At 44.3% G+C, this 288358-nt stretch overlaps 3 protein-coding genes across 5 annotated transcripts; 1 reads left to right on the top strand and 2 right to left on the bottom strand.

Moving 5' to 3' along the window:
- Positions 1–145467: 145467 nt before the first annotated feature.
- Positions 145468–187758, bottom strand: CCDC50 (coiled-coil domain containing 50). Of its 2 annotated transcripts, XM_041405965.1 has the most exons (12): positions 187522–187758; positions 169703–169765; positions 168242–168371; positions 164563–164653; positions 161750–161867; positions 157413–158111; positions 155761–155867; positions 155129–155173; positions 154482–154586; positions 153563–153642; positions 152469–152560; positions 145468–151467 (listed from the first exon to the last, which is right to left on the bottom strand). In XM_041405965.1, exons 1-12 carry the CDS (start codon positions 187568–187570, stop codon positions 151448–151450), a joined length of 1599 nt encoding a protein of 532 aa, XP_041261899.1. In that variant the 5' UTR covers positions 187571–187758; the 3' UTR covers positions 145468–151447. The 2 variants fall into 2 exon arrangements, with proteins under 2 accessions (XP_041261899.1, XP_041261900.1); XM_041405966.1 differs by lacking the exon at positions 157413–158111 and having other exon boundaries at positions 187522–187721.
- An 11432-nt stretch (positions 187759–199190) lies between these two features.
- UTS2B (urotensin 2B) lies at positions 199191–207643 on the top strand. Its single transcript, XM_041405970.1, has 5 exons — positions 199191–199314; positions 201468–201569; positions 204436–204473; positions 205803–205896; positions 207618–207643. The coding sequence occupies exons 1-5, from the start codon at positions 199191–199193 to the stop codon at positions 207641–207643; spliced, it is 384 nt and encodes a 127-aa protein (XP_041261904.1).
- Positions 207644–212288: 4645 nt separating this feature from the next.
- Positions 212289–250206, bottom strand: OSTN (osteocrin). Of its 2 annotated transcripts, none has more exons than XM_041405946.1 (5): positions 250155–250206; positions 219877–219975; positions 216911–217128; positions 212892–212988; positions 212289–212598 (listed from the first exon to the last, which is right to left on the bottom strand). In XM_041405946.1, the coding sequence occupies exons 1-4, from the start codon at positions 250179–250181 to the stop codon at positions 212904–212906; spliced, it is 429 nt and encodes a 142-aa protein (XP_041261880.1). In that variant the 5' UTR covers positions 250182–250206; the 3' UTR covers positions 212289–212598; positions 212892–212903. The 2 variants fall into 2 exon arrangements, with proteins under 2 accessions (XP_041261880.1, XP_041261881.1); XM_041405947.1 differs by lacking the exon at positions 250155–250206 and adding an exon at positions 226774–226819.
- Positions 250207–288358: the final 38152 nt, after the last annotated feature.

Below are 288358 nucleotides of genomic sequence, written 5' to 3'. Positions count from 1 at the left end.
TCATTCTGTAACACACACTGCTGACAGCACTGGCTTACAAAAGGTGAACAACTTCTAAGAAATAGGCTAGGGCCAGACTTGGCCTCCCCCATCACTGTCTCTTGGTGTTTTAGTGTGAATAGCAGGCAGATATCGGGTAGTGAAAAGAATCCACAACAACAGCAGAGTCCCCAGGACTGTTAGAGAGGCAAAAGATCCAGCCCATCTCCTGGATGAGCTGCACAACAACATTGCAGTCAGGCTGCCCATAAGATGCTTTACAGGGAAGGAATGGAACTACACCTCTTCTGCTGAGATCTTTACCTGTGTGATAATCCAGGAGAATGAGTTTGAAAAGAACTGGTAATGCTCCCTGCGTGCCAGACACCACGGCTCTCTCTCCCTGTGGTGAACAGCAGCCTACTGAGGATGTCAAATGTCAATTCTGCTGCTGCCTCATGCTCCTGAGGGGAAATAAACCACTGCTAACAAGTGTGCTTTTCTGAATGTCCCCCATCTACAGGTGTTTGAATGTTGGAATGAAAATGCCACCTGGCTGTGGGAGTCAGCAGCACCAGGTCTGCCTGCCCTCGCTCTCTGTTCTCCTCATCCTTGAGGGAGGGATTTGGGCTGCTCTTGGCTCCAGACCGGGGTAAGCTGGGCTCTATTCCCAGCCCTCCTCCCCCTGCTTCCCCTGCTGTGCAGCTCAGAACCCTTCTGTGAGCCTCAGTCTCTCTTTCTGTAGCAAAAGAGTGAGCCATCAAACAGTGGTTTGTTTTTGGAAGCTCCAGACAAGCAGTACAGCAGGAGGGAGAGAAGTGTTGGGACTCTCCAAGCTGCTCCTGTCTGTGCAACGGCCTGAGCTCAGCAGTTGATGGGAACTGAGCTCCAGCAACCTCCAGCTCTGCTTTTGGAAGTAAATTTCCACTCCGGCCCATTCTCTATGGTGCCTGTGAAAATTACAGTTTTGCCATTTGAAAACAAAAGTGCATAGTTGGCAAGAAAGAGTCCATAAAGAAAGCAATGGAAGCTGTCACATCTGTACTGTCTGAACACCATCTGTCTCCCAAGTTTACTCTGAAACAAAGAAAATCCCATCCAGTCCTCCTGCAATAAATCAGTAAATTGCTTAGCAGTGGCACTTGGAGAAGGAATGAACACATTTCAATTAGACAATGGCATCATTAAACACCAGCTCAGTAAATAAAAACCTGGAGGTTAACATTTGTAGAGATTAAGCAATCTGTTAAGTAAAGTTTACTATGGCATATTAGGGTTTTTGTTATTCAGCTATATATACATGTAGCATCCAAAACATCCTCCTTAGCTTACTTTTGAGATTGTTGGTTTTGCTTTAATTACATGTGATTACCTGAGAGTTACCTGAAGTCCTGAGACTGGTTTGGAACTGTAGATACCTGCAAAAATTGGTGTATCACTTGTGGTAGAGAAAGAAAGGACAGCAGAGTGATGGAGAGGAAAAGTAAAATCACAGAAATTTGGTTTGGAAGAGACTATAAAGATCAAAAGGACAAAATCCAAAAGATCAAAGCAAATCAAAAAGATTGCTTTAGGGGCTGATGACAAATGCTGAAAATGGGATGTAACTGCTGCAAACAGGGTAGTTACCTTCAGGAAATCCTAATTTCAGGTTCGGTAGAACTGAAAGCTGGGATAACACCTAGCTGGAGAATATGTATCACCTCTGATTTCCAAGATTTCACAACCACTATGGTTATGACATTTTAATTTACTGCTTTCTACCCTGTAAATCTCAAAATAGCCTCACACATGTCTGGTCCTGGAAGGACTGTGTGCACTGCAAGCTTAGGCTAAGAGGAGGATCCACTGTTTCTTGACTGATTTTACAAACAGTCTTTGCATCCAAAGCAGAGTAAACCTGGGCAGGCTTCAACTCCTTCCAAACTCAGATAAGTGTTTTTGATTAAGATAAAGCAGTGCAAATCCTTAAGAAGGCTGCTCCTGCAGAGTGCTCCTGCAGTCCCTGCGTGCACAGGCAGATCTCACTGTGCTTTTCAGGAGTGGTTTCTCTGCCAGCTTCAAGGAGTGGCTGCTCACAGCTGCCATCACTGTGACCCTCCATTAACTCCATGAACAAGACTTGGGGCAGATTTCTTTTCAGAGGACCTTGCGAATATTCGGAGTAAAAACTGACCAGCACATTTGCACTGCAGTGAGTTGTGCCTCACAAACAGCCAAAAGCAGTGGTGCCATGTTATACAGGGATAAATGAGCCTCAGGCAAACACAGCCTGTGATGATGCACCTTCCACTGCACTCCCCCAAGTGCTGCACCCGACCAGGCACAAACTCCCCCGAGAGCTGCTGGAATGCCCTGGACTGCAGCACTCTTGCTCCTGTGCTGCCAGCTCTGCTTCACTGTCACTTCCCCCTCTCCTTCAACATCACTGCCCCCCACACGAGCTGCGAGATTATCCTAATTATTCCAGCTGTTGTGCTACACCACACTGAACATAATTAAAGCTAACAAAGCGTGCCTCACTGGCTCCGTTGTCATCTGGCACTGAAGGCTGAGGATCCAAGTGAGCAGGGTTCAGGCTGATGTCATACTTGAAACAGGGAACAGGGGGGAGAAAACAAAAAAATGGTGTGGATTTTGCATGTCTGTTTTTATCATTAGAAATCTTCAGCAAAGTATTGATAGGGTGGGATGATGCTGTGATTCTTGAGGTTTATTGGTTTTGATATCTTTCTGAAATGCAGCGTTCTTAGACAAATATTTCTAGGTATACCTTGGATCACCAATGCAGATTCACCTGCAGCTGTGCTCATACAAGGTCCTGGATAGTCTTTCAAATCCAATCACTTGTGCTGATAGAGGCAAGATGCAGTCTTCTGCTTTAACACATGATTAACACAGTGTCATCATCAGTGCCTCCACCTGAAACAAAATGGGAAGAATAAGAAAGAAAAGACTGCAGTAGAGCCCGTATTGTACACACTTCCAGCTGATTTCCCTAAGCAGAGAACTCCAGACTCACCAGCACCAGGCTGGATGACAAACAAGGGCCATGGCCTTGGCAAAAAGAAGTCCATTTGCTCACCCAGCTCCATCCAAACTTGCAGCAATCAGTGCTCAAAGGTGCTCAAGTAGGAAAGAGGAATGGAAATATTTTGCCAATAACAGCTGGGACTGACACTGGATCCTAACCCAGTGCCTGAATGGTGAGAACAAGCACAGGTTAGGCAGGACCAGCAGCTGAAGATGATCTCTTCCCCAGACCTTGTTTATCTAAGCAGGCATAGCTCTGAGAGCCCGTGCCAGTGGTTTACAGGGTGTGGTCCCAGTCCACTTTTACATTTTTGGCTGCTAAGTTTTGCTGCAAGCAACGGAGAATACACCAGATGCCCATAAAATGGCACTTCCCTCCCATGGCTGGGCTCCACATCCCAGCAGCTGAGGGCAGCTCTCTGAGTGAGAAATGCTAAAAGAGGATCCTGAGGTCATCTCCAAGGACTAAGACAGCAACAACTTCCAAACCACAAAGGATTGGAACTCTTCACACATGGCCCCGCTCCTACAGACTTCTAAGCTGCTTAGTTGTTTTTAAAAATGAATGATATTCACATATCCTCTCCCAATGCCAGAAAGGCCAGACTTCTGCAAGTTTTCATGTGATGGCACTTCAGCAGGCTGAGAAGCTTTTCTGGGCTTCTCAGCAAGTGAACTGCAGCAAACTTCTCTCCATTTTCATCTTTAGTATTACGCCAGGGATGTGCATTCCAGAGGCATTCAGAGCTTCACGAACAGCACAGAATAATTTCCAACATCTAGGTTTATGCTGAATGAAAGAAGGGACTCCCTGTCCCTCCGGCACACAATCCAAGAGGCCAGCCTCCATCTCATACAGAGCAGCACTGAACATCCACAGAGCAAGCTTTGTGCAAGATTCACATACTGAACATACAAACTTCTCTAAGATACCATGCAAAAGTGATAACCACACGCAGAGCTCACTCAACACCCAGCACCTAAAGTGTTAACACAGCACAGAGGAAACCATGTAATCCCTGAAATGAGGACAGTGCTCCAAGAATGGATCGATCCAGGGCTGCCCTTCAGTACCCAGCTGCTGACAGACAGCAAATTGATCAGTGTGGTTTGAATTCCCCTCCTGACAATTCAGGCAGGAGAGGGCCAGGAGCTCTGCAAATGCATAATCTGTGCCTGGCACTGGCTCGCTGTGTACTAAACAACGATAAAACCTTTGGAGCAAGCTGTTTCCCCTCCAGTTGGTTAACATTTGTATCCAGCTGAACTCCTGGGGTGATAACTACAGCAAACCTCCTCCTCCGAGGCAGATAAATAAAACATACTGTAGAGAAAAGTGCAGGGTGTTGGCACGTCTCTCCCACAGGCTGTAAGCAGCTGAATGCCGCATCCAGTGAAGGCAGCAAGGAGCAGGTTTTTTTCCCGGGGAGGCTCTGCTCCCTCTCTGCCTTTCTCCCTAGTAACTGATCCATTTTTCTGCTCCTCCTTCCCCCTGGCTGGTGCACACAGCCGTGCCCCGGCACAGGGCACAGCAGCATCTTTGCAAATTCTCAAAGTGCCACCTACAGTTTGTGCGAGTGCATGTGTGCGAGCAAACACAGTGCCAGGCAGAGACTGAGACATCCTACAAACGAGATATATAGATGTATATATATATATATATATATCTGAGTATGCAGACTTGATCAAACCAGCCCGTAGCTCTCACATGAGAGGACAGAAATAGGTCTGGAAATGCTTCTGTTCTGGGAGTAGGTCTTTGCCTGTGGGGGAAACCAGGCACAAACTCTGCAGGGGCACAGCAAGCCTTGCAGGGGATGGAGCAGGGTCTGACTGCACCTGGTATGCTCTGTGAGTGATCCTCCTTTCCTAGCTCAGAAGAATTGCCACAAAACCGGAATAGAGACGCAGGACCTGTTTTCCCCCTGATGAAATACACCAGTGGACGTGGCAGTGCCAGCTCCCAGAGGCGCCACAGAAGTGATGGTGAGTGGGGGCAGTGCTGCAGTGGCAGTGGCCTTCACAGTCCCAGTGGTTCAGCAATCCTCAGCACCACTGCCATCCCACCCCCCAGCTCTGGCAAAAGGGCCCTGCACAGTGCAGAAGCTTTTTTTAGACTGTAAAGAAGGCAAACAGGGCAATGGAAATGAATGCAACAGCTGAGAGGCTTAGGGTTTAATAGAGCTGGCGTTCACTGCTTGCTTGCTTTCTTCACTTATTTTCAAAGGAAAATGTCCATGTCTATAGAAAATACAGAAACCCCCCAAACCCAAACAACTATTCCCTGTTCCCACTGTGCAATTGAAATAAGGGGGGGGGGGGGGGGGGGGTTTGTTTTTTTAAAAATTAATTGTCTTGCAGAGGTAATTCAAAAGAAATGAGAGAGGACTTCAGTGGTCCTGTGTTGTCGCACAGCAGTCAGGCTGTGGAGCAGGGGAGCTCACAAAATCCATGCCTAGATCCACAGGAAAAACAATGGCCAAACACACTCTCAGCTGGAGGCTTTCCTTGGAGTTTTGCCTCCCTCACCTGTTTTGTCTGGGGGTTTTGACAGTTCTGTGCAATAGCTTTGTCCTTTCCTTGGGGTTTCATCCAGCCCATGGCAGGCTGTGATGGACTGCCACCATCAGGGGAGCCCACTGACCAGATTTCCACTGGTGTCATGTGCAGAGCTCAAACCAGATCCCATGGTTTGCTGAAGAACCTGATCCTGGCTGGAAAAACCCCTTCACAGGCTTGAGCAGATGTTTGAAGGAGAAGGAGAGGCTGGAGTGCTCTGTTCTGGAGATCCTCATCCTTTCTGCCCCCTGCCCCAGCCAGCCCCAGAGAGCCCAGCAACAGCCTCTGTTTGGACATGGGCACACTTGAAAATGGTTGTTTACAGTGATTTCACTTGGACTGACAGGAAAACAGGAACACAGAATGCTTTTTAAATACACCCTGTGGCTAAGAGCCTGGAAGCAGCTGGCCTCTGGCCAGGCTGTGAGAATGAACAATGATATTTTGGGGCAGAGACGGAGGCGAGCCCAGATTCTTCCTGCTATAATTTGACTTTTTTGAATGTACTTAAATGGAGAGGTTGTTAACTAATCGGATGTCTTTCAGTTTGACTCTTAGCTTTGGCTCATGATATAGCAGATACACAAAGAGCACATTCCCTGTACACCCTTCAGTCATCAGTTATTCCTCTCACCCATCAGCTTCTTTTTTCTTTTGTATTTTTTTAATGTTTCTTTGCTGTATGTTTAGACCTTTTTTGAGAAAAAGAACATGGAAAACTTTTCTTCCTTTCTGTTCTTGATAAACACTTTTATTCTGCATGTTAACTGATTTCTTGGCTTCTGAAGAAGTAAATATAATGTTAGGAAGCCAAAATCAAAGATGAAATATTGAGGTTATCCAGACTTCTTGTTTCCTTTACACCTCTGCCATCAACCATTTGAGATTTTAATTTCTGTTCCAAAACAGCAAGGAAGAAAACACTTTACATATTCCTCAGAACTCCCACAGAAATGGGAAAAAACAGACTTACTTAACCATCCAGACAACTATTGTGTCTGCTCCAGCTCCTGGCTGTCAGACCCCAATCTTCTCATCACTGGTGGCAGCAGCCAGCTCCATCCACAGGTGATGGGACCACAGTGACTCCACACGAGGCCGTGTGAGCCTTGTCCTGCACCATCCTGTGTGACAGAGGACACAGAGTCACCGAGGGCTGGCCCAACACCCTTGGCAATGGCACAGAAAGCTCTTTCAGGGTGGCTCTGGCAGTATTTAGGGCTGAAAGAGCACTTAAGTCACTGCTGCTGAGACAGGCTCTCAGCTCTTTTTAACAACACAAGAATAACTAAACAGGCCCATGATTATTTTTAGGGTTTTTTGATCAGCAGGTGGTCACTCATCTGGCAGATCTCAGGTACACTACTCTCCTGGTCTTTTCTGCCAGAGAGAGATGTCTGTTAGGGGTGGAAAGAAGGAAATTGAAAATGCAAAAGGAAAACTTGACCAGACTACTCCTACTCTTTGAAAACCCAAAATACATGTGTGCATGCATGAGCTCCTAGATGGGAGATAAATCCCAGCTGTACGTGGAGTCACCCAGCAATATCCTTGTTTGTACTCTTACTGCCTTGGAGCCTTGCAGTGGGTTGAGAAGAGCCCCAGAGAAGGGGGGAACTGCCTGGGGATGGTCCCACAGCCCCACACGTGTCTGAAGGAACCTGCTGCCATGGGGAGCTAAGCCAGGTCTGGCAGTGCCACAGGTGAAGACAAGAACAGGGAGCTGAAGGTCCCCTCAGTGTTTGATTACAAGTGCATGTGTTACCCGAGGGATAAAAGGCAGAAAGACAGAAAACCAGTCCTGTGGCAAGCTTGGCTGCCCTTATCATGAGGAAAGCATAATTTTGGCAATCCTGCTGCAATCCTGTACCATTTTGTTGAAGCCAGTGCTGTTCTATGACCATGTTTGAGTGGTAGAGGACAGGCAGATCAGCCTGAAAATAACTCTCTGGGTGTGAGAGACCACAAAAGTCCTTCAAGCAGGGGACACACTGCAGAGATGTCAGAAATGGGACACTGGCATGGACAACAATCAAAATGCAGAGTTTTTCCCTTAGAGACCACAGTCAGCCACTGGCAAACCAGTCCAGAGGAAACTGCACCCCATGAATTCCAGCTGTCGTGCAGGGACTCCCAATGCTCTACACCTTTCTACAGGTCTGAAACACCTGTGAAAAGGAGCAGTTTCAGGGGGTGAGGTCGAGAATAAGGCATGGCACCACTGCAACAGCTTGGTCAAAAGAAAGCAGGGGTCCAGTGAGCCCAGTGACCTGGACCCAGACCCTCGTGGGGCCATGGAGCTGCTGCCTGGTGGGCTTGCAGAGACCCTCCTCCTCCAGGCTGCCAGCTCACACCTTTATCTCCGACAGGGAGGCAGTGTGCTAACTGTGCCTTGCACAAGAGAATCCTCCCAGAAAGTGCCATCAGAACGCTGCTGAAATGGAAACAGAACAACAGGGCAAACAGGGGGACAAGGTCGTGGTTAATGGGGCACATTTTGCATCAAGTGGCAGCAGGCTCCATGCACTGCCTGCTTGGCACTGCTGGGCTACCAAAGCTGGCTTTCCTTGGCAGACATTAGTGCCTCCCTGGTGGAAATGGCTCTCTGTGTGCACGTGTCCAAGCAGCTGGCAGGGTTGTGACCCTCTCTGCTGCCTCCTAAGACACTTCTGAACGTGCCCTGGGGAGCTGTGCAAATAAACAATACATGAGAATGTGTGTGAGGAGGAGTGTGCAAGACAGGGGGAGAGAAGAAAGGAGAATATGAGAAACCAGACATCTAACAAAGAAGGAGGAAAAATGATCAGGCTAAGCAGTGAGATGAGAGAGTTGTTATTAGAGGCAAGAAGTGAAAAGAGGCAAATTAAACACTGGTTCAAACCAGAGTAAAAATAGCACAAGAGGAAAAGGAAAAATAAAAGCCTGCAAAGGAATACAAGTGATGTCTTTCAGTAGGTGCTATCACACTCACATACCTGCTCTGCCAGCTTTGCAGAGGAGGACGCCCTGAAATGACCTGCAGGGCAGCAGGATGGCCCTGGAAACAGCCCTGGCTGTAGCCCTCATGCCCTCCAGCTGGGCCAGCTGAGATAACAAACTTGGGGACTGCTGCTGGGTCACTGGAGTTAGTTATTTACATCAATAATTGACCAGTCACTGCAAAAGAACTTGGCTCTTGGCTGTTTTTTGAGACATCTGCATCTCCCTTCACCCACAAAAGCAGTTGGGATCTGGTCCATGGAGCTAAATCCAGCTAAAAGCCAAAGTTACATCCAAAGATACAAAATTAATCGGTGCAGAATTCTTCATGTTGCAGTGTCAAGAAGATGTCAGTATTAAGATATGTCAGAGACTTAAGACAGACTCAAAGTCCATACATTTATACTTGATTTGCATTCTGGTCACAAAATTAAAACTGGATGAGGTCAAGATCAAAACTTAATCTCAGGCCATGACCTCCCTGCTGTGTCCAGCTGGATCCACACAAGGAGCTGCATTAATCTCCAGGGACAGCAAAGAGAACTGAAAGCAAAGCAAAGCAGGAATTGACGTGTAGGAAAGAACCATTGACAGGGTCCAGAGCAATGATAATGCATCACTGAAAACATCTCAGCTGATGAAATGCATCTTGGGTTTGCCTCCCTAGCCCAAAGCAGGCTTTGTCCTCATCCTGGATGCCCAAATTCACCACCAAGGGTAACCAACATGCATCCCAAGAATGCAGCTGGTGCCATGGTACTTGCTGCTGCCACTCAGACATCTGAGGAGGTGCAGGGCACTGGAGAGGTAAAAGTGAGTCACTCCACACCTGTGTGCCTGCCCTGCTCAATCCTCATTCCCCCAGGATCAGCCTCCAGGTTTTAAGAAAGCTGTCCTGCTCCCTTTCCTGCCTTCAGTTTTCCTGCCTGACATTCCCCAGGTGACTCTGCAGTTCAGATCCCTCCCTGCAAAAGAAGGATCCAGAACCACCCTGCTCCAAGACAGCATTGCAAGAATAAATGCATTAACAGTTGCATGAGGCACAAAAGCAATGGGGGGGGTTGGATGAATATGAAAGATTACTGCACATTCGATTTCTAATGTTACATCCCTGATCAGACCAAGTAACCTGACTTTATCTAAGTGCCACTCATGCTGACAGCCTCTGGAGAGCAGACAAGGCAGCCTCCTCAGAGTAATCTCGAAACCTGAGTGGAAAGACCAGCCCTGGCCACTCTTTGGTTCTGCTGTCACTTCTCTTACAGCGTTTCCCCACATTTCCAGGGGTGCACACACTCACAGAGCTGGAGATCTGAGCAGAATGAAATACCAAGAGGAAACAAAGCCCTAGGGCACATATTTATATGCAGTCATAAAAACACAATTCTTGCTTTGATTGTGTATAATCCTGACAATCTCCAAGTGTTAGTACATGCCTCTCCAACTAATCTGAGGTGAATACAAATGTTAGTGCAGCATTTGTTTGCCTTAATATTAATATAGGTCTTTGGAGAAAAGAGAAGCAGTGTTTGCGTGCCTGTGTGATAGACAGGTGGGCTTGAAACATTGACTAAATATTTTTGTGCCATAATTTTATAGGTAGGATTCATCCTATGAACTCTTTAAAGAATAATAATTTTACTCCAAGCCCCTTGCCCTCCCCTCCCTCCATCTCAGTGTTGCTGCTCTGCTTTGGGAGCAGATTTCTTGATTCAGACAAGGAGCAGCTGAAATAATAAGGGAGCAGGGAGGGAGGTCGAGCTGACCTTGTGCTGCACACGCAGCTGGGTAGGAGCCTGTGGGGACCGTCTCCGTCTGCTGACACGGGCTCCCCGCGAGCAAAGCTGCTGCTGGCTGCAGTTAATATTCACACCCACTCCGTGCAGGGCTTGCAAGCACCCAAGGAGCAATTAACCTGCCACAAATGCTTGTTTAGTCATTTTTAATCCAAGGCATTGACAGGAAAACATAATGTTTTTTCCTGCTTGGCTTAGAGTAAGAAGCGAAGATGTCTACAGATTTACTGATGAAAAGGTTCCTAAAAGGAATTCTCAAACAATGAGCCCTCCAAACAGCCTCTCTTTACCCTCTGATTTTTATGCAGCGACAAATTTAGATTTCCTATGACTTATACCTGCTTTCATGAGGGAAATGCCCTTTTAAAACATGCCAGTACCTCTTTACTGGTGCAGTTGCCTTGCACTTAGAAAGAAACAGTTAAAAGAAATACATTAAATCTTATGCCAGAGCCAGACCTGCTGTCTCAATTCCTTTGAGTCAATCAGCACATTGGTAGAGCTGTAAATCAAAGGCAATTCTGCAGCACAACACCATTTTGTAAGGCAGGTACTGCCCTGCAAAGGTAAATGCATATGCATATTAACTACCAGAATTTATTCAGAGTTCATAATCTGCCAGTGTTTTGCTTATGGTCTAAATATTCAAACACATTATTTTAACTGACATATTTAAGTGAAGTGCCAAAGACACATGTACAGGGCATATACTATAGATGTGTAGATACATCACACATACATATTTATTTCACTACACAAGAAAATGGAATCATTGCTATATCTCATGTAAGGCTGGGTGCTGTTTTCTGTAGATCATGATGACAGCCTCAGTTGGAAAACTACAGGAAATTAGCCTTGAATACTCTGCATAAATTCTCAGCTTTGGAGGAGCTGCAAGAAATCAACTTTTATTCAAGTTAAAACTGTTCCTCAAGAAACATGCACATTCTGAAAAATGTAATTTTTCAAGCCAGTTTAACTAAAGACTGTGAAGCAGAGGAAATGAATGTGCAAAAGAAAAGACTGGAGAGCACCCTAAGAATATTTATATTGTTAATTACCAGATACAAATAAAATATTAGTGTGCCTTGTTATCACTGTATGCTTCAATATCATAACAAAAATGAAACAAGGCTAAAAATTGTAGAATGCTTTCTCTACAAACCAGTAGTTTACTATGAATTTTTTACCACAGTTCTTGTCCTTTAACTAGTAAAAGGGATAGTCAGCTTTTCTGGAAAGCCAGAACACGGCTGAGATACATTTTCTGATTTAGGATTTCAAATGTTTTAAAAACTAGGTCCAATCTACCTCCCACTTTTCTGCAGTACAGGCATGTGAATGCATTGCTTGAAGCTCTGTACACTAAACACCAGCATCCACAGAAATTCTTGCAAAACCCAGCAGGTAGTACAAAATCACCCAAAATCAACGTGGGATCAGCTGCTGCCTTCCTGATGGAACAGCACAATCCTCACTCCACGCAAACTGGCAGCTTTATCATCTACCAGACCCTTTGTGTTGATGAGCAGGAATAAGCACAGCTGTAGAAGAGCTGTGATGAACTGGCAGCTTTATCATCTACCAGGCCCTTTGTGTGTTGATGAGCAGGAATAAGCACAGCTGTAGAAGAGCTGTGATCAAGAGATGGCTCTCAGAGCACCTCTCCCTGGACAAAGCAGCAGGTTCAGCCAGGCAAGCCAAAGGCTCATGGCACCAAGGATGAAGCAGGGTTCCTGGCAGCTCTCCCCTCAGTCGGTGCCTCGGTGCTGCACTGGTCCCTTGTACCTACCACAGGAGAAACCCTGACTGCCAGGAACAGGGGCAATAAATCTCTGCTACAGGAGCTGTCTGAGACAATTGGCAGGTTTGTAAGCACAGGGACTTGCATGTATGTGGTCTGTGCAGCTGCACTGGGTGTGCACATAGCCAGTGAACTCCACGCTGGATGTTTATATAGACACACATCCAGTACATAAACAGACCCAAAAGATGCAATTTTCAATATAATCCATGGCCATCCCATGTGACCTAAATAATTCAAGGGCAGGAAAGCTACATACCATAGTATCTTTGTTGATAACAAAGCAATAATCCCCTTTCTGTGAGGAAATGACAGGTTTGAAATTGCCTTGTGTTCCCAGACTTTAAACTTGGCAGCATGTCGCTTCTTGTAAATGTTTCACTCCAGAAGAGTCTGGTGATCCATTATTAGCAGCTAATTCACTGTCAAGCATGTGGGCAACAACATTTGGACAGGAGTGCTGAAGCATCAGCTGTTAATCTGCTGCAGCTCCCCACGTGTTAGAGATGGGGAGGTTTTCTGACATAGGAATATATTTCATGTGCTGTGGGTCACTCTTCTGGTGAGAACAGCAATTCAGACAAAGTCTGGGCTTTGCAGAATCTCTTATCCCTGTCTGAGGCAAAGTCCTGCAGTCCCCTGTCCCATGGACAGAGGGGAAGGAAGCTGTTTACAATAAAAAGAAAAACACGATGAAAATAAAAATGTGAGTGCTCAAAATTCATGTCAGCCTGCAAAATCACTGTTGGTTACAAGTACATGTGTCTGCTACCTCGACAATGTTCCCTGGCAGGCAGCTTGCAGGGGGCATTCTGATTGATGATAATTTCCAATACAGATCAATTCTTTCGTCATGCTGCCTCTTTTTTTTAAAAAAAACCAAACAAGTAATTAACAGTAATGAACAATTAAAAATAGCTTTACAAATATCACCATGCTCTTACACAGGAAATTACTAAACTCATTGTACGCTTATCTGCCACAAAAAAGATTCATTCAGCTCTTCTGTTTATAACAGCATCTCTCTCAACTAATTAGCAGCATTAGCATTCACAGGCTGTTCACCAGGAGGATCCAAAGACCCTTCTCTCCTGGGCTGGGCCTGGATATTTTGCATCATATTCCCCTTAGCTCATGGGGACTTTTGACTACCTGTGTCCTCAGTAAGTCAAGATTCCCTCATGTCTTGTCTGTACTTTTGCCACAGCCAAAGCATACTTAGCCAGGAAGTCACAGCTCTGCATGTGGGCACAATGGCACACAGCACAAAATTCTGGCTGAACTCACCACTGTCACCAAGCCCTCAGTGCTGGTGGCTGCATTGTCTCCAAGTCCTTTGCAGAGCCATCATAGCAGGAGAGAGCTGTTCAGCAGGAATAATAATATTAGATTTTTGCCTATGCCTGAGTGACAGACAGAAAAGAAAAACCTTTCCAGAGCAGAGTGGGGAAATCAAATTATTCTGAATATTTGTGAAGAGCGGGAGAGATGATTTTAAAAGGTGTTTTGATACCAGATTGAAGCAAAGAAAGAAAATAAGGAGGAATATGCCCTAAAATACTTCCCCCTTGCTGGGCTGTTTGTCTTCTAGGAAATAACAGACTGAGATTGCACTGGGAACCCAGCTCAGACTGCAAGGAGAAAAGTTGTGAAGTGAGAAAGGTTGGCTTGGGGAGAGATCAGACACTCTGTGGAGCTGGCAGTGATGCAGTAAAGGGTGGGGGTGGAAATCCCATCCTAGATTTGACACTCAGGGAACTGCAAAGCTGTGCATGGAATAGAAGTCAGATAGCTCTTCAAAAATAGGCTGGGAAATCCAGCAAAGATACAAGCTGTGCTGGTGGCTTCTTATGAAGCCAGGACCTGTGAGGAAAGGGCTGTGAGCATTTGCATTGCCAGGAGGTGTGCAGAAAGCATTGCACCGTGCTCAGACTATTTACACCACGATTTTCCTGCCTTTGGGAGGTGCTCAGACTGCCCCTTTGAGAAACTCATTTTGTATTTATAAGGCATTATGAACTTGCAAAATCTTTCAGAACTTCTGATCTGTGTGTAATTTCTCATGCTTTTGTTCAAGTGCTTTTCTTCTCCATAACAATGTGTTATTAACTTTCAAAATCTTATTGCATGTCTATAAAATTCATGTGAGGTTTCAGAGCATTGAGTTTCAATGGTGCAAACTGATCCATCAGAACCAAAGGAAAACATGTTCTGCGAAACAAGAGAGGGCAGGAGGGCTACCATAATTCTTCATATGTAGAAAAGAAAACTGGAGTTGTTTTAATAAAGGAAGCACACGGCCATGTTCTTTACTCACAAGGGGAAGGTACAGTGAATGTGAGGATAAAAAAGGGGAAGAAAACAATTTTTGGCCTTCTCCAAATTGTCCTTCATACTGCAGACTGGGTGCTGTGAAACCCATCCATGCATGTCCTCAGGACATGTTGTTTCATGGCCAAAATTTAATCTGCAGCCAAACAAATGCACACAAGCATCCAGACTTTCCTTAATATGTTGTTAGGTTCCCAGTAAGAAGGTTTGTCACCCATCTTGAAATGCAGCCCACAAACCCACTTCTCAGACATCCCATGTTCCAAAGATTTGTGGATGCCAAAGGCAGAACAAAGCATTCACATTTTCTGTGTGATACCAGTTAGCACATTTTAGATCAGCAAAATATTTCTCATTAGTATCAGATTATCAGAAGGAAAATCATGTAGTTGTAAGAAAAAGAAAAAAATAAGCTATGGAGAATCTATTCTGTCTTATCTGTCTCAGTATTAATGACCTTCTTGCTGAGCAGTTCATCTCTGACTTTAGATTCAATTTTTCTAGATTTGGAAATTGTCAAACTGCCTGGGTGAGACTCTCCAACCTTTGTGATAGAAAGGAGCTGACATTAGCTGATTATAACAGCATTTCTAGCTCAAGCATATCTGCATCTCTGAAAATACTATGAATTTTGACAGGTTTTCAATACATTTGTCCACCCACAGAGCTGATGTCATCTCACTTGCTGGAGGAAACTATAAAGGATAGATTTCCTTTGGCTCAAAAGAGATGTCTGAGTAGTGGCAAAGTCTGTTCTTCCACAGTCATTTCAATTAGCAGGGAATAGCCTGAGAATCCACGGGCTGTTACAGTCAGTCAGTGGCCAGAAACAATTAGAGAGCCTGGCTGGGTGTTTCTTCATCCTGCATCCCTCAGACAGCCCAGCTCTCATGGTGGCAAGAGCCAGAGCTGCCTCTTGCTGAGGTACCTGATTTAAAGGCATCCTCTCTTCACTGCTGCAAGGTCACCACGGGCTGGGAGCAGGGTGACACCCCAGACCTGGTCCAGAGGGGGTGGCAGCACGGATGGAGCGCAGATCAGTGAAGTGAGCCAGCCCCCAGCTGCTGCACCCTGCCATAGGGTACAGCCTAGCTCGGTCCCGCTGCTGCTCCCAACCCTCCTCCTCCCATCACATCCTTTCCCCTGCAGCACCCCCGTGGAGGGGCAGCCTGGCAGAGGCAGCTGTGACACCACGTGTGTCTGTCTGTGCACGGGGAGCTGGGGCTGTCACCTCAAAACAGGCTCCTGCCTTCACCCCCACACCGCATCCTACCACGCTCCTCGCTGCAGAAAGAATGGCAACACCGGGGCATCTCACTTTTTGTGACATGACTTATGGAGTGTGGGAGAAAACCCAGCCCTGCCACACACCTCGGGAATGCACCCCTGGCCCCAGGTTCCCAGGAGCCCTGCTGCAAGGCAGGTTTCCCAATTTCCCTGCAGATAACTCTTCCAGCCTGTTTGGGAAGGGAGGGAGGAAAGTGGGGAGGTCTGATATTGGTTCTTCCTACTTGCAGCTTAGAAATATAAGAGCTATAAAACTAATCAGTTGGTGAAATTTTCCTCTGTAGGAATCACAGCCAGTGGAATAAGCATTAGAAAAAGATGGATGTGGCAGGTCTGATTAATCCAGGTGCTTTTCCTGAATAATGATAATTGGGGTTTAGCGTGGCTATACGTATAAAATCAAATTTAATCAGCAAATGGACTGCCTCCAAACTCACTGCCAACCCACCCTCACATTTATCTAGGTCTACTGCTATAATTTCATTGAAATTGAAGTTTTCACCCTGAAAATTTATTCTTTCACCTTTGATGGCATTTTAATCCTTTCCTTTGAGAAATACAAATTCGGCCTTTCACTCTAAGAAGTGGAGCTGCATGTTCATGTGCCTGGTCCTATCAAGAAGCATGAAAGATCAGTGAACTTTACCTCACCTATGGCCACAGGACTCAGTTAATTCACAGCTTAGAAGGAGGAAACAGCAGAGCAATGCACTGAGTGTCAGCTGGAGCTGCCAGCAGGAAAATTTACCTGAATAGCCAAACTAGAGGAATAGACTACACCAGCTCCAGGAGCAGCCCTGTGAGCTGCTAATTGTGGTTGGCCTTTATCTCCATTGGCTTTCTTAGTTACAGCAAATGCAATGTGGCTCGTTAGTACTGCAGCACACAGACACAAGTGTAATTACAGTAATTACTTCTCTCAGCTATCCCAATCATAAGTGTCTGAGCACCATCCTTTTGGATAGTCAGAGGACCTGAAGAGGACACTTGAAATGCACTCTGCTCTTGTGATGATGTGGAAGATCCTCAGAGATTCCCTGAGTGGTTGTGAGGCAACTTCAAGGCATTTAGCATTACCTTGGTATTTATCTGATGTATGAGGTTCCATGGGTCAATAACACCAGTGCAACCCAGACTGTGCTCCAGTCTTTGTGACTGTGCTTGGTTATTCCCAAAGAGGGATATCCCAGCAAACCAGAGCTCAAAGCTCCCTGGCCAACAGTTGGTAGCTGTGCTTGGACTCCAGCTCCCAGATCTGCCCAACAGTCCCTGGCATCCCAACGAGCCTGGCTTGGCTCTGCTCACAGACAACAGACAGAGCTTCTTGACCTCCAGCCAAGCCAAGTTACTGCCTGGATTGCCTGGCTGGGATCATCACTAGTGATGTTCTGACCTCTCTGAATTGTTGCCTGCCGAGGGAAATGCTTATACATGTACATATACATGTACATATATGTGCCCATGCTTAGACATGTACAAACTGCTGCTCTCAATGAAAATCCTACTGAGGCCCATGGCTAATTGACAGGGAGGGACCTGGATGCATTAGGAAAAATGAATAAGAAGAGTGGCTGGAGCAGTTTGCCTCATCATTTCCACCAGAAAACAGAACCAGTGCCTGCACAGCCCTGGAAAGTGGCAACAACGCTCCAGGCTTGAAAATCGGGGGCTGAATTAAAAGGGAATTAATGGAGTTTGGTCATTGTGCATTCCTACAGATGTGGTGCTACTGAGGGAGAAGAAAACCAGCTGTGTGTGTGTCAGACACTGCATTTCAGTGTAGCCCAGTTGTTTGAGCTCAGCCTTCTTTTTGAACCTGAACTAAAACTGGAGAAATAATAGTCAAAGGAAGGAAGCACAGGCTTGAATGCTGTAAATTCAGATTATAAAGTGCATCACAGAAGGCAACAGGCATTTCTCTCTATCAAAAGGTCCACTTAGATGGAAAAAAGTCATAAAACTGCACAATGTAGCATTGCTGAAAGAGTCCCCAAAAACCCTGAATGCAGCTGAAATTTGACTTGATAATTTCGACTTGAGTTCACACCACAGCTTCTCAGAACCACTTTGCAAAGTTTTAGTTTATTAATGGCTGGAGATGCTGCATTCCTGTTCTCTTTTTTTTTTTTTTTCCCTCTTTCCTTCTTTGTTTCTTTTTATATTATGTGTACATATATACATATATATACATACACATATATAAACAAAATCCCTGCCTTCCTGGATGAATGATGGGATGCCTGTGATTACAGCAAGAATAACACACCCTGGCAAAGACATCCCTGTAACCTGGAGGTCCAGAGGCAGCCATCATGCCCTGAGGGATCACATAAAACTTCTCAGTATCACAAAAAAACTGCCAGTGGAGAGGCAAGCTCTTGTGATATGGTCCCTTCCCTGCTAAGCTGAGATAAAATCACCCTGAAAATTAATCTCTGAAGTTCACTTAAATTAAATAATTATCTGTGTTAAATTAGAACACTTGAAACTCTATATAATTATAATTTTCCCTCAACTTGAGAATAAATATTAATCTTTCCAAGATCTACAGAACACTTCTCCAAAGGTGCTATCCCCATATTTTAGCTTCAACTGCTGCAAAATGCATTTATTTCCTCCTATCAAAAAATACATATTTTATAAAGAAAAACCCACTGGATAAATACTTTTTAAAATTTTTTTTCAAACCAAAACAAATTTCTCCTGACCTTATGGATCTTCCCCAGGACTCATTTAATTGTAAACCTGGACTTGTACAACCCTTATTAATTCAACAGTGTTAAAGGACACGTTATTTGATTATATGAGTTTGCTCTTCAGTGGCACAACACTCAGCCATTATACAAATAGACAGAGATAAGTTATAATTAGAGACTTCAGGAATGTTCTGAAGATCACTTTTAATTGGCAACAGCAATAAAACCCCCCCTAATTCATTTAATTAGGCATGTGATAGATATTATGACTTGTAAAACCTATCTAAGCTTATTGATAAGAAATAATTATTAAAAGTGGCTTCTGTTTACTGAAGGAACAGCAGCAGATACATTATAAACAGTGTTAGATCTGCAAGTCTCTCATCAGTGTGGGCATTGTCATTTCTGCTCTTTTGTTCTACTGTAGCACTTGAAAGGGTCTGCAGCGTGGCAATGAGGGTAACACTGGACTTCTGCAAAGATTGTGGGCTGCTCAGGACAAATCAGATGAAGAGCAGGTCCAAAAGCTCTGTTGTCAGTCCTGTGCCACAGGCTGAAAACACAAATTAATGTGTGAAAGCCCCCGGAAGAGAGTTACTCCAAAATGCCAGGTATGATGACCTGAGCATTCCTATTCCAAGTTACTGAAGGATATTATCATTTGCACAAGGTCTGGAAATTGGTCTCACACTGTGCTTTTAATGACAAGGGAATATTGTGATTTGGAAATCTAAGCAATTCATCAGGAGGCTGGGCTCTTAAATGACGTTTAAATTGAATGGTGGGTAAGATGCTCTCCAGAGCATCCTCTATCAGCTTTAGGTTTTGAGTTTTTCCAATCTCAGGGTAAAAACTATAATTAATTTCTCCTTTTCAAACATTTAAATTATAATTAAAGACAACATACATAATAAGAAAGTTTTCTCTAGATATTACATGCAATGTTGGAGCTAATTATTATCATTTTAGCTCATGGTTTTTATCATTCAGAATGTTAATCTCCATGTTACTCTGAGAGATTGAGGGAAAACTGGAAAAAAAATTGTAATTGGTTTTAAAACAAACAAACAAACAAAAAAGTACTATGCACAAGTTGAATGTAGCATGCATCTAATTATGATGAAAATATTTAATTGGCAATGGCTACAAAATAAACTTTGTTCTTGTTCTCAAGAGGTTTCCTCCCTTTTTAAGAAGTACTTTTGGTAATTAAACAAAGGTGAAAGAATATCATACACAAAATTGCATTAGCTCATTAAGTGAGTTGTACAGATTCAGCTGGATACACAGCTTTGGTGGATTTTAGCCTTGATCACAGAATCACAGAATCTGCTGAGTTGGAAGGGACCACAAGGATCATGGAGTCCAACTCCTGTCCCTGCTCAGCACCATCCCCGAGAGTCACACCGTGTGCCTGAGAGCATTGCCCAAACACTTCCCGAGCTCTGCCAGGCTGCGCTGTGACCCCTTCCCTGGGCAGCTGTTCCAGCCCAGCCACCCTCTGCGGGCAGAACCTTTTCCTAATATCCAGCCCAAACCTCCCCTGACACAGCTCCAGGCCCTCCCTCGGGCCCTGTGGCTGGCCAGCACAGAGAGGAGAGCAGTGCCTGCCCCTCCTCTTCACAAGCATCGACGCTCCCTCTGCACTTCCTACAAGGGAACAGCTTGGGAGGGTCTCTGGGAGGCCCAGGTTAAACACATTTTCCAGTTTTGCAGAATGGGGGCCATGGTTGCTCTCTGCGAGCCACTAAATCACAATGATTCAAGAGAAGCAGGCCAGGATTTGCGCTCTTGGCAACCTGGGCATGGACTCCAGGTGTCTGGGCATTCTCAGTGCCTGCACTCCGTGCTGGTACTGCCAGAGGGGTGACGGACACAGCTGTGATGCTGTTGGGGCAGCAGGGGAGATGAAACGCCCAGGCTCCTGCTCTGCAGTGGGAGCACAGAGCCCATCCCAGGGGGTGTGCAAGTCTTTTCCTCGCTCAGCATCAGTTGCTGACTGACCTGAGCTGGCTCTGCCTTGGCACCGTGCCCCCACGTCCCCCAGCTCTGCTCAGCCCCTGGCTGACACTGAGCTCCTGTGTGCTAGCAAGGGGCCGGCAGAGGTGCTCAGGGCTGCCCACTGTTCCAGGCTTTGCTCCTGTGCTTTTGTGAAGTCCGGGGGTGCTCACAGAGAAAATGATAAAGGCACAGGACAATCACAAGCCATCCTTGGAGAAGCAGCTTGTGTCTCCACTGCCACACACACATTATCATGCACAAGCCAGGAAGCCTATCAACAAGCAAGAACCAACCCCATATGTTGTTTTATTCTAGCATGGGATATTATTCATCTTTTTTCCCTTTCAGTGGGAATACATCTTTGTCAGGAAAAACACTGTTGCAGCATCTGTGCCGCAAATGTCCACATGACCTGGGTTGTGGAAGGTGGTTACACTGTTGTAGAGTTTAAAATCACAATTCAGAGATCTTTTTTAAGTCCTTCCCATGCAGAAAAATTAAAGTTTCTCCAGACAGAGGCAGGCATATTTACTACACCTCGTTGGCTACATCACGAGCAGCAAGCACTTAAATCTTCATATACCCAGGCTCTGCAAAGTCTCCCAGGATGTAAACCTGAACCAAAAGGATGGATATCAAGCTCTGGTGTAAAGACATGAGAGATAACACTTAGGAAGAGAAAAAATGACTTGAAAAGAGGACAGTGAAATATTGTCTTGAGCGCAAGAGAACAACAACTTGCAATTCAAACACAGCTACTTTTTCCAGCACTTAAAGAAAAATTGCTTTGGCAGTGCACAATGCTGAGAAGTTGATTGACACAATGCAGCATTTCATGGACATAACCTGGCCCAAATTTTTTTTTTTTTTTAGCAAGTACCTACCTATAAATCTACACAAATACACCTTGCTCTATTACATCCCATCCAAAAAAGTCCTGTTACTGGAAAAGAAAAGAAGAAGAATAGGAGTTCACAAGTTCACAACTACTGTAATTTACACCTTTGTTCTAGAAAAAATTCTTGCCTCAACTCTACTGGGATTTGTGCAAAAAAACAGATTTCCTTAGATTTTAGTGTTGAGCATGTGCTTAGAGAAAAACCTATTTGAGTTTCTTGTCAAGTAGCTGAGCCACAATCAGCTTGTTCGTTAACCTGCCACTGCCATACAAAAACTGAGGATGTGACACAGCAAAACCCAGTACATGCTGAAAGTTATTGAAAGAGACTTGCTGCAGGTTTTTTTAGGCTTTTTGGCAGATGTCAGTCAAGCTGTTTAAGGTTTGGGTCCCACAGTGACTAAATTATTTCTGCAACAGGCTGCAAGGATTAACCAAGGCAGCAGAGATTAGCTGTGCCACAAAGCTAATTTCCCCCCAGTCTTCCTCCACTAATGGAGTTTGCAGTTCAGATTTTGCAGCATGGTCTTATGAGCAGCCTGGTCATGGCCATCACCCTTGAAAAACTCTGAAATATCAGGATGCAAAGTGTGAGCCTATCTCTATTTTAAGCCTCACAGGAATTCTTCCTGCCTGACTTTCCTCTGTTTATGCCACAGTTAGAGTGGCCCATCATTCAGTGCCACTCTGCTTCCCATGGGAATGAAAGGTCCACCAGAGCAGGGAAACACAGCATGGGTTTAGCAAGAAGGTTATGGCTTCCATGTGGGAGCATGGACCTGCCACCTCCCAGCCCTGGGTCAATAAAGCCTATGTTTCCTCAAACTCTGAAAATCCAAGTTCCCCTAAAAACAAAATTGCAGTTTTGCCTTCTAACCTGCTGAAATAAACAAGGAGCTTTAGGGTCCTTCTCACTTCCTCCAGCTGGCAGGGTCACACATCCCACTCTTCACTTAGACTCTATTTAGCACATCGTCTGGCATCCATCCCTCCAAAAACAGAAGGGGACATGTTTCAGATCAGCACTCACTCCCCTTCACAGGGAGATGGAATGGCTTGGGTTGGAAGGAACTTGAAACATCATCCAGTGAGCAGGGACACCTTCCACTATCCCAAGCCCCACCCAGCCTGGCCTTGGACGCTGCCAGGAATGGAGCACCCACAGCTTCTCTGGGCAATCTCTGCCAGAGCCTCACCACCCTCACAGCAACTTCCCCCACTTTTGGGCTCAGTCCCTCTTTGCAGCACCCTGCAGTGCCTTGTCTTTCCCTGAGCTGAGCATTCCATGTCCAGCTCCATGTACAACATTTATGAAGCATCCTGGTTTATCTGTCAGAGAAATAATGTTTCAGGCAGTGTCTCTGAACTGAGTGATTTGTCAAGGTAACTGCAAGGGGAGGACAGAGCAGTGCTGGGAGCTAATGTATGGCTGTCCTGACAGATTCATGTTCTTAAATTGATTCCTGACATTGCTGGACCTCTCAGTGGAGAAACTGCCTGGACCATTGAAAATGCCATGTTAAAAATACCAGTATTTATCACTTACAGGGTTCTTTATAGCCTTGGATCTATTTACAAAAACGAACCAATGGATATCTTCCCGTTTCTGTGGTGAGAGCTCTGCATAGCTAACATTGCTCTCATCTTACAGCAGGGGAAATATGAAGGCCTCATGAACTGGCTGAATACCCACAGATCTGGCTGAACACTCCAAGAGTAACAAGAAGAGTGCACGTGAGACATAAACCCATAAACACCAAACTACAATGAAAACATTGGTCAGAAACTACATTAAATTCTGTTTTCTCCCAAAGGAATGTGGAAATATGCCTTTTGTTTTTAGAGATGTGATACTATACCTCTCAGTTAGGAACAAGGGTAGAATTCTGAACTCTCAGTGTTTTATCTGGTGCCACAATCCAAATCCTATTTCTGATGTGCTATTGACATCTTTCCTTATTAGTACCATATGTTACAGCAATTCAGTGAAAAAAGCAATGCAGTATCTGGACAGAATTTAAAGTTCATTTCTCTTGTAACTTTGGTGTCAGTCCTAGAACTTCACAGCAGACAATCCCTTCCTTCAGAGATCTCACCAGTACCACATTTGCAAGTAGCAAGCCTATTTTAAGCCTAGATTATAAACAAGCATCTTGGCAAAGCCCAACCTCCCTTGACTGCCCAGTGACTCTCTCTATGCAGGAAAATGGAAAATGAGTCTCCCTCATAGGCTATCAAAGCACTGGCAGCACTGCAGGGCTGTTTGTACACGTTCCTCTCCAACGCCTGATTTCAAAGCTGAGTTGTGCTCCTGGGAACTCCCACACACCAGTACAAGTGCTGTTTGTATTACTTAGGAAAATAATGAGGTAATTTCTCCTTTGCCTTGTCCTTTCAGCTGTCACTGCCTGCAGAGGCCATTCCCTCCAGCCCCTGTGTGTTCTGGCTGTTCACAGGTGCTACCAGAGCAGCTCTGTGAGCTGACATTATCACTGCCTGGCACTTCCTTTTGCTGTTTCCAGTTCAAATTGCTGTATTCCTAATAAAGGTGAGGAATTGAAAGCAGCCAAAGGGGACATTGTACTACAGTCTAAGGGGTCGTCAAAATGAGAATTAAACACCTAAAATTCTGTCTGTGCTTTTGGTAAACCCCTGCCCCCTCAAATGAAGTAATCAACACAGTATTTTTGACATTTGGAAAGAAAATTACTGAATGGCCCAACCTTCCTTACCTTTAATGTTAATACTGACTTCCCTTAATCCCCGCTCTTGAAAAATGCATCAGGCATATGTCTCTGTTTGCAGAGGACAAAACCAAACCAATCAGCCCAGTATAGCTTTGATCTTATTTATTGAAGTTGTCTTTGTGAAATATGTTCCTTTTAAAACTCAGGTATTAGAAGCTCAGAATAATGAGACTATTAAAATAACTTAGCACAGACTGGGATCAATTAAAATAAATGGGTAGGAATAAGGACTATAAGGACTTTAAGAACAAGTTGCTTCATCAGGGAATTCAGCACTCAGCTGTGTCTACCTTGGCTTCAGTCTTTGCCACATGTATATTCATAGTGCCTTGATCCAGAGCTACACACAGCTCAGTGTCTTGGTTATTGGATCATCTCAAATGTGGTTTTGGGTTTTTTTAAGATAGAAAGACTGCTTTTTAAAAAGAAAGTGTGTGCCAGTTCACTGTTAATCAATCTTTCGTGGTCTCTTTTCTTTCTCAGCCAGATGGAATTGCTGTACCAGATCTCTGTGTATATAAACCTATGCTTAAGTTTATTTTGATCCAGTAAATCAGGTATTTAAGGACAGACTATTCATAGGGCTGTATGCCTTTCTGTGGGATTTGGGGAATTTAACCTCCCTTTGTTGAAAATTGTAACCAAAGTACTGAACTGAATAGGGATCAACAAGCTTAACTGGAGTTTTTAGCTCACCAGAGGTGCTGCTTTCTTCCCAAACTAGTGCTAAATCTAAAGAAGGGAGGCATAGCTGAATATACCTTACACAAAGAGAATTTTTTCTGATGAAACATAAGCCTAGATTTGAAAGCACTTATCAGCATGAAAAAGGAATCTAGAAAAAGAATAGAGCAGGAAAAGAAAAAAAACTTGTAACAGGTGGACAGCCTCTCTTGTGGCATGAAAGTAGATAGCAGTTCTTTCTTTTCTGTTTACATTAGAAATGGTAGAAAAACTTTGCAGGAGTGCTTCAAGATCTGAATATTTTCATATCTAAGACCCAGCACCTTTCCATTCCAGAGGTTAATGCATCATATGGGATTCAGGAGAGCCCAGTAAGATTTGAGCTTAGCCAGTGATTTTCAGTGCAAGGAGTCAAACAACCAGACTGTCCCCAGGTTTTTTGTCCATTTCTTGTGACCCTTTTGTCTGTTCTTTGGTGTAATCCAACTTCCCCATGACTGCCTTTCCATGCAGTGAAGATTTTTTCCAGCCCAGGCTGCACGGGGCTTCGAGCAACCTGGTCTCGTGGAAGATGTCCCTGCCTTTCCTGTGTGTTTTTGAAAAGATATATTTGTTTTAAGCATTCTTAAGACTAATTTTACAGAGCCATTGCTTTCCAGCAGTCTCCAGCTGTCCAGCTACACCAGGTTTCATTGAAAGGGCTTCCAACCTTATTATCAGATGGTTTTCAGTAACTCTGCCTAAGCATGAATGTCATCTGAGCAGGACCTTTTCATCACAAGAAATTGCATCTCAATAAAAAGCTTTCAGCAAGAAGCAGTTCTCCAAGGCACAGAGTTATTAATGTATTAGAGCATGCTAGTTAAGCAAGGTAATTAATATATCTCTGAGCATTAGGTATGCATGGCCAACTCTGATACCTGTCAGCAAAACATAATCTAGGTAATTTCTAGTATATAAATTGAATGCACTTTTGAAAAGCAATTTCTAATTATGAAGACTAATTAATTTTGGGGAAAAGCTTGCTTTTGTTTAATTTGAACAATAAATTTAATTACGATAACAAACACCCAGTGGACAGACCATTCTGAAGAACATTATCTCTGTCCACAAAAAAATCAGTTTTCTTTTATTTAAAACCTGATCCTGGAATATCACCAAGAAAAATAAAATAACTGCTTACTGCGAACACAAACATGATTTCCTGTGTCATATTTAGGGATACATCTGGCATTAAGCTCACTTGCAATGGTGCCAACTGCATACACAGTGAGGTATCACAGCCTGCCTGATGCTCAAAAGTGTGGGTGAGATATTCAATACCACAGGCAATTGATAAAAAACAAGTAGCTGGAATAGAAGGTTTTTGTTTTTTGTTTTTTTGTTTTTTTTAATTATCAGCTTCCAGCAGCCTGGGTAGTGCACAGAAAGCAGTGGAACAAGACCAAGGGAAAAAAACTGAGCTGTGCTGGGCTTTCTCTTTTTCTCCTCAGGACAGCAGTCACCCTTAAAAACTGGCAAGGTGTGAACCAAACCCTGTCCTTCCTTGTCCCCTTGCATTCAGTAATACCCTGCTCACCCTCTCACAGCAGGTATTTTTGTGGTCCCAGTGCCAGCCCCTCCAGCAGAAGCTGCTGGTGAGCCCATTTCAGACAAGGCTGAGAGTCAGTAATGGTACAGCTCTCCCTGTGCTCCCTTGTTTTGCCCATTTCTCATCTCCCCTGAGTGATGCATGTGGACTTTTGGAGCAGGAAATTCAGTCCTTTATCACAACACAGAACAAATATTCTGCTGACTGTATTGGGCTGTGCAGGCCAAGGGAGGAGTTACTCTGTGATGAACACGAGGCAGTTTTCAAAATAAAATATCCTGCTATTGCCCATGGCAGAGAGTTGTTTTTATTGACTCTGAAGTGTCACACTCTGCCCTCATTTGTTCACGTGGGGATTTGAGATTAGAAAGTGAATTTCAAGCAGCCAGTTAAAATTGCTGAGATTTGGAAAGGGAGCAGCACAAGAAGCAAGGATTCCCCTGAAGAAGGACAACAAGCCTTTGAAGTCTTTTTCCTTTGCTCAGCCATCTAACTTGTGTGCAATTCATGGCCCCTGGGGTTAAGATTTGCATCCCAAAAGAAAGACTTGAAAAGCAGCTGGTTTGAGGCACTCACACTTAGAATCCAGAGACTTCACAGGCTTTATGGAGAGCTGCATCACATTTCTGGGAAGCCTCTATAACCTTGGTGCTAAGGAGTTTCTCCTGTCACAAACCCTTCATACAGCGCTGAGTCAGGTGAAACATCAGCAAGGATGTGGCAAACTTGCTTACTCTTATTGTTCTTCATGATCATTGCTTTCCCTTGCTGAGTATCTGGCTTATCAGGGCAGGTTCTTCACAAAAGAGTTGCTTCAGCAATGAGACGTGCATTCAGATGACATAGGGAAGGCCACAAAACTATTAAAATAAAATAAAGAGAAAGAGAAAAGCACTTGGTCTGCCTGAATTTCTGCTAAAGGCAGTTTGGAAGCACATAGGTCCTTTAAAAGACTCGAGATGAAATGCAGTCTCGACTTTGAAGTACTGTATATGTGAGCTAGGGATCATCCTGATGGAAAGATTAATACATCCTTCATCCTCCCTCAAAAACTTTCTTCTCACATTTACTGTTTTACCTCCTGCTGCATTAACCTCATTGCAGCTGGAAGTTTCTGAGCTGCATTCCTAGGAGTGAACACAGGAAGAATTGTCTGGTTTGCTGTTCCCATCTTCAGTTACAGGGGTAAAGCAGGGGTTTGGGAAGTCCTTGTTACTCATTCCAGCTCTCAGCTGGTCTCAGGCAAGTCACCACAGAGGGTGGTGTGAAAACCTCCCAGAAATGCCAGAGCTCAAGTAAAATAAGAAATTTAACAGCTGATCAAGCCAAGCAAAACTTGTTTGGTAAAGAGGAGAACGGGATCAGCGTGTGTCAAATCCAGCTGGCTACTTCTGCTGCACTGTGAGGCTTCTGAAACCCCAACAAGTAAACCTGCGAGGGCAGGCTGGGCAGCTTGAGAGCTAGCAGAGCAAACACACCCATGGTCACAGAGCAGCCTCATGGTCAGACAAGCCAGAGCAGAGGTAACTGCAGCAGTAACACAAATCTAACAGAAATCCACTCACAAAGGACTGAGAGCAAACAGAAAGAGAAAAAATTTTCAAACACTTTGCATAAAGCATCATCATCCTGATACCACAAGTGAGCGCAACAGGAATGAGCAAAATTTCTGTCACTCTGCAGAACACAGAGCCCTGCAGCTCCCAGCTTTTCTCATGGGAGCAGGGAATCCCTGCAGAGGCACAAATAGCAGCATCTGGCTCTGGGTTGAATTCCCAAGGTCACTTTTAAGCAGAGCAAGAATTCAGCTGCTGCTGAGGCTTGAAATGCGGCACAAAGCAGCACGCTGGGCTGGCAGGAGCGCTCGCGCTGTGCCCCTGCAGAGCTCTGCCAGGGAGGGGCAGTGCCAGGGGCAGGGAGTGCCACACTCAGGGAAGCCCTCCTGCTCTCTCCCCTCACTGGAGCACCGTGGCACTGCCAGTTCACCGCTCCAGCAGCCCTGAATGCACTGCCAGGACCCAGGAATACACTGTGGGGGTGGAAGGAGATGAAGGATGAAGACTTTATCATTAAGACTGTAATTGCATTTAATCATTTCACATTATAACTGAGTAACTGGCTTTCAGGTCATTGCCCTGCAGAGGATCTGCTGCACAGGGAGTGCCGAGACTTGACTGCTTTTGATGAAAAGTCCCTGCAATTACAACATTCCTGGAAAATGTCTGGTTTCAAGACAGCATTTTCTGATTGAAAGCACAGTACAGAGCAACTCCAGCCAGCATAAATGGTGACATCCCCTATCTGTAGAGCAGGGATCCAAGGCATAAGGAGCTGATTTTCACTAGGGAGTTTACAGCAAAGCAAACTGCAGGAGGAGAATCCTGACTGCAGTGTTTGCTTCAGGTACACAAGGGCGATTCTCATTAGCAACAAAGTCATTATTTAACATAATCTTTATCTTCTCCTTGAAGAGAAAATTGGTACATGGCCAAAGGTTCTGTTTCCCACCCATCCACCTGGCCCAAAAGCCATCCTAAATTTTCTCATTAGCTTTCCTGCCTGACTTTTCCTCCACAGGATTTGTATGCTTCATAAAAATTAATGAATTAACTCTGCCAGCAGCTCTGTGACAACAGAAAATATTACCCCCACTTTACATATTTTAAAGATGCAGACAGCACTACAGGCTTGCACTGGATGCCCAGTATAAATGATGGGAGTCTCATGGATTTCTAGGGTGTCTGATATTTTTATGCTCTGAGAGCAGTTCCAACAAAATTCTGTTAAAGACACAAATATGAAATACTGAGAATACAGATGTGATTTATCTCCATCCCATCAGTCAGGCATCTAACAGAAACAAAATTAGGCCTTTATTTGCTCTAATCTTCCTCTACTGTCTCTGAAGAGAGGTAAAGCAACTTGTGTCCACGTGGCTGTGCAATACCCACCCTGGGTCTCCTCTCTCCATATATTTTCCTCATAAGTATGGAATGAGTTTTCTGAGATGGAATAACGACCACGTTTCCAACAGATTTTGTGGTTCAGTTTCCTCTAGCTCAGCACTACTTTGTTGCTCTTACAGAATCAACAGGGCTTCCAAAGGGCTGCAGTGCAGCAGTCCCTGCTATTGCTGGGGTGCACTTGTGTACCTCTAGTTCTGATATTGCACAAGCCTGCAATAAAATGTCAATCTGTGCTCCAACAGACTGATAATTATGAAGGAGCTACTTATCTGTCTAATAAAAGAGTGATGAGGATAATAAGAAGATCTGGCCTGTGATAATGTTCATTTATCACAAAGATGTTAATTAAATTTTGTTAAATCTTTGATGATCTGGCTATTTGCAAAGGAGGGACATCACTGTTTCTGGCCATGAATGTAAGGTGTGGTCTCTAGCAAGGAGGCAAAAGTACTTTTTTCCTGAATTAGCATTTTTTTAAGCCTCTGGATGTGCATATGCCAAGCCTTGGTTTGCAAAAGCTCATGAGGGCAGCAAGTGCCTGTGTGACTGGATTCATTACCCAGACTGCAAATGCAAGAAACGCAGCATGCAAAAGAAATGCATCAAACAGTCCCCACTTCTTCTCTGGAAACACAGACCCAAGGAGCCACTTGCAAAACACAGCCTCAGATCTTGAGCTGCTGCAGCTGCCATCTGCAGACTGCTTTCAAAATGTAATAAAATGCAATTTGAACAGGAGGTAAAGAATGTGATATGTGCTTTATAGCTAAATAATTAACAAAATGAATTGAAAAGACTGAAATATTCATAGCTTTAAATATTTATAAATTAATTTTTAAAGTCACTATGCAGTATTGAGTTGTCTTTAAAAGTCTGCCAATCTAGGACCTCTCAGTTCCATTTCTGCTTGTTATTACAGTTATTAATGCTCAAAAAATGACAGGTACTTGGCAAGAGATAGACGAAATGCAGCTTCCAAAACAGAAACAGCAGCTAATGGTTCTGCACTAGTGTAGGGTCAGCTGCTCTGCTGGCAGTCACTGGAGGAAACCCAGCTCCTGATCACCCTGAGTGGATGTGCCCAGAGCCAGACAAGCCATGCTGAGCTGTGCCAATAAATCCCCCAAAGCAACAGCTCCTGGCCCCATCAGCGTTAGCAACAGCCTGTTGCTGACAGATACAGGGGCAGGCAACAACAGCCCTCTGCTCCTTGCTGGACCACGCAGCAGCCTGGTGTGCCTCAGGGAGAGAGAGGAAAGAGCAATTCAACAGAGAGCATGGGCTGAAGCTGTATCTTATTCCTCCTTGTTCCCACAACAGTCTGCACACTGCACCAGGAATTTCACCTGTCCTTATTTGTCCCAAGATAAATAAAAAATATCAACAATGAGGCTGGTGACATTCCAGTCTGGCACCCATTACCACACAGGAGACCCCTGTCTGCTCTCCTGCATCAGTGCCTGAAAACATTCCCCCTGGCACACAGCCAGTTTGCTGGACATGCACAGTCCCCTCATGCTCACAAATGCCACAGACACCAGAGCACCTCGGGTTCCTCCTGCATGTCCCCCTTGCAAACACAAATTAACTGTGGCACAAGAACAATGATCTTTTTCAATACTACTGCCTTATGTTTCTCCTTCACTTCCTTTTCATACTTATTTCTGATAAATACTCTGTATTCATGTAGCAGCAGGAGACCATTACCCTTTGACAAGAGCCTGCTTCCCTTGACATCTCTAAATTATTCTCATTTGATGTGACTCTCATGGGTTACACTTAAAGGGCCTTACATGGCAGTGCTTAGAAGAACAACAAAAGTTGTCAGACTATTTTTTAATATCACCTAAGTAAATAATTATTTTTTAAAGGTATTTCAGTATTTGTAAATGTGTGAATATCTGGAGCTTATATCTTTCCAGAACAACAAGAATGAAAGGTCAGCATATGACTCACAGAAGAAATAGTTTAATCTCATTTTCTTAGAAGGTTCAATAGTTTAATCCAGAGCATTTCTTTAATCTTTTGCTTTAATTTAGGACTATATTTCAAATAGAACTGAATACCATAATGGAATGGATAATCCTATCTATGAACAGTTCCCAAACGGGACATTATTGGACATAACCAGTGAATAGGATAGTTTTATAAAGATACTTCTCAAACCAGAAGGTCATTCCTCTGATCAGCCAATGTTGTTGCATCTGTTCCTGAGCAGTTCTGGTCCATCACAGCCCATGCCACGGGGAGATAAGCATTTAAGAGATGCAGATCACTGTCTATCTGGTGATGCAGATTACCTGAACTTCTCTGCTATTCACTCACATTTTCTGGCAATTTCCTGTCTTGACTTAATCTTTTAAAAAGAACTCATTTAAATAATGATCCTTCTCTAACAGTCAATTGCTTTCTCAAAGTGAGCTGATGTAAATCGAGTAGGTGGCTTGTCATCACATCATAGAAACATCAGAGAGATGCAGCAAACTTCATCAGGCTGCAATTAGTACTTTCAGAGCAATTTATATGGTTCATTTTGTAATGCCACTGCTGGTCCTACACAATAAGGGTTTCTCTTCATGATTACAAATGTTACTCAAAACAGCTATAAAACTTCTTCCTTTAGAGTCACTCCATTTATGGGATTATTTACTGTATATATGGGGAACTGAATAAATCAGAAAGAATTTGAAAGGCAAAACATATTCTTTTCCAGTTCAGAAGGTGTCTGTGTATATAATACCATCCTCTCAGACACTCTGTACAAAATTATAGGTTTGTTTATTTATAAGAATAATGACAGCCTTGCAGCTTGTTAGTGAGAAGTCTGTATCAAGGATTTGGTATTTGAAGCCTGACCTTTGAATGGGAAACAACAGCTGAAGTGATTATTTCTTGTCTTTGAATAAATTGAAACACTCCTTAGAGCTAGGACTGAAGAGCCCCAGAAGGTCTTTCTGCAAGTCTCAAAGTTTCCACCCAGCAAACAGCAGTGGAGGAACTGCCTGTAGTTATTCTTGTAATAACTGTTCCCTGCAGCCCAGGGGAGCCACAAACAGGTGGGCACTTTGGGGCAGACATGCTGCAGAAGGAGCTGGTGCAGCAGAGAGCCTGGGAAGGCAGGGCACAGGCACAGAGCCCTCCTGATCCCAGCCAGCCCCCAGCACCCACATTCAGCTCCCACCTGGGACCCCCAGCACGAGTCCCCAGCAGCCATTCCTGCCTCTCACCCTCACAGGCATCTCTGCCAAGGATGATTTCTTCCCAGATCATCACCGAGGAGGTTTTGATGCAAGGAGCTGTCAGAGGAGATAGTTTAGATGCTGGGAGGATAATCCTCATCTATCTGCTTTAAAAGGGAAGTAAATAAAAGTGCTCTCCTTAAATCACAGAGGCATGTGGGTTTATTTGGCTGAACATCACCAAGGCATTCGCTCCTTGATCTGAAGGCAGAGCATAAGGGGAGTAGTAACCTGGGGCAGGGGAATAACAGCTACAACGGGCACTGATGACATTAAAAACTGCAGTGCCAGCATCCTGCAAAACAAGCCAGCACTTTATATCCCCCAATTTACTCTGCACTGACGCCTTACTAAGGAGTATCCCATAAAATAGCCACCTAACAGCAAATATTATCAAGGGGAATGTGTGACCAAGGGCTATTTCATTCTGCTGGATACTCAGGTGAGCTAGATTTGTGGTGAGACACCTAGCTGCATGATCACAAGTCAAAGAAATAACTAAATCACAATTGCTGTCACCGAAGAAAGAAAAAAGCATACTGAAATGAGATGTTCAAGAGTTCAGGTAAATAACCACGGGAACAGAACACCTGGGGAACTGCAAGTGGGAGCTGCACAGTTTTATAAAGAAAGCCAATCTAGTTCAAACATGAGCTTACTTTTGTTTTAAAGTTATACATTTGAGGAAGGTATAAATAATTATAGTGTTTCTTCTGCCTTTTTGCAGGTCAGACTACGTTGCAAAAGTGGCTGATCCTTTCTTTGAAATCAATGATAGAAACAACCATTTTTACCATCTAGTCTGACCTTGGATTTCTTTGATAACAATGGTATTCTTGGTTGGGATAAAGGTTAGAGAAGTTCTAAGATGTTAACATGTCAGAGATGCCTCAGACAAGATGATCTCTGCCTCACCTGTGGCTCTGCCCATCTCAGAGCTGGGTCAGAGGCTGCTGGAGAGGCTGAAAACCTAGAGATGATGCCCTCTGAAATATCTCTTGATTTTCAGGTGCCCTCTCTTTGCTATCAGGCTCTTACAGAGTCTTGCTGTAGTCAAACCTGACTCTGACTGATACCCTTGAGCCTGTCTAGGTGTAGAATTCCAGAGATGTTGTTATGGTACAAGAATAATCCTAGATTAGTATTTCAGCCTGAATTTCAGAACTTTAAAAGGAGCCAATTTCTTACAATTTTGGAGAACATTAAGACAAAGTCTTTCAAATGTCCCAAGGTATTCCTAACGCAAAGTTTTATTCATGCTCTACAAAGTTTTGCATTTAATATCCATTCTGCCCTGATGAAAAGCAGATACAATATTTATTTGCTTATGTAAGATAGTCTCCTCTAGGCACTGGGCCCAAGTATAACAATCATCTTCTATTGAGAAGATGGCTTTGAACCAAGCCATCTTGATGAAGTATTTCTCATAGCCTCATTTACAGCTGTGCATCAGCCAAACAACCCAGCTACAAACAGAAACTCCAGCAGGAATTGCTTAAGTACCCTGCTACTTTGGAATCTAGGTTTGGCAGAAGAATAAAAACCAGAGAGAGATCCTTTGTGCTTCTCTCTTTTGAGCTCTTTGATGAAAACTGAGGCTTGCAGGGTAATTTCAAGCCATATAACACACAAGAATTGCTGTTGATAATGCAGACAAGTCAAATTAACAAGCTAACTAATATTAGAAACAAAGACATCCATGGGTGTATCTCTACTCCAGCCATCTAGGCTGAATACCTAATTCGTGCCAGAGCTGGAGGAGGAATCAATATTATTGTTATTTATTTAATTCAACTCTCACATTATAGCAAAGTTCTTAGAATGAGATAGACAGGGATGTTTTCTAGGGCATTTTGACAACATTAGTCATAGAATTTATTAAGTAGAAGCCTCCCATTTTTTTTGAAGACTATTTTAGACTTTTAAGTGAAGCAAAAATATTTTTTAAAAACTACATATTGTAAAAATTTTTTTCCCCTTCAGAATGGAAGTTTTCTCATATTTTTGTTCTAGTGGGCAGGCACTGACAAAAGTCTGGATGTGTGTTTAGATGGCTGTGACTCTTTGCTTCACTGCTTGGCCTGTTCCTTGGGAACCTCATTCTGCACAGCCTGCTGAGATACCAAAAGCACACCTGAAATGTGGAACTCAGGACTACTTTGCACATCAATGTCTGGCAAATATTTCCTCTGTCAGATGAAGGGCTCCATGAAAGGAAACCAAGGCCCACAGGCAGAACTACATAAACCTGGCCAGGTACCTGATTTGGATTTGAGAGAAGGCCCGTGCCTTATCCCTGCAGAAAAAAAAAAAAAAAAAAAGCTCTTTGACAACTCTGATCTAACCTGAAAGCATTTGCAGCTCCCAACATCACACACCTCCTCCAGCACTAAGCATTTCCTGAGAGGAGCCTGCAGAGCAGGGAGAAGGAGCGATTCTAGTGAGAATAAAGATGAAAGGCTGAGAGCAAGAGCACGGAGAAGAAACCCTGTGTGGGAAAACAAATCCCTCTGCTCTCCTTTATCAGACTCCTTTTCCTGGCATCCAGAAAGAAGCAGAGCAGCAGCAGCTGGGGTCTTTTCCCCTCGCTGTGCTGGAGCAGCCCTGCCTGGCCACAGCAGGCTGGGAGAAGGGCGCGGGCTGCTGCCATCTCCTCGCTGCACCAGCATCCCCTGGTCGCTCAGCAGCAGGTGGCAGTGGCAGCGTCCCCCGTGGTGTCACCCGTGATGAGAAGGATGCTGCTCATCGGGTGCCGCTGTGTGAGCTGCCACAAAGCTCCCCGAGTTTCTGTGGAGTGCAGAGAGGAGGGTTTTTAAATTGCTTCAAGGACACCAGTCCTCACTCAAAGGTCAAGAGCTTCGAAAAGCAACCCGTTCCTGATGCAACCAGCTTGAAAAAGATGCAGAAGGGATTAAGCCACAGTGCCTGGCACTGACAGGCAGGGGAGGGGCAGGGTTGGGTGTTTGCTGAGATGTGGCAAATGCAAAATTGATTTTCTTCTTCATTTAACACGTTTTGCACTCTCTTCCCCCCTTCCCCACCCCTTTCTGATTAAATTTAAAAACAACAGTGACTGCAAGAGGCAAACACACTTAAAAGTTTAGAGGGGAGGCATGAGGAGAGGGGTTTGAGAGAGGAATCAGCTGCAAAGAGAGAAACTTCTGAATTAGGGAAGCTGCAGGGATGCAGACATGGTATGAGAAGGAATTCCCTGAGGAAAGAGGAAGGAAATGGTCTTGGTTTCTGCACACTCCAGAAGATCTGAGCTCCTCATTCCTCTGAGAGGAGGATGACATGAACACAGCTGGTACATCAGTGGGGACCACGCCCTTGGTTTACTTGAACTTGCACAGGCCTTCCTCATGTTCTTTTCACTTCAGATATAGAAAACAAGAATTAATTGGACATCTTCTGGAAGAGGAAAAATACACCATCAATTTTAAATTTAACAGACTTTTCAACTGTCTTTTCACTTGGCAAAAAGCTGGGAATGTTCTGCAGGTCTGTAACATTGCCTTCCTTTACTGCACAGCAGGAATGTTGGGGTGTGTGTGAAATAGGTTGGGAATATTCTAAATTACAGCTATGAAATTGTGTCTTCAAATATCACAGAGCACTTTCCAGCTTTCCTCTCTAATTTACCATTCAGTTCTGTTTGGACATGCAAAACAAAACGAGAACAAACAGGGTGGACTTAAAGTTTCAGCTTTTTTTTTTTTTTTAATTACTTACACACACCATTACTGATCAAAACATTTTGAAAACAGCAGCAATTGAAAAGCCACATTCAGCAACAAGCCTGCAAAAACAAAAACACCTTTTCCCTTTGTATTCAACACCTGTACTACTGGGAACAATATTTTTTTAAGCTTCCCTTAAACTCATGTTTCCCCTTGCTTGCCTCCTTTACGGCAGTTTTTGCAATCTCCAAAGCCTTTGTTTGGAGTAGCTGGGGACATCCTCACTCTTGTGGAATGAGAGCCCCTTGGCCTGTGCCCTCAGTGCCTCTTTCCACACTTGGCATGCCTATAGATGCTCTGTTTAATCCAGTGCAGGTTTTTCCCAGCCATCCAAATCAGTCCAGAGCAGACAAGCTTTGTGGTGCTTACTGATCATCTGAATGCACATGCACACTGCCAGTGCTAAGCTGAAAATCTCACCTACAGGGAAGGCAAGAAAAAATGTAGAGGCAAAGGGAGGTGACCTACACTGTTTTCCTGAGGGAACAATTTGCTGCAGGTCAGTTCTGGCTGCCCAGGGGTGCAGTGGTCCCTTAGACCAGAATTAACACAGGTCTACCATCACTATGTCCTCAGAAAATGATTACTTATTTTAAATTTTGCAAGCCAGGCTAGAATCCTCAGCTAGGTTTGGCTCTGCAAATCTTCTAAGAAGTTAACATCTCAGCAAGGCTTTTCATGGCTTTCAGCAAAGCACAGGTGATTATTAGAAGAGCCCCACTTCCCAGAAATTTAGCACAGCACTGCCTGGTTTTTAACACCAGTATAAAACACAAACTGTCAAAACTCTCATTTCTTTTTTTCAGCTGCAGTTCAGAAACTATATTTCCAAAGGCCCCTGCACCATATAAATCATGCATGAAAAATTACAGAAAGCAGAGAGTGACTGGACATGGATGTGCCCCAGGGAGCCCCAGGACACTGCACCATGTCAGCCACGGCTGCCCTGGTGACTCAGTCCCTTCCCACGTCACAAGAATTTGAAATAATCTGCAACCTGGAAATTGGAAAATGATGCCATCAGCTATTTGTTAAACATGGAATGAGTCTATGTTCTATTCACTATGTCTTTTGTGAGAACAAAGGTAAGGTCAACTTCAAAGCCTTTCTTACCTTGTTGGACCTAAAATAGAATTATATCAGAGAAAACCTGAATATGGCAAGATATAACTCATACAATGTATTCCACTGAGTCTGGTTGGTGGGGATTATGAAGCTAATCATGTGTTCCATCCAAATCCAGACAAAGATGAAGAAGTTTCCTCTTTGTAGATGTATAGTCTGAACTGTCCAGCTCACAGGACTGTAATGAACTAAGCTGCACTGGGTTTTCAAAGTTCTGTTTTAGGAAATATTTCATAAAGCTTCCTGGGGAAAAGTGTTTTCCACACTGCATGAATTTTTTCAGTGCAGTCACAATGTTCAAACTCTACTCTGTCCTCCAGCTTGAATTTCTGTACAAGGATCAGCTCAGAGCTTATTCTTGGCTCTGCCTCAGGATCTGCCTTGGGATTGCTCTGCCCATATGCTCCCTCCTCTTTTCCCTTGAGAGCAGGAGACACACAGGAGGCAGCAACCTGCTCCAGTGAGCCAGCAAAATCCAAATCCAGTGAGAAGGTGGGAGGTTTCTGGCAAAGAAGAGCCACATCAAAGCACTCTCCAGTATCCCCCTGCCAAAAAGGATTTCGGTACCCCTCCTCTTGCAGCAAGGGGAGTTTTCCATGGGCTTATTAACTGTCTCCAGGAGGCTTTTGGCAAATTACATTGCCATCTTCCTCCTTGAATGTATCCCACTGAAATCTGTATTCCTGTCACCTGCCCCCATCTCTCTTGGTGGCAGCTCCTCAGTTCAGCTCTTCTTCCACTCTGCATTCCCGTTAGACTAGCAATATCTGCATAATATCTTTGGGGGGAAAGAGCTTTTGAAATACATCTTTTGTTTTAATGACAGAACAGCATATGCTGTCACTCCTCCAAGCATTTCCTCAGTGGTAAAAATGCTCTCAACTTATTTAAGTACGGTATTTTTCCACCAAGGCTCTTTGTGTAACGATGCTCCCACCTCATTTTCTTTCAGTAGAGGTGGTTGCAAACAGGGCACATGGAAGCCAAAATGATACAGGCTGCAACTCAGACAAGAGCTACTTAGGGATGGTAACAGACCCAAAAAGCTAGACTCAACAATAAACCAGGAGGCTCTGAGATTAGGAGTCTTTGGAACAGCTACAAAGACAACAAACACAGCCCGGACTTGCTGTCCTTTTGCATTTTGTGCACATGAAATGCCTTTGTTAATGGATGCTGTGTGCAACAATCACTGAAGCTGCACGCCTGCCTTTTGTGCCATGTGGTGGCAGGATATGAAAGTACCCTCAGACTCAGGGCAGGTTCCCACTGCCAGCTCACCAGATGCTTCCTGCCAGCCACAGACCCACCCGGGGCACTCTGCCCTCGGCTGCCTGCTGTGCTGCCAGCACGTGGAATCACTCCCAGAAGTCAAGCCTAGAGGTGTCCCTGGGTGGGTTCAAGGCTGAGACATCCTCCCTGCTGCTAAGCCATACAAAATGCCCTATGCTTGAGTTTGTACCTCTGGCACAAGGAGCAGCCAGCATCTGCATGCCTGGCACTTGTGGGCTGGAACAAAACTCATGCAGCACAGAGATCAAAGGGCAGAGGTTGGTCACAAGATGGAAAAGCTCAGAAGCCACCTCCACACTGCCCAAGGAACTTCCCGTGGCTCACTTGTGCACCTCTCCTGTTTGACAGCATCTTTCTGCCTCTTCTGGCTGTGAGAACAACTGTGATTCCAGATGGTATCTGCTCCCTTGTGAGTCCCACTCAGTGTGCTTGCACACGTGTTTTGACTTGTTTTGTTTAGATTTGCAATATCATCCGTGGCTGGACAAATGCAAAGTTACTTATTGCAAAGAGGTTTTTTTAAAATTATTTAAATATTTACTTGCTCATTAGCTTTGATTACAAGTGACCATGAGTTATTTAAGTCAAATTTGACCTTTGAATTCAAATCACAAACAGAAATGACAGCGATAACAAACCCAGCAACAATGCTTGTCAGTCCTAGGCCTGGCCAAAGGAGCACAGGGCATGAGTGAACTTTTCTGCAGAGGGAAAGGGCTTTCTTGGAGTTTTTACTTCCCATGTCAACAGATGTTTGCTTATTTCCCCAATGATTCCAGGAGTGAACAGGTAGAGCATGTGCTCTAGAGAATCCCATTATAATACACAAAGGGATCAGAGAGAAGGATATTCCTGCATTTTCTTAAAATAAGGACAAGAAATCTCCATAACCCAAGAAGCACATTAATATTCCCCAGATTTGTTTTTAAATGAAGGTGGTTGGTACCTGTTCCAAGAGACTGCAAATCTCCCAGCTCTGCTCTGGTGTGCAGCTGACATCCCCTCTCAGACACGCCGCTGGCTCTGGAGCTTTCATTTATTTCAGAAAACAGGTGAAGTAGGGAAGTGTAGACAGAGACTGGAGGAGTTCCAAAGGCCTCAAAATGTCACCCTTGTTATTAAAGCAAAAAGAGAATGTAGGAAACTGGCTGAGAAAAGGTCAAAAGTTTTTTTGTGAAAGAATCAAATTGCTCTTTTCTTCTCCAGCTGTTACCTGCAGTGTTGTTGACACTTTCACTAATAAAATGTGAGGACCATGCTGGATGTATCCCAAAGCAAACCTATGTATTGGGAAGATGGGATTTGCTCCATCTGATGTCCCAGTAAGGAAACTTTCCCACCCCACAGTTGTTTTTGGATGTGCTGCCCACATTAAAAAAGATGACTCAGGAGTGAGTAGAGGAAGGTGTGGAGTGACTGGTGGTGGTGCTAGTGTTGCCACCCCCAAGGCTCTCCTTTGCAGGCAACTGTAGGCTGATGAAGAAGAAACAACCACATCCATCCCCTCCAGGGTGATTGGAGAGGCAGTTCCTCAGCTTAGATCCAACCCAGCTTGGATTTGCAGTCACAAGTAGCAGTCTGTGCCATTAGGGGGAAAAAAAAAATAAATCCATGCTCTGGAAAGGATTTGGCTCAGACTGGTCCTGGCAGAGCTGCATGACCCAGAGATGCAGCAAGTCAGGCAGTGCAGAGGAGCTGGCTAAAGTCAGGCAAAGCTGCTCCAAATAAGTGCTCAAATAGAGTCACTCAGAGTTTATTTTTTCTATTTGCTCTGTCTATCTCCTTCTAGGTTTTGTCTCCCTCGACGAGTTCCCAGGCAGATGAAAGAGAATGGTACAAGCTTTGCACAGAAATCTGATTTGTTTTCTAGACTATCAAAAAAAAAAAAAAAAAGGCTTTATTTTTTCCTCTTTTATTCATGATACACCTTTCTCCAGGTGGGAGGTGTTCTTGTCTGAATAACACTCAGGTGGGACTCAGAGGTGGTGTAGCTCAGGCTCCCTTCCTCTCCTACAAATCTCCTCAGCTGACACCGACCCCCTGCATGGGAGGGACAAGCACCAGCAGGTCCTGGAGATGCCACAGGCCTGCACTGGCTCACTTCAGGGTTTTACAGCTCAGAATTAAACCAAAGAAGTAAGCTATAATATGATGGAAGCTAAGGCTTCCTAATGGCAGCTGGAGTGTGGCTTTGCCTGCAGGCACAGCCCACCAAACCCACACTGAACTGTCCCCCTCCGTCCACCCTGCCAGGAGAGAGCTTCCTGCACCTGCAGCTGAATTCTTGAACAAGCCTGAGCAATGGAAATATAAAAGAGACTATTTTTCTTGTTGTCTCAGTAATACTCCTGAGCAAATCCCAGATCAGCCAGACATTCCCAAGGGAAACCTGCCTGGGTGGTTTCTACCTCACATAAGGCTGGTTCTTACATATATCCTCAGTCCAGGCCATCACACAACACCCTGAGAAAGATTATAAATGCTTGATCTACTTTCTTAAATTCATGTTACTTAAATTCATGTCTCCCTGCAGACCTATTCCAGGTCTGTGATCACAACGCATCTCCAAGCAGAAGAAGAAGAGTACCATAAACCTGCCAGTTTCCAAAATCAGTTTTAAAATCCTGCATAGAAGTTTGAAACACATCTACAGCAGAACTGCCTCACATAAAATACTCCTGTTCCATTAAATCTGTCCCAAACTCAGTGATTCAATCATGGATATTCTGTGTGAACCCTTACATGTAACTGTACACACCCCAAGGCTGTCCCTAAAGCAGAGGTCTTTTACCAGGTCTGCAAGAACCAGTCAACACAGAGTTAAGCTGTTTGGGGTTCTTTTATACCATTCTGTAGATGTGAGGCACCTAACACCACGGACAGACATGAGACATGCACAGTGTGTTATACAAAAAGGTAACAAAGAAAGAATGATGCAAGGACAGATGATGGGTCATGTGCACTTCTGTAACAAAATTCTTAATGCATGTGTGATCTTGGTCCAGTTCACTATACTACAATTTGCACCCAGAAATTCTCCTGGGGGTGAGAGTTTCAGTATTATAATCACCTAAGGTAACTCTAGGTTATATTTTCCTCCTATCAGCTACCACCAAGCTATTATTTAACCTTATGCTTTATTACAGATTCTGCTCGAGTCTATTTGGACAACAAGTTGTGAACAAAACAAGGATTTTTAAAGTATTCTGTTCCTGTGGACTCCTCAGCTCTCCATTGCTCTGGCATGGTGTTGTCATGGTTTCAATACCTCCCCATAGTTGCTGTGAACCTTTTTATCTGGCTTTTTTACTTCATTTGACATCATGGAGGCAGCAGGTTCAATTTTGGATTGCCCAGGGTGTGGACAATTGAGTGCACTCCAGTCCTTCCCCTGCTGCACAAGGTCTCTCCATGGCTCTGAGCAGCTGCTCCCACATCTATCTGAAGCTGTACCTGCCAAGAGGACTTTTGTCTTCACCCATCTGTGCACACACACTGATTCCTTCTTCAGCACAAGCTGAACTGTTTGTATGGGAGGCACTTTTGTGGTTGCAGCTGTAAATCAGAGAAAACATAATGCTCTTTTTCAGGTATTGAAAAGCAATCCCCGTTCTCCTGAGGCAGAGATCCATAGCTCTGGGGCTGTGTCTCTTGGGTGTCTTCTCTACATGCTGAAGCTGTAAGCAAGATTCTCAGTGGGTAAAAACCGATGTGATGCCACGTTCAGGAGCCAGCAGAGCTCTGGGAGCAGGTCCTCCCCTGAGCCTGATGGGTCCTGGGCTTGGTGCTGCTCAGTGGCACAAACCTGTGCTGTGCCTGGGCTGATCCTGTGACACAGGGAAACTCGGCTCTGCAAGGCTTGGGGAAAAGAAGGCACTGGGGAAATTGCCCCCCACAGGCAGCAGACAGGGACCTCTTGCAAATGCCATCCCGTTCCCTCCTCCTCGTCAGGCACACATCCCTGCCCAAAAGGCAAAAAGAAAATGCCTCTCAAGTGGATTTCATCTCACATTCCCGTAGGCAGGAGCAGCGATTCCAGGAGCAGCGATCACAGTGTGACATTGTGAAGGGCACTGGGGGAGCTCCTTTTGTGTTTCAAGCATAAAAAACAAATGCCAGACCTTAACAGCAGCTTGTCCTTCTGCAGAGACAGGCAAAGGAGGCAGAGCCCGAGTGGCGCAGAGGGGCTCACAGCCAGTCCCACACCATGGGCAGACCTGATTCCCTGCAGGGTCTCCCCAGGTCACATCTCCCACAGTGGAGACTCATTGTTCTCCGGCACTGCCATCCATCCCACAATGGGAAACTGAGGCACGGAAACACAAACTTTTTTGGCACCCCTACAGTCTGAAGGCAGGGCCGGGTTCCACACCAGGATTCACTTCTCACCTACCTCCTAGCCCTGCCACAGCTCTCCTGCAAAACATCACCTCAAACCTTCCCCATCCATGGGGAGCCAGGGGCTGGATTTTACAACTTTCTGGGGGACACAGCTGGGATAAAAGTTTTAAAAGGCGAATTCACCTTCCTGAATCATACCAATCTCCTTTTCCTATGGCAGGCATCTAAGCCATTTCCCAGCCCTTTCTTTTTTCCTCTCTTGCAACTTCTGAATAAAAAAGGACACTTACTCAGACAGACAGTTGGAGGAACAGCAAGTCCCTGCTAGGTTATATGACAATTTGTCAGGGTCCTGAGGCCCCCAGGAAATGGTGCAGGGATGATGGATGAAGGTGTGAAACAGAATTGTCACTCCGCAGCCGAGGCATTAATCAACTGTCAGGGTGGCTGAAGAGTGTGGCAGGCGAGCCTGGCAAAGGGGCACCACGCTGCCAGCAGGGCCCCGCTTTGGCACCTCCTGCAGAGGGAAAACACTCCGGGAGCGACTACAGCTCTGCACAAGCAGCAAATGGTCCTGACAATTCCCCGGGGAGTTGTTCCTCGAGGAAGCACTCGTTCTTGCGTTTCAGAGAAATTTGCTCGCAAGCCCCACTCTGCTCCCCAGAGCCATCAGCAGCTGTGGCAAATGACTCCAGCTCTGCCGGTGGGAATGCTTGGGAGCAAACCCAGCACCCACTCCATCCCCCTTCCATTTATTAAATACTTTTATTTCCAGGTTGTTGTAAATTGCATTTTGATGGTAATTTTTAAAGAGATTTTTTAAAATATTTTTGGTTTGTTTCTTAATTTAGGCAATTTAAAAAATAAAATTGAAAAACGTTTCAGCGTTAACTGTCTCCTTCCTCTTTAAAAATAAAAACAAAATGCTTTGTCACTTGGAAAAAAACCTCTTCCCTTTATTTTGTAGTGAAGCTATTCAGCAAGAGCTAATTTCATAAAGAGTTTAGTTCCTCTGAAAACTCAACTGTTAATCAAGATCCCTATATCTCAAAAATATAAGCAGATATTCAACAATATCTGTAGAAGGCAAGCTCAAGACAACTTGTGGCTCTAAGCAGGTTGATCACTAGTAAGCTGCTCTTTTCTGTTTCTACCCCCTTCATGTCTCCCTACTATTTATATCCATCTTTCCCCCAAGCTCACACATCTGTAGCTTCCCTCAGCAGTGGATGTAGGGTTCCCACCAGCCTCCAGACTTGGATCTCTGGTGCACTACAATAACAGTCTGCGATGGGTATTATATTTGAAATTTCTTTTAAGACATTCGCATTCAAAACTCCCCTTTGAAGAACAGGAGGGACAAAACTTCAGTACATTAAATTCCAGCTTTTTTCTGGAGAATTTAACCTGGATTGTTAAGTCAGTTAATGTCCACTGCTGCAGGCTCAGCTCTGCTTTTTTGATGTTAACAGGACTTAAGTGTGGGATTTTAGTGGGACCTTAGGAACAGAGATCTCCTGCATATTTTTATTATATTAAGCAGACATCTGTGCACATACATTGATAAGAAGAAATTGCCAGATCAAAAGATGTGAGTCGTATTACTGAAATTCTGGGTTTCATGGCACATCTGATAATCTCAGAGCAAGGAGAACAAGCTTGATATCCCCTCATCAAGAGATACTGGGTTTTCCTGCTGGGTCTCAAAACAGATTTGAAGCATCAGATTGCCACAGCTGACAGGTTTAACTCAAACATCTGCTGAGCACAGCCTGGAGGGATTGTGTCAAAAGAGAGATTAGGAGCATCTCCTGCTCTCTGGCTGAGAGTGGTTCTTATTTGGTGCAGAAATTCTCTGGTCTCAGAGCAAATGCAGCCCTCAGAGTGTGTCTCTTTCGTGACTGTTTTGGAAGAGGTGTGCAGGCCAGTAAATGAGTTTCAAAAGCCTAACAGGAGTGAGGAAGGGCAAACACAATGCTCAGCCTTCCCCATGTCTGTGCCATGCTGGTCAGGCAAGGCAAGCCTGAATTTCTGAGCATCTTGGCAAAGGTTAAAAGGTCTTTAGTGGCAGCACTTACAGTGTCAGTGTCCATACAAACTTCAAGCCCAGCCGGAGTGAAAATCTAATGAGGAAGGCACAGACAGTGGAAAACTGCTCCAAAGGTTCAACACAGCCACAAAAAAAGTATTCCAGGGCAAAAGTGACAGCTCCTCACTGCAGTTCTGGTGAAAGGAAAGCTGCTGCCAGAGGGATGCAAAGCCTGTGGGGACTCCTGAGGTTCTGCTGCCATCCTCCTTCTTCAAGGGAGTCCTTCCAGAGCATTCCAGGTTTTCATTAATTATGGGGTCATGACAAACAGAGCAGAATCATGTAACTTACAGACCACAATGGGAAACAGTTTTCAATTCAGCACTGAACAATTTGCCCCAACATTAAACTTCAGCTTTATGCCTGCTTTTACCACCTCACCATTCCCCACCAAACAAAACACCATGGTTTGCATTTTGCCTTCTGCCTTCATCACAAGGCAGTGAGGGGGCAGATGAGGACACACATTTTGCATGTATAATGCAACCACTGAGCAGAAGGAGTCTCAGCAGTCCTGGTTCAGCTCTGCAGCCCTGTCAAGGGGAGCCTGCAATGCTGCTGCAGCATAAAGGCATCACAGTGTCAGGCTTATTCATTAACTAGATGAGAGATGGAAAACCCCTGTGCCAAATAAATGGATTGCATAATCTTGAGCCAGTCTGGAATGCCTGGAAGGCAAAGGAAGGATAGTGGATATTATAAAGCTGCCAGCAATCTTTTCGGCAAGATATATAAAGCTGAGAAAGCATGAGGTGCAAATAGCAGCATATGGTAGGGGAACTCCAAGATTTCCATAAGGGGGACACAAAACTTGATAGGTATGATCAGCTCTTTCTACCTCCACCTTCAGCAATTACTTGCATATAATTCAACATAGAGGTCTGCTTCTTTTCTCTTCTTTGCTCCCAAACTGGCTATTAAATAAAACTCTAAAGCTCCAGGGTGAGAATCTGCTGCAACAGAAGTTTCCCTTGCTAAGGCATCTTTCCACACCACACAGACAAAGGAAGTGTCTGTCTGAAGGAATTATCCCAGCAAGCAAAAGACTAATGGGACCATTCATTATCTTTAATTATATTCATCATCTTCTGGTGATTAGAACACAGTCATAAATTAAGATACATTTAAATTTGGTACATTTGAATGAACTGGATATCCTTTGAATATCTTATAGGAAGTGAATTTGCTAGGAGTAATGATGCTGTCACCTTGACAGGGCAGAAAGGATGGTTCAGTGTGTCAGGGAAGTCAGAGGGGCTTTAGGTACAGTAACAGTGGCATTAGGAGAGGAAGGGATCAGCCTTTGCTTTGGTTTCTCATAGCTGGAGATCCTGAGAGCTCAACTCCCAGTGTTCAGCAATTTCTCAAGTACTGCAACAAAGAGCACAGCCCTTCGTACTTCTGAAATATCTTGAGGTTTGTTGTTCCCAGCACAGGAGCTTCAGGACGAGGCTCTGTGTGTGGAAGTAGCTCCCCTTCTGTCCCCAGAGTGGTGAATCCATACACAGATTTATACTTGCACAAGGGTTGCAGACTTGGGGCTGTTAATACACTAAACTCATGTAACCCAGGAACAGAAATCCGCATTAAGGCCCAGCCCTTCTAAATCCCTCATATCTTAGTGGTTGCACCATAAATTAATCCAGTGGGAAGGATTAAAATCTTGTGACTTGAGCTGCACCTTCCTAGGGGATGAGTGAATGAGAGGGTACATCCTTCTCCAGGTTTTACTCCATTTTTATGTCTCTATGTCTTTAGACAAATTTTAAGCAAGTTATTTCCCAGAGAGAAAAAGCCACAGGCACAACTGTTATGCTTCTTCCATGTTCTCACCTTCTCCAGACATTAACTAGCAGAGCTCAGATAACAGATATCTATCAGGAGCTGCGATGCCTCCATCGCCTACCATGCCTGTGCTGACCACTTTTGTACGTGGCCCAGAGACCAACCAACATATGTGCACCTTGGGCTGCTCCATTTCTCTGCCTGGCATCTCAGTGAAAGCCTCCAGGGACTGTAAAAGATGACTCCATTTGCCTTTAGAGACAGCAGGTCTACAACATCATCAGCTGTGTGTTGCTCTAGAAGTCGGCCAGGTATAAATGTTTTTGATGTGGATTAAGACACACAAACAGGATATGTCAGGTTGGCAAAGCTCTCTGAATGCAAGCTGACTGTCAGTGATATCAGTGGGTCTGGCTGTAACTGATATGCATCACGTTACCCCGCACGTGCTGTGGACACAGAAATTGTGGCCAGCAGTCCCTGCGGCTTGGTCAGTCATCTTTTGTGGAAAAGGCACCTGCTCCTGTCACCAGGGCTGTCCCACGTGAATAAACAAAAGATCTACTGTTATTTGTTCCTGGATACAATTTTTTGTTGGTCAGCCCCTGGAGCACCAGAGTGCTTTACACCATAACAAGAATGTACATCAACATGTCACACCCAGCACATCAGCAGCCAAGCAAGCCATTGCTTTAAGTAATCCACTTCTGCCAACACAAACACCTCATCTCTGGCAGCAAAGGAACACCCTCTGTCCAGGTTTGGATTTAGCTACGTGCCAGAATTCCTCCATGATCAAATTATTCTGAGCCGCTTTACCTATGTTTATGTTTCCATCAGAAAAATAAAAAATAGATAGGAAAAGCTTAGCCAGTTAAAAAAAAAATTGAGAGAGCTACATGAAAAGTGATAGCTGGTGCATTGCTTCAGAGAGATAAAATGGTCAATCTGACTGGAACTTTTATCTGCGAATACATCTGTAGAGCCAGGATTACTTTGAAACAGAAGGAATTCAGAGCAGAAGAAATGCTCACTTTCAGAAGCTGCTAAGAAATTGCTGAGTGCCTTTAAAATCTCCTTTATTCACACCACCATCTAAGTAAGATATGTATAGGTTGCACACATAAAAGATCATATGAGCAGTGAACAGGAGCTGAATAACAGCATTGAACCTGAATTTAAATTATTTCAAACAATTAAAAAGAAATCCTGACATGAACAAAGTAAGCCAGCCTGAAGCAGAAGCAAAATTTAAATAAATAAACAGAATCAATAGAAGTTATTCTGTCTTGTAACCCAGTAAAATAAAATGCACTAAAATAAAGGAAAATGAGGTAAAATACAACCGGAAGAACAGAATCTTAGTAAGAAAATGACTCCAATGCATTGTCTAATGAAAATATTTGGAATCGATAAATGCAAATACTGCTTTTTCTGCTGATTTACATCAGGCACATCTGGCTTTAACTGATATCTCCCATTAAAGTACCAGAGTTTCACTGCCAACCTAAGAGATGTAATACAGAAATAGACACTCTAAGCTGTTGTAGGTAATGGGAAAAACATTAAGTGAAGATGGTGCTTTAGCTCTTCAAAAGCCCCAAGCAAGGCTGTTTGCCTGGCACTCTGCAGTGGACTGAATACACTGCCCCATTCTTAACAATAGGCCAGGGTAATAAAGAACATATTGGTTTTCAATTCCTCCTAGTTACATATTTTCTATATATTTTAGGTTTATTTCTTTAGACTGATGTTTTTTTCAAAGAAGCATTTAGCTTCTAATGAGCCATAAAAATGATTTTTAAAACACACTAAGTTGTTTCTGGAAGAGGCTATTTGTTTGTTAATCTGTGCTTTTCTTTACCCTAAATCACAAGGCGGGGTCCAATTTCCACATGCGTTTTTAAGTTTAGGTTACTGAACAGAAGAAACTGCTTCTGGAGGGAGGAATAACATCCATTTACCTGAATAAGTTACTGGATCTAAATTCCTACCCCTGACATTCACACAGTGGGACCTTTCATCTGTCAGAAACACTTGACTACTTTCAGCAAACGAGGTTGAGTAGACAAAGCAAAATGTCACTTTTCATGGCAGCATGCTGTAAAATTCTCCCTCCACTCCTCCCCCAAAAAGATTTCTCAGAGAGTGATCACACTGCTGCCATGACCATGAGGCCACATATGCTGGGTTGTTTTAGTAACTAAATATGCTCAAAGGAGTTTGAATAGCTACTGATTCTTGGGCAGCTTTAGGTAATAACTCTTTTCACACCCACAACTAGAAAACACCACTTTATTTTCAATTCATGTCAATAATCAAACAGTAGCTATGACCCAGCACTATCTGAACATGAAACACTCAGCTAATCCAGGAAAAAACTTCCTCCACTTTTGCGAAGGATGAAAGTACATCTCTATGCATTTGTTGTTAGGGATCTGAGTAAGTTTGAGGCTGTAGTTTGGTTTTGAACATGCAATTTGAGATTAAAAAGTGCATTTATACTTACTATTGCATATTCTACATACATTCAGCCTCTGAACATGATGGCATCCTTAATTTTTTCCATGACATCTCATTGTTAGGCAGTTTAAATTCATTTGAAAAAGTCATTAGCTTTACATTAAAGATTGCTGTGGCACCTGGCAGATGATCTATAAAGTGGTGTTCATTAGTGTTCATAGACTGAGAAACATTATTTAAATGAAAGATAGCACTAATGGTATCTGGCACATAAATACACATCCGTGTTCATCAATGAATCACACAGTGCATTACCAGTGTTAGCACTCATAAGACCCCTATGGAGTACGTAGGAGGAATTACTGAGGCTGCTGAGATGGGGAAATGAGGCATAGATACCGTAGAGAAGAAATGGGATTACAAATAAATAGCAAACCTAAACACACAAACAAAAAGGGAAATTAACTCCAATCTTTGTTTCCCATCCACTGCTGGAAAGACAAATCCTGCTCATCCCATCCATGTGATAACTGAACTGACATGGAGGGGACAAACTTCTTGGGATTCTCTCAGCTCCAAGGTTTTAAGCTGCATGTAGGCACCAACCAGCAAGGCATTTCAACAGGGAAGAGCAACAGCCACCCACGCCAAGGCCAGCAAGCCCATTCCTGTCCTCTCCCCAGGCAGTAAGTCAGAAGCTCACTCTGAAGACTGCTGCTGACATGGGGGGCTATCAGCAGCACTGGAGTGATGAGCCTTGTCATCCCCATCCATTACAGCCTTGATCAGGAAACATAATCTGCATCCTCCAAACCCACAGACATTCAGGGAGAAGACACAGATGAAGGCTGGCAAGAAAACCGTACACTTCTGCATTATGAACTTTTTTTTTGCATTGTGTTTTTATGAACACTGGGAAGATAATTCCTGACTATTTCATTCATCCATGCTTCTGCTTGCTAAAAATATTTTTAAGTCAGCAGAGCGAAGATTATGGGGAAAAATGAGACAGTTTAAATGCTCCATATTATGGAGAACAATAAAAAAATGTTTAAAGTTTCCTGGTTTTATAAAACACAATGGACCATGTCTGCTCCTGAGAACAGTTTAAGTACACTGCACCCTATAAGCTATTTTACCTAATCATCCACATTAAAGATCCTATTGGTACAATCAGGATTGCAGTAACATTTTGCATTAATGCTTGATTTTACCTTCAGTTTGGGAAAGACACAAGAGTCTCTCAGAAGTAGCAATTTGTTGCCCAACCCACCTCTAAGGATGGGTCACTCACTTTCAGCTATGGGTAATCTCTGCATTGTCACTACAGCAAAGTTACCTGTACATCATTTCCCCCTGGGATGGAATTTTTCCAGCAAGAAACCCAAGAGGTTACCTGAACTTGAAGCAAACACCAGATCATGCATACACCTGCTCTGCCTGATGTAGATTTCCTTTTCCAGCAACATTTCTCTCATTTTTTCCATCATCTGGGTTTGAGATTCATAGGAGTCAATGTCACCTTCCAAAACATATCAGTTCCTGATAGAAAGCTTCTGTAGGTGAACTGTATTTGTTCACTAAATAAACAAGAGAGAAAACCATCCTCTGGGTTTTCACCCGCAGCTTCTGCCAAGGAAACAAGTCTTCCTCCTTTTACCAATGAATAATATGGGCAACGAGCTCCTTACCCACTAAAATTCAGCTCCTTAGGTTGGCAGGTATTATCAAGCTCAACACCCATGTCTGAGGGTAGAGGATCATCCTGCATCTCTTCAGGGCCCTCTCACCAAACCTCTTCTTGAAACATATCAGAGTTACTAAACTGTGGCTTAGTCTGGAAGCTACAAGCTCAGCAGACAGTTCTGGAAAACTTGTGATGCTCTAAACCCAGTTTGACATTGGTAGAAGAGTCTTAGGAAAAAGTCAAAGCAAAACTATTTAAGTGGTTAAACAGCAGTTCACTGCTCTTGAAAAGAGACAGGATTGAGAGTGATTGCTCCTTGGCATTGGGATCCAGCAAAATCCTGTTCCCATTCAGTTCAGCAGTGCAAGATCTGATGCCACAGCTGCACAAAGCAGGAAGCCAGGGTAGGCCCACCCAGGACTAATGTTCCCTCTTGACCTTAGAGGTGGCACAAAAGAGACAAGACCTGAGAGAAAGCCACCGATGGTCTGACACCTTCTCTTTCCTAAAGGAGTCAAACACAGCTATGCAAACTTTCACACTGCATCACTGTCAAATTATGCCAAAATGAAGGGGGAAGGTGAGCAAGCTTCCAGGTTAGTAAAAGCTTTTGGAGGAGGGCAAGAAGAGCTAAATAAGCTGCTATAAAATGCAGGGACTGTTTTGGTATTAGGGTAAAAAAACACAGAGGACTGCAAAGGAGCTGAGGCAGTGAAGGCTTTTCAATGAGTGAGGGACACAGTTTATTAGCCTGGCAATAAACCCTATTTGTTGACCATTTGTTGATGAGATTTAAAATCAAACAGGCCAATAGTGTACACTGCATACTGCTGCCACTTAGCTTAACACTGCAGCATGTTGAATTAATCCCATCTTTACTTGCTGTATATCCAGACATCTTTTACCAGCAATTACAAAGTTTGATTGAACATTGGAATCCAAATTCAGAATGCACAAAAACTGAAGAGTCCAACCAAGAAATTATTTACAGCAAGATCACAGGGAGAAGTTACAGATTTTTTGCTTTTTCCTGTAGAACAAGGTTATTATTTTATGTACTGGGGTCATGCTCACACCATCTTTAACCTGGAAGAGCTTTGTGCAAGGCTAATAAGAATCAGTTTCATGCTGAAACTAGTGTACTCTGTAGGTACACTGCCTAATGGGTTGGGAAGGAATCTCCTCCTAACTTCTACCATTACAGGGATTTTGAGGTATATGTGTTGCCTGCCTCATGGTGAGAAGGAAATCTTTTGCTCCAGAGACAACAGATACTCTGCTGTTGTTCTGGGTCCAGGGAGAAGCAGAGACCAAAACCCACAAGAACAGATACCCATTACATTATTTTCATATTGTATTATGGAAGAACATTACTCTCAGTTTTCATCCTTGCATACAACTCCTCTGCCTCCCCTCAGACATGACACTAGAGCAGAATCTCCTAGAGAGAGGACCTTGTAGAACAAAGACCTTGCAGAACAACAGCACAACAGACCATAGGAGAGACAAAAATTGGACAAGGCTGGTTTATGAATGTAATTAAAGAGTTTCTGGCAAGGGTGATTTCTACCAAGGTTACTCGTATTGTTCACCAGTGCAAAAATAAGCAAAAACTCAAGTTCTTGGAGGTCCAGGAGATATTTTATTCTTTAACCTATTTAATTTTATTTCTTCATTTTTTATCACTAAGGGAGGGAAAAGAGGGCATTTCAGCCCTGAACTATAAGGCTGACTTGCAGCTGGTGGCCCAGTAATTGGTATTTATGGGTCAGAATGCATCACTAACACACAGGTTGGAGACTGATATTTTCATCACTCCTTCCTTTGCTCTCAGCTTTGCAGCTATTTCATGCACTCTGGGTTTGCCAATTACCTTCCTGAGGTGGGACAGGGTGATTTGTTTTTAATGCACGTACAGTGAGTTCGAATAGCCTGGTTTGTTTTTGCATTTGCAATTTCATGGGGACAGATTCAGGGACAAACACATAGAAAAGACAGCAGATAGCCTTGATAAGCACTTCAAAGAGTTCTTGGAGCTTCATTTCACCCCAGCCTATTACATATCTGTCCCCAAATTGGCTCTTAAACCACCAGCTAGCTCTGCTCCCTTTGGTTTGTGGACTCTGTGCCTGTTAAGCTGTCGTGCAGGTCTCATGCTGTGAGCTTCCCCTTCCTGGGGCCTGGGAAGGATGCTGAGGGCTGCGAGCTGTAGCTTGGATAGACAGAGATATTACTGAAAGGGTTCACAGAATGCGTGTGCAGAGTCTATCCAGAAAAAGATGCCTTTACAGACTCCTAGGAACAGGGGATGAGATCCCAGCATGAACCAGGAGGTGCGAGGGCAGCTTTGATGAGACGTGCTGCTAGTTCTGTAATCTGCAGCCCTAGATTTTGGATTTTTGAGGAAGTCAAATAGTATCTCATCTATAATTCAATCGTCTTTCACTCTGTTCTGGATTCCTAGAGTCCCAATTTCTCCCCAGAGATATAACATGTCCTGCCTGAGGGCATGGGTACCAACAAATTGAAAGTGTCACCATTTTATCATATTTGTCACTTTTGGAAGCAGCATGCTCAGAACAGGAAAAGGAAATGAAAAGATCAAGAGCACAACCAGCCAGAGCCCACTGCAGGAAGAGAGGCTGTCTGGGATGATACAAACCCCTGGGTAAAATACCAATTCCTGAAGTCATTGAAACTAGTCAGAGTCAGATAGCACAGATGAACTCTTAAATACACAGTAGAGTTTAAAAGATGGACCCTATACAGATTTAATTAGTATGATAGAAATAGAGAAGAGGTACTGGAAAGCCACATAAATCTGCCTTCCTAGGATTTCTGAGTGTGAAGAATGGAAAAGGGAAGGATTTCATATAGGAAAGAGAGGAAATAAAATATTTCAGTGAATGCACAGAAACTCTCCTGTAAATGGCCTGCTGGAATAACACAGGCAGAATAAGTTTCAACTGAAGCATGAAAGTCAATAATCTCTGTAACCTTTCTAAACTCTTTGCTCTTCTATCACATATTCAGAGGCTGAAGGGAGTTAATCTATTCAAGGTGTGTGTGTGTCTATACTCATTATATACAGCAGAGTACTCCTTCACAGGAAACCAATTACTCAGCAGTCTGTCTCATGCTCAGCACTAGTAATAATTAAGGAAAGTGCCATTGTCATGTATGTTACTGAGGATTTTACTAAACCCAGAAAAGACCCAGTTGTCCTTCCTAAAAAAAATGAAAAGTTGAAGGATGGAAGGTGGTCCAAATTACCTTTTAACTATCAATTATTTGTCTAAAAATTAGTTTCTCATACATATGTTGCAATTCATAAACCATTTTGTAGATATATGCATTGTACATTAAGAATGAAATTTTGAATATTTCTTCTAAAAATGCCAAACTGACTCATGCCACCATTCTCTTTTAAATTTCCTGGCAAGAGGAAACAGTGCCTGAGCAGAGCAGATCATGTTGTTTTCAGAGGACAGTGTCAAGTTTTGAGTCTTGTAATTACTTTGGTTTAATCATTTCATCCCTGATGAAGGTTTCTCTTGCAGTCCACGGAGGGTACCTTTCCATCTGGGCAACAATGACTAGATACTCCAGACTAAGACTTGCAGTTTCAGGACTCCATTAATTTTTAGTTGACAGTAATGAGACTGTCAGAATAATTCTTACCTCAGTAGAAATAATCTCTCTCAATCAGTGCTGCACAAAATGTACAACTGTCATCTGTTGGACTTCTCTTCTACATGTGCCAGATTGCTAGTGATAGGATGAAATAGAAAAAGGCATTGAGGGTAGGCAGGCTTGGCCCTAACAAGGGATTAATGAATAAATAATTTCCAGACCATTATTCCAAATGAGAAAACCATGAATTTGCAGCCAGAGAGAATACCAGAACAGACCCCAGATCTCCCAGCTCTCAGGATGAAATTTGTTTTCAACTCAAGAATAAGGATGTGTCTATCCTCTTTAGAACGCTCTGCAGATAAATTCCTTCAGCTGTTGGAAATACTCAGATGTTGTGGCAATGGGCTCTACATAAAATAGGCAAGTACATCTTGAGAATATTACGTTTATTGCAAATTATTAATTTTGAACAAAGATTTACGATAGGCAATGATTGCAGCAAGAAAAGATCACCATTACAGTACAGCACATGCACCCACAAACAAGATGCATCAGAACAAAAGGGAGGAGAATTCCTCCTCTAACTCTATCTCCCTTGGAAAGGCATTTATTTATGCCTGGGCACTGATGCATTTGAAGTACTGATGCAAGACACCAAAAAACCACATCAACAGTGTTCACTGGCTAAGATACCAGCTCTTCCACCATGAGGACAGATATGGCAAGTTAATAAAAAAGCTCAGGTGTATGTCTGGTAATATGCCAAATTAATTATTTCAGGACTTTGAGGCAGGCAGAGGGAACACAAGGTGGGGATAAGTTGACTGCTATTGGAACATGCTTTGCACAAGATGCAGTGATGGCAAATAGCCTAGTTTCAGTGGGCTAAGCTGTGATCCATAGATAAATATAGAATAAAAATGCAGCAGCACCTACCATCAGATTAAAAAAAAAAATAAAATCGGACTTGTAAAGGATGAAATGCCCATTTCTGTCTTTGCTGTCAAGCACAAAAGTGCTGCACATAACCATGTTCTTTGAACCAGCTCTTTTTAAACATTGATACTACATAGGAAACAAAAACCAGTAGGGCTACTGTTTCCCACAGCCCAATAGGAATCCATGTGTTCACTGATAATGAAAGAAAAATACACATAAATATTGAGAGCAGAGAATGCTGAGTGTGACACACTGACTGAGATGACCTCTGACAAAACTGCTCCATTACACATCACTGCAGAGCAACACAGCCAGAAGGGGCAGGGGAGAAGCACACTCCTGAATTGTAAACCTGACCAGAAACAATTACCTTGTCTCACATGCAAAACCATAGCCTATAAGCCCACTGCTGTATCTGTTGACCTGATCCATGTAATTATTCCAGAGCTCACCTCTGAAATTTTTGCATAAAGGTTTTTTGAGATTTAAAGCTTGATTCAATGATAGCTGAATTCATTAGGGGCCCCTAGCACCAGGTTTGAGATGGACTTCAAAGAAAAAGGCATTTCTGTGCCCAGGGCCGTGCACTGCAGACCCAGCCAGGCCTCCCACCCTGCAGGATCGATGGACACAGCACATGGAGAGAAAACACCTTTTGTGTAGGGCTCATATCCAATCATTTGCCCTATAACACCAGCAGAATTACCTGTGTGACACAGAAAACAGTCAAAGCCCTCAAAGTGACAAATAAACTTATAAATGATAACTCTGTCAACAGCTTAAATTGCTTAACCACTTCTTTTCTGCTTACTGGTACATTGCTCCTCAGGCTGCTTTTGCTGAGGTTTTGTCCAAGTCAGTTTCCTCTAGTAAGATGATAAAGCAAGGAGAAACTAAAAACAATGAAAAGCACTTTCCCCAGTTTCCCATCTGACAAATTTCACCCTGTTTTACCAAGTCCATTACAGATGATGACATACTAATTGCACTGTGGGTCGGACAACACAAAGCAATTAACACTTCTGCTGTGCTTCATGGCTACGCTGTGCAGTTTCCAGGGGGAGGTATGACATGAAATCTCATGACTAGCATGAAACCAACTGTAGTTGACACTGAATTTATATTTTTTCATGCCTGCCTAACACCCAGTTCAGTGCCTGCTAGGCTTTCTCTTATAGGCAATCTGGCAGCCTGGAACAGAAGACCTAATTTCTACAGACATGGCGTAAGAAAAAATTGCCCAAGTTTTGGGAAACTGGGGATTTAAAGGAAATGAGAAAATGTTCAATAGCCTACCAAAACAAAGGGGAAAGAAGAGTCCAAGACTTCCTGACTTTGAGCCACTCATTTCATCTCCCCAAACCATGCATTCCTGGAATGCAAGGAATAATACCCAGGCATTCTTAGGTTTAAAGCTACACTTTTGAATTAAAGCATAAAAAACACAGGAGGTTTTCTCACATTTTAAGCTCTCAGCATTACTAACAATTTGATTTTATTAAAGATAATAAATATGGGCTTAATCATAGCTTTTGTCTGTAACTTATCATTGCATCCAGCAGAATCCCCCGTGGGAATTTCTCCTGAACTGCACAAACGAATTTGTTCCCATAATTAATCCTAACATTGTTAATGTTTGGGTTTAGGTATTGCAGCCCTTCCCCCAGGTCTATTTACAGCCTATTGCTCTTTGCCACCTCCTACTCCTCCCTAGCAGGCACCAGGACTGAAGGGTTCAGCCACAGGCAAGGATGACATCAATTAACTGATGGGTTCATTTGATCCCTGGCACCAAGGCCCGTGGCCCGCATGCTCTAACCACGAATAGTGCCTGGGTGGTGACAACCAAAATCCTTCCAGCTACCCTGGATTATTTGTTACAGTTGTTTATTGTCAGGTGGGAAGGATAGAGACAGATGTATGTCTTAGTCTGGGGGTTTGCTCAGTGTGCCTTAGGCACGGCCAAAGTACTGACTAATCCCAACAAAAGTGAAAGGAAACTGTTAAGTTTGACAGAGGATTTAGCAAACATGGGCACTTCTTCCAGCCTTGCCAGGTGCCTCTTGGCAAGCCAGGGAACTGCAGGTGACTGGGAATGTTTAAAACAGCACTTACAGAACCATCCTAACACGCAGCCCCGAGGCTGCAGTCCAGGATGCCTGTGAGGTGGTGAGCTTCCTCAGCAGGGACAGCCAATTTGGCCTGCTGCACATGCCTAAATCAGTCAGCATTGCATCATTGCTTGTGTAGGTGTATCCTTTACTTAGCATCCTGAATCTGTAGGAAACAAGTTACCTTGGCACTGGGATTCTGATTGGCAAGACTTGTGAAATTTTAAGAAGGGACTAAACTGCTGGGGAATTTCTCTTACAAGATGTATTTCATTTCTGGAAGTTGCAGAGTATTAAGTGTTAAAAGCAAGACCCAAAATTGCATCTTTTTGTCTCTTGTTTTGAGGCTCTGCTTTGCTCTAAGTTAATTGGCAAATTTCTTTTATTTGCATATTTCAACCAAATGTTTATAATTTTCTGCACAAAAATTGATTTAGAAAGGATTTGAGAATCTTTTCTGATTCTGAGCAGCTGGCAGATGCATAGGACCATCTATAATGTATGCCTATACCATAAAGACATACATCAGTAGTGGGTGGACTGTATACCTCCCTGTGCACTTATTTCTATTTGATGGTATTTTAAAATAAGAAATACCCTTTAAAGAAGCTGATCGCCTCAGGCTGGCAAAAATTTACAAGGCTCCCTTGAAATGTTTTTGCTTAACAGCAGAAAAAAAAAAAAAAAGTCATGCATTTGAAAGTGAAAATTTCAATCATCCCAATCCTGGTGACCTCTTCTGGGTATTAAGATGCTATTGGCAGACAGCTCTCTTCAAAAGATAAATTGTGCCTTTCCACAGCAGCAGAATGGCATTTGTTTTCATGTCAGGACATATTGATTTCATACAAATTTTAGAGAAAATAACAGCTGGCCACATATATCAGTGATGCCAGAACACCCAAGTACAAGTGCCCTGAAGGGGAGGGAAGCAAGTAGGTCAGTCACAGAATCACAGAATGGCTTGGGTTGGAAGGGACCATAAAAATCAGCTAGTTCTAACCTCCTTGCCATGGGACACCTTCCACTATCAAAAGGTTCTCCAACCCCTGCCCACCCTGGCCTTGGACACTTCCAGGGATGGGGCATACACATCTTCTCTGGGCAACCTGTGCCAGGGTCTCAGCACCCTCACAGTTCAGAACATCTTGTATCTAAGCTAAACCTACTCAGTGTAAAGCCATTACTCCTGGTCCTGTCATTACACACCCTTGTAAAAAGTCTCCTCTCGGTTTTCTTATCAGCTCCCTTCAGGTACTGAAGGGCTGCAATTAGGTCACCCTGAAGCCTTCTCTTTTCCTGGCTGAACAACCCAAATTCTCTCAGCCATGTCTCACAGGAGAGGTGCTCCATCCCTCTGACCATCTTGGTACCCTCCACTGGACTCACTCCAAAGGTTCCATGTCTTTTTTGTGTAGGGGCCCCCAGAGCGGGACTGAGCACTGCAGGTGGGGTCTGAGCAGAGCAGAGCAGAGGGGCAGAATCCCCTCCCTCCCTCCCTCCCTCCCCCTGCTTTGGCTGCAGCCCAGGACACACGGCCAGGCCATGTCCTGCCCTCACCCACCAGCACCCCCAGGCCTGCTCTTGATCTGCTCCTGCCCAGCCCGGACTGAGCCCTAGGCCTGCCCTGGCCCGAGCCCAAGGCCTGCCCTGGCCCAGGGGATGCCCTGGGCCCATTTCTGGAGCTCGTCCAGGTCCCTCTGGCTGCCATCCTGTCCTTCAGGTGTGCCAACCCCACTCAGTCTCAGGGCTGTGTCTCTCACCTGAGGACAGAAGGCATCCTGGTCTGAGGGACAGGTTAGTGAGCTGCAGTCATACAGAGATACTGCAGGAGATATTTTGACTTGTCTTTGAGGGTTGTCTGACTTCTGACAGATGAAGAAGGGCCAGCGCAGAGGCCTCATGCTTACAGTGGGGCTTCAAGGTAGAAACTGAGCATTTGCATCCCTCTCCACCCAGACAGGTCCTTAACTTTATAAGGATGCGAGCAGCAAGTTTTACCTCTGGGAAGAGGCAGCAATGAAATATTTTCTTGGAGTTGGGCAAACAGTTCAAGGAATGCAAAGTCAATCAGCTGGAAGGACAGAGACTGAAACCGTGATATGTCTTCTCCTGAAACCAGAGCTGTGTTTGGAAGTCTTTAAGAATAAAGAAATATAGAAGAAAATGCCATAATGTCTCCAGGCCACAGAGCAGGACCTTATGAATCCATAGATACTGGGAGAAAAAAAAAAAAAAAAAAAGTTTGAGCACCGCAATCAGTAAACACAGAGCTCATGATTAAAATTCAGCTTCACTGCAAGGTTTGGTAGAGCAGCCCAGAGCCACTCATTTCCCCTGCTGAGTTGAAGTGACTTTACCCCAAGTTCCAGCACTGGTAAAGCCAGGCTTTACTCTCCTCCCTCAGCAGACCTGAGGTGCCAAGCAGGAGCTGCTGTGGCAGAAGGACAAGCAGAGCCTCTCTGTGGACAATGAGGGATGTTCCTGAGACAGCAGCTGCTTCCAGCTCCTCTTCCACACTCCTGCATTTATCTACAGCAGGGGTTTGTGGTATTAAAACAGATGGGTTTCCCAAGCACGACTGCTTCTTCTAGGGATAAGAATGCTATTAAGAGCAGCCAGGAAGGAGGCACAGCTTGCCACCACCGAGGGGCCTGCTCCAGGATGAAACAGACTTCTTGCAGAAAAACCCCAAACCTACTTGTAATATCTGCCCAGTTTTGCCATCATCTCATTCCCAATTTTACTAACAAATAAAATGACTGGGCAAACATTGAAATTAATTTGCCAGCTGGTTTAAGTATTTATTTCTGAAAACATCTTAATCTTCTGGAAAAGCTCATAATTTTTAATGCAGTTGTCGACACAGTCTTTTAGAAACTGGTACAAACACAGGCTTAAGGGTTTTTTAATACTATTCTTCTCTTTCATTTCAGATCAGAAGGCTAGAATTACTGAAGTTTTTAAGCATGACATGTATTTGCTTTTACAGAATGAAAATAAAATAGGACAAAAAGGCTTAAATATTTATTAATGCTTTTCTTTACAGATTGCAAATGGTTTTGTCATGATTGCACACCCAGAACTTTGCTGTGTTCCAGATGAAGTCATTAGCTGGGAACCCTGTGTCAGACTTTGGAGAGATTTTGACAGAAAAAAGGTTTTCTTCTTCAAGTTTGCAAATCTTGGACCAGAAAACATATAATCGTGGTGTACCTTGGTGAGAGCCCTTTACTGATATCACCATTCATATCACATTCTCATTCAGCTGGTTTATCAAAGTCATCCAATTCCACAGCTTCCCCACTGCTGAAATAATTTCAAGGAAGACCAGTTATAGTAGGTTTTTGGGCACTTGTCTGTAGGAGTGTTTTATTACACTCAGGTAGGAGTAGCCCAAGGGAGAGGAGCATCCCAGAGTTTTGCCATCAACCTAAACCACATACTACACTGATTTTAAAACATTTACAGAGCCATAGAAGTTGCCAATGACTTTCTGCAGGGTAAAGGAGTGAAGGCTCCACTTTTCAGCCCCTCAGTATAGAATGCACCATCCTCACATATCCCAGGCACTGCTCTTAACCTGGTACTAGTCCCCTTTACTCATGAAGTTAACTCCTATTGTCACGGTCAAGAGGATAGTTCAATCTCTCATTTCCTGTATTCATACAATTTTCAGGCAAGAACTCCCCAAGCCTGTGTGGCAGCATTAGATCGGCACTGATTTAATACCAGTGTAATCTCAAAATAAACACACGGCTGGCTTTTCAGCTCCTCCTGATTCCTGCAGGACAGAACTGGCACGAGGAGAGCAATTGCTACAACCCATACTTCTCTTACCACTCTTATCTCATACTCTTGAAACATATCTCCTAGTGACAGAGAAAAAAAGTAGAGCTGGCTCAAAATGTTGCTGTTTTTAGAGCAGAGGGGAAAAGCAGCAACAAGAAGAAATGCCAATTTTTCTGTCATTCATTAAAAACAAAAGGTCCCAAAAGCCTTTAATGTGAGAATCAGATTGTTTGAAGCAAAATCAGAAAACAGACTTCAGAAGCAATGTGGAAAAGAAAATGTGATATTTTTCAGAAAACAAAATAGCATGGACTCTGTATCTGGCTTGGTACAAACCACAGAGTCCATGGCTCCTAGTACCCCAGAGGAAGTTCCCCAGCTCCATACCAAGCTTCAGTGATTGCTAAAGGCCCCCAAAAACAGAGTATTTATTTCGTCTTCTTTTCATGGAAACTTAACCCCAGGCAAGTCCCATTGCAATAAAGCACAGCCAGGGAGGTAAGTGATGAGAGCCCTGAGGCTTTATCCCCCTCCATCACGTGCAGCCTAGAAGAGAGTGCAGGGTCCCATTCCAGAGCTGGGTGCTCTGGTGCTGCTGCCTGTCAACACTGCAGCACTGCCTCTGTTTATGTCACAGCATAAAAATGGCCATGTTCAGGAAACTATTTGGGATGAAAATTAATATCATTTGGCTTCAAGCCAAGATGTTCTTCGCTTAAAAGGCAAAAACTTCTCCAGCTTCTGAACTAGCTCAGGGCTGCTGGTGTACAGGTCTATACCACAAGGCCCAGATTTATGCTGCAGGTGCTGATTGAAAAAGCTGAGGAACCTCTTGGTTACAGACAATGGAGCTTTGTCCATCCTGGTGAGGTCAGGTTAGACTGGCACTTTGCAGAGGAGGGAGGATGATGCCTTGGGAAGGAGCTGCAATTCAGTTCTGCTTTTCTGAATTACTGTTAGTAACACTGAGATTGCACCCAGGAGCCTGGCTGTTTATTAGGACTGCACCGTGCTCAGCAGCGTGCAAAACACAAAATGAAATTACATTCTCTGAAGAGTCCTTTTTCTGCTTTTAAATAAAGACACTAAAGTCATACATGAATTCCTTTGAATCTCATTTATAAATCAAAATAATAATTTTAGCAAGTGATGACAGGAAATAAGTGGCACAAGCTCTTTCTTTTTCATTGCAAGATGAACCACTTTACCTGGGTTACAGCAGGATTTCCCTCACTCACTGTCCCCTCTCTCTAAAGATGTACTGCTCCTCTTCCTTCTGCATCCAGCACTGAAACACCAGCTGAGTACTTGACCAAAAAACTCATGAAGACAAGGATTATGTTATCTACAGAGCACTGAAGAGTCTCCTCATGGTCTACACACCAGTAAAAAAAGAAAAAATTAAAAAGAAATCTTATTTGCTGCAGCTCACAGCTTCAGCCTTTGCAGATATGGCCTAAATATCTGCTTGCACACACTTCACAGCAAGGCATCCCACCAGCCAAATACATAATCCCTCCATTTAAAACCACCCACAAAGGAGGCAAGTATTGAATCATTTTGGGGGCTGGCACAGGAGATCTGCATCTTGCTGGTTTCATTACCTTGAATAATAGCACAACAGATCTGTAAGTCACATTTAAATCGATTTTAAATTAATCCAAACCCTAGGTGTAAACATAATAAAATTTTGGATGAGAGGCTGTGTTTTAACCCATATTTAGATGGCCTGTATTTCTGGAATAGCAGGCACTGAAAGCACAGGTGTCAGATGAAAGCAGGCTCCAGCATCTGAGCCACTGCTTCAGACTAAACAAGAGAGATGGTCCAGCCTTGAAAAAGAGAAAGGAGCCAAAATCCTGGATACAAACACTCCGCTATGGAGGACAGACCTTCCTGGGCATTTAAACACTGCCTGTATTTAAGAACTCCTTAGGACAGCTAATACACACACACCCCCCAGCTGACCCACAGGTCTGCTAAGCTGCCCTCTACAGGGACTGCTGCATGGCTGATGGAATAGGGTACCCTGGTGCTGTATGGTTTTGCAATTCAAATAATAAGTAATGCTGCTCTTTCCTTGTTCAAGCCTTTCATGTACCAGAGGAACATAAAATGCAGCATATTCTCACTGACAGAGAAGCAAGGTTCAGCTTACTCTGTGCTCAAGAAATGGTGACACCAGTTGCAAGATCTCTGCAAAGAGGCTTTAGTGGGGTACCGGGTAGCTCAGTTAAAGGTGTTTTTCTGAGGAGATTAGGGCTGAATTTGAACAATATTCCTAGTATTAAAATATTAGGCTACAGATGTTTCTCAACTTTGTGGAATTTCTTTTGCATACAAAAATCTAAAACCAAACAACCCAGTAAATCTGTATTTGGTAGACGTCTCCTTCAGCAGGTCTCCATGACATTGATAGCAGCTGGTAGAAGCAATGGAGAAAGTTAAACTTCAGGCTCTTCTCAAGCAATCATTCTGAAACACACCATTTTTTAGTCAAGGAACTATTTTGCCTCCTTCCAAGGCCAAACTCTTCTACAAAAAGTCAGAGAAAACAGGTACAAGGCATTATCTGAAAACAACACTTTTCCAGGTGAAATGAGGGCTTGTTCTCCTGAGAAATCCACATTTCCACTTCTCTAACCTTCAGCTGATCCCTCTCCTGCACTCTGACTCTCATCACTGCAGCCCACAGCAGCCACCAACAGATGGTACCCAAAGAGTTCCTACCCTGCTGCCTGCATCCAGCAGGCATGGAAGGGGCATTTCCTCAAAGCACATTTAAAATCCTTAGTGCTGCAGATTACAACAGTTGGAAGATGCATTTGCCATGTCAGTCTGGAGCTCCTTATTCCCAGTAAAGCACTGGGCTGTCTCCCCACAGAGGTTTTCTTAGTGCTGTTAGTTATTGCTTGCAGCACAAAATAATTTCAGGTGGCTCTGTACTGGTCTGAGAGTGAAGGAGTTACTGGTCTGAAGGAATGAACTCAACTAGCCATGCCTGTGCAAGTCCAGGCATCCCTTCTCCTTACACCTCTTCCCATCATACAGGAAACCTGCTGCAATTCTGTAATAACCACAGATAGAATATTTCTCAAAACTGTGGGGTTCCCCTATGTAAAATACAAAAGAAAAACAAATGAGATGTAAGGATCTCTGCAGCTCAGGGGAAATCACTCCAAAGATTAAATCTGTGCTGTGCCATCAGCTGAGCTTTGCACATTTCCACTGGTGCAGTAATTTAGAGCTCTGGGGCTGCCACTGCCCGAGCACTAATGGGCACTTCCCAGCTGGGCTTCTGACCAGCACAGCCCTTTGGAGAGTACCTGTGCTGCTCCCAACACCCTGCAGCATCAGCAAACACTGGGATGTTCCCTCTCGTGCTTGCAGACAATGCTGTATGAGGTGCAGCACATCAGAGAGGATGGAAAGAATCAGGGAGCAGCAAGGGAAAACCAGGACCAGGGCAGCAAAAGGCACAGTGCAATCACAAGTGTGTGCAGCACCGGCAGTCTGGGTGCCTGGGTAGGAAAAGGCCAGGAGACCTCCTGTCTGCTGCAGAACACCGCAGGTTGGCACTGGAGGCTGCCTGCTCCCAGCAGCACTGAGCAAAACCCAGGAAGATTCCAGCAGCTCCCTGGGCTGGGGCATGCAGCTGTGGGGAGAAACCACTGCACCTCACAGGGTTCATTCAACCATCGCAGCATTAACAACCACCAGCTCGGCACATTACTGTGCCATGAAAGCAGAGGTCAAATATCTTCCCTAAATTCCAGCCTGCTTGTCTTCAAATTTGTGGCAACTAAATCTGTGGTGTTTGGGGGCCTTACATGATTTTTTTTTCTTTTGTTTCAATGATCATTGTGGGTCATTTCCAACTCAGGACATTCTAATTCAAAAATCCCTATGATTCTAAATTTGTGGCCAAAACCTCACATAGGCTGTTCTCTCCCTGAGTTACTCTCAGACTGCAATGCTTAGGTAAGAATTTTCTGGCAAATGTCAGTTAGTTCTCTTTAGTTTTGGATGAGGTTTTTTTGTTAATCTGAAAAAATATTGTAGCAGTCACAGTGATTTTTATGTATATTCCTTCTCCACACACAAATAATCCTTTATATAAGGTCCTGTACTACTTTATGCCTCATTTCGTTTACTTCACAAGAAGAAAGGTGCTTTACAATAAAGTTTTTTCTTTATCTTTTCCAAAGAAGTGGTTTTCAGCAAGCATGAACTAATTTATTTATTTTAATGGTAACCACTTATTTCTTCAAGACAAGGCCATCCACAGAAACCGCACATTCTACAAGACTCTAAATACATTTCAATAGAGAAGAAAGGTAGCTAGCTCTGCCTTGAAAACAATAATCATATCCTAACAAGAAAATATATATCTAAGCAAGAGCCAGCTGACTTGGAGCACCTCTGGTTGTAAAATCCAAAACACAAGCATCAAAGGGCAGGGATGAAATGCCAGACTGCCCCAGGATCTGAAGATTATTGCTACATCTCTCTGCATTAAGACATGCTCATTACAGCCTTGGGGAAGTCATCCAGAGTGGTGGCACCTATCTCCCTAGGTGGGAAAAGGGCAAATAAGGCAGGCTACAATACAGCCTTCATCTGGAGGGTTGAAAACATTGACAACTATTTGGATGTGAGAACTGAAATATTTTTTATATTGCCTTTGTGGTAGAAAAATGGATGAAATGGAGTTAGAGGGAATTCCCATGAAGTATCTCCTGTTACTTTGTCGCTGAGAACTATTAAAAGTTCTTGAATTCAGATAAGTGGATAAAAATATTAATCTTAAAGATTAATGACCGCAGTTTCTCCTTAAGAAGATCACGACCACACTTCAGGGAAATAAAAGCAATTTGCAAAATTTTTACGGGTAATGATATAAGCCACCTAAATAAGCCAAAATACTACTTGCTTAGATGAACAATAAAATGATCTTTGAACTAAATCAGATTTAAACTATCCCTCAAACAGAAGTGCTACCAAACACCTACATTTAGGAGAGGAATTTCCCTTGGATACTCGTCCTGTTCTGGTGCCAGCCTCAAGCCTGTGGCTCTGCACACCAGGAAGGACAGACGGCAGGAGGAGATGGGTCACTGGAAATTGGCCTGGCAGCTTGTGGTTCCTTCTCATTCTGGCACCCAGAGCAGCATTTAGCCTGGCGTGTGTGCAGGCAGACTGCCAAGCAGCTTTCCACAGAATCCCACAGGTTGCAGAGGGGTGAAGCTTACAAGGCTATTCTAGGCAGTTGCTGGCAGTGCAGGGACAGGATGTCTCTGCACACCAGGGTGCTCCCATCTGGGACAACCTGCGCTCCAGTCACAACTGGAGAAGCAAGAATTGCTCACCCTTGACTGAGCTGCAGCACTGGCAGAGCTCCAAACCTGGCTTGTGGTACATCTTTAAGGCAATAAAATTCATCCTTTGCCTGGGCTCTGCAGCCCCTCATTCCCCTGAGAAAGAAGCTGAAGTGAGAAGGAGCTTAGTATCAGCACAGAAAATAGATGGCTGTCTGGAAACAGACACTAAGGCTGATTTTATTATATGGATAAAGCTGAGATCTCTGGCAATAAAATGTTTAAATATTCATTTTTCACAGGGTTTGTTCTACTCAATTAGGTGCTAGTCTGGGACTGAGGAGACCCTGATCCTACTCCCAGCTGCTCCTGGGGTCCTGGAGAGCCTTCACTGGGTAAGGTCACAACCCCTCAGCTTTGCTGCCCTGCCTCCTCCCTTTCAGCTGTAGGAGCATACAGGTAGGGAACCATTTCTATGCTTCATTAGGTGGTTATTCAAAGCTTAAATGAAACCTATTGCCCTCAAAATAACAATAACTTATTACATACTCTGAACTGAGCCAGCCTAAGCGATATTGGATTAAAAAAATCCCCAAACGTTTTATCCAGATTTCTTACCGGATTCTACCCAAGACACTTCTCATATCAATTGAATTACTCCTAATTTACACCAAGGAAAACATATTGAAATGCTGCTACTCATAATTCTCATCAATGTGGGGAAGACGGCTTGCTGTCAGCAAAATCAGGTTAAGGCATGGGCAGAGCTGTCCAGAAAGCCTTTCACTTCAACACAAACCGAGGACAGTGGGCTCAGAGCCAGCACTCTAATTTTTCAAATTAGATGCTCAGTCTGCTTCCTTCCCCTTGTCACTAGAAAGATTTTATTTCAGATCAGATAAATGTGTTTATAATACATTTACCGCTACTGAGAGTTTCTTTTTCAAACATGAAAATAAGGAATAAAAAGATTTCATACACCTTTTCTGGTGGAGTTTAAAAGTGCCCGGAAGAAATACAAGCACATGACACCTTTCCATTACCAGATTACTGTCTAAGTACCTACTGGACCTGCAGCACATGCTGTGTTTGTGTGCAGAGCCTCAGCAATTATTAAAAAAAAAAAAAAAACAATTGAATTCACCCTCCTAAACATCAGAAACTGGGTCCTGATAAGATAAATGAACACTGGGAACATTTCTTGAGCTCCAGCTATGGAAACAATTCCTACACACAGGAGATGAATTACCCCAGTTAACTCAGTGAATGTTTTCTTAGCACAGAAAACAAGGAAAACTACACGTAAAAGAAGTAAAATATCTGTCAGAGACTTCTCTCTGAAGAATTAATAAAGTCTGTGTTACTTGGTTTCTATCATTTCATATTTAAACCCTTTAAATAAACGAGCACTATTGCTTATTCCCATCCCTTCCACCATCCTTTCCCTCCTTAATGCAAATCTCACTCTTTTCCTTTGTGTCCAAGGAAAACCTCAGCAGCAGAGTCCAGCCATGAGTTCTTGCATCCATGAACATCAGCTCCCAAGTGCTGCCACATCAAGCTTCTCTTGCCTGGATAGAGATAACAAGTGTTGGAGCACCTAATTTGGTTTTAGGAAAACTATTCTAATATTTGACTTACTAACAATCTATACATGAACTCTATCCTAGGTTTAACTGCCAGCTTCCAGTCATGACTCAAGAGCCTGGTTAGATCTGCTACCACTCTGAGTTCTCCTCTAAACACCAGTCAGTAAACCACGTCCACCCTTGATTTGCTCTTGAACAGAATTTCTTTATCCACTCTTGAAGACTCTTCAGCCTGGGGTCACCTCAACAGCAAATTTCTAGATGTTTTCCAGATCCTCAGGATCCCATGAAAACACAGACACCAGCACCAGGAACAACAACAGTCTCACAGTAGCTGCAGAGATGATTTTGCTCAACATTCCCAAGAACACACATCTACAACCTCACTCCAGAAGAATAATCTTACTCAATACCTAATTGCTATTTTAGGAGACACCCCCCCCCACCCCCCCTCCCCGTGTCATTATTTTCAAGCTAATCTCCCATTTAGCATGCCTGACCTCCCTTTCTTCCCCAAATCTGTCCTTTCTTTCAGCATCTCTCATGTATGCTATTTAGATAGCCACAGTTTGCCAAGAAGCAAAGCTTTGTCTATGTCTAATCTGTCAGGTCATTTTATCTCATTCTTCTGCAACTCTCCTAAGACAGTTTTGCTGGAGGCACTTCCCTTGTTTTATTTTTTATTCCTCTGCCTTCCATATTTCAGCTGAGGGTTTCTTTACATACAAAACCCAACCCCACAGCTGAGCAGGACTGGACATGTCAGGAGGATGAAGGAGGTTACATTGATTAACTGCCCATAGTATTTTATTCCACCGCATTTTATTACAGGGACCTGGGGCTTCTTTGGCAACACTTATATCCACTCACAAGTCACAAACTCCTTTATTCTTTTGTTTCTCTGGAAGATTTAAAAAGTTCTACTTGTTTTTTACCCTGGAGAATAATAAATCATCAGGAGATGATGCAGTCCTTTGACACATCCCTTGCTTGCCATGCAGATTGGTATCGGCAGGAACAGCAGGCTTCCCCAGAACATATGTGCAAATATTCAAGAATAGCAAACACCAAGGATAAACATAGTTGGACCAAACAGCTTTGCTGAAGAGAAGGGAATGTTTGCAAATGGTTCTTTGCAGTATTACCTGCACTAATGAGCCCCCTGTATTCAATGACCTGGTCCTTCACTCAAAGAAACCTTTCTGATGAAGGGCATGCACCTCCAGCTTTCCCACAGGGCTTAAAAAGGGGGTTCTAAATGAGCATCTCTGTGACAAAACCAAATTATTATATATTTATTGGATATTATTCTCCAAAGCAAGCAGCTTAAACATGTAGCCTTGATGAGAACTGATATTTACTAATTATTGCCATTCATCAAATGAGTCCACTGAGCCTTAATGCTGTGTTAGCGTTAAAATTTGACATTGAACTCCATGGTTTCTAAACTTCCATAATTGAACCCAAGCTGACTAATGTATATAAATGACGTGTCCCTAGGATGATCCACTGGAATCTGTGTCAGTTGAAGAATGCTAGTAATTTTGAAGGGGACACTTCCATATTTTCTAAGAGTAAGCAAGAAATTTGAATATTAAGATTCTGGAAAAAAAATCCCCACAGCCAGCAATAGAAACTTACCTTCAGTACAAGAATAATAACATTTATCTGGAGGAGCAGTGGCTCAGAACAGATGCTGCCAAGATGAATGATTAATGCACATTAATTGTGGTGAGAAGTTTTCAGTTTCAAGTGGTTTTGAATGTAAAAATAGGAGTTTTGATAAAAATAAAAAAAATTTCTCTTTTCAGTCAAGTGCCTTTTAAATATATTTTTGCCTTTTGAAAAACAAAAGAATTTGCATGTAAGTGACATTTTTAGTAAAAAATGGTTCACTGAGCTGCAGTTGATTTCTGACTTTTCAGATGCCAATTTTTCCCCATCCAAAAAAAGTCAAGGAAAGGGAAATGGGAAGGATACAGTCTGGGAAGAAAGCAGCTTCCAGCCAGCTCTAGCATGCTAATAATTAGACAAGGCAACCCAGAAAGACTTTTCTCTCTGACAGTATTGGTTTAAGCAACACCAACAAAGTTCCGAGGAATGAAAGCAACATCTGGTACAGGAAGTTTAGAAGTGGGCTTTGTTAATTTTCAGCTTTCAGAACTAAAAAAAACTAATGCTGGTCAGAAAAAAAAAAAAAAGTTTTAGTTGGCATTTTCTCTTTTCTGTTGATGTGCAGCGGGGGAAGGGGCTTTTTCAGTACAGACATTAAGATCTGAATATCAACCCCCAGCCATTCTCCTCATACAGATTCACCCAGAGCACTGAGTGTCAGTGTGTCCTGCCAGCTGTTGTACAGCTGTAGTACAGCTGTAACCAGCACGTGGCACTGCCTACCTGGAGAAAATCTCTAATCTCACACATGAGAAAACTGCCTCATGTATCCACAAAAGCACTGAAATTTTCATCTTGGCCTTTCCTTTTCTTTGATTTTATGTCAACAGAAGTCTTTTTCTATTAAGTGCTTCACCAGAGAGTCACACAAAATGTCACATAAGAATAACCTAAAATGCATCCTAGAGCTCCCTTAATTTGTCAGCCTCTGTTCTTAGTTCTAGCTGTTGTTTCTCAACACCCTGCTGAGATGCAACTTGTTTTCTCAAGCAGGGAATTCCTCAATTTCACCTGGCCAATGCCATTTCTTCCCCTGAGAGTAGCAAATGCTTCTTAAAAGAGGGTAAAATAGAACAAGTTTTTTGGGAAGCTAAGTAGTAACATTTTTTTTCCACTCTGCAAACTGAGCACAAGGTCAGAGAAGACATTTCTGTTTTGATTTAGGTATCAGTCCCTTCACTGGGAAGGTGTTTGGAGATTTTTATTTAAGAGGTGATTGATGCCCATACCCAATCCCAGAATCTGAAGACAATTTCCTACCATTATAACCAACTAATTCAAACCCCCAATTTCATTGAGAGTGGGGAGCATCAGTGGAAATCTCAGGCTGCCAGCTTCCCTCCAAGTAAATAATAGACTTCAGCAGGTTAACACACATTTTACTTCCATAGGCCAAACTTTGGTGGGGGAAAAGGCTGACTCTGTTGTCAGGGAAGCACAATTATTGAATTCCAAACACTTTGCCCATAATTTCCTTATTAAAGGGACTACTTCATTATTAAGGCTTTTAGACCAATTCCATCTAAGCTTTTCCTATCTGTTCACTTACAAGGCAACAGATGAGAATCAAACAGTCCACAAAGAGAGCAAAAAAAAAAAAAAAACCCAGAAAAAGGAAGAGTCACAATTGCAAATATCAATCTCCATGAAATATATCAGGTGTCATCATCAACAAGAACATCTCAACAGCCTTGACAGGAATGCAGGAAGACACTGTCCCCATTCTCAATTCAAAATTTAATCAAGACACAATGTACCATGCAAAGATTATATACAGCTGAATCTGCCAAGATACCTGGTGTGAATTGTGAACAATTAAATGAAGAAAACTTGAGTTTACTTTCGTATCAGTAGCAAGTGTTCCCTCTGTAAGGTACAAAAGCTGAAATTGCCCCAGATTTCAGATATTTTGTTTCCATAGAGACTCTTCATAGCTCTGCACAAACCACAATACTATTTCCTCAGCACAGCATGTAAAGAAAACTATTGATCAACATAAAAAAAAAAAAAAAAGATGGGGTCTCATTTAATTAGCCTAAGTCAGGAGAGCTCCCACTGGTGATTGGGCTGTATGATCCCCAGGCCTAAATTTTATATCTGAGGCAAAAAAAATATATATATATATACATATATATATATACACACACATATACATATACACACAGTAGCAGAAATTTCCAAGACCTGAGTAACTCCTCCAAAACACTGCAGGGAGAAAGTGCTCCAGAAATATCAGAGCAGGGGTTCAAGGCTGGGGAAGGAAGGCAATACCTGTGTAGAAGGTGAAGAAGCAGCAGCTGTCAGGTCAAAATGAAAGGGGATAATTTGAAGCAGAAGGATGAGGTGAATACAAAACCTAGCTCCAGTATGACCTACGTCCAGCTTATCTAAATTTATCTCCTACTAGTCCATATTTCTCCATAATCATACAGCTGGATATGTTGAAAACAGAAATCTGGGGTCTGAACAAACTACTAATTCAGAATAGGGAATGGTATCTTTATTTAGCTGACAGCACCAAGAAATCATCTTCTAGAGTAGAAAGAAATGGGCACAGCAGAAAAAAAACCCAATCAAGTTGGGAGGTGAAATCTATTCACATTTGTAATAAGGAACATTTTTGAGCAAACAGTATTTTCTGTTATTTTCCTGAGTTGCTTCCTTCCAATAACAATAAGCAAATAGTAAAGGGAACTAAGAGTGTGTTATGTCGAGCAAGCAGCATTCCTTATGGAGCAGCAGCAGCTCTGGGAAGATAATGTCATCAATCAGAGAGAGGAAACAAATATGCTTTGTCCAAAGTGTCAGCACTGGACCTTGCTTGATTTTTCAAATGAATATTTTCAAATTAAATCCTCAAAGAATTCAAGCAGGATATTTATTGCAAGCATTACTCAAAGTCTTTTGTTTCTGGAAAACAGATTTAATTAAAATAGTGAGCATCAATAAACAGATCAAGTAAATATTTTTTATTAGAATGACAGAGCCAGAAACCAAAGAAAAATAAACCTAAAAGACTCAGAGAAAGCCCTTCAAATTCCATTTTAATAATCAACTTTTACTTTCAGAGCATTCTTGCTTTTTTTTTCAGAAAGAGATGATCATTATTTGGACCCGTTTCCTGCAGAAGCACACCACAAAGAACTTGACACACGTGACCCACCTGGGCACAACTTTCTCAGTCTGAGGATGTCAGGGCCAATGCCCTGATCCAGGCTATGCCCAGAGGGGAATGTCTTGAGGGGTTACACCAATGGTTGTATGCTGGTGATCTCTGGCTGGTTTCAGGACTGCATTCCTGGTACATCAGGAGTTTAATTTAAACTTCTCTCCTATGTCTTAGCTAATATTTTGGTTAAAATTCACCACGTTACCAGCCCTAAATTGTATCAGGGGAAAGAAGAAAGGAAAAGATGAGTAAGGAGAAGAGCCAGTAACTCCTCTTTACACACCACAGCTGAGCTAGTGCTAGAGGTGCATTAAATGTGGAAGATTAATCTGATAAAAAATTTCCCTTTAGTGGAATATACATGAATAATTTGTGATATCCTCAAAGTCTCAGGGCCCTGTGTTAGGCTAGACTTCTAAAACTCTCCAAGCAAGAGGAATCAATACTCAATTTCACAAAGATTTCCGTCTCCCCTGGCTCTGCTCTTCCCCAGGGCACTGCACCTGGTCCAAGCACATCAATATTCCCATGTGCACTAAGGTGTGATTTCAGACCAGGGGCACAACAGCCCCCAGGCAGGCTGGCCTCAGGGGTGGCACAGCCTGGACCCTCACTCACCCACCTCTGCACCCCTGGGCAGGCCGGGTTTTAGGAGCTGTCACTGGGAGCATTTGGGGGCAACAACCCACTCCGCACACAGGATAAACACAGAGGCTCTGCTGTTGTTGCCTTGCCATCCCAGAGGGGACAGCAGAACCACAGGGGTAGGTGAAGGCTGATACTCATTTTCATGAACTTCCCTCAGGCAAGAGATCCTCAGTACAGAGCAGCCAGACATTCAGTGGAGTCTTTCTGACCTTTTGATTCTGCAGCTATTCAGAATAAGTAGCTCTCATATATATATATACATACACACACACACACACACAGAGCCTCCTCAACAGGAAAGATTGCCAAGTCCAGCAAATATTTAACTGCTTTTCACCCTGGACGCAATAAAGAAGTTGAACTGACATGGATTTATTTATGCTCAGAGCACACAGGTTAGGACCTGAACAGATTACAAAAACATCATCTCAAAAATACACTTTTCTTAGAATGAATCTTACTTTGATGTATTTAAGTATGTCAATTAAAAAAAATATAACTCCTGATGAAAGTTTGATTAGTCAAATTAAAGGTTTTTAATCACTGCCCATGTCTGGATACCAAGAAGAGAATACTGTAAACACAACCTGACCACACAAAGCACATGGAAAGGGCAATGGGTGGCAGGGGGATGCAAAGAAATTACCACAGCTAAAATGGCTCTAAAATAAAAATATTCTAGTGTCACAGTCACTCCTCCTAAAACCAGTGCCAGAAAAAGATGCAGCTCTTACAGCAAGAACTTTCAATAGCTCCTGAGTTTGCAGATATAACCTTATAGCTGCAGAAGAGTGTCTATATTTAAGAAACTGTGACGAAAACCACATTAATTTACTAATGGTGAGAGATCTATTAAGCTGACTTCAAAAGTCTTCCAGTTTCTAGAAGAGACTTTGAAGCCAAGTACGTTGTGAGCGAGTGGAGACCAGACTGAAAGACAACCTGCATTAACTACAGGGGGTTTCATGTGACTGACCCAACACCTTCGCTGCCAGGAGAGGAGAAGGAGACCTGGGCCCCAGAACCTTGACTAAAGCAGGTGGCATTTGCAATAATTACTTCCCAGCCCACCTTCACAATTACCTCCTAACCATGGGAACAGGAGTACATAGATGATATCTTCAAATGATACCAACTTAGCTGGTTTTAACAAGGCAGGTTTTAGCACAGGACTGGAGCACCATGTGGGCAGGGATGACACTGACTACTGAATTAACGGAAGTGGTATTTAAATTTAAAACAAAAATAGATTCATTTCGGAATAAAAACTGAGTTTTCATTAGAAGTTATAGGCTTGCAGTTGGAAATGTCTGAGGATCCCATGACAACTGAATTTCCATAATGAAGCCACAAAAAAAGGTCACTGTGCTCCCGTAGTGTTTCAGAGGAGAGCCAGCCCCTGCAAGTGCAGCAGTGCTGGGTGCAAATCACCTGCAAGGCATTTCTCCAAGGAGATGTATATGCTTCAAGCATGTTTAGGAAAGATAAACTCATTGTAGAAGTGGGCAGGAGGAAGACTCTTGGCATGATTTCAATAATGGAAATACTGCTTTAAGAGAGCTAAACACAGTGGGTTGATTTAGCCTGTCAAAATGAAGGCTGAGAGGGGATGCAAACCCTTTGCTTCAGGATTAAACAGTAGGAAGGGAAGAACTATTGGAGCTGAAAGAGAATTCTGTATGAAACCATTGCTGAATGCACATGGGCTGGAAGCCAGAATTCAGGTTTCAGCTCTCGGAGGAGCAGGACTCAGGAGTAACAAGCTCCTAACAGGACAATTGAGGAAAGAAAATTCAACCTGCCTGGTGCAGCAGCCTGCTCACTTGGCAAACAAGCTCGTGACACTTGTCTGTGTCAGCACAGAAATCTGCTCACAGGCCTCTTCAAAAGAAAATATTTGGAAAGAGTGCTAAACTTTAAGAGGACTACAAGGGGATTACTGAATTCCCCGGACAGCAATCAGCAAGTGTGGGCAGTCTTAGAAGTAATTTCCTTTTCTTTTTTTTTTTTTTTTAGCTTGCCTGAACATCCCATAAAAAGAGGAATTACTACAGTGAAAGGGAGAAATTGATTATGCATATAGTACTTTCAAATGCAGGAGGAAAACAAACTAGAAAAAATAGAGCAGAATAAATTGTTTCTGCAATCTCAGCGAGTTAGATTAAAAAAAGAAAAACCCAGGAGATAAGCAAGGTGGTTTTGTTTTGGTTTTATTATACCCAAAATTTCCACTGGTCTTTTTATACCAAAAGACACGTATAATTTTTATTTTTCTGCATAAACATGAATATACAGGGAAAACATAGTGAAATCACCCAGAGGGGAAAAAAAAAAAAAAAAAGAAGCAGGAAAGACTGTTTAGATGAAAACCCAATCAATAAAACTGCTCGGAAGAAATACTTATCTGCATCCTGTTTGAGATTGACAGGGGAGGTATTAATATTGTATGTGCTTGTCTAGTGGATAAGATAATCGAGCACCATCAAAATGCAAAGCAGTTCCTGCAACTCCTCCAGCAGAAAAAAAAAATAAATAAAAAAAAATCTCCTTTTCCATCTGAATTCCCTTTCTCCTGCAATGCCATCTAGAGGAAAGAGGGCAGAGGAAGGGAGGGCAGAGGCAGAGGGCTGGGAAGGCGGAGGGTGCTGGGTGAAGGCAAAGCTTCCCCAGCCCTGGCTGAGGAAGTGAATTCAGCTGCCCAATTTCTGGAGCCATTGGAGGCAGCACAAGCCCTGGCTCTGGCACAACAAATCCCATCTAAGCAGCGGGGACTCGGCACTGGGGTTTCCCTGACACCTTTCTAAGGAAGGCACTCTGTATTACAGGTCTCTGTCTCCTGAAGAAATCCCCATAAATTTCATCTCTTCTCCCACTATTTGCATCTGCAGACACATGAAAGGAGAATCCTCTAACATCCCAGATCTGACTGAAGGAATAAAGGGAAAACAAAACAAAGCAAAACTAGAAAAATCAGGAACTAAAATTGACAGTGAGTCACAGGCACCTCGAGGGAAACCAGCAGGATTTGGTTAGGGAAAGTTCAGAGCCCAATTTGCCCTCTCATTCACAGTGTGTCCTTGCCGGGACCTTGAATATTCCCTTCAGCTCCGTAATTCTGCTCCCATATAATTTCTTCTCAGAGGGGTTGTAAGTGTCTGTGACAGGCTCAGGCTGTGGCACACTCAGAATTCCAGCAGCAGCCACTTCTGCTCGCCCAGGGTCCCATTTTTCACCACCAGCTTCAGCCTTGTTCCATACAGCAGCAGCGACCACAGCCCCTGGCTCTCAGCTCCACAAGGACTAACACAACATCATTTTAGCAGTGCTAAAACCTCAGCAATAGCTTTGCCACATGCAATAAAGAGGATGGTTGGGAATGCATCACTTTTTTACCCTACACAGAATTTAAACAATTCCTCTCAGCTCACAGCTCTCAAATACTGCTAATGTAGATGTTTCTATCTAAGGGCTCAAGCTTTCTCCTCAGAGTTCCCCTGGCCTTTAAAAATTAATCACAGTCAAGCTGTAGGAAGAAAAAAAAAAGAAAAAGGAAAACCTTCAAAGCTTTTAGGGGATAAAACAGTTCAGAATATTTTGTTTTGACAATCACTGGCCGAATTTTTTTTTCCTGACAATTTAGAGGATATTTTTAAGCCAAAAAATTGATGAAATTAACAGCAAATAAGACCTTGTTAAGAAATCTTGGTTATTTAATTAATAGGGATGAGCAAAAGAAAAAAAAATGATGTTATTCGGGTCTGGACACTGCCTGATTTTTTTCGGTGGTATAGGAGCTTTAAAGGACCTTTTAAGCAGCATGCAGTTTAAGTAAATTTTAAGCTAATTTTTTTTATAGCAAAAAGTTAAAGGAAAGACAACTTCCTCTAGTCAAGGGACGGGGAAAGAGTGAGAGCTCTGAACACCCTGCTGAAACACAGATCTTTGTGACTGATAAATCTTCATTCTGAATGAAATCTATTGTTCAAAGCTGGGCTTGCAGACAGCTTAAAAGCAGGGAAGTTTTACCTTGTGTTCAAGGACAAGCATTATCCAGACATCAAGAACTGAGGGAATGAACAGCCCTGGTACAGCACACCCAGAGAGCAGGAGACTCCTGGGGCCTGAGGATGGCTATTTAAAAAAACAATTCATACTTTCTGTCAGTTAAAATATTTTACAAATGTTTTGGTGGAATGCATCAGTCACCTTAAAGAAAGCAGCCTCCTGAGCTCTGCTCCATGGCCACACCCAGGCACACAGAGGTACTGGGGGTGTGTGCTATTAAAACTGAGAACTGGGTATAGAAATACCTTTATAAACAAGACCTCAGCCTGTTGGGAAGTCTTGGTCTCTGCCAAAAGTGTGACAATCCAATGCCCAAGCTGTACGTGGGGAAGACCAGTTTGTATTTCAAAAGGTGAAAATGGCAACTGAGTTATCTCTAGTTTTCAAGAACAGTGATCAGAATCTTTTAGTAACAGTCACGAAAATAACAGTTCCTTGTTTCTCCTCTTCCATGTGAAACTTCAAACCATTCAGTTTATCAGTGCTGAAGGGTTCTGTACCTGCTGATTTTGAGCACTAACAAATACTATTTCCAAATCTTTCTTACAACAATCTCTAGAAACACTTCTCTCTCTTAACATGGAATTTCAACAGTTCTTAAAGAAATAGCCACCAAGAATTTGAAAAACATATGGTGAGAAAGACTAGTCAACACCCTCTAATTTCTAAACTCATAGATTAGTTGCTGGGTCACTTCCACTTCCCCTCTGAGCACAAAACAGGAACACTTCGATGTCTCTCCTTGAGCATTCAGCCTTTACTGACCAAGTAAGTCAGAGGATGAACACATGCACACCCCATAACCTTCCAGACAAGCAAGCTCCACCATGGGCTGGATGCAGCAGCAGGGATGATGGTGCAGTGGTTGTGTGCTGACACCAGATCATGTCTAAGAGCACAAATTCCTATTCCAGCAGGCCTAATTATATAATTTTTCTTTTCTCACACAGGCACCTCTATTTCCTCCTATTTATCTCTCTACCTTAGTGTATTAGTGGTAAAAAAACCCAGGGAATTCAAATAGACTCCTGGGCCTCAGCAGCTTTGGTAACCCCTTACCAGTTTGTAGGATGCTTTCCCCCTGCTCTCAGCTTGACAACATGCATGTCCCTTACCTCCCCATCAAGAAAACCCAAAATCCTTTCACCCTCTGCCTCGAAGCCAGTTTGAACCAGAGGCAAAGAAACAGGCATCAGGACATCTCTAAGTGCAGTATAAAGACAGATAAATCTTCTTTCATGAAGCAGCTCCTCTGCTGCACAAACGACACTGTGAGCTCTCCCAGCAAATCCTCTCCTCCACAGCAGAAATCATCTCCTCAGCTGCTACCCCAGGGACAGCGGAGGGTAAGTTCTATAATTATATTACAAAACTCATAATTTTTTTTTTTAAAAAAACCAAAACAGCATAAAACAGATAATTAATTTACAAAGAGAAATAAATGCTGCCTTATCCCTAAATAGCCCAAGCTCATGAAAGGGAACAGCATATTTGTTGTCTGCCACATGAATGGCTCTGACCAGCAGCTGCACACAGGCAGAGGATTTTAAATCTACTGGGACCCGGTCCTGTAGCAGCAGTTCACTCAGGTATGCACCACAAACTAGTGTTGACAGCACTGTGGAGCCCTGAATATTTAGTACCACCAGCACACTATAGTGCACCATTCCCAGAGTGAGCTGAGGTCCTGTTTTAATTTGTTCTGTCTCTGTGTACACAACAAAGCTACTGCTTAAAGGGGATAAAATTGGTTCTGAGTTTTATCCTTTGTTGAGTGGTTCTCTATCAGAGAATTTCAAATTTTAGACTATACATGACATGGTTTTAAAATCTGTTCTTGAAACTTGTCTTTATCCATTGCTAAACTAGGGAAAGATGGGGTCTGTGAGCCCTGGGGCCTTGAGATGGATTCAGAAGAAACATGTTGTCCAGGAGGAGAAAGCAGAAGCTCAGCTGCAAGGGCTGGGAGCAGGTTTGCTGCTGGTTCTCTGCCAGCTGGGCAGTGGCCCCAGGGACAAGAAGCACGCCCATGCCAGCAGGCACCATCTCCTCCTGAGCAGAAAAAAGATTAGAGAGATGTCTTGGCTCTGGGGACACTGGACTTTTTAATGCTAATCCTTTATCTAGCAGCAAAGGAAAAAGCTGCATTCCTTCACTGGAAGCAAGAGGGACAGCAAAGAAACATCAGATAAATGATACCCAACACTACACTTAATGCATCCCTCCACAGAGATGGCTACACCAAAAGATGTCCATGTACTAACCTTGATTGAGAGGTTATGAGGTTATTTGTGCCCAATGTGCTAAAAAAAAAAAAAAAAAAAAAAAAGAAGTCAAGAACAAATCATCCTGTTGGGCTGCCAGCATCAGAGCATGCCTTGGATTTTGACTGAGCCAGGACAGAAGCAAGAAGGCAGTGTAAGTAATTCAGAGCACAACTTCCTTTTGCAAAGTTGCTTTAAAAAAATTAAAGGTCACAGTATTGTCCTAAGGAAAAAGTTTCTTGTAGCTTGTGCTCTGTTTTTATTCCATGAGCCTCTAGGCATGAGATTTCTCTGGTGGCTCAGGCTTTGCTCAGTACAGATCCAGTTTCTAAACAATTTCCAAAGTAAGTTGGGGGGAAAAATTAGCTTTGAAATATTTTGTAACCCATCCTTTAATAACTGATGGGGAAAAAAGGTGCTTTGTAGGGCATAATTCTCTCTGCAAATCCTTGTCTAGGCAATCCTTGATGGCAAAAAATATTGAATGAGACTTTGCAAAGTGACTATAAGAGAGGACAGGGTATCAAAAGTCACAGGTTCAGGGATTTCTTGCCAGGCATTAGCACTCTATTGTAAGGTCCTCTGGGGAAATCTCAGCATGTTTTGCAAGATTTCCATTTCATCTTCAAAATGCTTTCCAATCCCCACAGCATGCTAGGTTAGAAAGCGAAACACTTGCATTTTAGCAGTGGAAGAGATGAAGCCAAGTGAGAAGAGCCACTTATTTAAGAACCCTTAAGAAAAAAAAAAAATAAGAAAGAAAATCCAGGCAGTTTTCTCTTGAAGGTTGATGGCTCAGCAACACTGTCCTGGGTGGATATCACTGTAAATCTTCCTTGGGGCTACTTTTTACATCAGCCAATATCCCAGAACCAAGGAACAGCAGCTGATGTAGCTGTACTGTTAAATTACTGGGGTTCATAGTGATGTGACTGGATGGTAGCAGGGCAAAGGAAGTCCTGGTTTTGTCTCCTCAGTGCCTAGGGCTTCGTGCAGTCCTTGGGAAATGGGGGGTCAGTGCAAACACATAAATTGCTGCTCACCAGCTACTGCAGAGGAGCCACAGGGCACGCAGCTAAGGAATTTGTTATTTGGTGATACATTAAAAACCCCAATCAAGCCCCACCAGCACCAAACACTGCGGTTCAGTGCAACTCCATCTTCCCCAGCCCCATAGGGACCCTGGAGCAGCAGCTCAGATCCAATGTGCTTGAGCTCTGCTACTTTTAAAGAATGTGTTAAAACCAGCCAAACCAAGCCAGGGTGGTTGTTTTCCACGGGCACAAAATTTAAATGCAAGTGGCTAGAAAAGTGTCATTGTAATGCCTTTGCAAACAGTCCCCAAGGCTGATTTGTCACACAATGCTGGTCTAAAAGCAACCTCTATTGAGAAGAGTTATTCCTTAGGGATTGCCATAAAAATCTTTTTGTGATCTCTGATTCAGTGTGCTTTTAATCCCATAGGGATGTCTGTCATTTTGGGGCCTTATAATGGGTGAGAGGAGAGCCTATACTCTGTCTTTAGAGGGGAGAAAATACCAAAACAAACTACCAAATACCAAACCCCAAGACTGCAATTCACTCAGGAAGGTTTATACTTTAACATTCTACTTCACTGTGCTTCATTGTCATTGAGAAGAATGTTATGAACGTTTCCCTCAAACACCTCTTTCTAATAATGATTGTTCTGGAGACAAAACACATTTTGTTGTGGTCATAACATAGCAGACTGTTTCACCTCCCCATCCCTCAAAGCTTCCAAGCCACACTGGGCATTCATTTGTAAGGAAGGGCAGCATGTCCTTGAGCACAAAGAAAAAGCAGCGTGCAAATAAATAAAGCAGATGCAATATAGCTCCTATTCCAGGTAAAAGGCAGCAGCTGGTCATTCACACAGGGGATTCTCCTTCATTTTAGGGCTGCCTGAAACATTTGAAGACACAATTGATGCTTCTCCTTTAGCTTTTTAGTTTAGAAGAGGGATATGCTTTGGAAGCAAATCTCCCCACCCCCATCCTTCCCTACCCCACTGTGTTATGCATCATAGAGCAGTCTCTAAATGCAAGAAGTGCTTCACTTCCAGATCAAACCAGATTGCAAGATGCTCTCCAGGTACACACCCACGTGCTTCACCTGCTCACAGGTGTGCAATCCCTGGGGCCAGGTCAGAGCTATCTCAACACAGCTGCTGTACTACATGCTATGAAACACATGGGGAGAAGATTTCAGCTCCTGTGAGATTGGAAAACCCCCCTGAGCAAGTGGTGGAATTCCTATCTACCTACAGACACTTAGAGATCTGGAGATCACTCCCCCAAGCAATCTGGTCAGAGTTAAATTCCATTCAAGTATATTCTTGAAGACTTGGGATAAGGAAAACACACTCATATCTTACATGTGCATCACAGTCCTGTGAAACACAAGCCTAGTGAGGTCACAGCTCATGCCACTTATTTTAAAAACTTTCAGTCTGTGTCTGTCCCATAGCTGTATACTGGGGTATAAGAAAAGTTTTATACATGAAGGAATGGGAACTAAATTCTTCTGACTAGAGGCAACAGGACAAAACCCTTAAAATTACTGTTTATTATCAACAATCTCCACTATTAGGACAAATTGCCTATTAGAAGAGCCATATATACACAGGGTTTTATCACTTAGTGATGTTGCACTCTGAGACTGTAGTGGTTTTGTCCTTATTAAGGGGATATAAGAGAGTTTTAGGGCATGTCCTGCTGTTCAAACTAAAGAGTTAATGGTTTGCAATAAGCTGCCATTACTAGGAGCTGAAGCTGAGGTCTTTCTCTGCAGGACACCTCTCAATGAGGCTGTATCTAGACTGAGCCTTTGGGATAAGTGATCTTAAACCTGCTGACTCCTGGGAAAGCTGGGGACATTCACCTTTGTCACTTTGCAAGATGCCTTCACTTGTGCAGTGGGTGTGATTGCACTGAGAGTTCCCTGTCTGGGTTCTTCATGCAAAGCCTTTCTGAACCAGTCATTTCATGCCTGATCAAAAAAAAAATAGCTCAGGAACAGATTCACCAACAGAATACCCAGGAAAGTGAGGATGGAGGACAGCACATCATCAGTGCTCAGTGGAGTACACACCACGTCTCTCCATCTCTCACCACGAGGGCAGGAGCAGCCTGACTCCCTGGGTGCTCAGCTGAAAGATCCAGAAACAATTTCAAGTCCCCATCTCCTGAGCTGTTCACGAGGAGTTTGTCTTTGAAGTAAAAATACTCAAGATGCCACCAATCTAAAGTTCAAAAGCAATCAAACACTCATTGTTGGCTTGACTCAAGAAAGGACATTATCTCTGAAGTATTCAGAAAAAAAAATAATGGAAAAAAAATCAAGTAACCACCCTCAGGCTGGGCTATGAAAGTCACAAGTTAGCTCAGCCTAAGGGTGGCACATATAACAAAATTAGACTTTTTCCTGTGATATAATTCAGATAGCCTTAATGGATTTTTTTGCCCTTTTTAAACAGCTGCAGCAAAGTAACTTACAATTATCATATCTTCAATTAAACACGCTGTGGGGCTTTTGGGGGACCTAGCATGAAAATGTTGCCTGGGAAAAAAAATTACAAGCTGCTAAGAGTTAGTGGTAAGTTAATTGAGTGAAGATTGCCAGATTGCAACAAACTGGCATGGGATTCACAGACCCTCTTCTCTAGATAAAGTGCTTTGACTCACGATGAAGGCAGCACACAGGAGAAGGAATGAAAAGCTGCTGTATCTGGAGAGTTCTTGTCATGTGAGGAGCTGTCAAAGGAGCCAGTGCTCTTGATCTCCTGTTATATTTAGTAGAGGAAGTTATGTCCTGAATAAAAAGCATATATGGTAGGAGAAAGTAAAATGGAAGAGTTTTGTGCAGTCAAAAAGGAATTCCTGACCAGTTCCTGCCCCCTCAGTGGCAACACTGATGTCAATGCTTAAGCAGATAGAAATGTCTTTAATGATCAGTCTCTACAAGGCTCTCTGTTTATAAACCACCCCAGCTCAGCTAATCCAATGAAAATGGCTGAATGCATTTCGGGGGACTGCACTCAGTCATCAACCCTTTCAAGCCATAGCTGTCTCCCAAAGGCAGCAGTTTACCAATAAATAGAGCAGCAAAATGCTCACAAAATCTGCACATTAAAGAAACTATCCTGCTTAAGACTGGACTACTACCATGCCCAAATTCACCCTTGAGAATCCCAGTATGAAGAATCCCAGCTCCGTTTTCTCTTAGATCTTCAATTTCCACTTTTTCTTACTTCCTCCCACTGAAGCAATTGAAACATTAATTAATTTAATTCAGCTTTGGGCTCCTCGTGATATTTGTGAGCTTGCAGGGTAGGGGGCTCCCTGTATGCTCTGCAAGGCAGCCCCTTCCACCCTGGGCACAAGGTGGAAAAGTGGCCTCCAGCACTGCCTCCTCCTCCTCCCAGAGCCACCTGCAGGGGCACAGGCAGCAGGAGCAGCTCCTGTTGGGCACGTGCTGCACACGGGGTGTGTTAAATCTGCCTCACACCTCAGAGCAAACCATCCCTGCAGAGCATTTGTGGGCACAGGATTTATGCCAATGCGGGTCCGTGCCCAGGGCTGTGCCCCACCACCCCATTACCCCTGAAAACACTGAGGGTTCTTGAATGCTGTGCAGTTGCTCAGCAAAAGCGTTCAGTTTTAATGAAAATCTAAGGAGGAGAGAAAGGTATAAACCTGTCAAACAAACAAACTGGTTATCTCAGGGATCTAGCCAAAAGGAACAAGCCTATTAAAGGAATCGTTTTCTGCACCAATATGTCACTGCACTATACTCTGTGCATAATAATTACTTAAATCCAGCCATTCCATGCATTATTAATAAGACCAGCCAACCTCAAGTCCCCATGCAGCCTTAAAGCAGATATATTAAATATTCCCAACAGGAAACAGGCAGCCATCCATTATCAGCAATAGACTACACAGTTAAGTCAATGCCTCTTTCAAGAGGGTTTTGTTCTGGTGTAATCAACAAGGCTGCTCTTCCCCATCCTCCAAACTGCCTTTCCTGTCAAACCTGAGCAGCGTTTCCTCATTTCTCTATGAAACATGAGGGATTACCCTTTATTGGGAGCAACAAAATCTTGTGTAGATAATAAATGTTCCAGGAGCAGAGAAGCATCCTAAGCAAGTTGACAGCAGAAAAACAAGAGGTAGTGGGTATCCAAGGCTAAAGAATCAAGGATGGGAGAAGAGGGAGAAAGAGTAACACTATTCCTGCTGCTGAGGGCAGTGGAGACCTTTGTCCACTGTTCATGCACCTGCCTTGGCTATAACTTGTTATCATACACAGGCAAGTGCCAATCTACTGGCCTATAATTCAGCATTATTCAGATTTGGGCAACTTTGATTCTTGCCCCTCCTGAATTGTCTCTCTACTCTTCTAATCAGTCTTTCAAAGTGCTTCTGTGCAGTTGTGGAGTACTGGTTTTGTACAAGGCCACCCCACTAGCAAAATGCTGGATTTCCACAAGAGGGATGGAATGTCCTCATGGAGGGGCATGGAGCAGAGCACGTTGTGGAGAGGAGAATTGCTTTCTCACGAGAGGATCTGGATCACAACACACACAGAATCACACAGTTTTTACATTATAATACATGACTGTAAATATTGCAAATCATAGTGCTTCTTGCATACTCCTGGGCCCTACCCTCTTTGCAATTTCCCTATATTCTGTAGCCTCCCATGAAAGGTGTGATTATGGAGTGATTCAAAATAGCAGGCCTGGAAGTTTTAACGCTTCAGCAGCAAGCCAAGGAAATGCCCACAAATTATATGTTAGGAAAGTATTTGCTATGAAAACGTTTGGCTAGAGATTTACAAGGCATGAGCAGTGACAGAAATGTGAAAATTCCTTCCTTAAAATAAAAAAGGACATGAGAAAAAGGAGGAAAAGTCTAAATAGTAATGGCATGGTATTTAAAAATATATAAATTTCACTAGAGAGTACAAGGAGCAGCAAGAACAAGAAACACAGGAAAGATTTGTGTGCTGGAGAGGGACTTTTCCAGCCTGGCTGGACCAGCTGCATCAGAGGAGCAGCACAGTGAGGCACATGGGCACCATGGTTTTTGTCTAACGGGTACAACACACCCCAAAGAAAAAGACATCAAGTCAGCTGGTTGTGCAGGCAGCCCCCCAGGCTCCTGGCTGTTGCTGGGTAGCCTGGAGAATCTGACATTTCTTATCAGAAGAAATGAGCCTGAAAGGTTCCTGGCTGGCGAGGGGAGGCAGCGCAAGCGGATGAGCGCGTTCTCCGTAACATATGTCTTGTTGGAGGAGAGGGACACCTAATGCAAGAGTTATCAATACCTGCATGTCTACTTCCAATTAGATAAAAGTTAATTAGCTCCAGCTCCAGTCCTTCCTTTGTGTTGATAAGCTCTCAGAATTTTTTTTATCAGTCTGTAAGTGGCTGGCAAAAATCTAGTCCCGAAATCAGGCCGGTTTAGAATGTGGAGCCATTCCCACAGTGACACCCTTCACAGAACAGCTATCTTGAACTCCTACTATCATATTTTTAATTTACAGCAGAAAATATAATTTTCTGAATTCCTCTCCTGCAGCATGACAAATACCCCATTGCAATATTATAAGGGGGGCAGAGGGGTGGGGGAAGCAATCCAAACCAGGCTGTTTTCAATACAACAATTCTAAAGAAGCTATTAGCAGATTACCCAAGCAATATATTACTGCTGAACCAAAGATGTGTTAGAAAACACTGAGTCATGCTACTGAATTAATGAAATTAGCTTGAAATTATAAATTTTCAACTGAACTCAAGCAGTTTGGGCTCTTCATCAGCTGCTGTAGTCTTCCATACCCTTAGACCATGTTATTCATGTTTTAGTCTTGTTCAAAAGGGGTAAAACTGGAAAACTGGGGAGGGGAGGTGGGAGGTGTCACAGAAGTTTTGGAAAAGTAAAACAGCAGGTATCACAGGAACATTAAAAGCCACAAGCTGTCCTCACCCAAGGCAATTCCTGTCCAAAGATTTGCTTTTTGAGGGGTCTTCATTGAAATTGTCACAGATGGCAGGTACTTAACCTGCAGAGGGTTTAGAAAGTTACTTCCTAGGGGATATAGTGAAAAATTAGACATTTCAAGGTAACAGCTACTTACACAACCAAAATGAGCCAGTTTGCAAGCATTGCCAGGTTTACTGCAGGGACCTTAAATCTTGTAAGTTAACCTTATTTTTCAAAGTGTATTTTTAAAACCCAAGAGAGTAGACAAAGAGAAAACAACAACAAAACAAAAATCCTATTCTGGTTCTGCTTTTATTTCTGTGGTTTGTTAGACACTGTGGGAGCAGAGAGAGATAAGATAAGCCTGTCTCAAAGCCTCCTCTTTCTTAAGTTTATATCCAACTGGACCTGCAGCTTATCATTCTGTCATTTAACTCCCTCTCTATTAAATAAAAAGGAAAGATGAGGGAAGAATTTGTCTGGCTGACCCTCAAACTCTTTGCTGAGAGGAATGTGGCACAGGCAGTAAGAAGAGTTGTTGGAGGGAGCACTGTGAGCTGATCTACTTATCCAAGGTAGCCAAATCTTTGGAGGCTGAGGAGCAGGCTGGTTATCACCAGAGAGCAGCCCCAAATAGCTTTGTTCCTTTGCCTGCCTTTCTTTCAGCTCCTGTTTGAGAGCCCAGAGCCCCTGTCAATGCACAAATGACAATGCACATTTTTGTTTTGATGATTACCACGATCCTGCTATCTCAACATGAAGAAAAGACATTTCAGTCTTTGAGGCTGTCTTATTCTTGTCCAGAACTGAGGTTTTGAACACATAGAATGCCACTGCCTGTGTACAGAAGAAACCAGCCTTTTGGGAATGTTTCCCTGTATTTTGCTATCCCAACAGCCCTCTTGGCTAAATTTCAGACATTTCTGGAGAGACTTTGGCACAAAGGCAGAGCCTGTTCTAAGAACAGCTTTCTCCTGAAATGCATCAGCCTTTTCTAGCACAGCTCAGTATTTGCACCATAAATTAAAGTCTATCCCCTTGCCCCTGTCCCTGCTCAAACAGGAAAAGAAACAACCTCACCCTGGGTGTGGGCTCTGCGCAGAATCTGTTCTTTGCCATTTCAGAGTAAAAACAGCAGGGAAGGTGGTGAACCGGATACAGGATGGGAAAAAGACTGAATTCTTTCTGACTGATTCCCAGTCAGGAATTCTGTTTTTAAGAGGAAGTCTTGAGATAAAGATCCTACTTCTTTGCCATGAACCTGGCAGAAATATACAAAAATTAAACTCAGTGACAGAGGATACAAAACCAAATGAAAATTGGGCAGAGAACCATTAACCTTCGCGTACCCCTGCGATTAATGCATTGCAGAGCTAGTGGGCAGTATCTGCTCCCACAGCATTTGGGGATGGACACAAACAAGGGAACACATTTGGGCTGCCCTTTTGTTCAGTGGCAAAGGATGGATTTTTTCCAACGTGCATCCTCACTCTTAAATAATTCATGTCATCCCCAGAAGCAGCAGTTTGCTGCAGACATACTTTAGAGCTCCAGGACTTATCCAGAGCCACACACAGTAGTGCAGAACCATGGAATCATTTCTCTTGGAAAATACCTCTGAGATCATCAAGCCCAACTGTTAACCCAGCACTGCCAAGAAAGTCACACTCCAGACTCGAGTCCCATTTTCTCAAAGGGCTGAATGAGGAAGCCATCCTTTTTGGGCACTGACACCAGCTCTATCTCTAGTACACCTGGTGGAATTTGCCTGCCTTTCTTCTTTCCCTGCTTTATGTTTTATTCCTCCCACAGTTATTTGGTTTCTGCATGAATCTAGTGACTGCTGGCAAAGGTGTGTGAGACTGAATCCCTTTCAGGAAGAGGGATGCTGGCATGGAGTACTGCATGTCTTCTGAAAGGGAGTTCTGGCAGTGCAGGGTCATTGCAACCAATTACACCATTCAATTCTTCACCCATCCTGCCCTTAACAACAAAATGGAGACTGGTTTCATCCTCCCACAGTCTCTTTTTCCACTTAAGTTTTTTCAGAGGCAAAATGCATAGAGCATCCCTGCATTATAAAAGTCTTTCTTTGTGCTGTGCATACTGAGCTGCTCAAGTTATTGTGGGGTTTCACCTAATCCAAATCACTGAGGCACAGTCTGGGAAATAGTAAATGAGGCTGACAAAGAAGCAAGAAAAATACTGTCCAGGGGAAACATTGGCTGCAGCTTAACTTTTCTAATTTCTCTTTTCATCTTGATGGGAGCAGTGGGAAACTGGAGGTTCTTGTTTCTCACACCCTCTCCAATTATAGCAATTTTTCACACAGCACCTGTAAAAGTCTCAGGGATGTACTATCAGAAAAATCAAGCAAAGATGAGGACAACAGTTCCAGAAGTAATCTCAGGTGAAAATTAGTATTGTAGCAGCAGAAAATAAAGCAACAGACATTTTAGTCACAGTATTCAAGTACAGGATTTCTCACTAAATAACTGTTCAAAAATCACAATATGCCATCTGAAAAAAGCACAGGACAAGTGTCCAGAGGCATGAAAGCACACAGCAAATCCTGGTGTTAGAGGAGAGAAAGCTTCAAGTCCATCATGGCAGGACACAGACTGGGAGCAGGGGCTGTGGGGGCTTCAGCCTGGAGGTTTTGAGCCATGTTCCTGCTTCTGGAGCACACTCCAGCCCCTCTCCTTCCCTCGTTTCTTTTCACAGCAGTGGAGGAGATAGCCCAAGCCAACAACCAAGCACCTCATGGCTCCTGTACACTGCACACAGCCAACCAATGCAAGGTGCTACAGAGCCACGTGCTCTACCTATCCTGGCATTAAAGACAACTTCCACGCAGAAACTTCTCTGCAATTCCCAGGTTAAACCTATTCCAGACCTTATACTCATACTGTCCCCTGGTGCAAAGCACTTTTTTTTTTCTTGCCCACCAAATACAATCACCCACTGTTTGACCTTTTTACTTCAGTCTCGCTGCATTTCAGTGCCCTCTATCCCTCTCTGCCCCTCGCCCATTTGAACAACTGGTAGATGGAGAAAGAAGGTTGGTTGGGATTTTTGCACACATCCTAGAGCACCTCTGAGGATTGCCTCTTACCTTTGGCTGACTGACTTCAGCTGCAGGAGGACAGGCTGGCTACAGAGGACAGATCCCACCAGTGGAGATGCAGTGTGCCAAAATAGATCTGTGCAACAACCCCACCAACCACCTCCAAAGCACAGCAGGACTAAGTTTTGTGAGGAGAAATAAGCTGCCATCCAGGGACCCACCAATCCCAGCACTGCAAACAAAAAGGAGGCACAGCCATGTGCATCAACAGCCCAACACATCTCTAAAAGAGACATGATTCTACTTCTTTGTTTTTTTTTTTCTTACAAGTGTCCCTAGCCTTTCAATTAAGGCCTTTAAATGAAATTAACTATTTTCTAAAGCCAGATCTGCAGATCTGCTGGACTGTAGCAGTTAGAAAGGCCTGGAAGCAGAGCAAGGATGGTTGGTGCAGGTTGCAGCCAGTTTTCTCAGCTTCATTGTGCAGGAGTAGTCCAGGGCAAAGGAAAGAGGTCAGCACACAGGGATGGATGTAGAAGAGGTGATGCAAACCTGTTTAGCAGCTACACAGATTCTCAACACCAGCTTGTCTGCTGACCTTCACCTTAAGGGAGCCACGATCTGTGCTCCCTCTCACTGCAGACAGATGAAGGGTGGGGTTTCTGTTTTTTCAGGTACAACTTTGAGTAATTTTAAGTTTGCTTTAAAAGCCAAATAGGAAAGCCAAAGGTAAGAAATAAGGAAAGTCTACAAGAGCTTGAAATTGAGCACCTTGACCTTGAATATTTGCAAGAATTTTGACTACTACAGCTGCATTTTGATCCCACTTCTGATCTTGTCTTTTAAACATAAAGTCTTATTTCTAGCTCTTCAGCACTAACCTTAGGCTCAGCTCACAGCCCCACCTGAAATCAAGGTCAGCATGGTTGGACTGCTACAGTGCCTCAGGTGCCTGCACCTTAAACACCCTGGCCAGGAGAAATTCCCCACACTAAAATCAACATCAAAATTAACCCACTTGTTTGGTTTTTTCTCTGAACTGAATCTCATGCCAGATTTTTAAAAGAGATTTCAGCATTTTTTATTTTGAAAAACATTTATAGAAAGGTAGTTTTCTTCCTCTCACACAGTTTCCCAAATCAGCTCCTATCATTACAGGTATCTCAGGCAACTGCTCTTTATCAGGATTTTTAACCCAGTTGTCCTTCTGCCTCTCTACCATTTTCTGCAATACAAGACTTTTAGGCTTATTCTTCCTTCATATTACAGAAATATTGTGAAGGAACTCTGCAGTGGAGTTGCCCTGAATTTATGCCATTATGAAGCAGGATTTGTCCCTTTGAATGTTGGGGACAATATGCTGCCCACTATCATTAAAATAGGGCAGAGAAAAGTAAACTGGGTATAACAAAGCATTTTAACTAGGTCTCCTTATCTGCAGGACCAGAAAGAAAGAAAAAATATATGTAGGCTAAACTGGCAAATAATCTTTTCCCACTGATTTACAGTTACTGGAGTTTGTTTGGTTTATTGATAAATTATCTTCCTATCGGGATTCTGTGGGTGATTTAGGAGTAAAATAAATGTCTGGCTATGACTTAGGACTCCTTAATGTTCAGTTAACAACAAGGTAAAAAGTGCTACATGAAAAAAAATTACTCTTGTCATCACAGACTATACATCATCAGAAGCCTAGTCCAAATTAATATCCACACCAACACAGCGTGGACGTGTACGTGTTGCACATCTCCTCATGGCTACCACAGCTGGCCAAGCACTCACTCTCCAACCATTTTGATTTTTTACTCCACATCTCAGCACAAAGGGAGAGAAGTTTTCAGTTGCTGGGATAATGCTCAGGCTTTTATTACCCGGGCAGTGTTAGGAAGGACAGCAGTTTTAGATTCAGTGATGAATAGGGAGCAGCTGTGCTGGTCATGCCATGGCCTCAGCATCACCCTGTGCAGTGCAGTGCTCTGGGGTCAGGGCTTGAACTGCTCCCAAAAATCGCAGTGCTGACATCCCCACACCTGGGTGAGGACAGGAATGCTTTTCCTGTGGGGCTCAGCAGTCCCAGACTCAATACATAATCCTGTTTTTAATGCAGTTTTGCCCTGTGTGGCCTCCATGAGCAGTCACACAGATGAGTGTTGCTGCAGATCCAGCCCTGTGACTGTTCCCAGCCACGCTGCTGCTGTCAGCAATTCCATCTGCATGGGACTGCATGGACCTGAGCCAAACAGAAACCCCCCAGCCCCAGACTACAACTACAGGGAGCATTTTGTCCCATCCTCATTAGTGGCTGTCAGAACACCTCTGAGTCCATCAGGAGCCATAACTGTTTGAGGGAGACTGGTTGTCAGACCTGTTCCAGAGGTTACTTTCCAAAAAGCAGCTTCTGCTGATTCATCCCCTACTGACACTGCTGACTTCCTGTAAATGCCTGACCTGGGAATATAAATTACTATTAAGGCTGACAAGGATATACCCTCTGCAACAATAACTCAGGCAGCTGTGGTTTCCTAGCACAAAAGCACATCCCTTTTGCTTTGGCACAGTGAGCACATCCCTGGGGGGGTCTCTCGCTGACCTTAGTGAGGCTGGTGTGCTCTGACATGGGGGACAGCCATGCTCACACCACTGGCTCAGAGACTGTGACCATTATTCTTTGTGGGGAGAATGATGTATTGCAAAGGACTCAGTTCCTAATGTCTTCATTCTCAGCACAAGGCTCTAAATGACATTACTCATCCCTCTCAGCATTCGAGATATCCTAGAAAACAGCCACTGCTGCTGGACAGCATGGAAATTATAAGGGCTATTAATTCAGTCCCAAGGTTTCAGGGCAGGAACTGATCACCAAGTGGAAGCAGGAAGGAATTTCTCCTCAGCAATAGCATTATTGCAAAAAGTTATGGGATGAAGTGATCACAGAACTGGGAAGGCAGCAGAGGGAAGTGGTTTTTAGCATGCAGTGGGACCATGCCTATAAAGGAGCAATTGCACTAATATTCACAGGAGCCCCTTTGAAGACACATAAAGTGTGGTGTCTTCATCCTTACTAGAGAAAATTTCCACAGTGCTCCACTGACATCTGTCATAAAACAATCATATAATTCAAGGTTACAGCTTCAAGACTCTCTTAAAGGTACAAATTTGTTATAAAATTCACTACGTTAATTACAGCTAAAATTATTCCCAGCATTTTTACTTTGGTACTGAAACATCTGTTTGCATCTGCAATAAGCCTCTCTTATCCCACAGCAACTTGCATAATGTTTTCATTAACACCATCTAGCAAATGACAAGACAATATTCCAGCAATGTTTCTCCCACTAACAGATGTGATCTTATTGAAATCTCTCCCTTTGGCTCCCTTTAACTTCTTGCTTCCCTGGAATGATAGGATATAGAAAAAGGGGAAAATAAAATCTACAATGAAGGGGAAGTTAAGCAACCATAATGCAAGAAACCTAGAGTAATAAATGATCTGAATTTTGGAGAAAGGGAGCTTGCAGATTATTTGTACTTGCTCTTAAGATGGTGTGCCTCAACCCAAACTCTTTATTTTAAATGAGGCAAATGTAGCTGTCACTTAAAAGTGAGATGAGTGGCTGCTTTATGAAGCTGTTCGCTATGCAGGCTCAATCATATCTGCCAAGTACAAGTTTTCTTTCAGCTGAATTTCTAGATTGAGGATGGGCTCACACAAGATTCCTTCTCACCTCAGTCTTTGGTTGAACTGTTTGCAAGTCACTGTTGCTGCTGGATGCAGTGACAGTGCTGCCTAGTGCCCAGAAATCCCTTCTAAATTCAAAGTATTTCAGGGCAAAAGAGATCCCGCAAGGAGCACACAGGATATTAACACACTTTGTTCATTGGATATCAAACAATTTCTCAGTAGGAGTCTTGACACAAGCAGGCTCCTCACAGTCCTCTGAAACTCCTAAGGTCTGGCTTTAAGCTCTGGCAAAGCCAATATTTTCCTGCACAGACTATTTTTGAAACTTCCTTGTTTTGGAAGTCTCTTTAAAACCTTCTCAGCTTTTTTTAATATTGCTGCCACCCCAGGAGCTGTCATCCTGTCTTGTGACCCAGCTGTCTCTTGAGCCTGAACTCCACCAAGTCCTCTGCAGTTTCTGTGGTGGCCTGGCCCAGCTTTGGAGCCAGATGTCCAGCTCACAAGGAGGGAAAAGTGAACTTCCAACCTGTTCTCAAGAGAATTATGCCTGGTGTCTGGATCCTTCCTGTTGCTCTCTAGTCCCCTTACTTTTTAAGCAAAAGCAATTCATCTGCATGAGAAACTCTGATGATGGATGCAGTAAAGAGTAACTTTATACCACCAATCAAACACTTAATAGCATTCCCAAAATTACAGCATATTAGTTCCATAGCTGTAAGAAATACTTCTTTTTATTATTATTCTCATTTAGCCTGCAGTATATCAGGACTTCATTTTCTGAAATCAATAAGAGAGAAGAAAGTCCGATTTAGCACGTGAAAGCAGCAGTAAAGTGCAATAAAATGCAAGTCTCTCTTCTCTTCCTATGTCCTGGTATTGTCCTTCAGGGTTCACTACTAAAGGATTTGCCATCCCATGCTCAGTTTCTCATCAGAGTTTCACATTTCCTGGGTGCCTTAATTGTCCTGGGGAAGACACTAATGATCCACAGATTGCTGGAGTGACACTGAACTTTTGTACCACAAAACTTTACTCCAGCTCTTGCAGGGTTGTCTAACCTAAAATATCCCAAATGTATGTTTTAATGTACATGAAGTTGGGTTGAAGTTGTCACAACAGTAAACACTTGGGTAATTTTTACCTTTTCCTTGCTTTTTAGCCTTTAGCGCTCTTTTTAAAAGCTTCATTCCCAAATGTTGAAGGCTATGAACCAATCAAAATCTTAAATCTTCACATAGTTAACTGTGAAATTAAAGAAAAATTTTCCTCTCATGGGAGGCAATACTATGCTCTCATGCACCATCAGTAGCCATCTAGTAAACAGATTCTGTCTCCAGCCAAGGTTCTCCTTCCTGGTTCATACTTGTTTCTGGAGATTCCTTCAACATATTAAAATCGCATTACTTCTCCTGCATGTGCAGATCTGCCCTGTGGGTGTGCTCTTGCTGCAGCCTCCCTGAGAAGGTGCTGCTCTCACTCCTCTCTCCCTGATTGCTGCAACCTGCTCATGGTCTTCCTTTAGAGCCCATATTCCCCCAGATCCCTGGCTCATGCAATGCAGCCTAGGGATGTTTCCATAGGAGGCACTGGGGAACTTCTGCTCTACATAATTTCAAATTTATCCAGAAAACAACAGCCTCGTGCCAGGCTTTGTATGAAGTTGTTTGAACCATATTTGCACTGTGGTTCAAAGACACCAACCAAATTATAAAACTCTTGAGCTAAGGCTTGACATGCTTCAGATAAACAAAATATTACAGCTGTTTCAGTTTCAGACTGGGCAGCTGAGGCACGGCAGGGCTCAGAGCCTTTGTTACACTGCACCAATTGTAAGGTCTTAGCCTGACATTGCTTTTCAGGCGTTATTTGGACTCATCCTTTTGGCTAATCATCTGCCCCCAGAGTAGTCCGTACTCTGTTTCTGTTTCAGCACTCATTGCCTGTCCTTGTTTTCTTTCCTCCTTCTCATAACCTAGGCATCTGATTGATTAACCATTCTTTATTTTGAGAATGTTGCCAAACTTTCTATTCGCCGCTGTGTTCTTGTGTTTCTGGATCATTAAGCATGTAAATTAAATTCAATTGCAAATCGAAGATATAATTGTGCACATGCAGGGGGGGGGCTTGAAGAATAGGGAGGACTTTAATGAGATTGAAGATATAATTGTGCATATGCAGGGTCTTGAAGAATAGGGAGGACTTTAATGAGATAAGATATTCCCACATCTGTAATTCTGACCTACTCAGTCTTTCAGAAAAGGACTGCTCAACAGATTTGAAATTGCATCATTTGAAATCATTTTGGCAGCTTTTTTAATCAATTATCTTCCTCTTATTGAAGTTTTCTGGAAGAAGAAGGACAACCCTTTCATCTCCTGCTCCTGGCTATTCCTGGTGAATATGTCTATTACTAGATTGCTATCCCTTTGACTTAAATTCAGATATCTGAACGAAACAGATAATATACCTTGCTTTTCAGTGGAAAGAAATGCAAATGTTTGGATCCTTGAGTCCAGGCAAGGATGGGGTTTTGCCACTCCTGGTGCTGGATAGAGAGGACCCTGTAACATATCACCTGCCTTGTATATTTTTTTCATTATTTTTATGCCATTTGAAATACCAAAGAATAAGTTTGATAAAGCAGCAGTTATTGAAGCAAACCAGCTTACTCCAGTGCCCAAGCCATAATCACCATTGCAAGTCTTCTAATAAACAAATAAATTCATCATGTCTTGGCCAAATTACAGCCTTGTTCATTATTCACAAGCTGAGCAAAAAATAACTTGCAATAACTAGTGTATAGTGTGAGTTTTTCTGGTTTTTCTTCTCAAGGGATAATTATGATCTGATATTAATTGTTTTATATGTATTACTGTTCAATTCTATAAATTGCATGTACTAAAGTATTTCTTTTCTTGGCATGAGGTTTATATGGTCTTGCAAGCAGGTTTACCGGGGATTTGAAATCCATGAAACTCTAATGTGCTGCTTTGTAGCATCTAGACAGAACTGCCCAGAGTATGAATTCCATGTCTGGGGGAAACAGGATGACAATCGCCCTGATGGAAATCTTAGTTTCAGTTTAGTAGCACACATAACCCTAAAATTTACTTTATTGAAAAATTTATGTCAGTAAAGCTTTATTGCCAGGAAAGCAGAATTTGGACAAGGGAGGTTTACAAAAATTGCTACAGTTTTCACATTTTGAAATTAAAAAATTATGGAAGTTTAGTTTGTAACATTTGTCCAGTAATTATGCTGTACTTGCCTAAAATTTCAGTCTGTAAGACACTGAGTGAAGAAGTTATTCCTGACACCTTATCTAAACTCTGTGTAATTCCTCCAGCACTGCAGACATCTGCTCATTTCACTGTAGCACAGTGCTTCTTCATCACCTGCCAGAAGATTTGTGGGCATGTGGTCTGCAGAGGGCTCAGCAGGTGCTGCTGTGGGGGAGATGGAGCAGCAGCAGCCAGCACTTCCTACTCCCCCTTTCCTCAGAAGACTTTGAAATGAGCATCATATTTGCCTCTGCTCAGATTACTTGCCAAGGTAAAATATGCAAATAGCCTAGAATTAATCTGCACAAGGGTATGTGTGCCTTTTCTTTTAAAGGTATCAGTTTACTCAGCTTGCAAATGCTGCATTTCCAGCTGTCAATTATGAAGAATTAAAATCAACAGCCTTTATTATTTATTGTTCTCTATACCTACTAATAGCCTCTTAATTGTGTTTTGGATAGGGTATTTTTAGAGGGAATCATTAAGTTTTCATATGCTGGCAGACTAGAGAATTAATGAGAGGCTCTTAATTTAGCCATAAACAACTAACTTTATTTAAAACATTCAATTCCCTGCTATTCATTTTGTTGCTCTAATCTTCACATCCTGTCCTGACATACTGCTGCTCTGGCTGTAAGATTTTTCCTGTGTCTCCTTGTGGGTGCCATGGCCCACCTGCTCCTGCTGCTCCCTGGATCTGGAGAGGAGCAGGGAGCCAGCCTGGGGCAGGGCTGAGGATGCCCACAGTGGAATGCTGCTGTGTTGTTTGCTGGCTGTCCTTATTGCCTCACTCTGCTTTATCCCTTTGCTTTCCCCACCCTTTTTGTGCTGTGGCACCCTGGGATGTAGGAGCACTTTGTTGTTTCAGCAGCAGAAGGGTTTCAGGGACAGCCCGTGCCAGTGGCTGCAGGTACCCTCCAGACATTAAATGACTTCTCACACAGATGGAAGATCAAGGCATCAACGTGAGATTTTCTACCAAATAACTAGGGTGGCTCAGCCCTGCTTTAGTCCCAGTTTTAGATCATACTGCCTTAGAGTGGCCTGTTTAAGTCCTACCATGCAAGAGATAAAGAAAGAATATAGCTGGATAACACCTAAGCTATGTTTTCAGCTAAGCCTTGAGGACAAGAAAAGTTCATCTGATTGTGCCATATCTTTGATCCCTGCTCTAGGATCGACTCCCTCCCTTCTCAACTCCTCCCCCAAACCCTCCCAAATGTCTTGGCCAGACTTCTCTAATTTCTTATTAATCTTGTATCTTATTTTAAATTAGTCTGTATCTCCATCACTAAACATAGTTTCTAATATTCTTCTTCTAATCCCTCCTGCTGTAGTGTTTTCCACACCAAAAGGAAAAAAAAACCCAAAACCAACCAAAGACAAAACAACTGAAGTAATTTTCTAGAGGCTGCAGAATAGCTGCTTTCCTGTCCTATGCCATTTTCCTAGGATTTTCTTTATTTTATGTAAAGCGGAAGGTGCCGATTGACAGAAATAAAACATCCTCAGGGGATCTAATTCCAACTTGTTTTTGCAACAATCCATTGCTCTGATGAGAGCTGTAAGACATTTTTTCAAGGACCAAGCTCTTCATGACTCTGTTGGTTCAAGAAATACACTTTCCCTCATCAGGTGGGGAGAAGGGTTGGGGAGCAGAGGCCACACTTGGTACTTCACTTCTTCTGCTGTATTCAGTGTTTTTTCCCTTCCTTCACAGCACAGAAATCAGGCAGGGGACCGCTATGAAAAATGCAGAGGGGAATGCCTGCTCTGTCCCTTCAGGTCTGCTTTATTCCATTCCAGATAAATATTGTCAGCTCCAACCATGCTCACTAGAAAAGAGAAGTGCTTGGTCAAGAGCAGAAGAGACAAGCAGGGACATCTCAGGAGATCACTAACCTATTTTTCTGTAGTAAGGAGCAGCTAAGATGAAACTTCTTGCCTTTACACCACATATTTATAATAAAAATAAGATTTTAAAATATTCATTTAGTACTAGATGTAAGGGCTAGACTGAGGTTTCAAGAGAATAAGGCATTGCCTTACCTCAAATATCCACATGATCTGGTAAAGTACAGAGAAACCCCCATTTCACTGCTTCTACAGAGTTGTCAGTCCTGTCCTGGGCTGACCTCTGCTGAGTTCCCTCACCTTCACAGCACTGTTGATCCTAAGCCTCTGCAGGAATACCACACCACTTATTAATTAGGCCAATTCCTCACACAGCAGCTGGTGGAATCTCTTTCCTGCTGGCACCCCTGTGTCCATGCTCGGTTCTGGCTGACTTTTGGAGACCAGATAGAGCATGTGATTTTATTTTTTTTTCATGTCCTTAAAGGATGATGCTAGTCTGGCAAAACACAGACACCAGGGACTACCTGCTACTACTCATCTGTGTTCAAATGCCATTGCCATCCACCTGTTCTGGTTCTTGCATGCCTGAGGTGCTGAGATGGAGCCACTTGCCTCTCAGCCACCCACACTTCCACACAAGACAGGAGAAAGCTGAAATTTCATTTTTTCAAGCAAGCACATGGCAGGATCAGAGAGAAAAAAAAAAAAGTTTTTAAAACAATTAGTTTGGGTCATCCCATTAACACACAATAATCTTAAACCAGGCAGATGAAAAATCAGGAGGAATCACAAAACTGCACCTATAGGCAACAATTGGTAATGCAATTCAGAGACAGGGTGGAGGATTGTGTTTAAAACTGGTCCTTTCCCTCACACACCACATTTATAACTCCCTTAGTGCTTTCAAAGAATAAAGCAGTTGTACATAAGAAAAGCCTTAGGTAAGACCTTGACTCCTTGCTGGATTTCCACATTGCACGGGGGACTATAAACCCAGTTTTCCCAGAGTGGGCTGGAGGAGTTCATCTCAGCACGCAGGCATTGGCGGGGAGGGTGGCACATTGTGTCTGTGGAACACTTCAGTGAAGGGAAAATGCTGTCTTGGGAAGTGCAGTCAGATGCTGGGAGACAGATACAGAAAACCAGAATGACCCTGACTCAAGGGCTGAAACAGAGTGGAGAGGGATCAAAATATCCTGGTGTGCTTTTCTAGAGGAGGAATGAGTCAGTTTTCATAGGTACCGTACAACAGTGACATCCAAGAACACAGCAAAATGCAAACAAGGATGGAAATTTTCCATGTTAAGAAGACCTGGCTTCTAATGTTTGTTGTAAAACAAGAGTTTTTGTAAGTGTAAACCTTCTTACCTTGGGGTTCAGAGTGTCATAAGGGTGACATCTTCTGAGGAGAACATGCTTTCTCCCATCAGAGGGGCTGGAACCCTTCTCACATGGGTGGGGCTGTGCCAAACCCCCAGAGGGCTGTGCCTCCTGTGCCAGCTGAGCTGTCCCTCCTGTGCCAGCTGAGCTGTGCCTCCTGTGCCAGCTGAGCTGTGCCTGCTGTGCCAGCTGAGCTGTCCCTCCTGCAGCCAGGCCATCCCCCTGTGAGCCACACCAAACCCATCTGCATCAATGACACCCTCACCAGCTAATTCTCCCTGGTCCTCATGTGAGGCCACAGCACAACCCCTTGTAATGTTATTCCAGATCAGCTGCCAGCTCCTCCTGGTGTCCCTGGAAGTCACAAATCGGTTGGCTTGCCTGGCTGATGTGGAGGGCAGTGTGAAGCTGCTACCTCAGAAGGACAAAATAAGAAAATCTGTGTTCCCTGCTCTGCCTTTCCCCCCACTGCTTTAATCAATCTGGTTTTCATGAGGTTTGTGATGAGCGAAGCAGGCATTTAGGGACCGTGTTACAGACACTCAGGAAAAGAAGAGCAAAGGTCCCAGGGCCCTTCCTGGCATTGCTAGCTAACAGACTTTCCTCAAGGTGGGGAGAATAGGGCAATCTATTTAAATTCAGGTAATAAAAAAACCACATTCTTCCTCTATCCATCTATTCTTGCAACCTTTAAGATGAATAATGAATAAAAACCAAAGGAAGACTTGGTATGCTTTTCTAGAAAATGTTTCCCCTTCAGCTAATAGCAATATATCTTTACACCTGCTCAGTCAATTTTTAATCAAAAGTAAAAATACCCTCTTTGACTTTTTGTTCAGAATATCAAAAGCAATTTTCAAAGGTCTTAATAACACTTAAGCACCTAGACTCAGCTGAAAATTTGTGTACATTGCCTACTGAATTGCTTCGATGTATGCCTCCAAAAATCTCATCATACATCCAGAGATAGATTGTGTGATGCAGTGAATTAGCTGGATATAAGCAGGAATGTAATGTTAGTTCAGTGCTTCACCAGAGCTCATTTATCCTGTTTAGAAATATGCTTGTCTGCTTATCCACCTAGTTAGGATGTGATATTACTCCCTGAAAATACACCCTGCAGGTAACAAGAAACACACAAAAAGCAATTTCACTGTAATTGATTCCTTTGTCAAAATGATGTAAAAACAAAGTAACTTCATAAACATCTACAGAGCAAATCCACACTTCATCACAAAGATAAGCATTAGATCTCTTGAGGTATTGAAGAATTATGCTAACGTATATGAAAAATCAGAATGCAAAACCAGAATATGTGTCTGTTCACAAAAACAAAGGGATGATGCACATACAGATATTACATCTCACACCTTCATCACTAAAGGTACAGCTGTGAGCAATGCATTGTTCCACAGGAGAGCAAGTAGCTATATTCCATCAAAGATCCTCCAGTAGAGATGTTCCATGTACTGGGAGTGCACCCCACAACAAAGACAATCATGACAGCACAGCTGAATACTCTTCTCCATCATGCACAAACACTGGTGATGTGACCATCCTCAAGCTGTGGTTCTGGAAGGTGAAAAATGTTCTGGAATATTCTTACAGCTCTTCTGTGGGTTTTGGTGGTTTTGGGTTTTTTTTTTTAAGATTTTAAGAACCAGTCCCTTAAATGTAGATTAATGATCTCACTTTACCCACAGTAACCAACATCCCTCACGGTAACCAAAAACCCAGTTGAGTAAATGATTCCAAGTAGCAAAAAAATGTTGCAAGTTTTCCTTTTTTTGAGGCAAATTGCTTGTTTGACTATTTTAACAGAAGGGATTTAGAATTGACCACATATTCTGTTCAATCAGACCATGATGTCAGAAGCTCTTTTATCCATCATTCATATTTATCAAGAGGTCTTTCTTTAATTCCTTGAATAGACCTTAGGAGAGCATTTTGGTTCCTTTATTCATGCTTTTACTCATTAGGCCACTGGCACACAACAACCATCCTGGTTTCACCAAAAAAGTAAAGCAGAACTTTTCAGAGCTTGGGGTTTAAGGTTTTTCCAGCAAATCTCCTACAACCCTAAAGCAGCTTCTGCAAACTTTCATTTTGATCGCTCTGCATGAGAAGATTCCAAATTCTGTAAATCTGTAAACTCCTACAAATGTTCAGATGGAAATGTGGCCCCCTGGGGCCACAAATTTGAGTGTACAGATGGGAATCTCTTGTTTTCCCAAGTTATTTTCCATGGGCTTGTGAAACCTAATCTTTAGATCAACAGGGTTCCGTGGACCACAGCTTGAAAATCTCCAAAGTAATTCACAAAAAGGTTACTCTCTCCTGACATGCAGGGACAGGTGCTGATCTGCAGAAGATGTAAAATGCATTCTTACTGTAAAACTGCACAAATGATACACAGGATCACAAAAACGTCCAGGTCCACAAATCCACAGAAAAGACAACAGATATCAAGCTTGTGCTGGCTAAAAGACTAATGTCTCAGCCTTGCAGTTATTCCTGCAGGGAACTGAAGGTTTAGACTTCCCTTTGCATCTTCATGACATCACAGTATGAAGTGCTCAGAGAGGAAAGGGTTATTTCCCATGTCCCTGTTCACACAGGAATATTTTTACAAATGTATCCTCCATGCAATGAAAATTTAGGAATGCCTAGAAATGGCTCAAAGGAAAGCTAAATAGGAAATTCCTGAGGGAAAATGTCCCTCCTCCACTAAACATTTTAAATTTCAACTATTTAAAATTTCTTAGCTTGATTGTCTGTAGCATTGCTTGGAAATAGAGATTTCCATCAAACTATTAAGAAACACACTCCTTAGAGCTCTACAATTTCAGAAATCATGAAATATGGGAAAGAAAAACCAAACAAGCCTACAAAGCCTGTTGTCCTGTCCTGCATGTCACAGATGAGCCATATGGCCTTCTTTGGAGAAAGGTAATAAACCTGAGCACACCTGAGACCAGCAGAAATTCCCATTTCTCAGAACTCAACAGCACCAGTGTCACCTTCTGCATGGATTGTCTGGGCTCCAACTCAGAGCTCAGAAAATCATCAGCTGGTGACATGGGTTAAACCACTTTACACCACAGCTACCCAACCCCACTTTGCCAGCACTTCCCAGCCTGTCAGGAAAGTGTGGGAAAGATAAACAGGGGAACTTTTGAGATCTTTTGAGCCTACATTTAATAGAATTATGCAAGTAAGATTTATAGACTAGCTCAGTTTCTCCAAAATATCATGGCGTATATTCTGTATCCTCACATTTTCCTCTCTCTTGCACCCAACCCCACATTTATCCACATCTTGCCTTCCAAGAACAGGTCTTCCCATAAGGACTCAAGCCTAGTTGGGGAAGGTTCTTGTGGCTTTTTCTCAAAAAGCCCTCAGAATTCTGGAATTTTCCAGTTAATTTCTCAGTGGTGTCACATCTCTGAAGGAAAACAGGTCAAAGACATGAATGACATATTTAGCAGCTCTGCAAGCTTTCCCTCTTTTCCTGCATCCCTGCTCATTATTTGGAACACATCACTCGTTCCCTTTCAGAATTAACCTGTGTTAATCTGTCGGTCATCTCCCACCCTGTCCTGTGTTGTATCTCCTTCCCAACATTTCCTTTAATCAATATTCCCTCCAGACACACTAAGTGCAGTTCTTTTTATAAACGAATCTGCTCTCACCCGGGAGATTTGACATTCAGACAAACTAAATGTCCCTCTTCATCTAAATAATTTAAGGGATCTGCATCCCCTATCAAAGACTAATATATCAGGCACTGCCAACAAGGCACCTTCATTGTTCTTCAGTGCACATTTAAAGTAAATTCCCTGCTTGGCAGCAGAGCTCTGTCAAGAGCCATAGTGGCTCAAAGATTTCTTCACAGAGCTGTTGCACCATAAAAAACACCAGCACAAGCCTCCCAACAGAAACAGTTGTGATCACCTGCCCCAATGTGCAGCCCAGCAAAAAGGGAAAATCACCCAGAATAGTCATGATCAGACACTGTCTCATAATTGAGCTCATGAAAAACTTCCAATACTTAAGGCTCCCCTCATTTTCAGATAAATTTTGAATTAGCCTCCCTGATGAGCTTACATTTTTCATTTAACCAGGAATTTATGTCTTCAGCTTCCAGTCACCAAATATTACATCTGCTCAGATAGTGATGCCTTTGTTCTCAAAAAATTTCTTTCCCATTTGAACTCTGAGAACATCACCTCTGACCTCTTTTTTTGAAAAGTTTTAGCTCAAGGCAGGTTTCTCCTTGCTTGTATTTCTGCACAAGCTGTCTTTGGAATAGTGTTTCTAAATGCTGGATATCAGAGCAAGAACAAACTCCACCTACACAGATATACCCCACAGAGCTTTTCTGATGTCTTTCCCCCTCTCCTGCAAATGTGACCTCCAGGGCACAGCCTTTTGATCCTCTGTCCTTTCTCTGGTTGTGGATGGACACCAGCTCTGCACGACTGCTGCTGTCAGGGGAAGCTGAGGTCTGCAGCAGCTTCTGAAGACAAACTTTAAGGCTGGTCCATTGAGGATAAGAAAAAAAAAGCCAGAACTTATGACACAGAGAGCAGACTTTAGATCCAAAGTTTTCAGCCTGGACTGATGTCCATGACCTCTTTTTAAAGCTAAGATTTTCAGAAGGGAGAAGCCATTAGTGGTGATCAGAGCTGTTTGCTGTTAACAGAGCCACAAGTGAAGAAAAATGAAATTTCTCCTTTCAGATGCTGGTACCCAGGGTAATACCTCTTACTTATAAAAACAAGGTGCTGGGAAAATCTTCCTGTCTCCTCATCATTCCCCCTGCCTGGGTGCACCACATTCACTGTAATAGCATTGAAAAAGATAACCACGAAACATTATCCTGTCTTTAAAAACAACAAATGTAAGTGCTGAGGAAGGTAGTCAGTACCAATCACTTTAGAAGAAGCATTAATAGAATGAACTGCACTGAAAGAAAGCTGGTTTTTCATACATTTGCTGAAGCCCTGAAGCAAAAAGGTATATTTTCTTCTAGAACTACAGGGCTGAAACAAAGTACGTTCCAGAGACAGAACAGCTGAACCAGAAGAATGAGAAAATTTTATGGCATCTTCAGGTCCCACTGCCAATCTGCCCCACCTGAGGCCTTTCATTTCATAATTCTTCCACTGAAACTGAAGCTCTCCCAGTCAATATCATAGATACTGGATGCAACTTGCATCCTTGTCTTTGCCGTGAAGAGGGGCCAGGGAGTGCCTGATAATCCCAACATGTGGAAACATGGCTTTTGGTGAAATTATGTGCTATTAATTGAGAGGGAGACTTTCCATCATAACCAGGCAGTGCAAGGATTGTACTACTAATTTCAATCCTTTAATGTTAATGAAAGAGAACTGTTGCTGTCGAAACTAATAAGGGATTTTTTCACTGTGCCATTTATATAGTAGAAGGAATTGTAAAATAGCTTAATGATAGATAACTGTACTGCTGGAGCTTCCTTAGTTTGTCATTTCATACAAAAGGATCTCAGCCACCATAAAATTAAATTTCTCCACATTGCAATTGTTCAGCAATGAGACAAACCAAATTTTCTGCTAATTGAATGCAGTGTGCTACTTATATATTCATAGTGAGCTGGTGCTTTCAGCACCATTGCTCTCTGACTCTGCAGGAGCCTTCCCAGCAGCAGCCTTGAGCCAGTAGAGCTGGTGCACAGCCACCAAGTCACCCACAGAGCTGTTAGCATTGGCTGGGAGCCCAAGATGCCACCTTGGTCTTGGTAGGGGCATGGGTTTCCTTTCCTTCCTTGAGAAGCCCCAACCGGTTCTCTTGGGAATGTTTTCTGGAGACTGCTCTCTTTGCTTTGCAGAAACAGGACTAGACAGCCTGAAACACCTTCTGATTCCTCCAACTCACCACTGGCTGAAGGTTACATTTTGCTAGATCATTATCCTCCTGAACATCAGAGCATAACTATTCAGGAACCTCTAATTCAGGTTTCTAAACACAATTCCTCATTGCCTGGCACTAAAAAAGAACAATTCAAGGTAAGACACACTTCATGAATGCCTGTGCTTTGCCTTCCTTGCTGCAGTGGGGATGCTCTCTGGATTGATGTGAGCATTCCACACTCACCGTGGATCCTCTCCCAACAGTCAAAGCAAAATTCTGCCTAAACAGAAAACAGCCCCTTAAATGCCAAATCTCAGCCTCGCTCTCTCTCTACATACTTGATTAGATTTCTCCAGCATTTGATGGATTCTGATGTTAATTTCAGACACCCCTTCTTTAAAATCCCATCTCTCTCCTTGAGTTCTGTAACCTACATTTGTCCAGTTTTTCTGGACATACCAGCCTGGTATGCCCTGGTTGATATGATGAGCTGTCTGTGGTCAGACCCCAGTGAAATACCAGTCCTTTGGTCCTGTTTTGTTCCAGGTTATCCTGCTTTGTTCACCAGTGAATTACCCTTGCACATGAGTCTTTCAAAAGGAGAAAATGTGCCAGCTTTCATCTTTTCCACTAAGGACTAGAAGGTAATGAACAGAAGAACGAGATGTAAGAAATGAAGCCAGCTCGTAGCTGTACAGGGGAATTTGCATCCTGCCAGCTGACAGGTAACCAGGGTCACACAACTGCATTCTGCAAATCTGTTTCCTATTCACTGTTGTCAAATTTGCCACATCAGTCTAGGTTCCAAGACTTCTTAATAAGCCACTTACAGCCCCAGCTACTAGAATTATCCTGTTCAAAAATTTCCAGCTTTCATTTTCTGAAAGTACTTTTCTCATCTCCATGGTTGCACAGAGCAGCTTGAAGCAAGTATACATTGAACTCAAAATAACATATGTTTAAAAAAGCCTTATAATTTCAAGCCTCTTATGATCTCTGAGTAATAGATTTGATATTTTTCAAAACTTGCATTTGGACAGATTGGATGTTAAATATGTGTCTGTGAGTCTGTACATACATGTGTACACGTACATGTGCACGTGCCCATCTTTTCAGACACGATCTATCCAAAAGGACGTAGATGAAAATGAAGAAAAACATAGCAGTGCTTTCAAAGATTAATTTGGGAAGACACCCATTCCAGTTCTATATATTGCAATGTTAAGAATATAAGCAATTCACAAAAGCCTGAAAGCCCCAAAAAAAACAGGCTGCTAAGAAAGTGCTGTAAGAAACAAGCAGAGCAATTTCCAGTTGACTTACTGTGTGAGGAATCAAAAAGCAAGGGTTAAAGGCTGTCAGAGGCCAAAGCATGAGCTTTCTATCCTCTAACAACTAACTTGAACAACACATTTGAGCTAGGTTTCTGCAGGTACTGAGGTATCCAAACTTTTTCTGATGGCAAATTCCCCTGAAAGACTGATGTTGCTGTAGATCTACCCCTACCCTCCCTGCATTGAGAGAACAGGCACCAATATATGCAGTTCTACTTTCCCTCCTGTTCCAGAAACTATCCTGCTGCTTGGTCAGTGGGTTGCCAGAAGGTGAATTGGATTCCTCAGAATGGAAATCATGGGTCTGTTATTAATGATGGGATTAATTTTATGCACAGCATTTCAGGGAAGTGCATTCTGACATTTTGCAGCCCTTCATATCAAGGTCAGTTTTATTCTCCACATACAACAGTGAGCTTTGCTGAGATCTATGTGAGCTGCCAGCAGGACTCTGCTCACCCTGGCCATCCATTAATCCACTGATTAGTTTAGTCACTCACAACATTCTATTTCCACGTTATACTTTCACTATTGTCTTTTATACTTCCTGTATTCCAGGAGTATTATGGGGATCTTTTATTAACACATACACACAGGGATGAGATTTAATATCTTTAATTTATTATCTATTGTATTCCTAGTAAACCTTTCTTTGCAATATCCAGGCAGCACCCTGATGGTAAATCACTGCTGAAAGACAATACAGAACTGCAAAGTACTCTTTATTAAATGTTTTATTTTATTACCAAAACTCTTCAAATGTCCTTAATATATTTTTCAAGTTGTTTTCATTTGGCAGTGAAATGGCTGATCCTTGAAAAGCTTTTGTCTTAGTGCTTAAACCAGTGAAATCTGTATTCACTCCTAGGTGAATTTCCCATGGTTTCCTATAACAGAGATTATTGACATTTTCACTGTTGCTATGGAGAGGGTCACTGCACACATTTAGTAGCCTGGGAATTGAACATGTCCAAAGGGTCTCATGAAGGATGGCTTGGTCTAGCAAAAGGGTTTCGAGCTTTGGCCAAGAGCTGACCTAGAATCTGTCATGGAGGGAACTGCATCTTCTAAAGGTAAGAAAGGAATGAATCAAGGTCTTGTGGGGAAAGCCACACATTTCTTGAACAGTGAAATCTGGGACATCTCAACCAGTGAAGTTCTTGGCTCCAGGACTCCAGAGGGGGCTTTACCCCTGCAAGCCTGGCTCAGTACAGAGCTTTTCTCCAGGACACAAAGCAATGCCCAGGAGGGTGTCCAGCTGCAGCACAGCTACACCACAGCCTGACCTGCCCACAGCTGCTTGTGCTGTGCAACTCCTCAAGCCCAGTTCTTCCAGAAGCGTCTCAGGAACTCTCTGAAAACTGGACCCAGAGCCAAGCTGCCAACTTGTTTATTGATGAGCTGTTCCTCAGAGGGACTAAGTGAAATATCTGTTGGGAAAGACCTTACCAAACTGAGAGCATTCGCTGGGCTCAGCGTGTTTTTTGTCCCTTCTGGTACCCATTCTGACTGTCAGTTTGCCACAATGCAGGATATTAGTGATGTATTTCTAAAAAGCAAGCTGAAAAATACTGGCCTTATTCTGCACTGTTCTTGGATCCTTTGGAGTGGAATTGTCTTTTCAAACTGCCTAGACCTTTTAGTTTGATGTAGTACCGTTTAGCAACCCTAAGGATAAAACACCTCACAGAGGAAACAAACCTCCATATAAATGTCTTTAGTTTTAATATGGTTTTTAGACCAGTATTTTTTTTTATTATAAGGCCAATATTTATCATATATGTACACTTCCAGACTACGTTTCTCCAACCTTTTCAAGCTCCAGTTTTCAAGATGAACTGCTTGCTTAATAGCCACCATCATAATTTCCACTAGAACTTCTTATAATTCATATATTTAATTTTTAACTGGCAAAAAGTTACTAAATATTTCTTATGAGGCCTAAAAGCAGCCAAATTTTTACAGAATTTAAACCCAGGAGTCCTGAGTCTTGGTCTGTGTCTTAAGCTCCAAGACCACAGCAGCCAAACCCAAGAGACTCTTTTTTCCATCAGCCTCCCCATGGAGCTGGCAACTGTTCTAAGATGCCACATTTTTAGCAAGCTTTGTTGCCAGCATGGTGTCTGCAAGGTGTCAGAGGGTTCAGGCCACACAGGGAGTGAAGGGCTCATCTGTCCCCTCCAAGGGTGTCCGTGCTGCCCCTGCCTCCCTGCAGGCCTCTGCTCGGAGCGGGGCAGAGCACGCTGCAGGCTCTGTGCCTATGAAATTCAGCAACAAGACTCACTTTCAAGTGACACAACCAGTTCTGAAATGTCAGAACGACCCAGGAAATTAACTTTCAGATCAAGAATAGCTGCTGAGGGTGACCCCCTGCAAGGCTGAAGCGATGGCACTCAGGAGTAGGTCATGTTCCAGGACACAGCCAGGACAGCTTCTCCTTTTCTCCTCCAAAGCTCACAGCCCACATGGCTCAGGGTACCAAGGAGCACTGAGGCACAGAAGGACTCCCTACTGAGAGCAACGAGCTGAAAGCATTGGTTTCTGACCTGTGCCTTTTCAGCCCCACCTTCCTGTTCCCTTAGATGAGAATCAAAAAAAAAACCAACTATTCATACCCAGAAGAGGGTTCACCACAGAGACTGGGGAATGACAAGAAGACATTTGCTTTTCCTCATTTCTAAATTCTGGTCTCCTAGTTCTTTTTTATGCCTTGGCACCCCTGATATTCCCCACTGCAGCCCTGCATTCCAGTCCACCCATATCCTACCAGCACGCAGTGGAGTGGGAGATGGTGCCTGTCTGGGAAAGCACAAAGGTGAAGTGCAGCTTCACCCTGCCTTGGGTGATGGCAGCTGAACACCCCTTTTCCCATTAAGGCTATGGCTTCTTGGTGACTTCAAGCTAACTGCAAGTTGTCCCTTGCAGTCAGGTCGCTGCAGCCATCTCCTGCAGGCTGCAGCTGCAGCCCAGAGCAGCTGTGACACGTGAACAGCAGCTGCTGGGAGGCATAGCTGTCTGACAGCTCCATGGATTGGGCAGCCCTGAGCACACCAGCGCTGGGAATAAGGCCCCTTCTCTGTCACTACTCTGAAATGGAGGTCTATTTAAAAAAAAAAAAAAAAAAATCCACAGATGGAGCTGTGGCTATACCAATGCCTTCATTTCCCCTGCAAAACACACCCTGTGCACACACAGCAGCTCTGCTGCCTAGGGCAGACCCCAAGGGCCCCTGCAGCTGGGAAACAAGGTTTATCCAGCATGGGGGCCCAGTGGGGACTGACCCCCCCAGAGAAGAACAGGTCCCTTGGATGTCTTTCTGCTGCGTGAAAAGCCTTTTCCCTGAAGTCATTTAAAATATGAGCACTGTTTCTGTCTGTTCTCTTTCTCCCCACAGAAAATCCCTGCTTTTAACAAAGACTTGAAAAGGGAGAGAGAAAAGGGCTGGACCCGTCAAAGGCTGCTATTATTACTGCCTTCTTGTGACAGGCGCAGAGGAAGGTGGCTGCTTAAATTTCTAAGACAGACAGACAATGATAGGTAGCAGATGGATGGACAGGCCCCTGCTGGGAGCAGACAATGAATTTCATTTTGTTACAGCACATCTACTGCAGAAGGGGGATGATACTGCAGTATGTGTGCCAAGTTCCCTTCACCGGAATGGATCCTGCACAGAGCAGACCCGCACACAGCAGAGATTTTATATATTAAACAGGAAAGAAAAAGGGCTGACTTACAGCTTTTGTCTTCAAAATCCATTCACATTAAAAACCTAACGGGAAAAGGAAGACTGTCCCACTTTTTTGCAGCGCCAGGAGATGCTTTCGATATAACCAGTCCCTCAGGACGCCTCACAGGTTTGCACAGAAATCGCTTTTTCCTCAGCGGAGCACGAGCGCTCCTGGACAGAAAGTTGGGAGCGCGGAGCAGTCCTGGCTGATGGCAGGGGACAAACCCGGCAGGGGACACCCCGGACAAGGGACACCCCGGCAGGGACAAACCCGACAGGGACACCCCGGCAGGGACACCCCGGTAAATGACACCCCCGGCAGAGACACCCCGGCAGGAACACCCCGGGCAAGGGACACCCCGGCAGGGACACCCCGGTAAATGACACCCCCGGCAGGGACACCCCGGGCAGGGACACCCCGGCAAATGACAGCCCCGGCAGGGACACCCCCGGCAGGGACACCCCGGGCAGGGACACCCCGGCAGGGACACCCCGGGCAGGGACACCCCGGCAGGGACACCCCGGGCAAGGGACACCCCGACAGGGGACACCCCGGCAGGGACACCCCGGCAGCCCGTCCTGCTGCCCGGAGCTGTGCCGAGCTCTCAAGGCCCGGGCCGCAGCCCTCCCGTTCTCCTGCGGTCCCCTCGCTGTCACAGCCGCCATCCCCTGCTGTCCCCTGCCTCCCCCATCCATCGCATCCCGCCACCTGCAGTCAAGGTGAGGTGTGAGTGACACGGGGGAAGGGGGAGGGAGGACTTCTGCTTCAGTCATCTCAGGCGCTGCAAGGCCTTCTGAATTATGTTGCCGGTTTGAAAATGGGTTTAGAGCCTTTCCATGGTAAATTTGAGTCTAAGCACGCTGCTTTGGCTGTCTGAAATACGGTGTGTACACACACATAAATATCTCCAGGCTGCAACCAAGCCCATCCATCCCCATCCCGGGGCTCCCTATTAGCTCCAAAATCCTGGCATGCAGCCTAAAGACCTTTCAAGTGATGCATTTGGGAATGATTGGTTATTATCTATAAGAAAAATAATTTCCTGGGCTGGGGGAGGCAGCTCAGCAATGAAGACTAACATAATCCACCTTTGCCTGCTTTTCAGCTTCAGGATGTTCCCTAAATGGCATACCTGCACAGCACACAGATGGGCAGTGCTCCTGACCAGTGCCTGATCTAGACAGCCCCTCATCCTCATCATGGTCAGCCAGACCATCCTGTTGGGGCTGTTACCCCTCACAGAAAAGCCCTTTAAGCACTAGAGTTCCTTTTCCATGTGTTTTGTGCTATTAGGATGCAAATCACCTGTGCCTCCCCTCAAAGCTTAGAACCAAATCCATCTCCCACTGCAGCCCTTTCAATGTCACTGATGGCCCCTGGCACTGGAGTCTAAGCCTCGCTACTCAGGACCAGCTAAATATCAACCCTGTGGCTCTCATTTAAAATATAAAAAATAAAATAAAAAGGAGAGTGTTGTCCTCAGTGTAAGCAGTTAACTCCTTCAGCTCTGGAAAGTATTTTATTATTAAGGCAACTCATTCTAATAAGCCCAGAAATGCAAGACAGTGTAAGGCTGAAGGCAAGATATGGGAGGGTACAGAGGTAAGGAAATTAGCATGGAGCCCCTCCTGAATTATTTTGCAATCTATTCTAAGCAAGATTGATCCCCGTTTTTTTCCCAAGAAATGTCCAGCCCCTCTTTTCAAGTCCCCAGACCAATAAACATGGCAGTATTTGAAATCTGCATCCCAGGCCCCTAACCTGGGTGAAGCAACTCTTGCTCCTGATTCCCACTGGTGAATTAGCAGGGTGCTTTCCACAGGGAGTGCCTGAGGGGAATGAGCTGGGAGCTGCACTAAGAGCACTATCATCCCACAGGGTGAGCCACCAGAGACTGGGCATTCCCTGGAAGGCTCCCACACATCACAGTGAGCTCTGAGCAGCCCAGGGCTGAGCCTTGAGAGCTCAGCTGGCCCCGTTTGTGGGGTGGGTGGTGCAGGTCTGCGCTCCCAGCTCCCTGCAGACACACCTCAGGGAGCAGCTGCAGAGGCAGTCTCAGCCAGGATGGATCTGGTGACCACCACTGTGATCTGCCCCACTCCAGTGACAGCCTGCACACCCCACAGTTTAATTACCAGCAGGCATATTGTTCTCCAGAGACCAAAGGCAGCTGCTCAGCTGCCAGTGGCAGCCCTGCTCTGGTTTGCAGCAGAATTGAGTACTCCATGTGCACATCCTTTGAGCACATGTCCTACTTCCCCTGTCTTTGTCCACATTCCTGCAGAAATCTAACAGGCACTGAATACCGACATCTAAAACAGCAGAAGGTCCATTGCTGCACAAAAAATTTTGCTCTTCTTTCCCCTCATACATTGACTGATCATTTGATCCCACTTTTGCTTTGTAATAAAGAGAATAAGGACAATGTTAAAGAAATGAGATGTGATGAGTGACCTTCCCTATAAACTCCATAGGCAGAAAACGAGGTTGAGCAGTAAATTAGAAAGTACCTGTCAGAGCTGCCCTTCCAGATCACTTGGAACCACAAGGGAGGAATTGCAGCTATCACCACGGCAACTCTGCAGACTCTATTTTATATTGACCTTAAGGTACTACTGAGTGGATAGTGCTAGAAGTGAAAATGGGTATGGATGTAGTGAAACCATATGTAATGTCTCTGATTACCCTTCCTGAAGAGACTCAGAGATTCAATGGGCAGAAAAAATCCTGCTTTTTTAGTGGCAGTGACCCCTAAGGACAGGAGTGCCTGGATCCTCCAAGTAGTTCTCATTCTCACTAGAATGACAGAGGAGTTTGGTGCAACCTGGCAAGTAAAATCGTCTACAAGACACCCATCACCAGTCAGTTTTAGCTGTCAAATTACAATAGGTGCCTCACATTTCCATGCACAGCAACTATTTCCATAAAATAATTAGAAAATATGAACTGAAGTTGCAACACTGTTTGACTTTTGGAAGGGTTTTTTTTTTAATTTTCTTACTCGGCACAAAGATCTTTTAACTTGCAGGTTGAAGCAATTTATCTTCATGATGCCACCTGCTGACCACAGGGAAAAGGTCACTGCTGTTACCAATGACAGTCCCAGCAGAACATCCTCTCTTAGCATTTCTCCTCCTCCCTTCCCTCTTTCAAGAGAAGGTCAAGCATCACCTCTCCTCCAGGGAGGAGTGACTTCTAACATTTCCTCTTTGCATTAGGAGCAGTTAATGGAAATGGTAATAAATCACTGTTCATCTTCTCATAAACACAGTTACAGCGAGCAAAAACCAGCTGCCTCTCTGGACTCCCAACAAGGAGCCATAAGATAAGGGGAAAAAAAATCATCATCTTCACACAAACCTCAATTTTTAATCCACAGCATGACTAAAACTTCTATTCCATGCCTCTTTCACTCCTGTCCTGGAGGAGATGCTGGTGAAATCTTGTGTGTGGCATTGTTAGGCGTCGTAGCAGCGTGTCACTGCTCTGGACAGAGTCACTCCATACTCTCACAGACCCAAAGAGGGGTAGAAAGAACTTGTGATCTCAGTGTAAACGACAAGGTGGGAGTGGGAAAACCCATATCAAATGGTTGACTGAGATCCCAGTGTGAGGCGACACCTGAGCTGGACACAGTCATACCAACCCACAGCTGCATAGCTGGCCAGCCCCAGGACACACTGCCAGCCCCAGGACACACTGCCAGCCCCCAGGCTGCAAAGATCACCAGCTTTCCTGGACTTAGACCTGTAACAAGGTGTGGGGGGGAGTATGGAACAGTCCCTGCCTCTGCAAGGGGGTGAAAAATAGGATTATCCTGTTAGTCTTCACAAAGATTGACAGGAACACAGGGCAAGAAGATGGGAAGTGATAAAGATGAGCTACATCCAGTCCCTGCTTCCCTTTTCAGACGGATTTTGAACTCAACAGAAAATGCAGAAGACAAATTCAGGTGTCTGGTGAAATGAAGGAGATGTGCAAACATTTTAAAGTCTCCCAGGACACACTGCCAGCCCCAGGACACACTGCCAGCCCCAGGACACACTGCCAGCCCCAGGACACACTGCCAGCCCCCAGGCTGCAAAGATCACCAGCTTTCCTGGACTTAGACCTGTAACAAGGTGTGGGGGGGAGTATGGAACAGTCCCTGCCTCTGCAAGGGGGTGAAAAATAGGATTATCCTGTTAGTCTTCACAAAGATTGACAGGAACACAGGGCAAGAAGATGGGAAGTGATAAAGATGAGCTACATCCAGTCCCTGCTTCCCTTTTCAGACGGATTTTGAACTCAACAGAAAATGCAGAAGACAAATTCAGGTGTCTGGTGAAATGAAGGAGATGTGCAAACATTTTAAAGTCTCTGACAAAGAGCAGTAATGGTAGTGCAGTACAGGTGCCAGCTGTGGAGCTCTGTTAATGAATTTCCTTGTCTCTCAGATGTTAATGGATGCCACAGACTGGCAGTAGAACATATTTGAAACCCCATATGACTGTTCATTGCATTTTTTAAGCAAAGTTAGTGGAACTTTTATTTTATCACCTCGTTTTTGTTATTAGAAGTCATTTCATTTACAAGGTATGTGGCATGAAACAAGATGCACATGGACTTAGGTGGAGGCATATTTAAATAGGTTATGTTTAACTAGCATCTAAGCAGGTGACAGGTTGTGCTTAACATGTTTAAATAGGCTATTTGCTTTTTTCAAGTTTAGCACTTAATCAAATGGTTTGCTTGGCAAGTATAGAATGAGCGTCCCCAAGGCAATAGGAGTCAGACCAAGTATAAAGATTGCCTGGTGCTAAAATTGCACACAGATTTTTCACACACATTGGCCATTCGAGCAAATCAGGAACCTCATCTGTCCTCACATGCTTGCTTGCCTGGTTTCTTTATTTATTTATTTTTATGTGGCAAACTGTTTGGAAAGCCAGCTTCCAGCGGAGCACATCCATCCCTTGGCCCCTGGAGCCATCCTGCAGCCTTGGTGCTGCTGCCTGCTCACAGCCCAGCCTTCCAGAGGGAACCTAGCCTTCAGCTTCATCACCACACTGCTGCACTGAGGAAGGCACAGCAAACATTGGTATTGCTTCTGCATTCCCAATTTACATGTATTTCTGATGCAGCCCATCTACAGTCAGGAAGAGAAGACCCAAATATTGAAAAACACCAAGGCTATTAGGATCTGTATATCCCACATCAAACAAGATCCCCAAAATTTCAGCTCATCAGGAATTGTATCATCATACATTAGTGCACCTCACCCCTTTGCCAGAAGTGTTCACAGACTTATCAGTTACCTTTGTGTTTATCTGCCAGCACACTGAAAAATGTGGGATTTTAGAAAATTAGTTTCTAAGCAACACCAGCAAGTGAGCTAACCTTAAACAGATGGCACATTTGTAGGGTGACAACTAGAAGTGATCACTAACCAGCAAAAGAAAAAAAAAAAAAACTCTCATATTTCTTTCCTTTTCCTGACCATTCCCAGAATTCTTTGAGACTTCACTTGCATATGAAGAGTAAATCAGGGTGGGGGAAGACTAATACAGGTCTGCATTTCAAAAGTATTGGAGTTAAAAGTTATTGGACATTTGTTCCTGCTGAAGTCTCCTGAACTGTTTATTAGTTATTTTACCACCTCCACCTGTCTAAGAGCAGACAGCCTGATAAAGTTACAACTCCTCATTCTGTTCTTTTCTAATATTTTTCTGTCCTTAAATACAGAAGAAGGGTGCTGTGGGAAAACTTGAAATAAAAAAAATCTTAGTGATTTTTCAGTATGTACCATGAAAATAAAAAGGTCTGGTTAACTGATACAGCAGAGGTGATAATTCCTCTTTCCTTCTAGAATCTGTCATACTCAAAAAAGGCTGTTGTCTCTCACATCCCATGTTCAATGGCACAGCTGTGACCTCCAGGCTGAGGAAGAGGCAGGAAGGATATTTTGACTTACTAACCAAATAGGAAATTTTGCAGTGAACAGCCTAATTTTTTTCCCCTTGTGTCTATCAGAAACCAATGAATAATCTGCTGTGTTCAATTCCATCAAGCTTTGGGGGTTGATGTAGGTTTCCTCCTGCTTTCCTTGAGTTGCTTTGAGGGCTTATACTAAAATAATGAGGCATTTAAACATTTTTCAACCTACCTGAAAACTCATCCACTTCAGACACTTACCTGTGTCCCTTTGATCCCTTCACACTGGGAGGGGAAGTGAATTTGAAAGACAATAGAACTTAAATATTTTCTGAGGCCAACTCACTTTATGTCCTACTTTGTGGAGAAACAGCCTCTAAAACAGCAGATAAAAGCCTGAGCTTCCTGTCTTGCTCAGGGAATTCTGGTTTTATGGTTGAATTATAAATAGTTTTTTTTATTTTAAAACATGTGAAAGACATCAAAGAGACACAGCCAGTTCCACTCTCTGTGACAGAAGTACAATTAGTAAACTGAATCTTTCCATGGACTACAAGGAGAGCTCCACAGCATCTTGGTCATTCCGGGCACTGGGAGGAAACCAAACCCTGTTTTAGCACCGCCATGGGGCCCTGGATGAACCCTTCCCCTTCCTGTTTCCGCTTGGTTGTATCTGTTTAATCCACATTACTGTCATTCTCAGTTTCAGCAAGACACCTGTACAAAAATTTCTGGAAAAGATTGGCATTAACTTATGATAATGCCTTCAGATGTCCAGAAACACCTTTTGTAAACATCCCTCTCCCCAGAGCCTGGCTTTGTGGCTTTGCTTTGCCTTTGGGAAGCTGTTCTCTGCTCTTGCTTCCAGGCTTTGATCCATCATCATTCCTCCTCTGCAGGCTTTGCCTGTCCTTCCCCTTGCACAGAAAGGGCTTAGAAAAAGAGGCAGCACCTCTCCTGAAGCTGCAGTTCTGAGGCAGGAGGCTGACTGAGAGCTGCATACTTGGAATAATATGGACACCCTGACCTTCCCCCTGCCCAGGAAGGTGGAGGGGCCCTGATCCTGCCCTTGCTCCCCTCTCCAGCCCTCAGTGCCATCACAGCACCCGCAGGTGGTGTCACCTTTCCCCCGCTGCTGTGCCACAGGGCAGGAGCAGGGCATCGCTCAGAGCCTGCAGCTCCTCTGAAGGAGAGCTGCCCTTGGAAGGTGAATCAGGCAGAGCTGCTGTTTGCCAGCACCTCTTGTGAGGCACCTCCTTTAGTCTGAGTTGTTAGTTTAAGAGCTATTGGACATGGGGCCAGGTTTTGGCAGGGCTGCTGCTGCTCAGGCCATAATCTCTCTGCCTCTCATTTGTTCTCATTTGCTCCAGGCAGCAGCTCCCATGACAACTCTGTGGCAGCACATCCTTCAAAGGCCAGCAGCCAGATAAACAAACTGGACTACCAGGTATTTCAGCAGCAAGTCTCAGCCAAGGAAGGAAAGACCTTGAGTCCTTATAATAAGGCAAGAGAAGGTAAAGCTTCCTTCCTCCCTGCAAAGTTTTGACCCTTGAAGGTAGCTGCTGCCTCAGAGAGGAGTCAGGATATTTGGGATTGCCTGGACAGGAAGGAGTGAAGCAGGGTGAGCAACAGTAAGCAGTAGGAAAATTATGACATTGTAGGAAAACAGGAAAGAAAATAGAGTTAAGTAGCAGGGGAAATTCCCTTTTCCAGCCCAGCTGTTAGGTCAGCACCAGGCGAGGAGAAAAGCAGCAGCACCACTGGAGAGTCAGGTGAACAATCTCTGCATTCCAGGGTGCTGGGGAGCAAACACACCTCGGGATTTATTCTTGCTGCAAGCTCTGCAATTCAAATGTGAGGCTTCCCCAGTGCAAGCTGCCAGTGTCATCTGCTGTGATTTAAATTCCAGAATCCTCTCCAGGCGGGTGTGCTCAGTGACCGAGGCAAGGCTTTGTTTGCACTCAGTGCCTGCTGCTGCAGGGCTCCTCCCTTCCCTGGGCATCTCAGTAGCACAGGGCACAAATGGGAAGATGTGTTATGGTTTTGCCATGTAATGCATACCTGATTACTAGGCAAATTTGGCCTTTATGTTAAGGTAACCAAAGCACTATAAATTCCTCGGTGAAGGATAAGTCCTTTTTACTGCAAAGCATGGGTTCAAATATATTTGTCCCAGTTTAATTAGTTTTCAGAAGTGGTTTTAAATGTGCTTTAAGCCTCCAAACTGCTGGGGAATCCAAATATTTTATCTCTGGGCAATGTGACAAAAAATAACCTTAATGTCTCTTCTTCCACACAATTCCCACCTTCTCAGGGCCAAGCACGCTGTGTATTTCTGTTACTGATTGAAACAAAAGTTTAGTCCAATGCTCAGTTTTACAGGATCTACCTGAGAGCCATCAGTCCTGTTCAGCTCCATCTCCCAGCCAGGACACAACTGCCACTATCAGTGACAACTGCATGTCCCTCCCAGGAGAGAAGAGACCTTCAGGATGGAAATGCAGATTTAGGCACACGTCCAGACAAGCCCATCACTCCCTCCAGACCCCAGGGCAGCTCTGTGTGATCCCCATGACCCACCAGGGGAAAATGATCATAAAGGACAAGCAGAGGAGTGGCTGCTGCCCTCAGGAACACCCTCCTGCAGGCAGAGCACAGCTCACAGGCATCTCCTGACGCTGACAGGGAGAGCTGCAGAGCTGCACACTTGCACTCCCAGGCTTGTCTCAGCAGTGGGACTTTGATGGTGTGGGAAATACCTCTGATCAAGCCCATTATTCTCCCCATTTCATTATCTGATGGTCCCTGGCTGTGCAGCAGCTGTATAAAGATTTTGGGGCTGATTTAATTTGCCAGAGATGTCATCTGGCTAGCTGCAAACACAGGGCTGTGATTTCTGTGACATGGCACAGCAGCAGCTGCTCAGCCCCAGCTCTGACATGGCTCTAGCCCAAAAGAAATATGAGGTGTTCGTTTACATCAGTTACAGTTTTGCTTTGGAAAGAAAATAAATTCAACTCATAAAGCAGGACAAATCCCTCTGACACATGCACAGAAACAGCTGCCTAGGAAAAAAGAGCAGCTGCACGGGATTGTGAAAGAATAGGAAATATTTCCATAGATTAGTAAGGTTAGTCTGCCACTCCTTAAAAGCAAGTCAAATCAAGTAATTCTTGTAGAAAATACTTATATTCTAGGTAACCAAAGCACTTTGTCTGTGTTATCCCTGTTCTGACCTCCAAAAGGACCCACACAGACGCATAAGTGGAAAAATGTGCACCTTTAGGGGCTAACTCTGACCCATTGCACCCTCTGATTTGTGTAACAAGGAGCCAGTGATGAGACAGTTCATTCCTTCTCTGCCTCGCCAGGGGCAGCTCCCTGCCAGCCCCAGACTGTGTCTGAGCACAAGTGCCATCCCAAAGGTCTGAACTGCGCAATCCAGGGAAACTGTCCTTGGTTCTCAGGCTGTAACCTCCACTGAGAACAGGCATACCGAATCCCTGCCCTTCCAAACTCTCTGCAGAGGTCTTCAGGATCATGGATTTAGTTTTAAAAGAGAGAGAAACTGAGGCACAGCAGTAATGTCCCTGAGGATATGTGACAGTCAGGAGCCCAGATCACAGCTGATAGCTTTCAGCACACCATGCAGCACCACCTCATAAAGAAGAGCTCAGAGCACCAGCTATTAATTCAATCCTGCTGACTCTTCTGTTCTTATTTTTCTGACCTCCCTGCATCCCTCAGCCAAGCCCTTATCATTCCTGCCTCAGCTCCCTCTGAGCAGGTCAGGAGGAAAAAAAGTTTCATTTCTTGGTGGGGCTGTGGGAAGACAGAGAAATACAAAGGAAAACAAAGACGTCTTAGTTTGGAACTGTTCAGCCTTTCTTTCTATATTTGAAATTATTTTTTTTCATTGCTTCCAGTTTCTGGGCAAGTCACCCCTCATTCCCTTCAAGGGAATCTGCAGAGGATGAAGGGTCTTTTGAGAGAGAGGAAGGAGGAGCTGTGGTATTGGAGATGTGCCAGTTTTCACCAGACCACCTAAAAATCACAGAGCCATGGGGGATTAGCTCAGTTGGTCAGAACATGGCGCTAATAACACCAAAGTCATGGGCTCGATCCAGGCCATGCACTTAAGAGTGGGACTTGATGAACCTTGAGGGTCCCTTCCAACCCAGAATATTCTTTAATTCTGTGAGTTGGGAAACACTCTAGACTAATTTGAGAGTTGTCAAAACTGAATCACAGCAGCCCTGGTCTGCTGCTGCTGAACACCCCCAGCAGAGGAGGGAACAGAGAAGGGACAAATGAGTTTACTCCACCTGTAGACACTGCTATACTGGGAAGAGACATAAGCACCTTGTGGGATGTGAAACAATTCCAAATAGTTGTGACAAATTATGACAAAAAGATTCAATAAAGTGTGATTCAATGAAGGACAAACAAACAGAGTCTGAGTTTCACCTGGAATAGCTCACTGACATCAAGGCAAACTGGAGAGCAGCTGGTTGAGGTGGGTGAGATCACGAGCCAGGGAGGTCAGACAGCTGCTGGAAAGCCAGAAACCCTCCAGGGTGAAGAACTCCCTCTGCTTCCCAGAAGACACAGGTAGAAAGTCTTCCTCTTTACCCACCATGACCAGAGCTGTGTCCAGGCCTGGAGCCAGGTCAGAAACAAGGATGAAATGCAGAAGTGCAGACTGAAATGTTCAGAGGTACAGAAAATTCAGTAAACTAGAAAAGGATGAAACAGAAACTGTTTGGCTTAGAAAAAGGGGAGGGGAAGCACTCAGTGCTCTGCAAACAAAAGGTTACTACAGAAAATAAAGTTACAAGTTTGTCTGTGGTGGTCTGGGCAAGAAGGGAAGGGTTTGGACTGCAGTCGGGGAAATTCCAAAAGTATTCTTAATATTTAGCCAAGGAAACAAAAAAATGGAGGACTGGAAATTCTTGTGCATGAGAGATCTGGATGCTCCAGACATAAAAATCTTACATGCACACTTTAGAAAAGGATCTTTCAGAGGCACAGCAAGGTGAGTCAATCCTGTCTTTAAACAGAAAGAAAGGCACAGACTTATGGCCTCTCCAACCCAATTTTCTCTAACTCCTGTGACTTCTATTGTTAGTACTTGCCCTGCTAAAATGGAGCAGTTTCTCATCTTTCTCAAACATACTTTGCCAAAGACAGAGCAAGGCAAAAAAGGAATTTTAATTGGAATCTTCTCCATTCACCTCCGGTACATCTCCCACAAAACAGAAAAACAGTTAAGTCATCTCTTCCTAACCACATTCTCCCATGAGGTTTTTGCAGAGAGGAAAAAACCCAGATCCATTAAAAAAGCAATATTGCTTTTTTTATTGAAATGAAAAGAACTAAAATAGTTCTTTTCCCCACTGAAAAATAAAGAGGTGAATGGAGAAGCAGCAGACAGGCTTTATGGAGGCGTTTATCTCTGAACTCATCAAGATATCAGTGGTGCTAACATTGGAGAAGGACAAGGTCCTGTGTGCTTAACAGCCCAGAGCAGCACTGCAAATTGGGGAAGGCTTTGAAGCACAGCAGACTCCTGTAACAAGTGAACACTGTGGCAGGGGTGTGGGGGTGGATTTAGGTAAGCAGAAAGTATTTCCTTTTCAGGTAAATTCAGCCCAGGTATTTCTGAAGGCCACACAATTGGCACAAAAATCCAGAAAAAAAAATCTCTTAAGTAGCAGCTTCAAATGGATTATTCAGACATTTTACATTTATACTACAGTTTGCAACAAGCATATTGTATGCCTTCATTCCAAAAAGAGAGTTGCCAAATTCAAACTGGGGGCCAGATTTTCCTAGAGGAAATCAAGAGATAAGGCTTTTCTGTGGGATCATACCAAAGTAATTCTGAAATTATTCATGCAAACTCTTTGCAGACATTGACTTTGTGTCTCTGTTGTGCAGCTGGCCAAGAAGAATGGTTATAAACTTTTGCATACACACATACACACAATTGTGCAGTTTATTTCTAGCTGATCCCACATAAAGTCCTTTTTGCAAATATTGATCTGAGAATTCTGGCAAGAAACAAAAGCACTAAATGAGGTAAATGGAACTATAACGGGGGGGGGAAAGGGATAGAAGTGGAAAGCCACATGAAATTTCATCTGCCATCTCTCTTTTAAACTGCTCCCAACAAAATTCATGCCTCTGGAGATACTGAAAACTCACATGCAAGCACAGTCCACAGTCATCAATCCCAGTATTTTCTGTGCTAGGCAGAGTCTTGGGCTGTAACAATTTTCTCCTCCTACCCATGTTTTCAGTGGTGAAGCTATCAAACTTCACCTGGTCTCCTCATTCCCTGGCAAAGTCCAGAAAAAAAAGCACCAGCTCTCAGGGAAGTCAGTCACAAAATAGAGCCTGCCTTTGTCCAGACAGATCCAGAGGATTTTACATCACCCCTAGTTCTCCTGAGGACTCTGAGCTGTTACTGCTGCCCAGATGGATGAGTGACACCCTGCAGAAAGAGAAAAAGATCCTCAGGGAAGCACTAGAGGAGCTTTATTCAAGAGAATTTAATGATGTCTGATATAGGAAAATTCGTGATGAACTGATGGATCACAAGGAAGGAGTTCCAAACACAATATCCGAGGTTTTCTTTAGTGTGAAGGTAGTGAGATGTGACACTGGCACAGTTGCCCAGGGAAGCTGTAGATGTCCCATCCCTTGCAGGGCCAGATTGAGTGGGGCTTAGAGCAACCTGGTCTAGTGGAAAAAGTCCTTGCCCTGGCCAGGGGCTTGGAACAAGGTGTTCCTTCAGGTCCCTTTCAATCAAAAAACACTAGGATTCTAGGATCACAGGACAGGCAACAGCTCTCTTAGAGCTGGCCAACAATGTGCATCCTCTGAGGCAATGCTTATTCTCCTTGCAACTGCCTCAAGAGATTTTTAATTCAACTTTTTTTTTTTTGTCTTTTCACTAGACATGTTCCTGGCCAGAACAAAATATATTACACTTAGCTATCCAAGTGAAAATTAAAAGGCATCAGTAAGACTTGACTAACATCTTAACACATTCCAAATTTCTTCCAAACTCATATTATCATTCTGAACAGGATAGTGTAATCAATCCCCTCCTACATTCTTTTCATTGTTCTAAGTAGCCTTTTCCTTTCATTATAGCTGTGGTATTGCACACTTGCAATCTACCAGAAAAACCTTAAAATAAGAAAACTATTTTTGCTCTTTTCCCCATACTCGTCAGGTACAAAAACAGCACCAAAAAAAAAAAAAAAAAAATCCACATAGTCTGACTCCCTGTTATCCAAAGCTTCATTTTCTGAGAATGGCACTGATTTCAGTAAACATATCCCCACAGGTTAAGGACAGGCCAATGAGTTTATTTGAATGACAGCTCCACATACCCATACCTTCATCCTGAGAAAGCAGTCAAAGATAGTCAAAATGGTTCCAGTCTAAAAAGATTAGGTTTCTTCAATCCTGAAAGGAAACAACTAAGGGAAGTATAAAAATATCCATAAAATCAGGAGTGGCATGGAGACAGGGAACAGGTACAAGCTGCACATGCACTCTCTCCAAATCAGAGCTAAGGGCTATCAGACAAAACCATAAGAACAGCTTCTAAACAATCTAAAGGAGGTGGTTCTACATAAATGTGTATTGCAGCCAAGGAGCTGATTGTTCTGAATGTTGTGGATGACAGAAGTTGACACAGGCTAAAAATTGGAACATTTCTCTGAAGAATAAAGTACAAAGACAGGCGCTGCCTTTGCTGTACAAAAGTCCTGCACCACAGACTGCTGGAAGCAAGGCTGTTTAGAAAACTACCACTGTACTTGCCTGCCTGCTGCTGTAAATGAGACACTGGGCCAGATCCAGCATCTTTATTCTTACATCCTTATAAGACTTTTTTGAACAAGACAAAAGATTGCTGGGAGGAAAAACAAGATTAGGAAATAATGTTACTGAATGCTTTCAGTATTCTGCTAAAAGCAGGAGAGAAAGAAGTATTACTTTTCCAGAAACTCCAGTGGAAAACGGTGCCTACAATGTTTTTTCCAAAATGCAATCATGCTTCTTGTTCCAGTAGTAACCTTGGTGTCATGCCACGTGCTCCTCATTACAGTTTTGAGTGCAGCTTGCTTTGAAGCGTTACTGTGCCACTCAAAATGCACTTGCTCTTTATGTGTGTTCTCACACAAATCTGCTGGCTTGAGCAACAGAACACATTTCTGCTCCTCCTAATTCCTGCTTGCCCTAAAATTGAAGAGCTTTGTCCTCTTCTGTGTGTCACCAAGAACACTGATCACAAAGACACAGCTGAGTACCAGGGAAAGCCTTCCTGAAAGGGTCGGATGTTGCATAAGGAGTTTACATTCAGCTTGCAAGAATTTTATTGATACAGGTAGGTCACAAGGAGGAGACCCAGGACAGCTCCCAGATCCCTGGAATGTCTTTGGGATAACAAGCTAGCACAGAACTTGTAAGGAAATACATTTCTAGTTATCAGATCAGGCATCACTAAGATTTTTTTGTGCATGGAAAGTTCTTACTTGTATAAAGGCATGTTCAGATTTGCAATGGCACGTACAAACATTATCAAAACTGAAGTGGGCCTGATGCTGCTCTCTGTTCTAGAAGAACAGGTCTCTGTGGGATGAGCAGGAACTCCATCCCTCACCACTCATCACTGGGTCTCTCACACGCAGCATGAGCTCTTCATGAGGCATTAAAAACAAAGGGAAATAAAACAATTCTACCATTTGGCAACAAAACTTAGAAGAAAGATCTCTCAATTTCATATTGAGGAAAGGTTCAGTTACATTTGGATATGGCTCTTGGCAACAAGTCAAAATTCTGGCCTACTGTTTCTCCAAAGCATGGGAAGATGGAAAAAGTTAAATAATCCAGGAGACTTCAAATGACAATTTTTTATAAATACTATGGGATTTAGAGGACTTAACTCAAATCTAAAGTGTCCAAATAATACTTCATTTCTGACCACATGTCTGCAACATAAATGACATTCACAATCCTATAAAAACCCTCAACTGTCTCTCTTCTGATTTTCAAATTTATTCATAGGAGAACACTTCAGTCATCACTGAGCTGTGATTGCCTCTTGGGTGGCAGGCAGCACTTAAACTGCTCAGTGCTTGAGGATGCAACCAGATGAGACAGAGCCAAGAGAATTGTACCTGGCCAAAACAGCCCAAATCCCCAGGAGCACTGTGGCTCTAACTCTCGCTGACACCCATGGCAGCGTGGCCCTAGATAACTGCAGGGAGCTGTGACAGTGCAGTCATTCCAAGCAGAGTTTGGTCAGCGTGCAGCAGTGAATGCCCTGTCCTCTCCATGAGTGATGCTGGCTGATGGGAAGCTGAGACACTTTCTGTTTTACTCCTCCTGCCAACAGCAGCCTCCAGACAGAGCTGCTGAGACAATCATGACAGTCACCAGGCAGCTCTGCTGGGTGGGTGGCAAGGCAGAAGGCCTCCCCAGTGTCCACAGCAAGTCCAAGCATCGGCATTCACACGTCTGGGTCAGCACACTCCAGCTCTGAGTAACTCACAGCAAGCTGCCAGCCCAGCTTCTGCAAGCCTGAAAAATTCCACTGGCAGAACAAAGTGTATAGACAGACATGATGGGAAGCAAATTATCAGGATTACTATGGTAACAACAGGGAGTGAATGATGACTTCAAGGTCACGACAACATATGCATCTTGTAAGAACAGCTAATTGTCTGACTCTACTCACTGACACTCACTGACACCACAACATATTTTTCACTAAATACCTCAGTATTTGAATTTTGCTGCCTCCAGCTGCTATTAACATATTTTGCATTCATTCTTTGAATAAATCCCCACTAATGTTTCCAGTTAAAGTTCACAAACATATATTCAATTTATATTTAATGAGACAGTGTGAGTTAAGTAAATGAGTGCTAATTAATTGAAGCATATGTATAGTGGGCTGAGAGGATTAATTAGTTAATGTTTGCAGAGAGCTTTAAAAAATGTAAAAATCTATCTAAACATGAACTGTGCTTTGGAAGAAAGAAGGAGAGTGAGGAGATGAAGAGATACAGAACATTATATCTAACATTTAATGAACACCTCAAAATCAAGCATGGTTTGTCATCAGTGTTATCTGCAATGAGAAACTAGCCACACATTAGTTAAAACCTGGTTAATCAGTCATTACTTTTTGGTTAAGAGCAAAATGGGCCACATTCTCCAGCTGTGTCTCCACTGGGACAGTGCCACATGACATGACTAGCCAAAGTTATCCAGAGTTACTGGACAAGCACCAAGAGGGGACAGCATGGCCAAGAGCAGGAGCAGTGTTTGAAGGGTTCCCAGTGCTGGCTTGCTGAGTCCCAGTGGTCTCCAGCTAAATGTAGAACACAATTTTTTCTACTGCTCCCACCCATTTCCATGGCACCCAGCAAATCCCTGAGCTGAGCACTGGGGCTCAGCTCCTCTCTGGCTTCAGGGTAGAAATCACCAATGCTCAAACCTTCTGGCTGCGACCCCTATACACCATCTTCCCTCTCCTCCCGATGATTTGGACTCTGGGCACTGTCTGTATACTGGAGACCTGCCTGGAAGCATGAATGAAGAAAAAGAACAGCCTTAGAGCTGTCTAGCACAGTCTGCCACTGGCAGGGAGAAGGCAGCTTGGTCACAGATACCTCCACTGCTCTCTGGGCTGTGCTGAGACAGCTCAGACCCCACAGCCCCAAACCCATCCAAATCCACACAGCCCCAGGGCTGAGAGCCTGCTCTGCAGGCATCATCTCAGGGAATGATGGACCCTTGAGCCAGAGGCAGCCAAAGCTGCCCCATGCTTTCACCAGCCCTGCCCAGCCCTCAAAGGATAAGCAGGGAATATTTGTGGCAGACAGACAGAAATATTGTGTTTCTTTGACTTTTGCCAAGGTAGTTCATTTTATACAAAGTTCATTTTATACAAAGCTGGAGAGAAAGGGCAGAACAAAGTAAGTCTTTGGGAAGGCTTCTTTAGACAGTGTCATTGATGCAGGGCAGTATAATTGATGTAGGTTTGTATTAGAAGAGCTTTCCAGGACAACACACTGGTAAACCTTATGCTCCAGCTAAACAGCCCTAGAAATTAATTTAGCTGTCTGCAAACATTGAATAAAATAACCTGCCTGACCTCAAGGTGAGTCTTTCAACCAAAACAGGGCAAGGAATGTGCTTCCCCCTTCACCTCCTGAAAACTTAATAAAATACAATGAAGAAAAAGAGCCTACCTGTGACAGCTGCTCAGAACCTGGGCCGTGCTGTGTCCTCAGGCACTGAATGCACAGGAGCCCAAATTTCTTCCCACCTTCACGTGAGGCACTGAGTAAGAGGGTAAGCCAGCACAATATCTGTAAGGGGTCCTGCTGGGGCTTAGGTGGCACTCTGGTGCTGTGGCAGCAGCTCTCTGGCCACAGAGAGAAACACACAACTTTCCCAGGCATGGTCCTGGGGAAGGCTAAGAGAAGATCAGAGAAAAGATTGACAAGCAATTCTCATCTTCACTTGCTGCACCTGTTGTTGTGCATATGTGGAATGTGTTTTGGAGATTTGTTTACCAAAGGGTGGTTTCTTATTAGCCAAGGGTGGTGGTGTTTTGATTTAAGGACCAATTGGGTCCACCTGTTTCTTGACTGTCTGTGAGGGCGATGGGTTTCTTAATAAGTGTGGGATAATGAAGTGATTGATCAGCCTTCTGAAAATCATGGAGTCAATGCTAATCATTACACAGCTGGGGGCCTGCAGTGACGTGGTACCATGTGTCCCATGCAGGTGAGCTCCATAACCAGCACCCAAAATCCTAAGCCAATCATGTACCTATTAACCCCTGAAGTCAGGGGAAACCTCCCAGCTCTAACTCCCGCAGCATGGAACAATCTATTCAAACAGTTTCTGGGCTGCTGTGATCTACCTCGAAAGCTCAGACACAAAGCAACAAATCCCTGGAAAGATTTGGTTAGATATAAACTCCAACAAATGGCAGACTCACCTCCATAGGTGCCTCCTGCCTGCTGCAGGGAAAGGCAGCTCAGCGCAGTCTCAGGGAGAGATTGTGGCTGCTGCCCCAGGCACGGCTCCCCACAGGTCAGGAAAAGCGTCTGCAGCTTGTCTTGCAGTCTCAGGGAGAGATTGCCCCAGGCACGGCTCCCCACAGGTCAGGAAAAGCGTCTGCAGCTTGTCTGGATACAATTCTGCAGCAGTACCAAGGAGGAGGAAGGCCCTTGGGTGGCAGAGAAAGCAGAAAGCTCAATGGCCATATGCAAGGATGCCTAGAGAAGAAAGCAGTACAGGCCAGCTTCTTTTCTAGAATTGTCTGCCACTGGCTTTCATTGTCCCCCCAAAAGGGCTAATAACATGCTTGCATATGTTTCTGCTGTCACACCAGCCACCCGGCTATCTTGAGGGGCTCTCTGGGCAGCATCCCCCAAGAAAAAATCCATGTAAGCACATGCCTTGAGCAGCTGCTGCCAGCAGGCCTGGTGTGCTGCTCAGAGGAGAACCATGTCTTCTTTTAGGAGAATAATCCTCATTTTTTCAGTAGACTTAGGAGGGTCTCAGTGGTAAGGAATGCTGCATGATTTATTCAGCAGTGCCTTTCTCCTGGAAGGACATAAGCCATTCTCTTAGGAGACCCACAAAAATCACATTAACACTAATGTGTTCTTTGATGATTAGAGAGTTTCCCTGGCAACACTCCATCAGTGCAGGCTGGCAAAATATATTGTCATAATTGGAGATAGACTTTTCCCCCTTTTGCATTACAAAGTAATCCAGCTGAAGGACTCCAACTGGATTCTTCCACATATGGTGCCTATTTTCAAATAAAACCATCTCCTCTGAGATTATGGAAGAAGCAAGTTTTCAGGAGTTTCCCCACACTGTCAGTTGCGTGCTCATGTGGTTTTGTTTAACACAAAGCAAGAACTGGATCTCCCATCTGTTGCTCTGTGGCTCATGCAACATTTAGCTGAGTGTTTTGTATTAATGATGGTCACCATTAATAAAACAGTTTGTAGATTAGGAATTTATACCACCTTTATAATTAATAGGAACCTCTTGCTAAATCTCGTCTATGGTACTTTCTGTCCTAAATTCTCAAAGCACTTTCTCTTCCTATCCAGATCCCACTGGCAGGCCATAATCTACCATGGGGAACTGGCTCAGCTTCTAATTGGGAAAAAATGGAGACATGGCAGGGCACCAGCTGGTGCAGCTATTGCAGGAAATCACAGCTATCAGACTTAATGAGAGAGACCACAGCAGCTATTAGAGAAGCTGTTGCACCAAACATCAGTAGAATTTCTATATTCTTCAGTAGATAAGTGCAGTCAAAACCTCAAACATTTGCTAGAAGCATTGATTAAGTTTGCAAGCACCAGCACCCACTCGGGGATACCAACCTGACCATAATTATCTGTGTGACTAAGTCCTGACAAACACTTCCCTGGGAGAAGATAAGAGGCTTTAGGAACTGATACCTGCCAAGACCTGTTCCATATTCCCGGTCTGGCTACTGAGAAAATTCAAGCAGCTTCAAGCCTCAAAGAAAACTCGAGGCAATCACTGGTGAAAAGACAAAGCCTTGATCTCTCCCCAGAAGTTGGACTTGAAGTCTAATAATGGGTCCTGAAGAAACAGAAAGCATAAATTATTTCTGTTAAAAGTACAGAATTAAAGTTATGTTAATAGAAGTCATTTAGCCATCTGAGCAGTCTCCTAGCAATTGCATAAATTACTGACAGAACAAGGAGTTTCAACCAGAACATTATTTCATGCACAGACCCTGACTGATTTCCAGGCAAGCAATAACAAGCACTCTGGAGGGAGCTGCTCTATCCTCAGATGAATGGAATTAATAAGACACAGAAAGCTGTTTAATAAACAAAGTCCCCCTTTTCCTCATGTGAACTGTACAGGAACAGAGTATGTGAAGAGGGAAGCCTTTGCTATTTCTCTGGATTTCCCAGACTGTTTCCTCTTCAAGCCTTTCCCACTCACTTTAAGCCCATCACTTCTAAGCCCCAGCTGCTTTGATCTGCAGCAGAGCCCATGGCACTGCTGACACCTCCTGAGAGGGTTTGTCACCTCTGTAAATCCATATGCTCCACTCAAGGCAGTATTTTGACTGGTCTCTCTCTGTCTCCGGGGACAGAATGGCAGAGTTTTGGTTTAAATCTGTTATTCCCCTCTAAGACTCAGCCATTTGTAGCTCATAAATTGCAGTTTAGCAGATAGATGGAGATGTTCAAGTTTATCTTCCCACACAAGTAACAGCAAATTGTAGTGTGAGCCCTGTGTGCAATTTTGCTCAAGTGCCCTGAGGCTGGGAAGTGGCTCAGGGAAGCTGTTTTGCTGGAGATGAGCACTTTCCCAGGCACCATCTTTCCAACACAAAGCTCTTCTCCCTCTGAAGTGGCTCTGGGAAAAGTGATGGATGCACTGCAGGCAGAAGCTTTGTAAATGGCCCAAACTGAAAACAGTGAGCTAAAACTGCTTGTTTGAGAAAAACATCTCAGAACTTCTTACTGAGTTGGAAAAAAGGTCATTGGACTTCTTTTAATTGTGCCTAAAACTGTTCTGTACATTCCAAGGGAGCAGCAACAGTCCGGCTGAATCACCATGAGGAAAAGCCTGCAGATCTGGCTTTGCAGACAAGAAGCTTCAAATTCCTTAGGACTAGAAGGATTTGAAAGAAGAGCCAGCTGTGCACACATTTAACACAGGAGAGCTGGATCCTCCAGCTACTATCACAGAGAAGTTTATCACCATGGGCAGAAATGAGTATGGGAAACTTCTTTTCCTGAGGCACTTCCATGTGGAACCATGGCTGTAATCGCATTCAGTTTATCTATAAAGTGCCTAAAGCAATCTCAGGCCCATCCATGTCTCCACAGCTGAAGGCACAGAGATAGCACAGTCGGGCTGATATCGCAGCAAAGGTAATCTAGATTTTAATAAGACATAAACCAAAGATTTGTGACAAATGTTATTTTTAGGATGTGATGGTGTCAGACTGGAAGGAACATTTCTGTCTTACCTGAGTTCTCATTCTGTGGCAGTGTCATGGGGTGATCAGTCCCAGAGGACAGCCTGGCACACCTGCAGAGCCACAGGAACATCTCAGGTCTCCTTGAGACCCACTCCCCCACAGGGCTGGCTTTCTGCTTATGGCAGCACACAGCAATTCCCCCATGCGAGACCCCACCAGGGCAACGAGGATTTTGGCCTCATGTTTGCTAAGCCTCATCTTCTGCAGGGAGACACTGCAACAGTCTGGCACCTTGGCCCCCTTCTGCCGCTGCATTTCTGGGGAAAGCAGAGAGAGACGGGGCTGGCCGAGGCTCCCTGTCCCAGATCTCTGTGGCACATTCCAGACCTACAGCACTGGTGGGTGCAGAGCCTCATCAGCTCCCTGTGGAAACTGGCTAACCAAATCTTCCTGGTTTTCCAATTGTCTTGCAAGTCTGAAGCTCGTTAACAGGAACGAGCAGGGAAGGGGAATGGCACAGTGCTCTGTCAAAGGTTCATCTCTGAGAAGCAAACCCATTACCTCTGCTGCTTCCATCCAGCTCAGTGCGACCTCTATTTATTTACCCACAGCTCTCCACAACCCACAGAGACATCAAGTGGCCAAAGGATCCAGTTGCACATACTGAGCAGACTGCAGTCTTGCTGGGGAAGGTTTGGGAGGAGAGTGGAACATCTGAGCTTAAGCAAAGTTGGGCCATTCACAACCCAGAAAGGATTATTTTCTCCACATTTTTACTCAATATTATTTAATTTTATTTTTTCTTTCTCTCTTTTGATTATAAACCAAAAATATGCCAAAAAAACCCAAAAAACAAAAAAGAAAACAAATTATATCTCTGAGAAAACATGCAAAAAGTGCAAAAAACCCCACCAAACAAAACAGAAAAGAAACTAGAAACTAGGTGATCCCTGAAGACTGATTTTACACACTCACCAGTCCACAGAGACACTGCTCCTGCAGGGTGTGTGACAAAGCCCCTCAACACAGCAATCTGCTAAAGGACACCCTGGCACTGGGGCTTTTGCTCAGGCAACAGAGGCATCACAGTAAACAGGTTGTGCAAATTTACTTCCTGGAGTCTGCCCTCCTTCTCCCTGTATAAAGTAAATTGGCTACTACTATTATTATTATTAGTTTGGGTTTGTTTGGGGGTTTTTCCCCCTGAATCTCTGCTGTGATATTATCAGCAACACAAGGCAGAACAGAATAGAGATGTCTTTCTCTCAGAGAGTTGGAAAAAAAAAATTCAAAGCTAATCCTATACCAAAACTTACATCAGTTGCTCCTTTCTACACCTTCCCCTCTGATAGTGACAGACTGTTGCTGGGACCTTGGCAGCAAGTCCAGGAGCCCCAGAGGTGCTGGTAGGTACCACCCCCAGCTGATGATGCTGTCAGGAGCCTGTCAGTACCTTCTGGGAACCACTTGCTAAATCTTGTAGTAAATCAGTTGGCTCAGTCTCACACCAGAAGCTCAGAGGGTGAGGAATTTGTGGGACAAGTGTTGTGTGCAGGTCTCAGAGGTGAAGGACACAGTGACAGCTTTTGCAAGCCAGCCTTTTGGGTTTCCTGTGCTTCAACTCTAAAACACCACAACAGGGTTTCTGCTCCCAGCAGTGCTGTTTCAGAAGAGACTTTTGCTTTCCCACTCCCAAGCAACTCCCATCATAGTCTGCAAAAGAGCTGAGACCATGCTCATGCCTCCAGGTCTTCAGCTTCCCCAGGAGCCTTGATAAGATGCACAATCAACCCCTCCTGCTTGGAACAAGTAACTCCTCAAGTTTTCAATTTCCTAGAAGGAACAAGAAGGAAGAGTCCTGGGTCAGAGACCATGGGCACTTGACAGAGAGGCCAAGCTGAAGGCATGAGGAAATCTGTCCCCAGCCACAGAGCAGAGGAGAAACCATGCACCAGGACCCACCAAGGACGTGGCTAGGTCAGCCCTCAGCCTCCCTGCTGCTGTAAGCTTGCCAGTGTAAAAGGAAAGCATGTGTGATGGGATTGTTACAGAAAACCTGGATTAAACCTGCCAAGAGACCAGTGTTTCACACTGAGGTTCAGGCACTCATTTAAGCCAGCAGCCTTTGCAGTCCTGAATCATTAAACCATGACAAATTTCCCCCTAAGACACACCTTCACTTCTTCTCCCACTGTTGCCTCTGGAGGTTTAATACCCAGCTCAAATTCAGCTGCCTGGCTCTGGGGAGAATCAAATATGCATTGCTTCCTGAGCAGCAGAACCTGCCAAACCTTTTTTCCTTCCCAAGCACCACTGTGGATTCTCTTGTTGAGCACCCACAGCAATGCCTAAGATGCCTCTGCCCAATTTCACTGAAGCTCACCTGTTGTAGGTTCAAAGGGTAGAGCAGCACTGACAGAGTTTCAGCTCAAACCACAGGAAGCCAGGCAAGGAAAAAGGTATATCCCAAAAGAATTTCAGCAGTGGAGAGTTCCTCCAGCTCAAACCAACACCTCCACAGCAGCTAGACAATAACTGTGTTTGACAGAGCAAAGCTTGTTTTACTGCACTTTAGATGTTCTCTCTGGGGACACCAGAGCTCCCCAGGGCTCCCAGCAGTGCCCTTTCATACATGTTTGAAAATCACATCCAGATCAACTCTTTCCAGCTGGATTTGTCTTTCCAATTCAGGTTTAAAAGCTGCGCAGTCTGTAGGAACTGACATTGCTGCAGTCTGAGGTGCACGAGGAAATTCCACTTTTAAAATGCAAAGTTTGTTTGCCATTACCCTCAGTCCAGCACAGGTTCCAGGAGTGCACTGGGACAGACATCACCCATGGGTGTTCCCTCTTCTGGCAGTGGCAGCTCTCTGAAGCTGCCCCCACTGTCTGTAAATCAGGACAGAGCTACGTAGAGCTGCTCCAGCTCTGTGGATGTCAAACAGACAACTCTATTAAACCCAAAGGACAATTGTCCTCCCTGTGTTTCAGATTGGTCTGAAACTGTGCTATAGGGGACAATTAATCTTCAAAATCAATTTTTTGTCAGGAGGCTAAATTTCAGTTGTCTCAGGAATGGTGGTGCTGGGCTGGTAATAACTGTCTGATGAGGCAGCCTCTGAATTCACTGCCCAAGAGACACTTTTTATTAATAAGTTTTGTCACAAAGCACAGGTCCTTTTTTTGACTTTGGAAAAACAAGTTGGTTTATTTACTGTGTTAAAAACCTCACACTGTCAGGAGTCTGAATAGTTGCTTTGGGTTTTCATTGCATTGTGAGACAGGGAGTATTTTAAGTAAGATATTCCCTTTTCTTCTAGGAAAAACACAATAACCTTTGCAATTGTGGCCTTCTCCCCATGCCTCACTCCACAGTAATCCTGATTTCCCTGCATCTCCCTCTGATTATTTATCCACACAGTTGTTTGCTGTCTGGCTGCTGCATTTGGCCCTCAGGCTCTCTACTTGCCATCATCCAGAGGGACACAGCCCCCAGAAGATCCTTGGAATCCTCACAAGCACCAGCTCCATCCACATGCTGAAGGTGAGGCTGCCCCAGCACTACACATCCAGCCAGTGCTGAGCTGGGCTCCCTACAGCCTGGACATTCCAGGATTTAATCCAGTGACTCTGTCGATGCCTGGATCCCTGCAGAGGCAGGATTGATGCAGGGCTTCCTTCTTTCCAGGGACACCAAGGCTCCCCTTGCACCCCTTCCCTTGGTCTGGGAGCTCAGCTCATCAAAAAGCACAGATCCTGAGCAGCAGGGCCTGGCGAGCAGAGTGTTACCAGAGCAAACCTGTGTAGCCAGCACACTCTCCTGGCTCAGTGGAGGCATGGCTTTGCAGCTCAGTGTGCAGGCAGAAGAAACCCAGCTTTTCAGCTGGCCAGCCACCTCCTTGCTGGACGCAGAATGCTGCTATGCTGATGCAGAGGGAGCTGCCTGGAGCGTGTCTGGATCTCCTGGAGCCAGGGGAGCTGATGTCAGCCTGAGCCAGGCACATCCCACACACATTTCCTGAGCAATGGTCCAAGGTGTGTCAATACACCGACCTAAGTCACGCTTCTGAAACCCCAGATTTCCCCAGGAGAGGTCTGCTGTTGGCAATGTGTTTCATACACCTTCCTTGCCACCAGGCACCTCTCACTGGTACCCTCAACCCTGCCAACACTGCACTTCCACTGAAATGGGAGATGGCCCCAGATCTCACATTTTCTGCCACTACTGTGCTTCCTGTAGAGGAATACCCAGTGTTTCAGGAAACTGGGCTCTTCAGGAGCTACTTTTCACTAGCAGAGAGATACTAATGAATTGAATTGCCTTTAAGTCCCTGCACATTCTTTATTTCCAGCTTGCCCAGATAAAGCTTATTTGATTTCAAAGATAATCCAATAAGCATCAGTTAATAAAATTAACTCTACAAGGATTGGATTTCCCTAGCGCATGAGACAGATTAAGGGACAGGCCAAAAGGGAAAAAGAGCTGAAACTTCTGTTATAAAAAGGCATTTTTTTTAAATCTTGGGCATTTTCCTTTGTGCAAGTGAAGATTCAAAGCTCCTGCCCTGCAGAAGGCCAGGCCAACGCTGTCTGTGGGTGAATAAATCCCTCCCAGGTGTTGAAACAGGCACTGCACAGGTCCTGAAAAATGAGGCTTGTCCAGGCTGGTCCTGCAGGCCCTGAGAAGCAGGAATGATGCTGCACAAGTGTTCCAAACAAGGCAGACCTGCCAGGTCCCAGCTCACTCTTGCAGTCCCCAGATTGCCTCCGAGCCCTGCCCAGCACACACAGGCTGGAGCATCTCCAGCATGAGAGAGCACCATGATTATCCTGAGGAATGAAACAAAGGGAAGGAAGACTCAGGAGGAGAATGGAACATGCAATACACTTCCAAGTGAGGACAGCAGTGTCTGAAAGACCTGTAATCGTGTTCCTTTGCATCCTGTAACATTTGTATTGCTGCTTGCATTACCTGATCATAGCTGGAAGAACTCATTCTCTGTTACTGAAGACCAAATTGAGCTTTCTATAAGTCCTGAAATCAAGGGTTTGGTAAAAGCTCTCTGCTTTTTTTTTTTTTTTTTTTTGTCCAAATATGCTTCTGAATGATTAGCACCAGATTAAGCTCCTTCCCTTTTAACCACACAACCATTTTCTTACCACAGCCAGTGCACTTTTGAGACAGCTAACTCTAAATGGCTGAAGGCAAAACCCATCACAAGGACTCTCCTGAGCTGCTGCAGTATTTTCAGAGCAGGTTGTTTTCCGGGTACTGAAAGGGGAGTAATCCCTTTAGTGACCCCAAATACATTCTCAAGCACAAAACATACTTTGACACTTCAATTCATATATCATGAAAACACCATTTATGTAAGGAAAAGAAAAAAAAATAAGGAGCAAGATGCTTAGTTACAAGGAAATGCCATTTACCAGTAGTCTGGGGTTGCTGCAAGCCTGAGCTCAGCCCATGAAAAATTAAAGGCAACAGAGACCTCTAATGCATCACATATCAGGAGAACCATTAAGTAATCAGTCAGCATCCAGTTTTATAGGCATTTTGGGCATAACTCAATCTCCATTCATTTTAGATCATTTCCTTAATGAAGTAATGCACTGGACATAAATATTTCAGTGCAACTCTCCAATGCTCTTTAAGTAGTAAGCAGCTTTCAGTAACACAGAACCCAATTAAGCTGTACAGGATAAAAACTGACATACAAAAAAAACCAAAGGACTAGATGCAGGAACAGTGATGTGCCTAAGTCCACAAGACCCTGGAATATAGATACAGCTGTGCTCCTGAAAAGCCATTAAAGACAACAAACAAAATCAGAACAGAAGAAAAATCTGGGGTTATTAAGATGCTATTCTATAGCTAATTTCCTCTCCCTTACATGTGCACCTCAGGCAATTTGAGGTAAGGATTGCTTTTCTGTTTCAGGTTTGTACAGCACCAGCACAGTGGGGTGGGTATTTTGAAGGAGATTTCCCAGTGATGCTTTTCCTGCCCTCATGCTCAGCAAAAAGGGAATGGGTGAGTAAGAAACAGGTTTCCTTCATTGCTTTTTCCTGTCGTTCACAGCACTAAGTGGTAGTTTTGCTACAGAGCATCTCTCTTCCACAGGTTATGGTAGCTCAGGAAGACATTTAAAATACTTACTAGGAGGTTACTACAGCAGCCATGTCCCAGCCCATTCCCCATCCAGACCCTCCTGCACTGCAGGACACCCACTCCTGTCCCCTTGGGAGGGGAGGCTGCCAGGCCAAGTTCTCAGACAGGTTGCTTGACACGTGGGTACCCAGCACAGCCTTACAGAGGTGCCACACACCCAAAAGTCACTGCAGGCTTCAAAGCTGCAGCCACGGGTTTCTCTGGGATTCACACCACAGTATGATGAGAGTCTTCAAAACAGAAAGCACTGCAAGTCCAAGAAAACCTTTGATTGCCTTTGAACCACAGGCTGAAGTATTTCACACCAAAAGTTACAACAAACAGGGGTAAGCTAGGGAATTAATTTTAGCATGTAAAAGTCAATTTTGAATCCTCCAAAGAGTAAACCAAAACGCTTCACAACAAAAGGAGAGAAAAGTTCAAATCCATCAGAAAGATGGGATAGAGCCTTTCCAAGTGTGAAAAAGCCTGTTCCCAGGAGAGCAAGCTGGGAAGGGCTCGTGATAAAGGGGAGAAATCACTTCAGGGCATTAAGAGCTTAGAGGGGAAGGTGGTGGAGACTGGCTCCCAGCTGGAGCTGGGTGTGAGTGGTTATGTTATTTGTCAAGCAGGACCCCCTGTTCTTTGGGGAATTTTGACTTCATGGAATGCTTTAAAACTTGTCAAGTTTTCTTTTTTTTTTTTTTTTTCCCCAATAATGTCCTAGTAACTGATGTGTTGTACTGGTAGTGAGCAGCATTCCTGTGGCTGCCACCCCAGCTCTGGGGTTACGGCATCTCTACTCACAGCTAATCACTCAGTGAGCCTGCCCTGGGCTTGAGGCAAGAGCCCAGGGAAAATACTGCCCCTGCTCCTCCCTGGATTACACTGTGTACTGGCAAAGGGGCTTCTATTACTTCAATTCTGCTAACTTTTTAAAAGTTTTGGGATGTTTGGCTTTGCCACATATTCAACAATATTAAAATCCACATTTTCCTGCACAGCTTCTGTAATGAAATAAAAAGAAGGTGTTCAATACTACAAATAAGAGAATTGCTTAAATACTACCCTGCAAGCTTTCAATGCTTTAGGTGCCAATGGCTACTACCACCTACGCTGCCAAATTACATAAAACAAATCTAATGGAACGGAGGACTCCAAGGACTGCTGGTCAGCCTAGAGGAGAAGCCCTCTCTGCTGTCAGTTCCCAGCTGCAGTGTGCAGAGAGGCAGAGAGGCAGCTCAGACTGAGTTTGGTCTGTGCCTGGCACAGCCCTGCAGTGAACAACTACAGATGATCCCATGCAGCTGCTCAAGGGATGCTCAGCCCAGCAGGGTTCCACTTCTGGGGGGTTTCAAATGCCCTCATCCAACACAGCCCCCTAGCACTTTTTATTACCCTGAGGACTTTGCAGGACTAAAGCACCATCAACCTGTCTGTTCTGGGTTTGTTCCTCTCTCTGCACACCCCAAAAGCGTGGGCTGCATTTCCCTGTGCCCCTCTGCTCCGATTAGGGGGCACATTCCTGAGAGGGGAGCCTGTGGGGAGCACACATCTGTGTGCTGGGGGGGCTGTCAGCACCCCAAATCACAGCCCCTGGGTGCACACACAGGTGGGTGTCCCTCAGGGCAGGTGTGTGTCCCTAAACCCACACACAGGTGCGTGTCCCTGGGTGCAGGTGCGTGTCCCTGATAGTAAAAGATTTTTAAAATCATACAAAATTCGGGGAGTTAGAAAGAAAGGCTTGGTAGGCCCTGGGAAATGCTAGGCCTTGTGCTTGCTAGATCATGTGAAATCGCACCTGTGTAGTCAGTGTATGATACATGATATAATTGTTAGGTGTGATTAGATATAATTGCTGTTTAAAGAATCATGAGAAACTATGTTAGGGGTTTGAGGGGGATCATGAGAAATCCATGCTTGGATGAAATCAATGTGTACAATAGAACAATGTAAGTTTAATTATTAATATGTGAGTTATGTAATGATAGAATATAAAACACGTTCAGCTCAAAACCTTGTCAGGCCAGATTTGGGTCTGTGTGCCCCTGACACTCAGAGCTCTTTAATAAAAGCACCTCCATGTAGTCATTCTATGATTATGTGTTCCTGAACACTAACATCCCTCCACCCACAGGCAGGTGCCTGTCCCTAAACCCACAGACAGGTGTGTGTGCCTGGATTCAGGTGTGTGTGCTTAGATTCAGGTGCAGCGCTGCCTCCTGCCCAGCCTTTCCTTTCTGGCCACTAGAGAGAGCCCTGGGATAGAACTGGATGCTGCTGGAGCAACCCGGGCATGCAGGCAAAAATAATCACTTAAAAGGAGAATAAAGCATTTTTCTAACCTTCCTGGTTATTTTTTTCCCCCCACAAATATTGTTGGATTTTATATTTATTAATCCAAGTTAATGTTCAAGCCTTTGTTTTAATTAGCTCTTAATTTCTCAAGGGAGAGCTGGATTGGTAGGTAAACTGGCAAATAAATCCTTGCTAAGGATATTTGGGAGGAAAAAAATCTCTCCAGGAAGGATTGGAGTGCACACCATGGCTGGCACTTAAACTGAATAAGGTTCACTTGTGTGAGAAATGCAAAGGTTGTTAATACACCCAATAAGTGTGGGGTAGAGGTATCAAAGCGTTTCCATGGGAGTTTGGGAGTGCAGAGGTATCAGTGTGAGCTCTGGTGGAGTTTTATCTGAAGGCAAAATCTCTTTATTTTGCCACACAATATGCGAATGTTTGCCTTGCTGCCAGGCTGGATTGGAATGCTGCAGCCCTGAGCTCTGCTCACACAGCTCCCACTTTGGGACTGACTCAAAACCTGCACAGAGTGATGCTCTGCACAGCTCGAGGTGATCAGCACTATCCCAGTCTGGGTTGCGTGGGACCAAGGAATACAATTTAAAGAATAAGACCTCCAGCTTCTTGCCTGGCTTTGTACTGCTTTTATAAATATTCCAGTAGCCCACTAAAATGGTGACCATATATACATAAATTTGTTGTTGTTTTATTTCTGCAAGAACTGCCAACGCTCTGTTTTTTTAGGTTTAGTAGCTCATTTTGAGTGTTTTCTGTTCAAAATTCAGGTGGGCTGGACTGGGTCACAGGGTTTGGCCACCCCTCCGGTGACATTTTCCCTTGATCCTGGGGACTTGCTCTCCTTCTCTCCCAGGGAGCATGTGCTCTATTTGCACAGCTGAACTGCATGAAATTAGGAGAATATTTAGAGAAACAAAAGTTTTCAGCTGAGCACAAAGTGACTTCTAAATTACAGCTGGTGCTGGGGTCCTGTCAAGCAGGACATCCTGGCTTCAAGCACACACCTTCCCAAGAGCAGCTACCACTGTGTCCCACAGAAAAGAAAACCACCCCTTCTTGGCTTACCTGCTTCCAACAGGATTCACTGCTATCAGCCTGGGCCCACAGGGGCTCTGCTATTTCCAGAGCTAAAAGCAGAAAACAGCAGGGCCAGGAGGGGTCAGCTTTGGTTGGCTGTTTCAGCATCCTCGTGGATGAGACACGCTGGCATTAATGTGCACCTTTCCACAGCTGGTTTAACTCCTGACATCTGGAGAGCTGGCTTAGCTTCCCAGTGGAGCAGGTACCTGCAGAACCTGGCTTTCTGTTTCTGTTAGGCCATTCCAGTTTTCTTTAGCAGGCAGAGGCCTACACTGCTGCTCCTGGTCCCTGTTATCCCCTGGAGATGCAAACAGGACACAGCTGCTCTCAGATCTGCAGTCATGGCCACACTGGAGCAGCTGTGGGTTGTCTCTCCCTCAGGTGTGGCAGCAATGCATCCCTCTCCTCCTGTGGGATGCTTGGCACCCACTCTTCCAGGTTCCCTGTGGCAACAGTGACAGTCCTGTCTGTGCACAGGACTCACAGCCTGAGGCTGGGGACTTTTCCAGTAGGACAGTGTGTCCAGGTTTGCTGGCAGCCTAGAAAAGTCACTTGGAAACCCTTGTTCCTGGTGCCTCCCTTTGCCTTTGGAGGAGAGGGCACTGCAGGGAACCCCTTCCTCCAAACCTGGACCTGTTCCTGGACATTAACAGGCACTTTCAGGCTGGCCTTCTGTGTTTTATCAGTTGTGAGCAATTAACAATTAAATAAAAATACACAAGTGAGGTGTTTGAGTGGGGTTGATGTGTCCCTTGGCAGGCTGAGCAGAACCTTTTGGGATAATTTGCTGTGTGGCCAGTAACTGGCAGCCAGTGCCAGTGGTGGGAATAAACCTTGAGTACGTGGGCATCTCATCCTCTCCCCAAACTCCACCACCCCTTAGTAAACCTCCTACTGCTGTACCAGCACCTGTTAAAGCTTCTTTTCAGTTTGGCTGGGACAAAGCTCACAGTCCCCCAACTCTGGTGTTGTGCGTACATGGTTGTGTCATCGCTCTCTGGACAGTCTGCACCTGGGAGGATGAAGAGGGGAGGAAGGCAGCACTGTAGAGCACTCTTGGGTCACAACCTGTCCCAGCTCCAAGCTCAGCCCAGGGAAGGGATGCTGGTGCACTTCTATTCACCTGGGTACAATCCCCACCAGCGAGACACACACAGGTTCCTCTGGCTCACAATCAAACCCTGCATATGTCAACCATGTTTGCAGTAAAATGAGAAACCATTCAAATCTAAAACAGCCCAGAAAAGCTTTTCCTGTGACGTGGCATGACGCTGTTGACACATAAATAGAAATCATGTGTAGCATGGCTTGGAGCCCTCAGCGCCAGCCAGGGCTGGCTGGGCCTGGCCTGGCCTCAAATGGCCACGAGGTGAGTCCCTGAGGGGGAGTTAGGGTCTGCCTGGGGGAAAAGGGCAGGGTGGGAGCTATGACTAAGCAAAAGCAGTGCCAGGAAGAGGAGACTTTGTGAAAACTGGTGTCAGTACTCAGAGCTGCCACTCACCAGCAACAACATGAAACAGGAGCAGGTTTTGGCAGAGCTGCTTGGGTGCTTGTCTGGGGCTCTCTGGGGTCAGGGAAGCATTGACATTCAACAAATACCCAGCTGCCAGACACAAGTTCTGTGCTTGTTTTAAACTTGGTTTGCAGCCTGATCCCAGGTCTCATTTAGTAAATCTAATTTTTGCCATTAACTGTGACAGGAATTCTGGCCAGGGTGATTCAGGATCGACTCAGGGCACTGTTCAAGGATCACTGTCTCTAAAAGAAGAAATCAGAGTGATGGACACGTGTACCCCAGAACTGAGGTAACTGGCTGGTGCTATCACTTGTTTGCTAGTAGGATGGTGCAAAGAATGTAGGGATTAGCTTTGCTCAATAGTGAAATTGAGAAGGGATAGTTTCAGGAATAAACCAGGGTTTCACATGGCAGAGGGGATGTTCTCCACCTCCAGCCATGTTGTAGCCCACCAGGTCTCTGGAAAATGAACTGGGAATGGTACGTACCTACCATGTGTACTACAGAAAGTCATTTGTGCCTCAGACACCTCACCTGGTTTATGTTCTGGGTCTCTGCAGCTGTGATTTGCCTTCTGAACAAAAGGATCATGGGTTCCAGGTAGGGTACCCCCACCAGCATGGGGCTGGGTGGGAGATGAGGACCTGGACATGCACACAGGCAGGAGAGTGCAGCTGCCACCTCGCAGGGCAGTATGAAGCAGCCAAAGGGGCAGTCAGGCTGCTGGGCAATGCTGACTTTTTGCAATCTCCACTGGCTTTTTTCACAGATGGAGGATACTTGGGAAACCTTGCAGGGCAGTATGAAGCAGCCAAAGGAGTAGCCAGGCTGCTGGGCAATGCTGACTTTTAGCAATCTCCACTGGCTCAACTTTTTTCACAGATGGAGGATACTTGGGAAACCTTGGTCCATCACTGTGGCACACTGGACGCACTCACCATGGCACACCCACAGCCTGGGAGCTGCATGCAACTTGGAAACTCAGAGACCAGTTTTCTGGTACAGGAAAAAGTCCCCAGGGGCTCTTCAGTGTTCTTTTCGTGGTCCCCACACCCAGTGTCATGTGCACATCACTGCACCAGGTGGAAGATGTTTGTCAGGGCTCCAGCTGGCCCTGCTCCCACCACAGCCTAGTGCTTCAACAAATGCCAAGGCTGGCATGAAAGAAGCTGTTCAGAGAAAACAGGCTGACCCAGTCACTCCAGACAAGAGGCTGCAATCGGTTGTAAGCTGGCAGAGCTCTTGGCACTCCCAAGGGCCTTGTTTTTACAACCAGGCTCTTCCCCTGCCAGCCATGTGTGTTTTGCTGACTCCTACTCCCCCTCACTGATAATACCCAAGGGACTCTGAGATGCAGCTGGTGGAAGGCAAGGATGACATCGAGGCACTTGGAAGCACTGGGGAAGTGGTGGGACTCAGACGCTAATCCAGCCCAAAAGTGAACTCTGTTGGAGTCAGAGCACTCACTTGTGCAGCCCAAGGCCCTGGTCCATAGAGGGAAAGCCTGGTGCACTCTGTGCTGGGGTGCCAAGGGGCTCTCTGCTCCCCTCTGCAATGCTTACTCTTGACAAGCAGAGAGAAATGAGTAAATAAGCACTTAAGAAAGGTTTACAGTCCAGATGCAAGATCTGGAATTTTTAGTGTAACCTCCACTCTATTTCAGAATGTTCAGTCACAAACTGAGTTTGTGACATGACAATGGGGTCAGGTCTGCTCATGTTTGAGCCACATGTGGCTGCATCCTCAGCTGATGCCTTCGAAGACAGCAGTCAGTCCCAGGGCGTTTGCCACTTTTCCTTCTTACATTCTGTCCCACCACTGTAGGTATGTGTTGTCTGAGGGAATCTTCAAGCAGGCTTTTTGCAAACTTAAAAGTTATGTTAATGAAATAAGAAAGAACATCCTATCCTTGCAAATAATCATACTGCTTTATTTTTCAGTATCACAGTCTCAGGAAATGAAACAGTCCAGATCTTTTCCAAGATACTACATAGCCTTTTTTCCATCTGTCTGTCGACAAAATAATCAAATTAAATACAAATTTGTTTGTTTGCTACATCTATTACAGTGGAAGAACATAATTGTTGGTAGAATCAGCTAGGTTTCAGGAAGAAAGGGTGGAACTAAGTCTTATTTTCCCCTGCTTCTGTGTAACCCACTTAGGTTTTCAGGAAAGCACACAGAGGGACAGAAGGAAGTGGTGAATAACAAAATACAGCGATTTATTGAACAAAATGGGGCAAGGCAATGTTCCCTTTACATTCTATGACAATTCAGGAGTATGAAGCAAAACATGCTATACACACATACAGACATGATACTTTGGTTAAATGTCATTCAGAAGTTCTATGCCAAACCTGGTAAAATTATAGAGTGAACAGTCAAAATAAAACCAAGAATAGGCTTGCATAGACAGATTATTGTCAGTGTGCAATTCATATTTAAGGATTAGCTGTTACAATGCAGGATACACTTGCAGCTCTGAGGAATTTAAGCCTTCTGACTAATCCACCTCATTGCATGGCTAATATTTAGATTCAACAGGCTGAAAGTTTACCCTGAAGAGCTAAATGAGACAACTGCAGTTATTTATCTGAGGCAATTAACTATATTGCAGTACACAGATGCAGCTGGAGACAGACCATGGAGTCTTCTTAGAGTGAACACTGATACAGTGGAACTTGTTTCCCATGAAGTAGAAAATACTCATTTGTGTGTGCCACTGTCCTCTCTGGGACTCTCCTGAAGAGCCCAAATTGCCCAGCTAAGCCTTGCCCTGTGCTACTGATGGGGAGGAGGTGGCTGATGCTATCTCCAGCCCAGAAACTGAGGCTTGGGCAGCTCCTGAACATGAAACCCATGTCCCACCGCCTGTCCTGGGCAGGGCAGTCCAAGTGGCACCTGTGTGCAGCACAGCCAGTACCTCCCCAGCAGCGCTGCACAGCCACAAATGTGCTGGAGTGCAGCAGACTGGGATCTCTGCAGGTTTATGCCTGTCCTCTGCAACAAAAAGAAGACAAGCTACCCATGATGTGCTCCATGCGAGGGATATGTGCCACACCCACCTCCCAAAACAACTGTAAAACTAAGCCCTGAACACCCTGGGAAAGTGGGGCAAAACCAAGTGTCCACTGGCTGGGGACAGATAAAGAGCAAAGCTCAGCCACCACCACCCTGCTGAGCATTCCTGCTGGCACAGGGCAGCACTGAGCTCAGGCACCCGTCAGGCTGTGCTGGGAGCTGTGCTCCAGTTCCTACTGCATCCCACACAGTCCTGCGGTGTCAGTGCTGCCAGGAGGGACAGCAGGAGCCATCTGCTCAGGGGACAGACACAGGAGATTGCTCTGTGAAGGAAACGGTGAGTTTCATGGACTGGCTGTGCTCTATTACAAGAGTGTAAACTAAGTAGGGGAATCCTCACACTGTCTCCAAGTGCTCCCCTTTATACATATATAAATTAGCAATCCACAGTTAGTTTGCATACAGGATAACATGAATTAAAATAAAAACCTCGATAATAAAAATATATAATATACACATTGATGAACAGCAATAAACTGAAAACACTAGAATGTAACAGTGGCTGTAATTTGGCACAAAATAAACACACAGATGTCTAGCACTGTAAAAATAACAACCCTTTTTTTCCTTAAGTAGAGAATGTTACCAATCCTGATTCAAATCCTGATAGAAGGGAATGCAGAGATATAAAAATACTGTACATACAAGATCCCTTTTATAGAGAGAGAAGCAGACTGCAGCATCTGTAACTTCTATCCTTCTTCCCCAAGAGGAGAAATTCAATGACGAGAATTCATTTATCCCTCAACAGCTGATATTTCCTCACCCCATCAAGTTCAAACCCATGAAGTTCTTTAAAAAAAGATGAAATCAACCTGTTGGATCTATCCCTGTGACGACAACTGCTTCTTGCTGCAGAAAGCTGTACAGTCCACATTAAGACAGTGTTTCATAGCAAGGTGACTCAGGTCAGCCTGCTGAAGACATCGAATATCCCTGCGTGTAAGGCACGATCCCTCCAGGTCACCGACTCTCTTCTGCAGACCATTGTGCTTTGGACGGAGGTGAGGAGGTGGTGAGAACTCTTGTGCTGAGATGAGCCTACTAGGAAGGTTAGGAAGTGCCAGGATTTCAAGGAGGTGAATTTTCCACGTGGTGCTGGATGCCTTGGTAATGCACGGAGTCAGAAAGGGATGCAGGACCCAAACAACCTGGGCAGGGGTCCCAACAAGGCCTCCAACATGCTACTAAATCCAGAGCAAACTCATAGGCAAAGCTACTGAAACTTGGCAAGAGTAAACGAGTAAAAAAGCAAGATACTTAAGCATTTTTCTGTCATAGGAAAGAAATATTGCTGAGTGTTTTCTTAAAAGATCAGTTCCATTGTGCCTCTTTCCAGGAACACATGTCCAAGGTGCTGATTTTGCATCTCACCTACACAAGCTGCATCTTCTTGACTCTCAGCAGAACTGTGGCTGCTGAGCCCCAAGGAAAGTGGCTCTTTGTTCATCCATCTTAGCTCTTGTTGACTTCAGTGGGACCATGGAATCCCTTTTCAAAAGCGGTCACTGAAGATGCAAGTCCAGCTGCAACCTCTGTCTCAGGAGGTCTCTAACCTGTATGGCTGCATGAGGACCCCAACATGCATAAGATGAACAACTGCTCTGTTCCTATCCCCTTCACTACCTGCTTTCCTCAGCTGCCATTCCTAGCATTTCTCTCCCTTTTCTAGCAAAGCCTTAAGAACACACTTTTCAACAAAGACTATGGAGTAATAAAACAGGAGAAACACTTACAAGGAACAGCAAAAGAATAAAGGTAGGCAGAAAGAAAAAAGGATGAGGACTAAGGGAGAATACAGAGCAAAACAGCCCACAAAGAATTCAGCACCCCCAAAGGCATCCAAGAAAGCAGCAACTGCTCCTGGGATCCTTCTCTTGGGCTCTTGTCTTGGCCAGAGAGCTTCACTGGCCACTAAGGAGATCCTACAGCTCCACAGAGGAGGCACTGAGGTGTTCTTCAGACTACCCAGCTTCCAAACTAAAGGTACCAGAGTTTTCCCTCATATTTCTACTCACTACCATTGACACCAACAACCTGGGTACTCCCAAGCATCCCTCCTAAATTGATAGGTTCTTCAAATGTCAGAGGGCTCAGGGTCTTCATGACTTCTCTGACTAGGTTAAGACAAAAGCTACAACAGCCAACTGCAGTGCAAGAAAGTCCATCACAGCCAGATACAGAGGCCCATGGAGGGCTGAATTCCTAGGTGGTGATTTCCCCATGCCTTCTGCAGAGAATCACCAGTTTTCTGCAAGCACAACCAGTAAAAAGCTCAGCCTCTTTCTGATTTGGCAGGACTTTTCTCTATTCAGTTTTCACAAGTGCACCAGGTGGTACAAGCAGCAGCGCCTGCACTAGGGTGTTTGTAGGAAGTATTAATTCTTACAAACCCACCAGGCACCCATTTCACAAGAATAACTACTCTGATGGCAATGGAAGGAAAAAGCCCACAGGAGAGAAAAAAAAAAAAAAAAGAAGCATTTTCAGCAGTAGAAATTTTGACTGTTACATGAAATACAAAAATAAATTCTTACAAAATAAAACCTTGGTTGATAAGTTTGCCACACTGGGCCAAGTTATCAAATAAGAAAGAAAAAAAATAGCATCTATGTTGTTTTTTGTCTGAATCCTTTTAAACAACATGAACACTTCTGAATGGACACAGACAGAATGAGAAGCAGGAACAATCTAGCTGCTGACTGGGATATTTCCTGAGAAGCAGCAGCAAGCAAGACCTTGCAAGTCACTTAGGAGCCCATGCACGCAGGTAAGCCACAGTCTGGAAGCAAGGATATGCAGGTAGCAGGATTCTGCCCATACAGAAAGTCCTACAAGGCAAGGTTTTTGGTTAAGGTATCCCTGGAGCAGAGATCCATTGGGGTTACATGGTTCTTCACAGGTACTGAACTGCTGCCAATGGGCCAGTGGGAGTAGGAGATGGAAGTCTCTTGAGTTGTAAGGCAAGACGTGGCCTTGTGATGTGATAAACCTGCCCCTTCAACTTATGTGAAAAAGGAGTTGCCCTGTCTTCCCAGTGATTTGGCCCAGTAATTATCCTGATCAAGAACAGCCAAGGCTAAAGCCTTACAGCTGCCTTGGGGCTTGGGCTGTGCACTAGAGGAACAGCAGCCAGCCATGCTCTCTTCCTATTTCCTAGAGGTGCTCCCTCCCCACAAAGCTCCAGAGAGCTGCCAAGGCCCCTTTCCCCAGCAGAGCAGTGGTGAGGACAAGTCCATGTTTCCTGCCCTAGACACAGGTGTCTGCCCTCCTCTGCAGAGCCAGAGGCAGAACTGCAGCTGCCAGAGCCAACAGAGAGAATGGTTAGACAGACTGTGCTGGCACCAAGGTTGGACTGCAGGGACAAGGCAGCCAAGCTCTCTGCCATGAACTGGGCTGGCCCATGAATAACCTGAACTGAACAGGCTCCAAAACAGTGTCCAGATGTTCAGCTTTGTAGTTTAAAAATACACCTGAAAATAATGGTAAAAAAAATTATTTAAAATACTATAGAATTTAAATGAGAGAAGGCCAGGGGAAAAGGCTACGTTTTTTGCAAGAGAATAATTATTTTCCAAGAGTGAAGGGAAAACAAGCCAGGACAGAATCACTGCATGGGAAAATATATACAGACAGCAAACCTGCAGACCCTGCTGTGCCCTAGAGAGCAATGATTATTTTATTCCTGACTGGAGCTTCTCTGGGGTGCTGGATGGAGCAGTGGAGAGGAAAAGCAGTCAGCACAGACATCGTGTGGACTGATCAGCACTCCATGTCTGCCTCAGGTTGCCTGTAACTGTAGATTTTGAATTTGATGCTCAATGCCTATATGGCCCTCTCTCCATCAGCCCCATGTTTACAAGACATATCCAAGCTCAGAAACAAGTTACTCTACTCAAGTGCATCAGCAACTGAGCTAAGAGTTACAGGAGATCTGACTTGGCTTTAATGAAATTCCTTGGCTTCCACCACACTGAAGCTCAAAGCACGTGACCACAGAGGTCCCTTCAGACACATAGATCTGTTTGTATGAGTCTTCCCAAACCACAGTTCACAGCTTCTTGAACTCCCTGGCAAATCCTAAGCCAGACACACAAGGTCTAACTTCAGCTGGAATTGTCTTTCCTTTTAACTGTTCCATCCTATATGATGGAGCTAAATGCCTATACACACTCTATTCAGATTGTTGGAAACCCTAGAAAGAAATACAGCAGTTAAAAAATTCTGTTTCATAGGCCATTTCTGCCTCACCAGTCTCAGGGTTTGTCTTTTGCTGGTGTATGTTTGACAGTGCTCTCTCCTTCCTGCAAGCTCATATGACTGTCAGGTTGGCTCAGCTGTCCTATCCAACACAGAAAGAAACTCAATTCCTCTTATAGCTCTCTTCACTAAGTTATCCTAATGTAAAAAGGACTTGTACTTCTGATGTTCTGCTGCATTGCCACAACCCAACTAATTTCTTCAATTTTCCTCCATTGTACATACATCTCAATTTGTCCTATTCATCAGAGCTCCAGCCAAACTTAAAAACAAAGAAAGCCTCAAAAGAATGTATGAGGGAGCTGTTGACCCAGTGGTTGATTGGCACAGCTCAGTAGCAGCTAGATTATACTGCACTGCTCAAGTCATCACAGATGAGTAAGAAACTGAAACAAACAATTTTCCTTAATATGACGACACTTAAAGAGATGATCCTGGGAGTGGAGGGTGGGCCTCCCATCAGGTCAGGAATTGAGAAAGTTGCCTGGCAATTCCAGTAATGTTTGCTACAGAAGAGTCAGTACCAAAGCAAAGACTAGCACAGTTTACTGCTTCCTACGGGCACCTGGAAAACAAAACAGAAAGGAAACAGTCTGTGAGGCTAGATCCTGGTGAAAAAATTACTACCTGCAGTCATATTTTACCTGTCCTACCCTCTTGTCTGTCTGTCTGACTTCCAGGGTACCAGTAAAGTCAAAGGCCAAAATGGGAACTATATGTTACATGACTCAAGCAAAAGAAAGGATAGATCCACAAGACAGGCAGACGTGTGCATTTCTTCTAGGGTGTGAATGGTGCTGCAGCCCCATTGCACAGTCTCAATAAAGCAAACAGACCCTATGAAGTGCCATCAACTTTCCAGCTTGCTTGATGAAAACAGAACATAAGTTTACCAAACTAAATTTTGGAAAGGAAAGTGTCCACATTTAAGTGTCACTAGTGGAGTTGGAAGAAATCTGAGATCGACTTAAACTCAGACTGCCCCCTTCCTTCCCCAGAGGCTCTACAGGTAACTCAGACAATGGGCATTCAGATTTAAAACAACTGCAGGGGTGACCCTACCCACAGTGCTCTGTGCCAAGTGATTTCAGGAAACAAACCAACAAAGCAGTGCTGAGGTGCTACAGGAATAAAACCAGCCTGCTCTCAGGACAAGTTTCTGTCTGATCATCCCATCTGCTTGCCAGACAGGTGAGGTTCTGTCTTGTATTGGATTGTTTGAGAATAGTGAGTCACCTAAAATCCATCATAATGTTGTCTTAATGACATTTCTTTGTCATCTGCTAGCTGGATTTACAGTCATCCATCATTAAGAGATCACAGAGGACATACAGACAAGCACCTTGACAAATTCCAGGCAAACCAATTCAGTTTTTTAGTCTCACAGTCTGCAGTGTTCTCAGCAAGTCCAACCCAAACACTCCCCAGCATCACCTGCCTGCTGGGGCATTAACTCCCCTTCTTTATTTGCATCACTTTCAATCACTCTGTCCCCTGCAGGCTCCCGGTGTGAGGAAAAGAGCTGACAACAACCCAAGTGCTGGGCAGCCCGGGGGCTCATCCTACCTTTAGGAGAGTGCTCAGGTTTGGGGATCTGGCGCAAGGGGCTGGGCTGGCTCGTGTAATACCGAGAGTGCTCATCGAGGAGAGGCTGTGACCTGCCAAGCACAGTGTCAAAGGAGTGTCGGGAAATAACTCAAGGTCACAACAGTGCAGCAAGAGCAACACCTTAGCTGTCTGCTCTGTTACTGTCAGTTTGATGCAATCCCTGCCTGGCCCAGACCTTCTGCCTGCAGAACAGCTCCTCTGAGCACAGCCCATTACTGTTTCTGCAGCGAGAAAAGCAGAGTATGTACTGCTCGTCATGGACCTCTTTCATTTAATAATGGTTTCAGTTATGAGGAAATAATTTCCATTACGAAGTTTACTGGAAACTTCACTCAAAAGGACAGCATTTTAAAGTGGTTAGTGTTTGCACAGTTTTGCTCCCAGAGTATTTTAACATGATCTCTCTCAATCTCCACCTGCACCTCCATTTGTTGTTTCTTTTGCAAGTTCAACAAGAATTTCTAGGTTCCTTTCTGGAATGGAAATCAAAGCCACTGGGGTCACTTTCAGGGTTTAGTACTTCATGAAGAGCATTGAGCCAGAGTACCAGGGGATTCAGAAGCAGCACTGGGCTACATCACGTTCCCAGTTTGGGATGAGACACCCCAAAGCACAGTGCTTTTGCTTGCAGGGTGGTGCTCAAATGCAGCAGTGGGAGCTGTGCACAAGGCTTAACTGGGAGCAAGGACCAAGGGAGCAGCTGTGCAAATGCATGGTGATTACTCCTTCCTGCCCAGAAATGACATTTGGTTTCACATCCCCAGAAGCTGTTTAACTCTCTCAATGTTTCTCTGCCATTTAGCAAATGTCACTGCACAGGCTCATCAATCTCTGTCAGCACCGGGCATGGGGACCAAGATGGACAAGTGCCACGAGCACAGTGAGTGACGCACGTCACCAAACACCTCGTGAGCTCCGTGCCGCCCATCGCCCTGCTCTCCACTGCGTCCCTTTTGGGTGGGTCAGGCTGGTCATCCCACACCTCCTCCCTAGGACTCAGCTTCTCAGCAGCTTCCCACCTGCATTCCGCATTCTTGCCAGTTGCAGCTCACCTTGAAGGCCTGTCACTTCTGTGTCGCTGAGTTTCGGGCACTTCTCTTGACCTTGAGCGCGTGGACTCGCCTGCTTCAGGCTGTTGGGAAGAAGGGAAATCAGCTCATCTGTGTGCCTTGCTAGACACCAGCCAGTACACTGGAACTGCCACAATTCCACACAGCCCTTTTGTGCTTGGTTTACACACAACTTTAACTACAGCCAGACGTGCAAATGCCAGCATCAGGACTTGTTTTCAGCAAAAACCCAGCCTTGCTGAGCCAAACTCAATTTCTGCACTAAAACATGACAGCAGTAAGGGACAGTTCTGAGGCTGAGCACAGTCTGGGTGTAATGACTGTGCACAAGGTGGGCTGACCAGGAAGGATCAGCTGCAAGCAGCTGTGCTCCTGCAACCACTGAAACTCGAGAAGGAGGCTGAAAACACTGGAGCTGCCACCATCTGGCCCCAAGATTAACACCACATCCCCTTTAGCACTTTAGCAGTGCTGACCATAAAATTTGTTTCCTATCCCCTTCCATGCTGGCCAGCCAAGCCTCTCTGGTGTTACTCCTACCAAAACCAGGCACGACAGACTTGGGACTTTCATTACACAGCCAGTTATGAGGCACAGTGACAACTGAAGCAGCTGCATTGCCCTTACACAAACAGAACCAACTACTGCATTTATTGCTACAGTCAGGATTTCAGCAAAGGGAAGGTCCTGCATCAGGGACTGACAGTGCTTCAGGCTGAAGCCAAAAGCATCTAAGCAAGGAGGTGGCTCCAAAAGGCTCAGGAAGCAGCTGAGCAACAGACAGCAAGACCCTTTAGATGCATCACCACCTTTTGCTCCCACTATACACACTCATCTCCCTCTGAAAATAGGAAAAACATTATTGCACCTTATCTGTGGTGCCTCCTGAAGCCTGGCATACCTTCCAATCTTGATCATGCCTCCTCTTTTCAAAGGAAGACTTTTCTCTTTCTTTCTCTTTTCTTAAAGCCTTTTTCTCCTCAGCCATCAAGAGACGAGCAATTTCCTAGAAGGGAAATACAGACTCTGTCAGACAATTTTACTGCTCTTGTGGGTTTGGGTTATTCAAACCCTTTTCCATGGACAGCTGCTGAATGGGAAGGGTGCAAATCCAGAATTTCATCCATCTGCAATCGGAAATCAAGGGACCGGGCAAAATTAAGACTAGTGACATGTAACATGTCCAATAGATCCCTGATTTACCAGAACTGCATTTGCAGAACCTTTCTGCCCCCTATCCCTTCTCCTTAAAGGTGTTGGTGGTTCATCTCACAGCATCTCAGATAGTCTCCCATGGGGCGTAGTTACAAGAAATGCTCTTACAGAACCTGAACTTCCTGCCTTTGTCATGGTTGCAACAGGCAGTGCAACTCTCCGCTTGGCCAGCCTGAGCATATACACAAAACTCGTCTGGGAGAAAACCCTACTGGAGCCCCAGGCTTCCCCAACAAGGAGAGAAATTAACAACTAGAGGGTCAGAGAAAACAAGGGCTGTTTAGCAGCTTCTGCAAGTAAAGGAATTCCACAAGTATTTGACTTGTTGCTCACCTCATCTTGGGCTACTTGAGCTGCCTTCTGATCTGCTTCATTAGCCTGGAAGGGGGAAAAAAATGGAGAAGGAAAAACAGAGACAAAAAATGACCATCTCTGAATTAATCATGCTCATCAACCTAATGGGCAGGGCAAATAGGTGTCCATACAAATACACCATCATCCTCTCCAAAAACACTTAGCTACCGTAATACTTACCTCACAACCCAACTCTAATTTGCCATTTCAGCTTTTCAGCTGAATTTTGCTCTCATGTATCTGCCTGGCCACACCACAATTCATTTTCCACTCTGCTGCCTTCTCTCTCAAAGATGGGCAACGGCCTGTCTCACTTGTGAGCTGCTTACACTGACTACAGGTCATCTTCACCTGCCTGAAAACATCCATTTAATATCACTTTGCTTCAGTACTTTAATTTTGGGTTGTTTATTTCAAAAAATAGGGCTTACTAGTTGGAAGCCAGCTGTCACTCCATATTTGTGTGTATGGAAGACAAAGGTAATTAGCAAAATACACAGGTGCCAGACCTTAGGTCTTATAGTCACTCTTGTATATTAAAGGTTTACAAAGTAAAGTTGTGCTGGTTGCCTTAGTTCCTTCAAGTGGACCAATGAACCCTCTCTACTTACCAGGAGCTCTTCCTCCTGGAGCTTCCGAGCAATCTCTGCATCAGACAACTCCTGTTCCATTCGGGGTCCATCGTACATGGCTTGTTTCCTCCCCCTCAAATTAGTGCCTACAGAATTTAGAGAAAACAATCAACCCAACCATTCTCCAAATTCTTTGGTAAGGAGATCCCCACCATCTCCTCAGCCACCTGCAAACCCCCCTCAAGAGAACCAGAGATCATCAGTGTACCTGCCACACCGCTGGTGTGAGAGCACCTTCAGCTGAGGTGCAGCACACAGCTTAGGGAGGCTTCTCCATGCACACAGCAGTACCTGCCACACCCTGTCTCAGATAACAAATGCAACCCCATGGCAGAACAGGCCATGTCCCTTGAAGCAGTCCTGGTGACAGCAGTGCTAGCAAAGGAATTATAATTTGTCACTCTCTGCACTGATACAAATACAGTGGCAAAACTGGGCAGCAGAGAGCAACCCAACATTTGATATAAGCACAGCAGAGTCTGAACACACAGCTGAAGCACTATGGACTGCAAGGGTTACCCAGGACAGGCTCACATGAGTTTTCACACAATTTCTTCCTTGGGATGACCCATGAATTTTACAATTCAATGAGAAAATAGAAATGTAAGCATTTTTAAAGTTCATATAATGTTCAGGGGGTTTTTTTGAGTATAGAGTTCTGTTATTTTAAAGCTAAACCTGATTAAGACCTTCTATTTCCCTAAGGAAAGTGTTTGCATCATGAGGAAGAAGAATAATTGTCCCAGTATCTCCAGAGACAGACACACATTATCTTCCTCACCTTATTCATGTGAAGATCAGTTAGATGGCTTACAGCATAAGCTGTCCCACATTTTGACAGATATAGATCTCTAAACTCCTGCTTTCACTAGGTCACCCATACTCCACTGTGGCTTTAAAAGTAGAAAGATGGATCTGGATCTTTAAAGCCAAGTGCTTGTTGAGCAAGAACTACACAGGTACACATTTCCCAGAAAATTCCACTTGCACAGAATTTGGCAAGAATCTTGCAAACAGAATCCAGCTGGATGCCCAGTGCACTAGTGAACTTTGCCTAAAATGAATTAATTAAGTTGCCATCAGGGTTTTCAATAAGAAGTGGATGAAATTGCTGAATTTTTTTTAATGCTTAAGCAAAGTGTCCTCACTTACAGTCCTGCATCTCAACTCCACAAAATACAACCATAACCTAACATTCAGGGTTTTGTTCACTTTTTTTCTCCTGTACAAGGAGGCCATTGCACAAAATATACCTCAAAAACAAAAGCTGGGTGTTGGTTGGAGTTTTCTGGGGGGTCTTTCTTTGGGGATGGTGTGGTGTTTTTTTTGGTGGGGGGAAAGAAATTTGTTTTCTTAAACAAAAGGATACCAAGGGCACCACCTCCAACAATACCTTCTTACTCATCCTCTCCAATGCAACGGAACATCAGGATATAGAGCAGGAACATTAATGGATAAGAAGAATCCAGCTAAATCAAGAAGAAAGCCAGGCAAGATTCCCTGTGTACACATTGCAGGTAGATACAGGAGAGAAGCATCTTCAAGGAAGCCAAACGCATCTCAGACACCAGTTTGGGGCACGCAAAGGTCCATCCCCACACATACGCACACCTTTCCCATCACTTGGTTACCTGGGTCTCGCTGGCAGACTCCAACCTTCCCCTGGCTCACAGCATGAGGGGAGGGGGAGTGACTCCTGTGTCCTGCCCTTTTGTAGGCTCTTGCCTCACCCCTCCTGTGGTCATCTCTAGATTCAGCATCATAGAGCTTCTCGTCACGTGCCATCCGGTGTGACGAGTGGCCCTGATGGTGAGATCTGTGTTTCTCAGGGTGCTGTCTGCCACCCCGATGCCAGGTCTCCTGCTGTGCCTCCAGTTCCATCTCAAGGAGGGGAAGGTGCTTTTCTCTGTCTTGCCTTGGTGGCTTTCTGCTGTGCCGTGCTTCCTCTGTGAGTCCATGCTCCAACTCCAGGTCAAGACTGAGAAGTCTCCTCTCCTTCTCCTTGCCAGCTGTCCTCCTCTCCTGCAGCTCCCAGCTATTGCTGTGATCATAGGCACGGTGCTCAGTCTCTCTTTCCATGTCAAGGCTGAGATGTCTCCTGGACCTTCCCTGGCTGGCTGTCTTCTGCTCCTGCTGATGGCCACTGCTGGCCTCTCTCAGCTGAGGAGACCTTCCACAGCCCTCTGAGGTGGAGTGCCCGTGTTTGGGGGCACGGCCGGGCAAAGGCGAGGGGGGTCCTCGGTGCTCTCTGTGCTGGTGCCTGCACCTGCCATGACTGTGTGCTCTGGGAGGTTCAGAAATCTGCTCTCTGGGGTCACCCCAGGGCTGCTCTGAGCAATGGGGGGACAAACAAGGAGGGGGTTAGTGATGCACGGGTTAACAGAGGTTCAAAGCCAGACTCACAGCAGGGAGCGGAAGGAGCTTGATACAAGGTGCTGAAAATGCAGGCAAAACATGATGAAAGAAAGAATAATAACAGGGACAGATAAGGCTGGCAGGATACAAGAGAGGACACAGTGCAATGGCAGTCTGGCTAGCAGGGCAGCACAGGAGGCAACAAGGTTGGAGCAGAAAGCACAGGTCCAACCCCAAAGTGTCTGAGCACTTCCTAGACAAGTCAATACAGAGACAAATGACTTTTAATGATGCCACTGGGGCTGAAAAACTGCCAAGAGAGCAGCTCATCTCCTGATGACACATCACTGCTGCAGGATCCTGAATCCACCTGGGAAAGATTTGCAAAGAAGTGCACAAGATGCAGGAAAAGTTGGGAGACAATGAGGGGCATAAGGCCAGGAGAGGCCAAGCAGAGTGGTCAGGTTGGACCCTGGTTTATAAGCATGGCAAAAGCCTTGCCCTGGCTTCAGGTACAAGGTTTTTCATCACAAAAAAGTCTCACCTAATTGGGAGAAAGAGCCACATAAGGCAGAAAATAAGTAAACAGGTAGGATAGGATTTTTTTTCCTTTAAAAGCAAGAACAGGATAGCTGCAGCATCCAAACGTCCTCCACCACAGACTGTCACGTATCTTTTGCAGACCCACAAGTTTCAGGGCCTGCACTTATTCATCGTCCAAAAAGAAGTTTCAGCTCTGAATGCAGAGACAGTTATGGATAGAGATTTTAGGGCAGATTAAGACTTCAGAAAACCCAGGCTCCTGACCTTAGCATTGTAGCTAGAAAAGCTGCTTACTTCACATTTGTGGTGGGGTTGTTTCCTCTGTGCTTTCCAGAATGCAGGCAGAATTTTTCTCTGCTTTTAGTTTCAGTAGTAAACCTGAAACGGCTTCAAGGATGCAGCGATCTGCCTGCATACACTCTACTAATTGATTTATTTTTTCAACTAACCTATTTGCTAAGAAAAATCATTGCACTGAATGAACTATTATCTCTCTACAGCAGATTTTCAAAATGAAAAAAAATGCCTTGAAGCAGAGATTGATTTGAAACAGAACTACACACACAACCCCCCACCAGAAAAACCCTGCAGCAGCAGACTTTCCTCAACTGTCTAGAGTTTGTTTTATAGTATCTCAAAATATTTAAAATAGATTTCATTGCACATGAATTGCATTCTGTTTTAATGAATAGCTCTGTCTCACTTACAATCTATCTAGATTTCACAGGGAGAAAAACAAACCTCACACCAAAACTGAATGTTCCCTTCTAGTCATTCTATTCAGAAAAAACTTTTTCAGAGCCAGCAAAAATAGAGCCTACAGAAAATCCACCTTCAAAACAAGTCTGTGTGACTTTTATCCAGAACAGGTGTCTTTTTAAAAGTCCAAGAACTGTAACAGGAACTGCTGTGGTTGCTCTTTAACTGGTTGGATTTTTTCTGTTCAGTTTTAGATCATACATATGATTTACAGAAAACAAATACCCAATCAAACAATCCAAGTGACTTACTGAACAACAGAGACCAGAGCCTGAAAGCAAAAGTCAGTTTTTAAACAATAGTCACAAGGGTCTAAAAATTAATTCAATTTTGTCATTGAGGAAAGCTCAATAAATACAACAGCAGAGAGCAGGAAAACACAAAAGAGCAAAGCCTGGCTGTGCTGGGAAAGGATTGCTGCAGGTAACACAACCATGCCAGACAACCCAAGCAGGTAATTTGCTTTTGGGGTATCTCAGGGTGATTAATTCATCAGCAGGTGCTGGTTCCTGCGGCACCTTCCACAGGGGCCATGTAAACACTCCACAGACCCTGGTGTTACTCTCTGAAGCAGCAAGTGACTGAGTGAATACAAAAATGTTTTTCATGGCACAGGCACTTCTGGGAGGAACTCTGCCTTTTCTCGTATTTATTTTTCCACTTTTAAAGAGCTCAGGTTGCTTTGGAGCAATAGGCCTAATCCACATTCCTCCTGGACATGGATAAATTTTACCTCAGTCTCAAACTATAAAAAAATCTAAAAACACATCCCACCCCCACCAAAACGAAATAAACTTAAAGCAAGGGCTTTTCATTTGTTTCAATTCACAGCTAATGAGGACAATACAAACCAAGGCTGCTGAAGCCTAATCAAATGGTGCTCAAGTAATTAAGAGTTCCCAAAACAACAAGCTAGATGATCCAGTCATAAAATCCACCCCAGTCCTTTAGAGCTTTTAAGGAGCGCAGATGAAGAGCAGCACTGCTATGACTGGTCAGGCAAACACCTCCTGCCTCACCTTCAAAATTATGGATTACTGCAGGAAGAAAACTTACACCCACAAGATATCCTGCTCTCCAAATCCAAACCACAGTCTTACTTCAGGAAGTCACAGGCTTTGTCAGCTGATTTGTTACAAAAATCCATCCTGTCCTACCATCTCTGCATGCACACTTTTGCCTATGTTGTATTCTTTCAGACTTCTCCCATTTAATTCTGAAAACCTGAAGAGTGGCTTGGCTGTAGGACTCCAAGATCAATTTTTCCCAGCTTTGTACATGCAGAATGACTTGTGACCATGAAGTTTCCACTTGGTTACTGTTTTGCACTTTTGAACTTTGTGCTTTGTACTTTCTTGGCTATCTTTGAACTTCTTCCAAATTGAAGCTAAAACACTTTGTGTAAGTTCAAATAAAGGACTTTAAAACTGCTAATGGCATTGATGTTAAAATGAGAAAAGAGGTTTGATCTCCATCTTCACAATGTGTTAATCAAAAGCAACCCATCTTCCCCACCACATTTTTGAAGAAAGACCATAGAAACCACCACCAGGGCAAAGCAAAGCCATCCCCAGATTGCTCCATAATTAAATACACCCTGATTCTCTCCTCCCAGTTTACAGAAGGTCTGTATTCAATCACAGAAGCTGACCAAAAAGAAGCAATAAAGCGCTGTGGATCAAATAATTTCCACACTGTGCACTCCCAGATGATAATCACAGCAGAGACATTCAGTGGAGATGACCTTGTTCTTCAGTAAGTCATTCAAGGCAGTTGTGCTAATTTTACAGCTTGGGTACATACCTGCAAGGAGCTATTTTTGAAACACATCTCCATGAACCAGCATTTATTCCTTCATGCAGCCGTGCCAGCATCACAAATGAGCACATGGAACTGTCTCTCTCCAAATGCAAGCAAGGAATTTCACCAGCATTTCTCCCCCACACCCTTGGTGTCACACAGCAGTAACTACCGTATCAGCCACTGTCTTTTTCCACAAGCACTTCTAAAACATGCATGTGTGGCTGTACTTGCACACACACAAACCACAGTACCTATCCCTGTCATTTAGGCCACCTTCAAGGACAATAAAAACTATTAAATTGTCTCCTCTGTTTTTTTTGAGTATTTTTTAAAATCTAAATACTTCCTGATTATAAAATAATCTGATTCTGACCGCAGGACTGATGTAATGCTACAGTGCTAAATGCAGGACTGTACATAAAGTTGAGTCTGAGGGATAAAGAGTTGTCAGACCACCAGGTTCACCTACACTGCCATGATCCTGACCTTTTATCTTGCAGAAACATACCTCCATTTTCTGTATAATAGCACTCTTCATAGCCTGTGTGTCCCTGGGACTCTGGGTAGTGCTTCTTGCGCTTTTTTTCTTCCTGCAGTTCTTTCTGTTGTAGGAGACGGGCCATATCCTGCAGAGATGGAAGAAAACAGACATTAAATCACCACTAAGAAGTATCTCCAGATCCTTTTGGTCAAATTCTTTATTCAATTATTAAAATCCTTACTAAAAAAAAGTTTAATTTTTCAGACATAACAACAGTTACTCAGATTCAACCTCTGGACTGGACGAAGCTTTCAAATTAATGGGTGACACAAGGGACCATGTCAGCAACCAGCAGTCAAACCAGTCAGTATTCAGTAGTCAGCCAGGAGTCAACTCAGCCCAGTACTGAGATTCCAACACCATGGCAAACTCGCAGGTTCCTGCTCCTCCTGCACACAAGCCTGCTAAGCCCTAGTGGCCAAAGCAGGGCAGAAGAGACTACATGTGCAACCTCAGGCTTTCCACAAGGATTTGGAAGTCACAGAAGCGCACAACCACTAAAGGGAGTGCGGCTTGATTTCCCCCCTGCACTCTGCCAGGGAAAGAAAAGCACAGAGGCAAAGACTGTCCAGCTAAAGGCACTTCTGACTGGAAGGAGCTCCCAGAGCAAACCGTGTGAACTCACTTCACACTGGCTGTAATTTGCAGGGACTACAGGATGCCAGGCAGGGAAATGCATCAGTTTGACAGACAGAGGCTTGAAGGAAAAGAAAATCGAAAGGACATTAGGAAGAGCAAACTAGGCACAAGGCAGGAGCACAGTGGGGACTGCAGCCATTTGTTTTCTGTCACAGTTTTGGTAGATATGCCAAAGAGAAGAGCACTCCATTTTCCTAATTGGTTTTCCTTCGAGATGACTAATGGATCAACAAGACCGAGGAACCACAAACAGCTCCCTGGGGCTTGCTCCTCTGAGGCCATGAGTTTGTGAGTCAGTGAAGCCAGTCTGGAGCTAGGGAGCAAAGCTGGGAGATACCAGCAGGGCATGCTGCCCCTTTGGATGCTATTCATTTAAGCCTTCCTAATCCTCAGGACCTTTACAGAGCCATGCATGTAACGTGGACACTGCAGGCAGGAAAGGCATGACTGAAATGCAAACTAAGAGTCAACACCCTCCAGAGACAAGCCAGCACTGGAGGACATTGGATGGCTGCTCAAGTATAAAGTATTATTTCAGGATTCAGGTAAGATCTGCTCTGAAACCAGCTTTGTGGAAAATATGGGGATGCCACAGGCTTCTTCCAAAAAAAACCAAACAAACAAACAAAACAAAACCTCCTCAAACTCCTTCCCCTGATAAGGTTAACTTTTCTAGCAAGTACTGTAAGTCTATAAATATATGAGCTAAAGCACATTATCTCCAGGACTGAGACAGCTCAGGACTTGCAAATCCACACAAACCATTTCTTACAAACAGGATTCATAAAGCAGGCAAGGCAGGCAGGCTTAGTGCTTCATTTAAAATACCTGCACTCCAGAAAGGATCTGCCTCAGTCCTCAGCTACTTTTCAGACACACATGGGAACATCCCATGTACTAGCAGGAAGAGAGAATATTTATGACTTCTTACTTTAAGCCACAGTCAGCTGAAGCCTGCTCCCAACTGCACAAGATGGTCAGCAGGCAGGTTTGACAGGCTGCAAGGACCTGTTGTCAGATTGCTGACATCCCTGCAGTTCTCTGCATAAAGCAGGAAGGAAAGGTGCAATTCCACAAGTCAACATTAGTTTTGCATCTCCTTCACCTTCCTGACAAAAATATGACAGACCACTACCTCTTAACCAGAAATCCTGTAGCCAAAGTGTTCCTCCCACCCTGTTAGCACAAGCTCCTCTTGGAAACCAAGCCCTTCCCATCTGTCTGGGCAGCCTTTCAGTACTTGCTTGGAATTAATGGTAGAAGAAGAAAATGAAGTCTTGCAATAAAACCTGATGCATCTGTCAGGTAAGGGCAGATTCTTATTTCAGGCTAGGCCAGGAAACACAGTCTTGTGTTCAAGCTCTTCCTAATATAGAGAATGCCACCAGCTGCCTCTTGAACATCTTGAGACAACTCAGGCTTCTCAGGAAACAATCTGAAATCAAAAAAGGGGACAAACTCCCAGTTCTCGCAGGTGTTCCTCTACTCTGTGGGTTTCTTGAAAACTCAATCTGACAGGGTGATCCATTGAGGTGACTAACAAGCAAAACCCTTTGTACACTATGAACAAACCACATCACCCATTCTCAAGCAAAAGGAGCAGAGAAACATTCTGAAGTCACAAAAGTGATCTTCTTACAGATTCCTTACAGCAAGAAACTGTAACAGGGTTTTCAGACTGTGAAAGACTAAACTGAAGAATGGAGAAGCCAGAAACAGATGGCTGGGCAGAGAGTCCCACTGACATCTTTGCATTAAAGACAAAGAAATAACGGCCCAGGATTCTCCCAAGATCAGTACCTGTCTTCTTGCAATTGAGAAAACAAGCAGGTCTCAGAGTGTATAAACAATTAGAACTTCCTCCAACAGGGCAATAAACAACTCAGCAAGACTTACCTATTACTTGACCTCTTCATTAGCAAGGCCACTGGCATCAACAACCCTTATGACCCTTGAGTGTGAGGACTATGACTGTATTTGTTCCTGTAACAGGACCCCCCAAAATCTCTGTGCATACAGAGATCTGTCATGACAAGGACTGCCACCATGCAAGCCAACTCCTGTGGCTACCGGCCAAGAAATGTCTGCCCTGAAAGGGCTGCTACAAATAGCCCTGCCATCCCTGCAGCTTTAAAGGTTACCTCGTCTTTTTCCTCTTGCCTGCGGCGCTCCTCTGCTTCAAACGCGAGCTTCACTTGGATTTCCTGAGCAATCTCGCAGTCCTGTCGTTCCCTAGAAGGCAAGGAGACAGGGATTATAGGCAGCTGCAGTCACAGGCATCAGTCAGCCTGGAGAAAGGGATAAAAGAGCTAAAAAAAATCCACCCAATTTACACAAAAGAATTATTACTCAGTGTTAGTGCAGAGCTATGAATCCTCACCAGGGACCAGGACTCCCTGTACTTACTGGTGGCCAAATTTAGAAAATACTTCCCAAAACATCCAGAGAGTAAAAAGTAAAAGAGATTCATGGGCAGATTGCTAAGAAAGGAGATAGGTACCACAAAATAGGGCAGGCCAAGGTAGTGCTCAGGAGTCTGCAAACAGCCTAATTCTGCTGAGTTTTTGTCCATGTGGTATCTAAAGAGATGTTCAGGGGCACAACAGAACCTTCTTTTACAGAAAGTAAAGAAGGAGAGAAGCAGGAGTGGGTATGTGGCAAGGGTGGAGAGGAAGGACATTGCTACAAGAGGGTTTAGAGGACAGTTGTCACTAAGAAACAACTCACTTGTCATAGGCAACAAGAAGGCACACAGCAGGAATGAAAAGAAGATTATTTCTGTCAACAGCTCCTTGGAAGCACACCTCTGGACTGGAGTTATCAATAGGTCAAATATTTCAGGACAAGAGTTTCTTTCATCCAGGTAATAAAAGCTGGCAATTTTTGCGTGTGCCTGTGTGTGTTTCATTTCACTCTGGGGCCAGATCTCCTCAAAGCCACAAGAGTTCACACAGCAGCAAATCTAATTCTTGAACTTGATTTTTAAAAATACTTCGGCAAACCTGGCACCAGTAGAGAACCACAGCTCCCAGGAAAACAATAGCTGAATAAGCAAATCCTAGGGAGCAGGCTGTCAGTGAGCCTGGTAGTGGATCCTTTACAACCCCAGGCTCTGAGGACATGAAACTAGGTAGAAAATAAGTTAGAAAGGTCAGACACATCAAGGCATTGCACGTCTCCTGTTCCCTTGGCACCTGTGAGCAGAGCTAAGGTGCCAAGTTCATCAACACCAACTGACTTGCTAAATGCTTAAAATACATCCTATTGAAGACAAACAGAACAGAAAAACAACTAATCATCTTTCAGAGCCAAGGCAACAAGGTCATTGCCTCGCCTTTACCAGCAAAGAACACCAGAAGTATTCAAACACAAAAGCATTTTCTTCTTTCTGATGACACATCTTGGAATACACCACATCAATTCCTAAGAACAACAGTTAGAGAGGATTACATTTGGGGGTTTATTGTTCAGCAGTAATTAAATACTGAGACTTGATTACTTAGTCAACAGAAACTAATGTATTAACTTGGGTGAGCATAAGAAAACAAGTTCAAGACAGCTTTTGACAGCTCTTCTTGCCCTTCAGTCTCCTTGATGTGAGCTCAAGTGCCAATCAGACCCCAGAAATCAGCAAAAGCAGCATAACACCACAATTCCTGAACATCCCACTCATGTCTCCTTCACTCCTGGGCAGCCAGGAGTGTTAAGAATGTTGGGAAAACTCTACATCACCTAACAAAAAAGAGAAAAAACCTAAAAGTTTCTGTGATCAGAAAGCTCCCTCCCATTCACGATGACTGCAGATACTAGTTATTGCCAGATGAGGAGAAAAAAAGGGATTGTTTAAGGGAACTGTTCAAAGGAACTGTTCACATCAGTGCAACAGAACTATCACAGCACTGGGAGCAAAACAGAGAAGGAACATATTTTCACACTATTTTTTTTTAGTAATCTTGCTACTATGCTTAGAAGTGTGCAGACTGCTCAGCTAGATGCGAGAGATGCTTTTAAAGAAACATGAAAATCAGGTTTGATGCTTCCCTGAATTCTTAAAAAGAAATGTTTCTATTCTCTCATTTATCTTCACAAAGTCTTTCTGACAGAAATTAGGATTTGAAAGAGAGAAGAAAGCCAATAAATTTGAAGAGCTTTTTTGTTTTCTGTTTCTAAAGACCCCTTAGTTCTGCCCTCTTACTCCTCCCATCACCTTGTAGCATCAAACTCTCCTAGATGACAGAGAGCAACAAAAACAGGGATAATTTTGTTGCCAGAACATGCTACTCTTGGACAAGGAAGAGACAGCGGGAATGTACAAAGAATTAAAAGAAAGAAAAAGATCCAATTATAAAAGGATACCACTAACTTCTTTTACTATTCTTGCAGAAGAGCTCCTGCTCTCAAAAGCAGAACTGCTGCTAACATAACATTTTACATCAGCAGTTCTGCCTGTGCTTTGGCTCACAAAGTTCGTAAATCCCATTTTACAGAGTCCTACAACAAGAAAATTGTTTGCAGCTCCCAGCAAGTAACAAAGAAGAATCATGTCTGTCATACAAAATCAATTTTTATGTTGCCATTTACTCACTCACATATCTAATTGGTAATAAAGACAAAACTATTGGAAAAAAGCACAGACTTAAGAGATACATATGTACACAAGGTCTGTCCCAGTGTGCTGGGAACATTGAAAACAGGGACTGATCTGTCACGCCCCAGCTTTAAAGCTTTCATGAGCTGCTGCTTTGAAGGCAGTCCTGTATCTCCCACATCTGCAACACAGAGCTCTTCTGCTCTGTCACTGATCCTGTCAGATGAGCCACCCAGGCTCTGTGATCCACCACCAACTGCACCTGGTGGGTGGCATTCCAGAACCCAACAAAAGTCAGGAGGCAGCACAGCTGCTGGGAGATGCATCCTGCCTTGCAGACCTTGTATTTGCAGAGACCCCCATCCACCCACATCTCATGAGTGGGATCTGGCTGAGCCCTGTCCCATGAACCATCTGTTACATCCAGTGCTCTGCAAGTCCACTCTGGATTGTAAACCACAGTTTGTTTTGTCCTGTGCTGCCATGTTTCACTTCTACACCAGCTCCACAGCTGAGAGCCCTGGCACACAGAGAGCCAAACCACAGACCACAGGGTTAAGATGTGGCGTGTGGGGACTGAGCAAACCTGCAGAGCAAACTGGATCCGTCATTAAACACCCTCCCACAGTTACTGCAGAAGTCAGTGACTGCAAGAGAGGCCTGTCCCCAACACCCATCCCCATCGAGCCACCCTGGAGCAGCAATTCCCCTTCCCAGGTCACTTCATGCTAAATAGCTGCCAGCACACACAGGGGCTGTCAGTGCAGCAGGACACCAAAGCATCACACTCAGCTCCTCAAAAGCATTCATCAGGCACAGGGCAAACACACCAATATCTGCAATTTTCACATGAGAGAGATTCCCTGTAGCACTGGGTATTTCTGTGGCACGGTTCCTTCACTCTCAAACTTCAGCCAGGGACAAGGTTAACAAAAGTGGCCAAGTTACCCCATTTTCACAAGAAGCAGTAGAATGGGAAGGCTCCTTCTCATGGACAGGCAACAGTATCTAAGGCAGGATGGGCCCCAAGACCACCTGCCCCATGCTGCTCTCATTCCTCTGTGCCAGAACCTGGTATCACTACTTTTACAGCAGTGGACAGCCAAAGGAAAAAAGAAACAAAAGCAAAAGGCTGATGAACCCCACACACTGTCAACTCAAAGCAGGAGATATCAGTGCTCTGACCAAATGGGACTAGCATTCCCATTCCGAGATCTCCAGCACAAACTCACAAGTCTTTTTGGTGTTTCTGGATTTGAGCACGGGCTTTCTTATCCTCCTCTTCTTGCAGTTGCTTGGCCATCTGCAAGTCATGTTGCACCAGACGATTACGCTGAACATTCGTGGCCAAGTGATGCTCAACTGGAAATAAACACAGACAAGAACACTCAAATCGGGCTGCAGAACTTCACTGAGTGAACAAGATAAACCAAGTGGGAGGGAGATTCCAGCCCAGAAAGGAAGACAAATCTTGGCAGGGAAACACCAAGCAATCTCTCTAAAGGTGGGAAAGTCCTGAACTGAAATTATGCTAGCAGCTTGAGATTGCCTCTTTTCAGCACTGAGGGGGCTGTAGATGGGCCTGATACCAAAACAAGTTCTGTGTATCTTAAACACATCCAGGATTATAAGGAATGGTTTTTAGGCTTTGAATTTCATTTTCTGACTACAGAAAATCCCCATAGACAAATGAAGTGGGTCTGGGAGGGACCACCAGAGGCCAGTGAGGATGAGCTGAACCTAAACCACTTATAATGGATACTTTCCTAATTTGTTCTCAATAACCTCTACAGAAGAAAACTCCTCTCACTCTCAGCAGAATCAGTTCCAAAAATCTCGCTACTTTTATATTTAGCAACAGAGCAACTTAGTGCTCCAGTGAGTCCTTTACCATACATGGATATTGCCTGCCAGATAAAATGGCTACATGAGCTGCAGCCCAGCTGTAATTCAGTGGTCTCAGGTTCCAGCACCAAGGGCATGAGCAGCTGCACCCTTGGTGGAGCAGCAGGAATGGCATTAGTACCTGGTACTGGCAGATACCAAATCCGTGAGAAGCTGTTTAGAGGCCACCACACCTGAAACTGCAACGTAAACATACCCAAACTAACAGAGAAGCATGTAAAAAAAAAAAAACCAAAAAAGAATTTAAAAAAAAAGCACCAGTCACTTTGAAGTTTCTGGCTTTCCTTTTTTCCCTCCTTTATAACCTCTTCTAGTGTACAGCTGCCCTACCTCAAAATGTCTGAAAAGGAAGGCTCCTTTCAAACGGCAGACACTGGTAATTCTGAAATAAGTAAACAAACAGACCTCTTCTGGTTGTACTTCAGGTCAGACTATAAAACTTGAAGCTTCCAAAATTGCTAGTCATTTCTAAAAACCTTGCACAGCAACAAAACCCCAAGTGCACTCCTACATGCAATTTTATCATAAACAGCATAAACAAACTCAACTCTAAAGGAGAGCACAAAATTGAAATATAAAATGCAACTACCTCTGGGGTACAATGTGAGCTGGAGCAGAGTGAAGTGTAGTGTAACAGGATAGTGAAGACAGCAATAATAAACTGTATTCCATCAAAAGGAAAAAATTAAATAAAAGCAGGAAACATTTTTCTTAGCAAAATCAAATAAAGCCAGATATCTGTTGGGACAAGCTTGCTTCAGTTTGTTTTGAAGATGGTTGCTACTTACTCTCTTGTTCCTGTAAATTATGGGCCAAGGTATGATCTTCCAGAATAGCGAAGTCTCGACATACTGAACAGGGAAACAAAGTAAAGAGAATTAGCACCAGAAAATCCAAAAACAAACCAAAAAAGCATCAAACAAACTATGGCAGTCAGGGGAGCATATGAACTTCTGACAGTTTCTACTAGCAAGAGTCTGGAATTGTGGTTTTTTTCCCCCCTCCTGCCATCAAGTTTATTTTTGTGTGTGTTTATTTTTTTGTCCCTGTTGGCATAAAATGCCTTCTCCACTCTCCCCTCAACCTCCACTTCAAGAACAGAACAGTCCATGCTACCACTGGATCAGACCTTATGTACAAACCTCTGCATTCCATTCAAACAGAATATACATTATATATTTTTACCAATGCCCACATTGACTGCATTCATCTAAAACCAAGGGCAAGCATTTGTGTTTACTGTGACTTTGTGTGCCAGGTTAAAGAGTCTGAGAATAGTATTTTCATGGCACAAAGGGTAGGTGCACACTGGCACCTCTCCAAAGCTGAGCAGACTGAGCTCCATGGCTCTCACTGCAAGGCATTTCTACCAGCTCAGGTATCATTTTCAGTTGTTTCTTGTAAGCTTCACTGACTGTCTAAAAGCAGACGCTGGATTTGCACCTAGAACCCAGATATGGGATCAATCACACCATTATGGGCAGGGATAACTACAGCTTCTTCAAAAGATGCTGAAAATGACCTTGAGACGAGTGAAATGGGAAACAGATGAACCCCCTTTGGCACCAGTTTAAAAGCAGCAGGTTTTTGCCAATGCCTATCACTTTCCCACTTGAACTTTCAAAGGAATGCTCTACCTACACTGTAGAAAAACACCAGAGTATATTTTTAACTTGTTATGATAGGCAGTAGAGCAACAAAACACAAGCCACATACATTCTGGGACAGGGACAGACACACAGCATCAGGCTCAGCCTCTTAGTGGCAGGTTCACATCAGCTTCTCTGAACCAAAGACAGACAACGAGCTGTCCCCCCCGACTGCAGAATGGGGGCCCTTTTCACAGATCTGCCAGACCTGGGGTTTCTGCCTGCTTTGAGGAAGTTTAAGGCAGTGGCACCAAAAACTTTGCAATAGAGAGGTCTGTCATTTATTTTTCCCCCAATGTGACAAGCTAAGAAGTTTAACAGCACCCACAGATGGGAGTATCTCTCACTTGAAGCACATCACAAAGCAGAGAACTACAAGGGGCTTCTGAAGCCACAGAGGGAAGTACAAACTCCTGCTGCTGCACTCCATTGGCAAAACCTCTGGGGAAGACCAAGATTTCTCTTTAGCAGAGCACAAGCCCAGCCTAAAAGACAAACTGAAAATAACCCCAAAACTCCCAGAATGCATCAAAAGTACGAGGGGAATTTATGAGGATTCTGTTTGTGAAAGGGTTCAGAGTCAGAAAAGATAAAACATTTCCATTGCCACAAAGGAAATGAGAAAGCAGCTGCATTTCCTAAGCCACGATCCCACAAGCCTTCCTTTTTCTCACAGATGCTCCACTAGAGAAGCATCAAGACATTACTCCACACCCAGGTATCTTCACAAAAAATCTGAAAGAGCTTTCAGTTGTCTGTATGAAGAGATCAGATAATGCTTTACCATATTCAATGGAATTTTTGGTTGTCTGCATTGAAAGGCGTTTTAAGATGACAAAAGCTCCAGAGCATCACTTCAGGGAAGGACAGTGACACGCAGCAGGGTGGAGATGAGGACAAAGGTTACAGTTATATGATCCCACAGTGGCCCACTTTAAGCATGAGTACGTCTGGATGGTGTAATTAAGGTTTTGCCATTGCTTTTTTTCATTGCAACTTCTTTTAGAAAAGGAAAGATGATATGAAACTCAATAGCATTGAAATGCTTCCAGTGGCCATTTCTGTACAAAGAAAGAAATGTTGCCTTGAGCCACAGATCTGGAAAAGCCACAGCTGAGTCACAGGCAGCAGTGCTATTCACAGGTGACAACCCCAGAGTGCTTGGTGGTCACCAACACATGCTTTTTACAGGACAGGGCAAGGGAATCTTGCCCTAGAGACTAATTGTGTGATCCTTAATACTACTTCAGCTTCCTAGGGTGATTGTGGAACAACCACCTTCTGCTCACAAGAAGCATCATCTGGCTTGCTGGAAGATGCATCTAACACATCCAACTCAGAGATTTGAGCCTTACCATGAGTTCAGAGCTGATCAAAGACCCTTCAGAACAGAGCCAGTCTGCCCAAATCTAAGGCTGTTATTACTGCCATGTATTCAAGAAGCAGCACTTGCTCTTAACTGTTTAAAAAACAAACAAACAAAAAAGAGAATGCAGGATGGGAGGGAAGTGTTACTTTTAACTGCAGTAAGGCTCTGAGCAATTGCACAGCACAGCTGCCTGAACAGCTGTACCAGCAACACAAGGCACGCAACACAGGAGCAAGGATGAAGATTTCAGAGCTACACATTTTTTTGCATAAGGATCACTGCTACAAGAAATGCTTTAAAAAGTACATCCTAGCCCTTCCCAAACCCATCCTGCACAGGCTCACACACTGCTCTGGTCCCTGTAGTATGCAAGAGCTCTGACTTGTCAGCCAGTCATGGTGCTGATGGTGCTGGCAGACCTTTGCTCCATCCTCCCACAGAGAGGCAAACAAGCATAGGAGGATGTTAACTTTGTTTTTTGTTTTTTGGGGTTTTTTTTCACTCCGTTCTACCCACACCCAGACACATTTCTCATTTGGAAAAATACACGTTACAGAAACATGCTTGGCACATGAGCAAGAAAGTGAGAGGGCCATGATAGGACACTGCTCCTTGTCTTTTGACAGTCTTGCACCAACCCCAGAAAAGTCTCACCTCTATCACTGAGCTTTATTCCTACGATGCAGCAATAATTGTTTAACCATTTTGGACTGAAAGGCCACTAAAGACTTCCTAAAGAAAGCATGGGCTCAAAATAAAAAGGCAAAGTCCATACAGACTTGTGTTGCATAGACAGGCCTGCTTCTTGTATCTGCTCCTCCAGAGAAGTGCTGGAAGTAGCCCATGGGTCTCCAAACAAACAAGCAAAACAAACTCCTCAAATTCTCAGTTCTTAAGGCTACAGCTGAAAGCTGCTGGATGTCCCAGACACCAAGCAGGGACAAAGGCTCCTGTTTAGGTTGTTTTGAAGCTCAGTGACTGGGCCAAGAAGCACATATAGGCCAGAGTAGCACCTTCCCTGGTGCAACTTTCAGCTGCTGACCCAAAGCCACCTAGGTCCAGTGCCATCCCTAACACGGCCACACAGCACCCAGACCTGGGGCTGTGCCCTGCCACCGCCTGTCCCACATCCACACAACACTGGCAAAGCAAATGGGAATGCTGCCCTGGGATGAGCCACCAAGTTGCAGGGCTTAGGCATGAATAAAGGGGCTGGGTCTTAAACCAGTGATACTGATCCACCAGCACAGAGAGAGGGAAGCTGGACATTACCAGTGATATGCACACTGGAAACTTCTCAGTGTCTGGGTTCCCTGGTGCTCCCATCTCACAGAGGACAGACACAGCATGGAGCAGACTGCTGGGGCAGCAGAAAGCCTTGGGTTTGTTCACACATTTGAAATTATTTGAGCAATGCTGAAGAAGCCATTTGGCTGCACACACTCTCCTGTTACAAACCCAAGCAGACAGCTTGAGCACACAGCCCTCTCTTTGTGCTGCTGTGGCTGCTGGCAGGGCAGGCAGCACAAGACCTTTCGTCACTGTCAGAAACTTGGCTGGGCTGGCTCCAGCTCATCTGAGCACATTATTCTCAAGTCCCATCAGCCTGAGAACAACGTGCTAAGGAAGATGAGAACATCCCATTACGAACACAACGAAGCACTGTCAGACAGCCAGGTGGCAAAGCATGGGGACACCTGCACCTCCCTAGCAGATTTGGGGCTGATGGCAGTGCAGAACATTCCCTCACAATTAGACCCAGTACCCATGGCACCGAGCCAAGCATGACAGCAGCTGCAAGTGAGGCCAAGGAAACCAATCCTTGAAGACTCACATCCAACAATGAGGCAACTATGAAATTACTGGAGATGTAGACCAGCCAGGCATGGTCTGAAATGAAGTTTCATCAGCACTAGTTCTCATTCCCTGCCCAGTTTCAGCAGGGTACAGCACAATCATTATAAGGTGTTACGTATATTGGGTTTGTGCTGAGAAATAGAAAGGCCCCAATGACAACAGACTCAATTTCTCCTCTCTGAGAGGCTTTGTATTTAAGGGAAAAGAAATCCATTTCCTTGCTCCCTAACTGTATGTCTAAAAACTGAAAGGTGAGATTAACATTACCTTCACTGTTGCAAATTAACTTGACTTCCCATCCCTGGGCCCTGGCTGGGAGCCACCAGGCAGTCAAACAAGCAGCAGGGGTGCAATCAGAGCAGCTACAATTGGCAAGTTCAGCGAAGCGTGGAACATTCACAACAGGTTCACCAAGGCTGATTGAGCCAATCTACCTTGGCACAGCAGGGAGCAGACCAGGAATACACTCTGGCAGAGCTGTCAATAAAGAAATGCCTGCCAGGGATCCCAGTGGCTGCTAAGGCCAGCAGAGGTGCCAGCTGGGGAGGATGAGGGCAGAAGCATCACCCTTAACAGTGATAGGACCCAAAATCCATGCATGGAAGAGGGAGCTCACTTGTCTTGAGGAATCCCCAAGAGCCTCTCTGTAAGTTCCAAGCACAGATCTTCTCCTCTGGTAGTTCTCACTGGAAATATGCCTGCTTGTGCACTGGTGCATCTGAGGCTCTTGGAAACATGGCTGCAGCCCTGCCTTTATGGCTGACATGAAAAAGTCCCTAGGTACAACAGCTCAGCAAAATTTCATGAAATAACCTCTTCCATTTTATATTCTGCCACCCATCTCACTTTCTCCAGCATTACCTCAGCTCCACAGCTCAGCATTTTTAACACCCAAACTGTTTCAAACAGATTGAGGTAACCACAAGAGAGGAGAACAGGCACCCTTAGATGTTGCTAATGATACTCAGGTGTGCGATAAAGAGGTAGGTAACACCCAGGAATGGGTGCTGTGGTGCACTGTCTCAACAAGAGGTCAGCCCCTACGGGCTTTTCAAGCAAGGTTCACAGCAAAACACCCCCCTCCCTTCTGCCTGAAGTCTGAGATCATGTTTTGACATCCACTGTGGGTCCCAAGGGCCCCCTTGGTTCACGTGGCCCATATAACGTGTCCAGGATACATGCCAGTTCAATGACCCAGAGACCACAGATGCATGTTCCAAGCATTTCCTTTTGGGTCTTAAAAACCATCTCTTGTTCCCCACCCCCTCCACTCCCAGCATTTTCCCGGCAGCACCGTGTGCTGGGTAATTCACAAAACAAACTAGGTGTGAGTCATGCTTAGTTTAGAGCATCTGCAGTTCTTGAATTCTAATCTAAAGGACAGGAGGGAGAGGAAAGTAACATGAAAAAGCAGAAAAATCAGCTAAAAATCAGTTTTAGGGCCTACAGAGCTGATAAATTAATGGCAAGTATCAAATGCAGCCTTTTACAAGCCAGCAGTCTCAGGAGGATGCCTGTGTTATGTAGATTCCTGCAGATCAGAAAGCAAGTTGGGATCTCTTAGACTCTTACCAGCAGGGACTGATCAGGCCACTCCAAGCCAGATAAGCCTTCAAAATATGGGAATTATTTCCTTGAAACAAAGCCAACCTGACCAAGTAGCCACCCAGCTGGAGGAGAAGGGCTGCCCTGAGAGCAGCTTCCTGATAAAACATGCAAGTTTCTTCCGAGCCCCAGCAAAGCTGCTATGTGAGATACATGGCCCAGCCTCAGCAATTCCCATTTCTGCCCTGCCTCTCCCATCACACCAGGAGCTTCTGCTAGCACACATGGGTGCTGACAGAGGCTGGCTAGGACATGTCTGGCTGCTGCAGTTACACAGATGACATTCCTAGGGCCTTGCTCACCAGGCCCCATCATGCCAAGGAAATCAGAAAATCATGCAGGGAGAAGGTGATCCCAGACAGAGGGCAGGTCTAGGCAGTCTGAGAAAGGGAACAATTTCTGCTCCTCAACCGCAGCACCAGAGCATCACACACAGCTGGGAGCTATGAGGCAGCACAAGGAGACTGGGTGACTGTGGGAAACCAGAGGGGTCTCAGCCCAACTCTCAAAAATGGAAACATGCAAAATAATAATAATTAAAAATAAATAAATCACCAAACCAACATGTTTTTTTCACTAGCAGTCTTGGCCTGGAAGCTAAGAACATCTTGGGATTTGGGAAGGAGGTTATCCTCTCTGCTCTAAGCTAAATGCCTTGAGGTCAAGGCCATGAGATTTTTGTGCTCTGTCTGCACCATTCTCCAACATTAAGCTCTCACCTGCCTAACAGTGCTTTAAGAAGGAAGACTGTGCATTTTGGAATCAAACCCTCAGAACTTCATTATATTTTTTTAACATGCCTTGGGACAGAAATCATTAACATTCACAAAGTGCCTTCTCCGAGGCTACTAGTTTGGCAATCTCACTTCTGTAAAGAAGCCTGCACACTGTACCACAGACCTGTCCTAAAGCTGAGAGAGTATCTGCTGAAGACCTCAAAGCAGAAGGTGAAGTCATTGCAGTGTAAACAGGAAGCTGGAGATACTCAAGATAGTGGAAAAATAGCACAAGGCACCTCAAAAGGTTACCCTTTGAGCAAGCCCCAGCCACAAAATTTGATAAGATTTATCATTCTGCTTTTCTACAGAAGGCTGCCATGTTTTTCATCAATGGATAATTCCACCCTACCTGGTTTCATCTGCAATGTTTCTAAATAAGAGCAAGTCTCCTTATTCCCAAAGCTTAAAACACAACCCATAGGTCGAGAATATTAAAGACCATCTCTTTGATTTCCATAAGAAAATGCTGAGTTGGTGCATTTCAATCACAAAATCCTAGAATAACTTAGATTGAAAAACACATTAAGTCACCAAGTACAACCACTGATCTGGCACTGCCAAGCTCATCACTAAAGCATACCCCTTAGTGCCACATACACACATCTTTTTAGTCTCTCCTAGAATGGTGACCCAAACACTTTCCTGTTTCGACCACTGGTCATCCTTATGCTGAAGATGTGTTTTTTTTAACATCCCATATAAACTTCCCCTAACAGAACTTGGGCCAATTCCTCTTGATCCACCACTTGGTACTTGGAAGAAGTGGCCAATGGCCACCTGTCTGCAGCCTCCTGCCAGGAACTTGTAAAAAGCCGTAAAGTCTCCCTTGAGCCTCCTCTTCTCCAGGCTAAACACCCCCAGCTCCTCAAGGACTTGTGCTGCAGACCCTCCCAGCTTCACTGCCCTTCTCTGGACTCATTCAGCACCTCAGTGTCTGTGCTGTAGTGAGGGCCCAGAACTGAGCACAGGATTCGAGGTGCGGCCTCACCAGTGCCCAGTACAGGGTGACAGTCACTGGCCACACCATTGCTGATCCGGGCCAGGATGGCACTGGCCTTCTTGGCCACCTGGGCACACACTGGCTCATGTTTAGCAGGCTACTGACCAGCACCCTCAGGTCCTTTTCCACTGGGCAGCTTTCCAGCCACTCTGTGACAAGACTTTCAGATGTACCTAAAAATGGCATTGAGCCTTAAGAAGTAATGACATCCATGCTTTGAAAATTCACCCTTTTCAGCCATGTCCAGTTGGGTCCCCAGACATAGAGCATCCAATACTCTCAAGTCCTAAAGCCAACATTGCTGTTACATTGCAAAGGCTCAACACACAGAATATATTAACCCTTTAAAGCAGAGAGCAGACAGATAATATGATACGTGTTAACATCGGCAAGTCATTACCTGCCAGGCTCAGAACACTCATCACTGCAGAAATTTCTTGATTGCCCCAATGTCCATCTAGCTGTCCAGGACTGCCTACACCCAAAAGACCACCAGTGAGCTCAGCCACTGCATTGTGGACCCACCAGTAGTAACACCTAGGTGGGTCTCTACTACAAAAACTTCAAGGTAGGTATACTTGTCAGGGATGGCTTGGCTGGTTTGACACCACAGTCAAATAGCAGACCACAGGCAGCCAAACACTTCAATCACAACATCTGAGACTGTAACTGAGTCTGTGTATGGAACAAGATAATCTCAATCATCAGCGAGAACAAAAGTTGTTTGTGTAGTTCATCCTGTCCAGCACTTGACACAGCTTCAGTTGACTCAGCTAATACCACATGTGCAAAAGGAACAACCAACAATAAAGGCAGGGAGTTTTCCTAGAAGTCAGTTTTAAACACTACCTCCCAACCATGGACCACAGCAAAACAAACAACACTTGACTGCAACAGCTGTGCTTTACCCTCTACCCCAAAGGCAAACTACCATACACACCACTGGAGAGCAGGGCAGAAGTTACCTTCACCAGGAGAGGTCAAAACCCCCGGCTCATACAGGTTCCATGAACACCACTGTGGCTGTAAGAAATGCCTTCAGCTGTGCCCCATGGATCACACAATACCCCTTTTCTGGAAGGTTTTTTGGTTTCTTTTGCAGACAGAATGTCATGGCACCTTTAGCTCTAAGCCCAACACCACTCATTTGTATTGGTGTAAGGGAGGGGTAATAGAAAAACAGTCTCTTACCAAGTGCAACTCAAAACAGCCACCCACTCAGAAAACTGCTGGGGCATGGAGCTTGCATCTCAAGAGATTTGCACTGTATGTACACTCCCTTACCCCACACCCATCTCCAATAGCAACCACTGTATTCTGTTGTTTTATCTGTTTAATTCAGCTTTTATTTCAGCATTTTAGCTAATTTTACACCACAAAAAACTTTAGGAAAGACACCTTGAGTTTCCCGGATAAGCAAAATTTCTGTTCTCTTGCACACACTAAGTTTCCCAGATAGGTAAAAGTTCCATTCTCTGATGAATGCACAGCTAAACCTCTTGTTCAGTTCAGCAGTTTCTCTGCAGCGAGCTGGCAGGCCCACTCTGTGGTTCAGGGTGGTTTTCAGGAGCCATGGCACTCTGGATTGCAGATATTTCACCAGCACTTCTCAGCCCTCAGGCTGTGGTGAATAACCTCACACAGCAGCTCCAGAGAGGCAGCTGGGAGCAGAGATAATGCAAAGTGTCAGCTCTCACAGGGTTCTCCTCTAGCTTAATCCTGAAAGATAATATAGAAAAATACATGGGAGACAGGATGCAAAAAGGGAGGCGTGCATGCCCCTCTGGTACAGCTTCATGCCCTGACTCAGTTTGGCGACTGCTTACAAAAGGCTGACTGCTGGAAACCTCACACCCACACAGAAGCTGCCAAGTGCCAAAAAAAGGTTCAAGTTCCTCTTTAAACCCCACAGTGTGCTTTTACATGACAGTGACCTGCAGTTACACCTCTGTACAACAATAACCTCTGGAAAAAAACAAGCAGAATAAAGACTCCCCAGAGATGCCACCTTCTCTTCAGCCTTTGGATGACTAGAGCCAACGCTGATACTGCTCCATGGCTTGTAGCTAAAGCAGAGCTGCAGCTGAAAGGACACAACACAGTGGCAGTGCACATTCAAACCAGCCAGGTTTTATTCCTCCAGACCACATACTAAGAGAAGCAAAGCTCCAGCAGGATGGGTCTCTGAGCAGCCTCCCAGCCTTGATAGAAACCCTGCCAGCTACTGCATTGGAAGCTGAAGGTATCTGAACTAACCCTGAAGTCATCTCCAGTTCTTGCACAGATTCCCATCAGCTTCCTTCTCCCTAGAAAGGTGGCTGCTAGCATGCAAGCAAAGACTCCTGTCTGCCACCCGTTCAGCTGCTGCCAGCACTGCAAAGCTGCCCTGCAAGAACAACTATCCTCTACCCAACAAACTGAGGTTGTTGGTTTGTTTCAAAACCCTTTTCCTTTGCTCCACTAGCTCCTCACGGGTACTCTCCCCTCTCCCGCCTTGCTTCCTGTGTTTAAGTTCTCCAGGTTTATTAGTCAGCTCTGGGGAACACAAAGTACCAAAGCTGGCCCCAGATCAGTCAAAATTCCACATCCATCTACAAGTCACAAATCAGTAAAGCTACAGCACTAACAATGCATGTTCCCTTTCCTGTCACAACCTTCTACTGGCACACTGCCTTAAGTGCAACTACTGATTTAAAACACTGGCATACAAGGGTAAGAATCTTAATTCTCTGGCTTCTGAGACCAGATGGACAGGGAGGCAGAGCTCCCTGCATCGTTTTGAAGCAAACTGCTTTGTGGCATCTGAACCCACAGTTCACATACATTGCAAAGCATGTACAGAAGCAGGCTGGCAGCCTTTTCTCCTATCTGAGAGCACTAAATGAGCTCCAGGTCAGTAAAGGTAAATTTTTTTGCTCTGGGAACTGCATCACCTTCAGGTGATATTGCATACTCACAGATTCTTAAAAACAAGAAAAAGTAAAAAAAGAACAGTTAAATCAGAACCAAGTTAAGTTCATCTGTTACACAGCCAGAGTTGATGCTGTGGGCAATGCCAAATACCAGGTAACTGAGGACTGAGCTGGAGACAAACCTGCTTTTTCCACCTTGCATCAGGGATGTGCAGAATCCAGGCAGGGCTGTCTCTAGCCAAGGACTCAGTCCTTCCAGCACTGCAATTGAGGTCAGGAGAGCCCACCCTCTTCCCAACATCAACTTCCTTTGGAAACCTGGCACCAAGCAGATGACCTGCAGGAGAGCACAGCCCTGCGAACCGGCAGAGCTCTCTGCCTGCCATGACAACAGCCAACACCCTAGTGGCTTGGAAAATTCCCAGGCCTTCTCCGTGCTGTGCTCCACCACCTCAGCTCAGCAGCACTGCCAAAGGCTCCAGGAGCTGCTGGTGAATTTAGGTCATAAATCCTTCCTATCCCACCAGCCAGCACCTCAATAATAAAACTAATACCAGAGCAGAAGGAAAGGCCATTTCTTTGCACCAGGATGCTACAAGTCATGCTTGCTGTAACAAGAACAGATAGATATAATAAGCTGCTTTTGCAGTGCAAAGCCATTGTGCTGTGCAGAGATGGAGAAGCTTTCCACCCACACAAGGGGAGGCTTCCCTGAGCCAGACCAGCATTACACCAATCCATGTGCCAAGTCAGTGGCAACAGTCCCTCTGCAAGGAGCATTTCCAGCCAGAGCACACTCCAGCCTCTTGTCCTATCTGGATGCAAAGAGCCAGTGCTACACATATAATGCAGAAAGGAATTAAAACCCCTGCCTTCTCACTGCCAGGAAATACTCCTGTTTGCATAAACCTCCTTCCTCCCTTTTGCCCCATTACTTCTCATGTCACTCCTGTCAGTGTCCTTATGGAATATCTGCATCTCAGTGTTTTCAAATATTTCTTCAGTTATGTCCTTTTCCCCTTTGTCATCACTTATTGAACACCACATACTGAGCCCACATAACATTTCCCCTTAGACTCCTCCAGCTACCAAGTTCTGGTTCAGCAAAAGGGCTCAGGAAAGGATGAACGAAAATGCACACAGGAACTCAGTTTCACTGCACACGGCTTGTTATACCTCTTTTGAAAAGAGAAGTGAAGAAAAGTGACTCACTCACAAAACCACTTTGACTTTCTGTCCTGAAGAGCACATAATGCAGGGTAGAGCTACCAAGTGCACACAAACCAAACCTCTACCAAGGCGGGCCAAAGACAAAAAGCTCTCACTATTTTAGTTTGGCTGACAGAGCATTGTGGTGGTGACAGCGTGGGTTGGTGTGCAATTAAAATAACCATCAGTTGAGCTTAAGGAGCCTGACACAAAATAATTGGGCAGGTGCAGATGGGCTGTGCTAGGCTCTGAGCAGGCTTTCATCTACAGCTTTCTCCCCAGGAAGAGTAACACTTCTGGCAAGCTTAATTCACAGGGTGCCTGGGGTTACAGGGTAAATTTTATGAGCACTAAGGCCTAACTGACCCCCTTTGCTCAAGGTAAGGTCACAACAGCACTGCCTTGCACCCCTTACACAGCCAGCCTGATGCTGCACTCTCCTGTTCCCTTCCTAGCCCAGCTAAAAGTCTATCCCCACAGCCATACAGTGTCAAGGCCACACAACACTCACTCAGTGAGCTGTGCGGTATCTTTTCAAGTACTGAGAAAGAAAACAGCAGGAAGGCTTCAATTTCTACTTCTCAAAAAAGAAGCATAAATGAAGTGTCAAGGGACCTTCACTAAGTCCTATATATGTTCTGCAGAAAAGCCAGTGCTGTAAGGTGAACAGAGAGCATCGATGACACACGTCAGCCTCCAGGGAGACTGCAGCTTTCCTGGTGGAAATGTCCAGCAAACATGCCCTTTGCTCCCTGCAATGCAGCCAACCAGCAGCAGAACAGCAGCTGTTGTTATCACCTTCTTGCAGAACAGCTGAAGGTCAAGCCAGCAGTGAGTGTCATGCCAGAAAATGGACCTAAAACTTCTCAAGTTTTAAAGCAGTTTCACCAACAGATCAACCTCATCCCTCAGTCCTTCAGCTTTCAAACCAGCACTACACAGGAATAGCAGTGAAGGAGCAGGAGCCAGGCAGCTGGGGACACTCTGGAAAGGGGAGAAGGAAGCAGGCAGGGAACTTGTCGCTTTGTCCTATAAATCAGCACATTCATGTGAACTGGATGACTCTGAGCAAGGAAAAGAAAGCTTATTCCAGCAAAACAGAAGTTTCACACAGCTCCAAGGCGTATCCCATTGTTTTTCTGAGTGGGGTTTTTCTTGCACCAGAGAGAGCAGAACTGGCCTTTCCTGCTCCTTGCAGCAGCCATCTCCAACTCCTGCCTGGCATCCTCTGACGTTTCCCATGGCCACAGGAAATGAAAGATTAAACAGAGGCCCGTGGTGACCTTGAACACACTGCTCAGCTGGGAGCATTCCTCAGAGACCAGCAATGGGTGATGGACGAAAGTCACAATGTTGTATCGTAAACGGGAGAAAATCCCCAACTGCTATCTCTGTATCCCCAGGAATCAGTGCAAAAATAGGCTGTGTCCCCTCTTAGGCTCATCCAAAAATCTGTCAAGAGCCAAGGAAACATCTCTGCAAAAAGCATCAATGGGAGTCTTAGGGTGTCTTTCTGCCAAAGCTTTTAGAGCAATCTTTTTGCCTCAGTACAACCTCCAGAGCAGCTCACAGAAGACAAGTGTTAAGGATTTAGGGATGGGAGGAGGCAGACCTGCTTGTTCAGCTGCCTTTCAGAGCCAAGAGCATGAAATATGCTAATCCTGCCCATCTCTGCCAAGCACTGCAGACCCAGAACCACTGAATGCAAAATAAAACTTTCACCCAGCTTTAACCTGAAGTGAAATGAGTGCCACAGCCTCAGCTACCGAATTCATGCATGCTGGAAAAACAGATCTCCTATTACCCAGAAGAACTGGATGTGAACCAGTGACCTGTGTCTATGTGTCATCACTCTCCACCTCCCTGCTGCCCTCAAGCCATCCATCTTGCCTGAATTTCTCAGAGCTCTTAAACAAAAAAAGTCACAAAGCAGAAAATGAAGATGTTGCAAGGAAAAATTCCAGCTGGAGCCAAAGGGCATGGGGAAGGTGGCTTCACAATGACCCAGCTGAGCCTCAGCTGCTCTCAAAATTGTTGCCCTGATTATACTAATCCAGTTAAAGGCCAATACTTCCTTCAGATGAATACAGCTGACAGCTCATCCCTCAAAACCATTCCCCTGAAAAACCCCTAAGCAGAATATTTCCTCATCAGACACCGTGCCAGCCATTCACACTTCCTCAATCCTCTTCCACCTCCGAGAGACATCAAATTTCTCCTGTCCACTCTCATGTTGCTGAGCACAGACAGTCACCAAAGGCCTCATTATAACCCAATAACATCAGTCTGCTCCATGGAAGCCTGACACATTGCACCTCAGCCCTCATCCCCCTCTCCAGTCACTTGGAGGGTCAGTAGCCAGATTTTTATTGCAGGAGTCTCAGCAGAGGTCATGTTAAGCTGCAAAGGTCAGCAGAAAGGTCTGCAGCTGGGAGGAAGAGGAAGACTGATGCTAAAAGCAAACTTTTATTCAATTTATGCTAAGGCAAAATAGAGCCAGCCAGACTGCCTGCCCCAGAGAACACCTTGCCAAGACAGAAAATATCCAAGCTCTTCCTGTTTCCCCAAGGTCACAGTCAGAGCTGTGTCTTTTACTACCATGTTTTGGATACTGGCCTCTCAGGCAGCAGATTACAACCAGCAGCATTTGAATGTACAGCTCCCAAAAGTCAAATCAGGTGCTGAACAAAGAGCAGAAAGCAGTGTGAGCATTGTTGTGTCTCTCCATGCACAGGTGCCACAATCAGCCTTTGTCAAGGCTGGAGCTCCAGACAGTAGTGGCAGGGTCAGTTCTAATCATCAGCCCAGACATAGCGCCCTTGCATTTCTTTACAGTACTACTAAAAATAAAATTCAATAAAAACACTTCACCCACTGCAAATTTCCAGTTCTCCAGAGCTGCACACTACTGGGGCACAGTTTAGAGTCCCCCCCCTGCCCACCCCACCTCTCCCTTTTCTCTCCTCCCAGAGAATTCAAACTAGCAGGAAGATGAGGAGCCCCTGGGAGAATGGCCAGACGTGTTTTTTTTTTTTTTCTGCTGCTGCCAACTGATGGCTGTTGGAGACTGCAATGGATGAAGGACTGAGCCTCAGTCTGAGCAGACAGGCATTCCCTTCACAAAGATGTTGCCTCAGACCTTTGGAAAGGCAACAGCAGACAGGACCACGGGTACATCCTTCAGAGAGGGGTACAGTTTGCACAGTTCCAAAACACCTCCCGTGCAGCTCAGCCTGCCTGCATGCAGCCAGAAATGCCTCCCAGGTCCAAGGGCTCACTCCCAGCAGGCAGCCAAAAGAGGGTGGAGCCCTTCCCAAACACAGCTCCTAGGAACGCATCAGGTCACAAGAGATGAGAGGGCAGTTAGAGATCAAGCAGAGCCCAAGACAGTTTTATTTGCTTTATAAGTAGCTTATCAAAATAATGTTTCTGGATGTTTTTATCAGCAAAAGGCTCACAAATGAGACCTCTAGTAAAAAAGATCTACACACACAAAACTGAGCAATCTCCTGAGGTAGGTCAGAAGAGCAAACAGCAAAGGCTGCTTTGTGAAAAGCAAATATGTCACAGAGACTTGGGAGAGGAACAGAAGGGCAGGCAGACAAGCACAGGCCACAGATTTCAACAAACACCAAAACCTTCAACAAATAACTTACAAGAAGTTTACTGTCCACAGAGGTCAGATCCACTCTACTGCTCATGGAAAAATGGGACTGTAACGCCAGGCTGCAGCAGCAAGGTGTAGTTTATACTAGGAAAAGTTTGTTTTGAGGGTGTTTTGAGGCTGAGGTAAACCCCAGCCCACAAAATAAAGTGGACCAGCAGTAAAATGAAGTGGTTTTCACCAGCAAAATGCCATCCACATCAGGCCTTGAGCTGATATAAATGCTTTTAGCCATAAAAGAGGAAAGTAAACACAAGAAGCAAGACTTCCTGCAGCACCTAGCTACAGTTATGATTTTCACTGGCGCACTGAAATGATCCCACTTTTAGAAGGGCTTTTGAGATCACTCCAGAAGAGCAGGATGACACTGTCTTTCAGCAGTCCTGGCTACCTGCAGACAGGGAGAACCCGGACACAACACCTCCTCTCCTGAAGCAGAGCTGGTGAAGAACAAAGTACTCAAACCAAAAGGTTGTTCTTCATTGTTAATGAATGACTAAGCCGACCTTTACCCGAGACAAAGAAAGGGAATGCTTTTTCCAGAAAGATCAACAGTGATTTCTCTATCAGAAACAACAAATATTTTCCTCGGTGTGGCAGGCAATGCTTTTCTCTCCTTGGCTGGCATTGACACAGAGCACGAAAAGACCTAATCCAAACCATAGCTCAGTCTCAACACTTTCCAAAACAAAAACAAGTGATGCCATTAAACTAAAAGCGTGACACATGCCTGAGGCTTTGCAGAACATGGCTCAAACCTCATCTACTTTGCACGTTGCTCTGGCACACTACTTTAATCCCATTGCTATCAAGTAACAACAGATCGTAGTAACAGGACGCTCTTGAAGCTTAATCCACACTATACCATAGGTGCAAATTTCCCAGGGAGTGGTTGAGTTACACTGTAATGCTGTAAATGTACTTTCATTCAGAATGTAAACGACCTCAGCTCAGTCCAGTTAGTTCAATTCAAAAACTAATAAAGGCAAATCAAATTCAGCCTACTTAAATTGTGAATATGAGCATCTACACAGGGATTTAATTCACTTTAATCAACCCACTGGAAAGGTTAATTGGATTCATCTTCTTGAGTTACCAACCATGTGTGGACAGACTTTAAGGATAAGATCTTGACCACACTAAAATGGCCAATAACAGTTCTGCTAATGACTTAACAGTACGAACATTAACACCTAAAATGCCAACTTCAGCTTTTGTTCCAGTAACTCTAAGTGAAGCATTAAAGGATGACAGGAGGTCAAAAGGAAACCCCAGCTGCCTGCACAGAAATAGGTTTTCTACTCTTGGCCAGCTAAATCATCAAATTCGCAACTGCTATTTTGTAAGAATTGAAATTTGGAAAAAAAAAAAAAAAAAGAAGCAAGAGAAACAAGGTTAAGGAAGTTTGGTTTCTTTTAGGCAGGAAACCATTGCTCTCTATTACTAGAGAGTAAATCTAAACTAACTTGATTATGACAGAGCTTCTACCGGTTTATATCACAAATCACTGTCAGAAAGAACAAACTAACTCCTACAAAGCTTTATAAACCCAAAGCAGCTCCAGGGCACATTTAGTTGAGCTCAAAGGCACACGTGTGAGGCAGACCGTGTGCTAGCAGGGAAGCCGAGGCCAGCCCGGCCCAGCAGAAGGTGAATCCGTGCTCTGAGCGCAGGCCAAGCCAGCGGGACCCCCGAAAGCGAGGGGGACACGGGGGTCTGCGGGGCGGGACTGGTTTTTATGAAGACTGCAGGCCAGTCTTCATAAAAACCAGTACGTTAAGTGTTGGTAACCGGGGCCTCAAAATACCAGTCCCCCTCAAATCGCCACATCCGTGGCTATTCACAGTTCTGCACCCATTTTTCCAATGGCCCGAACGGAGCCTCCGACCCCGGCCGAGCCGTAACTGCCAGGGACAGACAGACAGCCCGCCCTGCTCGTCCATCTCCCGCAGGGTGCCCCGGCTGCCTCATCCCCCGCGGGAGCGCAGCCCCGGCCGGCGCCCCCAGCCCGGCTGCCCGGGCGCGGCGGGGGGAGCGCGGCGGAGGCGCCGGCGGCAGCCTCGGCCCCGGCGCAGACAAAGGGCTGCGCCCTCCCCCAGCGCCGCTCCTCTTCTCCTCCCGGGGAGAAGCGGCGCTGCCAGCCCGACCCCCGCCGCTCGCCCGGGGAGGGGGGCCGGAAGCGAGGCCAGCAGAGCGGCCACGGCTCTCTGTCCAGCGACTGCGGCTCTGTCCAGCGACTGCCGCTGCTCCGCCGCCGGCCTCCACCTCTCGTCCCCTCCCGGCAGCCGCGCGGGCGCCGGACACCACGCAGCGGCAGCGGGACAGCCCCGCCAGCCCCGGAACCCCGGGGCCACGGCCGGAGCAGGGAGCGCCCCGTCCCCTCCCGCTGACCCGGCTCCCCGCCAGCGCCGCGAACCGCAGCGGCGCCTGGAAATTGTAAAATGATGATGTTTAAGAAAAACCACCCCAAACCAACAGTTTCTCTCCTGCCTCGCTCCCATTTCCCCCACACCGCCCCGTCCCGTCCAGCGCCCCCTTCTCCCCGCGCCGGGGTGAGCCGCACCTTCCTTGACTCCGGGCAGCTTGGAGTGGTCGATGCCGATGCCGGCCATGGCCGGGCCCGCTCCCCGCGCCCCGCTGAGGGCGGCCCCGCTGAGGGCAGCGCGGCGGTGCCGCCCGCGCCCCGCACCACAAAGTTGGGAGCGGATGGAGCCGGCGCGGCCGGGCCGTACGGCGCGGGAGAGCGGACAGAAAGCGCCGGGCGGGGCGGAGCGGGGCCGCCTCGCCGCCCCTCGCCCCCCTTCCGGGGAGGCGGACGGGGGCGTCCCGGGCTGCTTCCCCCTCCCCTTCGCCGGCGGGGCTCGGGCAGCGGCTCAGCCGGACGGGCGGCTTCCGAGGGCAGTTATTTATACATTTGGTTTTAAAATTTATTATTATAATTGTTTTATTGTTTGTCGGGGGTGAGGGTTGGTGTTGGCTGCTTTGAGGCTACGGCCGGGAGGCCGGGGCGGCTGTCAGACCGCTCGGACAGCTCCGGTCCCCCTGCGCTCTCCCGTACCGGGTCCGGCTGCCTCTGCCCCTCATCCCCAAACCATCCCACCCCGTGCTCGCACTGTTCCGCCGGCCTGGGAAAAGCAGTCGTGTCCCGGGGAGCCTCAGAGCCACTGCCCAGCGGTGCCACGGCCCCCGCACCCTGTCCCTCGGGGCGGGGGCGGTGTTGGGACGGGCGCCTCTCGAGGAGAGGCGAGAGATTCCCGGCCACCGAGCCCTGTGAGAGGCCTGCGGACCCCGGCAGTTCTGCCGCACACGGGTTGGTGCCAGCTCTCGGCGGAGACGGGAGGACTTACAGCTGCTGCCCACCTTGGTCTGCCGGCAGCAAAGAAACAGAACGAGATGTGTTCCGTGGGCAAAGGGGAGAAGATAAGAGGAAGAGGATTTGGGGTTTAGGGATGTCTGAGCTTCTCTGGGCTGCGCTCAGCAGAACCGGTCACTCATGTCAGCTGTTATGTTTGACCATAATGCGTGAAGCTGAAGACTATGCAAGCAGCAGAAGAAGTTAATATTGCCACATTTGAAATTAGTTACTCCAAGCATCTGTTCCAATGACCCACGGCTCCTGTGCCAGTGGTGAGCAGGGGGATGCAGAGGCTGAGCCCATTTCCTGCTCCCCTTCTCCAACAGGCTCTGGGAACTCTTCCCTGTGGGTGACTGGGATGGGAGCTGAGAGGGAGACAGAGTAGGATGTCACATGTCAGAAAAAAACATCAAAGGGAATAATATTTCCATTTTATTAAAAAGCAAAAACATTGAAGAAAATAAAAAAAAAAAAAATTCTTTCCAGAAGGTTAGCCTTGTGCTACTCCTGAAATTTCCAGTCCCATTTCCTGAAACTCAGGAACTGTCTGTCCCAAATTCTGCTCCTTTCAAATGATACTTCACCAGCCCCAACGTGGGTATGCCTAGACTGAATTCAATCTGACTGCCTTCACATTCCCTTCAACTTCTTAGCCTCCTGCACAGAACAAACCATGGCGTTTTGTGTATTTGTGATCCCTCCTCACATTGCACACACCTTGTACACCTCTCCTGTGTGCTGGCACTCTCAGAGCTGATGGGCCTCCCGCCTGGAGGGATGTAGGTAGGACCCACTTACAGAGAGGTGAGCAGTGCACAGCTGAGCCCCACTGCACAGGTTCTCCATATGATCACACAGATGGGGATTAGTCACAGGGTCCTGCCCCTCCAAGGGGCAGCTCACACAGATTATCTCCTGTCACAGTCCCAGCGCTGCCCAGCTCCTCCTTCTAATCCCCCGGCCATCCACACAAGCAGTACAGCTGGACTTCTTGCAAATAGTCGCCATGGTTTCAGCCAGCTCTGGGCTAATGAGAGGTCTAAAATCCATTTCTAGTTTCTCCTAAAGTAGAGATTTTCTGAACTCAGATATTCCTCTGGACATCCTTCATCTTTTTCATAATCAAGCTTTTTGACCACTTAATAAGATTTTTCTTGGACAAAAGAAGAGGCCAAGCAACCAGGACTATACAGAAGTGGCAATGAATGTACTGATCTGACACAGGTCACACCTTTCCAAGCCCAGAGTATGGTTTTCTCCTGTCCTTCTCTCATTATAAGTATTCAAGTCAGAGCAGCAGAAGCTGAAATCCTGGAGCATTCACATTTACACAGCAGCTTTAAAGCAACAGAGCCACTTTATGGCCCTACATTTATGAACAAAGCTTTAAAGCTGTCCATCCCAATGGTCATGCACTTTACTCCACACACACAGAGCTCTTTGCTTTAGTCTTCAGTAATGAATTTATATCATATTAAGTTGTCTGTCTAGGGCCAAAACCAGCAACATAAATTAGTCATAAATCTGCACTGCCTTCAAGAGATTCCATGTTGGGATGATGTAGCTTTGGCTGCTCTTATGATGAACTGTCCTCCTGCATGTGTTTAACTTCACTAAAGCAAGATCTGGTACCCAGTTCTCAAAGTCACAGCAGAGCAGTTCCTGATTTCAGGTTTCTAATACACAAATTATGGGCTCTGAATGCCTTCCTGTAGCTATATTTATTTATCTTGCAAGTTCTGCTGAAGATCAAAGATGTTGGTGAAGCTCAAAGTGGTTGGTGAGCTCTGCTAGAACCTGAGGAAACTACAGGAACACAAAGTAAATGACATTTTGTTCTTGCTGCTGGAAATGTGGAAATGCAGGGAACATCTCCAGCTGTCAGAGAACAGAAAGGCTGGAGCAGGCTCCTGGGAAGGGTAACGCAGGCAAAACCTTTTCAATATGCCAACCTGTTCCCTAAGGCAGTGTATTACACACCAAATATTTTCTTTGCTTTCTTGACATCAGATTTCTCTCATTTTAGCTTGATTTTTGAGAGATTGTCCAGACGAAGTCTCGGAAATTGGAAGATTGCATGTGTCACTTGATTATAGAAGATCCAAAAATTACCACAGCAGGACTGAGGATGAGAAGGAATGGAACAGGAACAACCAGGGAATGAGTTACTGATGAAATGCTAGCACTGCAGCACCATCGCATCTTTGGCTCCTCCAAAGGGCTCCTCAATGTTGTTGATCTCAAATCACCCTCCCAACTCTCACTTGTGTCTGCAAGCTGCAGCTTCTAGGCAAAAAGCATGAAAGGTGTTTGTTCTGAGAGACTGTCATCAGCTTTTCCTGTGCAAATTGTACAGCACCCAGCTTGACAAGTAGTACGTGTTGCAGTGGGTTGGTGAATCCCAATAAAGCTGGGACAAGTAACCACTTCCCTTTATTGAAGATAACAAGACAGTGACCCTTTACTTTTTTATAAAAGCAGGTACTTATTCTCACAGGACCTTCTGTTGGAAGAAAAATCCATATTGTTTCCCATGAAAAAAAGCAGAATTTGATCTGACTTTTTACTCCATCTTCTCTCATGGAGTAATTTAATTCAGAAAAGATTTTGCAGGGCAGTAGTCCAACCCCCTGCTCAAAGCAGGACTGGCTTCAAAATCTCATGAGGTTGCTCAGTGCCTTTCCCAGGTGAGGTCTGAAAATCTCCAAGGCTAAAGGTCCCACCACCTCCCACTATGATTTTTCTCCTTGTGTCTTGGTGGACTTCTCCAGGCTGCAGCCTGCAAATCTGGAGCCTTGCCCTTGCACTGTGTGCCCAGTTTGGCTCTGCTTTCCAGCTTCCCCTCTCCATGGCAGAACACATTCACCAGGCACATCTGGGGCAGGGCTCAGACATGGCACTGCAGCTGCACTGTGCCACCACACAAGCATTAAATGCCAGGGAGCTCCAGCATTTTGCCTACCTGCATCCAGGTATCTGACACTGGAGTAAGCCCAGACTGTTATGCTAGTACACCACACAACACTTTCCCAGCTTTCACAGCACTGAAAATAGTCCTGAGAGGATGCACAAAGGAGAGGCTGGGATACTTAAAAACAGTAAGAAAAAAAAAAGCAGCACAATCTGGACTGGCCCTCAGAAAAGTCACAGTGAGCTTTGATGAGCAGGAGCTGCCAGACAGAGCTTTGGGACTAGGAGCTAGGATTGCTTTATGCTGCTAAGATCTTTCTCCAGGCAGGCAGAGACTGTTTTGTGCTTGTTTCTTAAATAAACTGGGCACCTCTCCAAGTCTCCTGCTGTCATTTTAGGTCAACAGGATAACAACAACTGTGAAATAAATTAAGTCTCATCAAGATGTTCACTTTCGACAGAACAGTCTTTGTTAAAGTCTCCTTAATGACGGCAAAGCTCACTTCCATCTGATGGGGCTGCTGTCCGAACAGACACAGAGGATAATAATCATACAGGCAGGAACTTGTGCATCCGTTAATGCAAAGGGATGGGGAAAAATGGTTCTAGGTCTCTCATGCCATCAGGCACTGCACAAGCCCGTATCCAAAAGTAGTACGTCAGAGGTGACTGATGCCAGGGAACTTCCTTCTGGGGACATGGGCTCTGGTTTTTTCTCTCCAAAGTCAAATTCCTGTATAAAACTATAAAACCCAGTGCAGGACTCCATTCAATCTGCAGGAAGTCTGAAGGATGTGAGTGCATTGTTTCCCCCCTGTGATAAATAAAAATCAAGGATGGGGGGCTCAAACAGAACCTGCACAGAGCAAGGATGCTGCAGGGCCTCCCAGGGAGGGACAGGTGATGTAGTGATGTAGTGATGCAGGGGAAAAAACAGACAGGGAAAAAAAAATAACACTTCATACATCAACCTCCCTGCATTTCTAAGCTAAGATACTTCAAGAGAGGTTTGGAGTCCTGTGCCAGAAGGGGTGGATGAGAGGAAGCTAACATTACAGCATTGGCAAAGAGCTCCAAGAAGCAGGTGTGTCATTTCCGTAGGTAGCTGAATGGTGCCTTTGGGAATTCAGGCTCCCTGAAGAACAAGGAGAGCAGAAGCCTGCAAGGATTAAGGTATTATAAAGCTCACCAGGGGTAATGAATGGGGTGATTGCAAAAATGAGCAGAGGAAACATAAACTTGTGCTTACATGTAACAACGAGGAGCACTAGGAAAATCATGAGCCATGCCACAACAGAACAAGGGAGTTTTTTGACTGTCAAGTTGAAGAGTAAACATGTGCAATCTGAAGTGAGATATGCCTTCCAAATATCTCACTTAGAGGAAAGTATTATTAAAACTGTTACACAGTAGATGAGAGAAGAAGAAAGTAGCTAAATGTGTCATTCCTTACTCTTATGTCAGAAGAGCAGAACCCACCAGAATAATACATTATTCACTTAGTGCACTGCAGGGAGCTGCCTGCAAGCCCATGCAATCGAGGCATAAGAAACATAATAAAAGTGGCAGCTAGTGATGAAGCACCTTGGTCATTCTCAGATATTCACAGCCACTACTACCTGGATGAAACCTCAACACACAGCTGCTGTAAAAGTGAATTTGATGAGGGCTGAAGTCAGTGCCATTCTTGCCTAGCAGTGACTTTGCTATACTCCACTCAGAAAAATTTCTAGGTCTACCTAAAAAGGATCACCTAATATGATTGCACCTGCCCCTCCTCTTCTGGATAAAAAAAAAAAAAAAAAAAATTATCATTTGTGCCAGCTTTGCTTCCCAAGCTGCAGGGTGGTAAGGCATGAATATGTCCTATAACCTCAGCTGGAACCCATATTTCAAGTCACTTTGTATGTACAAGTCTACAGCCATAAAATATTGGTGTTCATTCAACAAAACACCCTTTTGCATGTGCAGAACTCTCACAGAGTCTCAGTAGATAGGGGTGCAAATGAAAAGCTAAGTTAGAAGACAGGCTCTCCAGAAGGCAAAGTTTATGGTTATCTGCACAAGTTTCACCAAAACACTACAGCTCTGTGTATGCTCCAAGTCATCCCTTGGGTGACATGTAGTAACAGTTTAAAAAAAAAAATGGGCAACATTTATCAATAAACCAAAACATCAGATGGTAACTGAACATGAAGAGAAGGAAAGGGGAATGACAGTGAAAGCTGGAACTGTTAGCAGATAGAGTTGACCTCCATAACCTTAAAAGTGCCCTTACTGGCATTTTTAGCAGGAAATTACCCAGCCTTGTCTTTACTCAAAGTAATACACTCACAAGCTACATTCATCATCCAGGATGAACTTGGGGCTTGGAGAAGGCAAGTCAGAAGAGAGAGGGGTCAAGCTCAGGGTAAATCTGGTGGTTTAACCAGGTCATACCAGATCATGCTTCTTCAGGACACTGTCCTGGCATGGAGGTCAGATTAGTTCTACACAGGCACACCAGTGTTTACCATTCAGGAGCATCACTGGAAGTGTCTTTGAGACCATCAAGTCCTGGCACATTTTAAAGAAGATGTTTCCATATTGCCTTCCTCTCCTCACCAGGAACCTCAGCCAAGTCACCCTAGTCGGTAGGGAGGCTGATTCTGGAGGAGGTGCTTCAGCTGAGGATTAAGAGGCAGAAGTGAGAACTGGAGCATGACTGCTTCTGCTCCCTGTTTTCTCCCTAGGCTGCCTCGTCCTACATCCAACACCTTTAGAGCCCTGATTTACTCTTTCAGCCCCTCACTCCAGGGCAACACTTTGGAGCTGCCATGCTCTCTGAGAAGTTGAATGGTTTCCTGGCAAACACTAGACTGGAAGCAAAAGCCAGAGAAGCAGCCCAGCTTCACTCCTTACCCTTCACAGCCTAGACCTCGAGGAGCTGGTTGTCTTTAGCACGATGCCCATCGGATGTGCTGGTGATGCTTCCCTCTGTGTGTGACCCTTGGCTGCCTGCAGTGAGGTGGCAGCTGAGCTGCTCTACACTGCCTTGGACCTTTCCCTTTTCTTTCTCTAAGCAAGGATACAGCTGAACCACAGTATCTAATTTTATATCAGTAACAGGCCAAGCAACAGCTGAGCCCCAAAGACAACCACATAGAAAGGGGAACAAATTGCATGAGTCAGACTAAAAGCTTCATAAATATTGACTGGTTTTAACAGTCCCCTAAGGAACAGAGAATCTCATAGAATCTTTATAACTACATCTCCCTCCCCATTATGCACTCCCTTCTCTCAGAAAGCTGCAAGGGGAGTTAGTCTCCTGGCTTATGAGCACAATATTTTAATTCTTCTCTGAAGTCAAGTTGCTCTGGCTGGGACTTTGCACCACACATGAGGAGGATATCTGAGCATCTTCCAGTGGTGCTTTAAATAACATTCTGGAGTGGATTTTCTTCTCTCAGGTTGGCGCCAGCATAGAACTGACTAGGTTAGAGGAGAAATCGGACATTAAATGTGTATGAGATGAAGGCTGAAGAGCACGGGGTGCATTTCAGTATCTACCCCTCTGATTCCTACCAGATAAAGCACAGCTGGAGACTCAGAGGAGCAGACATGCAATAGGAGTGTAGACAGAAGAGATAAATAGTAGTAAGTGTACAGTGGTGATACAGGCAAGACACCATGGGAGAAAGGAAGGACTTGGCTACAGAAGATGGAAACAGTTTGTTGTGCATGGGAATAGACTGAGGGGATAGAGGCATGTGGTGGGACAGGTGGGAACGCTAAGCCACTGCCCAGGATGGAGAGCAGGATAACTCTTGTCTTTCTGACATTGTGCACAAAGCTCTCTTCACCCCTGCCATGAGGGCAGCTCTCTTTTCTTGCCTGCTAAATGCTTACCAACTTCTCCCTGATTTGTTGGCACTGTCAATCCCCCATTCCGTTTTTCCCTCTACAAGGCATGTCCACTCCCCATTTCCAAATTATTCCTGTTATTATTGTTATTATTATTATTGTTATTCCTCATCCTCATCTTATTCTTAGGATCATTCTAGGCAAGAAAACAGTGATACATGAATCTCTCCATATGTACCACGCAGGGAGAAGTCCTGTCTCTACCAGCTGAGGCTACAGACTCGCAGCGAAGTCTCAAACGGTGCAGAGGTTGTGGCACTGTTCATATGTGCTTTCTTAAGCACCTTAAGTAAAGGCACTTCCCTGACAGGTCCTTCCTCAGCAGGTTGCTTGCTTTGGGATGGAACAAACTATAGTTAAGTGGAGTCCAAAAGACCACGACAAAGTCTTGGTTCAGCTGAAACACATGGTGCATGTGATGTTTTATGTGTTCTCAGGAAGCTCTGAAAAAGAGAATATTGTGGGGTTTTTTTTTCCTCCAAACCCCAAATGTACAGTATACAAAGTGGTCTGGAAACCTACCACTCCAAGCTGGCTCTGGGAAATAGCCTTTTTATTTTGTCCTGTTTTCAGCAGCTCGACACTGTCTCCTGCATCTACTCACTCAGCCCCCACACTGAATTCCACCTGTCTGAGGCTTGCTGTGGACAGCAGGGGTTACTGCTTTAGGATTAAACTCAGGTTAGGTTATTTGGAGGCTGCAGTCCTACCTTCATTAGAGACAACTGCAAAGCACAAAGCAACTTCAGAGAAACTGGTATTTTATACAACATACCTGAAAATCTTAATTGCTGCAAGATCTACCAATCCAACTGGCAGGGAAGAGGAGTCCATGCACAGAGAGAAGCTGAACATTTTGAGGAAGACATTTTGAACATTTTGAGGAAGATGATATCAGAGAGCAGAAAGGGCCAGCTGTTCCCTAAGGAACAGGAAGCCAAGTGCAGTGACAGCAGGACAGAGACCCACCCTGAGAAGGGCAAGCAGGTCAGGATCAGAGACTGCAGCAAGGTTCAGTCAAGAGCCCCAGTGCTCAGGGAAGCCCATGAAGATTAGGTATATCCCAGGTCAAGATGGAAGTCAATACACTGGTCAGCATCAGACCTGATGACAGCAGCCAGAGACAAACACAGCTCAGTGAGCACCAGACAGGTCCACAGAGATAGAATAAATCCACAGCCAAGAAGAGAAGTCCACCTGCAGGTCTGGGTCCAGATCAAGAGGGACCATAGGCAGGCAAAGACAGCTGAGCTCCAGACCAGAATCCCTCCAGCATAGCTCTGGGAAAAACAGGCAACCAGTCTGAGATTAAATGGGTCTCATGAGCTGATGGGCAGAGAGGGTGGTGAGGCCCCACCTGAGGACACTCAGGGCCATTAACACCCTCCAGGCACTGACCCTCCTATTCATCTCTCACACTGAGAGCTGGTGCAGCTGGATTTGGTGGCACTGCTTGAACCAAGTTTTCTCTATTCCTGCCCTCTGGGCTGTTGACCCAAATTTTCTAGTTTGGTTGTATTGGGTTACCTGAAGTCTGAGTTGCTTTGTGGAAAGAGAAAGTTCTACATGAAGGGACAGACTGGGGTCATGGGGGGTAGAGATGGAGCTCACATGTTCGTGTTCTCATTATCATTGAACTCCACACTCAAATGGATGATTATCAATGACATTATCAGTTATCAGACATTATCAATGAGTGAAGTAATAGAAAGACTGTGGAGATTGCATTGTTTTCCTGTGGAGAATAAAATACATAAGAACAATAAAATGTAATATTATTTCCAGCACCTGGACTAATGGGATAAAAGCAAAGGAATTTTCCAGGTGGGAGCTTTAGAGAAGCCCAACAGTACAAAACAATTATCCCCTAACTTCAAAAAATAAAAAAATTCCACTAGTGCGTGGCAGCAACTGTGAGGCTTCTCTCCACCAAGCCATCCCCTGAAAGCCTCCACCCCTCACAGTATCCAGTCATCTTCCTTCTCATACGTAAATGTAGCATGGCAGTTCCACACCTTCACCAGAACCATCACTTGAAAGGTCTGGCACACTCTCTCCATGAGTTGCTTTGGGGGCTGAACAGTTGCAATGATCCAGAACTGAAGATTCTCTGCAGTGAAGGAGGAAATCCCAGGAATAGCTCAACTTCCTGAAAGAGCCTGCCAATAGCCCATGAGATCTTGTATCCAAAGGTAGGGAAAAACAGTCAGAGATCTGTGGATTTTGCATAAACTTAGATGAGAAGAAGAAACTCATCTTCTGTATCCAGGCAAAGTCAATTTCACAGCAGATCTCAAGACAAATTGAGATTTAGCCATTTAGCACTAAATAAAAATAGACTTGACCTTCCCTTAGGGGTATAGTTTTGAGTCAGAGCTGCTATTTTCCAGACTGGACTCCTGTGCAAATCAAGTTATGGCCTCTGCTTCATGAGAGCTGCTCACCTCTGACCTGTTTGAAACTGGCACCTTAGGAAGATGGAGGTGGCTGGAAAAGTGTTCCAGTAGGGCATATGTGTCCCTCAGTCCAAACAGAACTTTGTGAAGAAGGTGAGCACTTCAGATAGCTGTTCACTAGTTCACAAGTCTGAGGGAAGCTATGAGTTTGGTTAATTTGTACATATTATATCTCCAGACAAAATTTTGGAATGTTTTCTCAGTAGAAAACTTTTAATTAATGAAAGCATCACATTTATTTTTATAGGCATATCCCACAAAAAAATCTAAGCCTCTCCCCCTCCATTTTTGTTAATAATATATCAAATAATAAAATATTACAAGGGTTATTAAAAGGCTTGTCATTCAATTCCTATCCAAGGCACAGAACGAGTTGTACGGGGAGCTGAGGACCAGAAGCCAAAAGCCCAAACATGGAAATGATACTATCTTTCAGTTGAGACGAAGAGCAGGTACCATCAGATAAAGCTATCTTGGGTAATCTTGCATGATGTGGTGTCAAAAAAGCACACACAGTGAGTCACTAGGAGTGTATGTACAAATCAGAGCTTGCCCTGATCCTCTCCCCCATCCCACCACGGTGGGAGTGAGCTGGAAGCTCTGTGGTGCTTGGTTCCTGGCTGGGCTTAAACCACGACAAGTACAGATGATTCAGTTCTGCAGGAAGAGAAGAACAAAGCCTAGCACTGTTACTATTACAATATTTTTCTTGGTAAGGTCGTTGTGGAAAAGTAGTAGCAGGTCCCTGATCAATAGTGATGGATAGGCAACAAATGGAAGTCAAACCAAAATGTAGTCATGGCCTGAGAAGACATGGAATATATGCAGTGTGTCTCAGTACTTTGCTTTAAAATTATAGAACAAGGCTCTGTAGCCAGAACCAGCATCTGACCTTCCGCTTCCTTTTTTTCCCAAGAAAAAAACTGAAGACTCTTGCCCATCCTTGACGTATTCCATACCTACTGCCAAATCTGCACTCCCCCACTCAGACATAATCCCAAAATAGGGTGTGATGCCTTTCCCGTTGACAAAGCCATAAGTCACAGTGAGCAAGACACACTCCAATCAGTTAAATGAAAAGAGCTCTCCCCCTCTGTTTCCCACCACTTCAGCACTCATTATATCTCACATTAATTAATATAGGCACTAGGAAGTGAGATGATAAATTACAAAACCCCATTAACCCGATTCTGTCCAAACTGGTAAAATATGGCAGCTTGTACATTAGACAAATCTTCCTTGCTAACGTGGGAGTCCTCATGCCTGAACTCTGTTAAAGCAACAGCCCTGAAAAAGTATTTTTAATGTGTGTACGTATGGAATGTCTATCAACGTGCGTGAACAGTGCACGCCTGTGGGAACATCAGAATTCATTAGATCAGCCTGATATGAGATACATTGAACAGGTTCCATCTGACTTATGTTACTGGGCTGTTCTGTCCACTCCCAGCGGAGTGAATCATATTGACAGGTTGAATTATATCTCAAGAGATATTTTTCTCCCCTCCTCCAAAGGCCATTTGCAATCACGGCACATCCACTGCCTCTTAAAAGTGAGCTCATCTGGCGCTGGTTGCATTGAAGTCCTCCACCGTGCCTGAAGGAAGGATGCTTCTGGGCTCTGGGAACGTGGAGAAGATGTGGTCTGCCCAGCTGTGTCTGGGAGTGCTGACCATCCTGACCATGGCTCTGTGTGTCCCGTCAACACATGGAGACCCTTTTTTACTCCAAGGTAAGCTGAAATACAGGCTACATGATGCAGGTAGGTGGTTATCTTTCTGCTTTGCTGCTTGCCATGGCCAATGCAACACTCTCTTCTCTGGGAAAGAAAACAAAATGAACCACGAGCTATACTGTCTGTTAACATGTGTGCTAGCGAGAGGCTTGTTCATATTATCATGAGCCAAAGCTATCCTTCTGCTCTGCAGCTGGCCGTATGACACCTTCTGCTAATCAGTGAAAATATCAAATCTGGTGAAATCTGGTAAGGGTAGCTCTTTCTCTCCCATAGGAAAATTTAAAAAAAAAAAATTAGAATATCAGAGAGTAGCAATTCCAGTATGTACCATACGAGATTTGACAGCTCATAAATGCCAGTAGTATGGCGATGCTGTACTTTTTTTTTTTTTACACAGAACTTCTTTTTATATGTACTTCTTCCATAATTTTAATTAATCTTGAGTTTATACTGCAGGGAAATGTCAATCATTAGCGCTCTTTCTTAAAGAGGCTTGGCAGTGGAAAAGAAGAAAGAGCCGCTAAGTATAGGCTTGAAAATAACATTGCTTTTCAAATGATTTTTCCTCTAATATCACCTATTTATTTTTGTAATTACAAGCAAAACATTCCCCAGGCCACTCTACATAAATCCTGCTTCTGTTTAGCTTTCACTGGAGTGTTTATAGCGTTGGATTTTTTTTCCCTGTAGCAAATCACCCAAAAAATTTAAAGTAGCTATTTTAAAATTATAACTGTCCTTCATATTTAGGAATGAGGTTTATGGCTAACTGCAGGTCGCTCTGCTCGCTGCCCTGGGTTTATTTCCAGAGATCACAATCAGGACCAGCAGCTTCAGCTGCAGCATGAGGCAGGGTTGAGTCTGGCCAAATACTTGGAGCATCTCTTTGGCCAGCATCCCTCAGCTTCTGCAGATTTATGTGACGTTAGCTAATGGTGCTGATTCCCACATGCTCTTGAGCATCCTTCAGGCTCGTCTGCTACAACGTTTTGTTTCATGTGTACCAAGAATAATTGCATTCATCCCCTCAGGGGGGCTGATAGCCATATGAAACTCCATTGAGGAGAAGTCCTAAAGATCCTGGAAGAAGAGAAAAAAAAGCCTTTCTATATAATTTCTTAGTATTTTCCATGGAATTCTGTAGGCTTCCTTCTAGGGCTTTGTAGGGACTCGTGTGGGGTAGGGCTGTTCAGATCAAAGATTTTTTGGAATGCTCAGTTTCCCTATAAAGTCTGGCTCCTATTCTGACGTTCTCAACAATTAGTACAACATTCTAATTCAGGTGACTCTGGAAATCTGTTGAGCAGAGCTGGGAGGGTCTCAGAGCCTTCAGGGCACTGAACAGCCCCATCCACTGTGTCTGTTGGTTTCTGCTGAACCATTGACCTTCACAAGCACTCATTTGAGGGCATAGCCACAACCACTAAAGTAAAACCACTGACAAAGTGCCCTAAAGAGGCCTCTTAGAGAGCTCCAAATTGCTTTAGGACAGCAGCTTGGGGAGGTTTTTCCTGGAAAAATTCTGCGTGGTCTTGCTTTAAGTTCCTCCAAACTTAAACTCTGTTCAGGAAGAATCCTTCAATACTGCTGGCAATCAGAGCAGCCCCAAGGCTGAGCGAGCTCAAGAAAGGGCGTGGGTGGGCTGCAGGGCTTTTCAGCAGGGGTACCCACACCTCAGCCCAGTGAGGAGGGACTTCCCACCTCTGTCAGCCCTGGGAAGGTGCATGGAGCGAGAAGTTTTGAGGAGAGAGGATGTTGTGGGCTCCTGTGTGGCTTTGCAGAGGCGCCCACTCCACCCGCCCTGCAGAAGAGCTCGGGACTGTGTAAATCAAGGTGATGGCTCCAGCTCTCTGCAGCCAGTCATGCTGACGAGGCTGCAGTGGAACTGGCCAGCAGCCCAGAGCTGGCAGGGAGGGCTCCCCATCCCACACCCTTCCCCTGCACAGCCCTCACTGCCTGGACATTTTATTCTGTGCTCACACACCTTCCTTTTCCACCTAGCTCCTTCCACCCTGATAAGTGCTGACATGAGACATTTTCCTTCCACTTCTCATCCTTCTTAATTTGATGAAGAGATTAATTGCATCAATTGATTAATTGATTCTTAATTTGATGAGATTGAGAAAGATGTGTTTTATGTGCTGCAGAGAACCGAGTGCTTCCAGAGAGAGAAGACACAAATCATGAGAACACATTGCTGACTTTGCTTCTTAATAAGAAATTTGCCTGGCGGAGGCCAGAAAATATTGGTAAGTGAAGGGGAGGACAGATCTCTGCTTCTTGAATCTGTGTTTGCATGAGTGCAAGGAACCTGCTTCTCAGGTTCTTCAGAAATACCAACTGCTCAGAAAGTGGAAGCAGCACCCAGTATGATCCCTACACGTGATTAATGTCAGATGCTCTCCATCATGGGCCTTCGGGACCTGCTTTTGCAATGCAAAGTAAAGCCTCCAAAACCCATCTACCCTAGATCCCCAGACACTCAAGACTTTGCTGGGAACATGTGTGTGTACATAAGTAAAAACGAGAAAAATTTCTGCTGAGTCCCTATGGCCCCACTATCCCCTAGATGTTGTGTGCATTGCCTGGGGCATGGACCAGCTTTGGGAGTCACCTCTCTGCCCACACCCCACACAGCCCCGTGAGCTTTCGAGAGACAGCAGCATCTTGTTATCATTTGGGGCAGGGGGATTTCACCAAGATTTTCCAGTGAGATCCATTGGGGTCAGGTGTAGTTTGGGACAAGGGCAGGGGGAGCTCCTGTCTGGGCCGAAGCCCCTGCTGCTGCTGGAGGAGGTTGAGACAACTGGCTTTTCCCACACAAAGACGGGCCAGGGAGAGGCTCTTCCTGCCTGTGCTCTGTGAACAGACACCAAATTTAAAAACCACCCATCTGTGGCTAAACTCAGACCTGCTGCAGAGAAACTTGGGCTTTCCCTGACATGAGGCACAGCGATCACAAGCACCAAATGGATTACAGAGGTCAGCTATTCCCACGGCCACGGCAGCCAGGGGAGGGTTGGGGCTGGATGTGGTGGTCTCGGAGCAGGAAGCTGCCCTTCCCTGTGAAAACAGCTCAGAGGGGGCCCAGCAAAAACCTTGTTATGAAAATCCATTTATCAAACTCACTCAGTGCTCTTCCCCAGACCCTTGTTAATGCAGCAAGGCAGTGGTTAAACAAGCTTGGGACAAATAAATAAACATAAATAAATCAAGCCCTTTTACTAACAAAGGCATTCTTCTTGCAAAGGGGATGCATTCAAGAAATAACATTTTTATTGTAAATTTATGGATTATTGCACTTATTACTCCTAGAGGAAAGGCTGCATTTTATGCCAGACAATTGAATATAATGAATCTCTGAGCAGAGCACAGACAGAGGATTTACAGCAGGCAGTTTCTCAAAGCTTCATCCATAAATTAACTTCCTTCTCCCCGTCTGAGATAATTTGTTCCAAATTTCAACTGCTGTTTGTTTTGTATTCATAGCAGTCATTGGCCAAACTTAGTTTGCAAAAAAATCAAACCAAAACAGGTACTTGAAACTCTGAAAGAGGTAAAAATGTTAATAATAGTAATTATTAAGTGACACTTTTGGTTTATGGATATGCCAGGGTCTGTCTGTCTCTACCTTATGGGTATGTAAAGATATACGTAGGAGGAGTCTGCCTGAGGTCATTGCTGATAGTGCCAGGAACAGAGCCCACACCTTCTCATTCCATCCCCATCTCATCTCTCAAATTGAATCCTGATGTAATGGATTTGGTTAGGAACTGCTGCTTTTACTGTTGGATGAATATCAGAAAATATTCAGGATTTTTCAACAAAACTGTTCCTTTCTTGAAGGAGGAACCAAGAAGGCAGTCAGCTCTTTCTTGGCACCCTCCTGCTCAGTTTCAAATGTTCAAAAAAAAAAAAAAAGTCCTAGTCTGGCAATGTGTCTGTGTGCTGAAGTCTTATCTGAAATCTGAAATCAAGAGGAATTATGTCTTAAATCCCCCTGATGATCCAGACCAATGCCTGCTGCCACACTAGGAAGAGAGAAAAGAGGCAGCTCCAGGGCTGTTTTTTGCTTGTGGGGCCCAGCAAAAACATTCTTTAGCTCTTTCCTGGCTCTTCTGCTTATTTTATTGCATTTTTTCCCCAAACTAGCACTTACAACCAGCTGATCACTTTGCACTCCCCTCCCAGGAGCACTACTGTAGCCAGACACTCAGCTTTGACTGAACTCATCTGTCTTATTAAAAAATTAACTGGTTTTGACATCACTTTGGGTCTGGAATAAGATACCTCAGTCCTCAAGAGCTGTGAGACTGAAATTCCCCACCCCTGCAGCTTTCCCTATTGCTATTCCAGGCTCTTCCCAGTTCAGCTGGATGTTTCAAATCCTGTTCTTAGGCACCTAACTCTCCCCTCTTGCTGCATGGGCAGTTCATTCATCCACCTGCATAGTTTTTTTGACAGCAGTACAGTACTGACTAGCCTTGAGATCCCTAAGTCTGATCTGTGAGGCTGGGCCCCAGGTCCTTATGCTTCCCTAAGGTTTAGAAGTGTGGAATCTGTGCACTTACTGCTATGAGACTTTTCCTGTTGCTCCACTCTGCCAGCCTGGATCTTTGCTGACTTATAAATCAGTGAGTTATGCTAGGCTAAATTTGTGTCTTCTGACTTCTGCCTGCTCGGGTGATGTGAGGATAAACAAGCCTTAAAGGAAGCAGTGGGATTTCATATAAAAGCCAGTGACAAAAAAAACCTCCAGCATTAGAGATTTGCAGTTAGCAGGATAAAAATTAAAAAGCAGCAAAGAGTTTAACCTGAATTGGTATCACACAGTAAGTGACCTCATTGGACCAATTCCCCTATGGCCTGGTGAGCAGTAAAGAAGCTTCCCTCATAATGGAGAATTAGGATAAGGTCCCATAGGATTCAGCAGAAAAAATTTGCTTTTCTCTCTGTTTCTGCTGTCATTCATTTGAAGATCACTAACAGGAGTTAAATGATAACTAGCTCTTTGGTTGTTGACCTCTGGAGAGGGCAGATGAAGGAAGAAATGTTTTTTAATTTGAGCTTCAGGAAGCAATGCAGATACTGATGTTGCTCTTTTCCCTCTTGCAGACTGGGAGCTGGCAAAGAAATTTGAAGAGCTTGAAGAGGTGAGAGGAACAAATGCACAGGCACATAGATGCATGTTCTTTCATGGGTAGTTAAAAAATTTTGTAAACTGTCTTTATGTCCAATCCTTCCATCTTTGCATCCTGTCACCCTTCCACCTGCTGTTGTAATGTAAGCATGGATGGAGAAAAGGAAAAAGCAGAACCTGGCTAGACAGCTGCACAAGCTGGAAAAGGTAAAAAGAGAACAGGGCTGTAGACTGGTGCAATAATAGCTGAGCAGTTCCTGCCTCTGTCACCAGCGAAAGGCCAGTGAAGGCCAAGCCAGGAAAGAATAAAGCACCAAAAGAAATCTCCATAGGAGAAAAGGGAGTGGGAAGAGGAGGTCATGCTGCCTTGTGTGAGCTGGCTGCATCAGGTAACAGGTTGGAGGGAAAGTCACTACCAGGCAGTGCATCTTACTCTCCTTGTAAGAGCAGCCCTACTCAAGGTCAGAGCCCTGCTGAGCTGATCAGAGCATGCACACAGAAATAGAGCCCCCCTCCTACACCCACTGCCCAGGAACAGGGAAAGGTCTGCAGCAGCCTTCACATGGCTCACATTGTGCCCCAAGCCCTACAAGCATTGGAAGTGATTTTTTCCCCTTCTCAGGCCAGGTCCAGCTGCTCCAGCTGTTTGCATGGGTGCTGGAGGTCCTGCTAAGTTCCACATGACACTTTAATTTCAGACAAAAAAATCCCAGTGCATCATGCCAGACAGGAGGCTGCCAGGTCCTCCACTAGCCTCTCACTCCAGTGCTGAGGGACATAAGCTCTGACTGTTTGAGAGCAGCTCTGCCAGAGCAAAAGTCAGGGTGGTGGCTGTAGGTGTTCCCAGTCCACAAGAAGAGAGTAGCTAAAGATGAAGAATTGCAGCACACTGTCCACATTATAACCAAGGGAAGGTAGCAAGAACTGTGAGGGAGAGAGAGGAGGGACAGCCCAGGGCAATGGAGAAGCAATGTCCTCTGCTGCAGTGTCTGGATGCCTGGAGACTTCGTGTCCCAGCACTGTCCTTTTGCAGCTTATTGCTGCAATATCCTTCCACACAGCCTCCCTTCCACAGGGACTTACACCTAGGGTGGAGGGAATGAGCATGGAGTGCCCACACCACTGCCACCAAACAAGCAGCTTGATGAAGGAGGGCATGAGGAGGTGTGAGTGCTCCAAGGGTTGATCCTCTGGGAATGGTCCTGCTCCAGGGAACACTCTCACCTTCCCAGTGAAGATGCCAGCCAGTCTACATTTAGCTCCTTTGCCCTTCATTTCCCAGCACTCTGTGGAGCTCCTCATGATGGGGCCCTTGTTTACTGCTGTGTTTCTGTTTAAACAGCTGGAGAAGTTGAAGGATCAGCTCTCAGCTGAGGATGGGTCAGAGGTGGCCTACGCCTTGGAAAGTCTCTCAGCATCCCAGCCCAAAAAACGCGGTAGGTTTTGAGTTTGAGCCTTGCAGCCATCCTGTCCACCCTCATTTCCAGGGCTTCCTTTCTGCAACAAAGACAGTCACAGTAAACATGCCCCAAATATGCTGAAAAGCAGCTGGTTGGCAGCTTTTCAAGCAGTCCTGGCCCTCTCTTATGGCTGGCTGGTTTAGCAGCTGCTGAGAAGGTTTGTGTCCCCCAGCCCTCTCTGCTGTGGAAGCAGATACACCAGGTCTGCACACCCAGGACTTCACAGAGGCAGGCAGTGTCACATCCTGCTTTTCACAGAGGAGTGTGGGGTTATATGAGCCATGAGTGCCTGCCCTGGAGGGGCGCAGTTCTGTATGAACATGTCCCCTCAGTGCACCCCTCCTTTGCTCTGGCCTCAAAGCAACTGCTGGAGGCATAATGAGGCATGTGGACTGCAGGCATTCCCTTCTGCCAAGGTCACTGCCTCCCCACAGAGAAAAAAGGAGCACTTGTCTGCTGCTGAAAAACAGCTAAAAAGGATGTGGAAATCAACCAAGAATGCAGGGAACTAAGATCTGGTATGTCCCTCTGTTGGTCTCCCAGCTTTGTTTGTCCAGTCTGTATCCAGTGACTCGGGAGCATTTTGCACGAGTGCTCCTGTGAAGCTGCCCCTGACAAGCGCATGGACAATGCTGCTCGTGCTGGCTTTCAATGGATTCCTCCACAAAGTTGTAGCAGCTGTGAACCAGAAGTCACTGATGACAGATCTGGCCTAAAACCAAAAGAGCTGGTTCTGCCCTTAGCCCACATGCTCTGTGCACGTGAAAGCTGAGAGCTGCCAGAGAGCCAAGAGAAAATCCCTTTGTGCTAGGCTTGCTTAGATGCTTAGGTGATCCTTAGGCAATATGCAATTTGTAAGCGTCCCTGGAGGCTGCCATTAATTTGGCTAATGTAATTCATGCCCCCACCAGTCTGGAAGGTTTAATGTAGATAAAGCTACTTCCCGTTGCCAGGTTTAAATCAGATTCTGACAGAAATGAAAGCAGGGAATCTTTGTCTTCATCTAAAGTCCTTCCAGTCTGGGAGGAGCTCGTGTCTCAGCATGAGCACTGCTGATTCAGTAGGAGTTTTCTTCCAAGATCCTGCTTTCAAAAACCATGTATAAATCTCTTCTCATACTTGAAGAAACAGGAAACTCACATGGGATTCATGCTGGTTGTGATACAGTTACTTTTTCCAACACCAAAATATACATCCTTCCCTAATTTAGTCTTAGAAGATTCTACAGAAATCCATGTTGTTTGTAAGATGGTTGATAGCAGAGTGGTAGTGACTAGGTTTAAAAAAGTAAGAACCAGATCTAATCTCTCCAAGTCAGTATCCTGCTCTTCCAGTCAGCCACAGGTGCAAACCCCTGCACATACCTCTGAAGCAGCAAAACTGCTGGTCAGTAGATGGGAAAGAAAAAGCTAGCTCCTGACATTGCTGAAGTAGAAGGAAAGGAAATCTTTTAAATCAAGCAACATGAAGACAACATTTAGACCCCATGTTTACTATGAGCAGCTGAAAGAAGCACCTTCTAAAAGTGTTATATGAACTCAGAGCTGGTTATTGAGATGTGTCCTGAAAGCACAATGCTGGCTGCATGCTCCAGCTCTCTCAAGACGTGGGTCTTTTGAAACCTTCTCCAGGGCTAGAGTCGGAAGCTGGAAAAAGTCCCTTGTATGCTGACATCTTTCTTTCGTATCCCTTCACAGCCTGCTTTTGGAAATACTGCATCTGAAGGCTTGTCGGGACTGGAGGATGAAGATGAGCCCTTCCCCAAACTGCCTTGCTGGGTATTAACATGTTAAGAGTTTGTCCTGTTCCCTCATCGTGCTGCTAATCTGGAAGCCATCCTCCATGACTGCACCACAGCCAAGTCTAGCAGGGGCCGTGACAGGAGCTGGCAGCCCACTGCCACTCTCTACTGTTCCTTTCTTCCAGGTTTAACCTGCCACGATCTTCTACTCAGAAGATGCTTCCCAACTTTCTGTGCTGTCCTGTGTGTGCCGTTCAGGCTGCTGCCGCTGCACATCCTCCCCTTCTCACCAGGTCCCCTGAGGCACTGAGCACGAACTCAGCTTCCCCGGGCTTGGGCTCTGCCCACACCTGCAGACATTGCTCTCAGCCGTGCCTGGGTTTCCTGAGCAGGTCTGTGCTGCCCTGGTGGCCGCTGCTGGGACAAGAAGACAGGCTGGGTGCGATGTGGAGGGCTCAGGGCCGGATTGCTGAGCCAGAGCTGCTCCTCGCCGTGTCCCACAGTGTGCACAGGGAGGGCAGGCACTGAGCTCTGGATCCTTTGGATACCATTCCAATAAAGATTTTCTGTTGCACAGAAGCATGTGTTTCTCAGTATTTGCTTTCTCGGCCCCTGCAGGGACCTAAAGTGCAGCACATTTCCCTTGATGTTGGCTCCTGTTACCTTAATGGTTCACGTGGAGTTCACAATGGAAGAAAGGCTCCCATTAAACACCTAGGGTTTTAATGTGCCTGAGAAACAGTCCCTTTCTTTTGGCCGGGATCAGGAATGAGAGCTGGGTGTTTTCATAGCTATTTATGGAATACTGTCCTCATTGGACTGGACCAGACCCAATGTTCTCTACCTACTCACTCCAAAAAGATGTTTTGAACAGAGATTTTTGGTTCATCTGGCTGGTCAATGCAGGTGCTTGCTGGCCTTTTCTACTGCAGAATTATATCTGGCCCTGTCCAAAACGAAAAAATCACAACCCATTAGTGATTCCTACATATATTCATGTCACGTCACATTATCCACATTTATTTGCAAAAGCAAAGAACCTTATTCCAGAAAATGTCAATTCAGAATAAATCCCAATGTTAACTTCGAGGTTTCCAACAACCTAAATGAGGGCAGGATCAGGTAGCCACTGTGAATGCGTGGAATGACTTTGACTAGCATTGAACTTTCTCTCTAGCTCTGTTCAGCCCTGCAGCTTGCATATTAGATATTCTTCCAAATGTTACCTCTCCCAAAGCTGTAATTGCCATCCTACGCTCATTGCCTTGGGCTCTGGCAAGAAGCACACCTTACCACAGCAGTACCTTGCATGCACTTCATTAACAGGAGACCTATTCATCCTGTTGCAGGCCAAAGCCAGCATCTAGGGAATGAGGCCAGCTTGCTTGATTATATCAGTGAAGTCTAATGACATGCAAAATACAGTTTCCTCTTACCATTAGTTGTTTGTTATTTCTTTAGTGGTGATTCAGAACCCATTTCCCATTTGTTCTTTGTTGCTTTTGTGTGAGTGAAAAGGTATGTGGGAACACACTTTCACATACCCTCACACTGGCACCAAACCCAGGAAAAAATTGTAACCTATGGACAGGAATAGTCTCTCTCTCTCTCTTTAAAAGTTTTGTGCTCCAGCTGAAAGGAAGGTGTGTTCCAAGAGTTGCGCCGAGTGCCCCAAGGTGGTGTTGAGCTCAGATTATTTCAGTTTGCAGGAAATCCCAGTGGAAGGAAAGGTCAGAGCAGGAGGCTCCATCTGCCACCTGCTTGCTGTAGCCATGCCTTCCTGAGCCTGTGTGACAGCTCGACAGCAAGTCAGGGAAATGAATACTGTGTCTGCAGATATTTAACAGCTTGCTCTGACCCTGGACAGGAGTTCCCTGGAGTGCAATGCATCATGCTGCTTAGCAGTGATTTTCTGCTACATCCTATCAGTGCGGTTATTTAAGTGCTTGTGGTACCCAAACTACCCTCTATTTCCTGACAGGCACTTTGTCCTGCTGTATTAGCTGCTTCTGCTGCAGACATCAGCATGTATTGAATGCAATTTATTAACTAATTAGAAGCAGAGATGGTGGTGTTCCCCCCAGGCTTACCCTCCACATGGCAGTGTGGGGTCCTGTCCTTTCTCCGAAACACACAGAGCAGAAACCCTTCTCCTCCAGAGAGTGGCTGCTCACACCCTACCCATGCTTGGGCAGTCACTCTTGCCAAAGTTAATGACCCACAGGCAATAATTAAAGGGATTTCCCTGAGACATTCTAGTAGATCATGTGGATTTATTAGGAGAAAATCCTCAGACATCTGAATGGATTTGCAAATCCAAGCAGCACAGGGCAAGTCTAGTGTGCAACGGATGGCACAGTTTATCCTCATTTCACATTTGCTGATCTCCATGCTGTGCACTATGGCTGGAGCCATCCTACATTGACTAAAATTGTGACAAAATTGTGGTGTTTGGCCTTTCAGACATCATCAGATTTCCAGATTTTAAAGAGTGCTTCTTGAGCCACAAGAAGTCTCAGTGTGCTCAGTGATGGACGAGGCAAAAGAACAGAAGGACTGTTGCTTTCTCCCAGGTAATCCACACAGTGGGGTGGAAGCAGGACTGAAGCTTCCAGCTCCCAGTTCTACCAACACCAGCAGAAACCCCTCTGTCCTGCTTCGCTTTCACATTTCCCTTCAGATGAAGGTCATTTCTGCACATAACTTTCAGCCTTTAAAACCCTACTTTTTTTCAAAGCCCCAGCTAATACCTGCCAAATATTAAATACTTCTATGATCCAGCACTGTCTTTGCAAGGCTGCTGTGTTTGCACTAGATTCCTCTGGTCTCATTCTCCAAAAATATGTCAGGCACTGACTCTGTCCGTAGTTCTTTTGACTGGCAGCTGTTTGAGTGCTCAGGTCACCACTTCCATAATCTGCCTGTGCCCCATACATATGGCTGCCCTGCAAGCAGATTATCTGCAGCCTGTCTGGATGAGCTCAGTGCAAGAAGATAAAAGTTCCCTAAACTGCAAGGCAGGCTCAGGATGGGTGGTGGCAATGCACTGCAGAGGACTGCCTGGGACTGCATTTGCAGGCTTGCTTCCAGCATGGACTGAAACTCTTGAGTCAGGCAGTCTACATGCACCCACCGGGCCCAGCTCTCAGACCACTCAACTGGAAGCTTAAAGGCAGAAAATTAGCAGCATGACCAGGGGAAAAACAGGAAGCAAAACCCCAAGATCATCACATATGGACTTACAGGCCTTCTTTTTTTCTCTGACTTTGGAGAGCTTTCCAGACATCTGCAGTGCTTCACCTCACACACAAGCACGGACAGCTCACCCACCAAAGGGAGAACGATCTCCTAACTCAGCTGCAGTGCTCTGGCAGATGGCAAAGATAGGGACACCTCTTGATGTGAGTCACTGGCTTGTGCTGCTGCTCTCAGCAGCATCAGCCTATAGCGGAAATATCAATAAAAGTGAAGTTTCTTGCAAATTTCCTATGCCTGAGCCAGTCTTGGTCTCTGGGCAGGGCTGTAGGCAAGGAGGAAAATGGGAAAGGCCCCTGTTATGTCTGAGCACATGAATGAGATGTTACCTGCCCTTCTGAGTGGGAGCCTCATCTCTCACCCTGGCTGAACCAGGGCAATTGTCCCAAAGTCCCAACCCTCACAACAGCTTTTAAGTCTCATTGATTTCCCAAATACTTTTTTTTCCTTTTTTTTTTTTTTTTTTTTTTTTTTTTTTTTTTTTTTTTTTGCGAGCTGATGGCCAGGTGCTTTGTGCCTCATACAAGATCAGGAAATTAACACTTAATTCCCATCTCCAGCATTGCTTCCTGCCTAACACAGGGTGTTTGGCAAGAATAAGGGTTTTTTTCCTTAATCCTGCATAATCCCTTTCTCAATTTCTTTTGCAAGGCTAAGGATGATTTATACCCCAGAATAGCAATCCGAGAAATTTAGCTGATATGGACCAAAGTCCAAGAAGGAGAGAGAATGTGAGGTTTAGAAAACATCAGCTAGGAATCTGAGCATTGAGATGTCAGCAGAGAGCTCTTCTCAGCTGTATTTTATAATCTGGAAAGAAGTGAAAAGGATGAAAGAGGATTTAAGATAACCTGTTTTACTCTGAAATGGAGAGGACATGTTTACATTTTACCAGAGTGAGAAATACTTGAACTTTTAGAGCTGGACTCTGACCATGCCCTCTGCACACTTCAAGAGGCTCAAATAAGGCGTATGATGCAGATGGCCTTGGAAGTGGATGACTTCATATTTGGACACTATGTTATGCATAGGGAGGAGTGAAATGTATTCATAAACCAAAAGTCTCACCACGTTTCAGGATCTGCCATATGATGAAAACATGTCTAAATGTGGTGCAGAGATAAGAGAGAGACTACTCAAAGCATCAGGACAAATACTAAGGTCTTGTCACTGTTCTTGTTTAGACTAACTCCTAGTGAAGGCAGAAAACATCTCCACCCAAACAGCAGTTCAAAAGCATTCTAGCTCTGTCCCATAACTGTTATACTCTCCCTTCATCTACTGATCAGTTCCCCTCCAGAAAGAAATGTGCAAAGCAAACTCTCTGCTTTTCATGGACAGCTGTTGGCATCTCTGAAAATTTTATTTTCAATCCAAAAAATCTCAGTCCTGCCCAGGATAATAAAATTCTGCAAGTTTAACAGATAAATGCCATGCAATAAAAATATATACATATTCTCTGTTCCCTCCTACCAGTGACACTGTGCACAGAATGCTGTGCGAGCATTCTGACCTGATGAACTGAACATGTTATTATTTGTAAATGCAACTTGAAACAGATTTTGCAGGAGGTCAATTCCTTGAGTGCTGTATCATCAGGCAAAGACAATACATGCTGTGAGGCATCTTCCAAAACTCTGTAATGTTTCCAATACAGCATCACTCATTCAGAATAGAAGCATCTGCAGCCAAAAAAAAAAAAAAAAAAAAAAAAAAAGACAGTAAACATTACATTTTCCAATGTCAGAAATACAAGGCGTGGTCAAACACACTGTAAGGTAGAGTAGAGGAGATTAAAATGTTAAGAATACTTGTTTGCTTGTAGAGAGGTACTCAGTGGGGGGATTCCGTGTTCTAAAAAGCCATCATTCCCTAAGCCACTCCTCCCAAGCCTGCTGGCATGACTGAGTACCTCCAGCAACAGAGCACACCTGGGCTCTCCAAGCCTGCCCTCAGCTGGAATGCTTTGGCTTACCTGCAGCAGCTGCTAACCCCTGGTGTTGCCGAGGTGGCTCACTCCAATCCGGTCCAGAGGAACTCCAAACCTTCTCTTAGGCAGCTCAAACACTTTCCTGCACGAGGGAAACGAGCAGAGAGGGAGGGAAACGAGCAGAGAGGGAGGGAAACAAATGGGAAAAGACATCTATGAATAATCAGGATGTTACTACATGTTTGATACCTGCATTCATCCCACTAACACCTTATTGTTCAGACAGAACAGTGAGCAGGAACAGCCAAAGATGTGTGTCTAAAAATAAGATTCTGCACTTGTCTGACAAAAGGCTGCAGTTGCAGCTGTTTTACAGACTGGCTGAGCTTGATCCACTACCCCTATTTTTATTTGGCAGCAAACTAACTTCACAGGTTAACTGCTATTCATAAAAGAAAGGTGATACACTGCATTTATAAAGGGGAATTGTTTCCTGCACAGTGTCACACACTGCAGGTCACCCATGACCTGGGTCTTGGAAAGCTCCAGGGCCAGCTGAGGCTAAAATTAGCAAGGAGGTAGAAAGTATTGCACAGTAATAGAGAGGATGAGTCAGAAGTGCTCTAACAGGGGTTTTCTATAGGTTCTTTGGCAATGTAGTGTTCATCAGAATGGTATAGAAGCAGTCCTTTGATGAGATTGAAAATGGGAAGATTTTGGGGTTGATTTTTTTTCCTGTATATGGTAAATTTCCTGACAATTTGATGAGTTAGGGTATGAGGAATGCGTGAAAGAATTTCTACACAGCAATAATTTTTTTTGCAGTTCTTTTTATATAAAATAATAAGTTTTCCTATCTTAATTCAGCATTTTTGAGCATTTTTTTTCCACCAGCAGAAGTTTTATTTTAATTAGCTGTGGAAATGGCAAGAATTCCTGCAGCTGAGAACAACCTCAACTTTTGCCCTCAGAAATACTTGTCAGTGAAATGCAAGTCCAAGAGAAGCCCTGGAAGATTAATTCTTTATCAGTCCTTGCTGAGGAACACAAATAAAAATAAATTTTGTTCTGTAAGTCGGCAACTGCAAAGTAACAAGCAGGAGGGAATGCTGCCGTTCACTCGAGGATAACTTTGTGCCAGCATTGTTAAGCTGCCTCACCCCGGGGCTCTGGGTTTGTGCACGGCCACCCAGAGCCGTGCAGCCCCTGGGCTCATCTGAGCAGCTCCTTCCCTCATCCCCCTCTGCAGCCAATGCATCATTCCAGCACCCACAGCCCTGCCGGCTCTGTCCCGGCTGCTTGAGCTCGGGGATTGGGAATTGGGGGCGTACCCGTGTGAGGGGAGCACCACATCAGTGCTGCAGAGTTGGAGAGCATCACAAAGGAAGGGGAGCCTTTTGTTCGGCCTGTCCCTTCCACAGGTATCCCTGCCCCAAGCCCGAGGGAAGGCAAAGGGAAGGAAAGGCAGGATGCTTAGTCTGTCGCCTCGAGGGAAGCGCTGCTTTCCCCGCAGTGGGGAGGCACTTGGGCTGTCAGAGCCATCCTGAGCCTGCCTGGAGAAAAGGGGGGGTAACTCCTCGGAATGGAAGGGGATGGAGAAGGTGGGGCGGGGCGGTGTTTCTGCCCCCGGAGTGGTGCCACTGCCATGCTGGGTGCTCAGATCAGGGATGAGGAGCGGTGCAGGGATGAGGAGCGGTGCAGGGATGCGGAGCGGTGCAGGGATGCGGAGCGGTGCCGCTGCCATGCTGGGTGTTCAGAGCAGGGATGCGGAGCGGTGCAGGGATGCGGAGCGGTGCAGGGATGCGGAGCGGTGCAGGGATGAGGAGCGGTGCAGGGATGAGGAGCGGTGCAGGGATGCGGAGCGGTGCAGGGATGAGGAGCGGTGCCACTGCCATGCTGGGTGTTCAGAGCAGGGATGCGGAGCGGTGCAGGGATGCGGAGCGGTGCAGGGATGAGGAGCGGTGCCACTGCCATGCTGGGTGTTCAGATCAGGGATGCAGAGCGGTGCAGGGATGCGGAGCGGTGCAGGGATGCGGAGCGGTGCCGAGCAGCGGCAGCGCAGCCCAGCGTCCCCTCTTGCGGCCGCCCCGCGCCACGGCAGCCCCGCCATTCTCCACTCCGCAGAGTCCCCGTGCTGTCCCGTACGAGGGACAAAGTAGCTTTTTCTACTTAAAACAGCCTTGTCTAGGATTCCCGCAGGTTCTTTCTCCCTGCCTCCCGCACGCTTTTCCTGCGCCTTTCAAAGCGCTACAAACCGGTGCTGATGCCAGACCAGGATCTGGGCTCTCCTGTCATCGCTGGGTGTCACAACGAGCTGTGAAGTGGACTAACAAGTGATCTGCTCTTTTCCAAAAGTTTCTGCTTTGTGCCAGACACTGCGCACACTGCATTGATTCGGGGGGCTCAATCTATTGATCAGCTCTCCCGAATTAATTTCCTGGTCTCTAAAGGTGACCGGCTCAGCTCGTACAGGACTGAGCTGTTATCTGCTGCCTGAGCCACCAGGACAGGGTGCTCAGTCCTCTGTCTTACTCCTCCAAGTGCAGCAGCCTCTGCCAGTTTCTATCTAAAGGTACTTTTCTATCAAAAACCTTATTACTCTTTCACAGCATCCGTCTGATCTGCAGTCCATGCTGCTGGTGGTGTCACACTATCACTGCAGTGATCAAAGCAGCTCAGGTTGTTCTGATAAATGGCTCAACCCCAAAATTAAAAGGTGAACAGCTCCCCCAGAGTGATAATCCCAACTCAAAACTGCAAACTGTGCTGATGCTGCTGGGAAAGGGGCAATTTTGTGCAGCATGTCACTCATTTTCATGAGCTCATTATTCAGAGACAAACTGGTTTTTACCACCATCTCCCTTTTTATTTTTTGTTTGTTTGCTTTTTGCTGTTGTTTTGGGGAATTTTTTGTTTGTTTCTTTGTTTAGGTTTCCCCTTGTACTGCATATAGAATGAAAGATTTCCATCCAAAAAAACATGAAAAAGATTTGGAATACCACGTATCTTTGCAAAAAAATTATAGCTTAAAAAAAGACCTTTTTTTCTTTGCCTGGAAAGGGAAAACATGCTAAAAAGCAAACGAAGAGTGAGCTGATTTTGATATCTTGAAGAGGCAGACAGAACAGAATAATTCTACTTAAGGTTTTAAGAATTTTGTATTTTATCACTTTTGGCTGCAGCCAAACAGTCCTAGTGGCAGACTGGGTGGATAAATGGAAAAACAACAAGAAAATATTGCAAAACTTGGTTTGAAAAAAGCTCTTGTAATATTGACTGGCTCTCGTGAATACTTTCCATTTCCAGATTAAGCTTTAAGCATGTTATTAAATACTTTGTGGCATTAGGGATTCCATCCAAGAGAAGACAGTTACCAGAAGAGCAGAACAAGACAGGCAAGCTCTCTCAGACACAGGAACAGCCCCTAAAGCTGTGCCCCAAACTCGCTCTCTCTCCCCAGCCATCGAGCATCATTCATTGCTTAGCCTTGTTATAAACAAGTTAATCTTCAAACACACATTGCTGCATTGTTTAAACCCTGATTTATCCAAAGATAATAGAGGTCTTGAAGCTCATTCTACTGTCTGCCTGCCCATTTTCATGATGTGTCCTCCATCTTTCTGTTCAAAACATCCACTCCACCAAACCTTCTTCCCATCCCAGTCTCAGGAGCACCCAGCCCTGCTCTCTGCTTGTGAACCTCAGGCACCTTTCTTGCTTTAGCAAAGCTCATGGTCAGATATGAAGTTTTAAACTGAGTGTTAGTTCAAACCAGTGGAAAGAAGTGTACTGGAAAATCACAGGTACTGGGATGTTGTCTGGTAGCTATGCAGCACTGTAGGGATAAAGGAACTGGTGAATGTATTGTACATTACAGCTGAAGGGTGAATGTATTGTACATTACAGCTGAAGGGTGGCACACTCTTTGAAAGGTTTCTGATCAGAGGCACCTCACAGCTGACCAGCAAACAGGCTGAGGGCTAAAGCTAACCCATCAGTGTCCAGAGCACCTAGCAACAGCCCTCCTCCAACTTTATCACTGGCAGGAGCACTTAAGAATTTACCTCTGTTTGCCTTTTGCATCCACAGAGGATGAAGAAATTCTGTCAATGGGGGAGCCAAATCCTGAGAAGCTCCTTTTCTTCTTGGTCTCAGTCACCTCGTTCTCCAGAGACACCAAGTCATCAAGAAGGAACAGTTTGTCTGCCAGGTTGGTGGCTGACTTCTCTTCACTGGCAATGGGATGGTTTCCCACACCCAGAGCAGCAGAAGGCTCCAGAGGCTGCAGAAGAAAGCAGTAAAATTTCAGTTTGCTGGCTGCTCAGGTCCCAGGATAAAAAAAGAATTCAACCAGTGTCATAGGAGCAGTCCTGTAAATAAAGAACTACCAGGACACTCACTGAAACTGGGACAATGTTTTAAAACAAAGTTCCTTCTCTGGAATGTGGCCTGTTTCCATCAACAGGATTTTGCTGTCAAAGTCTGGAATTTTTTTTATAGAACTGAACTTGCTTTCATTATTCTTGCTAGAAATATTAAAATATGTTACTTCACAAAGTCTATTTCTTCAGGCCATCCCACTATCATTATCTCAGCACTGTGATTAGTATAATTTATAGCATGAGCTGACTAATGTAATCATTCTGAAAAATGCAATCACCATTGCCTGACTCCAGTATCCATTCTGATAGTTTTCAGGAAACTTATATTTGTTTTTTAAATGAATGATAATAAGTAGTAATGAAAACTTCTACAGAAGTTTCCATACATATCTGACAAATTAATTGTTATGCAAAAAATGCCCACCAAAAAACTTGCTTAGCCCTGTCATTCAAAAAAATTATACAGTAACACTACCAGGAAGAAGGAAAGGAAAGAACATGCTCTTGAATTGACACAGCAGTTTGAACCTTAATTACAACATTAGGCTTAACACTATTTCAAACCCAAACTTTGCTATAAGAATAGCTGAGAATACTGGGGTCTATCGAGAAAGAAATGAAATTAATCCCAGTGAAATAGCTGCTTTGCATGTGACAGAAAAATACAGGGCACAATTAGTAATTAGTCTACAAAAGCAAGCTCAGATTGTTGTCTCTTTGAATGAAATGCACCTTCCTGTTCACTTGATCTTCACAGAATTAGATAGAAACATTACAGCTTACAACGTCAGACAGGTTTTATTCTCTTTAGAAGCACACTGCTGTTGTTATTCACACATGGTGGGTTTAGCACATGTGTGAAGGAAGGCAGCACATGGATGATGAGCTCCACTTGTGGTGGGGATGTTCCCCACTGCTGATGGGTGGCAGACAGTGATGGAGTGCACAAAACTGTGACCTTTACCTGAGGAGGAGCACACGACCACAATGATCACACCAATGGTGTAGCACTGTTGAAAACTTTATAAAGGATCTCACATTGTCCCCTGACTTTGCTTTTTGTAAGCCTCAAGTACACAGAGCAGTCCTTTCTGTTCTCATTTAGGGTTATAAAACTTTCATAGAGGTTTGCAACTGAATGATGCCTTCAAAAAAGACTGAACCCTTCCTTCTGGTTAGTGGGGATAAATATCTACAATATCAGTTGAAACTAGAAGCCAACAAAAGCTTCTGCTGTTGAATACCTTGCAACACCACTTACTTTGTCTTCAAAAGATGTAATGGAATTGTAAGAAGTGACAGCTAAAATGATAATCAGAAGTAGAAAACAATTTTCTTCTGGTAAACCACTGAAGAAAGTACAATTTCACAGATAAGCAGAGATGAGAGTGGGTGTATGTGGTATAGTGGAGGGTTTGCAAACTTAGGAAGAGCAATGAAATGAATAAAAACTAGTCATTTTTTTCCTCAAGAGAAAGAGCTTCCCAGTCCATCCAGTGAAGTCACCAGATGGTGGATTTAAAATAAATATAACAAGTTACTTTTTAAACACAGCACACAGATGAAGGGAAGGCACTGGCAAAGAATGTCATGGATACTGAGATTTTGAACTGGTTCAAAGACAAATTCTGGCCCATCAGCAGCTAAAACAAGCCCTGGCCCAGTGCAGGTCTCTAGATCTAGAAGTCTGCAGAGACGTTCTGCTCTTATATTCTTTTCACAAAAATCTGTCACTGGTGGAGGCAGGATACCAGGTGTCTGTGGCACCAGAAGAGCAGCTGCTGCAGCACTTTTGGAGAATCATGCTTATGTGAAGACAGAAGGTAGAGGGATCCATCAGGATACTTCAGAAGATATCACATGTTTAAGTTGATCTTAAAACCTATGTAAAAACCCTAGAGGCAAACAGTGCTACTTTGAGTTAACTCTTAGATACTTTACTTTTTCTTATTCTTTTTTTTTTTTTTTTCTTTTCATGGCACGAAACCATTACATAAATACCTTTTCTGCCAAATCTGCCTTATGTCAAGATGACATAAAAATAGGGAATGCAGTAGAAGTATTTTCAGGTGCAACCCCTACATATCATCCTGGGTGAAACATGAGACAACTCATCTATTTCATCTGCTGCTTTCCTCTGCAAGCTTAGGCAAGTGACTTTGCTCCCTCCCCCTCCTGGTCTAGGTCCATCTCCTTTAACTTGTAATTTTTGTGCAGGTGATCTTCTCCCAGGGATCTCCTTATGGCTTCTGAAAGATTCAGCTTTCTCATGCTATTATTTGTGTGTAAGAAGAAGAATTAAACTTTCCCTCCAGTGTTAGAGAAGTTTGCTTTTCCCCCCTTCCATCACCTCCTTCCCCTCTTCAGGAAGCTCTCTATCCACTGGACAATGTTTTAACACACAGGAAATCCCCAGGTGTTTTGGGAGAGGATGTGAGAGTTTGGGTGAGGCCTCATTCAGTCTGTTCCCCTAGAGCCATGCAATTGGCATCTCTCTCTTCTCGAGGCTCCTCCTTGGCCCTTTCAGAGTCAATACTGATCCTACACCTCCCAGCAGTGTTTGGATACTCCAGTGTCCTCCTCACCCTGTGGCTAAGAATGCCCAAGGAAGAGTAGTTATGTGACAACCACCAGAAACCTTCACCTACCTCTGGAGCTGCCTGTGCAAGGAGCACAGAGCTGGAGTTCCACCACAGCAGGGCAATCACAAGGGCCAAATGCACCACCACGAGCTGGAACTGCAGCATCTGCAAAGGAGAACAATCTATAAATTACTCCACAGCTGCATCCCCTGAGGAACCTTGCTCCACAGGTCTTAAAGAAGTAAAACCAAAGGGAGACTCTCCCCATGGCTGTTAATAAGTTTTATCTGTAGAGTCACTGCATAAAGATAATGCCAGCTGAATGCTCTTCACCCTTGCATGCAGAATCAGCTCCCTCCTCTGCTCCTTCCTACACAGCCCTGCCAATCTTGTGATTCCTTTCTGCACAGCGGTGCAATCCTTGCAGCAGCACAGTGAGGAATGCAAACTTGCCTTAAAACCAGATGAACTGCATGCTCACTTGTAAGCAGGGAGCCTTTGGCTTGTAGCCCAGGCTGCCCTGACCTCCCCACTTGCTGGAGAGGGGCTTAAAGCTGTGACAGAAGTCATATACTCCTCCAGTAGTATTTTGAAGGCAAGGCTGCATTTTGCTAGTTCCCAACAAGATCTAGTGGGAGCCACAACCTCCAATGTCATCCTGCAATAAAATTATTCACAATAAGCTTGCAGAAGGATCTGTTGCTGAGGCTGGTGGTAGTCTGACCATGTGTCACAGCTGCAGAACTGCAGATGCCCACCAAGCTTTTAAATAATGCAGGGAGTTTTGGAGGCTCAGGATGAGGAAGGTGCTTGGTTACCTCTGGACGTGGGTTTAGCCTACATTATTTAAGCACTTGTTTGGATCCAGATCTTAAAGCCTGATGTGCCTTCAATTCCCCAGGTGGGAGTGCTTCAGATGATGTTAGGAAGAGCTGGGCTGGGGCCTTTTGCCAAAGGCATCTGCTAATTTGCTGTTTTCTCTGTCTCCAGGTCTTGCCCCAGAGTACAATTCAAGTCTGATTCTGCCATTCTTTGCTGAGTCTCCACTTGGCAAAAACAGAAACACAAAGAGTGTATAAACATATATATACATATATAATTATTATTATTCCTATTGTCCATAGGGGATGGGCAGTTAGGAAGAAAGCTGCTGGTTTCTCTGCAGGGGTGAGGCAGACAGTTCACTGGAATCAAAGGACAAAGTCAAAGCACTAAGACCTGGTACCACTGTCTCTCAGCCCCACAGCAACAGCCATTGCTTGACATAAACACAGAGGTTTGCCTGGGTGTTTTTAAAGTTGGAACCCTCTACAATGTATATTTTTGTATGTGGGCGTGCATTGAAATTTGAAGTAGCAGTCTACTACCTTCACAGATAACCACATCCTGATTATTTGGATACAGAGACGTAAAAATAAATGGCAAGGTTAAAAACATATGTTTATTATGGTTTTAAGATCTGTACTGGTATTCATTCAAGCCAAAGACTAAAGAGCTAAAAATAGCAACTGGTACACTAATGAAAATAAACAGTAAGGCACCTGCAACACTAAAGATATTTGATTAAATGGTCAGAACTCAACGCCAGTGAAATTAGAAGCGGAGGAAATTTTAAGGACTTAAAGCTTGGCTCTATTTCCCAAAGAAATAAGCAGCTAAAGAGGTGGTGTCACTGACTGAAAAGGGAGCAAAACTTGAGTCCAGCAAGATGCTGTGGTGGTGATTTTCATGCAGCAATGGGACCAAGGCAGGAGAAAAAGGCAGGGTCATTGTAGTGGAACAGTTCGGCTTTAGAAAAGTAATTGCAAAAAAACTAATAATGCAGTGAGGATTATGTAAATACAATTAAAATCACACTTTCTTCTGCCAGTCTGGAACTTAGTTTTACCACCTTCAGCCATGTCATAGGACTTTAGTTATTAAAGAAGTTATTGGTATTTCTCCTTGAGCGTATTTGTTGCAATTGGCCAAGCAGAGCCCTCTGGCCAAAAAGGGGTTTTACCAGCCATGCTCTGGCTATTGCTTCACCCCATCCATATTTTACCTTGACACATTCCAAGAGAGGCTTTTAGAGAGGCTGGACAGTGTTTGTTCCTGAAGGAGACTAAGCAAAGCTCTGACAAGCTTTTCAAGATGCACCCTTAATTGAGTTTGAAATTCATTGTATTGAAATTGTATCCTTCCAGAAAATTCTTCACCACCAACTTCACAGAGCTAGGTCAAGGGATTGGTGTATAATTCCATGTCTGTAGTATCTCAGGGTCTTGTGTTATCTGACATAAAATATGGTTTTGCCTTCTCTAAATGAAATTGCAAGTCTGAATTCAGACATATTTATGTGTATTAGCGATACTTTAGCTAGAAATGTGTCAAAACTAAAATTCCTCATATAATTAGGTATCTTTGTTGCTGGTCCAATTAAAATAAAATTAAAGATAAAAGAAAGAACAGTATTCTACCTTATCAAAGCAGGATAAACATACAAAACTTTTACTTAGGAATCAGTGCAGAGCCATTTTCCAAGAAAATATCACAAGGAAGCAAAACGCTTTACTGAACAGAAACTGTTAAGTCTCCAACATAAAACCAAAGGACTTAAAAGATGTTTTTGTTACAGACAAAAAAACAAAACCCAAAATGACATCCTGAAGATAAGTGGGCTGAACAACCCTCAGACAGAATGCAATTCATCACCAAGCTCCAAATCCATTGCCTGTCAAAAATGGTAACAGCCATCATTGTTCTTACCCATTTGATCCACGATATTTCACATTACTGTGGAGATTAGTCTGCAAGCATAAATCACAAGGGACTTATTTTTCTTACTGGCCTGTTAGCAAGAGAACCGAGGCAAGACATCAAGCCTTGCTCTGCAATGCTTCACTGCAGCTGCCAGCCTGTCCTGATGGCTGTGCTCTGCTCGTGGCTGTGACGCCGCAGGGGACATGCCCAAGTCACCTGCAAACAAGGACCTTGCTCTTGCAACCAGCACCTTCTGGCCAAGCCTGGAAACCCCTGAGGTTCTGCCTGGATGCCACCAGAATGACCTGATGCAGAGCCAAGTCTTGGCTGTCCCACAGGCATTGGGAAGCTCCTGGTGCCTCTTGGGCTCCAGTGCTCCTCTTAGAACACTGGGACAGCACTGGGAAGTGATGAGCTTCATCACCTGCTAGCCAGGAAGGTCTCTGGGACCGTGCAGATTCCAGCCACCTGGGGGAAATCAGGTCTGCAAAGCAGGTACTGAGCTGTTTTGTTACTGCTCCTGCAGCACAAAATAAAATATTAACTGCTGATACCTTAATTGAATTGATTAATCAAACTGAGTACTCACACTGGCCTTGCTATGCTTGCATTGCACGCCCAACAGGAATATACCTTGGCCAAAAAAATTATGATGGATGATTATCTTACCAAAAGAACAACTTTAAAACGGCTTGTGTGAAGCTCTAAGAGTCTGCTCCTGCTGGAACAAATTTTCCTTACTTTTAAAAGTCGTAAAAGGTATCCTCTGATAATATATATCACCACAAAGCCAAAAATACCCCCACCACCAGTCCCAATGATTTCAGAACTGCTGAAGGACCCTGTGTGTCTCAGGTGCAATCTTGTAGTTATGTAAATGTCAAGGAAAAAGGACAAAAATCAAAACAAATCCCACCCTCAGAAGAAAAGGCAGATCTCAAAAATAGGCTAGAGCGGTGTTTTTGTTGTCATCCCACAGACAAGATATGGAGCATTTCTCACATATTGCTTTCCAAAAGATACTGAAGTCACACATTGAAACATGGGGCTTTAGTGACAAAATGAAATGTAAGCTGCCAGTGTCAGGCTCTTTATGTTATTAATAATGTTTTTTCTGGAGTAGGCATAGATTTTTAAACAATGCCATATGTTTTGTTATACATGGTACAGACACTGACAACTTCTACCATGTATTTTTCCTTCTATTTTCAGTTTCATGACTATATAGATATATAGAGGCAGGTAGGTTTCATCTAGTGGAACCAGAAAGAACTTGAAATTCATAGACTTATGCAAGAGGCTTATGATTAGTTATTTTGAGATAACTAGGTATTTTTGCGTCCCGAAAGAAACTTTTTGTCAGACAGTATTTCAAGGCCAAGCATGCTCCACTTCCTGAAAATGAAGCTCCTTCAAGGTTTCTCAAGGTAGTCAAGATTTGTTGATTGATTTCTGAAGCCTTCATTTCAATAATTGCATTCCCTGTACCCTGATTCTGGTGCTCAGTCCTGACACGTTCTCATATCACCACGTTAGTCACCTTTGCCTGTTTGACAGCCGTGCTTTGGCTCAGAAGTTGCTCGAGCACACAGCTGTTCCTACCACTTGTACTCAGATAAAACAGAGTTTTATGTCATGGTTTCAGTCGTGGTTTAGTCACTGCAGGGCTGGCCTGGTCCCTGCCCACACAGGACACAACAAGAAAGGATGGAAAGGTGACCCTCTAATTCCCATGAGGAGTTCAAGAAGGGCATAAATGAACACAGCCCTGCCAGGGCACCTTGGCTGGGCAGACACAAGCGTGATTCAGGAACAAATTGACTGACAGAGGTGGGCAAACACTTGTGAAAAGGCTAGTCATTCATGGTTTCATCTCTTCCTTTGAAAACAGGGCATGAAACCAAATGGCCATACAGAACAAATGAGGACAATTTTCTTTAGAATGGGCAGGAAGGACAGAGGGTGGACATCCTGCAAATCTGGCAACATATTTACACTATTACACTGTGTAATAAATCCATTTTTAGCAACAGATTTCAAAAATTAAAAGCCCCAAACTCACATATATTCCATAAATGTAGGAGACCTTGAAGTAACAGACAAACAGAAGTGATGAAGCTCATCTAGAAGGGGCTTATTAAGAAAGAAGGATGCTATGAAGTGTAGGAAAATATCTCTTAATGGGAAAAACCTATTTGCACCTTTCCTCAAAAGATAATTGAGTAAGCTGCAGTTTTCCTGGTCTGTGCAATGGAATACAAAACATTATTAGACTATTCTTCATTGCCAACAAACTCTCAACCCTACACTGTTTATATATGTACTGACTAAACATGCCAACTTTTTTAAACATTTCTAACAATTTGACATTCAGCTTTCTTTCTTCTTTTCCTCAAGAGCCAAAAACTTTTCATTGTTAGAGTGCCATCTTCAGAATTTAAAGCAAAAATAAGGAATCTTTCCATCAAGAAAAATCAAGAAATAAATTATGATTTTCTATATTAGAAAATAATTTTTTTCCTAACAGCATTGAAGTGATAAGTAGAAGATCTTTACATCACTTATAAAGACTATATTAGCAAAATAGGTTATCAATAGAAAAACAGACCATTTAAAGTATAACAAAAATATCCCTCAAGATAAGCTTTTAAGAGACCCGAATGGCACTGGAATATCTTAACAAGATTCAAACATTGATACTGATTTACTCGAAAAACACTTAAACATTCTGATCAAGGGTATTACTTGAAGAAAAAAGTCTTGGGGGAGATGCACTGCAAATGTAAATTAGAGAGTAACCCATCTCTCTGAGTTAAGAAGAGAAGGGAAGCTGCAAGCACTTGCAATCTCTGTCAGGGTCCAACAGCAGAGCTCTTACAGCTGCTGTGTGTTTTAATTGGCTATTCAAGAAGCCCAGAAAGGCACTTGTCATTCATTCAAAGAGTAAAAACAAAGTCCTAATCTGCTGAAATCAGATTGGCAGGTATTTATAAAAAATGAAGAATGCCTGATCCAGTCAGATATATTTTGCAGTTTTCCCATCATTTACACCATGGATTGGCTTGGTTTGAGCTGGGGTTTTTTGCCTGTTATTCCTCAGTGTTCAAAGTATTTTACAGGAAAAGTAGGTTGAGCTGCATTTTGAATACAGGTAAGCAGAGACAGATAAATCCAATAATAAGTTTCTTGAGTTAAGCAGTGGGCAGAGGCACAAAATGTCCTCTCAGCTCCTCAGGTTTCAGCTCTGCACTCCCCACGAGAGAACAATCATTGCAAATTGAAAGACCAAGTAAAGAAAGCTAAGGGCACTGCATGCTAGTGTTTCAAAAATTAGTGGATTCTGAACTTTATTGCAGCCTCTGGACATCTAAACCAAACGTTATTTGCATGTATTTACTTGTACAACTTCAGTGTGGGAGGGAAAAAAAAAAACCAGTGAAATACTTTGAACTCAGAATGGAGAAATTACAACGACTATCACAGAATCAGAGTCTGCCTTCAGTTACAGGGGTACAAAACTGAGCTAGCCAGATCACTGGATAATGATAATTACTCTGTTAGTGTAGGAATGTTTTTGCAGTTATTCTATTATTGCAGGAATGCAGCAGAATCTGGATCAACATTTGTCTAATATGGGATACAGTAAAATCCTTTTGCAGATCCATAAATTAAATACTTTTCCTAAATAATTTATCTCATGTTTTCCAATATATTAGACATAGCAAACCACATAAGATATTTAGCAATGTAAAAGAATTATTCTGTCACAGCTCTTCAGCTTAAGAAGTAATATGCATTTGACAATAACTTACACAAAAGGAAAATCCATAACAATATAAACAGACAGCAGTTTATTGCAAAGCACTGCAACAGCATAAAAGTAATTTGTCACTGCTGCAAAATGCACTGACACATTTTGTTTAAGTATTGGCTGATTAACTGAAGGAAATAAGTTTCCACTGAATATTTGTAGCTCAGTTTTACTACGAAAAATCCTAGGTGATAGGCACCTCATTATCTTAATTCCAAAGTAAAAAGTACTGGAAAAAGTACTTGTGCTTTTCCCATCAGATTTTTATACTTTTTACACGTCTGTTAGTAAAAAAAAAAAAAAAATAAGAAAACATGAAAAAGAGGAAAACACAGAAGGGAAGGAAGCTTCTGTAAAGAGAGCAGAAGACAGAAAACATCCCAAACACATTCTGCCCTCACTCCTCTTACCTTGCATTGGATGCAAGCAATTCCAACCTCAATGGTCCTGCTATGTTCTTCCTCCTAACTTATCCTTAATGCTCAGCTTTCTTTCAGAGTTTTTATAGTGTCTGGTGTAGGCTACAAACTCCAATCACTGCCTTTGCTTTCTCTTACATCATTTCTAAAGATTTTCCACTGATCCTTGCCCTAAACCTTTCTGTCCTGCACTCTCACACACATACTTGCCTCACATTTGTTATATTTATTGCTGTGATCAAAATGATTAGGTTATAATTAAAGGTCTAGGAGTTTGCTCTGGTTTTTTCCCCCTTTTTTCATTTAATTTCAAGATCCAAACAGTCATGGGAGTAGGAAGATTTTCAGCAGCATCACCATTCCTCCAAACTCTCACTGTTGTAAACTGCAGTACAGAAACACAATGTCCTGAGTCATTACTGAGGTTTTTTTTTTTTTTTTAAACTTTGTTTCTTGCGGACATCAGAAGGACTGCGTTAGCTTCAGAAAGAAATTAGCATGTTTTTAGTAAGCCAAACACCACTATAGGTTAAGCATTAGAAAAGGATTGTGCTTTGTAAAGCAAGTGACATGAACTTAAGTTTTTCAGACACTTCATTTCTGTTATTGAACTGTTAAGTTATTGAATTGTAAAGCATGGGCTGTGGAGATGCCTATCTTTCCTAGGCAGTATCAGAGGACTTATTTCTTTCCCTGTTTGCCTCCCTAGAATAACTTTATCTTCCTTTTTTGCCCCTTTTTAAAAATATCTGATTATAATAGATTTGCAGAACATTTTAGACCTATTTTGGGGTTTAAAATTCTAAACAGTGCAGGCTTCTATAGAGTTAATTCACAGTAATTTTATTCCCTAAATAGAAAGGCACAGTACTTTGAAAGCAGTTTTTACTCTGACTTGCCAAAAGCTGTTCCTACAAGCCATGGGCAGTGAAAGGAAACTTGCAGTATGTGGGAAAAAATTGCCAGCCAGGAAGCAAACACTTTGATTTCATTTGTCTTGATCAAAGTGATTAGAGAAAAATAAGAGTTTGGTCACATTGAGGCAAAGCAAGGACTTCTGCCCCATATCTGGACACGTTCCAGGCCAGGCTGGATGGGGCTCTGAGCAACCTGCTCCAGGGGAAGGTGTCCCTGCCCAGGGCAGGGGGGTGGCACTGAGTGATATTTAAGGTCCCTTCCAACCCAGGGTGTTCTGTGTTTCCACAGCATCTCTCAGCACAGGCCAGTGTGGGAATGTGGCCTAGAGCAGACCTGCAGAAATCCTGTAAATACACCCAAATGGGCTGGCCCAGGAGCAGCCACACCAGAGTCAGGCAGGTTGAGACTCTGGTGCACTGCAGGGTGTAACAGAGCAGTGATGGCACTGCAGAATCCAGATGGGCTCTGTGGGCACTGGGGGAGCAGGAGAAGCAAAAGAGCAGAGCCAAACACCACCAGAGTGCTGAAACACAGCTGGAGATGCTGCTGCACAAAGAGAACTGGACTGAGGGCCATTCTACTGCATTTAGGTGGTAGTTTGCTGCTGGAAGTCCAAGGACACAGCAGTACTTGACCGATGTGTCTAAAACAAGCAGGATCCCAGGGAAAAAATAAATAAAGATCATGACAATCTAACAATGAGATATAATCAGTTTATGGGCTACCTTAATGACACAGGACCACAAGGTGCTGCTGACCAGCTACTGCAGTTCCAGGCACTGGGTTTCCTTCTTCTGCTGGAAGGACACAAGGTGGCACTCACAGGCATTTACTCCTCTTGGGAGTTCTTGCAGGTTCTGTCTTAAGGTTTCCAAGCAGAATCTCTGCAGGTCTCCATTCTGCCACCACGCTTGGTGTTGGTGTGGCTGGTAGGGGACCTGGGCTGTGACATTGGGAACAAGCTGATGACAGAGAGCTGAGTGCTGGCAGTGAAGGTGTTCCAGTGTTTCAGGGGAAAGTCTGGAGACTCAGCCACCTACAACTCAGCACCTCACAACATTGAGGGAGGTGGGGGAGGACTGCAGAAAAAACAGAAGTGCAGCCATAGTGTCACCTCCTTTGGCTCCAAGAGTTTGTCTAAGAACTGGCATCAAAATTTTATTTTATTATCTCCATGGATCAGTGATGCTATAGCAAAGCTCCAGCCACTTTTGTTCTACCTATTGGACCTACTCAGAGGTTAAGGCTCTTCCTTTAAGAAAAGTTATTTTCTATTTCACAGTTTATCACTATATCCTTCCTACAAAATCTAAAAGATTTCAGAAATGTTTGCTGATACACACAACTATCATCAGCTCGGACTAGGAGGTGTGAAAGACTCAGATCTAGGTAATTTTTCGTCTTCGTGGGCTGCTTCTGGCCTTAGCATAAGACATTCTACCAGCACACACATGGGTTTTGTCTCTGGGGAAAAAGAAACCCCAACAAACCAACAAACAAAACAAGCAAATAAGTAAACAAACAAAACAAAAGAAGAAATACCACTAATAAAAATGAATAGTGTGTTAGAGTGCTAACATTTAATTTCCTGCTCTAAATTGACTGTGATTTATTAACACTTATTTGACATCTTCTAGTGAAGAATGCCAAGGAAACTTCCCAGACAATGAAAAAGGTATGTGGTGGTTACTCTGCTGGCAGAGCATCTAAGGAACAGATATCCTCAGCAACACTGTGGTTTAATTATACTTACAATATAATTAAGTTACAGCAACCAAGATTTTGGAAGGAGTCCTTATTGTCTTACCAAAGTATGAATGAACAAGTATAATGTGACTTTTCTCAACTATGAAGACAAGAAAAAGGAAAATTGGAGAGATAAGGACACAAGACATGAAGCACTTTTTGTTACCATCCAAGAGAAAGACAAACTTACCTCCCTACTGCCCTCACAGTCCCACAAGAATTTCCATAAATCTTTCAACACTGGTTTGCACATCAGTTGAGCTGGCTGTTTTCCTTGAGTAGACAAGTTCTGATGCAGAAAGCAGGAGTTAGCAGGGGCTCACTTGTGTAAGTGTTGAGCAATCTTGCTCTTCAGCACCCTTGCCTGACACCCCAACTGTACTTGGGGTTGTCAGACCTTGTCTGTAAAGGCGTGGGAATGGCACATGAATACAATTCTTGATATTTCTGCACTTTTAGTTCTTCCTTTCTGCCACTAAACCTGCAGCAGTGCTGTTACATCCCTGTGATCTAGGCCACAGGAGCCTCCTCGTTCTATCACTGAGCTGTCCCATGGGAACCTCACCTTCCAGCCTCTTCAAAGTGTGAAACCCCTTCCAGCAGCCACTGCTTCCTCACGCAACACCACACCTCACAAATCAGTGTGAGCAGTCAGGGTCCAGCAGGTGTTATGGCCAAAGCAAAAGACCTGAACTCAGGAAGTTTTGACTGATCTGGCATGGACCTGAGGAATTCTGATTACTTATGATTATATATTATACATATTTTCACTAAACACTAAGTGTGTTATCAGGAACAGTCCAGTTCCCAGTTTAACATGGAAAAGCATCAGCACACTGAAGGTACCAAAAGTGGACATTTTTCCAGATGTGCAAGGTTTGCCCCAAAATTCTAAGAAATAATCCAAGTGCTTTTTTTATCTTTTCAAATTAAAAACTATATTCTTTAAAATAATGAGCTGATTTTCATGAGCCAGGTGCTCAGCTGGTACTGATTCATATAGCTCTGAGATAAAAAACTGAGATATTCCAAATTACAGTGACTTCAATTTATTTTTACTTCTTGAGACAATAAACTCTTCAGATAAAATTGGCCCAATTCTGACACCAGTCTAAAAAAGGAATAGCATTCCACCAGATTAATCAAAACACAGCATTTTACAGCTACATTATTGGTACAGGGAGAACATCCAACATTACTTTTGTTGCATTTACATTCATATCTTGTCTGGAGAATGGGAAACATTTAAAAATAACCACCCCAGATTTTTAGTCAATACAAAAGAGAGAATTTCAGAAAGCAAGCTAGTTCCCACCTATTTGCATGTTGATACAGAGAGCCAGAGAGAATACAGACTCACTGTAAGACAGACTGTGGAAAAGAGACCCTGCACTAACAATGTGCATGAAAGTTTTCCAATAGAAGGTACATTCCACCTTGGAAGGAAAACCTATGTTAAGACAGCTATTTTTAAATCTGCAAACTATCAAAGTAGGCTTTGCTGTGTCACTTCCATTTAAGATGAATCCTTGCAGCTAGATAGAGTTGGAGAAACAAAACCCACAAACTGGTGGTAGAAAATAGCACTGAAGACTGTAACATTCTTTAGGAATGTTAGGCTTCCTACTAGCAGTTTCTATATATGTACTTTTTTTAAAGTCCTTTGTGCTGGAATTATGTACTTGCAATAGGTGCTGGGTCATGACATGTATGAATCCATGAAAAGCTCTCAAAAAACAAAGCAAAAGTCCCAAAAAGGACAGCTTCTTGAAAGGCAAGGCATGCTCTGGTGCAGAAGGTTGTGTTTGGAAGTAAAAGATGTTTTATCTCTGGTGCCCATGCCCTTGGCTCCCAGCCCAAGATGGATGTGAGGAGTGAAGATGGCCAAGAAAAGCAACAGGCCCTTTTGTGCTATGGACACAGTGGTCCATGAGCTAATGGACAAGGGGTAACAAAAACACACACGTGTCTCAATGAACCAAGCAAACAGTAATAGCTCTGGGCCAGCATCAGCCTGGTCCTGACTCAACTGGCAACACAAAAATGAAAATGAGTAGACTGTGTTTCCATCCCCTCTAACCATGCTCCTTGGAGTCAATGCTGAATATAAAGATAAACTGGGAACCAGCCCCATCTTTCTGTGCTAGGAGGGAAGAGTGTTGATGTTTTCACACTGCCTGCCTTGTCAAAGACGTGTGCTGGTGGCCCCTGCCACTGAAACAAACTCCTTGTGGCCTGTGAGCCCTGGTGCCACAGTACACAAAGCACAGGACAGCAAAGTGTGCACCTTGGCTGCAGGTACAGGTACAAATGTGGCCATGCAGCACGGCCCTGAATGTGCAGCAGCAGCTCAAGTTTAGATATGCTCAAAGAAGAAAAAATGTGCCTGCCCTGAAGCTGTCCTCACCTCAAACTTCATTTCAAACAACTTTTCATCATTTTCTTGCAGAACTGAGAAGTATGGTGGAGTTTTGTTTATTGCCACCAGGACAAGAGGTGCAGAAGTAAAGAAATCAGCTAACCAGCAAAATGGTGACAACAGACTGGGGAAAAAGAGGAAGGATAGATATTCTTCAGTCAGATACAGCAGTGTGGAAGCTGGGCAGAGCAACGTGGACCACTCACAGCATCACAGGATGCCGCAGGAAATCTCACCACCCATTTCCTCCCTGACATGCAGGTAAAGGAAGTCGTGGGGAAGGTGAGGCTGGGAAGCTGTTTCTCCATGGAAAGAGTTCCTGCTCCAAATGGTATTAATAAGGAAGGTTCTGTCCCCTCATTCCTGGTAAGTCCACCCCTGGGATGGTGGCTTGCACAGCAGGACTATGCTGTGCTGGAATGCAAACCCAGCATGCTGTTAGTGTCAACCCAGGAGTTCAGAGCAATTTGTGCTGGCTGGTTTGAGTTTTTCCTGCTTAGCTCTAGTATAAATGTGCTTATGGATTGGTTCTTTCAAGGGAACCAGAAAACAAGGGAAATAGCAAACCTCATTGCAGAAATGAAGGTCTCTGGTATTTCTCAGAATTAAGCAGCTCACAACAGTTTGTAAACTCATCCTAACACTTGAGCCAAATTCTGGCACATGACTTGTCCACTTCAGCTCCTCTATCACTTCAGCTGGACAGAGACCTGGCTGTGCTCGACTCTGCACCTCTCTGCAGGCAAGCTGCAGTGCCCTGAACAGCTGCAGTTGCAGCTGGATTAGCCCGGGTATTTCGGGAGCATCCCGCCGGAGCAGAGCGTCCCTCAGTCATCACCGCCCTCTAGAGGAGGCGCGCGGGGCTGAGCTGGCTTTGCTGCCATCGAGCCCTCCGTCCCACGGCCACAGCTGCCCGAAGCAGGAGGAAGGTTTTGGCTGGGTTGAGTAGACCCATGTAGGCTCATGGCCACAAAGGACTGAGCCCCGATTCCCAGCTCCTCCGTTGTTCTTCCCTCTCCACCTCCGAGCTCGCCCAACTGGCAGCGCTTTCCCTCCGTGCCTTTTGCAGAGAGGAGTGAAACACACAGAGAACTGCAAGACACAGCTACAATAAAAAGCAATCAAAGTAACTGCCAGACTAAACTCTTGTCACAGCTTATTTTTTTCACGAGCAATGTGCACAAACTAAATCAGTGGCACAGCTGCAAGAATTGACTGTGCCCACATGAGCTGGATGTGCTGTATGAGAAAAGCAGCAAGCCCTTCTGTACAACTGCACGCTCACATTACTTTCCTTTGTCTGGAGTAGCTTGGGAGCTTTAAAGAGAAGAATACAAAGGGTGATGAATAGTAAGTAACCTACCACATAATCAAGAGATGAATCTACTGTTCCTGGTGTGCAAAGGCCCTCTTTGATTAGGTGAGTATTTAAGGAGAAACTGCTCTATACAGAGACTTAACATAAGATCCTGGAGGCAGGAGGAGGCATGGCCAGGTTTCCCCAGACACATCCTTTCTCTTTTTTCCCAGCTGGAAATTCTGTCTAGTTGGAATTTAGCAATCTTTTACATTTTCTTCTGACAGGCTGGCTGGATGTGCTGGTTTGCCTGCATATGGAGGGATTCTGCAGGTAACCATGCACATGCACAGACCACCTGTGCAGCCCAGGATCCAGTAAACATTACATTTCAAACCTTACCCCGGGATTCAGGAGAGCTGTGCTTTTTTACAGAATCACAGCATGGTGGAGCTTGGCAGGGACCTCTGGAGATTGATAGTCCAAGACCCCTCCTCAAAGAAGGGTCAACAAAAGCAACTTTATGCCAGTGCTCTCCATGACCTCTCTGAGCAGCCTGTTCATTCTTCAGGCACAGTTAAAAAAAAGAAAAAAAAAAAAAAAGTCTGATGTTTAAATATAATTTCTTGTACTCAGTTTGTGCCCTTTGCTTCTTTTAGTGCACACCACTGAAAAGACTCTGGCTCTGTCTTTTCCTCCCCCATGAGGTGTTTATATGCATTGAGAAGATCACCTCTGCTGTACAGCCCCAGCTCTCTCACCCTCTGCTCACATTTGACAAATGCTCCAGGATGTGCCCTGCCAGTATGCCCACACCTCTCTTGCCCTGGGAGCCCAGCACGCAGGTGTGCACACACTCAGCCAGCCCAGGCTGCTGCTGGCCTTCTTTGCTGCAGGGTCACTGCTGCCCCATGGTCAGTGCACCCACCAGGACCCCCAGGTCTTTTCTAAAAGATGTTTTCCAGATGTTCAGTCCTCAGCCTGTGTAGGTGCATGGGGTTACTCTCAGCTTCACTTCTGCCTTGACTAGCTGGCCTTGGACTCAGCTCCCTGGGCCTTGCTCTCCACAGTGTTGATAACACTGATCTCTTTTGTAAAGCAATTTCAAACTTTGTTTATGTGATGTAGGTGTTATTTCATTTGTCCTTCGTAGGTAAATATCTCATCATCCTCCTTCCATGTGTGGCTCCTCATATTGGCAACATTCACTTCCATGTGGGCTTTTATAGCACATTCACTGCCCTGTACTCCCTGCAGGATTAAAACTGGGGCTTCTCTCTCACTTTTTATCTAGAATACAACAGCCAGAGAGGAGAAAAAAACCTGGTAAAATGAAAGGGCATTGTTCATGTCATAATGTTCTGAACAGGACTTTACAGCCCTTGGCTATAGGATATTATACAGTGCTCAGTTTACTGTCCCAGTCTCTAGACTTGTGGTGTAGTATATGTGTGTGCATAAGCACCTCAAGAAAACATCAACTAAACACAATCTGAGGCACCTGAGCAGCAGGACAGTGAACATTATCCAGTTCCTTCTGCATGGAACTGAACAATTCATGCTTGATTAAAACTGAGAGACTGACAGCTTCAGAAATCTCAAGGTCCTAACCCTGCCTGCTTTTCCATGCTGTGTTTCCTTGTCCACCTCTGCACTGTGCCAGCCACACAGTCAGACCTTTCCTCTCTGCAGGCCAAGGTTTGTCTTCCATAAGGATCTCTGGGCTCCTTCATGGGTTTTTCTGTCTCATTCAAAGTTATTGTGCCCAAGCCCTTTGAAAATAATCAATGATTCATATATTTTCTCAGGAGCAAAGAAGAACTACGATCCCCTGCCAAATGTCAAAGCCCAGCTCTAGAAGGGCAGGTTTGTCACAGCTCCTCAGCATAACTCTTCCCCTGCTCACACACAGCAGGAAGCAGGCTCGTGCCACGCAGCAGCCAGTCCCTGGAGCTCCAGGCATTGCTGCTGGCACGTTAGCCAGCTGCTTAAATCACCAGGGATTCATGTGAGCTGTGTAATCCTCCGGGCTTCAGTTACTCACACCAGGCTGGGCGCTGTCCCAAAGCCACACGCTGCCCTCCCTGCAACGTGGCTGCTCCCTGGAGCCTGTTGGTGCCTCTCCCTACCTGTCCCTTGTCTTCTCCAGAGGAAGCCTCCACATCTGCCACAAGGATCTTAGAAGAGGGGACAAACCCACCTCCCTTGCATTGCTTGCCTCATTAATCCCAGGTGTGAATCCATGGAATTGTGTGTGGAAGGAGGTTTGCCCTCTACCTCCACAAAGGCAGGCACACTGCATTTTTGCTTACTTTACAATTACACTTGGAGCCACGCAGCAGGGATATAATATAGTTCCTTATGTAACCGTATATTTATTTTGGTTACGTGCGGCTTCGAGACAAATCTGAAATGGTGCTGGACCATGCTGCTGCCCTCAAAAGGAGTTTGTCAGCAGAGTAACAATAATATTCTGCTCCTGAAAATGATGTGCTGGGCTTTATGGTCAGCTTTTAAGACTGAATGCTTTTTTTCCACTTTGATATTTGAGCCCTGCTCCCAAAGCAATTCCTTTGAGTATATACACAGCTCTCTAAGCAATGGTCACGGGAGGACAGAGACAAAGCACAAAAAAAAAAGATGCTGACAGCATCTGAAAATGATTGGCAATCTCAGCCACAGGAGCTCAGTCTCATCAACACAGTCATTTATATACTGGGGATGGTTTTCCTGATGTTCTTCTGGAAATCTCTTTTGGAATTATTAGGTATCCAAAATACATTTGGAACTAACTAACCAGAGGAGTGAGATGGAACAAATAATGCTGACTTAGCACCCCAATCCCTGTCTCACAGCCCCAAATCAAGCACATTGCCCCCAAGCACACAACTGCAGTGACCAGTCAGAGAGAATCTGGAGCTGGGTACTGAACTAAATCACGTAACAAAAGCTGGGATGTTGCACCATGAGAGGATCCTTCTGCGATCTGAAGCATCTGCACTCACCACAGGCCAGCCTTGCCACAGCAAAGCCTGGTTGTCTTTGAGAAAAAAATGGCATTTGAATATGGAAGCTTTGAACAACAGATGTGCTTAAAGTACACGCAGAAGAAGTGGCTGATCTTTTTTGCAAAAGCTGCGATAAAATAACAGCTAATAAAATCATCATCTCTGCTCATCCCGTGGGGCAGAACCCCTGCCCTGGGAGGTGCCAGGTGTGGCTGCACACAGACATTCCTGGGCACACAGCAATGCCACTGGTGCCAGTCCTGCTCATACCAAATGCTCAGAGAGCTCCAATGCTCCCAGCAGCAGCGAGTGCCTGAATCATGGAGAGATGAGTTGAGTTCTCAGTAGACCAAACAAACAACCAACAGGGAGAAAAACCAGCCAGCCACCAGCCATCCCAGGTTCTTCCCAGCCCAGAAAAGGGACTGGCTTCTATTCAGGGGCGTTAGCAGTGGAATAACTGCTCTCAAGTCAGTGCCCTGACACAGAGAATGCTGCCATTACACGGAGCCAGCAGTGGCACTGTGACTGGCACCTGTACTAACAAGGCCAAAGCCTGAATGGAGAAAAAGTCAGACCCCTTTTCTTCAAAGCATTTATCACACACAGTCACTGTCTGAAGCTCCTCAATCCTACCCTTCTTCCTTCTCTTTTTTTCCACCTGGTGCTGTAAGCTCCTGAGAGCAAAGGGGATTCCCCTGTCCCCTCCATCTCCTGCCACACGAATAACTCAGCACGAGCAGCGTCACCCTGAGGAGCAGCCAGGGGTAATGAACTGAAGCCTCTCCCTCCTCCTGCTCCTGCCCAGGCTCTGAAGCCCATGGGCAGCCAGGCCATCACCCAGAGCCTCTCCAGCTTGTTTTCTGGGGCTGTGGGAAGCAGTGTCAAAAAGAGCTGTCTGAGCTCACGGTTAGGGAGGAGAAAACTCAGCCCAGGGCTGACAGTGACCGATGACTGGAGGTGCTGTGAGAATTCACTGCTCCTCACCTTACCAAAATGCCAGGGGGTGACAAAATGCCAGTGATGTTACTAAAGCACCACAGGACTGCAAAAATCTGTGTAAACTGAGAGGATAATCACCATGCAGGCAGAGCAGAAGCTGTTTGACAGTGTTGAAATTAAGTTCTTTGGTAGCCCTCTGATTTGTCACGTGACTTCACACACTAAAAACACCCATATTGTGTTTTTATGTCCATGACAATTGCTTTTCCTGCAGCAGACAATGATTTGTAAAATGACATTTCTTATTCCCAAACCACTCAAAATTTTGCAAATTGTTTTCCACGAACTTAAAGTGGTTTAGAAATAACCTTGGCTCAGGGAATGGCTCTGTTATGGGGCTTTTGCTGCCACAGCTGCCAGCTGGGAGAAGACAGTTATTTCTAAATTACTCTATTTTTTACATTAATATCTCTTTTAGAGGAAAACAGCAGCAGAAGCAGTATTATTTCCGTTGTGTGCTCTGAAATAGGACTGGTTCCTAGGAACCACAACTTATTATCATCCCATCACAGGCATCCCTGGCCATTCCATGTCCACTGTCTCCCCAGTCCCAAGCCCTGAGTTCACTGTGGGGCTACAGAGGCAGCTCCTTTTCTCCTCTGCACTGGGAACTGCCCTCAGAAACACAGATCCCACTTCTCAACAGACAGCCTTGTGTGGACAAAACCCTGCAGCCCCATCTCATAGAGTGGGTTGGGTTGTACTGGGCCTTAAAGGTGATCTAATTCCAACCTTCCTGACAAGGCCAGAGGAAAGGGAAAACCCATCTATGCATGGGCTCAAACCTCAGCTTTTCAGTTGTGAGCTGAGCATGGTGATGGATTGCACCACAGAGAATCCCTAGTTCCAGCTATCTTCATAGCAAAAAATAACTTTCCCACCTAAAATAAAACTACTTTCTGAAAAACATTGATTTCAAGTAGCAGAAATATCACATAGACCAAGGTGGCCTTTATTATGACATTAACAGTGGTTCAAAACTGCAAGGCCAGGAGTTCCCCTTTCCCAGAAACCCACCAGCAGCTTCCCCATCTGCAAACTGACCAGCCCAGACTGACAGGATAGCACCTTACAGGATCAGATCCCACATTACAAAGCTCCTGTTCCAGTAGCAAGGACACAAATGTGGTGTCTCCTGAGCACACTGGGGACTGAAGCACTGATATGCCTCAGTCATTTCACTGGGCTCTTCACATTTCAAGAGATCAAATATGTAAGCTTAAAGATTACCAGAGATATTAAAGAAGTGACTTAATGGATCACTTTAAATTTTAAAATATTTATTATTTAAAGAGAAATCCAAAGAGAGATTATCATTATATTATCATTAAAGAGATTATCATTATTTATCATTAAAGAAAAATCTTATTGAGGTGGGAGCAGAAAGAGGGGAAGGGGAAAAGGAAACAAATGAGGAGAGGCACCAAACTGTATTCCAAGTACACACAGTGGAAAACGCAGGTCAGTGCCAGCAGCCTAATAATCCAAATTCTCTTTCTATGCACTGACCTCTTCTGAGTCAAGGAAAGAATTTAAAGGCACATAAATGATAATTGTACATAGTCTGGAAGCAAACCTAAAAGTGCTGCCAGGAAAAATCATCCTTCTCCGCACAGAGCCATTAACACATCCCTTCCACCAGGGCAGCAAAGGTCACACCCACTCTGGAGGCAGGGGAGAGAGGGAATGTTCCTTACTTGCCACACACAGTCAGTCCTCGGCACAGCAGAAGGATGAGCATCACATCTGGGGGCAGAGATGGATTTCAGGGCTGGCAGGACCGATGTACACACGGAGCACTGGCACCCAGGCAGCACTGCAGCTTTCTGGAGAGCCCGGGAGTGGAACCAGCACTGCACTCCAGGAGTCCCCAGCAGAAACAGTGCAGGTCACTTGCCCCTTCCCCTCCCTCAGTGAACACCAAGAACTGCTTGGGGTACTGCCCTCCAAAGAGCTGGAGACTGAGAAATTTGTCCTAAATTATTTTTTTTTTTTTAAATGACAAGTTTCATCTCTTTTACATGCTCCAGATGGCTGTAATAGCAACAATAATTCATCAAAATACCAGCAGCTCGATCCACCAACAGCATAATTCTGTACAGGTCTTTATTTTCCCTTGTTCTTCATGCAGCTAAATGCCCACACACATCTCTGCATTATATTTCTCCTTTCATGCTGTTCAATGCCTCCCCTTGGCCCCAGTGAAATGGAAGTCACACTCATTTTGCACACCCACTTGATACCAGCTTTGTTTAGATACTTTTTCTGGGCAGTTCACACACTGATTGGGTCAAGTTTGCACAAAGAGGATTGCAAAATCTGTCCCCAGCATTTCCAATGGAGGATATTGTTCCCTACCCCACTTTGCCTTTGGCCCATCTGCCACAGTTGTTGCAGGGCTGAGGCAGTGTCAGTACTGTGAGCAATGAACTAAATGTTCTTTAGACGGGATGAAAATCCTGAGAAATTCACGAAAATCAATGGAGATATTCCAGATGAGGGAGGTATATGGCTCAACAAAAATAATGAAGCAGAAAAGGCACACAAATGCAGGAGATGATGTCCAGACAGTTAAGCTAGCCTGGCTCTGCCAGGAGCACAGCCCCTAACACCCCTGCACAAACCTTCTGCACTGCAGCTTCACCCTGGCACTTCTCTCCCTGTCACTGGCCCCAAAGTGCTCACTTTGCTGGCTCCTGCTAACTTGCACTGGGGGAAAGCTTAACCCACTGGAATTACCTTAAAAACACATCTGGAGGTGCTCAGGAGGGGTACCCTGAGTGCCCCTGGGGGTGACTGCAGAGCAAACCCTGCCAGGGAAGGCTTGGGGCAGGAACACTGAGGAGATCCTGCTGGACAGGCTGAGGGACACACAAGGACACAAGCACAGGGTGAAGAATAAACTAGCAAAATAAGTGTAAGGTTTCTTGCATCTCCCAGTGTTATTTTGGTGTTGTAGCCCCTCTGTCCTCAGTAGCAGTTACTTTGGTGTAACTACAATGAAAATGTGGCTCAGGAGGATTGGAGGCCTCTGAGACCAGCTGAAAACAGAGAAAACACTACTTTGCTCCACTAGCTTAAGCAGCTTTCCATGGGGCACATGTCCTGAAAGGGGAAACAATTCACTGTACAGAGCTGTAGAGATTTTCACAACTAAATCAACTAAACTTGCCAACAGCAGAGATTTTGGGCAACAAACTTGGCTGGGGCTGAGCCAGCCTCTGTCAGGCTGGGATCCTGCCCTGTGAGATCCCAAGCAGAGTGCTAGACCCTCGTGTGCTGAGTGTGACAGGGAGGATGCCCAGGGGACAGAGGCTGAAATCAAGCCAATAACTCCAAATAGAAAACAGGCTTGGCTGCAACTGCAAAAGTAAGGATACACAAAGGAGGGCAAGACACCTGGACTGGAGAGCTGGGTGCTCACATCTCCTCTGGGAGAACACCTGAATTTAATAATTTAATGTACACACTTTGCTCACATTTGAGAACATTAATGCAGCACAAGGAAAGCAAGAGAAGCCAGCAGCTGTGTGCTGATGAAAGCAGAGCCTTTGGCTACTTCAGGGAGTTCACTAGGTGTGTATGAATAAACATGGAAGACTTCACTGCAGCAGTTCAACAAAGTGCTAGAATCCCTTCTGAAATCTTTATGAGGTGAAAATGAGTAAGCAACCTCTGCAAAACCAACTGACATTTTTCAATTTATGAGGCTTCCCATGTCACAATATCTATTATTTGGCACAAATACTTTGGTTTACAAACCGCCTCTCTGAGCTATGCTGAGATGAGAAGGCTGCGGAGATCCTGGGCTGACATCCCTGGAACCTCAGCAGAGTGCCTGGTATTCACAGTTGAATTGTCTAATAACGTGGTGCACATTTCCAAAATATCACTGCACAAGTGTCCCTTGGTGGAGTTATTTTAAGGCAGTGGTTCAGGAAGGCACTTCTTGTGCCTGTTCCAGACATGCCTGCCTTGAACTTGCTTAAGACCCTGCTGCGAAGAGAGACTTTAATGGCAAAGACAGCTCCAGGATCACTTACTGAAAGAGATTTTTATCACTTGATTTCCTCCTCTTTGTACTGGTGTCAATTAGAAAAACAAAAACTTCTGAAATTCAAGGAGTTAGCCCTGGATCAAAGCAGACTGAAACCTGAACTGAGCCCTATAAAGCAGCTTCTGCCTTAGAGCAGTGGTATTTTCCACAGATAATCTGCACTAGAATAGATGGAAACAACCATTTTGTGTCTCCCTCTCCAACATCACCTCGTCAGGGACAGCTCTGAGGCAGCTCTGTTAGGAGTGCAGCCAGGCAGGTTGTGGGGTATCACAGTCAGTGTTTGCAGTGCCAGGCAGGGATCTGAAAGGCATCTCCAAAGAATCCCTTCTGACCCTCACTTCAAGGCTCTGAAAGGCACATACCTTCATCCCACCACCCCTCACATCCTCTCTCTGGGAATCTGACTAATTTCCTTGGTTTTGTCTTTATCTCTGCTCCATGAACATTTTTAAGGTTAGACTAAATGCTCATGAAGTTGCTGCTGTGGGGGATTGATTTCCTTTTCCCTTCTAGAACTGCAAGAGCCTTCAATCACTGCTAGTAAGTCTTTCACAAAGATGCTCATGAAGATCAAAATATTTACGTTCTCTAAGTGCAAGGTAGAAAATCCAGGGAGCCTTAAGGTATCTGCTGTTGTTCCTTAAGACACACTGGAAATAATTTTATTTCTATTTTTCTCCATTAGTCAGTATTTCATCATTCCTTCCTCACTGCTCAACTTCTGTAAGAACATTTTGTGATGGATTTTATCATAGACTAAGGGGACTGCAAACAAATCAGACCAGCTCAACCTCCTTTAATTATTATTTTCCAGCACAGAAAAGGCCAATCATTTTCACTTGTGAAAGAAAGTGCTTTAAAATTTGCTCTGGTGCCTTTGTCATCTGTATAAGTGTGAACTTTAACTGACTTCTTCTATGGAAAACAAACAAACAGATCAGAAACAGTGAAATTGTAGCTTTTTACATGTTCTCCTACACATGGAAATGACTACAGGAGATGTACTTTTGAAAATGAGGAGCAGTGTCCCACCTACACTCAAATTCTGCACATGCAGAGTCACAGCTGGTGTGGAAAGGACGTGGCAGCAGAGGAGCAGAACTCCTTCAGGATCTCCTCACCCACCCTGCCCCTGCCTTCCCCAGACACATTTCCTAGATGATTTAAATTCTACCTTTTTTATACATAAAATGAGCTTCCTGCGTCCCTTCCTCTCTGTTTCTACTGCATTTCAGTGAAATTTTACTTTGTCATATTCCCACAAGAAAATTAACAGAGAAATCTGGAGAGTGGACAGCAGAAATAATACTGGAAGGCAAAATATAATCAGCAGGGACATTGTAAAGGGAGACACTAGAACCATTTTAATTCCTTTTCTACTGACTATTGAAATCTCCTGCTTCTGTTATTGCCTTTCTTTTATGCTGGGGAAAGACTATCACGTGAAGAAGGAGCAATGCCTCCTGGCACACATCAAAATTCCCTCTGACCGGCACTGAAAAGTCCCTGAGAAAGCTGCTAAGAGGTGGCAGCTGCCTTGATCAGAACTTCTGAGCATCCCATCTCTAACAAAGATATTCAGTTCCTTTGGAGCTGGAGAGGTTAAAGTGACTCAGCAGAGGAGCCTCTGCTCTGGAGCAGATTTCAGAGAGGATTGGAGAGCAGGAGGCTTGGGAGTCCCAGTGTCACTGCAAGGCACAGGGTGCTTCACCTCCTGCAGGGTGCTGGGTCTGTTACCTTGCAATTTCTTCTGCCCCAGTCAGGTATTCCTGCATCTGCCTGACATGTGGAAGCCACAGAAGCCACTCGGACACTTTCATGAAGAACTTACTGGAAAAGGGAATTTTTGATCTGTGGGAAGTTGCAACATTCTGAAATTTGCTTTTCTTCCACTTATAAATGGGAGGCCAAAATTCCATGGTCTGTGTGGAATGGATCTCCTGGAGAGGAACAGGGGGAAGGAATGGAGGAGATTAAGAAACTTCCTTTTGAAGGAAAAAATAAAATCCTGTTGATACTGTTTTGGTGAACTTTGCCACTTTTTAACTTCCATGGGGACCAAACCATACTCCTGAGAAGACTCTCAAAGTTTGTAGCTCACAGGGAATCTGAAGAGGTGCATAAAAACCAAACAACTAACAATCAGTCAGAAGCCCCTTGATAAAAAAGTTATTTTCAAATTTGTTTTACATTTCAAACAATTCACATAAATTCATTATTTTCAGACAGCTATACAACTCCTCAAAGAGTCCAGCAAAGGCTTTAGGTATGGTTTTCAATTTCAAAATATGTGTCCCCACTGAAAATATTTACTCAAGCATGTACAGTTGAAGGTTCATTTAACTTTTTCCTGGACTAGTTCCTATTCATTCTTAACACAGAAACACTATTTTTACATTTGATACAACATCCTATTGATTTCTAAGCAAGTGTTACTCTCAATTTCAGTCAGCTCTGGTCTGCTATTTAATTTTTAACCAAAATCTATTGGCCTTTGGTATGTCAAGTCAGCCCTTTAAAGTCACATAAATAAAAGGTACTTATCTTTCATTGAAGCAGAAAATATGCAGTTTTCCTTAATCATTGCTGTCAAGAATCTGCAGCATTCCCTTTTACATGACTCATGAAATTTTGGGATGCTCATGGGCATAGCAATATGCATATTCCTGACAGTCCTGACTCCCACCTTCCTCTTTTTTATCAGCTGAAGTGGCTAAAGCTGCTCAAAAAAACCCTCTTTTGGTATTTTTAACTTGAGAAAAAACAAACTTTGTGCAATGATCTAGAAAAGACAGAAAACAGTTAGAAGAGAGTTTGCTACCAATAATTAGGTATTCCAAAGTATTAAGGAATGATTATAGAAAACTTTGGATGAAGGTGACAAGATGGTTTGTCTGGCCCAGAAAATGGACAGATGACATTGGGTGTCAATAAATGTGAAGTGATGCACACAGGAAGAAACAACCCTAAATCCTTCTGCTTTGTCTGCATAGCACAGGGCTTTGAGCTGACTGTTCCTGATCCAAAATGAGCACCAAGAGGGGGTTTGGCAGGGCTGGCTCTCAAAATGATTGGTTCCAATGTAACAGCTTGGGATCTCGAATTGAAAATGACAGGAAATATGCTTAAAAACCAGAAAGGACCTCTTTTTAACCACAGTGTATTTTAACAGTGGAACTCCTCACCAAATTACGTTCTAGGTGCCAAAAGCTTACACAGATTCAAAAACGAAGTCACCAAAGGAATATCCCTCAAGGACTATTAAGCACAAAATATTGTGTCTGGTTCTAAAATCCCCCAGCCACAAATTGCTGGAGGCTGGGAGAATGCTTGAAGGAAGTGACAAATGTTCTTGCAGGATTGGCACTGTCAGAGTGAGTATCCTGAGCGAGACAGATGCCTGGGCTGACCTGGTATGACTGTTCTTGCACTTTTATATCACATTTTCCTGTTGCCTTGTTCTCAGAAAAACCTAAAAAATCACTTAAAAAATGATCATTTACATGCACACACGCCCCATATTTTGTTCGATAGACAGAGCTGGCATGGAAAATTTCAACACAAAGACTTAAAATTTAGGAAATTCAATAAGCAACCAAAGGAAGGGAAATGATAAATGTTTACAAGTTAAATAATAGACGGAGTTATCTGCCCTACCTTTAATTTAAAAAAAATATTTTGAGTTAAAGTAGGTAGCACATATCAACAATTTAGGGTAATACAAAATACAGCAATTATATAACTGCTCATGAAGTGAGCTAAAGAAATTCAGAGAAAATCTTAAAATTTAAAGAAACTCAAATATACAGACACATGAAAATAAATACATATTATGCATCCAGACATAGTGTGGTGACATTTGCAATGTTTCCCACAGCCTAAAAGACTCTAGTGGTTTTAGAGATATCCTTTGCAGTAAAAATTCAGAATCCTAGTAAACCTAATACTTGTTCCTCCATTTGGTTGGAATTTCTTGTGCACACATATATGCAATGTCTTTGTTTGAGAGGCCAATGGCAATTAAATGTAACTGCTTCCCCTGTGGACTTAAATCATGGCTGGATGCTAAATTAATGTACTTCTCTATATAGTCTGTTTATAAGTAATTCTTCTTCAGCAGTTGCACCTTTTCCACGTAGTTTAGAATAGAAGCTGCCCTTGTTCTCTAGCACAACATCTACCACCAGAAGAAAATCATTACATTTAGCAGGCACCTCCCTTGTTTAATGGTGTAAAAATGTCTTGATGCCAGTCCTGTGCTTGGCATACAGGGAAAGGTTAAATAAATTAAACATCTGCAGCCCAACTGTGAAACAAACACCAAACACCAGTGAAATGCTACAGGACATGTGATAACCACAGAGCAGCACAGGAGAAATGGAAACCTAATGATGGAAGGGCACTGTTTAGGATAATTTGTAGTCATAGAATATGCTTTAAAAGTAAGTGCAGGAAAAACGATGTTGGAAATATTTCCTAATGGGGAGACCTAATAGGCTGTGGAATAATCACCCAAGGGAGAGGAAGGAAGTCCTTTTTACTGAGTCATTTCTTTCTGGACTGGACAAAGCAGGGAAAAAATGTGCTGGCAGACAGAAAAACTACCAGCTCTGCTGTTCAGAAGCCTAAGACATTTCTGTTCTCAACAGCAGCAGTTTTATTCAGAGCAAAACCAAGCTCATGAAACCTTTTTTATTGTGCATGAAGAGAGATGAGTGACTCCTGTAATCTCTCCCTTCTCTTCCTCAGATTTAATACATTTACATACATTTATGGCTCCTTCTTAAACTGCATTTCCAGAAGAGAGGTTTCTAGGGCTGCAGTCCATCTGATGATGTGTGGCAAGAACAGAGGCAGCTTTATCAGGAACTTGTCCTGATCAGGCTCTGGCCAAGCATGACTAGTTTAATGTGACAGATTATAGAATGAAAGGAGAGCAAGAAGGGAGGAATAACAAGTGCCAGGGAAAGATTAGATTCTCCACATTTCTGCATTTATTGACCTTTTCTTCTTCAATATACCATTAGTTACCCAGATTTACAGCTCGAGATGGCAGGCAAGCTGTCAGGTGCACTGCTTAGGTCACTGATGGTGTTATGAACTCTACTGGAAACTGATTTCATTAAGCAAAGCTATGTGGCTTGGCATTTGATATAGCAAATATCTATCTGACATTTTAATTGCTCTTCATACAATTCCTTTGTAACTAGTGAGGTCATTTTAATAACTTTTTAGGGACTTAAAAATTTTTAAAAATTGCATGTTGGGTACCAGCAGCTGGTATACAGCATCCATCCCTGATGGAAGTCAGTGTATGTGAGTGCAGTCTGGCATCACTGTACATAAATCTGTAGACCAATCTGCAGAGAAGCAATATTTTATACTGAAGTTTCTTGAAGGCTCACTTCTTTAGTTTTCTTTCAGTATCCTCTAGATCAAGTATTCTGTCATAAATTTGACTTGAGTTGCAATTTACTCATTAATAAAATACCACTTCTGGGACTTAATCCAGAGAGCAAGTAAAGAACCTAACTGCTGCTGGCCAGCAGGACACCAGTCTGAAATGATGCAATAGTCTACAACAGTGCAAGCAGGATTTTCTAACCTTTAGACCCACATTTCTGAAGGAAAAATCTATCCTTTTTTTAAAGCACATGCAGGTCTGTATCTTTATTTTGAGCCCAGGTTGCTACTGTGTGTTCCCTTTACTCATTGCTGTCATGGTTTAACCCAGCCAGGAATAAAGCACCACAGTCACTCACTCCCTGACCCCAGCAGGGGAATAAGAAGCTTCCAAGGGTAAAAGTAAAAAAATTGACGAGCTAAGATCAATTTTATAATTGAAATAGGATAACAATAGGATTCTCAGAATGAGAACAGGTGGGCACATCCTCCCTCTCCCCCAGGGTCCTTGCATAGCTCAGGCTTCAGCAAAGCAGGGTGTACATGAGCAAACACGCTCACACAACATTAATGTCCAAATACTCCCAAACCCAAATGACATCAAGATTTTCTTTAATTATTGTATTTTTAAACCACTGATTTTCTCGTGATGGAGGCCCAAGAACCATTGGAGACCTTGGGGGGTGGAGGGGTGCCAAAGACAATTGTGGCTTGGGAACATTTGGCAGTTGGACTGTGATTTGTTTTTTCATTCTCAATTTTCGTTTTCCCTGTTCTCCTTTCAGATCCTCCACTCTGGCTTGCTGGGGTCTGCAATTGCCCTGATCTAGAAACTGCAAGCCCAGACTGCATTGCTGCATCAGTCCCTGCAACTGAGAGCCAATGCAACAGTGAGCAGCAATTTGAGATACCAGGAATGCTGCCTTTAACAGCCTGCACTCACTAGCCCCAGTTCCCATTGAACTTTGAAGGCCCAGGTTTGCTCCTGTTTTCCCCCTTTCAGCTTTAACTGCTACTCCTGGTTTATATGAGGAATACAGTTTGGAATATGGGATTCATTTCCTATTCTAAAGAAAGAAATAGGAAAGGGAAAACCACAGTTTGGATCCAGCTATCTTGCAGGCTGAAATTCTGTTCTGAATTTTTTCCTTCCCATGCTGCAGCCTCCTCTGCTCCTTCTGCCTATTTTCAGATGAAATGCTGAGATGCTGAAATTCAAACTACACAAATGTGCATCATATCTATCACTCACAAAGACTGTGTTATCTTCCTGCCCATCCTTCCTACATCAACGTAAAATCCTCTGGGTGCCTGACACAGAGAAGACTACCATGCAAGTGTGTCTGGAACTCTGCACAGAAGAGGGTAAGTGCTGCAGCAGCTGGTTCTTGAGGCTGCTGCCCCACCATGGAGATGTGCAATGCTACTTGAACTCAGTCCCCAGCTGATGTGTCAGCACAAAGGAGCAAGACCCCTCCTTTGGAAAAGATATAAGGTGTGAGGCAAATGATGTTGATCAGCTCCAGCTGGCAGAGAGGCAGCACTCCCTACCAGCTGCACACAGAGGGGAGAGCTGGAAGAGTATTTTGGATCTCACAGGCCCCGACCCTGGAGAAGAGCTGAGAACAAAGCCCTTTTACGTAATAATCTTGAGGCATTGTCAGCAGCAGAGGTCTGAGGGGATGGCTAAAGCAGAAGAAGGACATTACAGGTCCTAATAAGGAGCAATCACATAATTGTTTGGGACAAACTGGGGCTGAAGCTCCTCCACAGAATCTCATCAACATGAGCTGCCTTGCCAGGGACTGAAGGGACACATACAGCCTTCATGCCCTCAGAACAAGAGATGAAATAGCATAGGTGGAGGGCCTGAAGATTCCCATTTCCTGCAACTCTTGCAAAAGGCTCTCTGTGGCCACTTTGTAATCAGTTTGGTGCCATCTCCTTTCTGAACTCTTTCATCTTTTCCTCATGAGTCAGCTCCTGCAGTACCCGAAGCAAAATAGATCCACCTTTTGGATAAGAGAAACCTTGTCCTACACACTGCTTTTATCTTTAGCAACCTGAGCCAGCAAGATACCTAAACACCAGGTGGGTTTTCACAATCTTATTAAGAGAGCAGGAAGGAGAAGCCCAGCTGGAAGGTAAAGCTCAGATAAACACTTCATGGCAGAGCATGAGCATCCTTCCTCCACCCCTGCTGTCCCCAGCAACCTTCCAAGACTTGATCCACTAACAGCACACAGCATGCAAAACACTTGGAACCCATGGTCTTATTTGGAGACTTTGTCTTATTCCTCACCCACGTTAAACCTTTCTTTTGTGAGCCTTACCAGCAGTTTCACAGCACTTCAGTCCCTCCTTTCAGAAAGGAGGAAAATACTCCATCATCTGGACATGCCACAAACATGAAACGAGGATCAGCTTACATGAACAAAGTAGAAGGACGCTGCATCTGTGCCTGTCCAAATTATCTGGCAAAAACCAAGTATACTGGGAAAGAACAGATAGACCAGGACAAAACAGAGGAGTTATTTCCTCACAAAATGCATTCTTAATAAATAACTTGAATCACTTTGCTAAGAATAATCGACTGGAATATTGGACTTAAACTGTTTAAAACTTTTATTTTCCACTTGCTCTTCACGCACAGATTCTGTGACAATTTAACTTTTTTTTACTGGATTGGGGAACCAGAATTACACCCCAGCATTGCACTATTAAGCAACAAAATTACCATTGTTCTTCTTTGTGTGCCTCTTCTCTGTTTTAGCTTTCTTCACTGGTATGCAACACATTTCTATCCAAACAGAAATCCTAAAATGCACCTGCATGGTAAGATATAAAGTGCCCTGCATGGCTGATCAGGACATAAACACCCACAGCAAAAGGTGCTTGCTGACCTCCTCCCCTCAGCAGAAGAATTAAGTCAAGAAGGCACTTCTTCTCCCTCACCCCATCCCCTCATTTTTCCTTTTCCTACAACCTATACAGCTTCCACGTACACAGTTTCATTTGCAGAAGTTTTCAGCTCATCCCTCCGGGTCACACATCTTTGGGTGATACCAGCACAAGTTAATCACTTAAACAAATTGTGGGTGCTTGCACTGTATTCCTGTCCAGAGCAAAGCTCCTGATGGCATGCAGGCTCCATCAGCAGCCACACACCCTACAAACTGCCCAGGCATAGAAAGCAGATTTCTTTGCCATCTTCTGGGGCTTTTTCTTTTCCTCACCAGATCCATTGTCAGAGGAAGGGAGTTCAGAGCTTATTTCCTTCCACCAGAGGACTGGTTTCACTTTGCTACATTAATGGGAATTGCAGGTGCACTTCAACCCAAATGTTCATTTCTTCAAACAGCAGAAAAGGCTACATGCACTTGGGGAGAAAAAAATATCCATCCGTTCATGCAATCTTAGCTTTCAAGGGGAAATGTGCAGTGGAAATAGAAGGAACGATAGGGGAAATTAAATTAAAATGCAGGAACAAGATTATTAGTAACAGGAGGGAACTTTTACCTGTGGTGCTTGCCAAAATGCTTTCATGCTGCTCAGTGAGAATACACAGGTGTACAGGAAGCCCAGCAGACTATCTAAATACGATGCCAAGTTGCCAGGTTCCAGGGAAGTTGTCCTGCAACTGTAGCCTCAGAGAACTTAGCGGCTCAGTCGGCTCTGATCTGGGTGGCTCCCTTGTCCCTTCTTTCCCCAGGCTGGCAGGACAGCCCCTGGGGCATTCCTGCAGTATCTCCTGCTCTCCTGCCAAAGGCTCTGTGGCACCTTCAAAGGCAGCGCAGGGCAGCACTCCCTGGCACGCACAGGGTGTTCTGGTAAGGCTTCCACAGGCACTTTGTGACAAACAACATGGGAGGCTGTTTGCTCTGACAGTCCAAGTTGCTTGCTCAGACCTACAGAACTGCCCAAGCACTGCCAGCCTGCACTCAAATAACTTTTAGAGCCTTACTACCATGCAGTGCACTTCCATTTCCAGATATTTTGCCAGTTCCTTGTACAGCAGCATGAAAACTTCCCTATCTCCACAGGTCACCTACCTAATATACCTGGATTGTACTTACATTGGCAGAGAACAGCCGATGTTTGAACACCCAAGGCCACACTGCTGGTGTTTCAGTTCATATAAAAAACCAGAGAATTTGCTAAAATACCAATCACGCAAATATTGTAAAAAAAATTATCTTCCCTCCTTTTCCACTCCTTCCCATAAGTTCACTGGAGTGGCAAGGATTCTGATACAGACACCAGCCCTTAGAATAAAACTTGGCAAGTTCCACATCACTCAGTGCTGCATGACATTAACAGCTTCCAGCCATACCATTGACAAGAGGAAAATAATTCCTTCTGTTACCAGTGACCTTCCAAGGTAGTGTGCTAACAGTCTTTCTTTATTTAATTGATTTTCCCAAATCATCATCAGAATTTCTGGTAATAGGTTCATTAGTCTCACAACGAAGAGATGATTAATACACCCACCAAGACAAGAGCAGGAGGAGCTGCAAAGAACATGAGCACACAAAGATGCTGTGATGTGAATGACGGATCAGCCTGGCTCACAGGTGCTGCTGCCCAGTGTTGTTCCCCACTCCGTGCTGTCATGAACTGGGGTGCAATCAGGCTCACTCTCATTTGACCTAACTGACCATTACCCAGTCTGATCATGGTCTCATCATGGCTCTGGGCACAGAATTTGTTCTTGAAGACTTCACAGTTTTTCCACTTAGCCCACCACATGCTGATGACTTGCACACAAAGAAGCCCAGTTACTGCCCACACTCATCTCTGCTGGCCAAACTCTCCCTGCCACCACTTGTCCACACCAGAGAGAGCAGTGCTCATGCTGAGGGAGCTTCCTTGTGGGGCTGGCACAGTCCCACAGCAGATGAATGTGAATAACCCATCAGTGAATCAGTACTGATGAAATACATGCAGAAGCCATTTGCATGTCCAGGCTGACATGGCAGAGCCCCACGCTCTGTGTGACACTGTGCTGTGTGACACAGCTGCACCAGTTTGTTCAGAGCTAGCTCAGGTCTCTGACTTGGGACTCAGCATGGCTCACACTAGCCCATCCAACTCCTTGGCAGCATCCTGCGACACTGGGGGTGTTTCAATAAGGATTTTTTATGAGAGTGATCTGTTTTGTCCCAAATTCCCTAAGGTCTCTCTTGTTCTCTCATCACCTTCAAATAAAGAGAAATGCAACCAAAAATTTACAGCCTTGGCATTACCTGAAAACACTATTTTCTCATTTTTGTCAACTCCACAACATTCCCCTCATCTGTAAGTGGCTATAGTGGAGATAATATCTCTTTATAAAGTCTCCTGATTGGTTTGTTTAGAATGCAAACCAGTCAAAGCACATGTTCATGAAAATTGTCTTACTTTCTCCAGTAAAGAGAGGCAACTTGGAGCAGGGTTTGCAACAACAGAAATTTAAAAATCAAAAAAAATTGTACTGGAATAACAATTGCTGATGTCATGGTATTGTAACCTCTTGAAGACTTAGACCAAGGCCATCTCTCCCTGCTTTCATTCCTCCATATTTCTAATTTCACTCTACTTTATCTAGGTCCTACCAGACTGCGGACTCTCAGAGTGTTATTTTTCCATTTCTCTTACAGGGTGGGATGGTAGAGAACAAGTATCACAACAAACTCCTCTGTGCATCTCCGAATCTCGAGGAGACAGGAGAACACCCAGAGCAAGAGGCCCCAGGCCCAGGGGGCTCAGCACCATCTGTGCTGCTCTCCTGCCATGGTCATGTTTGATGCTCTCCTGAAGCTACACCTGCATGCCAAAGTGGACAGATTCACAGCCTCAGGACGGGAGAGAAGCAGTTTTAATGCTCTCGTGCAATCTTCTTTGGCTTGCTTTTGCTATTTGTAGTATCACTATGGAAACCAAAAGTGACACTGGTGATCTTTATTTAACATTTGCCTTCCCCAGACATGATCTCAGCTACCTTGTGTATCACTTAAGCCCAGCCCATTCTTTCCCATACAAATACCCAGGAAATCAGGTTGAACTGGAAGGCAAGGGATGATGGCTTGAGGTTAATTTTTGTGTCCTGTCCATGGAGGGCTCCAGGCCTTTGGAGCTGCAGCACCTGTGATGCTAACACAGTGCATGGTATGTTTGTTATAAAGATAGTAATAACACCTCTTGCTGGAAGGTCTCACTGCACTTTACAGCAGTGGGATGTAATTACCTACCAGAAATGGAGACAAAGGGATGGGATGTGCCTTCTCTAAGGTCATCTACCTAATCTGGAGCAGCCACCAATCTTACAGTTCAGGACTTCCATGTCCCTACCCAATGCTTCCTCCAGGTCAGCCTGACAATAAAAGATACTGTCCTAGAAGAAAATACAGCAAATTCTTTCTTAAATCCAGGCTCAGCTCTACCCTTCCATAGCAGCTGACACTTTCTTTTCAAAGCACTCACCTTAATTTGTCAATAAGATGATCATTGTGTGCTAGTGCTTGGTGTTGGTTACTGTCTGTGGAAAAGCGCGGTTTTAGTTTTGTAAAATCTGAGGGGGGGAAAGAAAAAACATCAAACCAACCAAATCAGAACTCTACTTTTGATTCAAATTCCTCCAGAAATTATTCTGACCTGCTTCTTAGCCTGTGAGCCAACAATGGGTAAGGGATGAATTTTTCATGGCAATATTGAAGTACAATTAGCATTTTCTGAGATTGATATTCTCTGCACTTTTCCTCACAATTAACCTCTTTGCTGGGGATATGTGACCTTTCCCAATGCAGAGGTGGATTCACACCAAGGCCAAGCTCTGTGACCACCCACAGAGCTACAACCCACAAAGTTCAACTGATTGACACAGAGAAACAGCAGCCACGCAAGGCAGACCCTTGGCTTATGTTCAGGCTGGCCCTCCTGCATCTGGATCCAGCCACAGGGTGAGTGAAATGTGAATTTATGTCACTTTTTACAGAGTGGCCAGTGGCACCAGTAAGCCACCGTGCAGCGCCCAGCCTGGAGGAGCCACCCCTGTGAGGGCTCTCACCTCTCTGAGAGTGCAGATCTGTCAGACCCAGCTTAGCACGCAGCAAGGGAAACTTCACTAAGGCAACAAGACCTTACACGAAGGGAGAGCTGAGCACCTGCATCAAGACAGGGATCATGACTCAGTGGTCTGCAATAATTTGTCAAGTCACAGCAATGTGAGAATCTATCTAAATTCAAGTGATTTCACAATAGTTACAAAAGAAGCCCAAAGCACAACAGAATGAAAAGCTTCTCTCTTTCCCAGAATCTCAAATACCAAGCCCAGGTTCCCCTCCCTTCATCCCCTGATAATAAAAAATAGCATTCAGGTGTATCCTTTTATCAGAAAACCAGTACTTCTCTAATTGCTCCACCATAAGAGTTTTTAAAGTATCATTCATTTAAACAGCTCCCAAAAGCACTGAATCTGTACTAATGAAGATTAATAGCACATTTGCAATAACAAAGCTTGGAAAGGGTACTTTTAGAAATTAACATCTCGCCAAAAATACATTTTCAGCTGTACATTACTAATTCCATGGCCGTCCAATGCAGGGTTTCCTGGACTTCAGAAATAAAGGTATTGCAGGCTGTGGTGTATAGGACTAGTGTGCAATTCCTGTGCAGACAGGACTTCCCTGTTATAGGATTTGCCATGTTATCAAAGCACTTATGCAATCTCTTGAAAGGGAAATATAGTGGAGTTTTACACAGCTGAGAATCACTATTCCACCTTGCAGCATGAAGCTGTTCTGCACAGGTAAGTGATCAATGGGAAGAAAACAATTCTGCTATTTCTGGTGCCATTTGGGTTTACACTGCTCATTTCCTTTACACATATCTAAGGGTGAGACCCTGAGATTGAGCTCTATGTTAGGCACTAAGAGAACTGTGAATTAAATCAGTCAGAAGTTGGATGCTTTCATCACACCTGGAAATTATGTGAGGCCATTAAGCGTCTGGTGCCACTCTAAATGGTTTGCTACACCTCATTATTCATGCATATTCCTTAGGGGTTACAAGAATTTAGCGTGTAAGAGCTCGCAGTGAAATCCAGCCCCATTGCGCAGAGAAAAAGGATAGGCATCAATATTGAATTTTCCAGAAATCTGAACCTAAAAGTTTTCGCAGGCTTTGCAGAAAGTAAAAAGAGTGGGGGCAGGATGCCCAGCAGCTGCCAGTCCCAGCACACAGCAGTTTTGCTCTCCAGTCTGCTCTGGCCCAGCCCAGCAAATGCACGTAGGGTGCAGAGTGGTTTGAGTCTCAGCCCTTGCTGGGAAGGAGCAGCACCACTGACAGAATAACGCCCTGCAGGCAGCAGAACTTGCTTTGGTTAAAGGCTTGATCCCACTTTGACCACAGGCAAAGCTGGGGGGTCTTGCAGCCCGCTGTTACCCTGAGCAGCAGGCAGTGAGGGCCTGGCAGGATGAAGTGGATTAGAGTGAGTTTCTGTGGAAAATATCTCTGTTGATACAGTTCTCTGTGGGCCTGGCTATGGCAGAATTTAACCCCCAAGAAGCTCTGCCAGCCACGGCTGCTGTGAGTAAACCCTACACTGCTGAGAAAGGACCCATGACAGGGGGTGAACAGCAGCTTTGCAGAAAGGGGATAAACAACTTCAGCTGAACTGCAGCAACAGGAGATGGCCGAGCTCCCTGCCCAATTTACACCGAGTGCCCAGGGCACGTACTGCAGAGGATATTGGGTCCAAAGGACAAAAGACCATACCCAGAGAAGCTTACCTCTGGATTTCAAGTGTTCTCTAACTGCAGAGCCCCATCACAATTCACCTTTCCAGGTATCCTGCCAAAGACATCCAGGCATGGATTATGGGACAAAGCCCAGAGAAACAAAGAACTGCTAGATATTAAAGGTGGAAGCTGATTTCCCTCTGTTTCTCTTGTTAGAGAGGTCAATCCACCCGATTTCTCCCACATGTTGTTCCTGCTCGGGCTGACACTTGCATCACTTGCAGCCAAAGAGGAGCATCACACTGGTAATCTTCCACGTTTGGCAGCAGGCACACAGACAGCAGGGCTGACTAAATGCCCTCAGTAACTTTTGGTTTATGTATGAGTCAACAGCACCCTGACACTTTCAGGAGGTATTAAATACCTCATAGAATCAGGCCAATAGCTAGGGCACAGATCTAGCACACAGAAAATAATAAGTGGAGTATCTCCTTGTAACCACAGCAACTTGAAAAACACAATGAAAACAGTGCATATCCCTGCAGAATTACTGAAAATGAACAGACATATATTTGTGAAATAGTGAAATAAATATAACGATGCTCCTGAATTGCAGAACAGATCCTACTTCATGCAGATGTGAATGTCAGAAAGCCAGATGCTGTCTGTTGATACTGAAACTTCCTATAATCCCCTAAAATTTGTTGGATAACATACAGGAACTGATTGTACCAAAGCTGAAAGGAACAAGAACAGCCCTGACACTTACAGAACTAAACACAGAGCAATACTGATAGCATTTCAGAACTTGCTCTTAATCAAACTTTAATGTTTGGGGTTTTTTAAGGCATATTTATTTACTTCCATGGATTTTGTGGTAGAGACCTCATCCACATTACCAGAGTTTGCATCAAGACAGACATGGCTTCAGAATGCAATGCTAAGACAGAAGGGTAATTGAATGTCTTGAGATAGGGAGTCTGATGCAGAAAATATGAAATTATTACACACTCCATCAAGCTCCTCACAACAGCTGCAGAGCAGAAACTATAAACTAATTCTTGGAGATAAAATATGTGATCATAATAAAAAAAATACAGTAAGAACAAGAATGTCTGTGGTCAGAACCAAAGTGACAACGGTTAGTGGAAGGCCCTCTTCGGTCTTGCTGAGTTACAACCTTCTCATAGTGTGTCCATCTAGTGATGAGGCCAAAGGAATTATTTTCTGGATCAATCAGATACTACAGCAATACTTAATTTAGTCTACCTGAAGTTCTGCACTGAGCCTGCCTGATTTTCTTATCACAGTCAGGGTGGGGACACATTCAACTAAAAAGTGGATGAAGCTGAATCTTTATCCAAAACTTGAATGAAAGCCATGAACTTTTCATTAACATTTTCTTCCCTAATGGCTAAAATTTCTGTTTGCACTTCATTGATTTCAGACATTACTGTTATTAAAGGTAGGCATTACCACGAAGATATGAATAGTACCAGGTTATGAAGAAGTTTGCAGCAGTACAGAGCTTTTTAATCTCTGGGTTTTCCTAGAGACTAAAAGAAGCCTCAAATACATATAAAAACTGATGATGATAAATAACCCTGCTGGGTTCAGTTTACAAGAAAAAAGCCCAGTATTTCAAGACAATACATTTGTGAACTGTTCCATGGTAACAGCAGGAAAACCCAAGGGCATGGCATCATTGTGCTTATCACTATTTGTCTCAGTTTCACAGCATCCAAGATTAAACAAGGGCCAGGAGGAATCCTAGGAGATCAGACTGATCCAGATACTTTCAGTGCTGCAGATCCCAGACCCCTCTTGGCCAATTCATACTTGAGCTTTGTTGCCTTTCCACAAGGAACCTTTGCTGGGAATTGCAGCTCACACAAGACAGATTTGCACATACGTGTTGTGTTTCACTGGTAAATCCACTCCAACCTCACCAGATCCTTCCAGAGGCTCATAAAAGAGGACAGAGATCCCTGCATTATGGGAAATAGACCACTGAGAGACCAAGTGAGACTCCCAAAAGAAAACACACAGCATGCAATAGAGCCAGAAAAAGAGTCATCAAAACTAAGTGTTGTCAGGTGTTCATTGAAAAACTGCAGTTGTGTTTCCCACTGGAGAGCTTCTGATCCTAAACCAGCGATCCAAGGGGAACACAAATGCCACACACTGTTAACAAGGTCTGTTTCCATCATAAGCATACATTTATCTCATCACCCTCTCTCTCAGACCTGGATTTTTTCACTGTAAGTCACTAACATGTCACAACAATTTCCTGAATTGATGCCAAAGAAACTGCTGCTTGTGATTGCTTTAAATATGTCAAAGCTCTGCCTTAATTTTTGGTTTGTTTTTTTAAAAATATCTTCTACCTGATAGCTTTTGCCTTAGACATGGCAGTTCAGTAAGAAAACAGACTAAAGCAATTTTTCTAACATCTGAAAGTCCTTCTTAATTTAAATGTAGTGATTCTTTAAGCAAAGTAGCCGAGAAAAAAAGATAGATGAAAACTGTGGTGACAATCACACATCAGGGGAATAACTCTGAGGCAGGTCCTGTTTTCTGCAGAAATGCCTGTGCTGGCAATGGGGAGTGCCTGGTGCACAATGTCCTTGAATCACTTCCACAGGAAGAAAGCCAGGACAGGCTTTCATTCTGGACTTCCATACTGCTGGGCTGCTCTCTTCCAGGTACTCATCCCCTGTGAAATCCAGGGCTGAGGACCCTGCTGCAGATGCTGCAGAGCAAATCACTGGCAGAGCCCAGGAGACAGCTCTGCTCTGACCAGACTAAGAACTGCCTTCAGACATTTCAGGAGCAATAAACAGAGCTTCTGCTTCCATTTATTTTTAATTCCGTTCTAGCTTGTCTTCTTTTAAAAATGTAGACTTGTGAGGCAAGAAACAAATTAAGTCCAATTGAGTAATTCAATTTATCAAGAAGTAAAAAGCCCCCAGTGAATAAGATAGCCCCACAAAACAGCTCATTTATATTCTAGACAAAATGATGCTGCAAACTCAGCAATGACTACCCAGTAATTTAGAATAAAACACATTAGAGAGGCATGGTAGTGGTCACCTTATCAGGTGATAAAACAAGAGAAGAAGTGCTGTAGTCTCTTACCATGTGGAAAGTTGAAAATGTACAGGTTGGAAGAAAATGTCCCCAAACATACTTCTGGTCCAACATTAATTTGAATGGCAACAGAATTGTCATTTTTCCTTACAATGCTGCTGTCATTAAAAAGCTGTGTGGACTGAAGGGAACCTGACCAGTCAAATCTGGGAATGAAATTGGGTCGAGGCAAATAAACCACAGAGATGGCAAAGACCCAGTGAGACTTATATAGATAGATAGATAGATAGATAGATATAGATATTAAAAAAAAAAAAACAGGAAAAAGAGATAAAAGGGTTTGTTTTAGTAATACAGATTAGGAACATTAATATAGATATATCTCTCTGAACTAATATATACATAATCATTTTTCATGTTGACAGCATCAGTTTAAAGATGACTCCATGGCTGTTAGCCAAAGGTTTGGAGAAGTGTTGGCCCAAATAAAGTCACTATTATGGAGACAAAACCACTCTTTCAGGTTATTTGGTGTGCATGGCAGCACAGATGTGATTTTTGCAAGGCTGGCTCTGTCTCTGCAGTTAACTCTGCTCTCTCCAGTGCAAAACTGATGCCTGCCAGTGCCAGTCTTCCTTCACTTTGGTCAAATGCCTCTCAGAGCTGATGCTGGCAAGCAGCAAATTCTCAGCTTGCTGCTCTCCCCTGAAAGAGTTTCTTTCCTCTGCCTTTCACCAGTGAGCAAAGGGAGAAATCTAAATTGAGTGCCTTAATCTTGCTGCTCTGGTGAAGTGCTCTATCACTCTCAAGTGCCACCAGATCTAAGCAAAGCCATACCAGCCCTCTGGAGTGACAGTAACCCTTCCCACATAAACAGTGTTCCAGGACTGATTTTTTCCATTATGTTCTTGATCCTTTTGGCATGCATTGTTCTGACTTTATGAAATGAAATCTGAAACTTCCTCCTCTTGAGGAAGAAAAGGCTTTTGCATGCAACACAAAGCACTAGAGTTCCAAAGTAGCAGGGTCTGTGTGTGCCTGTCTGCACCAGGTCCCTCTGCCAGAGGGCAGCAGGAGCGCCCAGCAAGAGCCTGCACATCAGAGGTCCCAAAGCAGCAAAGAGAAACATGCAAGCTACCCAGACTTTCTGAGCTGAAGAACCTGCAGTTGACTCTCACTGTGCCTCTGAAGGTTTAGGTGGTGCAGCTTTGCAGAAGCAAAGGAGCCTTCAGCAGCCTGAGGAGCAGCATCGGGAGGAAGCTCAGGCAGGACTGTCCCAGCTCTCGGCAGGGTGGGACAGGGGGGTGACCTAGGGGCTCTCAAGGACATTCCTGCTAGCTCCACATGGTGGGGAAGGAGCTGCAGCCAGAGGTCAGAGCACAAACAATGCCTCTGTGTTGGCACCCTGTGGTAAGGAACGCAGGAAGTGCCAGATCTGATCAGTCCAACAGATAATTCCAACCACGGCTCACAGGCTGGGACAGTGAATCACCAACCAGGCCAGAAATATTTCCTTCCATTAGTCAGGGGAAAGCCTCAAGAATGAGAGCTTATTCCACTTCTGGTTTTAATTTCCACTTTGTGGTTAGCCCTGAAAAACTAATAAACATTTAGTGTATCCACCACATAATTCTATGTTTGCCTGCCTGTAAAGAAGCTGTAGGGAGCAAACACTCACTCACAACAGACTTTAAATCAAACTGACAGTCATTTGTCTGCACCAAATAATTTTTTTTTTGTCCAGTGACAGCTTTTCAACCCCTAATAAATTTGAAATCAATTACATAAATGTGAAAACAGAACAGAAAAATAAATTTGCTAAAATATATGTGTGTGCTTATGTGTGCAGATTCAACGCAGGCTGGAAGTCTTCCCACAATTAATTAATTCTAGGTGGTTTCTGGTTTTTAAGAACGCTGCTCTCCTGAAGCCAGTCCAGCCACACAGTGGAAGGCTCCTGGAATTACATCAGCCTATTTCTGATCACTTCCCATGTAGTGATACTGAAACTCTCTTAAATTACCAAGATGCTGCTATTCTTCTGTAGCCTACAGGCTCACCCCAGGCTAACAGCTTTCAAATGACCTAAACTTAATACCCTTAACAGCCAAAAGCCCAGGACATGGTTTGGGCTGAACACCCCTTCCCATTTCCAGATCTTCTCTTCCTCCATCATTCACAAGCCTAAATAACACATGGCAGTTCACATTAAGCTGCCTTTCTGTGACAGTTCTGAGATGATTCCTCCAAGAGCTGCAACTCCCTTTGTGCAGCAGGTTTTTAATGAGCTTTAGGAAGGGCTTTATAACCTCTCAGAATCAATCTGAGCCCCTATAACCACTCCTTAATGACCTGCTTTTCAAATAAAGGTTTGTGGTTTTCAGCTATGAAGATGCAGAGCTGTGCTGGTTATCTAAGCATTTCTTGTAGTGAGAGAGGAAGGAATATAAAGACTGCCCCAACCTGAGCTGGCAGCTGGGCTTCCCTAAAGGAGCAGCAGGGAAACCACAGAGCGTGGTACAGAGGGTTCTGTAGGATACAGGAGCCTGAGCAAGGGCAGAGCCAGCACGTGAAGGGATGCCATGAGCCAAGGCATTGCCACCATCTCCAGTTTCCAGCCAGGATGCTCTGTGTACACACAGGCTGCAGAATATCCTGAGGCTGTCCACAGGCTGTGCAGGGAGAAGGGCTGGCATGGGAGGTGAGGAATGGACACAGAAGAGCTCCTTGGAGAGAGCTGGCTTGTGTCCATCACATCTCCTTAGGGGCCCTGGGTGGGATCCCTGCTCTGCTGACATCAATGGCAAAACTCGCGCTGTTGTTCACCCTTGAGAGCTTCTGACACACGAGGAAACCTTCATAACCCCACAGGTGGGCATCCCTGTGATCTACAGACAGCACACTGTCCCACCAGGGTGACACAACCTTTTGCTGTATGTGTGAGTATTGTATTTGTGGGGACCCTCGTGGCAGGAAGAAACGATGAATCTGACTGCAAGATCTCAGAAGGCCAATTTATTATTTTATTATACTATATTATATTAAAGAATACTATACTAAACTATACAGAAAGGATACATACTGAATGCTAAAAAGATAATAAAGAAAATTTGTGACTCTCTCCAGAGTCCCAACACCACTTGGCCCTGATTGGCCAATGAGTGAAAACAACTCACACCAAAAACCCAATGACACAATCACCTGTGGATAAACAATCTCCAACCACATTCCAAAGGACCAAAACACAGGAGAAGCAAATGAGATAATTATTGTTTTCCTTTTTCTCTGAGGCTTCTCAGCTTCCCAGGAGAAAAATCCTGGGCAAAGGGATTTTTCAGAACATATGAATGTGACATGTGAGAGGCTGCATCACAGGGGACAGAACCTAGTAAAGCACATATACACACACACAAATGCACTGTTGCCATCCCTATGGCAGCAGCATCCTCTAGAGCTGGTTAGGGCAGGAATCTGAACAGAATTCTCTGTGTTTTATGCACTCAAAAGAACTTCAATCAAAGAACTTCCTCAATAAATGAGCTGCACCTTCATTTGCAATACTCAGTCAGGTTTAGAGCAAGCCTGCAAGTCACTGCAATGAACTGACTATAATTACAGCAACAGAAGACACTGATTGCAACACTATGGTGTTACACACTCATCACTAAACATGCAACAAAGCATCTGCAGCCAGTCCAAGCACTCACACCCCATCATTCACTGGAGCTGGATGCAGGCAAAGTCTTTATTACCATGACAGATTAGGAGGTCTGCAGGTGCCTAGCATGCCAAGAAAGCATTATGCTTTGTGCCACTGAATCTGAGAGAGGTGACACACATTACAGTAGATTACTGCCATGCAGAGAAAAGGCCAAGTTACTCACAGCTGCAGCTCCCATCCCACTCTGGAGCAGACTGTCTAACAAGGCAGCAGGAAAACAGGGGTGGATATTTAGCCAGTCCCCAGTTCGATTTATAAGTTAAATAATGCAAAATGTTGCTTGCAGTATTAAAGGCACAGTGTCTTTCCCACAGGTCTGTTGCTCAGCCTTAACACACAATGCTCCTGCCTCAGTTTCCCTTGGGTGAGCTGGCTAATTTTAATTGATTGTACATCATCTTATAGATAAAATAACAGTGTTTGAACTAAATTACAGTTTGGTTTTTGTGCAGAATTTTACACAGACTATAAATGCTGCTTCTGCAAATGATTCCCAAAACAAACCTGCAGCTTTACACTTCCTGCAATTCCTCACTGACTGGAATATTGCTTTAGCAATTATATGGATGCTAAATGAGGACAAGCCAAGCACAGAGTTTGGGAAGGGTTTTAAAACTCTGATAAAATATGATTCATATTTTGACATTAGTCAGCCTTGCAGTTATGTAAGTGTAAAGCAAAAGGATCCCTGAATATGTGTTTCCTACACAAGTTACAAGAACAGTGATTCAGGTTTGAGTACTAGGGAGGAGTTGCACAATTCAAACCTGTGTTTACCTCAGGCAGCTCTCAGCATGCAGCAGAGAAGGGTAAGGCAAATGGAATTCTCTCTTCACCCCTTTCACATATTCTATACTGCACAGCAAATTTCACCCCTGGATTTCCACTTTTCAGAGTTACACTCTGAGATCACTTTAAAAAATATACAGAGGAATTAAACTAGACTTGATGGGCTGCTCCAGGAATATTTCTTTGCCAATGGTTTTCTGTGAAGTAATTGAAAACCCAGGATAACTGAGCCCCGTGTTGTCCCACTCAGATGCGCTGCAGTTAAGTGTTACTGCACATGGTCCCATCAGCTGGGGATGTGATCCAGGGACTTCTGATGGGCAAGTGCACCTGAACTGGTTTGCTGGCAGCAAAGTCTCTACAACCTCTTTGGGATTACATGGCTCCTGCAGTCCTCATTCGCCTTAGCTGGAAATACACGGGGACCCTGCTGCCAGTGAAGATTGGGCACCAGAAGGAACACAGCAAGGGCGAGCAGTAGGGGCTGGGAAAAACGGGGGAGTCTTCTCTCTTCCATCAGACAGCTCTCCCACTAAACCTTATCCCACAGCTCTGACACCCTCAGAGAGCCCAGGTGATGAGTTAGAAAGTAGTCAAAAGTAATTTAAAAGAACAGGCAAAAATTAATGCTTGCAGTATGCTTGACTGATGGCACACTGAGGTGAGAACTGCAGGAACAGGGACCACATCAATTACACTTCCAGTTTTCAAATACACTTATTCTGCCCTACTAGATTAAACAATCACTCATAGCACTCATAAAAAGGTACAGGTTTTCCACAACTGTTCCTGTACCTGCTCAGCACTCACGTGGCATTTCAGTCATTTCTGTTGATACCTAATGATCCAGCATCACACAGGCTGCTTCCAGGAAACATGTATTTCTGCCTCTCTAGCTGTCCACAAATTAAAATGGGGTCCCAGAACAAAAGAAACCTGATTTGTGAGGAAATTCAGATCCGGATTTGAATTCCAGTCCAAACGTCACATCTGGTTTAAAGAAAATAAAATAATCACACACATAACACATACAGAGATCTGCACTCCCCCAGGGTTCCAGACCAGGGGCTAGGATGTATTTGACCTTTATCCAGTAGTCTTCCTAGATAATATATTCTATTAATATATATTATATTAATTTCTATCTTTACTCACAAAATGTTTTCAAAGAAAATGGTGTGTCTTACTGGGGCAAACAGGATAAAGCCAGGGAGGGTTCAGACGCTGTGAAAAAGACTCCCTCCTCCCGGAGCTGCTCGCTGGAGGAGGGAGCTCTTTTCCCAGGGCTGCCAGGCTGGATAATTCCTTCCGGAGGTCACGTAAGACAAAACGCTGTCCCCCGAAAATCCCTGGCTCCTGGGAATGCCCCTGGCTCCCGGGAATGCCCGGCCGCGCTCCGCTCCGCGTGTGCCGCGCACGCCGCGCCGCGAGATGGGGCTGTGCGCGCACGGACAGACGGACACGGGACAGACGGACACGGGACAGACGGCCCCTGTGGATGGGGCTGTGCGCGCACGGACAGACGGACACGGGACAGACGGACACGGGACAGACGGGCCGTGTGGACAGGGCTGTGCGCGCACGGCAGAGGTGTCCCAGGGGTGTGCGAGTCACAGCATAAAGGGACGGATGGAGCTTGCCCGGGAGTGTCCTGAAAGAAAAGCCAGCGCCTGACTTTAGAGACAGGAAAGCAGGGTCACCAGCAGAGAACACTGCAGACAGAGCCCTGGCTGGGCCGGACACAGCGGGGACAGATGGGACTCAAGATGTGCTCAGCAAAGGGGAACTGCCAGCCTTGCCCAGCTGGAGCTCTGCACCGAGGCCTGCCAGGCAAAGCAGTTCCATCTAAAAGCTGCTTTTTGCACAAAGGAGGGAGCAGAAGATACATAATGCTCTTTTATTTTAAAAGGACTAGTAATGGCTGGAAGGATTTGGAAAAGAGGAAAAATAAAGTGCAGTCAAGTCCAGAAGACTACACAGGGTGTATATGGGGGCTTCTGTACAGAACATTGCTTAGCTGTCCTGCAAAGCAGAAAGAGGAGTAAAATGCACATCAAATAACTCCGTAAAAAGTCAAGACTGGAGCGGGTGTCTCCTGGCCCTTAAACAGGCTCCTGTGGCAGAGGCAGAGCCACAAACTTGTAAAGCAGCCACTTAAACTGCCTCCAAAATCTGCTGCAGATACCACCCACGCCCTACTGCTTCTTCCCAGGGGCACCTCTGCCTCTTTCCTTGATGCTTGCTCACATTCAGGGTTCCTGCAGAAGAAGGAAGAGCTCAGATGACCTGCTATGAGGCACAGCCATGGGGCACCCGCCCAGCCTGTCCCTGGTGCCACTGGGCAAGCCAGCTGAGTGTGTCCAGGTACACACCAAGGGCTGGTGGGTTATTCACATGACCCAGACGTGCAGGATGTGAAGTCCCACCTACATTTGGATGGTACATTTTGGTGATTTCACATAAGGGGTCTGGTCTGCGTGGAATAGCTCCACACTGGCAGCAATACACAGAGCTGAGTAGAGAGAGTCCCCTGTGATTCCACACTGCAAAGCAGATTGCAGGGGCTGGCCTTAGTGGTCTCTGGGGTGCCTAGAGATGTATGCATGGTAAGGCTGGAGTAGGAGATAAGAGACCAAAGAGCCCTGTAAGAAACACGAACACAAGAGAAACTTCAGCAGACACAATATTTTTCTCTCACCAAGGCTGAGCCAGTAGGTGCCTCCCAAGGAGGTTGTTCAGCGTGCTCCTCTTCTCTTGGCAGCAGGGCAAGTGCATTTACTAATGAATAGGACTTTTAGAAAAGGCAAGGAATTTTTTTTCCTCCCCACACATATTCAGAGAAGGAGAGAAGTTTTTTTGTTGTTTCTTTCTTCACCCCCCTCTTCAAGATTCTTTCATTTGTGATTTCTAATCATCATTCCACTCTTCTTTCCCTCCTTTTCTTTACTCCCCATTCGTGGGTCACCCCCCCAGGCTTGGCACCTCTCCAGACCAAATGAACTCCAGGAAGGTTTTTTTCCTCTCCTTTCCTCACCACCACTACCTTCTCCTCCCTATTCAAGCTGAACCTGTAGACAAAATAAACGCTGGCACTGGGTCATTGTCCTTCCCCTCCCCATCACAGGATTCTGAGAGAGGATTAAACAAATCTCATGCATTGACTCGCTCCTGGGTGCTGGCCTGGGCTCCTGCCATGCAATGAGATGGCATCGAGTGCAGTGTCCCAGCAAAGTGTTTCTGCAGTGACCTCCTATGCAAGGGCAGCAAAAGGCTCCAACTCAGGAGCTGGTGGTTCTATATTATGCAATGTCAACACAGTCACCACATTTAACACACTGCCTTCATTTAAAAGGTAAAAAAAGGAAAATAAAGAAGAAAGCCTAGGAGGTCCAAGGGATTCAACAATCCAACCGAACCAATCATTCGAGTGCTTCTGCATTGGCTCATTTAATACTTAAACAAAGCATATCCAAAGCTGTACTGTGATGGGAGGGAGGCTACTGGGAGTGGGAATTTCTGGAATTACTTGGGCTCTCCTCCTGTCTCCCATATATTCAGATGATCAGTACCTGCAGCAACCTCCTAGGAGCTGGCAGTGCCTGCCTGCAGGGAGCCCAGGATCAGCAGCCTTTGAGTGCTTCACAAAGGAGGACAACCATCACTGCTGCCTCTCAGCAAGAGGGGAAACCGAGACCTCAGAAAACACAGTGATTCCCACAGCCCACATGGTAAACAAATGGGTTACTCTGGAGCTTTCATTTCAGAAAATACCAGCTCACTGCTGACATCTCTGAAAAGATACTGCTAGGGTTCAGCTGCCTGGACAGCTCTAATGAAATAAAGCTGTTGGGCTGTGTGTGCAGCTCCAGCACCTTCACTGACTTACACAAAGCTACTTCTGTCCAAAGATGTCAAAACATTCAGCAGACAAGGCCACAACTCAGCAGAGTTTTTGAATCCCATGTGACAATGAGCTGACTTTGATGCAACACATTTTTTAGGCACTAGTGGGTTTTAATTGGTAAGGTTAAATCAACCTCAAGAACTAGGTGGGCATTAAAGACAGAGATGCACAAATGATTGAGGATCACAGGTGGCCATTGATGGGGAGTGTGTGTAACACATTTCCTGCTTCAAGGCTTGGAATACCAAGGTGCATGCATATAGCGGAGCTGTGGTGAAATGCCTACAGTGGCTGTGTTAGCAGCACAATCCCTAGGGGCACAGCCTGAGGAGAGCTGTAGAGCTCTGCCAGGCCAGCTGAGCCCCTGACACAAAGCCCATCTGCACACCAAGGCATCCTGGTGGCTCCGAGTCAGGAGCTGTGGCTATTCCTCATTCCACACCACAGACACCTCCACATCCTTCAGCAGCACACTTAACCTCTCCATGCTACAGGTTCTCATTTCTAGGTGCAGCTAATACAGCCAAAGACACCTTCCTATGCCATCCACCCCCACCCTTTGTGTGCAAGCTGGCAGAAAGGTAAAGGTTGCTGGGAAGAAATAACTGCAGGAAAATTGAAGAGGCCAGAGCATGACCAGAGCACAAAATCCTCCCTGATCCATCTCAGACAGCAAGTGCTAAGGGAACAAATTCTCATTCCTGCATCAGTCTTGCAGCTGATGCCTGAACAGCTCTGAAACAATCCACAGACAGCAAACAATTCCAGTCACAAACGCCCAGGCACAAATGTCTAGGTGGTTTGTCAGTGAGCAATTAAATCCTGTGCTGGATAAAAATGTTAAAAATGCATCACATTGTGGCTTTAAATAGTCTCTTGTTGGAGAACTTGGTCTCACTGCCAACTTGCACTTGGGTAAACTGTTTTTGCCACTGCTGGGATTTGTTGAATGTCCATCAGGCAGTTGCATCACACATTGAATAGTTTGGCATTACCTCATGCCTTAAGGGAAAAGCAGAAGAAAATGAACTAGCAGCCTGTTTTCTGTCTACTTATTTATTTACTTTGGTGAGGGGCTTTTTTATTTGCTTTTGTTTTGGGAGTATTTTTCTGTCCTTTTCCCTCCTGAGCTAAGGGTAACTTGAGTGCACAGCAATCAAAAACGTGGCGAGGAAAGTACTTTGGAAAGTAGTGGGAATGTGGAAGGCAAAGGAGAGAAGGAAAAATGTGAGTCAAAGGATTAAATCCAAATTCCAGTCTGGGACTTTTTAACGAAGATGGAATACTGACTAGTTGAGCAAATTAAGGTTTTTCAAGGGGGTCTGGGGAAGTGATTGGTTTCTATCCAAGCAGAAAATGTCATTCTTCTCCATCGGTACCAGAGAAAATAAGAGAGACAAAACACTTCCAACCCTGCTCCGAGAAATCTGAAAAGATGGGAGAACAGACAAGGACAAACAAGCAATTAAAAGGAAATTGCTTCTCTCTCCCCACCAAACCTTTTGTTTCTTCCCAAATGAAAGTGGAAAAAATTGATTAGGGGGTCAAAAGGAGGAAGAACCAAAGAACTGCATCATGTGCAGTGCCACGTGAAAACAGACACTGCTCCACCAGGGTGTGGGCAAAAACATGCTGCAGCAATGGGGCTAAAGACCTGCAGGAAGGGGCAAAAACTCACTTGTGAACCTGTTTGGGTTGAGCCTTCTTCCCGTCTCTGAAGCTCACTTTGACAGTTCCAGTTTCTCTGCCTAAGTCAACCATGACATGACTGAAAACTTAGAATATCCTAACCTGTGTTGTTATTGTCTCATCGAGCCCCTCCACCATCTCTCAGTGTGGTTTCCCAGGGGACAGCAGGCACACACAGACCAGCAGCTGCTCAGACGTTCAGCTGGAGTCCCTGCCTGCACAGCAGGTCAGCAAAGGGGAAATTCTCATCTCTGTCACTGCAATAGCTACTCACACAACCCACTCATGTCTGATTTAACAGTGGAATAACTAATATTAGGCTGGCAAAGTGGATAAAAGGGATGCTCAGCACTTGCTACCTGCTGCTCCTCTACCACACAGAGCTGCAGGCAGCAAATTTGTCAGCTTCTTCTGTAGGATTCATACAGGGACTTCCCCTGGAGCCCAGAGCATAGCAGCTACACAGGAAAGGGGGAAAAATTCATGGGACACTAAGTATAAACTTTATTTTCTGCAGCAGTACAGTATTTCTTAAGGAAGTGAAATTTTTGCAAGAAATCTAGATTCCCTTCTATGCCCAGTGGTCTGCAATTTCAAAGGGTTCCATCTATTAGCTCTGGCTGGAAATAATTCATACCCAGATTATCTGAGAATTCAATACTCACCAAGACTGGAATATAAGGCTAGGAGAAAATTTTGTTAATAGAAAAAAGTTTTATAGAGAAACAGTGTGTGCTGCATTGGATCAGAGTGAACACCTCCCTAAGTAAGCAGTCTCAACAATGGTTTCAGTAGCTAGACAGAGCACACTGATGTATGACACTTCTCCATTAAATTCCTCCACTCTCCAGCTGTTTTCAGCCCAGGAACTTCTCAAGTCAGAGGGGCATTTTCAGTGGTTGGTAACCCTGACTGGATTTCTCCTTTCTGAACTTTTCCAGTCTTCTCTTGAACACAAGTCCAACTTTAGCCCCAACAGTATTTTTCTGCAAGGAGACTCCAGTCTGTAACATGGAATGTCTTTCAGGAGTTATCTGAAAAATCAGGCAGTGATGTACATGATCACTTGGTGGTTTGCAGGGCCTGCAAAATTCTCAGCTCTTCTCTGTAAAACAGTGTTTAGCACTCCACAGGTGGGGAAATCAGAACCACCTCTCCTGCATATCCAAGCTGTCTCATAGGGTGAGCTGTGGTAACATGTACTGGGCAGCCCAGCTGAGCAGAACTCAACATCAGAGATCCTAGAGCATATTCCACCAGAGCAGCTGGAAACCCTCTCCAGACACCCCCTGATTCCACCTTACACTACAATATCCACCTGTGCAGAGCTTGGACAGTGATATCCACACAACCATGATAACTGTGAATCTGTCAGCAAAACAGTGTGAGAAACCATATCAAACCCACCAGATTTCTTGAGAAGCTTGAAGTTGGCACATTTGTAAGTGTTTCCTAGAGGTCTGCATATTTCCAAGGAAACCTGAGAGAAAGTATCACTGATTTGAAATACAGCCACTCAGAATGTGATGAAAGTGAGAAATCCAAGACATTTTGTTAAGCTCCACTTCAATATTTCAAACTCATGTGTGACTGCAAAAACGAAGTGACAAATTCATTGTGAGAAACACATTGGTAACGCAAAGGGAAAAGCCAGATGAATTTCTGCAAAGTGTGAAGGCTGTTTCCAGCATCTCTCCTCTTGGACACACATAAGCAAGAAAGCTTTCTATAGTAGTTTAAACTGAGCCAGGAGACCTGTGGCCAGCAGCAGAGCCTCATCCTTCTGACCCTTGTTTCACCATATTCTCTCTACACACTCTGGTGCTGGGGAGGTTTATCCTGGGAAACTCCTCAAGCATAAGGCATTAGTGACAACAAAAGTTTAGAGGAGTTCTTGCACATGTGAAATGAGAATTCATTTTTATGTGAGACAAAATAAACACTTAAATAGTCCTAACCTCCTGCACATCAGAGAACAGGCTGAGCGCTCATTATCTCCAACTCAGACTTCCGTTGAAAATGTTATAGACTGTATTTTTTTTCTGTTTTCTGGTTTTTCTTAACTAAAGCATTTTTTACTGATATTTTCTGTATGTAATACATTTATCTACTTGTGATATTTACCCTTTAAAGTACTGATTTATATAATTGAGTGATGTCATCATATACAAGTGGCACCATAATCCACTTGCAAGTGCCATGTTTACAGACATTCCCCAGCAAGCTGAGGAGGGCAGGGCAGTCAGTCTGCACTGGGATTTCATTTTGCCCTGCAAGCCTTCTGCTCAGAAGGGCCGGGTTCAGTAACCCAGAGGTCCTGGGTAACCCAGAACAACGATGCCTCACTCGTATGCCCCAGGCTTTGACTGGTGCTAGGGCAACAGCTAAGTCTGGCTGGGACATTTTCATTATACTCTCAGTGCTAGAAAACAAACGAATTTGTACAACGCACACAAACAGTCTTTTCTAATCTCTTTTAATGGCACTCTGAAGACCAGACTGTCAATTGTCTGCTGTGTTCTCAACAATTTGCTAATGATAATTAAAGATGCTCAAAGTCTGCCAACTATTTCAGCACTCTATTTAACCAAGAAGATAAGGGTTCAGGAGGAAAGCAAATGAAATGAACTTGATCCAAGGAGGAGGTGTTGCCTACAAAGGAACCCATAAGGGCATAAAGATAGCAAAGGCAGGGTAAAATGTTCTCTAATCTGCACAACAGATACACAGGAGATGATGCCAAAACCCTGGAATGAGATTACAAAAGCAGGAGAGTAAGTGGATTCTTTTCCTTTCTTTCTAAAGCATTCCATCCCAAAGGAGTTGCTTAGACAACGGCAACCCCCTGCCATGCGATCCGTGTATGAAGAAAAACAAACCCATGCTGTAGTAACAGGAAGATCAAAACCTGGGTTGTGGTTGCTTTTTTGGGGTTTTTCCTTTGGCTGAGAGAAATTAAATACTCATTGTGTGCCCATTTCTGCAGAAAAGGACCCTGTGGGCTGTGGGATATCAGGCATGCAGGCCCCAGAAAACAGGAAGAGAGAAAGAAGAGCGGGCGCCTGTAACTGGACGTACAGCTTTGGTTGCTCTGAAGTACTGCTGAATTAAGGGTCCTGTATAAATTCTTGATTCCAGAGAATCATTCGAGGCATTCAGCTGACCCATGCAACAACATTCACTTACCACTAAAGCTGTGAGTTCACCAGCTTATTTTTAATAAGATCTACTGTGGCAAATTCCTAAACGTGTGTCAACACATGCAGCAAGCACACACCTGTCCCCTTGTGAGACTGAGCTTGCTGCCTTGCAGGAAACATCTTTCTGAAGGTCACCAGCCCTTGCAGAAGTTCCACTGCCATGATCCATTGTGATCACATGCCTGCTCTCAACATTTTTACAGAATTTTATCAAATTCATATTTTCTGCAAGCCCCATCCATGCAAAACTGCAGTTATGGCCTTCTGGCACCCTTAAGCATTAGGCTCTTTGTACTTCTACTGGCTTATTGCATTATGTTCTAAACCTGTTTACTCCCTGAGTAGGCCTGTGTTTGGAGCAGCATAACAACTTCCCAACAGAAAATTAATAACATGGAGAAAATATTTGTAAAGGGCAGAAAGTCTTTATTGGAAAGAATAGTCTTGCCTTATACCTGAAGGAGCTTTATCTGCCCACCTGTTTTCTGAGAGCATCATATTCCACTTCTGCTTATTTCAGTAAGTGCCAATGACTTCAGCAACACCCACTTGGCAGGACTATGTTCCCTTTATGTGAGAAAAATAGTAATGGTTTTCCAACAGATTTCCATCCACATCATTCTCAACTAGAAACTCAGTGAAAACACTATTCCTTAGTTCTTAAATCACACTTTCCCCCCTCCAATGACTGGGACTAAAAACCAATAATTGAGACCCTTATTAAATGTTAATTTTGAATTTGGCCATATTGATGCTCAATTAGCTCCTACTGCTGGAACTGTTTTTATAAAATACATTCCTGCTAAGTTTCAGATAATTATATTTTCTAAGAAATTCAAATTTATGTAGAAAATATGCAACAGTCAAAAGCAAATAGAAGCCTACTGCATGTAAATGTATATTTCCAATGGAGTTCCACTTTTAGTGTCATTTATCTACAAAAGCCTTTAAATTAGTGGTGCAAACTAAAAACTCAGGAAGCATTTCATGTAAATATTTATAGGTTTGAAAGCTTGCAGCATTATGTTCACAGATTTTGATGTTAGCACTTTGGGGCTAAATTGTCTTTATTTTCCCCACACTTTCATGCTCCCAAACTCATGTGAAGTAGGAGTCAATTCTCTACCAAAACACCAGTCATTTCAGATTCACCTCAGATTTTTTCTGGCCTAGTGGCAATAACTCCAGAAAGCAGGGGTGCCTCAGCACACAGCATTCCTTGCTCAGAACGTGTTTGACTTGAACCAAGTACTTGGCCCGGCAGTGACAAATCAGGACATAAGGTGGCATTATTGCCCTTCCTTAACTGTCTGCAGGGCCTGAGTCCAGATCTGCGTGTCAACAGTGCTACAACATCGTTGTTTGGCATTCCAGAAACAGTACAAAACAATTAAAAAAGACCCAATGAGAAAATCAAGTCTGCACCAAGATGCATTCAGAATACTAGACCTAGCTAAATCCTGACTGTTTCCTGACTTTAAATTTTCCCCAAATGCTGTGTGTATAAAGTGGCCTGACTGAAAAAAGGGAAAAAAAAATCAAACCCAAAGGAAAAACCTGTTAGGCTTTTAGTGCATTAACTGTACAGGACTTCTGAAATAACGTTTTAAAAATCTGGACTTCATTTGTATCCTTGACACAGTGTTCAGCTGTGGTTGCCCACAGCAGGAACTCCCATCAAATTGATATAGATGCTTGGAATAAGAAATGAGAAAGTAACTGCAAAGGACACGGGAACATGGTTTGCAGGTTTATCTGTTTTCAGATCACACAAAAAATTTAAGGATTTGAAGCTATTTTTTTAATTAAAGAGAGCTGACAGCTATACATTTCAGATAGAGGAATGAAACTACAGAACAGGAAACCATCTTTTCCTTGGTCTTGTCCAACACTTGTGGTGTATTTGGATTGAGAAACATCTTTTTTGTCTGTTCAGTCCAACAAAAATGAAGAGTAGCATGAGGCCAACAGCCACATGTGAGCATGCTTCCAGTTCCAGGTACGTACAGGATCTTTCATTCAATAGTTGGAAGTCGCTACTCACAATGGAAAGAAGGGGAAGACTTCAAATAACTCCAGCAGTTAAACCCTGGAACTGTTTCCCACACAATGGCACTGTCCCTCACACAGTGACACTGTCATCTAGTACTTCAAAATCAGGGCAGGTGCCTTTTGGGAGAGGATGTTTTAACCACATACAAAACCCCAGTGTAGAGAGAACTAAGAGAACTGACAGAGCTATATGGTGTCAGAGGCAAGGTGGTCCCTTTTGGGTTTCAAGCTCTGCAAACACTTGATTCTACAAAACAAAATCATTGCAATATCCCCAAATATCTCATTCATTAATTTCTCCTAACAAAATACACTCATGCCTAATTTTTTTTTATCATGCATTTAGCATGAAACTCACCAATGTCAGGTCCATGTCTGTATGAATAGAGGTTTAAAGATGAAAAGCTCTGCAGGTGTAACACAGACTGTCACAGTGTTCTCCTCTGCAAATCTTGTGCCAGTTTGAGACATGGGAGCCAGAAATAAGAAAAAGTGTGAAGCATCTAGTGAAAAACCATCAGAAGCTCAAGACAGCTCTGAAAAGGATTTGTTTGTGTTTGGTTACCGTGGTGGTGGCAGTTGGGGCGAGCTCCAATTACATCTGACCCGTTGCACCGCTTCACTGAAAAGGAGCTCATCACTGTCCAAGAGGTGCCAAGCACAAAGATGCTTATTTAAATTTGTCTATCTCTGGTTCTATTAACCATGGCCTCCTGGCAACTTCTGGATCCCACTTTCCTCTTCCCCCGTCTTGCTGCAGCCCTGAAGGGCCTCTTTTATCAGGTCCATGGAGCCAGCACCCCAATCTCCATGAAAGCTCCCAGCGTGCACTGGCTCACTGTCAGACGTGGCTCCAGTTCATTTCTTTCCAGCACTGAGTCCCCTGACATGGTTATTAATCATGGCCTCACTGACAGGGCACTGAACTGTCTGGAGATGAAACTTCATATTCCCATCCAGGGCTCCCCAGGTAGGACATGGAATTTGTTTCATCTTTGTGTAATCAAGAAATAGAGCACTAGGGGAGTGAATTAACCCCAACTTCAGGTTCATAAAGGTGTCCCTGCTCTGTTTAATTAAATCTGTCTTAAAACCTCCTAATCCCAAACTAAAGACTTAATAATGTTCAGGAACCTCTTTTTCCTTACAATATATTGGTATAAACTGCTGACAGCTTAATATTGAAATGAACATGCTGCTCCTGTACCTGACCTGGCCAGTACAAAGAGCAAAACCCCCCTAAGATCAGCTTCTCCCAGAATGGCAAGAGGACAGTGCAACACAGATGTTAGGTGTTTAAAAATCTCTTAATTTAATGCTACAAAATGCCAAAGACTGGGAAAAACATTTAAAAGATCAAAATAAAAATCATGAATGGAAGGAAGAACAGGGTGTAAAGGTTTGAATCTTTCTCTGAACATGCAGAGACCTGTCCTTTTAGACTGAGAATGGCAAACCCTTACCCATGGGTTTAGGGTATTACACTTTCCTTCGAGAGAGTTTTGAGGCACTATACATCACTCCAGGCCTGTTTCATAACAGTGAGAGAGAAGCTCTGCTCAGGCTCTCCAGATGTGGTGGCACATCTGGTTTTGTAATTCCTTCTTTAAGAAAGTGAATGAGATTTGTTTCAGATTGTGATTAGCAAAATTCAGACCTAGATCAGAGTTTTCTTCCCTACAATAAAAAACTGGTGTTTGGATTTGGAATTTTGGTACCAGAAATTAAGTATCTTGAAATATTGATCTCAGCATCTGTTTAGTCTCAAGAGGTGGAAAACCATAATCAACATTTTAGAAGACAGCTTGTGGAAAGCAGAGTGACTCTACATGAGATCTTTAAGGAGGCAACCACATCAAGAGAAAAACAGTATGGTTTAGCATTGGAGAAGACAGACATCAGGAATAAAGCAGAGATGTACAGAGGCAGCAATGCAGGCTGTAGGGAATGCCAGTCCATGCCCAAAGTGATTTATGGGAGGCAGACCTATTGATAGCTCTCCATCCCAAATCCATCCAGGTGCATTTGAGGAGGGGTATGACTCGTAGTGCTTCTTCCTTCCTGAGATGTCCTGCTGTGCCTCAGGGACAGAGGAGAGGGAGAAATGTGGAAGACTTGGACACAGCAAACACTGCGTCCCAACAGAACATGGAGCAAATGGAAACGGTTTCCACTCTTTCTTTCCCTAAGAGGATTATGTCAGCAGGGCCTGGCTGGCGTCTGCACCAGAGCCCAGCGCCAGCGACCACGGCAGCCAGCCTGCCCTCCTGTCAAAGGCTTTCATTAAGACTTTGGTTCCCTGTTGCTCACATGGCGGCTTGCACGTGCTCCCTAAATATCCTGCATCCACCTCCAAGGTATTTGCTGATATAGAAATCTCTTCCTCCCCCTTTGCCCCTCCTCCCAAGAACCTGGGGCCACAGCACAAATCACCACCCTGCTGAGAAATTTTCATTACACAAGGATGGGACAGAGGACTCAAGCTGAATGGGTATTACCAGAGAGGCAAGGACCTTATAACTGTACATGGTGTCTACTCCTCTGAGCCTGCATCAGTCAGCTAAGGGTGCACATAAACCCTGCAGAGCACACAAACAGCAAAAACCCTCTTCTCCTCTGCACTGCCCGTGCTGGTAATAACCAAAGGAGTTCTTGCTCCTGGTTAGCTCCGGGTGCTCTGCTCTGGCTGCAGAGCCACACCACGGGTTGGCTCCTTGGACTTCCCCCATTGCTAAAGGGCTATTTCAAACGTTAGAATTAAACTAAAATCCTGAAATCCCAAAGAAAGCCTTGTAACTTCTCTTTTGCAACCTGCCTTGCCCTTAGGCCTGTCTCTACCATGTGTCCTCAGACAGCCAGAACGGATCCAAGGGGGTGAGAGCCATTTGGCTCAAAATAGGGAGGTCAAAAGACCTCCAGCCATTTCAAATAACACTACAAATCTTTAATCTAGTTTTGAGATGAAAGTGAGGGATTTTCACCATTAAGCTCAGGGGAGAAAAGCCAGGATCCTTGTGGTCAGTCACACAGTTAAATACACCCAGCTGCAAAAAATGACATATTGTGGTCACAGACCCTGCAAGTGAGGATGGGGTTTCCCAGATATTTAGCTCCCTAGCACCCCAGTAACAAGGGATAGCTCTACCTGTCTCCAGGTAACACTTCCAGCAGAACCAATCAATGAATCTACATGGAAACCAGCTCACCCCTTTCATCTCCTTTCTCTGTTACCAATTTGAACAAAACCAGGAGAAAGACTTGCCTCTGATTGAACAGATAAATTAAAGGCAATTCCATTTACAAAACACACCATATAAAATTGCATATACTCCTTCAGAATAATCAGCACACATCAAAAATCATTTATAAATCCCATTTGTTTGAAAGTATGGATTCTGGCTTCAATGTTATGTTATGTTTCTGAAGTAGGATTATGGCTCAAGGGAGGAACCAAAGCATCAGACAAGTCAAATGTGGAACTACCAAATTTTTTCAAGTATTTTTCACACATGATACCTGCCTCTAGAGATGTTCAGTATGAAAGCAAAAAGGTGATCATAAGCTGGGATATTTGGAAAGGAACTTTTTTTTCTAAAAACAAATAATCAAAGTCTTCTTTATTAACCCCTATCAATCATTTGGAAAATAAGAACTACCTTGAGTGTCTTTCTTTTCTTTTCTTTCATTCTATCCCAATTTCCATTCTGTCACTGGAGAGGTCATACTTAGTTCATTTTTCATTTGAGAAGGCTTGTTTTTTCCTTCTTTCCAAAGACAGAAAAATTTGGAGAATGCAAAAATCATTAGCAAACCTTTTATTTTTGAGGAGGGATGAGCTTGTAAAGTGTTGGATCGGCTCCAATAAGTTATCTTTGAATTTCTATGACAATACACATGGAAAAGTCAAAGCAACTAAAAATATTCATATTTCCTAATTAAGTCTCAGAATATTGAAGAAAATCTATTTCCATTTTAAAGTTTATATTCTATTGTATTTTTCACTTGATTCTTCTTAAAGCTTTAAATTCCTTTTTTTTTGCCAAAATATTCACAGAATGAGCCCTTCCAGAAGCATTTAGGAAACCACACATTTGTAAATACTGCACTGCTGGAACTGTGACAACAGTTTCACCAATCATATCATTCATTGGGCTACCTGAAGTCCTCCTCTTTCCATAACCATTTAGTCCTTTAGCAAAAAAATATAAAGTCTGTATAAGCTAATGCTTGCAATCTAAGATGCAAAGCAAGTCTTAACTCCAGGTTTAAATTAAGGATCTAACTTTTAGCAAAAACCAAATATCCAAGCAACAGCTATAAAGATGATAATCTGACACATTTATAGGGATCAGGTTATCTGTACATGAACACACACACTGCAGATAAAGGTATGGTATAAACTACTATAAAATGTAATTCACAAGTGACTGGATGCAGCATGCCAGTAACCCAAGTCTTACATATAAGAGAGCCTCAGTGACAGCAGTGTATTTCATGACTAGCGATTGCCTGAGGTGCCTTAAGGCAGTTCCACTTGCATCTCAGATGGGCAGCATGTTTTCCAGAGCACAGACTAATGCTACCATCTCTTTTGGATGTCCTTGACTGTCCCAGGTGGCAAGAAGCCCAAGCAGAGCTGGTCAGGACAGCCTGGACAGGAGCCATAGGCACAACAGGTCCAGGCACGGGGCCGGGGCAGAGCCCACCACTGACAGCTGCTAATGCTGGCTTTGAGCACTTCTGAGACCCAGCCCAGTAATTCCTGAGCATCCTGGCACCCTACATCTAAGACGCAGGCAGGAAATAATGTTTAGAAGGGCCATCCTCAAGTCAGCACTTGGCATTGAAGGGTTTGGCTTTCTGATAAATCTCTGTGTTTCTGGCCCTTCGTGCATTCCTCCCCAAATACGTATCTTGCAAAGTCAGTGGAGAAATCACCTGGAAATATGGTCTGCCAGTCTAAAAACATTTAGGAAATGACCGCAAGAGCCACTACTAACTAAAGCCCACCAAAACAATGGGATCTTTTTAAGAACACACAATTATATACGGTTTTATGTGTGCAATATATGCACAGTGCCTATGTCTAATTCCATTGTATTGTAAGCAAGTACCTGTGCCATAAGGGAAAGTCACGAGGATGAACCTGCATGGTGCACAGCACCAGATTCTGCTTTATATGCACAGATCCCAGTGCAAAGGCAGATGGAGGGGCCAGTTGTGTTAAACCCAGGTGATTAGGTCACAGGTTTGCAGTTTTGTTTTACGTTTTCTTTACCATCAAACTGTCCATTAACTTTACTGAGAGCAGAAAGCAAAAGGAGAGGAATTTGTGAAGTTGGTAGCCCATATGGCTGGTGGGGAGTTAATCTGTGCCTAAGCAGCAGGTCGCATGAGCCAGGCTGTCTGTTGGGGTTGTTAGTAACCTAGGGGCAGATCATGGAGCAGCAGGGAACAGGATAAACCCAGCCTACAAATACAGTCAGGAATGTGGCAGGAAATTATTTCTGAAAACATACTCTGAAGCATAATAGCAATGATCAGACGGTCAGGCCGTGTGTATGAAATCTATCTGGACTCAGGGCACACAACAGGAGTGCACACAAGGGTGTGATAAAGCAGATTGGGTGCATGCTCCTGTGTCCATACATGCATGTTAAAAACATAAACCCTGCTCAGAGAAAAAGTGCAGGCACACCAGAGTATAGCTAGACAAACATTGCTTCCCCTACCATTCTAAGCAAAGGAGAATAAGTTATTTGCTTGTGTTTCGTGCAAACCATCTGCAACACAGCTTTAAAAAATTATTCATTATGTCAACACTAAAGAACGAAGGACAGAATTAGCAGAAATTGAAAGGTTCAGGCAAGGAATTTTTTTTTTTTTAGAGGGAAAAAAATCAAGATACAAGCCTCAGGTCATAAGAGCAGCACAGGACAAAGCCTTTGCACCCCAAGTACAGACTGTGACACTGGGCAGGGAGCAACATGACAGAAAACCAAGAACCAGGTGACACCGACAGACACAGCCTGAGGCCACGTGGAGGAGGTCTGCAGGTTAGACCAAAAGAAGCAGGAAATCTAATTAATTTTTAAATTTAATTTTTAAAAAGTCACTCAATAAGAATTTTGATGCTCTAAGCTTTTTTCAGCATTCCAGACAACAATAAGACAACAAACAATTGTCTAGGCTGGAGCACTTTATTTTCAACCATCTTTTTAAACTCATCACTGGCATAACCCCAGATAACATTAACCCTCCAGCTATTGTCAACTTCAGGGTAATAGTACATATTGGAGAGTTTAAGCAGCATGACACTACACAGCTGGGCAATCTGCCCTCATTTTGAGGAGAAGGGGTAAAAGATAAATAATCTTTGTGAAAATGTAGATTTAACAGCACCAATGGACCATTTAGCTCTACAACCTGTCTTCTGCTGTGGCTAGCAGAGGTTGTCTAGGAAAGAATGCAAGAGCAGGGCACTGCTTCAGCCATATACTCATCGACTTATGAGGCATTTCAAGTTCAAGAACTTCTAGAAGCATTATCTTTGTACTTAGTACTAGTGAGCAGTGCACTAGCAGGACTTCATTTTAGCCTCAGCAAAGAGCAGCCCTCTTTACTGACCATAACAAATTGCAAGGCAATTCAACTCAGAGGGAGAGACTCAAAACTCCCCATCACAAGTGAGAGCTATTCTTCCCCAAACTTAAGCACCAGAACAAATCAAACATGACAGATGTCATTTGTATTACATATTAGGGCACTACAGGAAAGCCAGGGCCCACCAGCAATGTGTGCTTTATAAAAAGCCCCAGCACGAACTGCATAGTTAAAAGAAGAGAAAGCAAGCAATAGGAAATTATTTTTATGCAATGACTGGTATTCTTTGAGACCACTTGGAAATAAAATTTTTCTGAAAGTAGCAAAATGTTGAAAAGTGAGTGAAAAATAAGATAGCTTTTTTAAATAGGAAAGGCTGCACCTTGCCTCAGGTAAGCACTAGAATGCTATTTAGGTCCATGTACAAAGTCAGGCATCAGGAAAGTTTTAACAGAAATTACATTTCTATAGATTAATGCCTGTCCTCAAAACTGTAGGATGACAGCAAAAATGACAGAGAGGAGTTTCTCTTGGGAATATAGATGAGCTTTGGAGGGGTATTAGACGTAAAGCAAACCTTAAAGGGAAGAACAGGTACACCTAAGTGTGAAAAAAAATCTTAAAAGAGGTTCTCCCATGACCTTTAGTCAGAAATTGATAGTACAAACCTTAAAGGGAAGAACAGGTGTGTGAAAAAAAGTGTGAAAAAAAAAATCTTAAAAGAGGTTCTCCCATGACCTTTAGTCAGAAATTGACAGTATTTTACATCCATCAAATAAGAGGAATGGAGAGTCAATGGCTGGGCAGAGGCACTGCATTCTACCCTCTGGATCATCTCTGTATCTGCCCACCAAGTTTCAGAAGTGCTTGTCCCAGCACAGAAAGACCCTGTCATGCATTTCACTTGATCTCAGCCAACTCTCCTCTCTTAAGAGGGGAAGTCCTGCTTAGTGTGAAAGGATCTTATCACAGTCTCCTAGAGAAACGTGTGAGAAGAACTCAGTCTTTAGTGGATGAATTGAGTAGATCTGAGCATTCCTTAGCAACTGCAGGGCAACCCCATGTCCTTCACTGCCACGGGTCTGCACACACTGCCAGCCCTGTCCCAAAGATCAGCAGCACTGGGGATGCAAGTCTCCTGAGCAGAGTACCCGTGGAGCTAATCAGCACATTTACACACAAGCTGAAGGTGAACACTAATCCTTTTCCTCTTCCTCAACCATCAGACTCTACCTTGGTCACACAGATAACTGTCCAAAAAGACTCTGTGTTAAGCATCATCTGATTCTCAAAATGCATATGGGATTCAAAGCAAATAAACTGCCACTGAATATTCTTTGCCTCAAAGGGGTTTTTCCATTAGTTTTCAAGTTCTGTTTTTCTGCTTTTCTTCAGGTTCTGATATTTCACATAAATTTGTTCCTACAAACACATCTCTAGCTTGTTACCTTTAATTCCCACAATCCTTCTCCAGTTCTACCCTAGACCTGCAGTGTGACCTCAAAAATTCCAGCTGTCACAGATCACAAACACTCACATATTGGTCTTGAATTCAAAGTGAGATTTCTTTCAATACTTTAGTCTATATAGGGAAAAAAATCCTTCCCTCCTGCATTTGCTTCTCTCCTTTAACCATCAGGCCCTGCAACAGGTCAAAATACTTCTCTGCACCGAGAACCACTTGTTTCAGGTGAGCAAGGAAGAGAAAAGGGGTTCATCTCTTCAGAGGGTTGGTAGCAGCTGCCTGCTGGTCCTGGCACTCAGGCAGTGTGGGGGCAGAGTTCCACCTTGTATATAAGTTATTTCATCAGGTATCTCAGCTGACCAGCTGTTATTGACCAAAGAAAGACAACACTGAGATCCCAAATACCTCCATACTGCCTGCACAGCTCCCATCTCTGATGGGCTGAGGTCCTTTGCACTGCTCAGTTCTTTAGAAGGCAAATCAAAAACTGTCAAGTTAATGGGGAGGTTTTGTGTGTGCTAATTATAGAACACAAACACTCATTGTCTCTGTCCAAGGCTGGGTCACACTCTTGTTACAAAGCTTTTGTAACTCCACTAATGCCTTTAATATAAGCTCCTATTAATTGTACAGTCAATTCCTAAGCCCAGTGCTACTGGGCTGCAGTAGCCAGGCAGCTGACTATAATTACAATGTGCTTATAGTGTGCTTAACCTGCATTTATAAAGCATGTTAATTCTCATGATTCTGTTTTAATTTGGTGCAGGATTGACAGCCTTTTGATTTTAGGCCACAGATCAGATCTAGTGTAGGCAGCAGCCAGGTAAATATGCCATGCTGTCCATGTGGAAGGAGGTGACACAGCACTTCATCCTCCCTTGGGTAATTGAACCACACTGTCCCTACAGCTCTCTGCAAGTTGTTTTTTTGTTTTTTCCTTGCACATCCTGGCTCATTAGAAACCTTTATCTCCAAAACAACCATCCTAGAAGGCACAAGTGGGAGTACAGGGCAAACAGGAGCTCCTGTGAATGTCACCACTAGTAAGGAATCCACAGCCTTCAAAAGAAGCGTTTTCCTATCCATGAAGGCCCCAGTTCCAGGCCAGTATGCAATATTTAAGCAATTTTAGAAACTAAATGAATTTTTTCCTCAACTATTTCAGACCAGGTCTGGACTCTACAGGTGAATGCAGATCAAGGGAAACACTGCTTTGTCCATTTGCTTTTTTGTCTATAAAGAAAACCTCAGAGAAGCCCTGATAAAAATCAGAATGCTGCATAAATTGGGATGGAAGCCAGTTCCTCCTTTACTCTGCTGGCTGTCTGCCCCATGAATGTCCATTTTTTAATGACTTGGGGGCACTGAGGCATTCAGGTCTTCCTGGTGATACTGCCATGAGCTGCACTAGGATCAGGGAGCTCAGTGCTTATGAGGGTGGACCACTCACAGCTGAGATGTGCTCAGACTTCAAGATGACAACTGTGGCTTGGCTGTATCCAGCACTGACTCCATTCCCCTGACACTCCAATTAGCAGGTGGCTCCTACCTACAAAAGTTCTCCTGGGTAACAAACCCTTTTTCCAGCAGGGTCCAGTCTTACTTTTCCTCCACCCCCATCTTCTCTTGGTTGTTCAGCAAATAATAAATAACAAATAAACACTAGAACAATTAGTGATCTGGATACCATGAAAGAAGAATAAAATGTGGTGTTTCCTCTGAAAAAGCTTTAAGAAAGGTATCAAATATAGGAAATGCTGCTGAAAGAGGTAAGTGAATTTATTTTATGCTCAAGGAGTGCAGGACACGAAGCAATGAACTTAAGTTACCACAAATTCAATATCAAGGAAAATCTGTGCAGTAAGAACAGTGGCATGCTGGATTTGGTTGGCAAAGGATCTTCCATTCTTCTCTGTTTTCAAGAGCGGGCCAGGCAAACACCCATCACACACAGCTTAGCTAAAGGGCAGCTCATTTTATAGCATACAGAGAGACATATTGACGTACCAGGATTTCTTACAGCCATCTTTTTAAAAATTCTTTTAACCTTTATATTACCTTTCTTTGTGTCTACCCATTTATCTCTTATTAGCTTTTACTTTGGCAAAAATAGTTTTAAGTGGGAACACACACCCTTATTTTAGGACTTAATACCAATATCCAATCTTTCTCATTTGTGTTTCCTCTCTTGAAAGAGATATAAAATCCCTCTATTTATTCATGTAACTACACTGATAAATATTTTCAAATCAAAATGTTCTTTGTAACAAAAAAGTAAACTTATGTACAAATAAAGTAAACTTATGTACATAATACTAACTTCAAACAACGTCACTTTTTTAACAATAGGCTCTCATGGGAAAAAAAAATCACTGTTTTAGAAGACAGTTTTCAGCAAAAAGGACCTTTGGCTTATGTTTTCAAAAGAAAAAATAAACTTCTTAATTTGAAGAAGTTATTTCATTGTTCCTCGTATGATTATCTCAACATTTCCTGCATTAAATTCCCCATTAACATACTATTTTTATTTCTTTCCTTAGGTATTTTTCTAAAAACAAAGGGCACCAAAACCTATAAACTGAAAGTGTTTATATTGCATATTAGATCACTGCCCATGCACACGAGCACTTGTTTAACACATACTCCAGCAATAATATCTCAACTTTACAAATTCAGAGCTGCTTAATCTCTGTTTAACAAATCCAAAGAGGGAAGCCCTGTGTCCCCAAATGCTGCTCTGCCTTCATCCCAACAGGTGGGCTCTGGGCTCCTCTGTGGATGTGATTATTGCTGACCAATTCCTTGCCTTTCTCCCAAGGCCATTCTCGTTCTGCAGGATGACTCATTAGCCCCGTCCCCGGCAGGGAGCTGACATCCAATTAACCAGCTGACAGTCCTCCAGTGCCTCCCTCTACTCCTCTAAGGCTCTGTTTACAAACACAGGCTGCTGTGCCCATAAAGGAGAGGAAGCTGAAAGTGCCCCTGCCAGGCCAGTTTGTTCAAAACGTTCAGAGCCCTTTAAACAATACTTTTGTAGGGTAAAGATCGGGCATATTGCATGCAGCGGGATGCAAGTCACCCTAATAGCTGCGGCTGCATCCGGCGGGAAAGGGAGCAGCAACGCGTATCCAAACAGGAGCATCAGGACTCGGGGCCCAGCTGCAGCTGGGAAGCCAAAAGAAATCAGCAGATGGGGAAATATCACTGAATTCTATATGGGAAAGCACCTACAGTGTTCGTTCAGAGTGATGTCAAGGTCTCTCTGACAAAGAAATAAGCTTTTGAGTATAAAACCACAGGTGATGCAATTCCTGCACGAAGGAACGAGTCATTTTACCAACACAGCAAAGAAGCTCCACACACTCGAGCAGGAACATTATGTTCCTTGCAGAGAACAAAGGTTTTCAGTTTGCAGGAACTCACTGCAGAATGCCTCTGCCTTTGATCTGTATGTGTTGGTCTCATTCATCGGCACTGTGAGTTCTGCTTAGATTTTTTTTCCCCTCTGGCCAACTCCAGAGAAAAAAGGTGCCCAGAAAACTATGATCATTGCTACTCAACTTCCACTTGGCACCAGCTAAAGCAAGTAACTGTTCCTACTAAGTTACAGGTCTGCCTTGGCATAACAACTTCCAACTTCAGTCAGGAAAGCGTCTCCTAATTTGGCAGCTAGGAGATCTCCCCTGCAGCAAGTCTGAAATTAGACTTCAAATTCACATGTTTCTGAGTATTTACTGTATTTTTGGGATTATGATCTACATCCTCATTTTCACCCCCAGCTACCTTTTTGAGTTAGGTAAAAAACCACCAACTGATCCAGCCAGTTTCAAATCTTAGCCAAATTCAGTCGAATTTTTCATAACCGCAGTCTCATCTTTTTAAATAACCTCTACTTGCTATAAACCAAGGCAGTGGCTGATTTTTGCAGTGAGGAATGACACTACCTCAAGAAGGTCTCTGCTGTAGTATACTGCATCTCTGGGTAAGAAACACAGCAGAGATGGTCCCAAAAGAGATAGGGAAGAACCAAATCCTGGTTCTTCTTTCCTCCAAAGGTTTTTTGCACCATTCAGACATGCTTATAAAGTGTTATGCTGGGATTAAGTGCCCGTTCCTTCAGATTTCCCTCTCTCACACTATTAGAGTGATAGAAGTAAGAATTTATTGAGAATTTAAGGCTGAACATTTAGTCTCTGTGCCTTTCTTTAATGTAACTATTCCTATTTGGTTACTCAGCAGGCAAAGATTTCAGCCAGAGAAGGTCCTCACAGGCAAACACAAAACAAGGCTGTGGCCAGAAATATACTGTAAAAGTAGATTTAATAGCCTGAGAATTTACCCCTCCACCTCCTCTAGATGACAGCTGACTAGAGATGAACATGTCAATAGCCTGTACCTGTAGTACAAGTGACATCAGTGCTTCCAACCTGCAGCAGTGTAGTTCAACCAGGTGAACTCAAACCATCTTCAGCAGCAATACGAAATCTCACAGGGACCGCTCACATTCTGGTCCTCAACTCACCTGCAGCATCCTCTCACAGGAGATGAGAAATAGATGAAGGACAGGCACTTACTTAGCCTCAAAAATAATTTCAGCTCTAACCAGCTAATCACAGCGGAAAGGACATCCTCTGCTAAGAAGAGCTATTGCTTTGTCTGGGTGAATTATATTCCAAATTATTGTGTACAGATCAACTTTACCCATTAATTAGCTGCCCTAATTCATTCCATTATAGAGGCAACAATGATAATTGCCATGAACATTGTGGTGTGACACCAGAGCCACAAACCAGCCAGCACAGCAGAACCCAACAGAACGTGAGCCATGTGCCTCTGTCCCAGGCCCTGGGCTGTGCTCCAGCTGCAGCCTGATCATAGGAAAATTAAGAGTTCTTTCCAAATTTAGATCACACTGCTCACAGTGGACTTGGCCCAGGCAAGTTTTTTTTATGAAAAAACACAGAAATGGTGATTTCATGATCTCTCTAGCTTGTCATGTCTGGGTTTTCTTTTTATTTCCCTTGCTCTCATATCTAATTGAAATATAACTTCTCCCAGTTTTTGAATGCTTTCCCTGTGCATGTCTGAGTTGGTCTCTGTCTTCTCTATATACCCCCACAGCAGCAGAAAACTGCCATCAGATTCATTTAGCCCTCTCCTCCAAGCTAAGCAAGCCCAGCTCCCTCACCCTCACATTCTCCAGCCTCCTGACCAGCTTATTGGCCCTCCTGTTTGATTTTCCAGTTTGACAACAACTTGCTTGCATTGTGAAGACCAAAACCACATGCAGTACCTCATATGCAGTTTCACCAGTGTCTAGTAGAGGTTACCAGCCATCTCCCTCAGCCTACTTGTGGTCTGACTGTGGTCTTGCTAATGCACCCCAGCACACAGAGAGCCCCCTCTACCCACTTTTGCTTTGTCTAGGTAGTCATTAAATGAGCTACTTGTTGGCTGTGTCAAATCACTAATCCCTGGAGTTCTTTTTGGCCTGTTATTAAAACTGTCTTCTTTCTACAGTCAGCATTTGCAGTTAAGTCAAGTCTAAGAACCTTAAAATTGTTTTAAAAGTTTGGGCAGAAACAATCTCACTCTTTCCGCAGACCATGTATGCCCACAAAAAACCAGTCTCTAACTACACTGCTTTGAATCCTGTGGCATAGACCAATTCACTTGTGAAAGACCAACAGATGGACGGAAAGAGACACCCTCCTCCCCCCTCCGGCTGGTATCAATTCCCATTAAAGACTCTCCTGTGTCCAGACTATGCATGCTGACCACTCAATGCAGGCAAAATTGCAATCCACCTTGATTAACTTCCTAACAAGTTCTTTGCGCCTCCCTCCTTGTTCCTCTACCAGTCACACTCCTTCTCTCTAAAGTTTTCCTCTAATTAATTCCATATTAAGCACTGAAAGTCGGCAGGGTCCTCTCAGACAGCCCTTGTCCCTTTCTGTGCAGACCCTCCGGGTCCCCAGTGCTAAGCCCACTGGTAAAAAGCTGACATCTGTGCAGCAGCTCCCAGGCTGCACTTTCAGGTACAGCATGTGTTGCACCTTGAACTACCATCTCATTTCAGACCCCACCATTGAGACCAATTAAGAACAGAGCATGCAAGGAGCTGACCGAGTGTCGCATGCTGGCTATAACCACAAGGACTTAGAGGCCCCAAATCTGTTATTACCAAGCTGTTCCTGACAGCAGCATGCTGCCTCCTAACAAAAAGAATAGATTAAGATCAATCAAGTCTCCCTCTGGCTTGCCAGTGGGACTTTGGACCACACCTTCCATCCAAAATTTCGCTCCTCTCCTGCTTCTGAACACCTAGGCAGCTCCAGGCTAACAAGGTGGCTGCTGAGTCAAGTGTGAGCTGAACCATATGTTCATAATTAGTTAACTTCTTGCTTTATTGCTAGAAGCACTATCAATAAATCAGTGACAACCCACAGTGGCCTTAGGAGATGCAACAAGCCACCCCCAGCCAGCACAGGGC

This window comes from Onychostruthus taczanowskii, unplaced genomic scaffold, assembly GCF_017590055.1.
Source record: "Onychostruthus taczanowskii isolate IOZ18803 unplaced genomic scaffold, ASM1759005v1 scaffold24, whole genome shotgun sequence".
NCBI lineage: Eukaryota > Metazoa > Chordata > Aves > Passeriformes > Passeridae > Onychostruthus > Onychostruthus taczanowskii.
This window is presented reverse-complemented; position numbering and strand designations above follow the sequence as displayed.

Coding starts and splice junctions, on each gene's coding strand:
- UTS2B (XM_041405970.1), top strand. CDS start 199,191: ATGCTTCTGGGCTCTGGGAACGTGGAGAAGATGTGGTCTGCCCAGCTG. Junction 201,570..204,435: donor GCGGAGGCCAGAAAATATTG/GTAAGTGAAGGG, acceptor TCCCTCTTGCAG/ACTGGGAGCTGGCAAAGAAA. Junction 204,474..205,802: donor AATTTGAAGAGCTTGAAGAG/GTGAGAGGAACA, acceptor CTGTTTAAACAG/CTGGAGAAGTTGAAGGATCA.
- CCDC50 (XM_041405965.1), bottom strand. CDS start 187,570: ATGGCCGGCATCGGCATCGACCACTCCAAGCTGCCCGGAGTCAAGGAA. Junction 158,112..161,749: donor CTATTATACAGAAAATGGAG/GTATGTTTCTGC, acceptor CCCATTGCTCAG/AGCAGCCCTGGGGTGACCCC. Junction 153,643..154,481: donor GGCATGATCAAGATTGGAAG/GTATGCCAGGCT, acceptor TCTTCCCAACAG/CCTGAAGCAGGCGAGTCCAC.
- OSTN (XM_041405946.1), bottom strand. CDS start 250,181: ATGAAAGCATTTTGGCAAGCACCACAG. Junction 217,129..219,876: donor TTGCACAGGCAGCTCCAGAG/GTAGGTGAAGGT, acceptor TTTCTTCTGCAG/CCTCTGGAGCCTTCTGCTGC. Junction 212,989..216,910: donor GATGCAAAAGGCAAACAGAG/GTAAATTCTTAA, acceptor TCCCTCGTGCAG/GAAAGTGTTTGAGCTGCCTA.